The sequence below is a fragment of the Pongo abelii genome, chromosome 5 (assembly GCF_028885655.2).
Source record: "Pongo abelii isolate AG06213 chromosome 5, NHGRI_mPonAbe1-v2.0_pri, whole genome shotgun sequence".
NCBI lineage: Eukaryota > Metazoa > Chordata > Mammalia > Primates > Hominidae > Pongo > Pongo abelii.
This window is the reverse complement of record NC_071990.2, coordinates 27,845,064-28,087,481: the sequence shown is the minus strand read 5'-3', so window position 1 is coordinate 28,087,481 and position 242,418 is coordinate 27,845,064. Positions and strand designations below refer to the sequence as shown.

The following is a 242,418-nucleotide window of genomic DNA, read 5'->3' as shown; positions in this document are numbered from 1 at the left end:
TTAGAGCGATCTTTGCGCCTAGGCCTCTCAGAGTGCTGGGATTACAGGGGTGAGCCACCTCGCCCCACCCCAATTTTTTAATGATATAAAGTTATATGCTCCTCTGCCTGCCAACCGCTTCAGAGGTTGCAAAAGCAAATTTAGTAATAATCAAAAAGTCCTTGCACCCCCCCATTCAATTCCTAAAAATAAAAACAATAATAATCTGCAAGAGTTTGGCTTTGGCGTGTATTCCTCAAAGCTACTTAAAAATGAATATATAACTGTATGTATACTTCTAGACTTATATTTACAAAAACAGAAACTGCTACACAATATTGTTCTGCAGTACACTTTTTATGTCAGTTACTGCCTATTTTATTCTTTTTGATGGTTATATGGTAGTACAATTAAGTTGATGCACCATAATTTGTTTAACCAACCTTGTATCAACCCTCTATTTCAAAGGCTGCTACCTTGAACATTCTTTTATGCTCTTGTGCATACCTTGTTGAATTTATGCAAATATTTCTGTAGAATAAAGTTTTAGAAGTGGAATAGCCAAGTGATGATATCTACCTTTTAAAAAGTCAGTTTATTGAAGTTTAATTTCCATACAGTAAAATTTACCTTTTTATATGTAGTTGGATAAATTTTGGCAAACACATATAGTCATGTAAAGACCTCTACAATAACAAGATATACATTTCCAGCATCCCCCCAATATTCTTCCTCACTTCTCTTTAGTCAACCTTTCCCTCCACTCCTAGCCTGACAATTACTGATGTGATTTTTTACTTTATCTTTTGTCTTATCTGGAATAGAATCACACAGTATAAGCATTTAAGTCTGGGTTCTAGTCTCTTTCACTTGGCACACTGCTTTGAGACTCACTTATGTTGCATGTATCTGGTTTGTTCTTTATGTTGCTGAGTAATATTGTACTGCATGAATGTACCACAATTTGCTTATCTACTCACTAGGTGATAAGACATTTGGATTGTTTCCAGTTTTGACAATTATAAATAAAGCTGCTATAAACATTTGTGTACAGGTGGACATGTTTTCAATTTTTTTGAGTAAATATCTAGGAGGAGGATTTTAGATCATGGAGTAAGGATATACTTAACTTCATAAAAGAAACCTGTCAAACTGTTTTTCCAAGTGGCCATACCATTTTTGTATTCTCACTGGCAAAGTATGAGAGTTTCAATTTTTCCATATCCTCATCAACACTTAGTGTTATCAGGTTTTTAAATTTTTTTTAAAGTTTTGCCATTGTAATAGGCATGTAGTGGTTTTAATTTGAATTTTCCTAATGACCAATGATATTGAAGTTTTTTCATGTGCTTGTTTGCTATCTGTATATCATTTTTGTTGAAGTGTAATTCAAATCTTTTCCCCATTTTTGTTGGGGAGGGTGGAATTGTTTTCCTATTGTGCATAATCTACATATGTTTTCTCTGAGTCTGAGAGTTGTCCATTTTTACTAACAGTCCCTTTCAAAGAAGAGACGTTTTTAATTTTGACAAATTATCAATTTTTTATTATTTATGTTTTTTGTATCATATTTTAAAATTCTTGTTTAACAAAGTCATAAGGATTTTCTCTGAAGTTTTCTTTTAGAAATCTTAAAGTTGTAGGTTTAGTTTTAGGTTTTATTTTGGTCTGTGGGCCATTGTGAGTTAATTTTTTGTATACAGTGTGAGGTAAGGATGGAGATTCATGTTTTTGTTTTGTTTTTGCACATGGCTCTTGTCCAATTGGTACACCACCATTAGTTGAAAAGACTTTCCTTTCCCCTCTAAAGGATTAACTGAATCACCTTGGCAACTTTGATGAAAATTGGTTGATATCACGAGTCTATTTTTGAACTCTAATATCTACTTTTAAATTGTGATAAATGATAGGCAAATTTGCCATCCCCACCAGAAAAGTGTGGCATCGACCTTACAACTGACTCCCAGTTCATTTGGTCCCTTGCCTCTTCCTTACTAGAAACAGAAGTAGGGCCATGTGCTCCAGTTTCTCTTCCCTCAGCCCAAACCCAGCTCTTCTTAAAGTCTCATGAGCTGATGCCACTGCACAGCTTGGTAGCAGACAGCATAGCAACTTCCACATTCGCCAGAAACTCTTTATGAGGCAGCCAATTCATTTCACTACACTAGGTATTGCGGAGGCAACTGCCCTTGGGTTGGGTAAGGATTTATTACTGCACTTGGAATCTGGGGATGTGAGTTCAAGACTCAACCAGACCTGGAGGTCTAGTTTTGCATTTACCTCTCCAGTAACTGCTTATTTCTCTCCTTTTCTGAGTAAAACTCCTTTACAGCTTAATGATATATTTAATTACAAGGAGTAAGAATGTTGTGTTTCAAAAAGAAAGAGTTCTCACGTTGTAATTTAATGCCTCTTCTCTGTGAATCAAGTTGAGCTGAGCCCTGGAGACCTCAGAACAGGTCTTAGGTTTATCAACTCCTCGGCAGCCAGGTGGAAAAGCCGAATGGGAAGCTTTCTCGGGATGAGACACCCACTGGCCTCATCTTCAGAAGATGGGGGCGCTCCTCGCCTCTCTCTTTGTCCCTTAGCCCGCTCACGGACGCCCGACCTCACCAGGTAGTGTTGCTTGATTTGTATGCAAAATGTTGTTCTTCCTTTACCTGAAATTCAAATTTAATTGGGTATTCTGTATCTTATCTGGCAATCCTACCGCCAACCCGACCTCAGGCCGGAGGAGGAGAAATTGCGTTCCGGGTAACTTCCCACCCCATTGAGCCGGAGAACAGTTTCCTAAGTTTTGGGAAGAGTGAAAACCTGTCACTACGAAAAGAAAGGAAATCTCCTCCAATTGAAAACAAACAAACAAAAAACCCCAAAAGCTGTTACCAGGGGCTGGGAGGTCAGGTAAAGTCAGATGCAAAGTTAACAGGAAACACTGTTTTCCAAGATCATGCAGCAGCCGTAAAATGTCGCAATGGTCCCCTCTTTGAGCAATTGCTGCCCTTTTACGAGTGCGCAGACCCGCTTTGCCACACCCATCCATGTACTACTGGGGATACCGAAGATCACTCTCTCCTTGTGACAACGCCCAATCCCTAGCTAATCCCCACTACTCCTAACCCCACCTCAGAAACACCAAGCAACCCAGAACTGATCCTGCTTCTCTTAGAGACTCCTCAGAATCCTCAAATGAGAACCCAAACCTTACAAAAGACAGTTCTCTCCAGCCTCTTGTTGAACTGCATTTCTCCGTTGCTCTGGAATATCCTGTCACTTCATCTATGTATTAAATCTGATTTTGGTTTGTTCCTGGTGGTCTTTGGCTAGTGTCTTTAACACCACATTACTGCTCTGTGGCCCCCCGACAGTGCAGGAGTTACAGGAATTAATCCTGGCAGGACAGACACTCAGTTGTTGTTGGAATGATGAGAGGAAGGTGGACCTGAGAGAGAGAAGATTTTACCAAATCAGACAGAATCTAGATTAACCACGTTTTAGAAGGGGAGGGGGAGACAAAACAAAACTAGAGCAGTAGTGTCAAACTTTAGCATAAACCAGGATCACCTGGAGAGCTTTTTGAAGCACAAATTGCTGGACCCCAGACCTAGCGTTTTTTCCCAGGTGATAATGATGTCACTGTTCCAGAGACCACACTTTTAAGAACCACTGAATTAGAGCAATCTCGTCGGCATAATAATGGGTTTTTTGTTTTGTTTTGTTTTGTTTTTGAGACAGTCTCGCTCTGTTGCCCAGGCTGGAGTGCAGTGGTGTGATCTCGGCTCACCGCAACCTCAGTCTCCCGGGTTCAAGAGATTCTCATGCCTCAGCCTCCCGAGTAGCTGGGATTACAGGCGTGTGCCACTGCACCCAGCTAATTTTTGTATTTTTAGTAAAGACAGGGTTTAGCCATGTTAGCCAGGCTGGTCTCGCACTTCTGACCTCAGGTGATCCGCCCGCCTGGGTCTCCCAAAGTGTTGGGATTACAGGCATGAGCCATCGCATCAGGCCAAAAGCTAATAATGCTTTGAAGCCAGTGATCCAATTTCAGACCTCTGACTTAGACCCTTTAAAATTCTCATTCCCATTTAAAACAATCAAATGAGTCATGCTCTCAAATCACACAAAGCTCAACACCATTAATCCCTAAAAGTCCATTAAATATTGAATATTTTTGAAGCCCAGTGTATAAACTGCCAGTAGTCACCCAGAAAATTTGTAATAAACCAAGGTCACTGAGTTTATGAGAATCCAGGATTCTCAATCACTTTCTCCTCACTGAGAGTACTTGAGCTTCCATTTAGATGATCTGGGACAATGCTAGTTGAAACAATAATCTCTCTTGTAAGGGCTGCATAAGCAGATGTGGTCTGACCTCCTTTTCACTTTGTTGGGAAGGTAAATCAACACAACTTCTATGGAAGAAATTTGACAGTATCTTATAAATGAATATTACCTAGGACACAGTATACCTCCTCCTAGACATTTATATTGTAAATATAGACATACACATAAAATGCTATATTCAAAATTATATATGTATATATATTCAGACATAGGTATGTTTACCTCCTTTTACAAGTAGCACCTATACATATTGTCTTGCATCATGCTTTTTTTCACTTAAGGGTATATCTTGGAGAGATTAGTAGTCTTATATATGAAAGTCATAAATAATAGTCTTATATATGTTTCTGGAAGGATACATGAAAGCTAATAAGAGTGTCCTACTGGTGGCAGTAGGTGATTAGTGGCAAAACTTTGCTATACAACTTTTCATACTTTTTGAATCATGTGAATGTAGTACTTATTTTAAAAATGAAAATAATTGTATAAACTGAATAAAATTATGTGTATTCCTTTTTTTCTCTCAAAAGATCAGCCAAGATGGAAGTTACAAATAGAAACTACATAATACTGACATTCTTCTTTCCTTTCTCAGGAGGAAACGCTTTAGTCCTAACTGGAAATGTTCTATGGAATGTATTTGTAAGTTTTGTTGTATCTCTAAGAGACACTCTCACTCTCCTTCCTTTTTCAAAGATGGAATCCTTAGACAATAGTGAGTGCTTTGAAAGTTAGCATTAAGATAATAAATGAAAATTGCAGTAGAGATATACAATTAGGCTGAAAATTCCTTAAGTAACCCATATGGTTCAATACACATAATGTTGTATATGTAACTCTTTATGATTTTATAAGCACCTTTAAATTTTTTAGGCAGTGTTTTTCTATAGCTCTCAATTAAATCTTCAATTGTTTCCTCAATGGAGAATCCCACTAAGCAAAACTTGGGAAGGAATGAAAATTTGCATGAGAATGAAACATGAATCAAATAAATCAACTAACAAATTTCATTCACAGCTAAGACAAGTGTTACTAAAGAAGCAGAGAACAGGAAATATCAGAGGGAATTATTGAAATGGCTGGTGAATACTGAATGAATTTGCCAAATAAAGTGCTTACCATATCATTTTTGATTCCTGGAACAAAAGGTTTGCCACGCAACCGACGAGGATGGGATTCGAACCCACGCGTGCAGAGCACAATGGATTAGCAGTCCATCGCCTTAACCACTCGGCCACCTCGTCACACAAAGAACAAAAAATCGAATTTCTTCCTCTGTGTAGAGCTCCCAGTGAGTCTTGCAGCAACACGATCTAATCGTTTTTTCCTGGTTTAATCCCCATAACCACAGTCTGAGTCAGGTGTCTTAATTAAGGCACATTTCACAACCACCATAAAAATGACGACTGTCACTTAGAGTAGTGAAGTTACTTGGCAATTATCTAATAATAGGTTGAACCAGTGCCGGCATTCATTGGTAGACAAAAATCACCTGCTTTTTTGTTGACCCGGCTCCAGCTGGCCGCCCTGTATGCCCCTCGAGACACACGCTGGGACCTTCGCCGGGTCCTTCTGCCGCTTTATTCTGCATTCAACGGGTTGATTTGCTTCCCGATCTAAACTTTGTCCTTAGATTCCTATTTTCTGTGACGTACCAGAAACCTGACTGTAATTCCTTTTCATTTGCTTCTGTAATATGCCCGAGGGCCAGGAGATGCCCTCCTTTCTCTTTTGTTACTTTCTGTAGGAGTTGGTATTGATCAGTCTATGATAAATCAGCAACAGGTGAGAACATGTTTTTTTACAAAAATTAGAGGCGCGCAGGCACCCCGATGGCACTCCTCTTGCTTTGGTCAGGACAGTGAAAGAAAGGAAGTCTTTTTGTGTTTAGCACAAGATTGGCTCAGTCCAGTTGCTACCGACACTGTGAAGGGCCTGTAGGGTGGGTAACCCCCTGGTGCGGGAGTCAGGGTGCCTGGCTCAGTCCAGTTGCTACCGACACTGTGAAGGGCCTGTAGGGTGGGTAACCCCCTGGTGCGGGAGTCAGGGTGCCTGGTCCTAATTGTGGCTCTTAACTAAGCCACCTCACTAAATCCAACCCAACTTGAGAAGCAGAACAGTAACCCCTAACGTCCCTTCCAGCTCTGACAACCTCAATTATAAAATGATCATCAAGAAAAGAAGCCTGAGGCTGGGTGCGGTGGCTCACGCTTGGAATTCCAGCACTTTGGGAGGCCAAGACGGGTGGATCATTTGAGCTCAGAATTTCGAGAGCAGCCTGGGCAACATGGAGAAACCCTATCTCTACAAAAATTGCAAAAATCAGCCAGAAGTGGTGGCCTGCACCTGTGGCCCCAGCTACTCAAGAGGTTGAGGCGGAGGATCGCTGGAGCCCTGGGGGCGTCAAGGCTACAGTGAGCCCTGATTGCCGCCATTGCACTCCAGCCTGGGCCACAGAATGAGACCCTGTCAAAAAACAAAACAAAAAACAAAACAAAACAAAAAAAAAACAAAAAAACTGGAAGGAAGGAAGGAAGACTCTTACACTCGTGTTAGAGTTTGTGTGCTTTTTGATATTTGGTGCAGAATTTTGGAGGGGAAAGTTTTCTTTTCTACCAGAAGAATGTTGGTGCTTTTTTTCCTCCCTGTGAAATGTCCTACCTCTGTTCTCAGCTTTGTTGGGAGAGGCTCTTTTTTTTTTCTCACAACTGTGTTAAACATTAAAACCATCCAATGTCCACCAAAGTGGAATACTTAGTTAAATAAATTATGATTAAGCAAAACATTAAAGTGGTATGTGATTATTAATAAGAATAATGCTGTTCTATACATAGTAGTTTATAAATATTTTCCCACTTTTTTTTTTTTAAATGGAGTCTCGCTCTGTCGCCCAGGCTGCATGCAGTGGGGTGATCTCTGCTCACTGCAACCTCCACCTCCCGAGTTCAAGCGATTCTTCTGCCTCAGCCTCCCCAATAGCTGGGATTACAGGCACATGCCACTATGCCTGGCTAATTCTTGTATTTTTAGTAGAGACGGGGTTTTGCCACGTTGGCCAGGCTTGTCTCCAACTCCTGGCCTCAAGTGATCCGCCCCCCTCGGCTACCCAAAGTGCTGGGATTACAGGCATGAGCCACTGTGCCCGGCCTATTTTCCCACTTCTAAGTTTTAAAAAAAAGGCAAGTTGCAGAACAGTATGTATAGTACGGTTGCTTGTTTTAGATGATAGAGAGTTTAGATATTTAATATTGGTGACGGCCATTTAGCTTCAGGCTCAATTTTATGAAGGTTCTAAACATAGACTTTTCATGTTATCTTTGAAGGAGTATTATGTATGTGTACGTATATCTGTGTATGTATTATACATACAACTACTGTGTATTTTTTAAGAGTTAAATGAAAGGTCTTCAATATTACCAATATTTTCAAATCTTATTTGGCATTTCTTTATTTTTTTTATACACTGAAAATGAAGATGGCATGAACCTTTTGGACTTCTGGAAGGCTCTGATTGATATAAACATAAAAAGCATCCAGAAGGATGTATACTACTTGTTAATAGCTGGTATCTCTAAGAGTGAGACTATGAAGCTTCTTAACTTTCTATATTAAACATTTTTTCAAGATTTTACTTTTTTCATGATGAGTATGTTACTTAGTAATTAATGTTTTTAAAGTAAAGATAAATTTAAATTATTTAAGGCATAAGAGTGAACAGAATCAAATGCAGCTGAGAAATAAAGTATAATATTAAGAAATGACCATTAGATTTACCAATGAAACAATTTTATGTAGGACAAGATGGAGTTTTTTCCTAACGTCTTGCAGTTCAAGCTGGCAGACACTACCTATAAAGGGTCTGATTTCACAGACTGCTTCAGGACAGTGGAAACCCTTCTTTTAATCGTGTTCTCTAGCATAGTGATTCTAATTGCTTTTTTTTCACCAGGTCCTGCCTGGGCTTTCTTCCTACCAGCTCCCAGCCCTGTTTGATTTTTTTGAAAGATCATTCTAGCTGCTCTGGAGAGACTAGGTGGCCAGAAATAGCGGTGAACAGACCAGCTGGGAAGCCAGGGCAGCAGCTGTCATGAGAGGTGGCGGTGGCTCAGACTAGGAGAGTGGCAATAGGAATGGAGAAAGGTGGATGGGTTCAAGATATATGTTGGAGATAAAATGGTGGACACACACTGTGAGTGATGAGTAGGGTGAACAATTCATCCTAGTTTGCTGGGAACTTTTCTGTTTCAGCACAGAAAGTTCCATGTCTCTGGGAGACCCCCACCCCCCCCCCCCCAGTCCCAGGCAAACTTAAAACAGTTGGTGACAGGGAAGGACCAACGATGAGTTTCCTGCTTCTCGCTTGAGTGGTGGGGCAAGTGGAAGTAGTGTTTATTAAAACTGCGAAGATTGAGGAAGTGGTAGGTATTGTGGAAATGACAATTTAGCTTTTACATGTTAAGACTCGTCATCAACCTATGCAGGTCGTCTGCAGTAGAATGTTTTTTCCTTCGTCTTTGAGTCAGGAGAAGAATTTGTTATTTCAAAGACTATAGGAAATATGAGATTTATATCCATCATGGGGAACTCTCCTTATTCAAGATTTTAACTACAAATGATTAATATTCTGGAATTTCTATTTCTTGGAGTAAATCTAATTTACAGGAAATCATCTGGTGATTCCTTGGCTTATTTCCCATTTTAAATAACTCTATTCTTTATTTTGTCCATTTTTCTAAATACTGCAAGGGTAAGTTGTACATATTTAGTTTAGTCAAAAGAATAAAAAACTTAAAATATCTCCAATCTTGCAAAAGTTTTGACAGCTAATTTATTCGTATCCACACCAAGTGGAATAAAAATAATTTATTTTTATTTTATTATTCTTAGCAAAGGCAACAGGTGAGCTTTGACTACTAAAAATTCTAGGTGCAAACCTCTGAAAAGAGAGTATGTTTTCACCAAAGTAATATTCTGGGTTAATTATAAAGAGCACTATGTGAAATCCAGGGAAAGGAAATTTTTAGGAGACAAGTGCAAGTCATTCAATTGGAGCAGAGAGATGAGGGAAATACCACACTCTGTCAAAGACATTATATTTCGGTGACACTGTTCTTGAACAATATTATTGATTATGTTGAAATTAAATAGGGATAAGATCAGTATTTAACATTGGCCCTTAGAAGGAAAATTATCTTGCTGTCGATATAAGCAATAAGCAAAATTCTGCCCTAGCAACTTTGTGCTATGAAGTAATTCACCTAATCCTGTAAGTCCATTCTAAGAAAATTAACACACTGGTCAAAATAGGAAAAAACAAAGAAATCTGAGAAAGCCATTTTAAAAATTAGACATTCCCAGTAAATAAGCAGTAAGATATAGTGTTTTAATATATGTTTAAAAATGCTATTTCTCAAAATAAAAACAAAAGAAAAAAGCTCTCACTCTTACATAGTGAAGTTTTTATGAATAAAATAATATGCTTGCTTTAAAATGCAGAAATAAAAAGTTTGAAATATATATTAAAAATATTGACAAAATATTGTTAATTTTGAGGTTGGGTGATGGATATATGAGGCTACATCATATCATTTTTTTCCTTTTTTTATATTTTACATTTCCATAGTAAAAAGTTACGTTTAACACCTTTTTTTCGTCGTGTGAGTATCCCAAATGTTGTAGTCTCTGCACAGAACGAATTAATAAAATGGTCAGGGAGAGTGTCAGTAGATAAGCAAATACACTATGCTGACAAAAGCAAAGGTTGAGTGAGGCTTAATACCCTATTTGTCGGAAATTCCTAAAAGAAACCTTAAAAAACCTAAAAAAAAAAAAAAAAAAAAACCTAAAAAAAACCTAAAAAAAAAAAAGTAGATGAAACTACAAAATTGAAGAAACATCACCGTTCATGGGATTCAAACCTGTGCGGAAAGTGCTCACCGGTCTGAAGGCTCTCGGTAGTTGCGACCCCATGCTCTAAGCTGGGGCTTTATCTTCGGCGAAGCGCAGGAGGTGGAGGCGCACAACTTGGTGGCGACGGCACGAAACCTAACATGCTCCACGAGGTCTTGCAGGGGTAGCGGCCGGGGTTTGGGGAGGGACCTCTCTGTAGGTTTACTTTATTCCCGGCTTCTGTCTTCCAAGATCCCTCACACCTTAACAACAACAATAATAACGGCAAACACCTAAATAGCGCGGACTCCGGCTAGCGCTCTCGCAAGCGCTTTCCATGCATTAATTCATAGAATCCCAGAATCACCCTTAGAAGGTGCCACCCAGGGTCACGCGACAAAGAGTGGCCGAGCTGAGGCTTTCCCCGGGTCTGTTTCCACGGCCCATGCTCTTCTTAATCATCACGCCGTATTTCAGACGAGAGAATCTTAAATTATTTTTCCCCAAAGCGCAATGGAGACGCAATCGAGTTTGAGTGGTTTGTTTGAGTCTGGGGGGTTGGGGGTGCGGTGTGAAACCCGTGGTGTCAAAAAATCAAAAGCGGAACAAAGCCTTTTGAAGACCAGAAGCCACTTTTAGGACCCAGTTTCCCAAATATCAACCCAAAAGCTGTAAAACGAAGTTTGCTCAGTGAGCAGTTAAGGAGCTCCCTCGATATCTCCGGTGGCTTTCGAATGACGCTACTCTGAGCCGCGACTCGCTCCGAGGGGGAAGTTGGGTTTGTAATCAGTTCTACGCGCTGTCCCCCGGCCCTTCCCCTGACCACAACCTCTGCATCCACCCAAATCATCTGCCCTTGTTTGCAGCCACGAGGGAGTCGGGGACCAAGTCCTGACCACCGTCTCCTAGAGAATTACATGTCCCTGCACGCACGGAGAATAAAGCTAGGAAGGATAAGTGGTAAATTATAGGGAATTTGGGCTGTGGTGACATCGTTAACGCCATTGTCGCCCTGCTGGGACGCGCACTTTACGTTTCTGAAATTATCAGTCTATATGGTGTGATATCCGAGGAAAGTTGCCCGAGTCCTCCCATTTGTTGAGTACCCTTCGATTCATTCTGTGGGTAAATCAACTGTTAGTAGAGGAAATTGAAATTGTTTAAATATTCAAAGCCGTGAGTGCGGGGCGGGACGTTAGGGTAGATGGTGACCAGGAGGAATTTCCAACATTTTCCTGTCTTAAGATCTGGAGCCCAGCAGGGCCATAATTTTCCACTCACTTTTAATTGGTGCCAAGTAGCTTTTGGACACTCCAAGACCACAGATGTTTCTCTCAAATTGTCCTCCCACTCTGTTAAAATCTGTTGGGGAGCGTAGCTTACTTGCTCTCTCACCAGAAACGGGGAGAAGGTGGATGCAAGAAGGCCTTTGTGGAAATTGATCCAGTACTGGAGCACTGCCTGAGTGCTGGAATTAAGAGCCCTTATCCAGTCAGCCAAATGAGGACCGTTCTGTAGCTGAAGGAATTGCTCTCCCAGTTTCTAATGAGTCAGTGCTCACTTGTTATTTTGCCCGAGTTTTTTTATTTTTAAGATTGTGGTTACCTTAAAAAAAATTACAAACATTCCTAAAATTCTTCCTTTAACATCACTTTTAGGAGAATACGAAACTGTCATATACCCAGAATTAAATAATAAACATTTTTTCTTTTTCCGTTTTCTGGGAGTGTCTGTTTGCCCTTGGTGAGGATCTTTGATATGGCTTATAAGATTTTACTGCTATGGGCCAGGCTGTACCTTATCAAAAGTGTATATTGTTTGATAATCCAGTGCTGAAGGCTGGAAGCCAGCATATCCACGGAGATAAGAATCCCTTATAAGAAATTACATTAAACTTTGACCCTTGCCTGCTTGTTTTATTTAGTGTTTGGAGACAATTCTCAGAGAAAATGTCTGCTTCTCAATAAATTGTAGCAAGAAACAAGTCAAACATTCTTCTTACCCTCTCAGTTGATCTTTCAGCGATGAATCTTTAGACATTTTCCACTATTTTTATTTCCCCCAATTTCATTCAAAATGCTCTCTTTATTTGGGATTTTCATTCAGGTCTTTCGGATTGTGGCTGGCAGTTGCTCTCCTAAGTAGACACTACCTTACTTTTTCCTGATCTCTAGAGTTTTGGCGAGACTTTTGCTTGGTTGTAGATGTTCTTAAGTGTTAATTTCTCCTAACTGGCTTGAAAGGAGCAGATGATTAAATAAGAAAGTAGCTGGTCCTCAAAGAAAAGTTACATCATTATCCAACTTGTATTAGAGATTAAGAATTCATTCAATTAATGTTACCCACTCTTCAAATTGTTCCACTAGTATAATTTGATTTTTTTTACATAGTGATAGCATAGCTTGTCCAACAAAGGGCTGGCAGATTCTTGACACTTTCCACATTTTTGTTTTGCAACACTCTTTACCAGTTGCCTAACAAGGTAGCTATTTCGTAGTGGATTCTCTCTGAAAGAGAAAGAACAGCCTGTGCTAATTGGGAGTCTTCCTCACCTCTTTTCTTTTTCTAAAAATAATTTTCTCTAAAAATAATTTCTGTTCAATTTTAGCCATACCCAAGACTGTTCTGTTGGAGATGGCCAAAATAAAAATTGAGCTTTAAACAATTGACGCTCAAAGAATTGAGCATTAAACAACTGGGCATCCAATCTTTTCTTGCCTCTGTTTTCTATTCTCTCCTTTCCACATCAACTTTAGACTGCATCAGTATAGTATAATGTTAGCCAAGGAAGTTTTCTGATATTTCTCTTTCCAGTTAAGGATCATCTGGAAAGACTAGGGCTGTGTGTGTGTGTGTGTGTGGGTGTGCACATGTGTGTGTGTGTATGTTGAAAGAGAAAGCAGATAGCATGCTTCCCACATCAGTGATCTTGGATTTACTTCTCTCACTCATGCCCTATTGTAGAGTGATGATAGTCAAGTGATGATAGTCAACATTTTTAAAAATTAATAAACTTTCCTTTTATAGAGCACTTTCAGGTTCACAGCAAAATTAAGCTGACAATACAGAGATTTCCCCCATATCCCCTGTTCCCATACTAGCACAACTTCCCCCATTATCAATATCTCCCACCAGAGTGGTATACTTGTTACAATCAATGAGCCTTTATCGACACATAATTATCACTCAAGGTGCACAGTTTGCACTAGCATTCACTCTTGGTGTTGCACATTTTGACAAGTGTATAATGACATGTATCCACCATTATAGTATCATAAAGAATAGTTTCACTGTCCTAAAAATCCTCTATGTTCTGCCTGTTTATCCCTTCCTCCCCTCTAAACCCTGGAAACCACTGATCTTTTTACTATCTCCACAGTTTTGCCTTTTTCAGGATGTCATCTAGTTGGAATCATAGGTATGTAGCCTTTTCAAATTTGCGTCTTTCATTCAGCAATGTGGATGTAAGTCTCCTCCATGTTTATCATAGCTCGATAGTTTTTCTTTTTTTTTTTAGAACTGAATAATATTCCATTGTCTGGATGTATTACAGTTTATTTATCCACTCATCTATTGAAGGACAGTTTTGTAAGCTGAGCTGGTTGCAAATTTTGGCAATTACAAATAAAGCCGCTATTAACATTCATGTGCATGTTTTTGTATGGGCATAAGTTTGAGGTAAGTACTAAGGAATGTGATTGCTGGATCATATGGTAAGAGTATATTTAATTTTGTAAGACATTGCCAAACTGTATTTGTACTCCTTGCAGGAATGAATGAGAGTTCCTGTTGCTTCATATCCTTGCCAGCATTTTGTGTTAGCAGTATTCTGGATTTTGGTCATTTTAATAGATGTGTAGTGGCATCTCATTGTTGTTTTAACTTGTTGTGGTTTTAAATGAGCACTTTATATGATTTATTTTTCTCTCCTTTCTTAGTATATAAATTATGCTTCTGCATTTACTTTTTTTTTTTTTTTTTGAGGCGGAGTCTTGCTCTGTCACCTTACCAGGCTGGAGGGCAGTGGTGCAATCTTGGCTCATTGCAACCTCCACCTCCCGGGTTCAAGCGATTTTCCTGCCTCAGCCTCCCAGGTAGCTGGGACTACAGGAGCATGCCACCACACTCAGCTAATTTTTGTATTTTTAGTAAAGACAGGGTTTCACCATGTTGGCCAGGATTATCTCTATCTCTTGACCTTGTGATCCGCCCTGGAGCTTGCAGTATGCATTTACAACTAATCCAAATACACCTTCAAATAATACTATACTGTTTCTTGGGTAGTGTATGTACCTTTTAATAACAAAATATTCCTAATTCCTGGAACCCTCCTGTCCTTTGTATTATTACTGTCATTGGTTTCCCTTATACAAAAGCATACATAATTGAATACATTATTGCTATTATTATTTGAACAAACTATTATCTATTAGATCAATTAAGAATTAAAAAAGTATTTCACTTTCATGTATTCATTTTTTTATGTTCATCCTTTCTATAAGTAGATCCAAATTTCGGACCTATATTATTTTCCTTCTCTCTGAATAACCTCTTTTAACATTTCTTACCAGGCAAGTCTACTGGTAACAAATTCCCTCAGTTTTTCTTTGTCTCAGAAAATCTTCATTTCTCCTTCACTTTTGAAGGATAATTTTGCAGGGTACAGAATTCTAGGTGGATAGTATTTTCTCTCAACAGTTTAAATATTTTATTTCACTATCTTCTTGCTTACATGGTTTTTAAGGAGAATTGGATATAATTGTTATCTTTGATTCTCTATAGATAAGATTTTTTTTCCTCCTTTGGATTTTTTTAAGATTTTTAAAAAATCTTTGATTTTATGAAGTTTGAATATTGTGATATAATAAGAAATATATATGTGTTCTATGCCCCTGGTTCCTGAGCTAATATTTGATCTTTGACCTGGGTTCCTGACACAGAGCTCCTAAGACCATCGTAATTTCCTGAATAACAGGAGTGTGTCTGACACTAATCTTCTAAATCTCTTGGAAGAGATTTATAGAAACATAAATCTCTTGAGTTATAGGAACATCTTTTGTACTAATGAGAAGAATCTTGGTGAGCTCCTAGGTAACCTCAGGAGGAGGGCTGGTTGCCAGGGCAACCAACCATATTATTAGAGAGTTTGAACTTTCAGCCTCACACCCTACCTCAGGGGAGGAAAGAGGGACTGAAGTCTGAGTTGATCACCAGTAGCCAGTGACGTATGTAACCAATCATGCTTACATAATGAAGCCTCCATAAAACCTCAAAAGGACAGGGTTCCTGGAGCCTCCTGGTTGCTGCGTATGTGGAGGTTCTTGAAGGGTGATGCTCCTGAAGAGGGTTTGGAAGATCCATGTTTCTTCCCACATACCTTTCCCTATGCACTTCTTCCATCTGGCTATTCATCTGTATCCTTTATAATAGCCTTTATAATATATAATATATAATATAATATAATATAATATAATATAATATAATGGGTAAGCATAAGTAAAGTGTTTTCCTGAGTTATATGAGTCATCCTAGCAAACCAAACCCAAGCAGTGAGTAGAGGGAACCCTAATTTATAATTGGTTGGTCAGAAGTATGAGTGACAATCTGCTACTGGTGTTTGGCATCTAAAGCTGGTTGCAGCCTTACGGCACTGGGCCTTTAACCTATGAGATCCAACTCTAACTCCAGGTAGATAGTGTCAGAATTGAATTGGATTAGAAGACACCCAGCTGACGTTTGCTACAGGATTGTTTGCTTGCTTGCTTGGTGGGGAGAAATTCCCACACGTTTGGTCATAGAAGTCTTCTGTGTTGATTGTTATGGTGTGAAAGCAGGAGGAAGAAAAGAGAAAATTTTGAGTTTTTTTTCCATTCAATTATTCTCATTCTTAGTGGATATACAGTAGTTCCTCATTGTGCTTATATATTTGTAGGGGTTAGCATTGCAGGAATCAATTAAGCATCATTTCCTGTTAGGGCGATATTTCACAGGAAATAGGCCTGTGGTTTCATCTATTTAGAGACAGGTGGAACTAAGAAGATAATTTTAAAATGTTTTAAAAATCAGACTGTTGATAATTTAACAAAGTTTTAAATCAACTTGTCTGTCTCTTACGTATCAGTAAGGTATAAATGAGGCTAAATGCATTTGTTATGCTACCTTCTGATTTGTCTTCTTCAGTGTGATGTTATGTCATCGTATGAGTTGAATTGTTATTTGCATGAACTGGGTAGCTACAATCTTACCACCATAGCATAAGCATTAGAGACACATAAATGCTAGCAGGGCCAAAATTAGGCATTGAAATAGCCATCCCTCCCATTCAGGTAGTAATTTAGCAGCCTAAGCCAAAGGTTGCAGGCTTCTGAGGAGTCATCTGTTACACCATGATTAGGCACTCCAGTTTTCTTTCTTTTTTTCTTTCCAGCAGATTGTTTGTTACATACTCCTTAGCAGATTCTGACATCCATGACCACTGTCTTGCCCAGTTTTCTTATTTTTAATATAATGTCTTTTATGGATTGCAATAAATTTTAAAATCCCAGATAAACTGGCAACAATATAACATTCTTCGCAGAGTTTCTTTCTCTCTAAATAATAAGAGAGTAGTAAGTTTATTCTAACTCAACAGCCAAAATAACAGCTATTATCCAGGACAATGATGCTTCCAAGACTGTAGTAAAGCCTATAAAATGTAAAATAATCAAGTTAATGTACAGCTGTGCAGAATTTAAAAAATTAAAAATACCTCTGTCTTCCTTTTAGAAGCTAAATCTATTATGTCTCTGAACTCTCACAGCTCTTTATCTATACCTACTATAGTATGTACAACATTCTCGGGATATTATAGTTATTTTTGCCCACGTCTCATTTTCTGTACACAGCTATAAAAATTTTGTAGGCAAGACCTTCAGTGACTGATTAATCTTTACATGCCCCAGCACATACCACATAGGCTTAGGTGTGCAAGTAACAGAGGTGAATTCTTTTGGGATTAAAGGTTAGTGTAGGAGAAGCAGAGAAAAATAACACTGAAAAACTAGGTACTGTCTAGTGCCTGCCATTAGTGAGGTAGAGTTTCCAAGTGCCAGTTCCAGTATTCATTATGTCTTTCCTAAGCAACAAGAACATTTATTGGAAAACCCCACCACTACCATCACCATCACCACCAGATGTCTACCAATGACATGTATAAATAAAAATGTTATGTGACCTCACATCTGTTAGAATAGCATATATATACACACACACACACACAGAGAATTGTACACACAACACTTGTTACTTTCATATATATTATATATATGCTATTCTAACAGATATGATGTCTGTATCTATCTATCTATCTATCTATCTATCTATCTATCTATCTATCTATCTATATACACACACACATATATACCTATATATGAAAATAACAAGTGTTGGTGAGAATGTAGGGAAATTGGAATTCTTGTGCATTGTTGGTGGGAATGTGAAATGGTGCAGCCACTATAGAAAACAGTATGGTGATTCCTAAAAAACTTTAATATAGAATCACCATATCATCTGGCAATTTCATTTCTGGGTATACACCCAAAAGAATTGAAAGAATGGTCTTAAAGAGATATTTGTACACTCATGCACATAGCAATGTTGTTCACAATAGCCGAAAGGTAAAAGCAACCCAGGTGTCCATTGATAGATGAATAATAAACAAAATGTGGTATATACATACAATGGATAATTGTTCAGCCTTAAAAAGGAAGAGAATTCTGACATATGCTACAGGGATGAAACTTGATGGCATTACACTAAATGAAATAAAGCAGTAATAAAAAGGCAAATACTGTATCATTCCACTTATATGAGGTACTTAGAATAGTCAAATTCATAGAGACAGAAAGTAGAATGATGGTTGCCAGAGGCTGAGGGCAGGGGGAAAAATAGGTAGTTGTTTTCTAATGGGAATAGAGTTTAGTTTTGCAAGATAAAAAGAATTCTGGAGATTGGCTGCAGAACAATGTGAATATTCTTAACATTATTAAACTGTACACTTGAAAAACGGATGATAAATTTGTGTTACATGCACAGTAGTCCCCCTTTATCCACAGTTTTGCTCTGTATGGTTTCAGTTATCCATGGTCAACTTCTGTTCAAAAATATTAAATGGAAAATTCCAGAAATAAACCATTCATAAGTTTTAAATTGCACAGTGTTCTCAGTAGTGTGATGAAATCTCTCACTATCCTGCTTCGTCCCCCCCAGGATGCAAATGATCCCTTTGTAAAGCATATCTGAGCTGTAGATGCTACCAGCCCATTAGTCACTTAGTAGCTGTTCTGCTTATCAGATTAACCGTCATGGTACCACAGTGCGTGTGTTCAACTAATCCTTATTTTATTTAATGGCCCTAAAGTGCAAGAGTAGTGATGCTGGCAATTTGGATATGACAGATAGAAGCCATAAAGTGCTTTCTTTAAGTGAAGAGGTGGAAGTCTTTGACTTAATAAGAAAAAAGATCATAGGCTGATGTTGTTAAGATCTACAGTGAGAATGAGTCTTCTATCTGTGAAATTGTCAAGAGGAAAAAGAAATTCATGCATAGTATATATAGGGTTTGGTGCTATCCACGGTTTCAGGCATCCACTGGGGATCTTGGAATGTACCACCTGCAAGTAAGTGGGAACTACAGTATTTTATTATAATTAAATATTAAAAAGTTATGTGAGAACTCCAATAAGTGGCCCTCCTGTTTTCCCCCTTCCTAGAACAGATATGTGGATTGAGGTTCTGGAACTTCATTGGACTATGAGGTGATACTGAGAAAAACAGCTACAAACCATGGTGTGGCAGAGATAAAGGGAGAATGGGTCCCTAATGCTCCTAGAGGGATTGACCCACCACTGGACTGCTTTCCTCTAAGTGTCTGATATGGTTTGGATGTCTGTCGTCTCCAAATCTCATATTGAAAATTGATTCCAGTGTTGGAGGTAAAGCCTGGTGGGAGGTGTTTGAGTCATGGGGGTGGATCCTTCATGAATGGCCTGGTGCCCTCCTTATGATGAGTTCCTGCTCTGAGTTCATGTGAGATCTGGTTGTTTTAAAAGTGTGGCACCTCCTCCGTTGCTCTCTTGCTTCCTGTCTTGCCATGTGACATGCTTCTCCTGCTTCACCTTCCACCATGAGTAAAAGCTCCCTGAGGCCTCACCAGAAGCTGAGCAGATGCCAGCACCATCTGCTTCCTGTAGAGCCAATGAGCCAATTGGCTTCCTGCAGAACTGTGAGCCAATTAAACCTCTTTTCTTTATAAATTACCCAGTCTCAGATATTCCTCCATGGCACCACAGAACAGACTAATACAGCTTCTACTTATTCGATACCTTAAATCTTTCCCTATCTGTCCTATAACTCAATTGTATTTTGACCATGACATTTACTAGTGCCTAAAGTGCTTTTATTTGTTATTTATCTCTCTTTCTTACTTCATGTTCACTAGAATATAAGCTCCATGAAAGAGGGACTGTCTGTTTTGTACGCCACTTTTAGTTCCACTGCCTAGAAGTGCCTGACATATAATAAGCACTTAATACATGTTTATACAGTAAGAGAAAGAATAATAATACAAATGGAAAATAAGGGACATATTTGAGCATTATGTAGAGATAGAATAGTTCTGCTTGATTGTGGAGTGGAGAAACAAGATAGATGGAATCAAGCATGACTCCAAGCTTTGGAACCTGGGTGACTAGGTCAGGTAGCATCAATACAGGAAGTCATCAGAACAAGATGATGAAATATGTAGTGAAGGGAAATGAAAATAAAAACTACACATAATAGGATACCAGGGGGTGAAATAAATGTAATATGGTGAAAATGTAGGGCATGGGTGTTTGGAGGAGCTGCTACACACCCACTAAACCTCAGTTAGGTTTCCAGTGTGGGATGGAAAGAGAGACAACTGACCTAACACCAAACTCTTTGTATGTGTCAATGATCATCAATCACTATTAAGGGGGAAAAAAAGTAGTACCAGTACTGGCTATGCCAAAAATAATTAGAAATAAAGACAATATGCACAAAATAACATACATTTCAAAAGAAAAAAGAATTTTCTATGGCAGTTTCAGCATAGCTATTTTATTGCATGAACACTATTGTACTGAATAGGGTCAAATCACAAATAAATTTCTGTAAATCCTTGTTTTTTTCAGAATGTATTACCCATGCAGACTCACTCTCCAATGTGGCACCTAGATGTTCCTTATGTAATAAGAGATTAATAACATTGAGTCTTATAATGGATAAGCCTTTTCATAGTGACTCTCATGTTGACCAAAAAAAAAAAAAAAAAAAAGAAAAGAAAAAATCAGCCTTGCTTAAAGTTCTCACTGAACATTGCACCCCAGAGCCTGCTAGGTGTCATAATTTTCAGGTTCAGACAGGGTCCTAAGGAATCCTAGTAGCAGCACTGTCTAAACTGCTGGCTGAAGGTCTCCCAGGCAAGAGATTGGTTCTCTGGAAGGTAAAAATCCTAATTCCTGAGGTGGTCTTCCTCAAACTTCACCTTTACTATCACAAAACCCTCCAGGAGGAGCTGTTAAGTCAGCAGGCTTCTTTGCATCCACAGCCATCTTGGACACCGGGAGTTGTGACCTCAGCAGTGTCTTGGTCAGGAGATGTTAGAGGAGCACCCTGAGGAACAAGAAATAAATGATAAGTGGAAATGGAATTTTTTGCTAAAATTGACATAAGTTAAAAAGGTGAATTACTGAGAGTACTTCATTAAAAATAAAGTGAGGATTCCGGGATGGTGAAGTAAATGTAATTCTCCCTGTTCCTTCTACTAAGTACAACTAAAAGCTCTGGAGATTATATATAAAACAAACATAAGAAGTCTCTAGAAGGTGAAGAGAAGGCAGACTGGATAGGAACCTCAGGATTCAAGGAATGACCCAGTAATAACTTCCCTAGGTTTTCTTTTGGCCGTATTTATCCTAAACTTGAAATTGAAGACAGTAGCAACCTGAAAATGCCAACAGAAGCAGATTTAACAGTAACAAAAGCTTGCTACTGCAGCCCAAGGATCAAGAAAGCGGCAGCTTAGCAAGACAAAAAACCCTTTTAGATAATAACTGCTCTACTCCAGCCAAACATGACAGAAAAAACTGTGGCCCCAGGCCCTACCCATAACAGCAAAGGCCCAGTGAGAAGCCTAGACTTCTACCCTCACCAGGCTCCAATGGTACCCCAATATCTCCACTAAGTTGTTGTCATTAAAGGCCATGTGGAGAGCATGGACTCCTACCCCAATTTGGCAAAAACAAGGCACTCCTCCTCTTCTCCATTGGACTGGTGTCAGATGAGGCCTACTGAAGGCCCAGGGCTTTTACTATTACCCACCAGTAATGAGGTCATACCCATGACCATAGCATCAGTATAAACCACATGGGGAATCGGAACTCCCCTCCACCCAAAAATAATGAAGAGCTCCCCACCTTGGGTGTTAATGGAGGCTGAGTGAGGGTGTCAATGGAGGCTGAGTGAGGGTGTCAATGGAGGCTGAGTGAGGGTGTCAATGGAGGCTGAGTGAGGGTGTCAATGGAGGCTGGGTATCACAGAGGATGGACTTCTAGTTCCATCTGGTAGTAATGAGGCAGCACACCCCCACCTACCCCTGCCAGAGTAGTATCAGAGAAAGCCAGGTTAAACAAAAGATTCTGAATAAGATCCAGAGTTCAGAACATAATATAACAATTTCCAGATTTCAGTCAAAAATCCTTCTTCATACCAAGGAGCAAGAAATTTTCAGACTGAACGAAAAAAAAAACAATGAATATTAAAACTGAGGTGACAAATCTTAGAATTATCTAACAAAGATTTTAAAGCTGCCATGATAAAAAGGCTTGAACAAGCAATTACAAACATGCCTGAAACAAATAATAAGAAAAAACAGACACAGGAAAGACAGAAAATTTCAGCAAATAGGAGATAAAAGAAGAACCAAATGGAAACTTTAGAAATGAAAAACACAGTAACCAAAATAAAAAGCTCAGTAGATGGGAAGAATGGCAGAATGGCAGAATTGAGAGGGGAAAAGGAAAGAATCACTGAACTGAAAGAGAACAACAGAAATTAACCAATCTGAATACCAAAGAAAACAGACTAAGGAAATTGAAAACAGCCTCAGGAATCTGTGAACTATAACCAAAGAGCTAATGTTCAATTAGAGTACCAGAAGGAAAGGAGAGGGAAGCAAGGATGAAAAAGTAAAAAAAATGACTGAAAATTTCCCAAATTTGTCAAAAGACATAAACCTACTAAATTCAAGAAGTTGAGAAAATGCTAAACATAACAAACCCAAAGAAATCCATACCAAGACAGGTAATAATTAACCTTCTGGAAACCAAAGACAAAGAAAAAACTCTTGAAAGTAGCCAAAGAAAAATGATACCTTAAAAATAGAGGAAAAACAATGAGAACGACAGGGATTTTTCACCAGAAACAACAGAGGCCAGAAAGAAGTGGCACAATATTTTTCAAGTGCTGAAAGAAAAGAACTGTCAGTCCAGAATCCTATATCCAGAGAAAATATCCTTTAGGGATGAAGGTGAAATCAAGATACTTTTAGATGAAGGAAAACGAAGAGACTTTGTTATCAGCGGAGCTACCGTAAAATAATGGCTAATGGAAATTCTCTGAACAATTGGAAATGATTTAAAAAAAAAAAAAGACACTTGTAACACCAGAAAAGAAGACAAAACACAGTAAGCAAAAATATTGGGCTGGACACAGTGGCCTACACTGTAGTCCCAGTGTAATCCCAGAGGCTGAGACAGGAGGATTGCTTGGGGCCACAAGTTCAAGATCAGCCTAAGCAACATAGTGAAACCCCCATCTATACAACAACAACAACAACAAAAATTAACTTAGTGTGGTGGCACTCACCTGTAGTCCTAGCTACTTGGGAGGCTGAGGCTGGAGGATCACTTGAGCCCAGGAGCTTGAGGCTGCAGTGAGCTATGTTCACACCACTGCACTCTGGCCTGACAGGGTGAGACCTTGTCTCTAAAAAGCAAACAACAACAACAAAAATTGGCACATGTAATAGACTTTCCTTCTCCTCTTGAATTTTCTAAATTGTGTTTGATGATTGAAACAAAAACTACAACACTGTCTAAAGTAATTCTAAATGTATGTAGAGTATGTATTTACAAGAATTATAAATTGGGAAAAGTAAAGTATGGAAATACTTTACGTGAACTTGACACTGGTAGACTGTGACAACTTACATACATAAAATGCAATATATAGAGAATCCCCTAAAAATGCCATACAAAGAGATATACTTAAAATATATATATATATATATATATATACACACACACACAGATCAAACTGGACTTTAAAAAAAAGTCCCAGTTACCCACAGGAAAGCAGAAAAAAAAAAATGCAATACAGAGAACAAACAAAAAGCAAAAAATAAAATGGCACCAAGTATATGCTGTCTACAAGAAATTCACTTCAAATATAATGATATAAGTATATTAAAAGTAGGCCAGATGCCGTGGCTTACACCTGTAATCCCAGGACTTTGGGAGGCTGAGGCAGGAGGATCACTTGAGGTCAGGAGTTCGAGACCAGCCTGACCAACATGGTGAAACCCCATCTCTATTAAAAATGCAAAAATTAGCCAGGCGTGGTAGCAGGCACCTGTAATCCCAGCTACTCAGGAAGCTGAGGCAGGAGAATCACTTGAACCTGGGAGGCGGAGGTTGCAGTGAGCCAAAATCATGCTACTGGACTCCAGCCTGGGTGACAGAGCAAGACTCCATCTAAAAAAAAAAAGTATATGGGGCCAGGCACAGTGGCTCATGCCTGTAATCCCAGCACTTTGGGAGGCCGAGGCGGGTGGATCACCTGAGGTCAAGAGTTCAAGACCAGCCTAGCCAACATGGTGAAACCCTGTCTCTACTAAAAATACAAAATTTAGCTAGGCGTGGTGGCTTGCGCCTGTAATCCCAGCTACTTGGGAGGCTGAGGCAGGAGAATCACTTAAACCTGGGAGGTGGACTTTGCAGTGAGCCAAGATCGCACCACTGCACTCCAGCCTGGGTGACAGAGTGAGATTCCCTCTCAAAAAAAAGTAAATGGATGAAAAAAGGTAGATCATGCAAATATCAGTTAAAGTAAAGGAGGAGCAACTATATTAATGTGAGATAGAGTAGACTACAGAACAAAGAAAAGTACCAGTCACAGAGGGAACATTACGTAATGACAAGAGTGAATTCACTAATGAGACATAATAATCCTAAATGTATCTGTACCAAAGAATAGGTAGGCAAAATATGTGAACAAAAACTGATAGAACTGAAAAGAGAGATAGACAAATCCACAATTATATTAGAGAACAAGTGATAGTACAACTAGACAGAAAATCATCAAGGATACAGAAGAACTGAACAATACCATCAGCCAACCAACTAATAGACATTTATAAAACAGTCTGCCCAACACCAGCAGTATACATATTTATTTTTAAGTACCCATAGAATATATAACAATATGGACCATATCCTGGGCCATAAGACAAACCTCAACAAGTTTAAAAGAACTAGAATGTGTTCTGCATCCACAAGAAAATGAAACTAGGAATTATAACAGAAAGACAGGGAAAAACTGCCAAATTCTTCAAAACTGAATACATTCCTAAATAAGTCAATAACCAAAGAGGAAGTCTTAAGGAAAACAAAAAAAATACATTGAACTAAATGAAAATTGAAAAACAACAATATTTGTAGGACACAGCTAAAGCAGAACTAAGAGGCAAATTTATAGCAGTAAGTGCATACATTAGAAAAGTGGAAAAGTCTCAAATCAATAATTGAAACTTTCACTTCAAGAGCCTAGAAAAAGAAGAAGAAAACCACAAAGCAAGCAGAAAGAAGCAAATAATAAAAACAAGAGCAAAACTCAAATGGAAAATTTAAAAAAAACTATAAAAAAATAAATAAAACAAAAAGTGAGTTTTTTGAAAAGATCAATAAATTAAAACCTCTAGTAAGACTGATAAATAAAAAATTAGGGAAGACACCAATGACCATTAACTACAATGAAACAGGAGATATCACAACAGACTCTGCAAACACCAAAAAGATAATAGGGAATACTATGGACAACTCTCTACATATATATTTATTTTATTTTTGAGACAAGGTCTTGCTCTGTTGCCCAGGCTGGAGTGCAGTGGTGTGTGTGATCATAGCTCACTTCTGACTGGAACTCCTAGTCTCAAACGATCCTCTTGTCATCCCCCTGGGTAGCTATGACTATAGGTGTACACCACCATGCCCAGCTAATTTTTAAATTTTTTTGTGGAGATGGGGGTCTTGCTATGTTGCCTAGGCTGGTCTCCAACTCCTAGCCTCAAGCAATCTTCTTGCCTTGGCCTCCCAAAGTGTTGGGATTGCAAGCGTGAGCACTGTGCCCAGACTCTACACATAAATTTAACAACATAGACCAATTCTTTGAGAAACACCAACTATCGCAACTCATCCAATATGAAATAATTTTAATGTCCTAATAAATACTAAGGAAATTGAGCTCAAAATTATTAATTTGTTTTGGAAACAGAGTTTCACTGTCACCCAGGCTGGAGTGCAGTGGTGTGATCACAGCTCACTGCAGCCTGGACCTCCTGGGCTCAAGCACTCCTCCATCTTCAGCCTCCTGAATAGCTGGGACTATAGGCGTGCACCACCACATGTTGCTATTTTAATTTTTTATAGAGACGGGGTCTTTCTATGCTGCCCAGGTTGCTCCTGGGCTCCTGCCTCAGCCTCCCAAAGTGCTGGGGTTACAGGTGGGAGCCACCGTGCTTGGCCAACATTTAACTTTTAAATCCATGATCTATTTTTTGTTAATTTGTATATAAGGCATGATACTTAGGTCAAAGTTCATAGTAAGACCGTCTCTACAAAAAATTAAAAAATTTAGCCAGGCATGGTGGTGCACACTTCTAGTCCCAGCTATTCAGGAGGCTGAGGCTGGAGGATCGTTTCAGTAGCTAGGACTACAGACGTGTGTGTGGTGGCACACATCTGTAGTCCTAGCTATTTGGGAGGCTGAGGGGGAAGGATTGCTTGAGCCCAGAAGGTCAGGGCTGCAGTGGGTTGTAATAATGCCACTGTATTCCCACATGAGCAACAGAGTAAGACCTTGTCTCAAAAAACCAAAAGTAAAAAAAAAAAAAAAGTTAAATGTAAAACTATAAAAATTTTATGGGAAAAAAAAGCCATAGAAGATCTTTAGGATCTAAGGTTAGGCAAAGAGTTCTTAGACTTGATACCATCAACATGATCCATAAAAGGAAAAATTGACCGTTGGGACTTGATAAAAACTTAAAACTTGTGCTCTGTTAAAGGTCCTCTTAGAAGGATAAAAAGATAAAGTTGCGGACTGGGAGAAAATACTTACAAACCCATATCTGCTGATACTAGTTTCTATAATATATAAAAAACCCTCAAAAATGAATAGTAAGATAGGAATCAGAACATGGCAGAAGACATGAAAAGACATTTTACCAAAGAATGTTCCACATCATTAGCAATTAGGGAAATGCAAATTAAAAGCATAGTAAGAAATTACTGTACCATACCTATCAGAATACCTATTAGGATAAAAACAGAGACAAACACCAAATGATAGAAAAAAATGTAGAGAAACTGGATCACTCATATTTTGCTAGTAGGAATGTAAAATAGTACAGCTACTCTGGAAAAGTCTTGTAGTTTCTTTCTTTCTTTATTCTTTTTTTTTTTGAGACGGAGTCTCCTGTGTTGCCCAGGCTGGAGTGCAGTGGCACGATCTCGGCTCACTGCAAGCTCCGCCTCCCAGGTTCACACCATTCTCCTGCCTCAGCCTCCCGAGTAGCTGGGACTACAGGTGCCCGCCAAGGTCTGGTAGTTTCTTTAAAAAAACTGAACATGTGGCCGGGCGCAGTGGCTCACACCTGTAATCTCAGGACTTTGGAAGGTTGAGGTGGGCAGATCTCTTGAGGTCAGGAGTTTGAGACTAGCCTGACCAACATGGTGAAACCCCATCTCTACTAAAAAGACAAAAATTAGCCAGGCGTGGTGGCAGGTGCCTGTAATCCCAGCTTCTCGGGAGGCTGAGGCAGGAGAATTGCTTGAACCTGGGAGGCAGAGGTTGTAGTGAGCCAAGATCATGTCACTGCACTCCAGGCTGGGTGACAGAGTCTCAAAACAAACAAACAAACAAAAAACAAAAGACTAAATATGTGACTACCAGATGACCTGACAATTGCATTTCTGGTCATTATTGCAGAGAAACGATGACTTATGCTCATACGATAGCTGTACATGAATGTTCACAGCAGCTTTATTCATAATAGCCAAACTCGAAACAATCCAGATGTCTTTCAATGATGAATGGTTAAACAAACTTTGGTATACACACATATCATGAAATACTACTCTGCATCAAAAAGGAACAAGTTATTGATATACCCAACAACCTGGATAAATCTCTAACAAATTATAGTGAGTGCAAAAAGCCAATCGCAAAAGGTTACATACTACATGATTTATATAATACTACTGAAATGACAAAATGATAGCAGTGGAGAATAGATTGTAACTTATCCACACAATGGAATGCTACTCAGCTATAAAAAGGAACAAATACAGGAAACATGAATGAGTGGTGGGTAGGAGACTGACCAAAGAGACTCAGAGCTTGATTGTTAAATTTTCAAGAATTCTGCAAGACATTAAAAAATACATTATTAAAACTGACAACTAAATTATTAATATTAATGTTTTTTTGAGACAGGGTCTCACTCTGTCGCCCAGGTTGGAGTGCAGTGGTGTGATCACAGCTCACTACAGCCCCGAACTCCCATGCGATCATCCCACCTCAGCCTCCCAAGTAGCTGGGAACCACAGGGGTGCACCACCATGCTCAGCTACAATTTAATTATTAAAAGGTAATATATACTCAAAATATATCAATTCCCAATTTACCACATTTTATGATTACTTCTGCTCTTGAGGTTGTCTGTGTATCTATATAGTAGAAAGAATCTATAATCCTGTGCTACCCCACATCTCTTCTCAACTCCATGACTTCAGTGATTTCACTGGTAATCAGCAATGATGCAAGTACTGTACACCACAGAAAGCTGGATGTTGGCAAACACTTCAAATCAGGGCTTGGTTTATTGTTTTCTTGGCTGTGCAGATTAAGGAAAATGTTAGATAAAATGTTAACAATGCAGAGTAAACTTAAAAGTATGTCATGTCTAGAGCTGTTACACTGTGACTAGCACAAAGAAATGCAATTCTTCCAGTGTTTGAAAATGATTATCAGCTTCGGCAAAGGAGTCCCTCACATCCTTGACCAATGAGGGACATAGTTGGTGCTGAAGTTGAAAGGGGTTTCAGTTGAGGAAATATAATTTGTAGGAGGGTGAAAATGCTGAAATGAAAGGTTTGTCCATCTCCATTTGAACTCAAGGAGCTGTGTTCACAGTGGAAAATATATCCCCTGGGCTTTAGCCATGATGGCCCCACTAAATTTTGAGTTACTAGGGGCCAAAATTTCTATGTCCTCCACACTACTTAGAATATTACACATCCTTTTTTCACTAGGAAATGATGATTCTGGAGTTGAGATGTGGAAGGGTCTTTAACCCACCTACTATTTGTCTTCTAGATTGTGGCTTGCTTGGTCAGGTAGCCAAGGTAGGAAAGAAACAGAGACAATGCACCTCGCACATTCTAAGCTCTTAGATATTCCAGTGTCCTCAACTGGTACTCAAACAAGTAATTTCAACACTAGGCTATGCTAAAGTTAGTCAGAAATTGAAATGGCTTCAAAACAAAATAAACAATTCAGCAGAAAAATATAATTTTTAAACAACTGCCCTTGTATACTTTTTTGTTGCACTGATACTTCATTGCATTTACAAAAGGTAATTGCAGGTAAATTCCTTGATGTTTATTTTCCTAAATTCTCAACTTTCACAGTATTTATGATTTTTATAAAAAGTCTTCAATGTGGTATCCATGATGTTCTTAAACAATGAAGTTCAAGAAACATTTTATCTCAGTAAGAAAAAATCCTGGATACTACTTGAAGTTGTCACCAAACACATGGGCAAGGTGTTCAGTTGTAGTGGATTCTCTGGTGATTAATCAGGGCTGAGCTTCCACTGCAGGCTTTGCACCACTCACCCCACTCCCAGGTCTTGGCACAATGTGGCTTCTCTGATGTTGAACCAGGGTTGCTCTCTGCCTATGGGCTTTCCCACACTGTTCACATTTATAGGGTTTTCCCTCAGAGTGGACTCTTTTATGTTTGTTGAGATCTGACTTCCAGCAGAAAGCTGGCCCACATTCAGAACACTCAAAATGTTTCTCTCCTGGGGGGATTCTGAGATGGTAACTAAGACCTGTCTTCTGACTGAGGGCTTTGCCACACACTTGACACTGATAGGGCTTCACCTTGTTTTGAATCCCCTGGTGTTCGATAAGATCCTGTCTCCTTGTGAGGGCCTTTCCACACTCAGGACATTGGTATGTCTTATCCACAGCGTAGATTCTTTTGTGGTTCCTCAGGCCAGTTGACCGAGTAAAGGTCTTTACACACTCATCACATTTATATTTTCTTGGCTCAGGAGGGTTTCCATGCTTGCCTCCTAACTTGTGTTTTTTAAGCCTGAACATTGACTAAAGGCTTCAGACATTCATCACATTTATAGGGCTTCTCCCCAGTGTGACTTCTCTGATGTATGATCAGGGTTGAGCTCACATTAAAGGTTTTTCCACACTCAGCACATTCAGCACAATCCCTGAGTGGATTCTGTGATGTATTATTAGTTCTGAGCTCCAGCTAAAGTCTCATACACATACAGGACATTCAAAAGGTTTCTCTCCAGTGTGGATTCTCTGGTGTTGGTTAAGTCCAGCATACCGAGTGAAGGCTTTTCCACATACTTTACATTCATAGGGTTTTTCTTCGCTGTGAATTCATTGATATTCAGTAAGAGGTGAACACTGCCTGAAGGCTTTCCCACATTCATTACATTCATAAGGTTTCTCTTTGTTGTGGAATTGCTGATGTTCAATGAGGTGTGAACTACGGCAGAAGGCTTTCCCACAGTCCATACACTCAAAAGGTTTAGCTCCAGTATGGAGACTTTGATGCTTCCTAAGAACTGATCTCCAACTAAAACATCTGCCACATTTACTACACTGATGGGGTTTTTCCCCAGTGTGGATTTGAAGATGTTGGAAGAGTCCTGCCTTTTGACTAAAGCTTTTCCCACACTCTTTACATTTATGGGTTTTTTTTTTCTTGCTGTGAAGCCCCTGATGCTGGGTAAGTTCCGCATGTGTGATGAAGGCCTTTCCACGTTCTGTACATGGGTATGGCTCCTCTCCATTATGGATCCTCCTATGCATCTGAAGGCCTCTGATCCAGGTGAAAGTTTTCCCACACTCATCACATTTATATATTTTTTCACCTGTGGCATCCCCATCGTGCATTTCCAAATTGCCATTAGGCTCACTGTCTCTTCTATGTTTGGCATGCTGAGACACAGTTTCATTACATCCATCAAACTCCTCCCTGTGTGGTTCTGTTACTTCACAAAATTCCTGCTTCATGCCTAACATTGTGATCTCAGTCTTCATACCATCATCTGAAACAATAAACCACAAAACTTGAGGAGAAAAGACAACCCAAAAATAGTAGTTTAAGAGACAGACAGATAGAAAGGACAGTCTTTATGTTAGGTTAATTTTAACAGTGGATATTATATAGTCTCTTTATTTGGAGTTCAGAGAAATATGTCAGTCAAGGCAGAAGGAATGGTAGTAACACAGGTGTGGAAGTGAGAAAGAATAAAGCATGGCTGAGTTACCAGCAGAATATGGTAAATTTGATAGGATGTCTCTTCTGTGATTATAGAAGATTCCAAGTTCTATCTTGCTAGTAAACTCTTTCCATTGACATCCTCCCTTACTGACTTTGATGTAGACAGCCACTGTATGGAGAAACCCATGTTGTAAGGAACTCAGGGTAACCTCTGGCTAGCGGTTAGCAGGAGAGTGAGGCCCTCTGTCTGAGAGCCTTCAAGAAACTGGGTCCTGCCAACACCCATGTGTGGTTGGAAGTGGATCCTTCCCTTGTAACAGATGAGATGCCAGCCCTAGCCAACATCTCATAAAAGACCTTGAAGCAAAAGACGCAGCTAAGCCATACCCAGACTCTTGACCCACAGATATTGTGGATAATAAATGTGTGTCTTCTTAAGCTGCTAACTTTGTGGTAATTTGTTAAGCAGCAACAAATAACTAATACACCACTAGTATACAAATGCAAAGTTTCCTAACTATAAGAACTATAATTTTTTAAAAATGAGGAAAAACCAAACCACACTTTGAAAAGCATATATACGTATATGCATATATACATACACACACTACATATCTATGTGTGTGTATAAATATTTATACTTATGTTTATGTATTTGCATATGTATGACATGTAAACAGAAAGCGGAAGAAAAGTATATTAAGATCAAACATAGCTGTCATATCAATAAACGCAAATAGGCTTAACCTACCTATTAGATCAAATTAGATTTGATCAGAACAAAACTCAATTTTATTATGTATATAAGAGATATAACTAAAATAAAATGATTGAGAAAAGTTGCAAATAAAGAATGAACAAGGGTAAATTAAGCAAATAAAAATAAAAAGAAAGAATTCATCAAAATCTCAATTTCAGAAAAAGACCAAAGCATAAAGTGAGATAAAGAAGAGTACTTTATAATGTTAAAGAATACAGTTTAAATAATGATAGAACAGATATGAATAATTATGCAGAAAATAACAGGAGTAACTTTCTTAAAGCAAAAATTATAGGAGATATAAAAAGTTTTAGAAAAAAACAGAGACTTTGTTCTCTGCCTAAAAAAACCACCAAATGAACAAAAATGAATGAAATCAATAAATTAAATCTTATGGATATTTATATATGTCAAACTCTATACCCTAAAAATAGAGAATTATCTTTTTCAGGTATACAGTGAACATTAATGAAAACTGATTACTTATTTGGCCACAAAAAAATCGCAATAAATTCTAAAAGGTACAAAGAACATAAATATTCTCAGATAACAATGCAACGAATCTAAAATTAATAACACAATCAGAAAACAAACAAGTCCTTCCATCTGAAAATTTCAAAATTTTCACCCAATTACTGGTTCAAAAGCAAAATACAAATATAAATTTCAGATTTTCTAGAAAATAACAAAAATACTACATTTAAAACATTTGAGATTCATCTAAATCAGTGTTCAAGGAAATATTCATAGCACCATATATATCAGTAATAGAGGGAAAGTGGACACAGAGGGAGAATAAAACCAACCCAGCTTACAAGTTTGGAAAAAAACACAATAGAATAATCCAAGATAGCCCTGCTCATTAATGCATACTTTGTTGGCTTTTATTCCCTTTCCTGTCTCAATAATCCCTCCTTGTGCTTCCTGGAATCACTTCTGATGCAATCTACTACAACTGAAAATATGTAAATAAATAAATGAACCAAAGGAGAACACATGGACGGAATTAACAAAAATAAATTCAGAAACAAATTAAATACTAAAAATGAAACACTATCATGTTAAAACTGAATTCAATACATCAATAGGAACTCATGAATTTTTAGAAAAGAAATGTCCATTGAGCTCTGTCCAGGAAATGTCCTAGAAGCAGTGTTACCCTAGTGATAAAGGACACCCCTAGCACCCAGATTTTGTTCTCCAATACTAGTCTCCATTAAAAAGAACCAAGACTCCTTCAGAAATGCTTGAGACCAGATCTGAGAACAGGGGAGGTACAAAGTGAGCCTGGAACAATTAATTTTGCTCAGAAAGTAAGCATTCAAAAATCAATAGGGCCATGGCAAACAGATGTAAACGCAAGACTGAAGATGTCTACACAAGCCAAAGATGTGTCAATTTGAGCATTAAAAAAAGTAATGACTATGGAGGATTAAAACACTGATTCAATGAAAATCTGTAAGTCTATTACAATACTAACATAGAAAGTCCTAAAATCTCATGTCACAATTTGAAGTGCCTATTAAACCACTCCTTGGACTTAAAAATTGGTAAATAAAGGGAAAAAAACTAAGTACTAATCATAACTTCCTAGTAGTAAGTGACCAAAATGACATATTTGATGAGGGAAAGCTCTACTATAAATAAAAATGTCAGTTAATAGTGTATAAGGAATGGAATAATTATAAAATCATTCTGTCACCCTTGATAAAATGATTGACCCATAAAAAGATTATCAAACATTATGTATTTTGTTGATGAGAAGCTGGCCATTCACATAGTGCCAAATAACACCACAAAGTTAGTAACAAGGGGAAAAATTAGCTGTTCAATGGAGGGATCGGACTCTTATCATACTAAGAAAGTGATTTAATAGTGGGTCACCCAGATATCAGTGTCTCCTGTCACCTAATATTAATTCTATCCCCAAATGTTTAACTTGAATCCTTCAAGCCTTTTGATCTAACTTGTAATTTATAGGAAATATAGGGAATGAGGGTATCAAAGGAAGTGACATAATGAAGAAACAAACAGAAAATTTCAGAGGGTAAGACAACTAGCCTGGACTCATCAAAAAGACTATTTTATGGGGGGAAAAAAGACAGGAGGACTGCTCTAGAATAAAAAATTAAGAGACATAACAACCACATGTATCATGTAGCTCTGGTTTGGGCAAATCAACTTTAAAGACATTATGGAAAAACTGGGCCAATTTGAATTTGGGCTGGATTTAGGCAACATTAAAATGTATTGATAGGGAAAGGAGAAGATTATAAACTGAAGAGAATCGGTTATAAAATACCACATATAATATGATCTCATTTTTGTAAAAGGTATATGTGTGTATACATATATCCACACACATATATAAACATGGAAAAAGATGTACAGATATAAAAGTCATCAATCATAATCTCTGGGTGGTAGAATATAATGCTTTATTTTCTTTATTTTTATTTTTTTTGGATGGAGTCTCGCTCTGTGGCCCAGGCTAGAGTGCAGTGGTGCGATCTCGGCTCACTGCAAGCTCTGCCTCCCGGGTTAACGCCATTCTCCTGCCTCAGCCTCCTGAGCAGCTGGGAATACAGGCACCCACCACCATACCCGCCTAATTTTTGTATTTTTAGTAAAGACAGGGTTTCGCTGTGCTAACCAGGATGGTCTTGATCTCCTGACCTGGTGGTCCGCCCGCCTCGGCCTCCCAAAGTGCTGGGATTACAGGCATTCACCACCACGCCTGGCAAATTTTTTTATTAAGAGATGGGGTTTCTCCATGTTGGTCAGGTTGGTCTCGAACTCCCGACCTCAGGTGATCCACCTGCCTTGGCCTCCCAAAGTGGTGGGATTACAAGCGTGAGCCACCGTGCCCAGCTGGCTCTTTTTTTTTTTTTTTTTTTTTTAATGCACATCACAGTTTCTGACCTATATCATTATTTTCCTTTCTGAAGAACTTCTAACATTTTTTGCAAATGATGTGTATGGGTGACAAATTCTCCCACTTTTTGTCTTAGGAAATCTTTTGTTTTTTCCTTCACTTTTGAAGGATAATTTTGCTGAATATAGAATTCTAGGTTGGTGAGATTTTTTTGAACATGTTAAATATTTCACTCTACTCTCTTCTTGCTTGCATGCTTTCTGAAGAGAAGGCCAATGTAATTCTTATTCTGGCTCCTATATAGGCAAAGTAAATTTTCCTCCAGCTTAAGATTTTATTTTTTTGGTTTTCTGCAGTTTGAATATTATATGCCTAGGTGTAGATGTTTTGTTTATTCTGCTTCATATTCTTTTGGGCTTCCTAGATCTGTAGCTTGGTGTTTATGATTAACTTTGGAAAAAATTCAGTCATTATTGCTTCAAATATTTCTTCTGTTTCTTTTTCTCTTCTCCTTATGGCATTTCCATTACATGCTATTATGGAGTGAATGTTTTTGTCCCCTGCTCCCATTCACATATTGAAGCCCTAACCTCCATTGGGGTGGCATTTGGGGATGGGGCCTTTGGGAGGTAACTAGGGTTAGATGAGGTCATGATGGTGGGGAACTTATAATGGGATTAGTACCCTTATATTAAGAGACACCTAAGAGCTTTCTCACTCTTTTTCTTTTTTTTTTTTTTTTTTTTTGAGACAGAGTCTCACTCTGTCACTCAGGCTAGAGTGCAGTGGCGCGATCTCGGCTCACTGCAAGCTCCGCCTCCTGGGTTTATGCCATTCTCCTGCCTCAGCCTCCCAAGTAGCTGGGACTACAGGCGCCTGCCACCATGCCCTGCTAATTTTTTGTATTTTTAGTAGAGACGGAGTTTCACCATGTTAGCCAGGATGGTCTCGATCTCCTGACCTCGTGATCTACCTGCCTCGGCCTCCCAAAGTGGTGGGATTACAGGCGTGAGCCACCGCGCCTGGCCGGAGCTTTCTTACTCTTTTTGTCATGTGAGTATACAGCAAGAAGGTAACCCTCACCAGAAACCACATTTTTAGCCTAGGAAATGTAGTAGGCAGAAATATCCCCACCCACCCAAAGATGTCTATGTCCTAATCTCTAGGATCTGTGAATATGATGTTATGTGGCAAGAGGGAAGTTTAAGAGTCCCTATCACCTGACCTTAAAATAGGGAGATTATCCTGTATTATCTGTGTAGGCCCAATGTAATTACAGGTGCCCTTAAAAGTAGAAGGGGGAGTCCAAAGAGAGCTTGGAATGATATGACGTGAGAAAGACTCAACTCAGTGTTGGCTTTGAAGATGGAGAAACAGGGCCAAGGGATGTGAACAACTTCTAGAACCTGGAAAAGACAATAAACCAGACTCTCCTCATTAAGTCCCCTAAACGAATGCATCTCTGCTGACATCTTGATTTTACCTCTCAAGTTCTTCTGCTCTGAATAAAAAAGATTTTAGCCCAGTAATACTCATTTTGGACTTCTGATTTCCAGGACTGTATGATAATACATTTGTGTTAAGTGACAGCTTGTGGTCATCTGTTATAGCAGCAATAGGAAACTAATATAGCTACCTATTACTCACTGTTGAGGCAGACCCCTTCCAAGTACTTTACCTAGTGCTTTGTGAATTAGGAGATTCTTCCATCTTGCTGGTGGGAATATGTACTATTTCTAGCCTTGTCTTGAGTGTTTTGAGGACATATAGATGATGACTTCTCTCAGCTTCTATTTATCTGAAAATGTCTTTACTTTTGTTCTTAAAATGTTTTGCTCAGTACAGAACTCTGTGTTGGCAGTTACTTTCCACAAATTTCAGTGTCTTTTGGCATTGACTTTTTTTACTTAGCTGCCAATCTAATTGTTGCTCCTTTTAAGGTACTTTTTTTTCTTGCTTTTAAGATACTTCTGGGTGCAGTGGCTCATATCTGTAATCCCAGCACTTTGGGAGGCCAAGGTGGGCAAATTGCTTGAGCTCAGGAGTTCAAGACCAGCCTGGCCAACATGGCAAAATGCTGTCTTTACAAAAAATACAAAAATTAGCCAAGCATGGTGGTGTGCACCTATAGTCCCAGCTACTCAAGAGGCCGAGGAGAGAATTGCTTGAGCCTGGGAGGTAAAGGGTGCAGAGATTGCACCACTGCACTCCAGCCTGGGCAACAGAGCAAGACCCTGTCTCAAATAAAAAAAAAAAGATATTTCTGTCTTTAATTTTTAGTAGTTTTACTATGATGTATCTAAATGATTTTTTTCATTTATCTTATTTAGGGTTCATATGGTTCTTATGGTCCCTGAATCTGTGCTTGATACCCTTCATAAATCTTAGGAAGTTCTCACCTATCCTCTCTTCAAATATCGTGTCTGCTGAATTTCCTCTCATTTCTCCTGCAATCCTAATGACAAATATTTTGGATCTATATTCTCTGTGTCTTACCCTTTTCCTATATAGCCAATTTTTTTGTCCTCTTGTGCCTCATTCTGGATATTTTTTTCTAAACTATTGTCTTCAGCTGTTTCATCTGCTGCTATATCCATCCACTACTATTTCAGTTGTTTTCCAATTTCAGGATTTTCATTTGGTTCATTGTCCACCCCCAGCTGCATCTCCCCGCCCCCCCACCGGCATTTTGTTAAACTTCTTTTTTTTTTTTTTGAGATGGAGTCTCGCTCTGTCACTAGGCTGGAGTGCAGTGGCACGATCTCCGCCTCCTGGGTTCAAGCGATTCCCCTGCCTCAGCCTCCCGAGTAGCTGGGACTACAGGTGCATGCCACCATGCCCCACTAATTTTTTGTATTTTAGTAGAGACAAGGTTTCACCATGTTGGTCAGGATGGTCTCAATCTCCTGACCTTGTGATCCGCCTGCCTTGGCCTCCCAAAGTGCTGGGATTACAGGTGTGGGCCACCACGCCCGGCCTGTTAAACTTCTTAATCTTGTCACTTATATTTGAACACCATATACACAGTTATTTAAAAATCTTGTATGATAACTCCAATTCTGTATTCCTCTTCAATGTATTTCTATTATCTGTTGCTTCTGTTGGGTTTTCCTTTGTGTCCTTTTTTCTTCTCATATGCCTAGCTTTTAAAATTTTTTGCAAAATTGTTTGAGAAATAATTTGGGAGCTATGATAATATTCCCTCATAGAGAGGATTTCCAGAAAGCTATAGCATTACGGAATCACTTAAATCCAACCACAAAAGAATATTCAAAGCTGAGCTACAGTCCTGGGAAGGCCTGCCTGTGTGGTTCACCCTTACTCATAGAGTGCAATCCTTTGGGGTCACACATCATCAGTGAGGAAGTTAATTAGTCCTGTCCTTCCCCAAACCCCAACTTGGAAGTTTCCAGAATCCAACTTTGGTGTATTTTTCTTTTGTGAACTTATCAAACATTTGACTCACTTTCTCAGGTGCCCCTCCTAGAATCAGAAGATACCTAGAAAACAATGGCCTCAAAGACAGGGCTCATCTCTGTCTATCTCCATGCTCTTCTAATCTAGCAATCTTTGACTCTCTAATTAGTTCTCTAATGCCATTAAGTAGATTTTTTTTTAAAGCATTCTTCCCAGCTTTTCCACTTCTCCTCAGTAGAAGGGTTGGTTCATAGTACCTTGTCTGCTATTACCAGAATCAGAATTCTGGTCATATGTTTTTGCAGGGTAGATATAATTAGAAAAGTGATTTCAGCTCCAATTCTTATGAATTATTTTGATATTCTAACTTAAGGAAACATTTACATTTAACTCATTTGATTAAAAGTTCTTTAAAAAAGAATACACTATAAGCAATTCTTCCTGAGAAACTATAGATTTAGAGGCTAGAACTAACATTCCATAACTTTCTGAGGGACCTGGAGTAATTGAAAAAATTCTGTAATTTTAGACCAGATAATTTCAGGATGTCCTTCAGCTTTTTAAGCCTAAATCCTTTAAAAAATCCAAGTGAGGGCCAGGTGCGGTGGCTCATGCCTATAATCCCAGCCTGCAATTGCCTGTAATCACCTTTGGAGGCCAAGGTGGGAGGACAGCTTGAGCTCAGGAGTCCGAGGCCAGTCTGGGCAACATGGCGAAACCCCGTCTCTACAAAAAATACAAAAATTAGCCAGGCATGGTGGTGTGCGCCTGTTGTCCTATTCGGAAGGCTGAGGCTGGAGGATTGCTTGAGTTTGGAGGTCAAGGCTGCAGTGAGCTGAGATCGCATCACTGCACTACAGCCTAGGTGAGAGAGACCTTGTCTTTAAAAAAATAAAAAATAAAAATCCAGTTGAGAAAATACTGCTTTCTTAAACTCTTGGTTTTTAGCAGTGTCTGGGGTTAAGAGAAAAGGGGATTGCCTATAATTAAAACTTTCACCGGGACTGACAGGTGTGGCTGGGGAATGCTTCTGGACTGAGGGGCAGAAGCTGTCTTAAGAATGCCCCTTCCTTTTTCTTAAATGCCAAACTTTGTGTGAGGTACTAACAGGTATCTCAGACTTAACATGTTCAATAAAAATAAAAAACAAAAACAAAAAATCCCTGCTCCAATTGCATTCTCCCATCACTGTTAAAGTAACTCCATTCTTTCATTCTTTCAGTTGCTTAGTGCCAAAACATTAAGTCTAAATAAAAATAAAATGAGTCAAAATAAAATAATTTTGAGACAGAGTCTTGCTCTGTCACCTAGGCTGGAGTACAGTCACCAGATCACGGCTTGCTGCAGCCTTGACTTCCCTGGGCTCAGGTGATCCTCCCCTCAGCCTTGTGAGGAGCTGGGACTATAGGTGCATGCCACCACACCTAATTTTTGTTGTTGTTGTTGTTCTTTGTAGAGACGGGGTTTCACCATGTTGCCCAGGCTGGTCTTGAACTCCGGAGCTCAAGCTATCTGCCTGCCTCAGCCTTCGAAGGTGCTGGGACTACAGGCATGAGCTACCACGCTGGGCCTTAAGAGACATTCTTGCCTCTTCTCGTTCTCTGTAGCTCTACATCTAATCCATCAGCAAAATCTTCTTGGCACTGCCTTCAATGCATATCTAGAATCTGATCACATCTCACCACCTCTGCTACCTTTATCTAAGCCATTCTCATTTCCTGTCTGGATTAGCTTTAATTCATTAATGCAAATAAAAACTAAAGAAAGCCTAAATAGCTCCTAACTGTTCAGCTCTCACCCTGGCCCCATATAGTCTATTGTAAGTTTTGACTTTTTAAAAACTGACATGTCATATCTTTCCTTAAAATCCTGTAATAACTTTCAATTTCACTCAGGATAAAACTCAAAAGTCCATAAACTGGCTTACAAGTCTGTTTCTTTTCTTTTCTTTTCTTTTTCAGGCAGAGTCTCACTCTGTCGCCCAGGCTGGAGTGTAACGGCATTATCTCGTCTCATTGCAACCTCCACCTCCTGGTTCAAGTGATTCTCTTGCCTCAGCCTCCTGAGTAGCTGGGACTACAGATGTGCACTACCATGCCTGGCTTATTTTTGTATTTTTAGTAGAGACAGGGTTTTGCCACGTTGGCCAGGCTGATCTCGAACTCCCGACCTCTAGTGATCTGCTTGCCTCGGCCTCCCAAAGTGCTGGGATTACAAGCACGAGCCACCACCCCCAGCTTGCTTACAAGTCTGTTTCTGCAGGCCCTCTCCCCTGTCTCTCTGATCTCATTTCCTACTACTGTCTCCTGGCCTTGCTGTTTCTCCAATGTCAGCACATTTGCAATGGCTGTACTCCCTTTTTGAGATGATGTTCTTAGGTAAAAAGCAAAAATATTTAATTTTCCCTTCGCTCATAGCATAGTCTGACATGTGCCTTCTTAGGTTACATTGTAGTTTAAGTAGTATAATCAGTTTGCATCACCAGACCCTGAAAAGTCAGGCATTATTTCTGAGGTTGAGGTTTTCTCATTCTTATGTTGGAGATTCACCTCACTCCAGACTGCCAGCAGATGAGAATGTGCCTGGCTGGTTGAGCTGTCAGCTGCTTTCAGAAATTCATGCAGAAAAGGGGCTATCATGATCAGGCTAAGATGCCAGAGAGGTCTCTCAGTTCACAAAGAACAGAAACCATTACTTGCTAGTGATATTGACACTGTGCATACTTGTGACCCAGCAATTGACTCCTGGGTATGTTCTCCAGAAAAACACTCCCAAAAGTGTTCACAGCAAGACTGTTTATTATAAAGAGTTGTTTAAAATGACCTTCATTTGAGGAATGAATCAATGACTAAGCACTGTACCGCAGTTAAAAGGGTGAACTAGACTTTCATATATTAATATGAATAAAACTCAAAAAGCAGAATGGCATAAAATGAGACATATTAACACAAGACCAGTTTTGTAAATCAAGTATTTAAGGATGGGAGAAACAGGATTGGGATAAAAGTAAAGGAGAAAAAGTGTGTAAGAATCAAAGCAAGGCCTCACACAGACCAGTGACTCTGATGTGCCATGAAGTGAGTTCATAATCAGTCCACACTGAGTACCCGAAGTTATTCATTGATCAGGTCTGGGAAGAGGGTAGAATCCTATGGCAAACTTAATTAGAGGCCCATCTGTAGGCGGGATTGAGACCAACCCATAAACAAAACCCTTGGAGTAGTCATTCAACAAGCATGTTTTGAGGGCCTTTTCTGTATCAGTCATTATTCTGTATATTAGAGACACAAAGATGAACAAGGCAATAAGATCTGTTGTTCATCATACTGCAGGTTCACACAGTCTATGCACATTTCTACATCTTTTTTTTTTAACAAAGGGATAGGAAATTTTGGGAAATGATTTGCCAAAACACACATATTTATTTGCAGCATTTCTGAGACTAACATCATAAAAAATAAAAGAGAGTAAGTCTGGAAGAAGTGATACACTTATTGGGTCCCAGGAATAAATGTCAAAATCATTCTTAGAAAAATTTTAATGAGTATTATGAATTCCAAACAAATAACAATATAGTCAATAATGTTTGGATTATCCAGGTTATAGTTATGTGATTAGTTATAAAGACTTACCTCTACTCTCTACCTCTACTACAGAAAATAAAAAGTTAATCATATCAAAGACAGTTAAATATCCATAGAGATTGGTCACAGAAGATTAATTCCTCAACTCTGCCCATGAAGTGACATGCTAATTTTTTTCTAATAACACTTGTCTTTAATTCCATAAAATAATGTCAGTTAAAGTGATTATACGCATTTGGTCTAATTTTTTTTTTTTTTACTGTCACCACTTCTACTTAATGGTCTTTTCCTTAATCATGACAGATGACATTGAAAAATTCCTCTACTATCTCTCTACCACATATTTGATTATTGAGGTTCATTTTTGTTGTGTATCCTTTGTTGCTTAGTAAAGGATGAGTTCATCAAAATGTTTTCTTACATTTGTCCAAGTCATAAAGCTTCTATCTAGTGTGGACTCTGATGCTGGATAAGATCTGAACTTTGACTGAAGGTTTTCCCACATAATTTACAAAGAGCTTTTCCCCATGCGGGAATCTTGATGCCCTTTAAGCAATGAGCTAACACTGTTAGCTTCCCTGTGGTCATATGCATACAGTTTTGCTCCAGTGTGGATTTTCTGATGTATAAGATTGAGCTTTTTTACATTTTTACATTTATAAATTTTCTCTCCAGCATGGGTATTCTGATGACTGATAAGTGCTAGCTTCCAAATAAAGGCCTTCCCTCACACACTACATTCATAATGGTGCTGCTCTCCAGTGTGGATTTTCTGGTGGGTGACCAGAGCTGAACCACAATGAACCTTTTACTATCTTCTTCAGACCAATAGGCTTTTTCTCCAGTGAAGATTCTCTGATGTTTAATAAGGCTGTTACAGCACTTTGAGGCTTGCTGTACCCACGAATATAGATAAGGCTCTTGTCCAAAATGAATTTACTTATGTTCAATAATACTGAGCTCACACAGAAGGCTTTCCACACTGAAGATATCCACAAGAGCTCTCTGATGTCTGACAAGATCCAGTGTCTGAAGATTTTGCCACATTCTTTACTCTCATGCAAGTCCTCTCCAGGATGGCTTCTGTGTTGTTTCATGGGACTTGGGTTTACACTGAAGATCTTTCCATGTTGAGGATATACATAGGGCTTTCCTCCAGTTTGGACATGCTGGTGTTTAAGTCAGGGTTGCTGGTGTCTTAAGGCTTTTTTAAATAGGGAGGGATATTTTCAGAAAAATGACTTTTCCACTAACTTTACATTGAGAGCCTTTACATTGTTTTATTACAGTTGCTGAAGTTGAAAATCACATGCAATCTGAAAGGAGGGTTTCCCACTCTCAGAGCATCGGCAGGACTGAATTTCAGAGCAAATTCTCCCAGATGTCTCAGGTTCCTTTATCAGTGATACTCTCCTTAGCTTTAGGCAATGTCTGTTGTGCTTCTTCAAAGGGGATCTCCCCTCACTTGGGAAAACTATTCAGAAGCCCATGAACTTGTTCAGTGTTGGGTCCCTGATAAATGTTTCTATTTAGTCCCCTGGACATCACTCTGTGTTGGACTTCTTCTGGAAAAGTCTTGCTTTGAAACAGACTCCTGTTTAAGGCCAGGAGACACCATCTGAAAGAACAAGTTGATTATGCAATTAGCACCTTTTTCCTGGAGACAGAAAGGAGAATTCTAATGTTAACATATATGAGTAGCCTACAGACAGAACCTACCTAAAACACACTCTTTATATATGAAGGCTGTAAGTGAGGATATATGTTTGCTTTTTCGTTGATTTCTGCTCTTATCTTTAGTACTTTCTTCCTTCAGCTTTCTTTGGGTTTATTTTCCTGTTCTGAAACAGTAGGTCTCAATAAATGGTGGACAGTAGTAGTAGTAGTAGTAGTAGTAGTATCACTAAAGTAAAACAGGAGAAGTAAAATAGAAGGAAGAGGATTGGGGAGATTCAATACTGATACAAGATCTAGTATGAAGACAATAACATAGGAAGCAGAAGATGAAAGAGGTCATCATATCAACATCAACAAAATATTTTACTATGTACTTGGAGAAAAGATAAGAAATTCAAAGCTGAAGGGGTATCAGAGAATATCTGGTCTGTTTACCTTATTTTTAAGGATACAGAAATTGAGGCCCAGGTATGGGGCATGAACCTAGGTAATATGGTTACTCAGAGGTAAAGACAGGATGAGACCAAGGGCTACTGAATCTCACTTTCAGAGTTTTTACTAGCACACCTCATATGACTCTTTAAAGCCCAACATGTTACATAGACACAAACCTTCAGATTAAAACTCTCATAATACAGCACTGTGGTTAAGAGAAAAGATTGTGAAGTCAGACTTCTGGTTTCAATTCCTGGCTCTACCATTTCCTAACTGCATGATCTTGGACAAGTTATTCAATGTCTCTGTTCTTCCAACTTCTTCAGCTGTAAAATGGGAATATAGAAGTATCTGTCTCTAAGCTGGAGTTTCTGAACAATAAAATAAGTGAAACTCTATCTCTACTAAAAATACAAAATTACAAAAATTAGCTGGGCATGTTGGAGGACACCTGTAATCCCAGCTACTCAGGAAGCTGAGGCAGGAGAATGGCTTGAACCAAGGGGGTGGTGGTTACAGTGAGCCGAAATCATGGCATTGTACTCCAGCTTGGGTGACAAGCATGAAACTTCATCTCAGAAAAAAAAAAAAATTGAAAACTTGTTATAGGCTTTGCCACATTCTTCAAACTTTTAGGATTTTTGTCCAGTATGAATTATGTGTAAGAAGGATTCAAAACTTCCTAAAAGCTTTGTCACATTCTTTATATTTGTAGGGTTTATGTTACATATGAACTCTCGTATTTAGTAAAAGTTGATGGCTGGTTAAAAACTTTCCCACATTCATCAAACTTATAATGTTTCTCTCCAGTATGAATTATCTTACACCAGAGAGTTTATACTAAAATATAATTTTGCAGATGCAGTAAATATAAAAAAATTAATTCAAAATTGTTTGTGTATAAATATCAAAGATTTTACAGTAGAATAACTAAGGCACTAACACTTCAGACATTACACTAAATCAGAGTGTTGAGTATAAAAACTAACTACTACAGTTTTCAGATAAATGATTTGTATGTAACTTTAAAAGGAGTAGATTTTTGGAAGCATTGTAATTACATTGAAAGTACACTTGTGTTGAATTTATTAAAATAAAATGTTCTGGCTTGTGATTCAAAAAAAAAAAAAAGAAGTATCTGTCTCATAGCATTGTTGTTCATTGAAAAAAAAAATATATATAGGCATTCAGGAAAAGCCCTGGTATAGAAAGCATACCACAAATATTGGCTATCAGAGTAGATACGCTATCTCAATAATAGATTATGTATTGTTATTACACACTGACTTCTTTGTAAGGATTATTTTCCCCACCCCACAGATACTAGGCTTGGTAATTTGACTTGTTTTAGCTAATGAAGTGTAAGTGACATACGCTCCTCCAGAGTAGCTAATTTAAATCCATCACATTGTCCTACAACTGTTTTTTCTATTGCTGTAAAAGAGCACATTCAAGGTAGGACTGCTCCTCCAGCCTGGGTCCTAGAGTAGAGAGAATGTATTGCACAGCTGCAACTGACCCATAACTGACGTGCAATAAGAATAAACCTTTGTTATTGAAAACCACTGAGATTTGGGAGGTTGTTGGTTACATGACAAAAAACTAATTGATCCTAATCAGCCCAAGATGACTTGTACAATCTCAAGCCATACTCAGGGCTGCAAAGAATCTATAAAGAATAATAATAATAATCCCTGCAGTCAAAAAACTCACAATCAAAGGAGCAGGACAAGAGAGACAGATACAAAGTAAAACAGGGCCGGGTGCAGTGGCTCACGCCTGTAATCCTAGCACTTTGGCAGGCCATGGAAGGTGGATTAGCTGAGCTCAGGAGTTTGAGACCAGCCCGGGCAACATGGTAAAACCTCATCTCTACTAAAAGTACAAAAATGAGCTGGGCATGGTGGTGCATGCCTATAGTCCCAGCTACTTAGGAGGCTAAGGCATGAGAATTGCTTGAAACTGGGAACTGGAAGTTGCCTCGAGTTGACACTGTGCCACTGCATCCCAGGCTAAGCAACAGAGCGAGAAACTGGCTCAAAATAAAAAAACAAAGCAAAAGGGAAGATGAATGTTCTAAGAAACAATGTGCTATGGGAGGTGAAAGAAGGGGAAGATTGGAAGTACTTACAGAAATGGAGATATGTTTGTTTAGAAATCAGACATCAATAGAGCTCAACCTAAAATGTTTTAATGAACTGTGCAACTTGTTCTAAACATCTTCTAGGCTGAAGCTTTCCTACTTTTTGATAAAGAAGTTTGGAATCCCAACTAAGCACCCAAACTGTGATGTAGAAGATCCAGAGTTTTTTCCTGAAGAACAAATTGTCTTTACTCAGAAATTCCTCTACTACTCATGCTCATGCTGAAGTGGGTTGGCTTTATAGCTGGGCAAGAATAAAGTTTAGCTATCTGTTCACACATCCATCCCCTAAATCATCACAAAAAGAATCTGAGGTAGCTATAAAGAATATGTGATCACAGATACTTGTCACAGAATTCAATCGTGAATCTTAAGCCAATACTTGCTTAATGTATGTGAAATCTGAGAGACACTACTTGATAATCATTTAACTTTCCATCCATTTAGATTCTTGAAGTCGAACCCTTTTGATTATCAAAAGCAAGATTATATAAAGCAAATCCCTGAACATACTCTCTTAGCATCATGTAGAAATGCTTCACTAAGTTAGAAATTTCATGGGAGAATGAACTAAAACTATATTCAATAGCATGGATCCATCTCACAATGTCAAAAGAAACAAGCCAGCCACAAAAGAGTTACATGGTATACACAAAGTTCAAAAACAGGCATAACTCATCATGGTGTTACAAGGAATCATGGGGATAAAGGCTTCTGGAAGGCTGAAAATATTATTTCTTGAGCTGGGTGTGGGCTACACAAGTGTGTTCACTTAGTTTAAGTGATAAAATTGTATGCTTATGATGTGTATATTGTAGGTGTGTTGTAATTTAATAGAACACAAGATTTTGTGGGATTGTTTTAGGGTTCACTATGACCCATTTTTTCTCTTTTTAAAACTATAGTTGAAGACACTATCTATTATTTAATATATTTTACATAGGGATTCAAGCAATATGTTTATTTGAATTTAGTTCCAGGAAAAAGTTCACCTCTGCAGTCAAAGACAGTTGCTTTCTTTTGTTAGGCAAATAAAAAACAATATAAAACAACATATTTTCCCTTTTGCTAATTGCCAGAAAACTTCAACTTCAGTGCTCAAGTGTATTAATCAATTATTTCTGAGAAAAATTTATCATCTGCAGTAGGTTGAGTGGTGGCCCCCAAAAAGTTATGTCTCTGTCCTAACCCCTGGAATCTGTGAATGTGACCTTATTTGAAAAAAGGGTCTTGGCAGGTAATTACTAAGTTTATGATCTCAACATGAGATCAGCCTGGAATATCCAGGTGGGCCCTAAATCCTGTGACAAGGATCCCTATAAGAGATAGGAAAGGAGAAGACAGAGAGGAGACAAAAGCTGGTGTGAATGCAAAGGCTGAGATTTGAGTGATGTGGCTACAAGCCTAGGATTCCTAGAATCTGGAAGACGCCAGGAAGTACCCTAGAGCTTTCAGATGGAGTGCAGCCCTGCCAACAACTGAATTTGGACTTTTGGCCTCCAGAGCAGTGTGAAAATAAATTTCTGTTTCATGCCACCAAGTTTGTGGTAATCTATTATGGCAACCCTATGAAACTAATACCATCTGAAGAATTCAAACAAGGGGACACTCTGCCTTCTTGTTTTAGCTATCAACAAGTTTCCTTTAGGGGCATCACAAAGGAATGGGGGCAGAAAAAGTGCCCCTTTTTGTGTGCTTTTTGGGGGTAATTTTTCTGTTTAAAATGGTACCCAAATATAGTGGTGAAGTGCTGTCTACTGTTCCTAAGTGCAAGAAGACTGTCATGTGCCTTACAGAGAAAATAGGTGTGTTAGATAAGCTTCATTCATGCATGAGTGATAGTGCTGTTGGCTATAAATACAATGTTAATGATTCAACAATTCAGTACATCCAGAAAAAGGAAGAGAAAATTTGGTCATCTGCACATGAGGTCACTAGGGAAAGTGCTAAAAAGCAACATCTACAGTGTGGGATGAAGCTAAGAAAAAGTCGGGCGTGGTGGTGCATGCCTGTAATCCCAGCTACTTGGGAGGCTGAGGCAGGAGAATCGCTTGAACCAGGGAGGAGGAGGTTGCAGTGAGCCAATATTGCGCCATTGCACTCTAGCCTGGGCAACAAGAGTGAAACTCCATCTCAAAAAAAGAAAAAAAAAAAAAATTAGAATTCATGAGATGACAACTAATTAAAGAAAAAAACCCAAGAACATTGAAACCCTTCTAAGTTAGTGCTGGCTGGCTCCCACGTTGATAGTGTGGAAAATGTTAAAGTTTCAGGCAAGATAGGTTCTAAAGATTAGAAGGCTATGGAATATTTTTAAAACATCTGTGTAGTATTATACAGAAAAGGATTATGTGGAAGAGCTGCTTTCCTTATTTATTTTTATTTTTTTATTTTTAGAGATAGGGTCTTGTTATGTTGCCTAGGGTGGTCTGAAACTTCTGGGCTCGTGATCCTCCTGCCCTATCCTCCCAATGTGCTGGGATTACAGGTGTGAGCCACCCTCTCAGCCAAGGAAGAGCTGCTTTCAAACCCTGATGGGACTGGCTTGTTTTACAAGGATGCTGGCGAACGAATATTTACAATGCAAATGACATATGGATTGATGAAAATATTATGACTACAGGCTCACAGGAATTTAACCCCCCATTAACTCTAGGAACAACAGTTCAGTACTCACTAGTTCAGTGTTTGTGGCAACATTATAAGACTCAACTAACTGTAAGTAATGCGAACTGACTGTATATAGTTGTTCCTCGGTATCTGTTGGGGACTGGTTCCAGGACACCTCAGCATGCACAGATCCCTTACATAAAACAGCATGGTATTTGCATATAACTACACATATCCTCCTATATACTTTTAAATCATCTCAAGGTTACTGATCATACCTAATTTAATGAAAATGCTACGTAAATAGTTGTTATACTGTATTTTAAAAATGTTCTATTATTTTAGAGATCAGCTATCAATGGAGCTCAACCTAAAATGTTTTACTGAACTGTGCAACCACCAAGTAAGACTTGTTCTAAAGTCTTGTTTTTATGCAAGTTAAACAGGGTCAAGAAAATGTGAAACCCTTCTCAGCTAGTGCTGGTTGGCTCGCACATAGGTAGTGTGAAAAATGTTAAATTTTCAGGCAAGGCAGGTTCTGAAGATCAGGATCAAGATAACTGTTTTATTTATTTATTTATTTTTATTTTATTATTTTTTTGAATACTGACAATACACGGTTGAATCCATGGATGTGGAACCTGTGGATGGAAAGAGCCAATTTCTGAGGGTAACAAATGGGAAAATGATTTCGTTTGAGTCTAAGAGGTTGGCAGCTTTCTATTTCTCTTCTGCTGAGTGTAGCCAAAGAAGTGAATGGTTAGCACAGGCTTGGAATATCCAAGTCTCAAAAATGTTGGAGGTATGAGAGAAGGGTAATCTCAAGATGAGTCACTGGAGAAAGGAACCTACAGTTAAGGTCACAGCAGGCCTTCCAGACAAAGATGCCAGCTATTACCACTTCTTTTTATCATGGTAGTAGAGGTCATACTAATGTAATAAGGGGGAAAAAAAGTATAAAGATTTGAAAGGAAGAAATACAACTGTCATTATTTGCAAATGGTATATGTAAAGACCAAAAATATCTATGTGTTATTGGAATGCTGGCTACAAAGTCAATATATAAAAATCAATGCTAAGTCTCTGTAAACAGAAAGTAAATTTTTAAAAATGACACTACTAACAATTACACGGAAGAAATGTCAGATGTCTAGAAATAAATCTAATACAGATGATCAAGACCGACACAGAAAACCATAAAATATTATTGGGAAAAATTAAGACCCTGAAGAAATGGAATGCTATACCATGTTCATGAATTAGAAAATTCATGCAAGAATGTTGATTCTCCCCATTAATCTATAGATTCAATACACTCTCAATCAAAATCTCAATAATTTTTTAGAAGGGAGTGGGTCAAATTTGACAGCTGATCCTAAAATTTATATGTAAATGCAAAGAACTAGGAACAGCCAAGACACTTATGAAGTAGGAGAAGAAGGTGGTAAGAACTAAGCTGATGCAGAAAGAACTGAGCTGCCAGGTGTTGTGGTGGTCAGTTAAAACATGCCAAAATGATAAGGTATCAGTCAAGCTTTCGATCAGCAGTAGCATTAGCAAGAGGCTCAGCAGGAAAAAGTGCTGGCTCCTGCAGTGTTACATTCTTACCCACGGAACAGAGTCAAGCAAGCATCAAAACAATCAGCAAAGATATGGGGATCATCTCGCTACTATGAGAAACCTAAATAAAAGGCTCCAGCCATTTTATGGGCCTAAGGGCTGGGAGGAGAAAGAGGGAAAAGTGCTAGGAGTGGAAAAGTACTAAATATTGAAAGTGAAGACAAGTGGCATCAAGGTTCCTGATCCCAGTAAAAAGGTCTCAGAATTGTTTAGAGGAGGCCACCAATAAAGAGACCTCCAAATAGAGGTGCTTGGACTAGGAATGCAGATACACCTAAGAGCACGGCTGGGCTGGGGGTCTGGGTCCTTGACTGCAACTTTCTTTAGAGACTGCAATGCATTGGCTGTGCCCCAAGTCTGGCATGGGGAGGGTAGCTTTCCTTCATGAGGTGTATGGCCTTTGTAACTGCCTATGGTTGGGCCTGAAAAATGACACATAGAAATTTGGCATGGAGTCTGACTCTTCAAGTAGGATGATTTGCTCCACTGGATACCAGAACAATGTAAAGCTATGATAATTAGGAAAATCTGGTATTGATGAAGGGAGAGCCAAATAAAGCAATGGAAAATAACAGAGAAACCAGAAACAGATCCATGCATTTTTGGAAAATTAATTAATGACAAATTGGCACTGTAGAACAGTGGGAAATGACAGGCATTCCCATAAGTGATGAAGGATGAAAAGAATATCCATATGGGAAAAGAATGAAATTAGACTTTACCTCACTCAGGCAGAAAAATAAATTTCAAATGGATTACAGATATAAATGATAAAGCAAATTAGAAAACTTTTTAAAATGGTAGAGATTATCTTCATGATCTTAAGGGAGAGAAAGAATTATTCAAAAGACAGAAAACAAGACACACACGAAAGAAAAAGATTGATAAATAGGACTATACTAAAATTAAAAACATATATTCATCAAAAGACACCATTAACAGAATAAAAGGCAAGCTATAAAGATGGAGATAATATTTGCATCCTCTATGAAAAGAGCTCATATCCAGAATATATAAATAATTCCTATAAACATGTAAAAAAATTGAATAGGAACTTTCCAAAAGAATACCAAACAGTAATAAGTAAGCAAGCAAGCTAACCTACTCTTAATCCAAGAGATGTCACCTCATCTTTCAAGGTTACTAGCTGCATGACAATAAAAAGTGGCCTGAGTAAGAGCTGCCATGCCCTTGCAATGCTGGCACACCCAGTAAGACATGTAGGAGTGCAAGGCCCAAGGAGGATGGTCTCTCCCAAAAATGGTACACCGAGTTACAACATAAAATGGGTTTCTTACCGCACAAAATGTTTGAAGAAACACGGGCCTAAAGAATATATTTCATACTTCTTAGCACAACAAAGAATGTCATGGTCTGGTCATAATATACTACTTTCATATGCATATTCTATGATTCTTGAAATATAATCAAGGTCCGTGAAAACTTACTTCTTTATCCCCAGATGCACTGTGCTTTTTCACATGCTGTTCTCACTGACCTTCCCTCATCCTTCTTTATACCATGTGGCTCAAGAACTCATTCTTTTCCTCCAAGCTTTCATCCTCCTCCAAAGCCTTTTCAATTGTTTTCGTGACTCATTGTTAAACCTTCAGTGCAAAGTACTCTACAAATCCAGCGGCTTTATCACAGTATTTGTTGTTTCTCTTCTCCCTGTCACCAAATAGCCTGTGAGCCCCAAGATTAGGGTGCTTTTTTCACTTATTTTTGTATTCCTAGCACCTGGCACAAGACCCAACCTAAAACAAATAATCACTAATACCTTACTTTGAGCTCAAAAGGAATAACCACAGTACACATATCCTGATTGCTTAATGGTTACATTCTTCAACAAAATAAATTTATTTTCAGAAATAGCTCCTCCTTCAAAGTCTTCAGAATACCACTCACTGCTTAGTATTTATAGCTGTGCTGGTTTGGAGTGGGATATGGCATCACTTTCAGTGCTGATCCCAAAAGGGTATCCTCCACCCAGATGACTGTCTGTAAACCTCCATTCTAGAAACAAACCAAGATAGGTGGGGTTAGAAAGGTAAACACTAAAAACATTGAAGGTAACAGCACAGAAATGGGGTGACAGGTCAAATCAAGGAAAACCTAGTCTCCTTCAACTGGCAAAGACAGGAAGAAGCAGGGCAAAAGAATTCACACATGAACTCAGCAAAGCAAAGAGAACTTCCTGAAGCCCTTCACTTCTGCTATAAGTATAGTATGTGTTTTACCTTCTCCAATGTGCCCCATTCCCTGAGTGAGGTCCATTTCCTCAACGTGAGCTCCAGAACCATGATCTTCTTTGCCTTCAATCCCCATATCCAGGCCTTGGGCAGGGCTGTAGGCACTACTCCAATACCAGAGGCTTCATCATGTGCTTTTCCATATGCGTCTCTGACCTTAGTGCCTACTGGCCACAAGTTGGCTCAGAGCTTCATGAGGTCCAGTGTGTTTTACAGCTGACTTGCCTGAAGTGATTAGGATAATTCATGGAAACTGTGCATCCCTTTGCAACACAGAGCCTCTTTCTGAGAAGTGAACACCTTTTCACCTTCCCAGAGAGTGTTCTCTATAATCTATTCCAAATGTGAACCACCAAAGCTATCTGTAATTTCTATCGATGTGACATATTCATCACGAACCTCAAATGAATTAAATTTCAGGAATAAAAAATTTCAGGACTATTACTCAGGAGGGAGAAATCACTGTTAAAATAGAAAAATAGCCTAACCCGGTGGCTCATGCCTGTAATTCCAGCACTTAGGTAGGATAAGGTGGGAGGATCGCTTGAGCAGGGGAAGTGGAGACCAGCCTGGGTAACATAGTAAGACCTTGTCTCTACAAAAAATAAGAAATTAGCAGGCATAGTGGTGCACACCTGTAGAACCAGCTATTTGGGAGGCTGAGATGGGAGGATCACTTGAGCCCAGGAAGCTGAGGCGGCAGTGAGGTGGGATCACACTACTGCACTCCAGCCTGGGTGACAGAGCAAGACCCTGTTTCAAAAGGGGGAAAAAAAAAAAAAAAAAAGAAAGAAAAAGAAAAATAGTAACAAAGTAATTTTAAAGTCCAGATTTCTCTCCTGAGTTTCACATGTGCAAATACAGGCTTTGGGGATTAGTGTTAGGAAGTTAAATTATGGTCTGGTGGACAGCTCTAGTGGGATTCCCATAGACACAGCAAAAACATTTACAAAATCAAACTCACCTCTCAAATCTGAGCACTCTTGGTTGACATTAGGTATCAAGCTTCACATAGTCATCCTAAAACCAACACTGACCTTGAAAATTCCCCAAGTGTCCCATTATTATAACTCTGAGCTTTTGCATATATGATACCACACACAGCAGTGACCTATGATCAGCTATGAGCAAGGGTCAGAAGTCAGAAACACTTAAATCTCCTTGGGAAGTTTTTGTTTTTGTTTTGTTTGCATTGGTTGAGGAACCTCAGTGAAACTCAAAGGCTTATTGAGTCAGTAAGTCAAAAGGTTTAAGGCTTTTTGACTATGCAAGAATCACCCTGAAAAATTATCTACTGGGATTCCTCCTAAAGATATGCTCTACCTTCTGCCAAGAAGTCGCACACACATCTAATCATCCTAAGAGCATAGCGGTACATCAAAGGCAAAGAAAGATAAATGGGTTGGTATTTTCCAGATTCAGCTAAGGATATGTCCTTCCTCTCTCACCAATTGCTTCCAATTTCAAAATCTAATGCTTTATCTGTAACACCAACAGCAAGAAAACAACAACAAAAGTCTTGCTCATAAGAGGAAAATGTTTGAATTGCTAGTTTGCTCTAAGCCAACACAAACTACATTATATACTATATGGTTTTTAAATGGCTTTACCTTATGAGTTGCAAAATTACATTCTCAGAAGTAGATGTGATTTTAGAGCCTTAGAAACAATGCTGATGGAGTTACTTTTCAGTGATTTCTCACTTCAGTATTTCAAGAGTGAAGTGTCACTTAAGGCATTACCTTTAACCATACTCTTCTTTCGATGGTATCTTCTGATGTAACAAAAGCCCTTTGGAATATATTTGCCACATAAATCACTGATGACACTTTCCTTTGGCATGTATTTTCTGGTGTTTAGTAAGGTTAGAACTCCCACGGAAAGCTTTCCCACACTCTTCACACTCATATGGTTTCTCTCCAGTATGGATTCTCTGGTGATGAATAAGCGTTGAGATCTGGCTGAATGCTTTTCCACACTCTCCACACTCATAAGGCTTTTCTCCAGAGTGAATCCTCTGGTGATTAATAAGTGCTGAGTTCACATAGAAGGCCTTCCCACATTCCTTACACTCATACGGCTTTTCTCCTGTATGGATTCTCTGATGCTTGATGAGGGCTGAGCTCACACTGAAAGCTTTTCCACACTCATCACACTCATAAGGTTTCTCACCAGTATGGATTCTCTGATGTTTGATAAGGTCTGAGCTTACACTAAATGCTTTGCCACACTCATTACATTCATAGGGTTTCTCTCCATTGTGGATTCTCTGATGTATAATCAGGTGTGCCCTTACACTGAAGGCTTTCTTACACTCATGACAAATATAAGGCTTCTCACCAGTGTGGATTCTTTCATGCACAGTGAGGGTTGAGCGCACGCTAAAGGCTTTTCCACAGTGATCACACTCATAGGGTTTCTCTCCAGTGTGGATTCTCTGATGTCGAACAAGGCCTGAGCTCTGGGCAAACTTCTTTCCACATTCATTGCATTTATACCGTCTTTCTTCCATGTGCCTACCCTCATGCCTTTCTAACTGGTCCTCATACTGAGAGACTTTTTCATACTCAGGAGTTTGTAAAGTATCCCCATTATATATGCTAGGGACCTTCTGGTGTGGGTCCATCCTTAGAAAAACCTTCCCTTCAGAGTTGACACCTTGTTCACACCTCTGGCCTTGATTCCTAAAATAATAAACAGACCTTTGAAATGTGCTTTATTCCCCGTTGCTAAAGCAATATAATATGATACAGACTAGAGCTCTCAAACATGTTCAGTAATCCCAGGACAAATCAATCATATGGCACTCACATAAAATGTTTTCACTCAGCCTGTATCATGTCTCAATAACATCAAATAACTGTTGGAATGAATATCTGACTCAAACGGCTATTTAAATATATCTTCATGGCACACGCCTATCCTCCCAGCTACTTGGGAGGCAAAGGCAGAAGGATCACTTGAGTCTGGGAGATTGAGGCTGCAGTGAGCTATGATCATGCCACTGCACTTCAACCTGGGCAACAGAGCAAGACTCTGTGTCAAAAAATATAAATGAATAAATAAAATATCCTCTATAAAGGCATCTAAAACATACACATACAATGTGGAATATAAATGAATATAAAAATAATATATAGTTCCTACTTTTAAAGGTGAATCATATATAATTAAATTGAAAAACAAGACAGAAATGCAAGAGATTTGCAGATAGAGCAGATGAAGGAGTATGGGAATAGAAATGGCAACAGAAACAAGTTCAACTGATAAGAAGTTTGGAAAAATGACAATAACACCATTAACAGGTATGTTTTACCGCCCACAGAAGTCCATACTATTCAAGATGGAAGAGAGACATGGGGACCAAAAAAGCTCTGCTCATTGCTACGCCACTACTATTTCTGCAGCTGTTGTTGCTATGATAAACAGTATCTCAGCAACAGGGATGCTTTGTCTCTGCTGGAACTGTGACAGAATAAACCCTTCACCTCTCCAAAGAAAAGGGATGGCTGCTACTTTCTTGGGAACAAACCCAGTTTTGTGTCCAAACTTGATAAAATTTTTGCTCCCAACTCAAATTACACTAATCACCCCTCTCTGCCTTTTTCCACCTTACAAATTGTTTTATGTCTCGACAGTTATAAGTTAACAGTATGCACCCTTAAGATGATGAGAATGGCACTTCACCTTTGTGGTCTTCCTCCCCAGAATATATAACCTCAGTATAATAATGACAAAAACAGTTAAATCCCAATTGAACAATATTCTACAAAACGAACAAACAACAATATGAACAACAAAAACCAACACAAAGCAGAACTGAGGATACAGGACCAAGAGAAAATAAGGTCTCCATTCCTGCACCCCACTTTCGGAAATTTAGCCCTGTCAGAAAAGCAAGTCGGAGTCACTCCTGTAATTAGGAGTCTTAAGAGCCTCAGAGACAGCCAAGGACAGGACTCAAGACATCAGCCTGTCCCAGCCATCCTCTCTCCCAGGGTTTCTGAGGGTCTACTCTGCCAGTGCAGAAGGGCTAGGCAGGAGATGGTGTAGTGAAGGGAAAGAAAAATAAGAGGGAGGATGATAGAGAGGGAGGAAAAGGGAGGAAAGAGAAAAGAGGAGGAGTGTGAGAAAGCGGGTGGAAGAGGGGAGGGGTGGGGAAGGATGGAGGGAAAAGGCAGGCCTGAGGCGACCTGGCGCAGTACATAGTTTCTCCCATCCTCCGAGGGTGTCCACCCCAGGGCACACGCAAAACTCTAGAAGAAAGTCAAGAGGGAACTCACCTGAAAAACTGAGATTAGACTATCTGACCAAGCGATTGAGGACAGCTGTTGGCCTAGAAAGCTTGACTTTGACTTAACTGCGGATCCCGCGCCTGGGCATCTGGTCATTTACTCTAGGATCCTGGAGGCTTCCCTCTCAGTAGTTTGTGAGCTGACCAGAATGGACCGTGTGAAGAAAGGATTGCTTACTCCCAAGAAGGCATTTTATGCTTTTTATCTCATTTAATCCTACAGGGCAGACATTAAGTCCTCCTCGCACATATATAAAAACTGAGAAGCAAATAAATTTTCCGAGGTCAGGCACCTGTTAAAACGGCCAAGATGAAATTTCAATCTAGGGCTTGCTTCCCAGATTAAGCCACTTTACGGCTCCTCAGGGGTTAATACTCAGCCAGTAATCTCCAAATTAATTTGTAAATTCAACACTATTCCCATGAAAATATCAACTTTTTAGAAGATTTTAATGTTCACCTAGAAGACTAAACATGCAGGACTACCTGGGGAAACTGAGAAAGAGGGGCACTTGTGCTAAAGAACTTACATATTATAAAGCCTTAATACTTAAAGTGTGTAGTACTCATGATAATGGAACAGAAGGCCCAGAAATAGACACATAAATTTAGCATATGATAAAGGTAGCAAATAAGTTAAAAAAAAAAAAAAAGTGAACTCTTCAAATGCATGGTGAGAACTGGATAACCATCTGGAAAGATGATAAATTAGATTTCTATCTTACTCTATAAACTAAGATATATTCCAAATAAACCAGTTTTACATGTTATAAATGAAACCATAAAAGTACCAGAGGAAAACATGAGGTGAGTCCTTTATAACCTCAGAATAGAAAGGCCCTCCTCCTGGCCGGGCGCGGTCGCTCACGGCTGTAATCCCAGAACTTTGGGAGGCCACGGTGGGTGGATCATGAGGTCAGGAGTTCGAGACCAGCCTGACCACATGGTGAAACCCTGTCTCTACTAAAAATACAAAAATTAGACGGGCATGGTGGTGCGTGCCTGTAATCCCAGCTACTCAGGAGGCTGAGGCAGGAGAATCGCTTGAACCCGGGAGGTGGAGGTTGCAGTGAGCAGAGATGGCACCACTGCACTCCAGCCTGGGTGACAGAGCAAGACTCCATCTCAAAAAAGAAAAGTCCTCCTCCTTATGAGCCAATATCCAGAGATCATTAATGAAAAGATTGGTAAACTTGACCCACATAGAATAAAAACTCCTGTGAGGTAAAAAAAACAAACAAAAGCACTTTAAGCAAAGTCAAAGACAAAAAAATGGAAATATATTTACAATTTCTATTTCTGAAAACTGGCAGCCAAGATGAAGCTCCTGAATGATAAAAAAAAAAAACAAGTGTAAATGGCAGGTCTGAGCTGGATTCTCTCCTGCTCCAGCGTCACTCTGAACTTAATCAGACTCTGCTAAGCATTCACAACTCACTTATCCTGATCCTGTCATACAGCAGTTGTTGTTAAGTCACCTCAGGTCTCTTACTTCCAGAATCCCCAGAAGACCACAAAACGTCAAAGTTTAGCACAACTCTCCTGTAGAGGGAAGAGTCTGTCATTAACACTTCAGTGGCATATTCCTGGGTGACACTAGAGAATAACTCTTATTCTCCCTCTGCTTCCAGAGCTGGCATTTCTTGCCTACTTCCTGACCGTATCCAACAGCTGGGGCCAGAAAAAATTAAACACATGAATTTATCAAAGATTCGCTGTGGAAATGAATAAATCAGCAGAACAGGCTAATCCCAGGGAGGTAAGGAAAGTAAGAAATAATTACAACAAATACCTGGATAGCACTTCCTATGTAGCAGGTACTGTTCATGTAATCCTCATAACAACTCTAGACAGGTGCTTTTATTATCCCCACTGACAGATGACATATAGGCACAGAAAGATAAAATGACTTGGCCAAAATCACAGGTAGTCTGGCTTCTGACTTACGTGCTTAAAAAGCAGGGAAAAAAAAGGGAAGAATCCCTAAGAGATCAAAAGTTTAAGATGATAATATCTCTCCCCACCTGCTGTCTGGATTCACTCAATTCCTTGAAATCATCCAGCTTAGCCACTTCCCCAAGGAAAATCCTTCCTCCCCTGGCCAGTGCTGCTCCCTCTCCCAGACCTGGTGTTCCTCAGATAGGATGATCAGGAACTGGCCTCAGCCACTGTCAACTGGGCTGCTGGAGCCAGCTTACAGAACGCTGGCCTGTGGAGTTTTCTCATTAACAGAATCCTTGGAACCAGCGAAACCATCTCCTCTAAAGATGCAGTCATGCAGCTTTTCCTGTAATTGAAGAGTCTTCAGGAACGCTTCTGTAAAAGAAACATTATTTTACTCAAAGAAAAAGCAAAGATTGCCATAGATGTTACACTACTAAGGGTTATGGGGGGAAAGAAGTGCAATGTTAAATAAGGAGCTAATGTGCAAAAGGCTCTCAGATCACATGCTGGGGACAGCAGGTCTGCAGTGGTAATCTGCCCCATTGCCTTTAAGCACTGCTTGGGATAGCGGAAGGGCTCATGAGAGAACAGCATTAAGGTTGCTGTAAGGTGGTCCTGGCGTGGATGGAAGTGACTGCTAAAGGGAAGGGTAGCCATTTATTGCCAGGCTGAAGTAGAGAGAGAATAAATTCTGCATTCAAAATGAAATGTCACGGGCACAATTAAGTGGTGGAAGAAGCCTCTCCTGAAGAACATTTATCTCCTGAACATTTATTTCCAATTATTTGCATTTTCCCCCTTTTGTCTGAAAAAAGAGAGCTGAAGATCTGGTGGGCAGTGATAGCAATTGGTACCAGAATCACACTTGTAGTTGGTACTCAATGAAGCTCTGAAGACGGCAGTAAAAACCAGGGTTGTAACTGAAAGGGAAGTAGTCCCAACTCTGGGCCCCTGCAGCACTAAATCTCGAGGAAAAACCCTTTCCTGGAAGACTGCATTTGGATACAATCCCCACCGTCCCAGGAGGGGGTTGCCTCTCCTGGAGTTCCTGCACACGTTCCACCCAGGCAGGCGCGGAGAGAGGAGGTCTGAGGGGTTGCAGCTGTGCAACACCCACCCAAGCGACAACCAAATGCATACCAGCGTTTCTCTGCCTGTGAGCAGCGACCACCTCCGAGGCCTCGCCGCGGGGCGGAAGTCCCTCTCAGTACTTCCGGGGCGTGTCCCGGAAATTTCTGGGCGGGGCCTGGCTGCGCTCCAGGTTGCCAAACAGGGTTTGAAACCTCCACCTGTCCCGGCCGCGGTGCAGGCAGGGCCTAGCCCGGGAGCGATTTGCTCCGGACCGTCGGCAATGCTCAGACTTCCTATCTCACCTCTCCCGAAGGTTGATTTTGCTTCCTGAGTTTTATCCAGGGCAGGACCACCCGTGTATGTCGGAATTTAAAGATAGTGCAGTTGGTGAAATTTCTCGTGTGGTCCCTACAGGGTCCCTTAAAGCGACACACGGGGCCACAGAACTCTAGTCTTAATTATTAGTGATCTGAAAGCCAACACACTATATCCTGTGTGCTTTCTCAAAGATTAGAGACAAGAACCAAGAGCAATATTTTCAAAACATGACTGCGATACTGCAAAATTTCTCCGGCTATTCAATTATTTATGAAAGAATTTAACTCAAAACACTGTGGTCAGTAAATATACTGGTTTGGATATAAAGATGATAAAAGGAGTAATTCCTAAAATGAAACATTACAGGTGGAGGCACAAAGTTTGAATCCATCTTATGGCAGAGCATGAATTAATATACAAGGGTCACACCTGAGAGCATAACTAGGGGAGAAAAGAAATGGGCAAAGCCCCAGGAAACCTAACCAAGTGGCCTCTTTGAGCCTCCATTTACAGAATAATGGATTGCAACACTAAACCTAGCATTCTAAACTATGAATATTTAAATATGACAGAGCAAGCAGTTATGTCTTTGGTGTATTACACATTTAAACTGATTTTCTAACTTGGGTTGAACTTTTATTTTGAGACCTCTGTCGCCCAGTGGCATAATCATAGCTCACTGCAAAGGCTCAGGGGATCCTCCCACCATATTCTTTTGAGTAGCTGGGACTACTGATGCATCCCACCACATCCGATTAATTTTTTTATTTTTTAACTTTTTTTTGTAGAGACAGTCTTGCTGTTGCTCAGGCTACTCTTGAACTCCTGGCCTTAAGCAATCCTTCTGCCTTGGCCTACCAAAGTGCTGCGATTACAAGCATGAGCCACTGCACCCAGGGGTTGAACCTTTCTAAACCTGCTGAATTAAGTACCCCTGAACTGCAAAAGCAAGCTAGTGCTTCTAAAGGCCTGCTTTTTAACGATTTAATTTAGGAAATCACATTTCCTCCTACATATTTGCCTTCCTAAATAGGATTAACACAGTATGTTAAAAACTATGTTAAAAACAAATAAAACTGCAATGGTTTTACTTGGCAAACTCTGACAATATTCTGGCTTGTGGTTTCCTTGGCATGCTGGTAATTCCTGCCTAGAGGCTGTCCAAGGGACTGAGGGTCATATGTTGTCCTCAAGGCTAAATCTTTGATGTTACAGCCCCTCTACTAAAGAGACAGCCCCCAGTATTTTACCTCTGATGCTATAATGAACCAAGATATGGAAGACTAAAACTAGACTTGTACTTCTGTAACACTTGTATGCTGAAACACTTGGCACAGGGATGATGGCAGATCTGATGCTGAAAGCAACCTTAAAACATAATCAACTTTATTGTTTATCAACACCCTGACATATGTTGCTGTGAATGCCAAACATTAAGTCTTCTTTTTCTTTTATAGTCTTAAAAACCACAAAATATGCACACACTTAGGATTCTCTTAAGGCTTGGCATAGCTAATTTTTCTAATTGTATTGCCAGTACTTCGTATCTCTTTCTCCTATTTACCTTAAATATATCAAGTCTCACAACCTCAGCATTAAGGATTTTGGGCCAGATAATTCTTTGTTGTGGGGCGGGGACAGGGGCAGGGGCAGGGTGATGCAGGGGGTGAGGTGCTGTCCTGTGCAAACATGATGCTTAGCAGCATCCCCAGCCTCTACCTACTAGATGCCAGTAGCATCCCAGCTGCCCACCAATGGTATGACCAAAAATGTCCCCAAACATTGCCAAATTTCTCCCAAAGAGAACCACTAATCTCATATACAAAAGCCTATTCTCAAGCACTTTTGGAATTATAACCTTAACACAATAGTCTTTAGTGCTTCTTATTTTCTTTCTTGACCAATAAGGCTGGCCAAATGGAGAGCTTCAGCTTTTCACACATAATTTCCTAAAGTTGAATTTTTTTGGCCTTACTCTTAGGTAGAGGCAGATCCTGATATACTATGCTAGCATACGAAAATAGGTCTGTACATTTTTGAGCACCCAAAGTGGTCAGAGACATTCCTGAAAACAGCTTAAAAATTTCTGTAGATACCACCACAAATAATCCACACAATATTTCAACAAGCATTTATTAAACGCCTACTATGTGCTCAGCACTATACTAGGCACTCGGGGGTGCAGAGATACAAATGTAAAAGTTATTATTCCTGCCCTCAAGGAGCTTACAATTTAATTTTGAAATACAAATATGAAACTATAACACAGAGTGCTAGAAAATAATTACAAAGCAACATATTAGTAAGTACATGGACCACAGTACAAACTCAAAAGATAAGTGCTGAGGCAGCACAGAATGAGGGAGGTCATCGCATGAGGTGATGTCAATCAGGGAGAGCTCACTCAGAAGATATAAAGGAAGATAGGCTTTGAAGGGAGTGATGAACATGAGCTGGGACCAAAGAGCAATCTAAGCAAAAAGAACAGCATGAGAAAGGCACAGAGGCAAGAGCTTGTAAGACATCAGTAGAAGGCTATAGGAAGTTTGAATCTGTTGAATCAAGGTGAATATGCTAGAGAGTAATGAAGGCTGATGAATATTAGGCATAGAGGTAATGGAGAATTTGGAATACCACTGCTCCATAGGAATTATCTACTGGGTGTTACTTAGTGAAAATGAAATTTTACAATAGAGATATTGTAAAAATGGGTGTTTGAGGAGGATCGCCTTCGAAAAATTATCTACTGGGTGTCAGTGAAAATGAAAATTTTACAATACAGATATTGTAAAAATGGAGTTTGAGGAGGACCACCTTGGAAACTTTATATAAGATGGGGATCCTGGGAGCAAGGAAATTGGAAAAAAAAGAATTACAGTAACCTGGGCCTCAGATCTATATGAAAAGCTATAATGGGATGAGAGAAATGGGAGATCAAGCCTCAAGGAGAAAACTGATTAAAAACTGGGCTGACAGCAAGTTTTTGGACATGGAGAATGGAGAGCAGAAAAAGATAACTCCAAGGCTGGGGTAAAAATATAAAGGTGGTGACACTTTTCAGGGCAAAGGAATTAGGCAATGAGGCCTGTTTAAAAAGAAAACGGGGGCTGGGGATATATGGTGATGAATTCTGTTTTCAAATATCAAGTTGTACAGGTACCTGTGGAAAATTCCGAAAGTCACAAACTGACCCACAGGGTGGGAAAAATGAAGTCATTCGAATACAAATAGTAGGTATAAACAATCAAAATGGATAAATAGGAGTATAGAAAATGAAGTGAATAAAAGACAGGGAGATTATTCTCAGTGGAGAAGAGGAGAAGGGGGAGTGGGTGGAAAGATCAGCTAAAAAAAGAAAGCCAGATATTAGAGAAAAAGGATCCCACAAGCCAAAGGAGGGAGAATTCAACAATATAAAATATAAATTAGATCAAAAAGGACAAGAAATAATAATAAAAAAAGGCCTTATTATTTGTCCACTGGTGAGTCTAAGAACATTTCACTGGAATGCTAAGTATGAAAGCCAGTAAGAAGAAGTTTTAAGAACGGATTAATGAAAAAGGGGGGTTGAAAAATCGAAGATATGTTTGAAAAACCATGAACAATAGAGGAGAAACAGAATGGTAGTTGGAAATGGGCAATGAGGTTGAAAGCATTTCACATTTTATGCTGTAGATGAACTTACTATTGTCATCCTAACTGACCATCTGCCTGGCCTGGTATATGGATATTTCATTTCCCTCCACAATTCTACTTTCCCTTTGGCAGTTTAGAGAAAAATATATTTGAATTTATTATTGCTTTATCCTCCCAGTTACTCTGTTAAATATGTTTTATTTGCACAATTTAGCTTTGTAGTACTACAAAGCATCAACACTTAAAAATGATATAATTGTAACCTCAAAGGGCATTTTCCACCAATTTTCCAGTAATTGTAATGTATTTGCACTCTACTGCATATTCTTTTCCCCACTACCTCTCATGACAAGCACTACATATTTTTAAAAAGCTGGCTAGAATTACCACGTTCATTATACACAGCATAGCACAGTAGTCAGGAGCACAGGCTCTAGAATCAAACTGTGTGGGTCAGAATCAGTTTTATCACATACTGGCTGGGTGATATTGGTCAGCTCACTCAACTAAGCCTCCGTTTCCTCATCTATAAAATGGGGGATAAAATACTACCTACTGATATGGTTTGGCTGTGTCCCATCCAAATCTCATCTTGAATTGTAGCTCCCACAATTCCCACGTGTTGTGGGTGGGACCAAGTGGGAGGTAATTGAATCACAGGGGCAGAACTTTCCTGTGCTGTTCTTGTGATAGTGAATAAGTCTCACGAGATCGGACGGTTTTATAAAGAGTTCCCCTGCACAAGTTCTCTCTTTGCCTGCTGCCATCCATATATAAGACATGGTTTGCTCCTCCTTGCCTTCCACCATGATTGTGAGGCGTCCCCAGCCATGTGGAACTGTGAGTCCATTAAACCTCTTTCCTTTATAAATTACCCAGTGTCAGGTATGTCTTTAATAGCAGCATGAGAACAGACTAATACATTTATCATGAGCCTGAGAAAGGCATAACAGGGTTGGGCACATAGTAAGTGCTCAATAAATGTTGGCTATTATTACTTGGAGACTCAGAACCAAGAGTAAAGTAAACTGCTCTGTTTGGGAATCAACCACCATATTCTAGCACTGCACCTTGCTCCATGGAGAAAATCTCTGAAACCTAACATGCCTCTCCCAGGGCTATGTTGGATGGCATTAGAGTTATGAAAGAACCACCTTATCATGTCAGTTCCTAAAATGAGAAGCTTAGGATGGGAGGAGAAAGTACTGATGAATAGTTCATTTCAGATGAACATAAAGATAGAATCTATAGGATAAAGGAGCTTAATGAATGCCATTCACAGTTAAGAGCTCAAAATGTCATACAGCCTAGTCAATAATATTCTATGCTAAGAGTGAGAACTTGAGACAAAGAATGATTTCTAGTGATGTCCTCGAAGAATCCACAGCCTTTTTCTATTGTCTTATACCAGTTGGCTAATTCTATATATGTGCTGTATCAGCTTTGATAACTCTTTCAAGATACAGTCTTTTCTCACACCCAATATAATATAACACATCAATATAACACTAATTTTTCTAGTCATATTATTTTCTCCAAATTTTTGCCACATGCTTAGTAATTCTGAGATTTAAGTAATCTGGCTACATATTACTCTGAACACTGACAGATAAAGAGACTTTAATTAGTACATCTGTACACATTTCAATGTGTTGCTCTGGTCTATGGCCATACCACCCTGAATGCACCCAATTTTGTTAATATGTTGCATTGCTAAAAGGGCTTTTTATTGGAATAGAAGAGAAGCATTATTCTAAAGTGTATGGCAGGTGTGTGTGTGTGTACATACACATGTATTTTCCCTCTGACAATGCACCCATCATACGTAATATTTGCATACAAGGTAGTACTGGCCCCAGGAAGAATCAGTATCTTACAGAGGGTAAGGCACAACTGAAACAGAGAGTGAAGATCTAGATACAACCAGATTTACTTGTTTCTGGTTTCTTAAAATTTCAAGTACAAAGAAACTAGGAATGGTAACTTATAAATCAAAAAAAAGAAACAAGAGAAGGAAGGATACAAAAATAAAGGATAATGAAAAGGACTGTTGGAAACCAATATGACAAGTGATGGGTGTCTTCATTCACCAATGGCTCAATGAAATTGATGTAGATAATTCTGATGTTGTTAGTGGTCAAAGTGGGCCATAGAGAGGCAGAGAAGGAATGTTATAGGGAAAGAATTTATGATCCAAAAGGTGGTCGTCTATGAGATAAGACTTTGATTACTTTTTTTGACCCATCAATCATAAAATAATATGACTATTATTTCTTTTCAGGATAGTCACAGGGTGAAATTATGAAGCTTTCATCAGAACCTATATAATTTTTTTTCTGAATAGGCTTAATGTAATCAATTTTAAGTTTAAAGGTTAATTTTGGAAAGCCCAAAATTACTCAATTCCAACTCTGGTGAATAAATGGCTACTCAAATGGTAAAACTAAAGTGTAAGAGTAATAGAGGGTTTTCTCATATGGTTTATTAAATGGGAATTCTAAGAGTGTTCCAAATATTTGGAAGAATATAGTAGTAGTATGGAATAATAGTACTTGGGAATAACAAGTGACAACCCACACTGGATGCATACGTTCTGGCATGTTACTTTAAACCAGTCTCATTACTTTATATAGTATTCCTTGGTATAACAAAAGCCTCAAAGATGAAATATAGTGCCTGGTGATACTGAGTTTAATAGTACATCTTTGTTGGTAGATTACAGACATGGATTACAGATGGAGTGCACCAGAGTTCAAAAGAATGAAAACCTGTGAGGTAAGGTATTAGATTACCACTGTGGATATTAAAGTCATATAAACTAATGGCAAGAAAGAGATGGAGAATAACGAGTGAGGTGCTGAGGCCATCTAAAGAGGTGGGTGCAAGGTAATGACAGGAGTGACAAACCATCTAGTCATGGAGTTTGCACAGGCTGATAAGAACCTGAGAAAGCAGTACTGTAATGGTCCAAAAAGGATGAGTATACATTCTTTGTAAGGTTTTTATCTTCCTAAAGCATCTTTGTCTCCTCCTACCTGATGCCATAACTAGGATAGTGCAAACTATTTGTACCACAGTGTACAGTGGGGAGGTGGAAGGAGAGTCAGAAGTCACCAAAATGTATAACTATCCAAGCTCTAGAGCAGCTGGGCTGAGTCTCCACTCACCTCTTTCTTTGTATTACTCCCATAACCATCACTAATGTGTCCACTTTCTTTGCTGACACAGGTACTGGGACTGGGGGTGGTGGTGGTGAAGGATATGTACAGATGCTCAACGACTCAATGGAGTCAGTGAAGGTGATACATGAAGAAAAATGCTGGAGTGCTGTTAAAAATATAGCATTCTGAGTTTGTATTGGAATACAAATTTCCACTGACTAGAAGGAATATTAGAATAAAAAAATGCACACTTAAGCATAAATACGTTAAGTGTCTGTAAAATTTTCCTAGAAAGCTACATACAAATATAAGTTTCACACAGAAGCTACTTCTGACTCTACAGCAGCTTCTTAGATCAGATTAGGAATACAAGGGCACCTTCAAGGGAATAAATGGGAGAGGGGGAATCACAGGAGATGGGAAGAAGCACAGGAACTAGGAGTAGCTAACCTCTCTCAAACCTATAGCTACTCACCCAAAAGACAAAATTAAGCTCCTCAAGCCATGACAAGCAACTTGCTTTAATGCTATTTTAAATTTCTAAAGGATACATTAGGTCATCAGGAGCTCCATCAGATACTTTCAAAGACAGTCAAGCTAATCAACCTTCACCAAGGCACTGGGCCCAAATTACTAAAGAGCTATCCTAACTTTACCACCACTATAGATTCTGAAACTAAAGTTGCGATGACCTTTCTGCCTTTTAGTACACTGAAAGACCTCTCACCAGTGTGTGGTTTCTCTAATGCTGAATAATGCTCAAACTGTAACTGAAGTTGTTCCTAAACACCTGTGGATTCAGATTTTTCACCACTGTGGATTCTCTGATGTCGAATGAGACTCGACCTCTGAATAAAGGCTTTCCCACACTCATTACATTGGTAGGGCTTCTCCCCTGTGTGAATTCTCAGGTGTTGAATGAGACCAGTGTTCCCATTGAAAGCTTTCCCACATTCTTTACATTTATAGGGTCTTTCTCCAGTGTGGATTCTCTGATGTTCAATAAGGCCTGACTTCTGACTGAAGGCCCTCCCACACTCATTGCATTTGTAGGGTTTCTCCCCAGTGTGGCTCCTCTGATGACCAATAAGATGTGAGCTCCGCCTGAAGGTTTTCCCACACTCATCACACTCATAGGGCTTCTCCCCAGTATGGATTCTCTGATGTCCAATGAGGTGTGAGCTATGACTGAAAGCTTTCCCACACTCATTACATTCATAAGGTCTCTCCCCACTGTGGATTCTCTGGTGCAGAATAAGGCCTGCACTCTGACTGAAAGCCTTCCCACACTGATTGCACTGATATGGCTTCTCCCCAGTGTGGATTCTCTGGTGCAGAATCAGGCCTGTGTTCTGACTGAAGGCTTTGCCACACTCCTTACAGTGATAGCGTTTTACTTTGTTGTGGATATCCTGATGTGAAAGAAGGGCTGACCTGTAACTGAAGGCTTTACCACACACATTACACTGATAGGGTTTCTCCCCAGTGTGGATTCTCCAGTGGCGAACAAGGCCTGAGCTCTGAGCAAAGCTTTTCCCACATTCATCACATTTATGTCGTCTCTCTTGTGTGGGATTTCCCCGCTGCCTCTCTAATCTGCCCAGAAGGTCTCGGGCTTCTTCATGCTCAAGACCCCCGATAACATCCCCGTTGCATTTGGCAGCTGTCTCTCCATGTGGTTGGATTCCAGTACATATTACCTGTTTTGAAGCTAATTCCCTGTTCTCACTCCTGGTCTCACCACCTGAAATAAAAATGTGATAAATAAACATCAAGCCAATGTCACATCCTATTCTTTATGCTAGGAGAAAGGAACTGAAGATAGGGGAAAAGGAAAATACACATGAACAGCTATAAGTAAACACAAAACTTCTGTCTCCAAAATAGCTTCTTAATAGTGACCTTGCTTAATATGAGCTAGTCAACTGGGAAAGAGGTACCATTAAAAAAAGAGAGTTAATTGGAAGGGGAACTAAAGTCAGGAAAGCATGAACTGAGGTGAGGTGAAAGTTGGGGAGAGGAATATGGAACTACTAAAAGAACTAATGAGCAGGACACAAATGGGAAAATGCCCAAACAGTCATCAAAAGGGAGGAGATACAATTAATTTATGTGAGAAAAATATATGTAGGAATCCCATGACAACTTGGAGAAGAAATGTATGAACTCAGAGAGCATCTGTGAGATGTCAATTTCCAACTGGCAAACACGCCAGTACCCTGGTACAAAATGTAAGGAAGTTCTGGACAGGAGAACAGAAGTTTCATGTAAGATTTCAAGAAATCTCAACATCATATCCCTCTGTTGGATCCTGAGTTTAAACTTAACTATGTCTTTCAGAAAGGCTGTAGCTACTATACACATAAACAACAAACAAACAAAAAATCTAAAATGACAATAATAACCACAGCTCTCCTTACCCAGGGAGAACACATTTCTGAAATTTTCTGGCCTGTTATCTCTACTCAGATCCTTCTGTGATGGATCAAGAAGCCACTCCTCTCGAATAAGGGACACAGCCATGTCTTCAATCTTCTCCAAAGTCTGAAACAAAACAAGATCCCCATTTGGGGACTGGGACTGTTCCACAGCTCAAACCTATAGAGCCTGAGAGATCCACCAGTATTGGGAGAGGATTACAACTTGGGAATGTACTATGTAAAGGGATCTGAATAGCTAGGAAGAAGAGGAAAATGCATGAGATTTACTGGGGGAAATTCAGGATCAATCTGTCCCTAGGCAAAAGAATTTTTGGGACAAGTTTTTGGGTAGGTACTGCTACCAACTAGACAGTCAAGATATAGGGCAGATGCCACAAACACTGACAAGCACAGCTATGGGGTTTCAGTGAGAAGGAGCACAACTCACCTGGAACCCTGCTGTGAGAAGTGTAGCTGCCATTTCCTGGTCTCCAGAACTTCCTTTCTGGGAACGAGTAGGACTCTGGGAAGTAGACATGGCTGAGAAGAGAAAGGAGCTATGAATGAGACCAGTCCTGTCCTGTGGTTGTGGAAGCTGGCACTCACCCATTCCAAATTATTTGTATTTCAGCAGATATACATGTATGCCAAAGATTTCGCACATGAAGTGCTGATATCTTGGATTCTGGGGCCATATCTATGGTTGCCCCACAAAACATATGCACCCCGATGTTCCTGAAGTCAGACTGAAGTTACACTCAAAAATAGAAAGTATACTGGTTTCCTAACAGGAATCGCTTTTCAATTTCTTCTCTACCATCAAAACGACTTCTATCTTTGTGGCTGTATACAGTATTTCCTTAGGTCCTGATCTCTTGGCAAACCAAATATCAGAATCAACCAGTCTCTATTAATTCATTACCTTTCTGAAATGTCTACTATGGCTTCCAGTATTTGCTTTCTATAGATATTAAACAGCTTATTATTAAAATACAGATTACTGTATCTCAGGCAACAAGCTTTAGGACTTTAGACAAGAATTATTAAGTGTTTTAATGCTTCTTTAGAAATATTAAAAATTCATATTTATAAACTACTGTAAATCACATAAATGAAAAAATATGAAATGCAGGGGAAGATGAGACTGGAACATCTCATTCTGCAATAAAGTAAAAAAATTCTCAAAAAACAATGGGAAAATGTCAAGAGGACACAAGAGCCAGACTGAAGGGGCCTTCTATGGCCAAATCTGAGATGATTTAGCAAAATAAAGACAGTGGCCGAGCACAGTGGCTCGTGCCTGTAATCCCAGCAATTTAGGAGGCTGAAGTGGGCAGATCGCTTGAGGCTAGGAGTGCGAGACCAGCCTGGCCAACACAGTGAAACCTCGTCTCTACAAAAATACAAAAATTAGCCAAGCATGGTGGCGTGTGCCTGTAATCCCAGCTACTGGGGAAGCTGAGGATTAAGAATCGCCGGAACCCGGGAGGCAGCGGCTGCAGTGAGCTGAGATCGTGCCACTGTACTCCAGCCTGGATGACAGAGTGAGACTCTGTCTCAAAGACAAAACAAAAACAAAATAAAGACAGTAACAGAATATTTATGGAATAAATATGAATTTGAGTCCATACTGATAAATAAAAAATAATAAAATTGGGAGAAGGGAGCACTCTCCTTTACAATAAAGAAATGTAGAAGGAATGACAGAGTTAGAAAATCACTATTTCATAACCATTCTAGTAATCACTAAGTCAAGAAGCACCAATGAACACTAAAACTAGTGTTTTAGCAACAAAAGTTTAATGAGGACTAAGATATTTAAATACACTCAAGAGTATCTTCCACAAATTACTTATTAGTTACAAAGGGAAAAACAGTAACTATACAATGATTAACACTGCAAGAATAACCTTAACCAAGTCATCAAAGATAACACCACCAATAATAGGACAAATTCCTGTTGTACCCCTAAGAAGGAGTACAATATCTCTTGTTAAGATTTAGGTCGTGTATCCTTGGCAGGGTGAGGTGTTCCTGCCAAATATATATGACCTCAATGTAAACATGATCAAACATCATGCAAATCCAAACTGCAGCCATTCTACAAAATAACACACCTGTACTCTTCAAAAAAAAAAGAAAGGTTGAGGAACTATTCCAAATTAAAGGAGACCAAACAGCCATGACACCTAACCACAAAGTGTGAAGCCAGACTAGACTCTGAACCAGAAAGAACATAATTGGGGCAACTGTCAAAATATGAACTGTGGCCTAGGTTAGTATTGTAGCAATACTACATTTCTTAATTGTGATAAATTTAGGAATTTATTTATTTAAGTTACCTAAGAAATGCTCTTGTCTGAGGAAATACATACTGAAATATTTCCAAATAAAGTGGCATGACAATACCAGCATAACCTCAAAAACGTATGTTGTAAATGTACTGGGGTAACAGAAATATGTAAATACATAAAAAATAGTCAAATTATTTAATTTGTTCATGAGTTTACCACTAGAAAGAATAATCTATATTTGAAGCCTAAACATTTAAACACAGACATTGGGACTGGTCTGTAAACAGGATTTTAGTTCCTGGTTCTTCAGGAACTAGATAGGTATCCCAAATGGACTTTTATTTCTACTTCCTCCCCTTAACATCAATGAAATCTGGCTACTCACCTCTCTCTTGTGACTCTTGGGGCACTGGAGATTTATGTTGGGTTGCCTCAGATTGGAGCTGAGTATTTGGAGGCTCTGGTGCAGATGCTGAGTGTACTACCTCCTCCCAGAGTACCCTACGTCCATGTAAGCGAGCTGAGACCTGGAAACAACAGATAGTTGGATAATAAGGAATCCCTTTGCGAAATGTAATGAACAATGAAAGAGGACCACAAACACATCTACAGGGATATATGCTTGGGGAAGGAAGCAGCAGAATCTCCCTCACTTCTCAGGGACAGTAAGGAACACAAATACATAGATGAGCACAGAAAGAAAGGCATCATTTTTGCTTAGTACTAAAGGAAAAGATTTCTGCTGATGCCTTCCCTGTTACACAGAACACCAATATTTTGTGTTCCTAAGGCAGAGGAAGGAGGAAAATAACAAACTTAAAGCAGTGCTATGCAGTAGAAAAATCTTTTAATAAGGAACTAGAAAGCCTGATTTCTGGCATCAAATTTACCTTTAATTATGTGGATGTCCCTGAAAAATTAACTTAAGCTTCCTATGCATCAAGTTCCCATCCGGCAAACAAGAACAATACGGTTGTAGGGATGTTATGACAACAAAAAAAATGGATTTATATCCTTTACAAAAGTAAAAAGAACTCTACAAGTACAAGTCATACTACACTAAAACTATTTTCATCCTTATCCAACAGAAACTGATGCTAAGCATCTGCTCTCCCACTGTGATGCCTATGTCCCTCTACCAAGCTTCCAGGACTCCCACAGTCACAGCACGCACACCTCCTTCTACTTACTGGTCGTCCTAGTATATCAATCTGCCTTTCCAAATCCTCTAATAGGGTCACCACCTCCTCTCCGTTCTCTAGCTGATGTTCCTTAACCAGAGTCTGGAGCTCCTCAGGTAGGATGGTCAAGAACTGCTCCAGCACCAGCAGCTCCAGGATCTGCTCCTTGGTGTTCAAATCTGGCCTCAGCCACTGATGGCAAAGTGCCCGTAGTTGGATCAGAGCTTCTCGGGGTCCTAGTGTCTCCTGGTAGCATAACTGCCTGAAGCGCAGGCGGAACAGTTCTTGGCCAGGAGGGTTATTTTCATGCAGACTAGATTCCTGGTCCCAACCGTGATCCTCCTCTACCTTGACGATTACAAGATCCTCTTCAGGAGTCTGGTCTGGTGGGGATGGGGCTGAAGGCTTTCTTGTTTCTTCAGCCATTAGAGCCTGAAAAGCTCAGGAAGTTCGTTTCCACTACCTTCTTTATCTTCTTAAGAGAAGACTCTTCTGAGGGCCTCTTTCTAAGGGTACTTCTTCATGAAGAAAATATGATAGTGTTAAGGCAAGTCAAAAGTCATTGTAACTTACTATGGTATCTTAACAAGTTCCTTAGCATGACACGGACTTCATGGCTCGGCCAATTAAATGATCCTCCCCACTGTTCCAGAAATAACTTCTTACTTCCTTAACTTTCTGCCATGCCAATCATGCCAAACCCATCCATAGAAAAACCCCTTCCTTCTGCTTTCATCACTATATTTGGGGATGTGGAACATGGCTAAGCAAAGTCAGGAAACCATGTAGACTGGGTCTAGTTGAAATTTTGTGTTTAATCTTAGCCGGCCTTCAGGGCTGCTCATTTAACCCCTTTTAGTCTTTGATACACCAGCTGTACTAACCTGGTTCTATACACTTCAGCTCTCAACCTTTCCCTTACTCTTAACAGATGAGACTAATTTCTACATAATCTAATTCAAAGTATTGTCAAAAACTTTCCTAACACTTTGCTCTTCTCCACCTAACATTCCTTATCCTACCTGTGCCCCTCATCTTTCCTCCTATCTCAAGGCTAACTTCCTCTACTATGGACGTGACCTCCAACTCAGAAACTCTCTATGGAGCACTCCAAGGAACCTGGATGTCCTATCGACAACTACAACCCAAAAGTCTACTCCCACACTCAAAAGGCTACATACTATATGATTTTATTTATGTGAGATTCTGGAGTGGGAATGTTTAAATGTTTATCCATTTCCCAGTTGAACAATATCTGAGTTGTTTTTGTTTTTTATCACTATGAATAAAGCCACTATGAGCATCTGCATGAGTTTTGGTGTGAATATAGTTTTCATTTTATTTGGGCAAATATTCAGAGGTAAAACTGCTGTGTCATAAAATACATATATGTATAACTTTATAAGAAACTGCAAAACTGCTTTCCAAAGCACTCTGCATTCCACCACCTGTATATGAGAATTGCAGTTGCTCACCAATCTGACTAGCACTTGATATTGTTTTTGTTTTTAATTTTAGATATTCTAATAGGTGTATGTGTAGTGGCAACTCATTATAGTTTTAATATCTCATATGGCTTTAGTATGCATTTCTCTACTGACTAATAATGTTGAGCATCTTTTTATGTGCTTATTTAACATCTACATATCTTCTTTAGTGAAGTATTTGTTCAAAACTTTTGCCCATTTTTTAATTTAGTTATTTTAAAATTAAGTTTTGAGTTTCTTACATACTCTGGACACAAGTCCTTTATGAGATATGTAATTTGCAAGTATTCCCTCTTTTTCATTCTTTTCATAGGGCCTTTTGAAGAAAAAAAGTTCATTTTTTTAATTGACTGTGCTTTTGATGTCATATCTAAGAAATCTTTGCTTAATCCAAGGTCACAAATATTTTCTCCTGTTTTTTACTAAAAGTTTTATAGTTTTAGGTTTTACATTTAGGCCTGTGATCCATTTTGAGTTAATTTTTGTATAGAATTTGAGGTATGGATGGAGGTTCATTTTAAGGATTCTCCTTTATCTACTTAACTGTCTTTGTACATTTGTCAAATATCAGTTCACTATATGTATGTATATATAAGGGTCTATTTCTGGAATCTCTGTTCTGTTTATTGACCTATACATTTATTCTTTCACCAATACAGAATAGTCTTGATTGTGTGACTTTTAAAATCTTGAAATCAAGTAGGTGAGTCTTGCAACTTTGTTGTTCGTTTTCAAAATTATTTTCACTTTTCTAGTTCTGTTGTCTTTTGATACACATTTTAGAATCAGTGTATTAATTTCTACAAAAAATTATTGAATTGGATTTGTAATGAATCCATAGCTCATTTTAGGGACAACTGATATCTCAACAATAGTGAGTTTTCCATTCCATGAACACAATGTGTCTCTCCGTTGAAGTCTTCATTGACTTCTTTCATCAGTACCAACACTACCTTCTTAAAGGACAAGATAAAATACTGTTGCCTTTAAAAATCCTTTCCTGGTGACTCCAATTGGAAATTATTTTCCTCTCATTCTATACCTCTGTTACTTAAATGTGTATTGCTTTAATGTTACTTTTCCCATAACTGTATATTTATTAGTTCCAAAGGAATTCTGACTTCATAACTTAATTGTATTTTCCCCATGGGCAAAGGTCCATATCTTTTTGATAGAATCAAAGAACATTAGCCATATTTACAATAGCAGACACAGAACATGTTTACATTTCTTGTAAGAGTGAGATTTAGAAACAAGACCTGATGTCCAAAAAAAGTTCAATTTCATGATCCTATTTCTATATATGTCTATGGTTTCCATCCTTGGCATAGACATCGTCTCTTGCCTAGAATTGCAATGGTAACTTTGGTTATGCTTTTTTCCCATTCATGTTCCACAGTATTGCCTACTGTGGGTTGAAATGTGTCCCCCAAAAAGATATGCGGACATTCTAACCTCTAGTACCTGTGGATGTGAACTTATTTGGAAATAGGGGCTTTGCAGATGTAATCAAGTTAAGATGAAGTTATACCGGAATGGGTCGGCCATTAAACCAATATGACTGGCACACTTTTAAAAGGAGAAAAGACACAGAGAGACAGACTCTGAGAAAGGAGAAGGTCACGTGAAGACACAGACACACAGATGAATGAGAGCTAAGTGACTACAGAAGCAGAGATGGAGTTATGCAGCTGCAAGCCAAGGAATGCCAAAGTTTATCAGTGACAACAAGAAGCTAGAAGAGCATGGCTCTGGCGACACCCTGATTTTGGACATCTAGCCTTCCTAACTATGAGACAGTTAAGTGTCTATTCTATTAAACTACCAGGTTTATGATACTTTTTTTTTTTTTTTACAGTAGCCCTATACTGCCAGAGAGATTTTAAAAAAATATGTAATATGACTAACATGACTCACCTCCTGAAAATACTTCAATAGGGACCAAATTTTTTAGCATGGTATGCAAGGCCCTTTATGAATGTAAACCTGGCTGGCTATATCTACTTTAAACTCACTTACACAAAGCCTTTCTGGGCTGTGGCTTTCTCATATTTCCATTCTACTACAGAGTTCTTTACTCTAGCTCAGTGGTTCAAAACTGATGGCAACATTGTCCTTACCCCCATCCCAGGGACCTTTCATAATGTCTGTAAATATTTTTGTTGTCACAACTTGGGAGGAAGGGGTGCTACTATTATCTTGTACATAGAGGCCAGGGATCCTACAATGCTCAACACAGCCCCCACCACAAAGAATTATTTGGCCCAAAGTGTCAATGCCAAGGTTGATAATCCAGCTAAAACCATTCAACTCTTTTTTTTTTGTTTCAGATGGAGTCTTGCTCTGTCACCCAGGCTGGAGTGCAGTGGCACGATCTTGGCTCACTGCAACCTCCGCCTCCCGGGTTCACGCCATTCTCTTGCCTCAGCCTCCCGAGTAGCTGGGACTACAGGCGCCCGCCACTACACCTGGCTAATTTTTTGTATTTTTAGTAGAGATGGGGTTTCACCGTGTTAGCCAGGATGGTCTCAATCTCCTCATGATCTGCCTGCCTCGGCCTCCCAAAGTGCTGGGATTACAGGCGTAAGCCACTGCGCCCGGCCTAAAATCATTCAACTCTTATTTCTAATTTATCTATTACCTTTTTCATGAGTTCTTCTCTGTCATCCCCCTGCCATTTGTCATTCCTACCAAAGCATTTTTTACATGGTCCAAATATAGGACTTATCACATTGTGAGAATGTGGCCATGGCCTTATTGCAAATGTTTGTTGACAGAGGTGACCATTATCTTTGTATTTCAGACAACACTGTAGAGAATGAAGAAGAGTGTAAGTAAAGGTAGCATACCCAAAACCAGTTGTTATGAGATGCTAACATCAAGATAAAACCAGAGACCTATAGTCCACAAAGAAGAGACAGGTATTTAGGAAAAAAATCAGATTACTGTACATACAGTTCCCCATACGAATCATCAAGGCAGTGCTTATCTTTTCAGTTTTTGGAGTTGTCGGGGGCGGGTAGGGGGGTTGGTTTATAGACTCTTCAACCTAAAGAAAACACAGAACTTCTTTCCAGCAAAATGTCCACAGATACAAAATTGTACACTCAATTTCGGCAGAGTTCACAGACTCAAAGGCCATCCAAGAATGCCAGGAAGGTTAAAAACAAACAAATAAACAAATTCTACATAGAGAGTGTGTACAGAAAAGAAAGGGAATTTGAAAATTATTTTTAAAGTTAGACAAGGCCGGGAACAACAGGGTAGAGAGTAAACTACAGATCAGAAGAACCAAGGAGCAAAAGATATGGTTAAATATATCAATTAACATTGGGGGTATAGTTCATTGATTATGACTTTACAGGAAAGTGGAGGAATTTGCTAGAATAGTGAGATTTGGGGGAAGAGTGAATTTGAGGAAGATGCTGAGATTTTGTTGAGAAAGGGTAATCAATTTGGTTTTGACAAATTATTTGTTTTTGTTTGAATAAATTATCTATAATTTTAAGATAATTTATTTTAAAATGGTCTTAGCTAATTTTAAAATAATTTAATTTTTCAAATAAAAACAAACTTAAATTTTCTTAAAATAGCTACTTATGATTTAATGTTAAAAACTTAAAGGTCAATACATGGGACATAAATTCTAACTGTTTAGAATGTGATGTTATATAGTGGTAGTCTTACTATGTTTTCCTATAAATTTCCTTAAAGCCAAGGTTCATTTTTAACTACTGAACAACTGGCCATCTATTACTGAGCAATCCTCATCCATAATGGCTATAAAATATTATTATTATTATTTAGGGACAGGGTCTCACTATGTTGCTCAGGCTTCAGTGCAGTGTCTATTCACAGGTGCAATCCCACTACTTACCAGTACAGGAGGCTATAAAATATTTTAATGTGAAGTGCGCAGCATTCAAGAACTTTATATTGTTGATGTGGTATTAAAAAGTCTCAATAGCGACACTGATGAAAACCAGCTAATTATCAGGTTTGTTCATTTTTTATACCAAATCAGCCAACAGGTCTTGCCCATTGCCCATCTTGATTATTCTATTTAGTGGCTAATTTTCCATTGTTTTAAGTCTCTTCCCTCTCTAATCAGCTAGTTTTTGAGAATTACAACCTATAAATAACTGAGTGCAAAATTACTCCACTATGTACCTTCCTCTCAGTTTTGTGCGTACATGTGTGTATTAAGTTGGTGAGCACTGTGTGGATATAGACTGATTTTTACATAGTCTCCTTAAAGAACACCTAGTCAAGTTTACATGAGTTTAAAAGGCAATCTTTAAAGCTTCCTCTGGATTTTAAATGCTGTAATCCTGTGAGATGCTGAAGGCACAACTCAATTTTAACAGCATTATTTTTTCAATAGTTGTAGAAGGAATGTATTCTTCCTTCAGACTATGTCTAATTTGAGAAATGTTTGGGAACTGAAAACAAAACAAAAAAGACATTTTCCAAGAAAAAGTAGGTGAAGCCAATACTATGCTTTGTTATCTCAAATTGCATTAGCTGAAAGTTTTAATTAACATCTATCACATTTTACATTTAAACAACAGAAATTCAAAACACGTATGTATTTGCTAAAACAATGATTGCTACGTAAATACACTCAACGGAACTAAAAAACAACAGAAATATGTTTTTAAAGGTGGTGGTGGCAGTCAAAGTAGCCTGACAAAAATTACTCATGACTAACCAGAGTTTTGGAAATGGGGCCCTGCCAGAGTTCCTCGTTGGCTAACTTCAGTTTGCTTTAACAAATGAAATAGGCATTCTGATAATGTTGAATTCTGAATTACCCTGAAATTAAAAAAAAAAAACTTTCAATTATCTAGTCATCACACCACCAGTTTCTGAATACACTAAAGAAGAGTAACAGCAAAAATTGGTTTCCATGGATAAATGGGGCTTCCAAAAGCAAAATATGTCTTTTTTAAAAACTGAGAATTTTGTTGTGAGCTAAACGCAAAATAGCGCTAAGTGAAAACAATTCAGACTCTGGAAATAGTTGGATAAAAAATAACATGGGGGGGGCAGTTCCCCATTTTAAGATAAACACGATCGACTACAAAAACATACCACAAAACGATTATCTATGAAGAAAGCTTCATAAAAGGTTCCCTCGCAAAAAGTTCGAGGGCAATTCGTGGGGACGTACTCTGCCTGCACCAGCAACTAAGGCGTCAGAACCGGTCCGCGGCGCCGAACACCGAACAGGCCCCTCTCCGGACCCCTCAGGCCAGTCCTCAGCTGCGGCCTGGACCAGCCACAAAGCATCCACTTTCCTCTGGCCCAGAGCACGACCGTACTCACTGTGAGTTGCAGAGGCGCCCCGTCGTGGGGAAGGGAGGTTACAACGGATAAGCAGACCCGGAGCAAGGTCGGGGAGTAAAGGCGATGAAAACTGTACTCGGACCAGGCCCCTCTGGCCACTAACTTCCAAATCTGCGGAGGCACAACACCGGCCAGCACGCATCTTGCCCCAAAGGCACTTCCGGAAGCTCTCTAGGAGTCCTGGAGGTCTAAAAGCTCTATGGTCGGCCGACTGAGGGTACCGGAGTACCACGCCCCTCACCTGCTGTGTGCTGTGCCTCGGGTTCCTCCCGCGTCTGCGTGCCTCAGGCTTGCGCGGTCGCTGGGGCAGTGAACGTGCTGGGGAATAACGGACCTTGGTGTCCCCTCCGCCTTGTGTGCCCGTGCAGCTCCGCGCGCTCGCTGTCAATAGTAACGTTCCCTGGGGGTAGATATCCGACGTGGGGAGGCTGGAGCTGTGAACAGGAGGCTGGGAAAGTGTTGGAGGAGGGAGCACTTCATGGATCATTAGGATTCCAACTGGACTCGCGTTTGGCTCCGTTACATACCCTGTACTTTACGGTTCTCGATTCATAAATATATCCAGACCTCTCACATAGAGTACAAACTTCATGAGGAATTCCTGCTAATCACAGTTCATAGTTTTGTGAAATCCCTATGGCATGGCACTTAGGAATAGCATATTTTATTAAGTATTCAAAAAAATCGTAATTAAATATATATTATTTTTGGAACTTTACATATTTCCCACTCTTTCCTATCTTAATGAATTTCTATAGCTTACAGCATCTGCTTTGCTGCTTAGCTGTTTTAATGCTAAACCTATGATGTAAGCTTGGGGAGTAGACCCTAGTTTTAATACCACAAGATTTGGGGAACAAATCTATGTTCATTCTTTTTTTGTTAGTCTTTTTTTTTTTTTTTTTTTTTGACAGGGTCTCTATTGCAGAGTGTAGTGGTGTGATCATAGCTCACGGCAGCCTCAACCTTCTGGGCTCAAGCAATTTTCCCACCTCAGCCCCCCAAGTAGCTGGGACTACAGGTGTGCACCACCCTCAGCTTAAAAAAGAAAATTTGTAGAAACGGGGTGGCGGGGGTGGGGGGGGTCTCACTATGTTGCCCAGGCTGGTCTTGAATTCCTGGGCTCAAGTGATCCTCCTGCCTCAGTCTCCCAAAGTCCTGGGATTACAGGCATGAGACACCACCTCGGTCCTGTGTTCATTCTTTACAGACCTGTTGCATTAGAGCTTTTTAACTTTTGAGACTAATAGGATTTCAGGGGTGGAGGTTGTGGCAAGTGTTATTTTTTGTTTTTTAGGTCTCATGTATTTATTTTCTTCAGCACCTTTCCCAACCACCTATTATTGAGTTCTCAGGGCTCCTCCAATTTTCACCTTAATTTCCCTCTTTATCTGCTCCTGCTGGTAGCTACCACCAACGTTTCTATCCCTTCCCAATTACTAACTCCCCAGTATTTTGCGTACTGACAAAGTCGGTTTGATTTAAGGGTTTTGTCATCTAATTATCACATGAAAACAAGTAAATAATAGTAAACACTAGGAAGCTACAGTGCTTCTGGACTCCTTCAAAGTACTTATTTTTGCTTTTAATTTCACAGCTGTTGCTTTCCACCTGGGATGGTAACTGGAAGTAACTGGTGACAGACTAGAACTCTACTTTCAGTTTCTTTTTTCACATCTTAAAAATAACTTTTTTGGCTGAGCGCGGTGGCTCATGCCTGTAATCCCAGCACTTTGTGAAGCCGCAGGAGGATCACCTGAGCTCAGGAGTTTGAGACCAGCCTGGCCAACATGGCAAAACCCATCTCTGCAAAAAATACAAAAATTACCCAGGCATGGTGGTGGGCTCCTGTAGTCCCAGCTACTCCAGAGGCTGAGGCGGGAGAATCGCATGAGCCTGGGAGGCAGAAGCAGCAGTGAGCTGAGATCCTACCATTGCACTCCAGCCCGGGCAATAGAGCAAGACCCTGTCTCAACATAAATAAACAAACAAATAAATAATTTTTTAAGTCTGAAGTTGTGCACATATGTAGTTGTACAAATTCAATGTGCACACAACTGTGACTGCACATACTATGTACAAAGTTGTGTACACATCGGAAGTAAAATAGCGTCATGCCATAGGCAGTTTTCTCAAACTGGACACACAGACACTGATTATAATTGATAAATTTGACTTCAAAATTTTAAATTTAAATTCTCATCAAAATTTAAATCTTCTCAAAAAAAAGCACTATTAAGAAAGTGAAGAAAAAGCTACACACTGAAAAATATTTGTAATACATCTATCTGACAAAGAACTATCCAGAATACATAAAGAACTCTCACAATTTAATGAATAAGATAATTCAACACAAATAGGCAAAAGATTTGAACACTTTCTTTACAAAAGATAAAAGAATGGCCAGTATGCACACTAAAAAGTAATCATTATTCATCAGGGAAATGCAAAGTTAAAACCTCAATGAGTTACCACCACATATCCATTAGAATGGTTGATAATATCACCAATTTCTAAGTTATTCAGGCTTGAGAGGCTTCCTTAGTTTACTCAATGAAACATGGAGATAAAGGAGAAATTATCAGAGCCAGATTTCTCCTTTGAAATGTTACTTTTCTCCATTAATATAACCACCATCCTCAGTTCTAATTACTTCACACCTATGTGACTGCAACAGCCTTGAGATAGCCTTCCTAACTATCCAAGACGTGGTCCTTAAATATCATTATCATTCTTCCAATCACTAACCCTGAGTGGTTCCTTATCTCTAAGTAAAATTTAAACTTCTGTGCTTGCCTTTTATTTTCTGTATTTTTAAAAATAAATGAAGCATGATAAAGATTAATATTATATAAAATTCTTAAAAGCTGACATCTCCACCCTCAAATAGTATTTACCTAAAATGTTGGGAGATAATTCTTTAATGGCTTCTCAAATTACTCCTAGTCTTATGGTAAATTTTTCTTTGAGGTTAGCTTTTCAAGGATGTTTGTATCTCCTTCTAGAGCACAGTTGTTTCCTGACCAGGATAATAAAGATAATGGCTCATTCTGGGGCAAGGCTGAGCAAAGGTTGGGCTTCCTAAGCTTGGCATTCCTCTGCTAGGTTGCAAACCCACTGTTCCATCCTAGCAGAGGAATGCCAAGCTTAGGCCCCTCTGTGGGCTTTGGGAACATAAGCTTTGGGAACAAGGGAATATAAAACTTATGATGCCTGTGTTATTAAGTAATAAAGTCTTCTGTCTCTGACGCAGGAGTCGTGTCTTCTGTTAGTATCCATAAAACTATGGCAAGTTAAATTGTTAGCTTGCAAGTAGGGTAAAAGTTTCACAATTTTCGATATGGGGTAATCACTGTTAAGTTTGGAGTGCATCCTTTTCCTGTACAAATACCCCACAAATTATATCTATATAAACAAATTTTTTCAACAAAAATGATATATATTGTTCTGACACTCCTTTTGTCATTTTAACGGTTGAAAGGTATTCCTCAATAGCATACGTCGTATGTAATTCTTCCGCCATTGATAGACATTGATAAACAAGTGTTTTCCTTTTTTTCTACCACTAGCGTCCTGTCTGCCTTTTATTGCCTTCCAGAATGACCTTCTCCCTATCCCATACCCCTGATCATAATTCCCCTGTACCCCCAAGTCAAAGGACTTATCTCATTGCTCACTACTCAATCTAAACACTCGTCTATTATTCTAATAACCCCCTCTCAAGACTTTATTATTCGATTTTGCACTGATCACATTCTGTCTTATATTACTTGCTATGTTGCATTTGCTGTCAATAGACTAAAGCTTCCGTAGTTGAGGTGTCGGTTCTGAGATCTCCCTTCCAGTTGCAGTAAGTGGCAGCCCTTGAAATATGCAGATGTGCCATATATTTCTGACAGGAAGAGTGGTTTGCCTTTTTTTGTCAAGTAGCTAATCAGTCTGATTCATCCTCTCCCTTCAATTCTAGTCTTATTCAATAATTCCTTCTCCTTAGGTAGGTCCTCATTCACCCATGTACTTATCAAGCACCTACCATGTGACAGACGCCAAGTGAGGTGAAAGTGCTGGGATGAGCACCTCTGTGGATCTCACAATGACCATCCATCTTTTGCATTCTTCTTGGTTTTTCCTTTACCCGAGTCCTGCACTTCACTCTTCTTTACCCGTGCTTCAGAAAAGCGGAAGTTGGTTAATTAATTCCATTTGTCTGACACGGATGAGAGTGACAGCAGACAAGGGGAAAGGCAGGGAAATGCCCTTAGACTGTTCTTACATGCACTCTCACACTTAATAGTCAAAGCCACCCTATGAAATAGGCACTACGTTATTAGCCTGAGTTACATAAACGAGTAAACAGAGGCTTGGAGAAGTTAAAAATAAATTGCCCTCAGTCCTAACTGGAGAGTGGTGGAGTCAGAATTTGAATTCAGGTTTAAAGAATTCTAGTGCCGGCACTCTGCACCTATTTCGCTCTGGACACTCATTTCCCCTAAGTATCAGAGAAACTCAAAGTAGGCCACTTTTCGTCTCCGTAAGTCCGCAAGGTCCTGCGAGATCACAGTGAGCAGGGCACCAGCAAATACAGCCTGCGACCGCGAGACGTAAAGGGAAGAACGCTCCTCGGCGCCCCTCCCCAGTCTATCCTAAAGTCAAGAACGTCCGAGCCCGCCTTTCTCCGGGAGCGGGCTGCACTAAAACAGTAAAATCCTCAATTCCCCATCAGCGGTCGACTGGGGGCTCTCCCGAAGCGGCAGCTCTGTAGGACCGCTCTTCTACCCCAAGATCCCTCGGCTTCGGCCCCCTAGGTGCCAGGGTCTGCGGGACTCCACGCTCAAAGCCGCCGGCCGGGCTCGACAACTGCAGAGAGGGTCGGGATAGGAAATTGCTGGTAGCGGCAGATGCGGGTCCCCAGGCATCCCGGAGGTTCCCACAGGTCTGTAGTGGGCCTACTTTGCGAAAACGGCCCGGCTGCGGCAAGCCTCGTTCAAATCAGTTGCCAGACAGTGTTTCTTGGGATCCATCCAAATAGGTCCCTTGTTTCTCTTTGTGGGAGCCCTGGGCCTCCTTCCAGGCCGGAACCCAAGTGTTTAGGCAGCTGGGAACGGCCGGTCCCCTTTTTCAGTTCTCTCGCGACCTCTAGCCACTTCCGGTTGCTAACGGTTCCCAATCAGCCCCCGAAAACGCTACGTGAGCTGGGCCCTGGGCCAGAGGCAGAAAACGGACGGAAGAAAAGGTCTGGCAGGTGAGTGTCAGAGTGAGGGCGAGATTGGGTGATGTTCTCTGCCGGTGGATAGGCTCGACCGTCCGGTTTGGGATTGGGGTTAGGTATTAAGGAGCGGTTCAAAATTATGCTAATTGTTAAGATTACGAGTATTATTGAAAAACACACACAACAGCAACAATACAATGAGCCCACGAAGATCAAATGCCCAGTTAACTGATTTAAGCAGCTTTCATAGGAAGAAAATGCTGAATTTAATGCTAACAAAAAGATCTAAGTGTGCTAATGTTAGAGGCTAAGACTTGTATAACATTATGGGCCAGCCACTGTTCTAAACCCTTCACATTTGGTCACTCATTTAATTCCTACTTTATGAGGTAGATATCATTATAATACTGTTTTACAGATGGGGAACCTGAGGCACAGAGAGAATAAGTGTATTAGCCAAGGTCATATAACTAGTAACTGGCAGAACAAAGATTCATACCCAGGCATTCTTCCTTTAAATTCTGTACTCTGGCCTTTCATTGATAACCTGGTTTTATCAGCTTAGGAAATTTGCTATCCAGATGGAAGTATAAGCTTCTACAGAGATATGTTATTGCAGCAGTGTTCTGAATCTCATCGGGTTTGTTGGCAATTTGCCTTTCAACAAAGGTTTTTTTTTTTTTTTTGATAAGGGTGGCTTCCACAGACAGATTTAAGGAGAAGAGAACAATAACAATTTTCATTTTAATAAATAAGCCCCATTTCAACGTCCCTTCTCTTGTATCATTCCTCTGATTCTTCTCTGTCGTTATTTGTTTCTATTAGGTTAAATCATTTTACATTTCTGGTATTTAACCATTTTGACCCACAAAAACAGGGATTTCATTTGTTTAACCTAATACAGAAACATCTTTTCAAGCAGAATTTAGGAATCTACAACAATGAGCAAGATTATATTTTCATCTCCAAAATGTACCTTAAGTCTGTTTGTTTCTCTTTATATCCACTGTGAACCCATGGTCCATGCCACTACATTCTTTCACTTGGGTTACTACAGTAGCCTCTGGACTGATTTCCTTACTTTTGCTCTTTTCTCATTCTTGCCTCTTTAAGGAGCCAGAATGATCTTTTAAAAACAAACATTGGATTAGTTCCTCCCTTCTAGTAGTTCCCCATCACGTTTAGAATACACATCCTGGCCCCTGTTCACCTCTCTAACCTAATCTTGTGTCACCTTCCCCTTAATCCAGTGGTTTCAACACGTGGCCTTTTTCAGTTCCTGTAACACATCAAATTCACCCCTATTCAGAGACTTTGCATTACCTCTCCCTTTCGTGTGGAATGGTTTTCTGCAGAACTGAAGGTCAGTTCTGTCTAATAAATAGGAATATAATGGGATTCACCTATGTAATTTAAAACCTTCTTATTAATAGCCATATTAAAAATGTAAAAAGACAGGTGAAATTATCTTTAGTTTAAACCATCATATCCAAAATATTACTATATCAACATCTAATCAATATAAAAATTATTAATGAAATATCCTATATTCCATTTTTTGAAAGCCAGTGTGTTTATACTTATTGGACATCTCAATTCACATATTATATTTTCATAAATAATCTATATTGAGATTATATAAAATTTAAAATAAAAAAATAGATTCACATATCCAAATTATTTCAAACATACTTAAAAGTTATCTAGTGAATTATGAGTTTTAAAGTTTAATTAAAATTAAAAATTTAGTTCCTCAGTTGCAGAGCTGAATGTACCTTGTGGCTACTGCACTGGACAGCACAGATTTAGATCAAGGATAAAATGTCTGTATTCATGATTGGGTCAAGGGGCAAAGAAGAAAATTGCACCAGAAGTGTGGCAAGGAGGGAAGGGGAAGGTCTGCAAAAATGCAGTGTAAGCTCTTTATGCAAGTCACATTTAAGTCACATTACTAGTCCTCACTGGTAAATGAGGTAAGGCTTTCTAAAGTAGACTACTTTTTAGCATCATTGCTGCATAGATTTTAGGTATGTTGGGAATAATTTTCTGGGGTAGGAAAAGGGTCCAGTAGTGCTGGTCACATGTAGCATTTCTTTCTTTCTTTCTTGTTTTTTTTTTGAGATGGAGTTTCTGCTCTTGTTGCCCAGGCTGGAGTGCAATGGCACGATGATCTCGGCTCACCACAACCTCCGCCTCCCGGGTTCAAGCGATTCTCCTGCCTCAGCTTCCTGAGTAGCTGGGATTACAGGCATGCGCCACCATGCCTGGCTAATTTTGTATTGTTAGTAGAGACCCTGACCAGGATGGTCAGGATGGTCTGGAACTCCCGACCTCAGATGATCCACCCACCTCGGCCTCCCAAAGTGCTGGGATTACAGGCGTGAGCCACTGTGCGTGGTCACATGTAGCATTTCTAAGTAGAAGTTTATTGTGTATGATGTGGAACAGTTGTAGAAATCTGATTATTTTCCTATAGAGCAGGGGTTCTCAACTAGGGGTGATTTTGCCTCTCAGGGGACATTTGCCTCACTCAGCCTGCCCACCAAATTGCCTGGAGACATTTTTGGATATCACAAGTGGGAAGTGCTAGTGACATCTAGTGGGTAGAGGCCAAGGATACTGCTAAACATCCTACAGTGCAGAGGACATCAAAGAATTGTCTGGCCCAGAATGTCAATAGAAATAGTGTCTCAAGGTTGAGAAACCTTGCTCTAGAGGATCTGAGTAAGAAAGACTGAGATACCTACTCTTTTAAAACCTCAGCCTAACTCCCTTGTGATATTACGATGGGAAAAACAGGTTGTTTTGAAGCATTTCAGTTTCCATTTGTTTCCACTGTTGATGGATTTTGTGATCAGACTATAATAAAATAATTTCATGCTCAAGATAAGAATGTAGACGATTTAATAAAGATAATATAGTGTGTGCTATACACGTAAGACTCAAAGCACCTTGGGATCAGGAGCTGGTCTTTTTACCTTTATATGGCTTGTATCATATGATCCACTGTCTCCAACAACAATTGATGCCAATATATTAGAATCACTTGTCTTTCCTATCTCCATCCCTTGTTTTATAGTTGTTCCTCTTTTCATCCTTTTCTCTTTTCATCAAATTATCTTTTCATCCCTTTCTCCTCATTTTCCCCCTCTTCATCAATACCCACTGATACCTCCTATAGACCCTCCTTCAACACTCATCTATTTCTTCCATTCATACCTGTTGACACCCTTAGAATTGCCAGTTCACTACCAACCCATCTGTGTCTGAGAGAGCTGTCCCCCATATTCCCTATAGCTGTCTGTTGTAATTACTGTCTTGTTAGTCCATGAAACTACAAAATATAAATTCTTGCCTCCTCCCTCAGAAAAAAAAAAAACCCTCCAAAAAGATATGAAGAACAATAACACATTTGCTTTTGACACAACTCTCTGAGGAACTGCTTTCCATGTTCAGGGTTTTTTTGTTTTGTTTTGTATTGTTTTTTTCAGACCAGGTGCTGTCCATTCAGGATAGCCCTCTGCTAGAACTGATACAGTGTCCAACAGATTACACCTCCTCTTCCAAGAAGTGTGGCTGTGATTGAGCTGTGTTTTTTCCAACTAGTTGCACTCCCACCAGTTTCTTCTGTGGGTTTCTACATGCTTACTAAGACACTGCCTGCATCTCCAGAGTACCAGCAACTACTTAGATTTTCTTTGACCTCATGCCTCTTTCGCCTTTTGCCTGCAGTTATCCTAGATCCCACTGACTGTTCTTCTCTTACCTACATCATTCTAGGCTGTCTCTGGCCCCATGTCTTTCTGTCCCTCCCTGACTCTTACCATTACCCTTCTGGTTAACATTAGACCAAACCTGTGGTGGGCACTGTGGTGGCAATTTGGAATCAACATAAAACCTAAGAAGGGTACAGGGTTGTAGTGCTCCAGACTACTCTTCCCTCAGCCTTTAAGGGTGCAGGACTCTAAGACTAGAACAGTTCTTTGTACATAATAGGTATTCAAAACTACTAGCTGAATGGAATGTTCTGTCATATATAGCAAGAGTCCCCAGGTCCCTACCGTGGCCAGGAAAGCAGGAGGTGAGGGGCCAGTGAGCAAGCAAAGCTGAGCTTTACCTCCTGTCAGATGAGCAGTGGGATTAGATTCTCACAGGATCGCAAACCCTATCGTGAACTGCACATGCGAGGGATCTAGGTTGCGCTTTCCTTATGAGAATCTAATGATAAATGAAACCATACCCCCTTCCCTATCCCTGGAAAAATTGTCTTTCACGAGACCAGTCCCTGGTTCCAGAAAGGTTGGGGACTGCTGATACAGAGGATAAAGGAAAATCAGTGTGTCATGTGTTTACCAATTTTAGGAAACCTAATCTTGGGGTAGCCAAAATCGTCTTTCTTAGCATTGCAGAAGCCTCCCTAAATTCAAGGATCAGAAACATGAGTTTCCACTTTAAAGACTCTGAATGGTTTCTAAGCATTGTAGTGTTTCTCAGAAAGACTAAAGGTAAAAGGGGAAAAGCCATTATTCAGAAAGCACCTAACTTTATTTTTAAAATAAGGATGTTTCTAATACTAATACTAAATATTTCGTACTTTACTTTTCTCTTCATGACCATTAAAGAAAATCCTTTCTTTGACTGTTTCAAATACTTTGAAATATTGCTCAGGTAATTATAGTAAGTCATAAAACAAGTATTCGTGTGAAACCTGACATTTAAAAAATGTGTTGATGTAAGATATTCAAAGTAAATATACATTTTTTTTAAAGGACCATTATGTTAAAGGGACATAAAAGCTCAGTTTATCTTTAGGGCATTATGAGAAATACCTTAAGATTCATTTTCTTGGCTGGGCATGGTGGCTCATGCCTGTAATCCCAGCACTTTGGGAGGAGGATGGGAGGATTGTTTGAGGCCAGGAATTCGATACTAGCCTGAGTAACATAGTCAGACCCTATCTCAAAAAAAAAAAAAATTCCAGACATGGTGGTGTGTACTCGTAGTCCCAGCTACTTGGAAAGCTGAGGTGGGAGGATCGCTGGAGCCCAGGAGTTCAAGGCTGCAGTGAGGTATGATTGTGCCACTGTACTCCAACCTGGACAATGGAGCAAGACTCTTTCTTTCTTTATTATTATTTTTAAAAGATTCATCTTCCTATAATTATAGACATAAAAATGATTCTTATAGTTTTCCTGATCTTAAACACAATGATAAAGCAGGTGTTCTTAATAGATATCTTCAATTGAAATATCTTAATTGAAAACAAGAGATTTGAAGAGATTAGATCACTTCTTTCCTGATTGTTTTGGTGATCGTTATTCCTAGAACTAAGTAAAGAACCAGAGCTCTGCTCTTGGCAGTTTGATTGGTGGTGTGAATTTGAATGTGCAAGGCCTATGGCCACAATTCCTGTCATGCTGTAAGATTCTCAAATTAGAGATGTGGCCAGGTGTGGTGGCTCACACCTTTAATCCCAGCACTTTGGGAGGATGAGGCGGGCGGATCACTTGAGTTTGAGACCAGCCTGGCCGACATGGCAAAATCCTGATAAAAATACAAAAATTAGCCAGGCATGGTGGTGCATGCCTGTAATCTCAGCTACTCAGGAGGCTGAGGCAGGAGAATCGCTTGAACCCGGGAGGTGGAGGTTGCAGTGAACAGAGGATCATTCCAGCCTGGGCGAAAAAAAGAAGAAAAAAAAGGTGTATATCTGTGCTGTCCAATATAGTGGCCACTAACATGTAGCTATGAGCACTTGAAATGTGAGGAACTGAATTTTCCATTTTATTTGAGTTAATGTGGGTACTGGCCACCAATCTGGACAAACTGGACCAAGTTAGACCAACCCCTTCCTATCTCCCTCAGTTTAAAATAACCTGAAATCCAGAAAAGAAGTTATATCTAGTTATAGATCCCTTCCTCTCCCCAGCAGCTCCTAATGATCACAGACTACCTCCTTCTCCATTTTGTTTTCCTCAGCCTCCTTTTTTTCTTCTTTTTGAGATAAGGTCTTGCTGTTGCCTAGGCTGGGGTGCAGTGGTGCGATCACATCTCACGACAGCCTTGAACTCCTGGGTTCAAGTGATCTTCCCACCTCAGCCGCCTAAATAGTTGGGTGGAACTACAGGTGTGTGCCACCATGCCTGGCTAATTTTTCTTAAGTTTCTGTAGAGGTGGGGTCTCGCTGTGTTGACCAGGCTGGCCTCCTGTCTTCTGATGGCTTATTCTTTATCATTGGCAAACAAAAATTTCCAAAAAATAATCATACTCCCCATTTTAAGATAAAAAAGGGATGTTTAGACTATTATATGAGTAATGATGGAAAACAAATAATTAGCATTGTTTTATATCTTAACCTCAAAAGTAGTTTTCATCAGTTTTAACTTGTCAAAACATACCTGGTGAGCCTCTATTATCATCTGTACTTTACAGAAGGGGAAATGAAGGCAGAGAAAAATGTGTATGTCTTGTCTTGCCTAAAGTCAGACACTGAATGGTCAACTAAAAAGGACCTAGAGCAGAGACAGAATTAATTCACTGTCTTTCATCCAGGAACCATTGATCTTGGGCTGCAGGTGAGCAGTGTTGTCAGTGGACAAGGCTTTCTGAAAGAATTCTTGATTCCCCCTCAAAACTGAACTAATGTGAAATAAAAGGATATTTTACTCAGGTAGATTCTTTGGTCCAGAGAAGTTTAATGATGACTGAAGCTTTGACCACATTGAGGAAACTCAAGGTTTCTAAAATAGATTCTTTGATAACTAGTTAGGCCTGAGTGTCTAAAGAACTTTTGATATTACTACTACATTAGTAGAGTTTATTTGTGGCATGAATTCTTTGATGTCTAATAAGAGCTGAACTTACTCGGAAAGGCCTTCCACACTCATCACATTCATAGGGTTTTTCACCTGTGTGGATTCTCTGATGCTGAATAAGACCTGTGCGCCCACTGAAATCTTTCCCACATTCTTTACATTTATAGGGTTTTACTCCCGTGTGTACTCTATGATGTCCAATGAGATGTGAGCGCTGAATGAAGGCTTTTCCACACTCATCACATTTATAGGGCTTCTCTCCAGTGTGAGTTCTCCTGTGTTTACTAAGGTCTGAGCTATGACTGAAACTTTTCCCACATTCATCACATTTATATCGTCTTCTTTCCCTCTGTTGCCATTCTGATCTGCCCTCATTTTCAATAATATCTTTGGACTTAGGATGCTGAGGAGTATCTTTGTTCAGTCTGTCATTTATCTCCCCAAGGAATTCCTTGTCTTTGGGCATATCTTCCTTCTGGAACAACTCTTCATTCTTAGTCCTAGTTTTATCACCTGTAACAAACAAACAGTACACAAATGGGTCCTATTCTATGTTTGAGAAGCAAACAGCCTATGGAAGAAATAACATGTAAATGTTATAAATGTGTTATAAAATAATGAGAAGTCACATACAACACACATATCAAATATTTGGTACCATCTTATTTTTGGTATCATCATAGCACAGAGTCACAATGTAAGGAAGAAATTAAGAAGTGAGGAAGATATTAGCAGAACAAGCTGTTTGAGAGTAGATTAAGAGAAGAAAAGGCAAAAATAGAGCTCAAGAGATAAGCTAGCAATACTGTGTAAGGGAAGAAGGATAAATGAGGGGACTATAGATATGCCAAGGATAATTAGAGAGACTGGAGAACAGAGATGGGGAGGGAGGTAAAAGTTTGGGAGAAACATGCAGGGGCCTGAAACATAGGTGGCAAGTAAAATCAAGTAAAAGTGAATGGAGAGGATAATCGGATTTGGGGTCTGAGAGGAATATAGTGAATAGGAACCATCCAAGGAGGGGAGTGTGTTTGGAGGATAATAATTAGCTGGAAGCAGGAAGCGTAACAACATGCAGGTCAGGGTAAATAGAGGAATGAAAAGGAATAGGAAATGACAATGGATAGTCAGTGTATATGCTGGGTAAAATATTTTTTCCTGAAACTGATGTCCTTGCTGTCATCACCTCCTGTCTAAATCCTAGCTTGGTGGTTTCTAACCTTATTGTGCATCAGAATCAGCTGGATCGTTTATTAAAACACAGATTGCTGATTTTCCCTCCCACAGACGACTCCTTATCAGAATCAAACTCAGAGCAGTTGCCATTCTTAGAATGTTATTCTCTGATGCTATTTTTTTTCACTGTTTCTTTGCCTAAAATGTCACCCCCTTTCAGCTCCCACCTGACCTCAGCTCAAGCAAGCCTACTCTGTGATACTTTTGCAGGCGCACCTCAGGGATAGCTATCCTCTTCGTAGTTCACGGTGTATTTCTAGTATGGTAATTATTACACTATTGTAAGTGCTCACTCTCCTGCTTCTTGAAGAGAAATAATATAAGTGTCTTACCTTTGGATTCCTTACATTTAGTATAGTGCCTGGCATATAGCTGATATTTAGTAAATGCTCAATGAAAGATTAATGAATCAAAAGACAGGTTGAGCCAGGCACAGTGGCTCACGCTTATAATTCTAGCACTTTGGGAAGCTAAGGTGGGTGGATCACTTGAGCCCAGAAGTTTGAGACAAGCCTGGGAAACACAGTGAGACCTCTCCTCTAAAAAAAATAAAATAAAATAAAAATAAAAAAGAACAGTAGGAAGTTCTTAACATCACTTCTAAAGCCAAACAGTAACCAGCACTCCACTCCTAGAGTTAAAGCACTGAAAGGCTTCTTTACATTACATATAATTAAATGTCATCCTTTCCAGATAGCAGCTAGGAACATCTTAGCTCAAAATAATTTTTCAGATTAGACAAATCATCTGGTAGGGATCCTACAGAATGGGAGAACTATATTGGTAAAACTTAAGTAGTAAGAATACAAAATAGGCTGGAGTATAAGGAACTACCCGGAGAGGCATTATTAGACATGAGAACCTCTAGAGAAAGGGCGGTGGTGAGCACTGAAAAAGGTAGGGTTTGGACAAACTGGAATTTAAAATTCACCTGCTTTTTAATGTAGCCTGGGGATACACTAGACACCCTAGTTTGTAATTAGGGAGCTGGGATGGGGGACAAAACCCAATTAATTTGACATGCAGATAAAAACAAGAAACTTTGCTGTATTGACTGATCATTGTCTCTCTTCCCTACTTCTTTCATCATGGGAATGTGTTATAGATTGACTTGTCTTCCTCCACAAATTCATACATTGAAGCCCTAACCCCTTTCAAACATTACTGTATATGACAATAGGGCTTTAATGAAGTAATTAAGGTTGAATGAGGTCATAAGGGTAGGACCCTCATCCAATAGTACTAGTGTCCTTACAAGAGGAAGAGACACCAGGAGTGTGTGTGTACAGAGAAAGGCCATGTGAAGACACAGCAAGAAGTCTGCAAGCCAAGGAGAGTAGCCTTACTAGAAACTAACCCTGTAAGCATCTTCATCTTGGACTTCCAGCCTCCAGAACTGTGAGAAAATAAATTTCTGTTAAGCCACCCATAAGTCTATGGTATTCTCTATGGCAGGCCTCGCTGACTAATACAGGGTACCATAAGTTCTCCTGTCTCAAAATGGAAATTTAGGGGGATTTGAAACTAGAATCATTAGATAACAACAGAATTATAAGGATATTAAATAAACTCCATCCTCATCCCTTGGGCCAAATAACAGCTTTTTTGTCTAGTGAGAAACTAAAATATAACTCCATCATGGAGCAAGGGTAAGAAGAGGATAAAATTATCCATAGTGAGGTGGAGGACAAGCAGGAAATCTTTAAAAGGAGAAGATGAAAGTGAGAAAGTTTTCCTCTAACCTAAGGAAGCACCTCTGCCCTCATACACTCAGAACTGTTCCTGCTTACCATTCCTTAGTGGTATCCCAGCTTCCTGCTCCAGCTGGGTCTTCTTGGGATGGAACTGGACAGTCAGTGATTCATATGGCCTTCCCAAGGGGGCCAACTTGTCCATGAGTATGTCCTCTCTTTCTGAATTGCCTGAGACCTAGGGAAAATGAGGTGTGTAAGGTGAATTTTATGGAAACTTAAGTAACTTCAGATAAAACAATCAAATGAAACATCTTCCAGGGACATAGAAAGGGGGGACAAATTCTCATTTCATTGTAAATGGCAATAATGGCTAGGAAAAGGAACAGAGGCTAATTTCTACAATTCAGGACACTAGAGAGTAAAATTCAATGTCTCTTCTTTCATTGATCTGCAGAAGTCCAGGATCGGCGCACTGGGATTTGGAAGGTAGCTTAAAAATCATCTAGCCCAACTTCCAGCAAATGGGAGCATTTCTTCTATAACCATGCTATCCGATATGGTAGTCACTAGCAAAATGTGGTTACTGAGTACTTAAAATATGGCTAGTACAAATGAGATAAGCTAAATGTAAGATACGTACCAAATTTTGAAAATTTAAAACACAAGTATCATTAAAAATATTGATTACATGATTAAATATTGTGGGTTAAATAAAATATATTTCACCTGTTTTTGTTTTTTTTAATGTGACTACTAGAAAATTTAAATACATATACAGCTTGCATTATATTTCTGTTGGACAGTCCTATTCTGCAATATCCTTGACATCTACTTGAATCTCCGCTTGAATACCTATATGGAAAGAGAGTTTCTTATGGGGTAGCCTATTTTATTTATGGGTATCTATGAACGGCAGAAAATTATTTCTTTTCCTCTGATACCTGATTGCCTTTTGGTAACTTCCCACTGATCCTAGCCTTCCAAACAGGCATAGAATCAGTCTAGTGACTCTTCTCTCTTTACCCAGCCACACTTTAATTATTTGACCTAGGTAGTCAGGTCCCTTCCTATGCCTTGTTCTTTAGAGGATAAATATTTTCAGATGTTCTTTCATATGCCTTTTGCTTTGGCTCCGTCCATATCCCCTGATCACTCACAGCCAGATGACTGCCCCTTCACACCTGCTTTCCAGGTTCATCAAGCTCTCTCTCCAGATCCTCCAGCACAGTCACTGCCTCCTCTCCAGTCTCTGGATGGTGTGCATGCACCCATGCTTGCAGGTCTTTAGGAAGAATGCTCAGGAACTGTTCTAGCACCAGCAGGTCTAAAATCTGCTCCTTGGTGTGGCATTCTGGCCTCAGCCACTGACGGCAGAGCTCCCACAGCTGGGTAAGAGCTTCACGGGGTCCAGGTGCATCCTGATAGCAGAGCTTCCTGAAGTGCTGTCTATAGAGTTCCCTCCTGTGAGGACTGCACTTTTGTGAGCTGGAATCCTGTCCCCAGTAATGGTCCTCTGCTTTAATTACCAGAAGTCCTTTTTGGTCCTCAGGTTCCAGGGCTGTGGTCATTCTGGGCTTTGTCAGGAGATTTATCCTCTATCTGGGATTGAGTCAAAGAGAATCTCTTAGAATCCTGCCTCAGAGACACTCCTAAGGCATAAAAAGCTGTTACCATAAAGAAATTACAAAAATTTCTGTGAACATAAACACATCATAATGAAGCCAAGCCACCAGAAGTCAGAGAAAACAGTCTTATAGGAAGCTGAAACAAAACAAAACAAAACAAAAAACAGTGACGCAGGGATATGATTTGAATCTGTGTTCTATTGTGTAACTTAGAGGAAGTTATTTATCTGGACTAGAACTACAGATCCTCAGGTACAATTCTCATGTGTGTTACAGGGTTGATATACAGATTACATGAGAACGTATGCAACGTCCCTGGCATGGCAGCGGGCACTAGTAAGCACTAAATAAACGCCAAGTATTATTAACTGCTTTGTTAAAAGGCTCTTCATTCTGTTACCATGAGATGCACGGGCTAGCTGGTGCCCCCAGGATTCACTGGTTATAGGATATGTGTGCCAACCCTGGAAGGGGATCAGACAGATGCCTCTGCAAAGGAACCCGCAACCAGTGTCCCCCTTCCACCCATCCTCTCCGGGAAGGTTGGGCCAACTCCTCTCCTGTAGATCTGTTGGGGGACGGAGGGAGGGACAGGAGTGTTACACTCTGCCCGCGACAGGGAGGTGTGGGTAGGGTGTTGCTGCTGACCACAGCTGCGCCTTGTCCCCTTTTCTCCACCTGGGAGCCGGGAGACACTCACCTTACGCGCAGGGAGGAACAGGTGCAACAGCTAGCGTCCCCCTTTGGACAGCCCCGAACAAAGACTAGACTCAGAGACACCAATAGGCGCCCGGCCGCTTCAGCCGGGCACTTCCGGGCCGCTCTAGGAAGCTTCGCCTCTGTGGCAGCTTCAGGGCTTGCCTCCTCGGCCTTAGCCAGTGGAGGACCCGGCTTCTACGCCTCATATTGGTGGGACTGCGGGACCTGCGAGCAAGTCTTATTTGTACTTCTTTAAAACGTTTTTCGGTTTAATTAAGTAATATGGATAAGTAATGCATTCACATACGTTTATTAAAAAGAGTAAATGTCCCCCAGCGTCTAGTTTGATAATATTTTTCGTGACTTGTATATCCTTCCGTAGATACATTACACCGTTATAGATTGCCCGCGCTTTTTCCCCTCTGCACAAATAGTAGCATTTCTGTACCTTTCTTATTTTTCTTTTTACCAAGTGATCTTGGTAAAGGCTGTACATAAGTGTTTGCTTGATCTTGCTCTTTTTTAAACAATTGCACGGTATTCAACTGTGTATTATGTTCTATGATTTATTAATAACTACCCCATTGGTGGTCATGAGGTTGTTTCCAATTCTTCTTTTTCAAACATTGCTGCAATAACTTACTGTGAACTCACATCATTTTTCATGTGTAAGGATATATCCATAGTCTGTATGTCTAGAAAGGGAACTACAGCATAGAATAGGGAAATTTGTACTTTTGTTAATGCCAAATCACCAATCATACAATCTACTAGCAATATTCTTATTTACCTATACTTGTCAACACAGTGTTATAAAATATTTTGATCTTTGCCAAACTGATGGGTGAAAAACGCTTTTAGTTCTTTCCTCCCTCTTCCCCTTTCTTACACAAATATTGATTTATTTACTATGCCAGGCACTGTTGTGGAAGCTGGAACTAATTTTGAGCAAAACAATGCCCTTCCTTTCATGGAATTTATAATCTTGTGTGTGTGTGTGTGTGTGTGGTGGGGAGGCAGGCAATAAACCAAAAAATATATATAGTGTATAGACGGTGGATATCAGTTCTAAGGAGAAAATAAAGGAAACAGGGAATTTGGGGTGAGAATGAAGTGATGCAATTTAAATAGGATATTCATGGAGGACCTGACTAGGAAATTGACATTTGAGCAAAGATTGAGGGAGCTGAGGGAATGGGCCATCAGGGATAAAGATGTTTCAGGGAGAGGGATAACAAATGCAAAAGCCTGGCGTGGAGTGTGTTTTAAGTATTTTGGGCAAAGGAAGGATGCTTGTTTTTCTGGAGCTGAGTGAGCAAAAGAGCATTGGGTGGAGAGATAGTGAGAGCCTGGGGTGAGTGCAAGGGTATTTTTACTCTAAAATGATAAAATGATAAACTACTCAGTTTATCTTCTTTTCTCTTTTCTTTCCTTTTCCTTTGTTTTAGGAGATGGGTCTCACTCTGTCACCCAGACTGGAGTGCAGTGAGTGGTGCGATCATAGCTCACTGCAGCCTGAAACTCCTGGGCTCAAGTGATCCTCTCGCCTCAGCCTCCTGCGTAGCTGGAACTACAGGTGTGAGCTACCCAGCATGGCTCATTTGAGATTTCTGAGTAGAGAAGTAACATGATTAAACTTGGGTATTGAAATTATTATTTTGGCTGCTATGTTAACAGTAGACTTGAATGCGAAGGGGTTGGGCAAGGGCAGAAGCAGGGAGACAGGTTGGAAAGCTGGAGTGGGAAGGGCCTTTTTAAGAATAACACAAACCCCTAAAGACATAAAACTGAAAAGGCCATGGAGGAAAAGATAAATGAAACTGGCCTTGTAAAATTGAAATATTTGAATGAAAAAAGTAAAAATAAAATATAAACTAAAAGTAAAATATGCCACACATCTAAAACACACAGCTGATTTTCCTGATATACAAAGACCTTTTATCTTACCAAAAAATAAAAATATGAACAAGCCAATAGAAAAATAGACAAAGTACTTAACCTGCATGCATTTATTGTCAGGCCTCTGACAATATGATACTAAGCCATCATAGCCCCTGTGACCGCCACGTACACATCCAGATGACCTGGAGCAACTGAAGAACCACAAAAGATGGCATTCCATCATTGAGATTTGTTCCTGCCCCACCCCAACTAATCAATCGACCTTGTGACATTCCCCCTGCCCCCGACAGTGAGTCTCATGATTTCCCTACCCTGCACCTTGTGACCCCCGCCCCTGCCCACAAGAGATAACCACCTTTAACTGTAATTTTCCACTACCTACCCAAATCCTATAAAACTGCCCCACCCCTATCTCCCTTTGCTGACTCTCTTTTTGGACTCAGCCCACTTGCACCCAAGTGAAATAAACAGCCTTGTTGCTCACACAAAGCCTGTTGGTGCACTCTCTTCACACAGACTCACGTGACATTTATAGAACACAAAATTAAGAATAATGAATATGAAAAGGTTCACTAATAAGAATTTAAACAAAACAAGAAAGATTTTTAAGATTGCTAAAGACAAACGATTTATAATATTCAGTGTTAGGAGGTGTGTGGATATACAGGCATACTTAGTTGTACATTTTTAGAAGGTTAAACTTATTTAGAAGGTAAGAAGTTGTCCATACCCCTTGATACAACAACTTAGCTTCTTGGAATTATCTATATAGAAATGCTTACATAAATGTTTGAACATATGTACAAAGAAGCACTGTTTATTTAAATTTGGAAACTCGAATGCCTAACATTTGGAATTTAAATTTCTATATGTCTATTCATTAAAATACCACCCAGTTTTTAGAAACTAAGAGATGCTAAAGGTATATTGAGTAAAATAAAAAGTTACAAAACATATGGTATGATTGTTTTTGTGAAAATTATTATCTTAAAAATGTTGGCCGGGCACGGTGGCTCACACCTGTAATCCTAGCACTTTGGGAGGCCGAGGCAGGTGGATCACGAGGTCAAGAGATCAAGACCATCCTGGCCAACATGGTGAAAGCCCATCTCTACTAAAAATACAAAAATTAGCTGGGCATGGTGGCATGTGCCTGTTAGTCCCAGCTACTTAGGAGGCAGAGGCAGGAGAATCACTTGAACCCAGGAGGCAGAAGTTGCAGTGAGCCGAGATCATGCCACTGCACTCCAGCCTGGTCACAGAGTGAGACTCTGTCTTAAAAAAAAAAAAAAAAAAAATTGACTATGAGTATCAGTTGGGGGTAAACTTAAGGAGAACCTGCATTTTATACGTTATATATTTCTGGAACATTTCAGTTTCTTATGAAGATTTGCTACTGGTATAAATGGGAAAAGATAATTTTTCTTAAAACCCCATTTATTCTCCACAACCTACAAAAAAATTTTCCTGTTTGGAGAATTTCATCAATATCTATTTTCCTCCTCTGAAATTCTTTGCCTGACAAGTCAAAGATAAGTAATGCATTCACATAAATTTATTAGAAAGAATAAATGTCCCCAGCATCTAGTTTGACAATATTTTTTTGTGAAATGTATATCCTTCCGTAGATATATACCTTTTGTAGATATATACCTTTCATCTTAAAGGAATTATGCCTTGTAAAAGGGTATAATTCCTTTAAGATGAAAATCAGATTCAACTTCCCTGTGCTTTTTAAGGGCAAATGTAAGTGAGCAAATAAATTTGTGTGGAACATTTAGAAAGTGTAGATATAAATAATTTTCAAATATACTTTAGAACACTCTCCACTCTGGGAAGAAAATTTTAGAAAAAGGATAACCCCTGCATTTCTTTCCATTAGAAGTGCATGATCAAAAGACAAAGTCCCTTTTTCCCTTGACTGTGACATAACATGTACCTCATAGGCAACTGAACAGATAAAAAATCCAGACAATGCTTAGTAATTTCCTGCTTCCCCTTTAGTGCACAGTGTATTATCAGTATATTTTGCCCTCTTTATTTAATATCTTGCTGAATTAAATTATCTCATCAGGTTTTTAAGCACAAGCCCAGCCTGCTTTCTGGATGACACCTGCCACAGGTCATCCTTCCTGAATTTCCTAAATAGCCCAGAATATTCTTCAAGCGTGCCCCTGGCTCATCATTCAACTTCAGAGAATCAACTGGCTAGCACCTTGGAGCACCTGCTGTGGTAACGTGTCTGGTGCTGGCTGAACACCAGACAAAAGGAGGCTCCCAATCACTGTTGCAGATCTTGTTAAAATCCTGGCTCTATCCTCAGCTTAGGTGTATTCTTCTTGTACTAGGATAAAGCCTCTCTGACCTCTTCATTAAGGCCTGAGTATACAGTATGGTATATGACAAGCAGGACCTTCCTCTCCTCCCCCTGTATCTTCCAAAACTACAAAAACAGAAAGCCCCCAACCTTCTCACCCCTGCCTCACACAAATCCCCACAGTGGACTATTTAAAAAATAACAGTACTTGGTAGATATATATTCTCACTTGCTTTCATTATAGAAAAAAGAAATAAAATAAACGAACTAAGCATCCAACTCAAGGAATTACAAAAAGGAGAAAGCCTCCTCTGCCCCCAAGGAAAAAGTTAGAAAAAAATAAAAGTAAAAGCAGAATAAAATGGATTAGAAAATAGAAAAATAGTGACATTAATAAATAAATACAAAAATAAAATCTTTGTTAACAAGCCCATAAAAGCAACAAGCCTATGGTAAATCCAATTGAGAGAAAACATTTAAACATTATAAATCACAAATAGCAGATGAAGAGGAAAGTAGCCTGCTAACATTTTTGAAAATCTCAATGAAATTAGTGATTTTCTGGGAAAAAAATATTAGTTCCAACATTCATTTAAGAAGTAGAAAAATCTAAATAAACCAACCCTACCCTAAAGACAATAATTGAAAAAGTTATGAAAGAGTAATCTCTGGACTCAGATAATTCTGTAGCATTTTAATTTTTCAAAAGCATTTACATGTGTATGATGAATTCTTTCTAACTTTTCCATTTGGAATATACAGAAATTGGAAGAAAAAGGGGAAAATCACTCTATTTTCATCACCTAAATACAGTTGAGTTTGTTGTCATTTTCTTTCAATTTTTAATATTTTAAATATTTTATTATGATTATATTATGTAATATATTCAGTGATTATATTATGTAATATATTCAGTGATGAAAAGAACACAAGCACAGCAATGCTACTTGACTTTTTTTTTTTTTTTTGAGACGGAGTCTCGCTCTTTTGCCAGGCTGGAGTGCGGTGGTGCTATCTTGGCTCTCTGCAGCCTCTTCCTCTCAGGCTCAAGCGATTCTCCTGCCTCAGCCTCCTGAGTAGCTGGGACTACAGGCGCACACCACCATGCCCAGCTGATTTTTGAATTTTTAGTACAAACAGGGTTTCACCATGTTGGCCAGGATGGTATCAATCTCTTGACCTCGTGATCCGCCTGCCTCAGCCTCCCAAAGTGCTGGGATTACAGATGTGAGACACCAAGCCCGGCCCGCTACTTGACATTTTAATGTAATAAAAACTTGTCATTTTATTATAAACTATTCATAAGAATAATTTATATCTATACATTGTTTAAGAAAATATATAGAACCTAAAAGAAGAATTGGAAAGTTTACGTTAAATATACAAGGTGCTTGGTACAATGTCTGAACCACAGTAAGTGCTCAACAAATGGCAGCTATTATTGCTATAGTTTATAAGGGCTTTTCCTTTTGCATGTATCATTTATTTAACTTAGAATGGATATTATTATCTCAGAAAATACTATTGCAGAGTGGAGAGCGGGAATAGACAAACTTCTTCCCACAAAGGAGCACTCTGGATGCCTCTTGGAGAAGCCAAGCATATATTTTTTCCACAGGAGAATCTTTTTGCTGAAGTGACATCTAGGCTGAGCAGGATTCAACAAATTGGGGCCTAGAGTGGTAGAGAAGAGAGGTATCCTATGTCAACACTCAGAGACTAACACAGGACAAGGATCCTGAGTGGCCCTCAAGGAATAGTAGTAAACTTAGATTTGGGTTAGGATCCTTCATATAAGGCATTTGGCCTACATGGCATGGAAATAAAAGGTTGATTATTACTCTGAAGACAGTGATAAAAAGAACATAAAGTACTCCAACCTCCAGAGACCTTCAGCTTCCATCTCACATTTCTCTAGAGTTTGCTGCTTTCTCCCTTACTATGCTTTCACTAGCTTGGCTTCCATTTCCTCTTTGCAGTTTGTTTTTGTCATGTCCTTGTCCTTTTTAACCACTTTTTCCCTTTCCCCCCAATTTCTCTTCACTTTCCTTTGCTCATAGAGTTTATTCCCATCCTTCCCTTATTCTTAGCTGCTTTTTTTCCCCCTACCTCTCCACTTTCCCATTTTGGCCCCATCCTACCATTTTCCCACAACTGCTCGTATTACTAAATGCTTCAAATGTAAATGATTCTCTCCTCAGTTTAATACCTACTTTTGGCCCAGTGTTTTTTCACTATTACACTTAATGTTGACCCACTTCATGTGTTTTGCATCTTACCCAAAGAAGTAGTCTCTATGGAGTCTGCTAGAAGCTATTATAGTTGACTTTCAGTAGATTACCTACAAATTCTATCCAAATAAAATTTCGAAGTGGCTTTCCTCTAACTTCAGGTGATCAAAGAATATATTTTAAAATTTTAATCTAAATCTTCAGATTTGTTAGCAGAAAACCTGTTCTTCATAGAAAAATTTAATTGGAAGGCCAATATATAAAACTAATGAAAGTGAAGCTGTTTGGGTGGTAAAGCATCTAGAGTCCTTGAAGCCTCACTAAGAAATCCTTAGGGCACACAGTTTAAATGGGTGAATGAAGGGGGCAGTATAAGGCAACAGAAGCTGTGTGGCAGTGAGGACCATGTCCAACTGGAGAGTAGAATGAATTTGAATGAATTATTAGAATGAATTATTATTTACACAGGTAGGATGGTTCAGTGAGGGTAAAACAAGATTCATCACCCAAATTCCCAGTAACCTTTCACATCTTAAAGATGGCAAACAGGCCAAATGGGCTGTATTTGGCCTGCACAGGCATTTCCCCCACAATGCAGTATTTTTAGTATTTTATGTTCTAGATGAGAGTAGAATGAATCAGCTCGTCAACTGTTGCCATGTGGGAATGTGGTGTCTAGTGTAGTCACGTCATGCATTTTTGTAAGAGTATCTGGAAAGTTAGATTTTATATGAAATCTCCAGATTCTTAAATAATGGCAATAGTTTTAAATATTTTTAAAAATACTGCATTGTGAGGGAAATGCCTGTGCAGGCCAAATACAGCCCATTTGGACTGTTTGCCATCTTTAAGATGTGAAACGTTACTGGGAATTTGTGTGATGAACCTTATTTTACCTTCACTGAACCATCCTACCTGTGTAAATAATAATTCATTCTGATATTACAAAATGGCTTTTGTATTTCACAGTGTTTTTAGGGTAAGTAAGTAAAAAGCTATAGTATTTTATCAAGTTAAAAAAATACAAGGCTTTTTTTATGTAGATCAGATGTTAATTCTAATTTCACACTTTAGAGAAGTTTATTACTCCAACTTCAAAGAAAGCAAATAGAAGAGGAGAGAAAGCGAAGGGGAAAGAGAACAGTAGTAATTGCTAAAACCTCCAATATATATCTAATAGAATGTTTAGATTTCCTGAGCCACTTGCTTTAGAGAAAAGTTTGAGAGTATGGAATAAGCTCCTTCAGAGTCCCAGTTTATCAGGTGATGTGCCTAATGGCAGAGAATCAGAAAGCCTTGTTTAGCAAGCCTGCAGGTGCTTGCCCATTTCAGCCTTCACATGTATTTTCTTTCCTTTTTTCTGGGACAGAGTCTTGCTCTGTTGTTCATGCTGGAGTATGGTGGTGTAATTATAGCTCATTGTGACCTTGAACTCCTGAGCTCAAGCAATCCTCCTGCCTTAGACTCCTGAGTAGCTGGAACTACAGGCATGCACCACTATGTCCAGCTAATTTTTAAATTTTTTGTATGTTGTATGTAATTTTTTGTTATATGTAATTTTTCTATGTTGCCCAGGCTGGTCTTGAACTCCTGGTCTCAAGTGATCCCCCACCTTCACCTCCAAAACTGCTGGGATTACAGGCATGAGCCACCATGCCTGGCTGTATTTTTAAATGACTGCTGAAATTGCAATAGTGATTGCAGAGTTCCCTACATCACTGTATTGGTGGCATCTTTTTCTAGTTGTGCTTTTTTGATGTTCCACAGGAATGAGTATAGATGAACAATGTTGCACCACACTTGACATCACCGGGGCTTCTTTCCAGTGTGGATTTGCTCATGTAAAATGAGGTGTGAGCTCCGCCTGAAAGCTTTTCCATATATGCATCACATTTGCAGGGCTTTTCTCCAGTGTGGGTTCTTCGGTGTCCCAAAAGATGTGAGCTGTTACTGAAAGCTTTCCCACACACATCACACTCATAGGGCTTCTCTCTACCGTGGATTTGCTGGTGTCCAATAAGAGTTGAACTGTATCTGAAGGCCTTTCCATGCTTGTTACATTCATATGGTTTCTTTCCACTGTGGATTTTCTGGTGACAGAAGAGGCCCAAGCACTAGCTAAAGCTTTTCCCTCACTCACTACACTGCTATGGCTTCTCTTCAGTATGAACTCTGATGTTGTCTCAGATATGAACTCAGAGAGGATTTCTCACAATCATTACACTGGTATGGTTTCTTTTCCGTGTGAGTTCTCTGGTGTCAAATAACATCTGAGCTGTGATGAAAGACTTTCCCACACTCACTACATTGGAAAGGTTTCTCCTGTGTGGGTCCTTCAATGCTGAATAAGATATGAACTGTAATAAAAGACTTTTTCACACTCATCACGCTGATAGGGTTTTATTTGGCTATGTATTCTCTGATGGTCAGTAAGTTGTGAGCTCTGAGTAAAAGTTTTGCTACATACATTACATGAACAGGGTGTGTTACCGGTACAGATTATTTTATGTCTAATGAGGCTTGAGTTTTGAGTGAATGTTTTCCCACATTCATCGCATGTATATTTTCTCTCAGTTGATTGTGTTTCTCTGATATATTTCTTTGTTTTTTGTTTGATTGTTTAAGACGGAGTCTCGCTCTGTCACCCAGGCTGGAGTGCAGTGACGTGATCTTGGCTCAGTGCAACCTGAGGCTCCCAGGTTCAAGTGATTCTCCTCTCAGCCTCCCAAGTAGCTGGGATTACAGGCTTGCACCGCCACACCTGGCTAATTTTTGTATTTTTAGTAGAGATGGGGTTTCACCATGTTGGCTAGTCTGGTCTCAAACTCCTGACCTCAGGTGATCCGCCCATCTCCACCTGGAGTGGTGGGATTATAAGCGTGAGCCACGGCACTCGGCTCTCTGATATATTTCTGTCCATCCTTCATGTTCTTGGGTTTCTCCTCATTCAGAAGCCTTTCATTGATTTTGCCAGGTAACTTTTCTTGGGATTCCATATCTACAGTAAGTTCCTGCCCTTGAATCAGTTCTATTTTATTGATTCTGATAACATAATTTGAAATAAAAAGTAGAGCATTCAAATGTCACTGGGGTATACAGGAACTAAAATACATATACTAGAAGTGGATGGCTCAAACATACCAACAAAATGGTTTTAAAACATTTGAGGAGGAAATTGGGGGATGGTAATGGAAGACAGGATGGACTGAACTTCGAAGGCATGATTGAAGAAAAGAATGGAGAAAAATAGGGAGGAATGATAATCATGATCCAATGAGCAAGCACAGTAAACAACAGAAGAGATCTAAGATAAGAATATGTTCACCAGGAAAGGCCCAAAGTTGACTAGAGAAAAATAGAAAGAGAGAAAGGAAGTCAACAGTGGCAGGTACCCTATGAGTGCCATGAAATAGTTCTGTGCAGGTTGCCCTGAAGGCCTCTGGGAATACTGAAAAAATCAGGGAATCAGAGCACAGGGAAGTATCCCATTTCCCATGTGCAGAACAAAGAGATTAGACACCTTAGACAAAACAATATGTTATCACGGGGATAGAACAGAAATTGCTTTGGTCCCTAAAGACCTCACTACTTTTTTTGTAGAGAACACTGGGGATCTGTCAAGCTTGAAGCTGCATTCTGTGGGTCATTTCAGACTTCCCAGGCTAACAGTCACTAATAGAGAGAAGATTCTTTAACAGACCCTCAACTTGCATCTGTCTTTACCCAGGGGATCCATGTTCCTATAATTCCTCTGCCTGTCTTTCCTGGAGAGGTTCCTCTGAGCAGGGTCTCAATACCATCATTTCTCCAGGGCAGGAGATGTGGCCATATCCTCAGTAATCTATAGTTTTTGAAAACATGAGATTTTCATACCCAAGGCATATTTGCCTGAACTTAATCCCATTTTTAGGACCCAGAGTAAAGGGGAGAATTTGTAACTACATAGGAAGAACACAGAGAAAAGCAGTGTTTTGAGTGGATAAGGAACATTAAATGGAAAAAAAAAAAAAGACAAATCATGAAGACAGTTGAAGCACTAGGACACGGACAAGTCACAGCTAACTCTAGGCAGAGGCAATGGGATTCATTGTGCTAAAATGTGTTGACTAAAGAGACTCGGACGAAGAAGAGAAGGAGCCATGGTGAGACAGTGAATTCAAATCTTCGAGAATGTGGATGAGGAATAAAGTTCACTAAGCAACCTGTCTGAGAAAAATGACGCTCATCTGGGTCTTGGAACTTGTGTGAAGGGCAGGAACACAGGGATGAGGCAGAACTGAGAAAGCACATTGCCAAGAGTGAGATCAACCTTCTCTTGGGGCCTTGTTTTACACCAGAGCCTGCACTAATCTCACCATACCAGCTTGCCACACGGCTTAAAAACCCTTCACTGTTAGTGGTTATTTAAGGTTATCTTAAAGTCTTTGGGTGCTTTAAAACTTTATGTTACAGCTACCTGTCTTGGTCCATTTTGTGCTGCTATAACAGTATACATAGACGAGGTAATTTATAAAGAACAGAAATTTATTTCCTGACTTCTGGAGGCTTGAAGGTCCAAGATCAAGTTGCTGACATCTGGTGAGGGCCTTCCTGCAATGTCATCCTATGGCAGAAGGTGGAGGGGAAGAGAGAGAAAGAAAAGGGGAAAGGGGTCGGGGGAAAAAACGCACCAAACTCATCCTTTTATTAGGAACCTACTCCCATGATAACTAACCCACTCCCACAATAAAGACATTAATCTTTTCATGAGGGCAGAGCCCTCATAACCTAGTCACCTCTTAAATATCCCACCTCTCAACACTGTTGCACTGGGGATTGAGTTTCCAGCATGTGAACTCTGGGGGACAGGTTCAAACCACAGAGCTACCTGAAACATATCTGTGTGCAGAATCTGAAAGCAAATTGCACAGATACACATTTATAAAAGAACATAGTCTTTTAGAACAATTAGCAGATAAAAAAGTGGCTATCATAGATGGCATCCAAAAGACTACTACAGATATAATAACTAAAATCCATATTAGCATCAGAAGAAAATATATGGATTATTATAAAAAAGAAGAACAACATAGAAACTCAATTTGTAACTGAATAAAAGAGGTTGAGGAAAATGGTGTATTTCCAGTCAAGATGGCACAGTGAGTTCATACTTCACCTCCAAATACAAAAAGTAATAGATAAAAATTAAAAATCTGTAAACACATCTGTGCTAAGAGAAAAAGAAAAGAAAAGAAAAGAAAAAACCCAACAAGATAAACATTTCTGTGGCCCAGAAAGGAAGCAAACACACAGAATGGTGGCTATAGCTGAAGCTCTGGGCCTGCTGGGCTCCTGGTCTTACATAGTGACTGAAGTCTTGTCACCAGGGGAACCTGGAGAACTACAAGTGCTCCATGAGAGGGGGGACTGGCACCATCATACTGCATGGTGCCAAAGGCTAGGTAGAACACACAGGCACCCACATACACAAGTACCTTAACGTGCACAGAGCAAGATAGAACCCTGTGACCAAGAACCACGTGAAGCCATCTGGAAGCCTGTGACTACATTGATGATATTTGTGATATCACATGGAACAGAAGTCCTAAAATATCACTGTATAAAACCTGGTTCTGGGGGAGGAGGTGCAGGTAAAGGTACAACAGAATTGGTAAACAAGGAAGAGGAGAAGGTAAACAGACCAGAACTCAAAATGAGCCTAGAAATAGAAATTTCAAAACAAATGAATTGAATGCTAAGAAAGATGGTTACAAAATGACCAACTGGAACATGAATTCAATCCACATGAAATTACTTTCATCAAACAGCCTGACGAAATTAATAGATTAAAGATATGGGAAAAGAAGATAAATGATAACATACCATCCATGGCAAATAAACATACAATTATGAAACAAGCAGAACAAGGATAATTGCTATGAAAACAAAATAGAAATTTTAGAAATAATCGTTTTTGAAATAAAATCTTCAATGAAATGGATAAGCTGAAGACAGTCAAAGGGAGAATAAACTGGAAGATAGTAGAAGAGGAATCCACTAGGACGTACCATAGAGAGACAAAGACATAAAACATATGAAAAAGCAGTTAAGTAGAATGGATGATTGATAAGTGGTTCTAATGAGTACATGTTGGAAGCTCCAGCAGATGATAATATAAGGAATTAAAAAGATGCTTATTTAAGGAACTCATAGCTGAGAATTCCCCAGATTGAAGAAAAACATGGGTATTAGAGCAAAAGTGCATTTATAGGCCAAGCGAGATGAACAAAAATAAAACGTATTGGACATACTTAGTGAAACTCAGAGCATAAAAGTTAAGAGTAAATTTAAAAAGCTACTAAAGAGAAAAAATGGAATCTTTTTTTTTAAAGGCATTTAGACTCCTAGTAGCTTTTTGCCAGTAAACAATAGAAGCTAGAAGACAGTGAAGTATTAATAGTATCTTCAAAAGGCTAAAGGAAAAAAAGTCAATTTAGAATTTTATCCCAGCTAAGTCATGATTTCAAAGGAAGGGCAAAATAAGAGAACTTTCAAACATGCAAAAGCTCAGTCCACCACCCAAAGAACCTCACTAAAATAATTTTTAAAGGATAGACTTCAACAAGAGTGAACCCAGAGGAAAAGTGTTAGTATACAAGAACGGTGACCTCAGAAACTGATAAAAATTATCAAAAAAATTTAATTTACTATTAAAGAACTCATCTGTTGAGCATACAAGCCCTTCATGATCCTAGGACTGGGATTCTCGACCCTAGCTACACCTGGAGATTTAAGAAAAAAAAGCAAGCCCATGCCTGGGCCCCACTCTAGTCTAAAGAAAATCCAGTTTCTGAGGGTGAGGCCCAGCCACTGATAAATTTTTAAAGTCATCCAGATGCACAATCACATCACTCTGATGTGAGACTGCCCCTGCTTACCTTTCCAGTTTCATTTTCCTAACTCTTCACCTCTCTCACATTTTTACATTCCATCTCTACTATGGAGTTAAGAACATGGGCTCTGGAGACAGACTATTTAAATTCTACACCTGCTATCTATTAATATGGCAGTCTGCTACCATTTTAGGATAAATCTGATAGACCTACCTACCTACAGCCTCTAAGGGCAGCAGTGATTTGCAGGTCAGAGTGAGCACTAATGTCCATAATTTATCAATATTAATTTCTAAATTATGAACAATAGTTTTATTATTAATTAAATTAATTATAATTAATTTAAATCTTCATGAAAAGGATCATTTGTGTTCACCCTACTCCAAGAATATGTTATACATCTCAGTAAGATGCCCATTGAATAATAAAGTTTGACCAACAAATGGCAAGCTTCAGCTATTTAGGGAAACCCTAGCATGTGGAACACCTTATTTTCTAATAATGCTCTTACTAGAAAATTTGGAAAACATGCATTTCGAAATGAAAGAACAAACATACCCCTATAGGTAAGACATATCCTATAGTCATTAAAAGTCCTCCCTAGGTGTAACAAAGAAGACCATAATGAAGAAAATATAGCTCATATTTTTTAGATGACACTATTTCCAAAAATGATGTTTTTCATTTTCTTTTGGGAAAGTGAGCATCATTTCCACCCATCAGACATAGGAAGATTCCAACCCTGATACCCTGGATCCTTACTGAAGCCAGGAGAGGTGTCAAAAAGAGCCATTCTGTCCTCTTTCCAGTACCCTCTGGAGCTTTAGGACAAGTGATCTAGCTACATTTCTCTCTCCCTCTCCATCCACCACCTGAAACTGCCCTAATGTTGGCCCTCATAATGTTGAGTTGGAACTATAGCAATAGTCTTCAAAGTGGTCCTTTTTCTCCTCCCTCTGCAATCCAGCTTATATCTAGTTTACAGGGCACGTGTTAGTTCCTGCTTGTATATATAGTCCATCTTCACACTGCTATAAAGATCCTGAGACTGGGTAATTTACAAACAAAAGAGGCTTAATTGACTCAGTTCTGCATGCCTGGGAAGGCCTCAGGAAACTTACAATCATAATGGAAGGTTAAGGAGAAGCAAGCACGTTCTTCACAAGGTGGCAGGAAAGAGAAAGTGCGCAGGGAAAACTGCCACTTTTTTAAAACCAGCAGATCTCATGAGAACTCCCTCACTATCACGAGAACAGCATGGGGGAAACTGCCCCCATGATCCGGTCATCGCCTACCAGGTTTCTCCCTGGACACATGGGATTACAATTCGAGATGAGATTTGGGTGGGGACGCAGAGCCAAACCAAACCCCCATCTCAAGAAAAGAAGAAAATAAAAATAGGCTCTCTACAGTTTTGTTCCAGACCACCTTGTTAGCATTATTCCTCTATTGGCTACTCAGTCTCAGCCAAGCTGATACACTCACATCCTCTTATCATTATTTGTACTTTTCCACGTTATTCCTCTGCTCAGACTTCATCATTCACCTTTACTGAGCATTTTCTACATATCAGTTGTGGGGGATATACAGGAACTTCAGACAAGTGAAGCAGTAATATAGTATGCTAATGCTATGACAGAAGTATGCACAAGGTGCATCATATAACTCAAACATGTGGGAGGGTATCAAGAAAGGCTTCCTAAAGAAGGTGACAGCTGAGTTGAATCTTGAAGAATAGCTATGAATTGGGTTGGCAGAACAATGGAGAAGTTTTGGTCAGAGGTGGTATTTTACAAGACTAGTTCAACAAGGTGGAGGTGTGTGTGTTCATGTGAGTATGTGGCAGCGGGGTGGAAAAATGTTGGCCATATTTGCAAAAAACTGAAATGTACCATGGGTCTGATGGGGCAGGGAAGGAAAGAAACATTGAGAGGAAAAAAGGGATGAATGACTACAAGTCTTAATGTGATGGAAGAAGATAATAGAGGGACAGAGAGCTAGAAGAGGGGTAAGTATGAGGAACATCGTTCCTGATGCTGTCTGCCCAGTTGAAATGTTACCAGTTCTTTAAGATCCAGTTCAAATTCCAATCATTCCACTAACACCACCACCAGGGCCTGAAAATACAGATTTCTCCCTTCTCAGAACTGTTATCTCTGATTTGGCAATCATTCACTGCCTCAAATGAGGCAATCTTTTTATTGGTACCCAACTCCTTTAGGGCAGGGACCCTCATAGACACCAGAGCTAGGTTTTACACACCGTGAAAGCTAAATATTTACTGACGTATTGGTGGGGGACTGGAGTCTCGCTATGTTTCCCAGGTTGGTCTCAGACACTTGGACTCAAGCGATCTTCCTGCCTCAGCCTCCTGAGTAGCTGACATTTTCTGACTTCTTAACAGGAACCACAAAACTCTCATGTCCAGGCCCCTGACCACCTCTTCTCTGGAGCTCTGCCTCCACACTCCAGTCACACTGGTTTTCTTTCAATTCCTCAAACCCACCAATTTCTTTCCCGCTCCAGTTTTTGCACATGCTGTTTTGGTCTGGAATGCTTTCCTCTCTATTATTCACTTAGCTAATTTCTACATCACTTTTAAGATTCAGCTCCCATATTACTTCCTTAAAGAGGCCTTCCCTGACTACACTCTCTCTCCATATACAATCTGTCACAGTATATTTATTTGTGTGTTTAGCATCTGTCACAAGATTGTCTCCATGAAAGCAAAGATGTCTGCTTTGTTCACTATTCCTAGACCCTTGAACAGTGCCTAGCACATAAAAAGTAATATATATTTCCCAAATGATGGATGATTCTAAGGTCTGCAGGGGAGCCATATGACCCAAGTGTCAACACTAACCACAATCCTTTTGCTGTTGAGAGTCCTGAGAGTCACTTTTAAGCTGAGTCTCCACAGAAGGATTGAGAGGCACTGAAGTCTCAGAAAGCACTTCCTGGCCAGGTGCAGTGGCTCACGCCTGTAATCCCAGCACTTTGGGAGGCCGAGGCAGGTGGATCATTTGAGGTCAGGAGTTCGAGACCATACTGACCAACATGGCGAAACCCCGTCTCTACTAAAAGTACAAAAATTAGCTGGGCATGGTGGCATGGGCCTGTAGTCCCAGCTACTTGGGAGGCTGAGGCAGGAGAATTGCTTGAACCCTGGAGGCGGAGGTTGCAGTGAGCCAAGACTGCACCACCGCACTCCAGCCTGGGCAACAAGTGAGACTCTGTCTCAAAAAAAGAAAAAAAAAAAAAAAAGAGAGAAAAAAAAAAGAAAAAGAAAAAAAGAAAGCACTTCCTGCACATGGGCCTGGGCTGAAACCTGAGGACAAGCAGGCTCATTTGGGCATCTGAAGGGGCAACAGTGTACATGATCCCCAGAGATCCCACAAAGGACCAGCTTGGACACCCTCTCCAGGCTGTTCTACCCAAGTGTATAGGACCCTTTCTTACCTCCAGCAAAGCCACTGCCTCCTCTCCATTCTTTGGATGATGCTCATGCATCCAGGCCAGGAGCTTCTCAGGCAGAATGGCCAGGAACAGCTCAAGCAACAGCAAGTCTAACATCTGCTCCTTGGTGTGCATCTCAGGCCTTAACCACTCACAGCAGAGCATCCAGAGCTGGCTCAAGGCCTCACAGGGCCCAGGAGTCTCCTTGTATCAGAACTGTCAGAAACGCTGGCCGAATAACTCCTGTTTGTTTGGGCTACTCCTTTTTGGGCTGGATCCCTGCTCCATGGCAAGGCTTTATTTGTTGTTTACTTCAAAGAGCTGGTTTGTCTCTTCAGGAGCCCATGGAAGGGACACAGTGGGCATTCTAGCTCCAATGGGCTGAGGATTGCTGCTGTAAGTGTTATGTTAAGGCACACTCCTAAGGTAACATAAACTATAGTTCAAAAAGTAAAAGTGTAAAGCAGTTCAAACCTTTTCTCAAATAGAAGGAATGTTTGTCAAGAAACAGCAGTTTTGACAGTCCTGAGAAAATTGTTGGATGCTTGTTTCCCAAAAATAACAACAAAACAATGTTGGTAAGGCAAAATGAAGTTTATTCTTGTGGGTGATAAAAAGCACTACCTTGACAGAGTCCTAGTAGCATCTCTGAGGGAGGAAGGCAAAGTCAGGATATTTACAAGATTTGAAAGGTTTGGAGAAAAAAAAAAAAAAAAAAAGGTTTGATGCTGATCTTTCAAAGCAGAATTAGGACTGGGCAAGGATGGTGATACAATAATTTAAGATTGATGGACACATTCATTAAGATGAAGGTTTTGAGGTTTTGAGGTGAGGGTTTCAAAAAGTCTGGATACTAATTATTGAAAGTTGAAGAATTTGATGTTCATTTAAATAGATTTTTTGAGGGGGAAGTTCTTGAAACAAAAATAATTATTTGCCATTTTTATCTCCTACGGCAATAATGTCCTGGAATAGTAAAGTCATGTTGATAAAGACAGTGGAATAGTAGTATCACATTAGCAAAGATAGTTGAATAGTAAAATTATGCTAACATAGGTAGGGGGCTGTGTGGGTAACTGATTTAGGCAGGGCCTATCTGTTACCCAGGATTAACATGGTGGGCAGCGGTGAAGGGCATGGGCTGACGGTTCCAAAAGCCCTGGGCTCGAATGTTGTCACATTCTCTTATGTGTAGTGGTTTAATCTCTAAATTTCTATTCCCCTTCCGCTGTTAAAAACAAACTTCTAATTTTGTTTGTAACTTTTTATTTTGAACTAATTTTAAACTTACAGAAAATTTCCAAAAAGGTATAGAACAGTCCCTATATCCTTCACCCAGCTTCCTATTATATTAAAATCTTACATAACCATAGCACAATTGCAAGGCCAAAAAAATAGTATTGGTACAATGTGATTAAACCACAGACTTGATAATATAGGGTTTTTTGTTTTTTTTTTTAAGAAAAATTACAAAAAGCACTAGATGCAGTGCCTGGAAAGCATTAGACTCAGTGCCTAGCACTTAGTAAGACCTCAGTAAAGGATTGCAGTTATCGTTATGACCTGGTCATCGAGGGGCTGGCAGGAGAGACCACACCTGGTGCTCAGGGACACTTCTCTGTTTTTTGGCACACAACTTAGGACCACGCAATAAGGCCCTCTACTGCCTTCTCTGTGTTTAGCTTCTGTTACCCAGTCGGCATCTTTGAAAGACATCTTCACTTCCTGGGCTCTAAGGATTAATTTAGGGACTTCTGGAGCAGGTTTGGAGAAAGGCTGTTTCAGGAATCATTCAAGATAAAGGACATGGAAGCGGGTTCTACAGGTTGCCTTCCACTAGTTTAGATCTTTGAAAGAATAAGGCAAAATACAGTGTTAACCAACCAGACTACAAACACTTTCCCTGTTTATTCTGTAACATAAACGAAACGGCAGATCATCATTGGACAACCATAACAAGCCTCGGACTCGGGAAGATCTGGCTATGTTCCTAAGCCATCAGGGCCTGACAGATCACAAAAAACTTCCAATAGTCGGCGGTCACGTTGGAGAAAAGGGTGGTCCGCATAGACCGACCAGGTCGGCATCTGTGAACCAGAGTCGGACTTCGCAACGTCTGGGGAAACATCTGGGCCGCGTCGGGAGCTGGGCTCCGGTTGGCTAGGGCAACCCCGCGGTGCCAGGGCCGGGACGCCCACCAGTCTGCCCCGTGCAGTGTCTCGGACGGCGCTTCCAGCGCGGGGCTAAGCAAGGACGGGGCTCCTTCCGCCCGCACCTGGCTGAGCTGGGGGACTCGGGCGGCGGCGTCCTGCTCTCTTCCTGCCAGTCCTACTACCTGGGCTGGGTGGCAGCTGCAGCCCAGCTCTAACTAGCACCTCTGCGCCCTGCCTGGCCGCCGGCGGAAGTGCGTCTGCGAACCCCTTCCGGCCTTGCGCCCCAGCTTCCAGCAGCTTCAGAGAGGTGCGCACTGTGTGGGGTCCCCAGTGCGCGCCGCGGAGTCTCCAAATGGGGTCACTTAAGCATGGGGTTTTGTTTCACAACTTGTCTCATCCTAAAGAAAGGGTTTGAGTGCCAGCTTCGCAGAGTTGAGTCCGTCAGTCCTCCCGGCTCGGGTCGGCAGGCGGGAACCTCCCCAGACTTCATTCCTGTCCACCGACCTGGAGTTTCAGTTTTCTCACAAAAGTACACTTTTCCCAATCACTGTAACCATAAATGGCTCAAAATAAAAATGAAATTTTTCTTGACTCTGGAAAACAAAATGTAAAAAGAATCAGAATTGTTTCAAACAAAAAGTAAAAGATCACTGCAGTCCTCTATCAGATTAGGCCTATGTTATTAATTCTTGCTCTGCTTGATGTTGGGTTAGTAATCTTCATGAATCCATCAGTTTGTTTTTTTTTTTTTAAGAGTTCTGGAAGTTTTTAGCTAGTCCAGTGGTGTGATTTCCAAAGTTATCAGAAACCTGCATTCAAGAGTACTTGGCCGTGTCCTTTCCATGAATTTCCTTTAAGAAAAATAAAATTTTAGACTGTAGCGAATTGTAAATCACTTTTTGAGAAGTAAAGTAAGACAATAATTGTCTGTGGATGACAAAAGTCTTAGAGTAGCCATGGTTAAACACACAATTAACAAGAAAATTTGATTATTTCTGTGGCCTACAAAATTTGCCATAATCATAATTATGACTGATAACATATACCAAGACACATCAGAATTTAGGAATATACAATTTTGGAACACATGTTAATAACACATTTACACAAATGTAACTGAAAGTTTTGGGTTTTTTTTTTGTTTGTTTTGGCCTTTTCCCACATCTTCGAATCAACCAAAGTTAAATGCCATTTCTTATTTGACAATGCTTCCTGTGTGATTTTAACATGCTGAATAAGCCTAATATGTCTCTCTTGGACTATCAGGCATTCCTTATAGAAAATACTTAATTTTAGAATTTGAAATTTGATTTTGGGAAGTATGTTAAATATCAAAGTCTTAAAATCTTTGATATCAAAAATAAGATCACAAGTCATAATAATCATTTATTTAGCCAAAGTGATAATTGAAATATTTCAAAAGCATAAACCTTTACTCTTTGAAAGAGAGGAGATTCAGTTTTTCAAACAAGAATCTGTCTCTCCTTTTTAAATTTTTAACAGTTTATTCAAAAGATGAACACTAGTCTTATATCTCTTATTAATACTATATTGTTCAAGCAAGAAAATAAAATTCTACTTTGTATCAGTGCATTGTTAATATTAAACCTAATTTTAATAATACCTTATAAACAGATCCATGTATTCTCATCAGCTTTGACCATGCAAGATAAGATTTCCACAAACTTTGTATAACCTTTTACAACTTTTCCTATTCTCTTTCCCCAAATTCCTGTATCCATTCAGTTTATTATTCTTTTTAATCCTTTCACTTTAAAGCAACCATTTTTTAAAAAATTTTACTTTAAATTCCGGGATACAAGTGCAGAACATGTAGGTTTGTTACAAAGATATATGTGTGTCATGGTGGTTTGCGGCACCTATCAACTCGTCATCTAGGTTTTAGGCCCGCATGCATTAGCTATTTGTCCAAATGCTATCCCTCCCCTTGCCCCCATCCCCTGACAAGCCCCCATGTGTAATGCTCCCCTTGCTGTGTCCATTTGTTCTCATTGTTCAACTCCCACTTATGAGTGAGAACATGCAGTATTTGTTTTTCTGTTCCTGTGTTAGTTTGCTGAGGATGATGGCTTCCAGCTTCATCCGTGTCCCTGCATAAAGGACAGGATCTCATTTCTTTTCATGGCTGCATAGTATTCCACAGTATCTGTGTGCCACATTTTCTTTATCCAGTCTATCACTGATGGGCATTTGGGTTGGTTCCATGTCTTTGCTATTGTAAATAGTGTTGCAATAAACAGATGTGTGCATGTGTCTTTATAGTAGAATGATTTATATTCCTTTGGGTATATACCCAGTAATGGGATTGCTGGGTCAGTAAGTATTTCTGGGTTCTAGATATTTGAAGAATCACCGCACTGTCTTCCACAGTGGTTGAACTAATTTACCTTCCCACCAACAGTGTAAAAGCCTTCCTATTTCTCCACAGCCTTGCCAGCATCTGTTGTTTCTTGACTTTTTAATAATTGCCATTTTGACTGGCATGAAATGCTATCTCATGGTGGTTTTGATTTGCATTTCTCTAATGATTAGTGATGTTGAGCTTTTTTTCTTATGTTTGTTGGCCATATAAATGTCTTCTTTTGAGAAGTGTGTGTTCATATCCTTCGCCCACTTTTTGATGGGGTTGTTTTTTCCTTGTAAATTTGTTTAACTTCCTTGTAGATTCTCGATATTAGACCTTTGTCAGATGGGTAGATTGCAAACATTTTCTCCCATTCTGTACGTTGCCTGTTCACGCTGATGATAGTTTCTTTTGCTGTGCAGAAGCTCTTTAATTAGATCTCATTTGTCAATTTTGGCTTTCGTTGCAATTGCTTTTGGAGTTTTCATCATGAAGTCTTTGCTCATGCCTATGTCCTGAATGGTACTGCCTAGGTTTTCTTCTAGGGTTTTTATGGTTTTGGGTTTACACTTAAGTCTTTAATCCATCTTGAGTTAATTTTTGTACAAGGTGTAAGGAAGGGGCCCAGTTTCAGTTTTCTGCATATGGCTAGCCAGTTTTCCCAGCACCATTTATAGGGAATCCTTTCCCCATTTCTTGTTTTTGTCAGGTTTGTCACAGATCAGATGGTTGTAGATGTGTGGTGTTGTTTCTGAGGTCTCTGTTCTGTTCCATTGGTCTATATGTCTGTTTTGGTACCAGTACCATGCTGTTTTGGTTACTGTAGCCTTGTAGTATATAGTTTGAAGTCAGGTAGGCATGATACCTCCAGCTTTGTTCTTTTTGCTTAGGATTTTCTTGGTTATATGGGATCTTTTGTGGTTCTATATTAAATTTAAAGTAGTTTTTTCTAATTCCGTGAAGAATGTCAGTGGTATAGCATTGAATCTATAATAGCATTGAATCTATAATAGCATATGGGAATATCATTGGGAATAGCAATGGGAAATGCAATGGGAATAGCATTGAATCTATAAATCACTTTGGGCAATATGGCCATTTTCACATATTGAGTCTTTCTATCTATGAGGATGAAATGTTTTTTTCATTTCTTTGTGTCCTCTCTTATTTTCTTGAGCAGTGGTTTGCAGTTCTCCTTGAAGAGGTCCTTCACATCCCTTGTGAGCTGTTTTCCTAGGTATTTTATTCTGCTTTTAGCAATTGTGAATGGGAGTTCATTCATGATTTGCCTCTCTATTATTGGTGTATAGGAATGCTTGTGATTTTTGCACATTGAGACTTTGCTGAAGTTGCTTACCTGCTTAAGGAGTTTTGAGGCTGAGATGATGGGGTTTTCTAAATATACAATCATGTCAATCTGCAAACAGAGGCAATTTGACTTCCTCTCTTTTTATTTGAATACCATTTATTTCTTTCTCTTGCCTGATTGCTCTGGCCAGAACTTCCAATACTATATTGAATAGGAGTGGTGGGAAAGGGCATCTTTGTTTTGTGCCAGTTTTCAAAGTGAATGCTTCCAGATTTTGACCATTTAGTATGATATTGGCTGTGAGTTTGTTATAAATAGCTCTTATTATTTTGCGATATATTCCATCAATACCTAGTTTATTAAGAGTTTTTAACATGAAGAGATGAATTTTATCAAAGGACTTTTCTGCATCTATTGAGATGATCATGTGCTTTTTGTCATTGGTTCTGTTTATGTGAAGGATTATGTTTATTGATTTACGTACGTTGTACCAGCCTTGCATCCTAGAGATGAAGCCAACTTGATCATGGTGGATAACCTTTTTGATGTGCTGTTGGATCTGGCTTGCCAGTATTTTATTGAGGACTTTCGCATCGATGTTAATCAGGGATGTTTGGGACTTGAACTCAGCTCTGGATCAAGTGGACCTAAGAGACATCTACAGAACTCTACCCCAAATTGACAGAATATACATTCTTCTTAGTGCCACATGGCACTTATTCTAAAATCGACCACATAATTGGAAGAAAAACACTCTTCAGCAAATGCGAAAGAACTGAAATAATAACAGTCTCTCAGACCACAGTGCAATCAAATTAGAACTCAGGATTAAGAAACCCACTCAAAACCACACAACTCATGGAAATTGAACAAGTTTCTCCCGAATGAGGTCTGCTGTTAGTGTGATGGGCTTCCCTTTGTAGATGACCTGGCCTTTCTCTCTGGCTGCCCTTAACATTTTTTTCCTTTATTTCTACCTTGGAGAATCTGATGATTTTGTATCTTGGGGTTGATCTTCTCGTCAGGTATCTTAGTGGTGTCCTCTGTATTTCCTGAATTTGAATGTTGGCCTGTCTTGCTAGGTTGGGGAAGTTCTCCTGGATGATATCCTGAAGTGTGTTTTCCAACTTGGTTCCATTCTCCCTATCATTTTCAGATACTCCAATCAATTGTAGGTTTGGTCTTTTTACATAGTCCCATATTTCTCGGAGGTTTTGTTCATTCCTTTTCATTCTTTTTCTCTAATCTTGTCTGCATGCCTTATTTCAGCAAGAGGGTCTTCAAACTTTGATATCCTTTCTTCTGCTTGTTGATTTGGCTGTTGATACTTGTGTATGCTTCACAAACTTCCCATGCTGTGAGCTCCGTCAGGTCATTTATGTTTCTGTCTAAATTGGTTATTCTAGTTAGCAGCTCCTGTATATTTTTATTATGTTCTTACCTTCTTTGCATTGGGTTAGAACATGCTCCTTTAGCTCAGCAGAGTTTGTTATTAGCCACCTTCTGAAGCCTACTTCTGTCAATTTGTCCATCTCATCCTCTGTCCAGTTCTGTGCCCTTACTGGAAAGGTATTGCAATCATTTGGAAGAGAAGAGGCACTCTGGCCTTTTGGGTTTTCAGCATTTTTTCATTGATTCTTTCTCATCTTCATGAATTTGTCTAGTATCGATCTTTGAGGCTGCTGACCCTTGGATGGGGTTTTGTGGGGAGTTTTCTTTTTGTTGTTGATGCTTTCTATTTGTTTTTCTTGCAATGGTCAGGTCCCTGTTCTGTAGGGCTGCTGCAGTTTGCTGGGGGTTCACTTCGGGCCCTATTCACCTGGTTCACTGCAGCTCACAGTGAGACCAACACAGAAGGTAAGTGATTTCTGCCTTTCCAACTGAGGTACCTAGTTCATCTCATTGGGACTGGTTAGACAGTTGATGCAGCCCACAGAGGGTGAGATGTTACTCAAGGAGGCTGGAGAGCACAAGATGGGTGTCTGCTCCTTCCTCTGGGATCTCTGACCTCAAGGGGCACCGAACTGATACCAATAGGAACACTCCTGTATAGGGTATCTGACAACCCCTCTTGCAGGGTCTCACCCAGTTGGGTGGCACGGGGAACAGGACCCATTAAATGAAGCACTTTGACTGTCCCTTGGTGGAGGGGGTGTGCTTCTCTGGGGGGAAGCCCACTTGTTTGGTCTGCCTGGATTCCTCAGAACTAGCAGGAGGAAAGTCTACATCTTCTGGTCTGGAGACTGCAGCCACCCCTCCCCATAGGGGCTCAGGCCAGCAAGTGATCATATTGTCTTGGCCTCCCAAAGTGCCAGGATTACAGGTATAAGCCACTGTGCTGATCCTGAGTAAGCAATTTAAGCAATTTTCATTGTTATGTACCAGACGCAGAGTCCAGGACAAAAGATAGATTTGTGAAGATACTGTCTGGTGAAACTAACCCCTCCTAGCATGTCCAGGAGATACAGCTGGGCCAGGGAGAATATATTTGTTTGGCACTTCCCTGCAGCTATTGGCCCAAGTGCTGTCATCATACACATATTCCCAGGCCTTATCATGGCCACCTGTCTAGATCCCAGAATTTAATGGCTCTAAGACATATGTTCACAGACAAATTGAGCAAGTATTGAAGAATATCACAGAAGGAACAGTTTTATGACTTAAAACATTTAGTAAAGATAAGCCTAAACCTGTCTGACCAGCAGACCCAAGCAAAATGTCTGAATTATATTTAATACTGACAATTCTGAAGACATTTTTACTTTACCAACAATGTTTTTCCTAGAGATACCATCACAAAAGAAAATTTACCAACAACGTTAAAACTAGTTTTATTTACTGAAGGTTACTAAAGTCCCATGAACCTGAAAAAATTTGGGCTTATTAATTTATGAGTGCTCAGTTATTTATAAGTCAACTTGGTACCACGTAGATAATACACAAACAGATAGGTATACAGGTATACATACAAATAGAGACAAAGACTTTTATAGCTTTTTAAAAAAATGTTATTTTATTTTTATTTATTTTTTCTTTTTTTGAGATGGAGTCTCGCTCTGTTGCCCAGGCTGGAGTGCAATGGTGTGATCTCAGCTCAGTGCAAGCTCCGCCTCCTGGGTTCACGCCATTCTCCTGCCTCAGCCTCCTGAGTAGCTGGGACTACAGGCACCCGCCACCACACCCGGCTAATTTGTTTGTATTTTTAGTAGAGACGGGGTTTCACCGTGTTAGCCAGGATGGTCTCGATCTCCTGACCTCGTGATCTGCCCCCTCGGCCTCCCAAAGTGCTGGTATTACAGGCGTGAGCCACCACGCCTGGCCTACTCCAGTTTTTCAGACCCTGCCATTGACAGATTTCTGACTTAAAAGCAAGTTCTGGTTCCAGCAGAAAGCATGATCTCTCCAGGCTGTCAGTGCCCCAGCCCCAGCTTACTCAAATACTTTCCTCGTACTCATTTTCAGTCTCGCTGAACTGCGATGCATTGTTGACCCACCAGAATTCTATGCTCATGGAGGATCACAAGTGCCATACATGAATGGAGCAGCAAGAAACCACAGATAACACGTATTGCATGGAGAGCCTCTGCTCATGTGCATGCTCTATTATTCTGCTTACCTCACTTACAAAACACAAGTTCAAAGGTAAAATTAAGAGTTTCAAGACTGTGACAACAAAGCACTAAACTGTGCTCAGGGCCCTCTAAACATGGTACCCTTGTGAATACTGGGCCCTGTGGCCTGTGTGACTGCATAGGTCACACATCTTTGAGGCCAGGCATGCAGATCTAGCAGACTCAATGGGGAAACTGACTAGGAGGACAATTGCAGAGAAGCCTTTAAACATACAAGTGGTAATTGTGGGGATAATTTTGCCTGGAACTTACAGTGAGTGGGAAAGTCTTGTAATTATAGTGAGTGGGAAAATCTTTAGTGTTTCCAACTTAACTGGGTATCAGAGAACTCATTCTTGGGAGAAACTTTATCATTCTAATAAGTGTAATTACTCAACACTCTCATCCTGAAAATCTACGTCGAAGTGAGGTCCTATAAATGTAAAGAATGTGGGAAACCTTAATGTGCAAAAGCTTTAAATGAAAGTGCCAGGCTTATTCAGTACCAGAGACTTCACACAGTCGAGAAACTATGAATGCAATGAATGTTAAGAGAAATTTTCAGGTGAGCTCAGCTCTGATAAGGCATCAAACTTCCATGTAGATAAGAAACCCTAATAATGGAATAAATATGGGGGCCAATTTTGCTAAGAATTCAGGCCTTTCTCAATGGATAATGCATTTTGGAAAAGGATGCTATGAGAAGGAGCACAAAGAAAGCTCCAAGGTCATTTCCTTCTCACATGGCACATTTTTCCTGACTTGATGGCCCTCATATGGTGATCCTTCAAAATGTCTTGTAAGGTGAAAAGACTTTCCCTCTACCCTCTGAGGATTTGATAACTGAGTCTATGACAGAAGCTGACAACAGGCAGATTAACATGAGAAAAGATATACAATTTTATTATGTGCATGGGGGCAGTACAGAAAAGAAAGCATACACCTAAACAACCAGTGAGATTCAGGAGTTTGCATCTCTACTTCACAGGGGAGGGGAGGTGAGATATAGGCAATTTAGGGGAGAAATAATTTTTGGGAAAGATTATTGGGTCCTCAGAAGAAGAGATAGTAGTTTTTGAAGAAGTTTGTCTAGGTGTGGTGTCAACTTCTAGCCTCTTCTCCTGTGATAGAGTTAATCTTCCCTGGTTGATGAAACTCCCAGGGAGGGGATTGATGACAAGTGAGCTCCTTTTGGAGGATCTGTCTTTAGGCAGATAGGGGGAGTTCAGAGAAAGCTTCTCCTTACATTTGTTGTTTTTCAAGTGCCTTTGGCTAGAATTAGCCCATATACCAAATTGGTATATTTTGGAGTGGCATTTCCTGAATTCCTTCAGTCTTCTAGCTAAACACTCATAAGTCTTCTTTGCAGTGCACTAGATACTTATAATGTAAGGGTTTATGTATTGTCTTTGTATGAATAGCTGTAGCTTTGGAGATTATTGCTTCTTTACCTCATAACCTTGTAACTGTTGACAAGTTATTTGACTTCCTTATACTCACAATATTCTTCAATAAGATGAGGGTAATATCTGCCCTACTATCTGCCAAGGATATCTGAGGATAAAAGCAGGTAATACATGGAAAGCATTTTAAATATAGCATTCTTGTGCTGGCATAAGAAAGCTGTAGTATAGGTGGGTATTGGCTCTGCCAAATCAAAATGTTAGGACAAAAAGATTGTATGATATATCAGTAAAGAAATAAGAATAAAATACATGCTAAAATGTCATGAATTTCACTTAAGCAACATATTACAAATGTGTTTCTAGGCTATGGGCCAAAATCTTTTCTCAGGGTTTATATTATAAAAGGTTTTTTATTTTGTCTTTATAAAATGTACACACTCAGAAGACAAACTTGACTGTGTTTCTAACCAAATATTTTTTCTTGAAAAAACGTGGAATGTCAGTGCTTTCAGATGGGAAAGATGGGATTAAAATATAATATTTTAAGATTTCTACAAAATTTTAGGAAATGATGTGGATACATAAAAAGTTATGTTTGAGAGTTAGTGTATTAGTTCATTCTCACATTGCTATAAAGAAATACCTGAGACTGGGTAATTTATAAAGAAAAGAGGTTTACTTGGCTCACGGTTCTGTAGGCTGTACAGGAAGCATGATGCTGGTATCCGCTTGGCTTCTGAGGAGGCCTCAGAAAACTTACAATTATGGCAGAAGGCAAAGGGAGAGCAGGATTCTTACATGGCAGGAGCAGGAGCAAGAGAGAGAAGGGAGAGATGCCACACACTTGTAAACAACGAGATCACACAAGAATTCACAATCAGGAGAACAGTACGAAGAAGATGGTGCTAAACCATTCATGAAGGATCCACTTCCATGATCCAGTCACCTCCCACCAGGCCCTATCTCCAATATTGGGGATTACAATTCAACATGAGATTTGAGTGGAGACACATATCTGAACTATATCAGTAAGTAACTTTGGGTTGAAATGAAAAGAATAAAGAGGAATTATTTCTAAATTCAAATTTGTTATACAGTATGAATTTAAAATTTCACTTATTATCTGTAATAGTGGATGACTAAAGAATTTTTATTATATTGTATTATGAACCTTCATAATTTGCCTTTTTCAATGCTTCTGAGAAGTGGGTTCCTTTATAGGAGCTATATATCAGAGAGCTATCTTGGCCTACATTTCACTGCTGGAGACACATTATTTAGAGCCAGAGCTGGAAATTAAAAATAATTCCTTAACTCCCCCAAACTGGTGCTGACTGGGAGGAAACTAAGGGGTGAGAGTTTCCAACTACAGACTCATTTGGAAGATGCGGAGCCAGAATAAAGAAAAGGAAAACTAGGCTAGTTAAGTCTGCGTCTTGAATCATAAAGATCTCCGTATCTCAAGGGTATAATCTCAGTAACTAAAGTTTCCCCAAATTAAGGAAAAAAAATATAGTACAGAGTAATACTTAGGGATTTTCTAGGATATAGCCACTGTGAATGGAGTATGCATCCTATATTTGTAAAATTTTTCATGAATTCTATTCCTAAGTATGTTTCACTTTGAATAAAATACTAAATTGGGTTACTTATACTTTTGGGAGCCCACAATGGTTTTCTGTGAAAAAATGGCCCTTAGAAAATGTAAATGGTTCTTCAGTCAAAATCCAGTATTAAACTTCTGTCCTTTTCTTTAAGCAAGCAAGCTATGCCCCATGCAGATAACTGTCTTCCCTGTTTGTGATATCTGTAAGAATATATTCCTTGTAAGCGAGGAATAAGATAGCTGGTAAATGGAAGGAGACCTCTCGTGCACATTATTGCCACAGAATTGGGACATGAAGTGGTGCTAAGTTGGGCTGCCATAACAAAATACTATACTGGTGGTTTAAATAAGAGAAACTTATTTTCTCACAGTTCTGGAGGTTGAGATCAGGGTACTAACATGGTTGGTTTCTGGTGAGGGCTCTCCTTCTGGCTTTCAGATGATCACCTTTTTGCTGTTGTGCTCACAAGACCTTACCTTCACGTGTGCATGGGAGAGATATCAAGCTCTCTGGTGACTGCTTTTAATAGGGCATTAATCCTATCATACCAGGGCCCTGCCCTCAAGAACTAATTACCTCTCAAAGGTCCCATCTATAATACCAACTCATTGGAGGTTAGGGCTTCAACGTATACATTGTTTGGGGGTTGTTGGTGGGACCACAAACATTCAGTCCATACCACTGAGCAAAGGAAGAGAGAGAATAAAGGAACAATCAAGAAGAGAGGTGTGTTGAGCAATGGGAGTAAAAATAAATGGCAAAAGTAGAAGAGGATGAAAGTGAGTGGAAGGTCTGAAGAGAGCATGTGGAAAGTGACAGGTAAGAGAAAAATAATTTGTTTCTATTGAGAGTCAGGACAAATTCAAACATACTGAAATTAGAAGTAATGGGTCCAATGAGGAAGTAATACTGAAGATGACTGACCTAAGGGATATTTTAGAATTATGTGTAATGTTTGAATTAAAGACAACAGGGACTAAAGAATAAAAATGTTTAGATGAGTCTACAAGATCAGGTCAAAGATGTAGCTTCTATTGCAAGGCAACAGAAAAGAGGGTACAAAATGGCTTTAGGTGATCCACAGGATTCAGAAAAGGTAATTTTAAGACAAAAGAGTAAATTCTACTTTACAGAAAAAGCACTAAGTGTGTAGTAGAGGTTGGGCTATGAAGTTATATATTATGAAAATATTACAAAAAAGTAAAGGTACTTTTTTTTAATGAGAGTGGCCTAGAATAGCTTTTTAAAGGAAATTACGGAAGCTGGTGTACAACTTCCTGCTGAGGCTGATATGAGGGAGGACAGCATTATGCCATTCTGCATCAGGTCTTGTTGGTGCCACATAAGCTGGAAGGTAGTACTTCAGGGGATGGACCTTCAGTCTGATTCAGCATCATGGATTATGTCTGAGATGCTCCTGATGCTGTTCAGCCTGGGTAGCTGGCAGAGCTTTCAACCACTCCCTTTCTCTTGAGATGGATTGCGATGCTCACCTTGCTCATGAACGGCCTGGAATTCTGGATATTCCCATTTAAGCTGTCTTTTCATTGACTGGAAAGGAATAGTTGGTGGCTCTTGTGCTGCTTGATGATGATATTCTGAGTGCAGTCCCATTCCACATGCACTGGCTGCAACTTGGAAACAATTAGATATGGCTGGGCTTGTGAAAGACTCAATGAGGGAATCACAGTTACTATCTTTAAAAGACATCTTAGAGAACACATCTCAGGGCATAGAATAGAGAAAGAATGCTGACACAGTCTTCTTCCACCCTTAAGAAGTAAGGAGCTAACCAAAAAGGATGAGAGTAAGAAACACAGAGACTTACATATCTAGCGGGAGGGAGTGGAGATTGAGCTCTGCAATCTTGCTTCCCTGGGTGTGTGGCTGCTTCTTTCTCTGGCTAGGGTGTTCATGTGCCTTTTAATCACACCCGACATTCTGTTTCATCAAGCTCTCTTTCCAAATCCTCCCGATATGATCAACATTTCCTCTCTGTTCTCCAACTGATGCTCTAACATCCGGGCTTGGAGCTCCTCTGGCAGGATAGTCAAGAACTGCTCCAGCACCAGCAATTCCAGGATCTGTTCTTTGGTGCGGGTCTCTGGCCTCAGCCACTGATGGCAAAGTTCCCAGAATCAGCTCACAGTCTTACAGGGTCCAGGTGTCTCCTGGTAGCAGAAATGCCTAACGTTCTGATGAGCTACCTCCTGGTTGCTGGAGTTCTTCCATATGAAGTAGCCCATATTCTTGGCCCCAAGTGTAGTCCTCTGCTTTAACTGTCAAGCAACTTTTCTATTCCCTTTGAGATTTAATAGTCAAGGCTGCAGCTGTTATGGGCTGTAACATTTCATATAAAGTCTTATTTTGCAGGTTGGGGTATATGGAAGTCTGCTTTAAGGAGGCTGTCCTTGAGCAAGTTTCTTTTGGGTCACTCCTAAGGCAAAAATAAATCATTACTAACTTGCAGAAATGAAAAGGTTGCTAAGAACTTTTTTTTTTTTTAAGATTAAAGACGTCTAGTTATCTCGAAATTCATTGATTCAAACCACTAACTCAAAAGGAAAATGGACAAATCGGGTGAATTTTATCATGTGCGACAGAAAGCACAAACTAGGTAAGACATACAATTTATAATATGATTAGAAAATTTCAGATACGAGGATGAAATCACTTTTGTCAGACCCAGATAAAATACGGTGGGAAGGCATGAAGGAGAGGAGGTTCATGCTTACGTGTTTGAGATAAGAACTGTTCCCAAGGACTTTCTAAACACCGCATAAGAAACCCTTTCATTTCCTCCATGCATCTCCTGCTTTGACAAGGTTTATCAGTAGACATTCTTTACAGGACTGCTGTAATTCAGATACGATGTTCTGGAAAGAACACTTGCATAATTATGGCATCTCCACCAATGAACTGACAACTCCAGCTTTGAGCCTCTGAAACCAATGAACACGGTCTCTAAGCAGCTTATGTGAACCTCTCTTTTTGCTAATAAAAACTTGCCGTTACCCTTCCCTCGTTGAATGCATTAGTAGCTTGCCATTCTGTGCATTCTAGGTTATAATCTTCATTTCTCATTTGCAAGTAAACTTTTTTTAAGTTTAACAATGGAAACAATGTGACACTTGACTACAAATATTATAAAAGACACCAAAGCAAGCATGCTATGTGTCTCACTACAAATACATCTGCAGATAACACTTCTGATCATTAGAAAATGATCCAATTGTGTTTAGAGGTTCAATGACAGCATAAACAGATTTAAGTGTGACTATACACCTCATTTCTCCCACAGGGCTCCTCTGCTAATGCTTCTGGGAGACAGCTTCATACTGCCAGCGCCAGGAAGCGAGAGGAGAGGAAAGGAAGTCTTCTCTTCACGCCCTCCTGGGGACCGTCTTGGTGTTGTGTGTGGTGGAGGAGGACGAATCTGGGGTCCGCAGTCGCAGCCTCCTCTTGCAGCTGCCGCCTTCATCCCCGAAATCCTGTTCCTAACCATCAATAGGAACCCTGAGAAAAGTTAGAGGTGTGAAGTGCACACATAACCCTGGGCCACAAACTCGGTCCCGGACGCCACAGGACAATCGCTCACCCGGACCACACAGCCTTGCCGGAATATGGGCGGGTACGCGGCTCCTGATGCTTCCGGCCCCTCTAGGAAGAGGCTCTCGGTGGTGGCCTCGCGCGCCCCCTCCGGGGAGGGAGCCGCGCGGGGTTTGAGGGCGCAGTCGGCTCCCGGACTAGCTGGTCGCCGCTCGTTCCAAGATTTTGAAATGTTGGTGGATTAACCTTCTAGAAGGGTGCTAGGTCTCCCCCTTTCCCCGCCACCAACTTTAGAGTTGTGATGTACAAGCGCTATCTTTTCTGATGTTATATCCCATAGGAATATTTTCAGTGACATTTAAGCGTTAAGAACTAGGGCCCTGGAATAAAAATGTGCGTTAAAATCCTGGTTCTACCACTTACTATGTGATCTTTAGCAAGATAGTTAACTTCACTACAGCTCAATTTTCTCATCTATAAAATGTGAAAAATAATAGTTACAAAATGAGATAGGACATACTAGCACAGTACCTGTAAAAAACTGTGGGCTCAACATTACCTTAAAAAACAATCCAAATATTGTGTTACTTAGATCTCGTCAGGACATTTTTAAAGTCATTGAAAGTAAATGCTAAGCTTTTCTTATAAAGCCTCTTAGTGGGAGATTTTGTACATTTCACATTAGATTATCATACATCTAACATCAAGGTCCTGTTTACATTTTATAATGTAAAAGCCTTACATACTGTGGAATGTTTAAGACTTAAATCATTCCTCCCTACCCTCTTTCATATACTGTCGCTCTATACTCTCTTCTCAGTCTTTTCTGTAGAGCAGCCAGCAGCAACGAAATAACATTTCAGGACCATTCTTTCCAGTACTAACTTCCTCAGTAATCTTCCACAATTGCCAGTGGCCAGAGAATCCTGTCAGTTTCTGTTAGAACTCCTTATAGTCCCTATCAACCTACCCCAGAAAGGTGCCAAAAACCAGTAAAAGCCTGGTTATCCTGTGTCTGTCCTCCAACTTCTGAGGTTTAGTTCAATTTGAACACCTTTTCTCACTCCTAACCCAATTTTTGCTTAATTCAATTCTATTCTCTTCCTGTCTTACTTAAATATCTGGATTCTGGCCTCTTCCCTGGGGTGTTCTTCTGGTTTTTTACTTCCTCTGGACACAGATTTTGGGCTCATACAGGAATGCCACCTTTACATACGTCCTCATTTGACATTACTCTCTAACTTAACATGAGCATCTTAGTTTTGTGGTCTTCAGTTTTTAAAGGGATGCTTGAAAACACTGTTCTGCAGTGCACTGTGCAAGCTATTTCACTCCTGGGTTTAGCTGATCTCTTCTTGTGCAAAACTAACTAGGAAAATAAACTAGGACTGATTATTAGTCTCTTTACCTAAATCTTCCTTTTCTTCCCACACTGTAATCATGATTATTTCCCCAGACAGTCTCTATTTCTCTACATTGCACTGCCATAGACTGCCCTATTTATTAGCCTCCCTAAATGTAGCTCTTTTGGTTTGACTTTAGTAGTCAATGAAAGAAGGGGTACATCCCCAGTCTCACAGAAAGCACATACACACAGATGAACACCAGAAACTGGTCTTTCCATCTTCCATCTTGCCCAATATTTATTTTTTATTTAATATTTTTCATATTGTGCCATTTCCTCAGCATTTACTTATAAATTTAAGTTCCTTACATTAATAGGTTTTCCCTCATGTGAATTCTCTGGTGTTGACTAAGGTTTGAGCTCTGACTGAAGGCTCTTCCACACTCACTGCATTCATAGGGTTTTTCTCCAGTGTGAATTCTAAAGTGTCGAATAAGATGTGAGCTCACTCGGAAGGTTTTCCCACATTCACTACACTCGTAGGGTTTCTCTCTGGTGTGAATTCTCTGATGCCTGATAAGATGTGAGTTCAGGTTGAATGCTCTCCCACATTCTTTGCAACCAAAGGGTCTTTCCCCCGTGTGAATTCGCCGATGTCTAGTAAGATCTGAGCTCTCTGCAAAGCTTTTTCCACATTCATTACATTCATAGCGTCTCTCTCCAGTGTGGATTCTCTGATGCCTAGCAAGTTTTGAGCTGTGCCTGAAAGCTTTCCCACATTCATTACACTGATGAGTTTTATCTCCACTGAAAACTGCTGCATGTTTAGCAAGTTTTGGGCTCTTGAAAGATTTTCCATATTGGTTATTTTTTTCTCCAGCATAAATTATTTGATGGTTAATAAAATCTGAGTTCCATTTGAAGCTCTGGTCACAGGTACCATGTTTACAAGATTTCTGGTGTGTGAATCCATTTGAGTTCAGATTTAATCTCCTCTCACATCCATCGTGGCTTATTATTTCACCTCTGACTGTATTTTTGTGGGTGAGGATTTTACCAAAACCTTCATCCTGGGCAGATGATAGTCTCTGAGACTCCCCTGATTCCTTTTCCCGTTGCCTCTTTACCCTGCCTGCAGACTTACAGATGTCTTGAGTTTCACCAGATGCTTCTGATATGTATCCTGAGATTCTTCCAGATATAATTCTCTGTGATTCAATTTTTTCAAAAATTTCCAGCTTTGGCATGGATCTACTGTTTTCACTCTCATTATCTAAAATAAAAAAAGAAAGAGGGAAATATTACCTGTTTGCTGCACTAGACGAAAAGAAAATTTTGTAGCATGCTCAAGATAGTTACATATTGATATGCCCACTTTAATATATGACCTTTCACATGAGAGGAATGATAGAATGAAAGAGGATGATAGGAATGAAAGAAACATTGGTAAGAGCAAGTAATGCCTGCAGTGGTTGGCAGAGAGAGGAATCAGACATGTGAAGCATATATATTAGAAAAGATTGGGAGAAGGATTGTCATCAGCAAGAACTCAAGAGATAGGGGTAGATAGAGTACGGAGAAGGAACTCTACAATGTTGACTGAAGCGGATCTTGGGAACCTTGGGTCTATGATACATTTCTAGAGGGAAAATGGAGGCACTACCTCAAAGAAAGCAGATGAGAACACAAGAGAGAAAAGTAAAGCTATAAGTGACTGTAGAGTATGTGTGAGAAAACTTACATCCACCTATTGTCTATTTCTTCCTCATATTCCATGGTTAATCAGTCTTCTAAATTCTGTCATCACTGTCCACTAAGTGTCCCTTGTATAAATCCCTTCCTTTACATTTCTGCTACCATCGCCATAGTCTCGAACCTTACCATTTCCTATCTAGACTTTAACTGCCTCCTTGCTGTTTTGACTGCACTTTTCTTCTTCCTAGTTATCCTAAAGATCCTTACTAGACTAATGGTCATTAAACACTGCCATCCTTTCATACCCTACTCAAAAACTTTGAATCTCTCTCTCTCTCTTTTTGTTCAAGTCTAAATTCCCAAGCCTGGTTTCCAAGATCCATTTATGATCCAGTCTTCACAAATCCCACTCTATACTGTGCTGGAATTGAACTGCCCTTCTTTATTATAAGGTGTCCTTTGTCTACAATACGCTAGGGCAGGAAAGAGGGTTAGGGAGTGCTGTTCGTGGGGTGAGGGAAATTTACAATTTTATATACGATAGATGGAGATGTTTCCAGAACAAACCTGAAGGCAGAATATGTAGAAATTTATTAAAAATTAATGGTGGCCGGGCACCGTGGCTCATGTCTGTAATCCCAGCACTCTGGGAGGCCAAGGCGGGCGGATCACGAAATCAGGAGTTTGAGACCAGCCTGGCCAACATGGTGAAACCCTGTCTCTACTAAAAATACAAAAATTAGCTGGGCATGGTGGCAGGCACATGTAATCTCAGCTACTCGGGGGGCTGAGGCAGGATAATTGCTTAAACCCAGGAGGCAGAGGTTGCAGTGAGCTGAGATCACGCCACTGCACTCCAGCCTGGGTGACAGAACAAGACTCTGTGTCAGGAAAAACAAAACAAAACAAAACAAACAAACCAAAAAATTAACGGTAAGTTATTCTTGGGTTTACTATAGGGACAATTCACACCTTAAGTGATACTGCATCTATGAAACTTTTAAATAGATGAGTTTTAGAACAGAGATGAATATTCTGTGGAAGCAGTCTCTAGAACTATAGCTAACTTTCTATAAAAGTGTAAAAGAGCTTTATAAGACCAAGAGCATAAGAGGAAAAATATGGATCACGGTCTATGTTACTTGTGAATTATATACTATTTCTCAGTATATCATCATGTATCTGTTTCTCTTGATCATTATATGTACTTCTCTATGAACATGTTTTGCTTCTGTCCATGTATTTCTTTTTCTTTTCCTTCTTTTCTCTTTTCATGATATTTTCTCAACTCATTCACTTTTATTTCCTTTAATTTGGTCATATCATAAAAATGTTCTGTGTTTTGGAAATATTCTGGATAAGGAACAAAATTATCTTTTCCCCCACAATTGGCCAAAGACTCACAGGAAAACAAGTTCTCTCTCTCTCTTTTTTTTTCTTTTATGAGATGGAGTCTTGCTGTGTTGCCCAGGCTGGAGTGCAGTGGCGCGATCTCGGCTCACAGCAAGCTCCGCCTCCCAGGTTCACGCCATTCTCCTGCCTCAGCCTCCCAACTAGCTGGGACTACAGGAGCTTCGGCTAATTTTTTGTATTTTTAGTAGAGATGGGGTTTCACCATGTTAGCCAGGATGGTCTTGATCTCCTGACCTCGTGATCCACCTGCCTTGGCCTCCCAAAGTGCTGGGATTATAGGCGTGAGCCACCGTGCCTGGCCACAAGTTCTCTCTTTTCATTGGGTAATAAAGGAAAGGACCACCTATAGTTACCAAGACTAGTTTGTGGAGGGAGATTCATTCCCCTGTTTCTTTAGTGATGTGCACTGTATGGCATTCTGCCCCTTACCACAGTCCCATAGGAGCTGGGGTTCTGATGAATCAAAATGGGCCTTGGTTTCTACTGGCTGTAACTGGACATTAAGTGCTGGTCCAGGAGGTGACACTTTTTTCCGGAATATTTCTTGTCCATGTTCATGGGCTTGAACCTGAGAAAAATAAAGTACATTTGGGCTTATAAAAGAATCCCTGTGTTAAACATCTTCTAACAACAAAGAGAAACGCCCATAGAAATGCAAAACTGGGGAAGGAAGAATCAAGTCTGATTCGATTGTAAAATGTAGTGTGGAATCAAACAGACAGGAAAGGAGACATAAATGCACACTGAACCAACAGCTCCTGCAAGCTAGATATGCAATCTCGGGCCTCTCCTCCCACTGTGAGACTTTATCCATTATGGACGTCTTAGATCTCCCATCCCCTGTGCACCTGGAGTAGTGCTTCATCAGTGCGTCTCTCCAAATCTTCCAGTATGGTCACTGCCTCCTCTCCACTCTCTGGGTAATGTTCATGTACCCAGGCCTGCAAATCTCCTGGCAGGATGGTCAGGAACTGTTCTAGCACCAGCAGTTCCAGAATCTGTTCCTTGGTATGGATCTCTGGCTTCAGCCACTGACAGCAGAGCTCCCGGAGCCGGCTCAGTGCCTCGCGAGGTCCAGGAGAATTCTGGTAGCAGAACTGCCTAAAAAGCTGCCTGCAGAGCTCCTGCTTAAGGAGTTCACTTCTTTGTAAGCAAGTGTCTTGCCTGTGGATAAATTCTTCCTCTTCTATCTTCACTATCAGAAGTCCTTCATCCTCTGGAGAGTTCTGGGCTGTAGCTTTCTTTGGTTCTGTAGCCATCTATGGATAGAATATATTATCAGAACTGCTTTGGAAAGGGTCTTCTTTAGTTTCAAGAGTCCTCCTGAGGGATCAAAAATTACCATTACTGTCTAAGAAGATGAAAGGCCACATAATAAAAATCGTCATTGTCCATTACACAAAAATTTACTGGGCATTTATTGTATGCAAAAGCACTGACATACTTGGTTTCTAGAATACAACTGTTAATGATTTCTACTTCAAGATAGCTTAATTTTTAAATTTAAAAATAAGATAAATTAGAAACAATAAACAAATGTAATGCTAAATATTAACAAGGTACATGTTATTAAATTTTAAAAGTCACAGAGAAAATAAGGATGAAAAAAGAAAAATGATAGAAGTGCTTCATAAAATAGGAGATGAGAAAAATACAGATGGTTGCAATGGTCAAGGGAAGCTTAATGAAAACATGAAATTCTGAAGAATAGAAAAGATTTGAGTAGGATGCGGGAGCGAAAGAAATAGGAAATTACGAATAGAGAAACTGTCTGAACAATTGGGTAAGAGTAGGAATACAGAAGAGGGAAAGCAAAACGTTTAGTAGGTTTGTATAAGAAAATTATAGAGGCAAAGCTTGGAGATGTTACTGTAGAAAACATCAACTGTCAAGTTCATGAATTTGAAGTTTATCTTTTAGGCACTGAGGAGTCACTGAAGAGGAGTCAATTCTTCTGAGCAGAATGACCTCCTGAACACTGTGGAGATGAATATGTTCTTCATTTCTAGGGTGGGTGGCAATATGAAAAGATAGAGGCCACTGTATTCATGCAAGTATGAGGTTCTTTTTTTTGTTTTTTGAGAGGGAGTCTTACTCTATCACCCAGGCTGGAGTGCAATGGCGCGATCTCGGCTCACTGCAACCTCTGCCTCCCAGGTTCAAATGATTCTCCTTCCTCAGCCTCCTGAGTAGCTAGGATTTCAGATGCACACCACCACACCTGGCTAATTTTTTGTATTTTTAGTAGAGATGGGGTTTCACCATGTTGGCCAAGCTGGTCTCAAACTTCTGACCTTGTGATCTGCCCACTGCCCATCTCAGCCTCCCAAATTGCTGGGATTACAGGTGTGAGCCACCGTGCCTGGCCTGAGGTTCTTTTACTAAACATTTCACTAAGTTGACTACTGACTGATGCAATAACATACATTTTATTAAGAATCTTATCACAAGCAAAGCATTTGGCTAGAAGTTGTACAGCAATGGTTTACAAGAAAGTCTGAATATGACACTGGGCTTGCTGCCTAATCATCATATAGGATCTTTGGTAGAAACAGGTTCTTGGGCCCTACCTCTGGAGATGCTGACTAGGGGCCTGCTCCTAGAGATGGTAACTTGGTCAGTATGGCATATGCCTGGAAAATCTGTATTCTAATATACAGCTTAATGGATTAAACGAAAAGTCTTTGAGTTTGAAGAATAGAAAAGATTTGACTAGGATGTGGGAGAGAAAGAAATAAATTCAGCAGGAAGAACTAGTTGGGAAGAAATTATAAAACATGGATACAAAAGATTTAAATGAAAAAACGTTTCACATGACATATACATTGTACATGTTTGTTAAATGTTGAATGTTGAAGTATAAAATGAGTTTATGGTGGAGATACTGAATGTTCTAACTGTCCTGAGGTGGGAAGAGACTGTGAATGGTAGAAGGTATTTCCTAGAGGTGGTGGGTGCTAGAAATAAATTTTTGGTGCAGCAAAAGAAATAGCACTCGCACATGAATTTTCTCATCAAGGCAATTTTGCTTCTATAGAAAGGTGCAATGGCGAGAGCATACACCTGATCAAGGGAGGGGAAGGGGTTCTTATCTCTGACACAGGTAGCCCCTCCTGCTGCGTCGTTCCCCTATTGGCTAGGGTTGAATCGCACAGTCTAAGCTAATTCCGACTGGCTATTTTAAACAAAGCAGGGGTATGAACCAGAGTGGCGGGGTGAGCAGTTTCAGTGGGAAGGACAGTTACAGAACAGGCGACTAAAGGTGATGCAGGTCAGAGCAGGTGACCAGGGGAATAGATGTGAACTACTGATTGGAACTGGTGGAAAAGGTTGTTTACTGAAACTAGGGGCAAGGAGATGAGATTAAACTTTAAAGTGGAGAACAAAGAACTGAACATACTGACATACTGATTCTTTGAAGAGAAATTTAGAACTCACTGTATTTAACATGGGGCTTAAATTGGACAATAAAGCATTAGAAAGATTCAGAAAGGAAAGGAAAGGAACAGAGTTGAGGAAGTGGGAATGAGCAGCAGGCTGATGGTGAGATCAGCTTGCAGGGTGTGATGGCTGGAGTGACTAAAAATTCTACTTCCTCTGTTAAGAAATTGCTCAACTCTATTCTGAGTCCTTACAATTCCTAACACATACATATATGAATATATAAGTCCTTGTATTATTTTTATTTGTTTGGCTGTTTTTTCATCAACTGATTGCTGTTCCATGAGGTTAAGGATCATGCATTATTAATTGTTCTTAAGGCTTCATATTTGTGATTGAAAGGAAAAATTAGGAAAGTTTCAGATGACTTCTGTTTTGGATGATCTGTATTTAAGATGATAATAAGACATCTACTTGGAAAAATATTTCCAACACAAACAATGATATTTCAATAATGGAAAAGAACCTGGAATGGGAAGACAGATTTTGATAAGTGTTGGAAACAGGCCCCCAAATCTGGCCATAAACTGGCCCCAAAACTGGCCATGAACAAAATCTCTGCAGTACTGTGACATGCTCATGATGGCCTTGTCGCCCACACTGGAAGGTTGTCAGTTTACCGGAATGAGGGCAAGGAACACCTGGCCCACCCAGGGCAGAAAACAATAGCATGAGCGATCTGTGCCTTAAGGACATGTTCATGCTGCAGATAACTAGCCAGAGCCCATCCCTTTATTTCCCATAAGGAATACTTTCAGTAAATCTTATGACTGGCTTGCTGTCAATAAATAAGTGGGTAAATCTCTGTTCAAGGCTCTCAGCTCTGAAGGCTGTGAGACCCCTCATTTCCCACTCCACACTCTATATTTCTGTGTGTGTCTTTAATTCCTCTAGCGCCGCTGGGTTAGGGTCTCCATGACCGAGCTTGTCTCAGCAGACAAGATTCATGAAAATGGTAGTTGAAGATATGTATCAGTATTAATTCTCCAAGAGTATGAAATAAATATCACAAGGTTCAGACTGAACCTTGGAAAAGAAACAATTTGAGTGAGTATAAGTAAGAACAAAATTTATCAATGATAAAGAAAAAAAAGGGGGGTTCCATGGTATATTAACCAGAGAGTCTCAATCCCTTATATTTTACTGGGCCATTCCTTTGATGTTTCTTGTTATGTTTCCTAGATGCGCTAACCAAGTAGTGTCCTAATGCTTAATGAGCATGATCTCATTTACCATAGTAAGATGGGTGTAAAGTAGGCCCATATAATCCGAATGAAACTTCAATTATGCTGAACAGCTGGTTCTACGACATGTTATCTCAGCTGACAGTCCTATCTCCAGGTGTTTTATCACTTCTCATCTATTTAAAACCGAGTCCCCCTAACGTTGGCAGCTTTAAACTAATAAATATTTATTGAGCATCTAGTGCCTTATAATATTGTGTTAGGAAGACTTACAAAAATGGGTAAGCAGATGTGTGAACAAACGCTAGGAGAACAGAGAGGAACGAGTAATTAATTATGATGAGAAAGTTGGAGGTTAAAGAGCAGGGCTCCTGATGGATGAACATGCCTTGGTGGGCATGTTGGGGGAGGGGAAGACGGGTGAGAGTTTTGTTGGTGGAGAGGGAGACAGTCAGGGGAAATCCGGTAGAGACCACAAAGCAGAACAGAGACTTCAAGGGGCATGCTGGTAAAGGCTCCCATAGTACCTTGTGTTTCTCAAGGGCAGGGGGTCAGTGTTGGTTTCATTGCATCCTCGGCACACAGGAAATACTATTTACCGTGTCAATAAATTTCAGGACAAGCCGGGGTTGTCCCCAAGTGTCCTACAAAAGGGACACTCTTCCCAAGGGAAGCAGGGGATTGGGGATGGTCCTCGCAGCAGTTTCTTTTCGCAGACAATGGCAGATCCGAGACATTTGGCACCCCTCCCCGTTCCACCTGGCTGGAATGGGCAACTCCTATTACCAGTGACCCGAAATTCAGGATCAGCAGGACAGCCCCCACCCCACGCCACCACGCCCTCAGCGCTCCACTATGACGTCACGCGCGGCGGAGGTAACTATGGAGACCGCCAAACCCTCACTAAATACGTAAGCGCGCCTGCCTTCCCAACGCCGAAGCTGGTTCTACCTTTCTCCGGGATTCCTCTGAGGGCCAAGGTCTGGTCACCCAGAGGCTGCTAATTTCAAAGGCAATATGAGAGGGACTGGATGTTTGGAAGGGGACACGGGGCTGGACATCTGGATCCCCAAACCCGGACTCACCTCTCGGACAGAGCTGATTCCGATCGGACACTTCCGGTGGAAGGACTGAGCGGCGCTACACTTCAAGGATTCCGTCCACAGGGACTTGTGAGTCTGCGCAGAAGACGGGATGCCTTTGGACTACGATTCCAAGAATCCTCCCTGGGTCTCTTCGGGCGCAGACTTTTCGCCAAAGTCCTGAAGATCTCAGGGCTTGAAGGAGGGGGCGTCTTTTTTCTCCATTGTAGTAGTGTGTCTCGCTAAATAACAGAGGGGACTCCTGAAAAGAAAATGACGTTGGCCGGGCGCGGTGGCTCACGCCTGTAGTCCCAGCACTTTGGGAGGCCGAGGCGGGCGGATCACGAGGTCAGGAGATCGAGACTATCCTGGTTTACGCGGTGACACCCTGTGTCTACTAAAAATACAAAAAAAAAAAAAAAATTGCCGGGCGTGGTGGCACGCCCCTGTAGTCCCAGGTGCTCGGGAGGCTGAGGCAGGAGAATCGCTTGAACCCGGGAGGCGGAGCTTGCAGTGAGCCGAGACCGCGCCACTGCACTCCAGCTTGGGTGACAGAGTGAGACTCAGTCTCAGAAAAAGAAGAAGAAAACAAAAGATACACACTCGAGCACAGATTTTCTCAGCAAAGCAATTTACTTCTATAGAAGGGTGCGTCTCACGGATGGAGCAATGGCGAGAGCACACCTGAACAAGGGAGGGGAAGGGGTTCTTATCCCTGACGCAGGTAGTCCCTAGTGCTGTGTCGTTCCCTTACTGGCTAGGGTTGGACCGCACAGTCTAAGTTAATTCCGATTGGCTGTTTTAAAGAGACAGGGGTATGAGCCGGAGTGGTAGGGTGAGCAGTTTCAGTGGGAAGGACGGTTACGGAACAGGTGACTAAAGGTGACTCAGGACAGAGCAGGTGATCAGGGGTGACTCAGGACGGAGCAGGTCACCAGGGGAACAGATGTGAACTACTGATTAGAACTGGTGGAAAAGGTTGTTTACTGAAACTAGAGGCAAGGAGACGAGGAAAACGAGGAAGTTAAAGTTTAAAATGGAGAACAAAGAACTGAACATACTGACATACTGATTCTTTGAAGAGAAATTTAGAACTCACTGTATTTAACAAGGAGTTCGAGGCCAGCCTGGCCAACATGGTGGAATCCCGTCTCTACTAAAAATATAAAAACTAGCTGGGTGTGGTGGTGGGCGCCTGTAGTCCCAGCTACTTGGGAGGCTGAGACAGGAGAATCGCTTGAAACCAGGAGGTGAAGGTTGCAGTGAGCTGAGATCACGCCACTGCACTCCAGCCTGGGCGACAGAGCAAGGATCCGAGGATGACACCAGTCTGAGGTTAGACAAACAGTTGCTGGGCGGATGTCCTTGCAGAAGTATTTTTGGTGTAAGGTGGGTTTTGCAGTCATATGTGATAGTTTTCTTATGAGGCATACAAGCCTGAGAAGTGTCTCTTCATAGCCCTCCCTGGCTCTATCTGTCAGATTATTGCTTTTGTTTTTATTTTTTAACACTAGTGGGTTGGGCATGTTGGCTCACTTTTCTGATTCCCCGCTTTGCGAGGCAAAGGCAGGAGGATTAATTGAACTCAGGAGTTCGAGACCAGCCTGGGCAACATAGTTGGGACCTCGTCTCTACAAAAATTAAAAAAAAAAAAAAATTAGTCGGGGGTTGTGGAGTGCACCTGTACTCCCAGCTACTCAGGAGGCTGAGGCGGGAGGATCGCCTGAGCCCAGGAGGTGGTGGCTGCAATAGTGAGCTGTGATTGCACCACTGCACTCTAGCCTGAGTGACTCCTGCCTCTATTTAAATCTCAGGTGGTGAAATTGAAGCCCACGCAGCAGGGATGCAACTGAAACTTCACCTCCTCTGCAAAACCTTCCTGCATTCCCAGGCAACTTTTCTTCTGAGGCCTTGTTTGATTCATCCCCTTACCCCAGTGGAACTCAGATATTCAAAATGGTATTAATTATAGCCACTGGCTGTCATTGGTCCATGCATGGCCTTAAAGTGTGAACATTTTTTAATCCATTACCTAGTCTATAAGAACTATAGATTGACAACAACTTAGATTTAATACTACTCTTTTTCTAGTCCCTGTCTGTACTTCCTCTCATCCGAGGAAACATTATCACAAATTTTGTATTTGTTGTTCCCTTGCTTTTTAACAAGATGATTCTATTAGATATGTACTGTTTTGTCCCCCAAAAGTGGTGGCAGGGGAGTTCACACAAGGGAGTGCCCAAAACCGTCGTAGTTGGGGCTGGCTGGGATTCCAAAGAAAGGAGCACTATGTGCCAAGGTGATCTGTCCAAAGCATTTATTAAGGGAACTTACATAGCGTTGCAGAAATCCTCCCCATGGATAGTGAGGGAAAAGGGATGTTCTACCTAGATATGTCTGCAGTGAGGGGGTCAGGGTATGGAGTTTATATGAGGGTTTAAAGAATTTGGCTCAGGGCCAGAGTTAGTTTCTTTCAGTGTTTTCGGCGACAACTTAGATACCTTTATCAGTGCCTGGGAATGTTCAAGACCCAAGTTTGGGTTCAAGCATGCTGGGAAAAATCTGCAGCTGGCTAGGTCACAGAGAGGTCAAGGCACTCTGATTTTCAGTCACAGAATAGTGAAGGCTCTGTGATTTCCAGTCACAGATCCTGCAATCCATTTTCCTGACTGACTCTTACAATCTCACATGCCCATCTCTTCCTATATATTCCCTGAGCTGGTCAGAAAGGGTAGTGGGATCATCAGCAGTTTCTTTCCCCTGGCTTTATGAAACACTGCAAACAAAACCTACACTAACAGTAAATACAAGTGCACCTGACAAGATCTAAAATCACATTTTCCAAAAGGCTTCCTAGCAGAGCTTTCCACCAAGGACCCCCCATCCTGGAAAACATGACTTTGTGTAGACCACCAGGCATACCCTATGTGGTCAGTAAGCTGTAATTGCTTTCGTGAGTGAAGGACAGATTGATTAACTTCAGCGTCTTTTTCTGGAGTATACACACAATGTTCACTTTTGTAAAGGGCACAGGTTCCCCCTTGCACAGATGTCAGCATCTTTAGGGCCATTTGGTTTTGTAGACCACTTTTTTCATTGCGGCTGTTTCAGTGTTCAAGGCCTCCATACCATGTTTGGTGTCGTTCAAAGTTGTGGAGACAAATCTCTGAAGGGCTTCCAGCTTCTACACAATATCAGAAGAACCTCCTGGAGGCACAAATGTAATCAATAAGTAACCCCACCAAGAAAAAACAGGTCTACTCCACTGACCTCTCCAGATGGACTCATTGAGGGATACAGGAATGGTGCCACAGATTCTGGAGTCATCCAAGCCACCCCAGGGGAAGCCAGGGCCAGAGGTTAGTAGCAGAGAGCCACTGGGTGCTATCTGGGGCAATTCAGTATATTCCTGGCCTACAAGACTGTTTGTGACAAATCAATCTGTGACCTTAAGGATAATGGTGTGTTGGCATTGGGCAATTGGGAGGAAACCTAGGTACTAGGAGAATACCTTAGGTATTACCTGAATGTCTTTAGAGTGATTATGTTGTTCCCAACAGATCTATACAACTCAAGAGAGCATCCTTGCTGTAAGGATGAGCTAAAGAAAGCCATCCCACATTTGACAGTATGATCTCCATTGCCAGAACCTGATGCTCTTCAGGGCAGTTTTCACTTTGATGGTTGCCTCCTATGGGACATGTTTAGGGAAAAACTTAAATTTTGTCTGTAGTTGTTCAATGTCATATCTCAATCACTCACATTTGCATGTGTGGTGTTAGAGGAATCTAGGGTACCTATTTATATGTATTGTCCGGTTATCCAAGTTTGTACAGAGATCCAGTCTTTACCCAGTAGTGGCTCTGTCCACCATGGAGTTCCTACATGGCTATTCAAGGGCATAAGACCAAACACTCAGCAGTTAGGTTGGCCATGCAGATGGGCTGTTTGATGGCCTCAGGCCAGGAAAACATTTTGGAAGGATTTCCAGGTGCCAGTGGGAATGATATAACAGCCAAAGGAGGAGGCAACTCAAGCTAACAGTGAAATGACAAAAATTTATTAGAAACACATAGGGTGTCTCCAACCCTCTGGCATAATAAAACTGGTATTAACTCTGCCTTGCTACAATAATTCTGGTTTCCTTGGGAATCTTCCAGGAGAGCTGTATCAGACCCTCTGCCCAGTGTGGGAGGAATTGTAGACTCTACAGTGATAGGGCTGGATGACTCTGTACTGGTGTCACTTTGGTTCCCATTGGTATGGGGGCACTGCCTGCCCACTGCCATTGTGCCTCCCCAGACCCTTCATTGAAAAGGAAAGTGAGGGTCAGGTCCAGAGAGATAGTGGCCTCCTGCCTCAGGGGAATAAGGATACCAATCCAGCTTGGTGGTACTTTCCACCCCAGGTCCCATCTCAATGTTCCCTGCCCAGGCTTTATGGGACCAGGGGACTGCAAAATCAGGGCATTTGTGTGGGACTGAGTTAGGGCTTAAGACAGTGTCTAATTTTTTCCACACCTGCATGCTTTGCAGCAGACTATGCCTACCGGACATTTATAAACTCACTCTCCTCCCATAACAGAGGGCTCATGAAAGAACATATAGCTTCCATTAAAGCCACAGCCCAATTTGTCAATGAGGGGAATCCTGTCAAGAGCTCAGTTTGTTCCTTTAAGGTTTTTTTTTTTTTTTCTCTCTCTATAAGTCCTGTTCCCTGTGGGTTGTAGAGCAGATGAAATTGCCGTGTAATGCCCTCCTTTTCTGCCCAGTCTAAAATCAGGGAACCTGTGAAATGTGTTCCTTAATCACTGATGATTATTCTGAAGTACCATACATTAATTGCAAGTGTGCAGACCTTGTATATTCAAGGTCTTGTTTGCTTTTTGACAAGGAAGAGCTTGCAAAAGGCCACTCACATTGCCTATGGATGTGAGTGCATATCAGTATCCCTTCTCTTAGGGAGTGGGCCAATATAATCTATTTGCCATGTGTCAATGGCTTTCTCTCCTCTTTTTATGTTTTTATTGGTCATTGGCACTTGCTGGCGATGGGCCTGGCAATAAATAGGACAATTTTTTATTGTCTTTTCTACTGTTGTTTGGACACTGGTAAGCCAACTTGTTGGGCTAGTTTGCATGTAGTATGCAGCCCCCTGTGACCTCTCTTCTGATATATCAGTGTGCTGTATCTGTTTCTTCAGAGGTGATCACTGACTAGGCTCAGGCCAGAATATTCTCTTACATATTTCCATTAGGGGATGATTGTTTGAGCTGCTGCATGGAACACTGTGACTTCAGCCCTTGCTTGTTGCAATTGGTCCCAAATATCTGCCCATAGTTGTGCTCCCCACAATGCCTTTCATTTATGGACCATTGATCCTTTTTCCACTGCTGAATTCCTTTTGCTAATATTTACATTTTTTGGCCTCATAATTATGAGTGGGATTTGTCTAGTTCAATGTTGCCTAATCTCTGCCAGATTTTGATATTAATATTGCTCATTCTGAATACATTTTATAAGTTTTAAAAAATGTTCTGATAATTATTTAAGGTTTGGTATAAATACCTTATGAACTCTTCCAGGTTTGGTTCTTTTTGGATGTTAGTCCTTTGAAAAGTTTATTCATTCTATGGAAATTAGTCTGTCCAGATTTTATATGTGTTGGTTTTGATAAATTTGTTTTCCTAGAAAATTACTCGTTTTGTTTAGATTTCCAAACTTTTTTGCATAGGTTAAACCAAAGTAGTAAAGCACCTTAGTTTTTTGTTTCTTCACATTTTCTGTTTCTGTAGATATTTCCTCTGTTTCTTACTGTGTATATTTGTGCTCTTCTCTTTTTTTGTTAATTAGTTTAGGTAGTAGTTTCTCTATTTTCTTTTCTTTCCTTTTTTTTTTTTTTGAGACGGAGACAGAGTCTCGCTCTGTCTCCCAGGCTGGAGTGCGGTGGTGCCATCTCGGCTCACTGCAAGCTCCGCCTCCTGGGTTCACGCCATTCTCCTGCCTCAGCCTACCAAGTAGCTGGGACTACAGGCGCCTGCCACCATGCCTGGCTAATTTTTTTTTTTGTATTTTTTTTTAGTAGAGACGGGGTTTCACCATGTTAGCCAGGATGGTCTCAATCTCCTGACCTCGTGATCCACCCGCCTCTGCCTTCCAAAGTGCTGGGATTACAGGCGTGAGCCACCGCGCCCAGCCTATTTTCTTAATTGTTTTTAAAATATCAATCTCTTGGATTTATTTATTTACTTAGTTTTCTGTTTTCTGATTCATTAATTTCTTATTTTCTCTTAATTTCTTTTTCATCCCTTTGGTTTATTTTGTTGTCTTTTTCTAACCTTTCAGTTGGATCCTTAATTAATTAGAAAATCTGTATTTTATGTGCTTGTGGCTATGAATTCCCCTTTGCACACTGCTGTAGCTCTTCTCATACTTCTCTTATGCAGTGTTTTGATTATTGTCATTTTTCCAGATATCCTTAAGTGTTTATATTTTCTTCTTGAATCAATAGTTACTTAGGAGAGAATTAAAAACATTTCAAATGGAGGACTTTTCTCTTTCTGATTGTCATTACTTTTTAGTTTTATTGAATTATATTTAGAGAATGTCCTAACTGTTTCATTATAGGTGCTGTTACAGATGACACACAGGAAGTTTATAGGTAGTGATCTCAGGATGAACACCTGTGAGACAGTAAAGGCAGCAGCATTGGGCAGAAAGGAGAAGTTGGGCTGTGATGCAATTACAACAAAAGCTTTGGCTGCTCCCATAGAACTAACATGGCCCTTCAGAGTTGTCCTGAGGAGGTTAGGACTTTATACTGCCTCAAGAGACCAGTATCTGGTTGAAGCTTATCCTATGGTGGGGTTATGACCTTGGGCCAAGTGGTTCTTTCCAGCGGAGGGCAGTTTCTGGAGAGGGACTGAGAGTGAGGACTGTCTGAAAAGGCTACTAGCCACAACACTCCCAGCAACTGGAGAAATGCATTCTTCAGTCCTAAAAGGGGATCTGGGAGGCACAGCATGGTGTTCAGTAGAGGTGAAAATTGAAGATATTCTCTTTCTTGGTCTTCCTTGTACTTAGGGCAAGGGCATGTGTTCTGTTTGACTAATCAAATACAGCCTTCCTGCAATTTGAATCAAGGATAGGTGGTACAAAGAACTAGAAGCAGTGGAAAATCTCTCTAGTAGTGGTGGCAGTGGCAAAAATGTCTAATTTATGTATCAGCAGCGGCATCAAGCTAGCATAGGCATCCAACATCCAGGGCAGGTAGTGTCAGTGGCACAAGCTGTGAGACCCAGTGTTCAGTGACAGTAACTTTGGTGGTCAGCCCCTGAGATGGTTCTATATGTTGTTTTGGCTGTGGGCCCCTCAGTCTAGTTCTCCAACCCTTCCAGCAATTTTTCAACTACCCAACTCTTATCTTTTAAATCTCTGCTTCTCCCTGTAAATTATTATATCATATAAAATGGTTGAAAATATTTTTTACCAAGTTTGAAGAGATATTTTGGATTATATGACTTAAAATTGGGATATATAGCATATGAAAAAATGCACTTTTTCAGGGCTCTGGGAGACATTGTAGACACACAAAACAGCCAGTTAAATCAGATATGAGCTCTAAATCAAAAGCCACAAAGGCATAAGCTTTCATTACAGATATAGTCTACATATGGATAACTTTATGCATAGTCCAGAGTAAATGACAAATACAGAATTTTAAGCATTAAAATGACATTAATAGTATGCCAGACAATTCTTGGAAGACTAGCATGAAGATTTGTATAGATATAGATGTAGACATAAATTTCACTTTTTACACATGGGAATACAGACAAATTATAGGAAATATATACAATATAATCATAAAATGTGCATAGGTGCAAAACATCAGAGTGAGAAATAACTCTATCCCTCACTCTCATCAGTCTCTAATATAGACTCTACTACATTCAGGTTAATTTTTTCAATTGTTTTTTCATACTAACATACCATGCTACCTCTTACCCACAAACCTTCGTGTGTTTTGAATATTGTTATCATTCCTATGTAAAACGTACCCATGTTCAGGACCCAGATTAACTGTCATCTTTTTCCCGAAGCTGTGTTTGACCTTGTAAGCCCTCACCGATATCCTCTCTCTTTGACCTCACATTGCAGCTATGATTCGAATCTTTCATTACATAGTAATTTTATTCTACAGTGTTTTTTATGCACAACAACATGACTACTCAAGTCCACTCTGGGAGGAGAGCAGTCCTGGGAAAATGATCCATTTTGTGCTCCCTGTGGTATATTCACATATTTATCTGAGCTGCGTGTGATGTCTTAGTGATACATTCAAATGTTTATTTCATATTTTTATTGTGATTTTTAGGGACTTTATATATAAATAGTCACCCACATCAATAATATCTTAGGGAGCTCAAATTAATAATAAGATTATGTTACTCCTAGAGTTTGTAGTAAACTTAGGTTAGTAATAAATCAAATTAGATATTTAATAACAGCTTTGCAATTATGATGAGAATGAAAATGATATTAAAATATGACTCCTGTTGAACTCCTTGCAGCCTGTATAAATCACTGGGAGAAGATTTTTCTTTGGCTTAGGGTCTTTTTTAAAGTCCCCTTCAGTTCATTGTTTCTTAAACTGTAAATGAATGGATTCAACACAGGTGCTACAACCATAAAAATAACTGATGCGGCTGAGTCTTTTTCAGTAGAGTGATTGGATAAGGGGCTTATATAGACCCCTGTGATTGCTCCATAGAAAAGAATGACCAAGGCAAGGTGAGATCCACAGGTAGAGAAAGCCTTGAGTTTTCCTTGGGCAGAAGGGACTTTCATCACAGCAGAAACAATGAGGATATAGGATACCAGGATACCCACTGAAGGTACCACAAAGATCAGCCCCACTGTAGCCAGAACACTCAACTGATTAAGACTGGTGTCAGAACAGGACAGAGGGAGGAGAGAGTTGATATCACAGAAGAAATGGTGGATAACATTATCAGAGCAGAAGTGCAGATGGGCCATCATAAGAGTGTGCAAGAGAGGGTTCAAAATGGCAATGACTCAAGGTACAGCTACCAGAGAGGCACAGAGGTGCGGGGCCATAATGGTGGAGTAATGTAAAGGGTGACAGATGGCCACATAACGGTCATATGCCATCACTGTGAGAAGAAAATTGTCCATATTGGCAAACATCATACAGAAATACATCTGAGCCAGGCAGCCGGGATAGGAGATGGTTTGGGTTTGGGTTTGGATGTTCAGTAGCATCTTGGGGACTGTGGCTGAGGGAAGGCAGAGGTCTACCAAGGACAGATTGGCAAGGAAGAAATACATGGGTGTGTGGAGGCAGTGATCCGAGCCAATGGCCAGCAAGATGAGTAAGTTTCCAAACAGCCCTGTTAAATAGAGACACAGGAAAAGTGCAAAGAGTAGCACCTGCAATTGTTGCCAACTTGAGAAGCCCAGGAGGAGAAATTCAGAGATATTGGTTTGATTTTTCCTTTCCATTGCTTGAATATATCTGCATGAAGACCCAGAGAATGAAATATTTTTGCCAGTAAAAAAAATGTGCCTTGTTATTTTTTATATATTCACCTAGTCTAGTACCACTTACTAAGTGTTCTTTCTTTAGGCCATCCTACCTTCTCTCTGATGCTCTCTCTCAAACCTCACTGAACCTTTGGTATGTCCTACCTCATCAGTTGTCTTTACATCTATCTTCTCTTACTGGAACCTCACCTTATCCAAGATGTCCATGCGATCTGTATATATCTCCCCTCAGTAAGCAGAGATTCTTTTCCTACTTGTGATGTTGTCACCAACTCTTGCATGTTCTGCCTTGTATATGACTGACTGCTGTGTGTTGAAATGCATCAATGAGTGACATACTAAATGACTTTATGTCAAAAAATGAGATTTAAATGATGAATTTTTCCAACACTATATGACCCCCCCTGCTTGAAAACCAGACACCTACCATTTAGGATTAATAAAATGAAAATAAATGATATTATTTATTCAAGATTCAAAAGAAAAATATATTAATTTACTTGACAAGTATAAAAAGTTAAGCCTCTAAAAGTAGTTTACATGAACTGTGAGCAACATAGGAAAATATTTACAAATAAGTTAAAAAGTTATGTAACACCCGAAGTTACATAATACATGTAGATAAAACTAAAGAAGAACACAGAGAAAAAGTTGTGTGAAACAGGGAGGCAGATTTAAAAGATTCTCTTTTAGTATTTTTGTAATATTTTAACTACAACTACAAAGAAAGGGTTCATGTATATAAAGTATATTATTACTTTGAGTCTTGCATTTCTGGGAGTTGCAGAAAACACAAAGTAATAGAAGACAGAGTTCTTGACCTGAGAATCTTGGAATCAGGTTGTAGAGGAAAAATATTGTCATGGAAAATAATTAAGAAGACAGTCTTGTACACAAAGGGGATAGTTTCAGAAGAATGGAGGACCCTGTAAGAGGGAGAAAAGATGCTGGAAAATGTGAACTCTGAAGTTAGCCTACATTGAAACCAGACCTCATCACTTGTGGGCTGAGTGATCAAGTCAGACTCTCACCACCATCTCTTATCTAGATAATTGCAATGAATTTCTTTCTTTTTTTCTTTTTCTTTTTTTGAGACAGAGTCTTGTTCTGTCACCCAAGCTGGAGTGCAGTGGTGCAATCTCTGCTTACTGCAACCTTGGCCTCCTGGATTCAAGCGATTCTCCTGCCTCAGCCTCCCAAGTAGATGGGATTACAGGCACATGCCACCATGCCCAGCTAATTTTTGTATTTTTAGTAGAGACGGGGTTTTGCCACGTTGGCCAGGCTGGTCTGGAACTCCTGGCCTCATATGATTCTCCTGTCTCAGCCTCCCAAAGTGGTGGGATTACAGGCATGAGCCACGTGCCCCACAAATTGCAATGAATTTCTAATTGGTTTTCCTTCCCACAGATTTTTCCCTTACGATCCAGAATTATCCTTCTACAACAAAAATTTCTCCACTTTATTTCTTAAAACATTCTAATAGTTTTTAATTGCCTTCAAACCAAATTCCAAATCCCTTATCATGACATACAAGGTTTTTCATGATTCCCCCCGCTACATGTGCATGCCACCATGCCCGGCTAATTTTTATATTTTTAATAGAGACAGGGTTTCTCCATGTTGGCCAGGCTGGTCTCGAACTCCTGACCTCAGGTGATCCACCTGCCTGGGCCTCCCAAAGTGTTTGGATTATAGGCATGAGCCACCGTGCTTGGCCCCATGATCTCTTTCTTACCTCTCTAGCCATCCCTTGCTATGATTAATTTGTAACCCTTAGAATTTTCTGACACACTGAAATTTTATGTCTACATGTTTTTTCTCATTTTGGAATTCTCTGACCACCCTATCTAAAGCTTCCCTCAAGACATTCTTTATAACATTGCCCTGTTTTTGTCTTCATATCACTAATCATTATCTGAAATTTTCTTGTCCTCCCCCACAAATATATTTTTTGATTTTTAATTTGTAATCAGTAAAATGTAAAGTTCATAAGAACAGAAAATTTGTCTTTTAAAAAAATTACTGCATGTGTAGAATGTCTAGCATACAGCCAGGGGCAGGTGGCTCATGCCTGTAATCTCACCACTTTGGGAGGCTGAGGCAGGAGAATCACATGAAGCCAGGAGTTCCAGACCAGCCTGGCCAATGTGGCAAAACCCCGTCTCTACTAAACATACAAAAATTAGCTGTGCGTGGTGGCACATGCCGGTAATCCCATCTACTTGGGAGGCTGAGGCAGGAGAATCGCTTGAACCCAGGAGGCCAAGGTTGCAGTACTCGGTATGTATTTGTTGAATGAATGAATGAATGAATGAATATACTTATTAAAGACTCAGAAAATGTCTTCTGAAATATGTACTCTCAATGTACATTTTATAATAATTTTTATCCTAGGCCGTATAGTATATAGTTGTTTTGGCTTTTTTTCATGATTCTTTCTTGTGGTGTTTTGGAAAGCACATGTATTGAATCTTATTCATAGTTATGTAGGAAAACCCAGTTTTATGAACAATGATTTATAGTTGCCTATGAAGTCAGACTGATTTTTTGGATGGAATGAGCTGCATACCAAGGGATGCAAGACAACACTACATGTGACTCTATGACTGGTTTTCCATCCAGCCCCACTGTTATGTGTCTAAGCCAAAGAGTTGGAGAGTCTGGTGGTGAGAACTGAAGGACTCTGTTGAATGCCTTTTCCATTGAATAATAAAGCGTGAAAATAAAAGAATGAAAGAGAGGCATTCTATACACTTCTATGCAAAATGGAGGAAGGCTTTGGCATTTTAGACTCTGGTGAATATGGAGCTCATGTGGGAATTTCCTGGGAACTCCCAGAAATAAGTAAAGCAGTTTTTCATAGGCTGCAGTATGTATCGTGGTGGATAAAATAACAGCCTCCTGTTTATACCTGGTCTTCAGGCTGACTAGTTTCAGGAAACACAAGTTATAGATGTATCATACCACTTGGCACAACTCCAGCCACATAGCATTAGTTTAGTCAATGTTCTTTAACAACTATGGAGATGGCAGGAGACAGGATTTTCACTATGGAATATCAAGGGGACATAGATGAAGAGGAGGACAAACTGAGTTTTGCAGGAAGCAAAGGAATTAAAATATTAAAAGTTCTTTCTGGAAGGTTTTTATCTCACTGTGTCCTCCTTTACCTTTATATCTCGTGTTGGGTACCACAGAAATCTCTGCTTTTATCATTTTCCATAATTTCTATTTAGAGTCCCCAGAAAGTTTTCAAATGAACTTTCTGCCCTCTCCCTGGTGAATGGAGTCTTCTGATCTAGATTGCTCATTGCTACTTCTGCCAGTGCCTATTTTAATGCTAAGGTCAGGGCATTGATCCTCTCAGAGCTGCTTTTGACAGGCAGCCCTTTGTTCTCTGGAGCCCAAAGTGCCAATACCTTTTTCCATTTTGCATATAGGTTGTGGAATTCCTCTCTACCTTGACAGTAACCACTTTTAGTGTGTGGATCCTTCACTTCTGCTTAAAAGACAGATTTCCAACAGAAAACAGCTCCTGTAGTCTTCTCCCTAGTTTCATAAAAGTCTCTGCCCTTTCACTCAGGGGACTTTGAGGGAGATGGGGAATAGCCAAGTAAAATGGGGTTATCTCTTGAACAGTGGAGGCATGAAATTTAAAGATTTGAGCTATGGTCACTTTATGCTCTGTAGGCTGAATAATAGAGGAAACCTGCCTGCAGAGAGGGAAGAATAAGTAGATTTATAGAAAAAGGGAAAAGAGTCACAGAATGCTGCTTCAACTATGACTCGTTGCTTAATATCTTTGACCATCTAAAGAGATTTTCACTTATTTATTTTTCCTCCCACCTTTGCACTTTGACTTTCTTCTCTACCACATTGGATTCTTTCTAATCTCAGTTCTGAAGACACAAGTACCTTCCTTTTTGTTCATAACCTTGGGCCAAGTTCATACTCATTGGCATTTCAGGCTTCATTTACTCAGCTTTTTCAACTACAGGTTTGTTTTTTTTTTCACCCATGCCTATTATTATCTCTTATCCTAACTCTTTGTATGATTAGGTTGCAGAACTTATCAAACATTGAGAATGTATAAAGGGCTACTCTGGAAAACAAATATCCTGGAAAAATTAAAAGGCTTTTCAGTAATTTATAGGGCACATTAAAAAGGAGTATAGACACATAGAAATACTTTTGGTGCAGGATCATGAGTATTTATTGATCTCATTAGTGCAGGAAGGTAGTGGCAGTAGTGATGAGAATAAAGACATTACCCCTCTTTCTCAGTTTTCCATAAAGCAAATATTTTACCTGTTGGAAACATGATACAACAATTTAAAGTACATGAAATCAGCTGAATAAATTCTATGACTGTATATTTTTTACAAAGATATAAAAAATGTAAAGACAAGAGTTACCACTATCAAGTACTCTATGCCACACTAAATAAATATTTTCAGTTTGTTAATCCTCACAACTCTAATATATATATCACATATCTTCATTAGTTTGCTAAAACAGAGTTTTAGCAAAGCCAGAATCTGAATTAAGGCTTCTTGATTTGAAATCTAGCCCACTCTTCACTAAGCTACCACAGCATCTAGGATTTCACACCTTCACAGAGTTGGCTGCTATTAATCAATCCATTCATTCATCCCATGAGTAGTTATTAGGTACCTACTATATTTTAGGCAATGCCTGTTGACCTTGAGTGAAGCCTAAACTTGTTTAAGACATGCTTTCTCCTTGTTTCTCCAAGCCTGCTCACTTCCCATTGTACTTACCAGATGCTCATATCAGTGCTCTCAGGCAGGGATGTTAGTTTCCAAGTCTCACTCAGAGGGAATGGAAAATACAAAAAGGGGAGAATGTTGCTCTTCCCCCTGGGATGCACAAGGGTGAGGGATGGAATGATTCTTGGGCAGGGTATATCTGGTGCAGTGAGAGCTAGAGTGATGAAAGGACTCCCTCACATTAAAATTTATAGCTTATTTGCAGCTTCTGGGAACTCAATCTTGATAAGCTCCCTCAATTCCAGTAAAAATTACTTCATTCCCTTGTGGCTTCCCCAATTGTGACTGTAAGGATAACGTACCTGGCAAACAATTCCTCGGGGAGATTCAAGGAATTAAATAGTCTGAAGGTTCTAGGAAGGATTGTCTAAAAGTTGACTGTTTTTCTAGGCTACTTCTTTCCTGGTCCTTTAGCTAGAGAAAGTCTTTCTTGGTCAAGGGAATCCTTGGTGCTTTTTTTCTTGGTGCTTTCTTTGGTCTGTGGCCATTGACATTTCTTGGATCCTGGCTTCTTCAGCACTCAATCCAGTCATGTAACAAACAAAAGGAAAAGGAAATCACCACAATGTTGTTCCTTGGGTCCTGATATCTCTAGCCAGTCTGCCTTCTTTTCTCCATCTTTTAGAGTATTTTTATGTTTGTTTTACATACAATTTCCTAGATTTTTAGCTGTACTTTTTCAAAGCACATGTTTTGTGCTTTTGGAGATGATCCGTAACAGGAATTAAAAGACTCTCTTATTGAATAATCTAATATTTGCGTCCAAGTGTTAGCAAGGCCATCTCCCACCAGGTCCCTCCCTCATGGGAATTACAATTCGAGATGAGGGTTGGGTGGGGACACAGAGCCAAACCATATCATATACAAACATTTATTTTGTCTCTGATGAAAACCTCCATTTCTTCAATAGTATTCAAATTACCTTTCTTCTTTAGCTGTATAACCGGCTATCAATGTTTCATCTTTTATTGTATAATAAATTAACTACTTAAAGAAATATGTAGTGAATACCTGTATGTATTGAAATATATATGATGTGCCAGGCACTGTAGTAAGCTATGGAAAGAAAAAGGCAAAGATGTCTTACCTCTCTTTCCTTCTCCCAGTAAAATCCAGAGCTTCTTGAGTTTAATCTGCTGTCATTAATTATTCAGGTTTTTTTGGGGGGGTAGAGAAACCTGGCACCACAAATACTAGATAAATTAGTATCTTCCCCAAAGACCTTCATTCACTATCTTCAAAATGCTTTCAATTAAAACAACTTCCTTCTGTCTCCTTCCACCTGCTTAACACAGGTATTCCCTGAGTCTGGTACTGCTCTGTCATTTTTTTAATGGTCGTGGTTTATCAAGTCAACAAGGTTCTGGAATCAGGTCTAGTTAATACGTCACATTATTTCTCTGTACATTTGTACTCTGGTAAGGCTGTGTTGTGCTTGCTGTTTATTAGAAACTACCACTTATTGCCAGAATATTGTTTTGACCCTCTTAGATTCTCATTTAATTATCAAATATTAGGCTGGGTGCAGTAGCTCACACCTGTAATCCCAGCACTTTGGGAGGCCAAGGCGGGCGGATTGCCTGAGCTCAGGAGTTCAAGACCAGCCTGGGCAACATGGTGAAACCCGTCTCTACTAAAAATACAAAAAGTTAGCCTGGCGTGGTGGTGCATGACTGTGTCCCAGCTACTCAGGAGGCTGAGGCAAGATAATCACTTGAGCCCAGGAGATGGAGGTTGAAGTGAGCCGAGATCGTGCCACTTCACTCCAGCCTAGGTGACAGAGGGAGACTCTGTCTAAAAAAAAAAAAAAATTATCAAATATTAATTATGTACTTTTTTCCTTTCTTGTTCTTTGAAACCCTTGCTGGGCTTATGTTTGTTCAGGACTCCAGTTCATTCTGTCAGTCTGTGTTTTTTACTTTTTTGACAGTTGGATAACTAGAGTCATTTTTTAAAAATTGTAGTTGGGTAACAAGTGCTCTTTTTTGGGGGAAGAGTTGACTGTTTTTTTCCCTAACTTCATTTTCCCTGTCATCTCACCTCTCCTTTGTTTTTTATAGCCACATTTCATTTACAATAAATTACTTTAATTTTATTTTAAATTCAGTAGGAATTTTTGTGATTTTTCAATATTAACAATGATATTTCTTGCCTTAGGAATGTCCCTCAACAACAGTGCATGAAGGAATCTCCCAGAAATCTAGATTCCATACTCCAGGAGCCATTTTATAAATGGTATTAGAATCAAAGAGCACAGCAACGCTGGATTCCACTTTTCTTCCAAATAAGAGAGACTTCCAATAATAAAGATAAAGGAAGAGAACACCTGGGAATATTAATATAATTTGAAGTGGAGCTTTTCTGGGCAAGAGATCTTGTGCTGGTGCTTTAGGCAATTTGATGAGTCCTCTTCTAGGGTCTTTGGAAGCTTTCTTGTAGGTGGCCATGGTCTGATATGCACACCAGGAGCAGAGCTTGGAGCTTCTGATGTTGGAGCAATTGCTGACCATCTTGATGAGGGAACTGCAGAGCTAGTTTTGAGAACTACTTCCAGAAAACAGGGAGAAGGTGGTTGGTTGGTCCATTGGTGGAATGAGAGAGAATTTGATGAGCTGAGACAGCAGGCGGGAAGGGAGAGCTTGGAATTGTGGGGGGGGGGGGGCGGTCAGAGATTTGAGTTTTTAGGATCCATGAGCACAATAATGCAAGAGGAGATGTTTAATTTAAATCTACAGAAGATTGTAAGCTGATATTATATTGTTGGAGGTGAAGAATGTCAGATGACAAGGGTTTCCTTTTTGTGTAGAATGAACTGATAGAGAGTTGAGAATAAAGATAGCTTCTAATTTTATATCCAGTTATACCTGTTGAAAGAAATTGTTAAACCACATAGTATTAAATAAATACTTTTAAGAACCTGGGTCTGCTAAATGCTACAGGAAATATAAATAAATCACTGTATGCCTTACTCTAAGAAGATTTACAATGTAATTGACAAGTAAAAACAAAAAGCAAATAAGTTAAATAAGTTGTAAGTGAGCATACAAGAAACTAAAAAAGATGATGCATGATTAATTGCCAAATTAATGCGGTAGGCCACTGTGTTTGAGCTTAGAGAAACATGAGAACAAATCGATTGGTTTGGTAAGCTTCCAAATAATAGAACTTGAGCTGAACATTCCAGGATGTGAATCTTTGCCTACATCGAGAAGAGTAGGGAGACCTTTTCAAGCAAAAGAAAAAGTCTAAGCACAGAGTATGCTTTACTGGAGGAGGAGGATTTATGTAGAGTGGTTGCTTAAGAGCTATATTGGGAAAGATCAAAGAAGTTATAGCCCAACTTTTTTTTTTTCTTTTGAGACAGGATCTCACTCTGTCACCTAGGCTGGAGTGCAGTGGCATAGTCTCAGCTCACTGCAGCCTCAACCTCCTGGGCTCAAGGGATCCTCCCACCTCAGCCTCCCAAGTAGCTGGGACTACAGGCGCACACCACCATGCCTGGCTAATTTTTGTATTTTTAGTAGAGATGGGTTTTCACCATAATGCCCAGGCTGGTCTTTAACTCCTGAGCTCAAGCCATCTGCCCACCTTGGCCTCCCAAAGTGGTGGGATTACCACTGCACCAGCCAGCCCAACTTTTTATAAAGGATCAGACAAGAAAACAGAGACAGACACAGACACACAGGGAGAACACTATATGACAACAGAGGCAGAGATTAGAATAATGTGTCTACAAGCCAAGGAATACTAAAGATTTCTGGCAGCACCAAAAGCTAAAAGAAAGGTGTAGAACAGATTCTCCCCTAGAGCCTTCAGAAAGCATAGCCCTGCTGACACCTTGAAGGAGGGAGTGGCTAATAGCATGCCATGATTGACGGTGATCTAGGAAAATGAAGAAAAGGTGTGACGTTAGCCAGACATGCTCATAGTTCTTTGCATTTACATAATGCTTGACAATTTATAGTGCATTTCCACATTCTTTATCTTACCACAACACTGAAGGACAATATTATTCTTATTTTACAATTTTGCATACTCTGAAATAGGGAGGTTAAATTATTGCTTGCAGTGGCATAGCTTCTAAACAATGGGGCCAAGATATGAACCTAGATATGCAGACTCCAATGTTAAGCTCTTTCCTTAAAACTATGGCATATCTTTTACAATTCCTTTGAATAAGCCCCCACTGTCACTTACTAGGTAGAGACTAATGATCAGCAAAATGTGGCAATCAACTTTTCTTAATGTTTTAGTCAGCTTGCTGTCCATTTAAAGAGTTTCTCATTGTGATTGTCAGTTTCATGTTTACAATTTTTAATTTTAGATGTCATTAATTTTCATAACTTAATGATATAAGAATTATAGCATTGGTCTCAAAATGACCAACATTAAAAATTTTAATATGTTAAAATAGAAATTAGCTAACTGGGCTGGGTGTGGTGGCTCACGTCTGTAATCCCAGCCCTTTGGGAGGCTGAGGCAGGTGGATCACCTGAGGTCAGGAGTTCGAGACCAGCCTGGCCAACATGGTGAAGCCCTGTCTCTACAAAAATACAAAAATTAGCCATGTGTGGTGGCGTTCACCTGTAATCCCAGCTACTCAGGAGGCTGAGGAGAGAGAATTGCTTGAGCCCAGGAGGTGGCCATTGCAGTGAGCTGAGATAGCATCACTGCATTCCAGCCTGGGTGACAGAGTGAGACTCTGTCTCAAAAAAAAAAAAAAAAAATTAACTGTTTTAAGGTTTCTTGTATATTCAGCAACCTAAACACAGCCATTCATTGGTCAAATAACATATAGTAAACCAAATTTTGGGAGCTTTCTTTTTTTTGAGACGTTGCTCTGTCGCCCAGTCTGGAGCGCAGTGGCGCGGTCTCGGCTCACTGCAAGCTCCGCCTCCCAGGTTCACGCCATTCTCCTGCCTCAGCCTCCCGAGTAGCTGGGACTACAGGCACTCGCCACCACGCCCGGCTAATTTTTTTTGTATTTTTAGTAGAGATGGGGTTTCACCTGTGTTAGCCAGGATGGTCTTGATCTCCTGACCTCGTGATCCGCCCGCCTCGGCCTCCCAAAGTGTTGGGATTACAGGCGTGAGCCACGGCGCCCAGCCCGGGAGCTTTCTTAAGTACTTGTTTTGTGCATATGGGTATTTGAACCTGTGTGTTAGGCGGGGATGATAGAAATGTAGCATGTGGTCTATGGGATCTCTCCACATGTTTTAGGCTTTTAGAGTTCACAGTCATTATTCCATGAGACTATATGTAATCATTTTTAGGTTTCAGCAAATTTCCAGAGACAAAATAGTTTTGGAAGTTTTCAAGACCCTCACAAGGGTAAGGAGTGTCCAGCTCCAGTCTGTGAAAACTCTGCTTCCTTCTTTCTCTGCTCCCCTTTCTTCCCTTCCCCTCCCGTCCCCTCCCCTCCCCTCCCCTCCCCTCCCCTCCCCTCCCCTCCCCTCCCCTCGCCTTCCTTCTTCTCTTTTTGACAAAGTTTGGCTCAATCCCCAGGCTGGAGCGCAATGGTGCGATCTCGGGCTCACTGCAACCTTCACCTTCCAGGCTCAAGTGATCCTCCCACCTCAGCTTCCTGTGCAGCTGGGACTATAGGTATGTACCATAAGGCTCAGATAATTTTGTATTTTTTTGTAGAGACAAGGTTTTGCCATGTTGCCCAGGCTGGTCTGGAGCTATTGAGCTGAAGTGATCTGTCCACCTCTGCCTCTCAAAGTGTTGGAATTACAGGTGTGAGCCTGGCCCTTCTTTTTGCTTTTGAATATAATTTTTTCACCCATGTTTGCATTTATAAAAACATTGTTTTACCGGTTTTTGAACTTATATCAGGAGACTCGCGCCTTTTGCTGAGCATTTTTGTGTGAAGGACATCTGTTTCAATTTGTGTAGCTGTAGTTGACTAATACTGTTGTATAGTACTCTGTTGTATGAATATGCCACAATTTACCCATTTTACTATTGATGGGCATTTGGATTGCTTCCAGTTTTTCACTGATACAAACAATGCTGCTATGAGCATTCTTGTACATGTCTCCTGGGGCATATGACCAAGTATCACTTTAGGGAATATTTAACTTTGGAATGTAATTTCTGGTCAGCATTACTAGATAATGCCAAACTGTTATCCAGCATGATTGTGCCAATAAATACTTCCAGCAGCAAGAGTGAATTGTGAAGGAAATAGTTAACAGCAGGTCCAATCTCCTCCCTCCTCTGGACACCCTAAGCGGTACTGGCCTTTACAAGACCTTCTAAATATTATGATGGGATTTAATTAGTAGGGAGATAACAGAGAAAGTTCTAATCTAAGACTATTTTTAGCAGGAGATAATTTATCTCTCTAGGCTATTATAAAGAAACCTGGAATTTATGAATATCTGGAAAGCAGCTGGCTGTGGAATGAAAGTTAATCACAGAAGCTCTCTATGCTTGTACAACTAATAAAAACTAAGATGCTTCGAACCTAAGTGTCTTTCTTTGAGCTAGCTTATGTTGCTAGTTAGTAATCATCTATTGCTCTAAATAAAATGTGTTTCAGTCTAGAAAAAGGGAGTTTTTAAATTGAAGTTGCACTTGACATTTAAGGCCAAACCTTTCCAAAGTCAGACATTGTTATTTATGTCTGCTTTTTGCCTGTTTAGTGGAACAAAGATAAATGGTTTTGAAAATAGATTGGCTGGGTGCGGTGGCTCACACCTGTAATCCCAGCACTTTGGGAGGCCAAGGCGGGTGGATCACGAGGTCAGGAGCTCAAGACTAGCCTGGACAAGATGGTGAAACCCTGTCTCTACTAAAAATACACACACACACACACAAAGCCAGGCATGGTGATGGGCACCTGTAATCCCAGCTACTCGGGAGGCTGAGGAAGAGGATTGCTTGAAATCGGGAAGCAGAGGTTGCAGTGAGCCAAGATCGCGCCACTGCTCTCCAGCCTGGGCGGCAGAGCGAGACTCTGTCTCAAAAAAAAGAAAAAGAAAAAAAAATTAATAGATCCTCAAACTTGACTTCAACAGACAAAATACCCATGAACTTCATTCTACTTTTTCTTTAAGAATTATTTAAAACTGTCCTGATAAACTCAGAATCACTTGAAACTGAAACTTAAATGCAAAGGCTATCCTAGTTCAATTCAAACAAATCATGTACATTTCATTTTAAAATCAATAATTTGGATATAACCTGAAAAATGTTATAGAGGATTTGTGATTTTTTCTTTGTGGCCACATTAGAAGTTTAGTAGTAAATGTGGTGGTTTCCTCAATTATAGTGATCTTAAAGATTTGAATATGCCTAAATATTACTCTGTGATTCCTTATAAATTGGTTATGAATGAAATTAAGTGAAAAATGCATTTCTATATTTATACTGAATACTAGGTAACTGAATTAATTCTTATTTTAAATATATATATTTTTTTGCAATCGTGAGGAAAAAATCTTGTTATTTAAAAAATATATTATCTTGCCTTTTTTTTTTTTTTTTGTAAAATACCTAAGCCATTCAAAGACAACAGCTAAGATCACTGGGGAGGTCTAGGGAGTTATCTGTCCGCTGTCAAACACATGAAATCATATAAAAGACAGATTAGATATTCTCTGGCATTCTCCTCTATTTTCATTTTCCCTGAGGATTGTCATCTCTGGACAACTCAGTGACATCAGCTAATTAACAGCATAGGACATACGTTCCCTAGAGACTTCAGCCTTGTTTCTCTCTGTGTCAACACAGCCACTGGGCAGCTTCATGCCACCCCTCTCCCTGTTGCTCGTAAGGATCTCTTTGTCACATAACCACGTACTTGTGTTCAGGAAATAATAATGAGAGCTCAAAATTGCCTTCCTTCATCTCCCTACCTCCTGTGGGCAGAATGCAGATCTCTAATACCATGTGAAGAAGATGTGTGAAGTCATCATGAGAAAGCATCCTCTTGCTCAAGACATACTTCTGAGTAAATCAATGCTGACATCATCAATCTATTGTACTCATGGCACACAACCTTCCTCCTTATTGTAGGTATCCATGTTCCAATCTTCAGCACTGTATTAAAGAGAGCAACTTGGAAATGAGCTTAGGATCCACAGGTCCTGGGAAATAGCTTAGGACCCATAGATAAAGTTGGTGAAGGTGAGTGAAATGGAACCTCATCTATGGGTTGCTTTAAGAATTGGTGAGTTAGCTTATTTTCAGATTCAGTGGTTGTTGAAAGGGAAAGCTAAATCAGTTAGCATATATGTTGATTGACAAAAGTAACAGAGTACAGAAATTCACCAAATATAAGACCTAAATTTGATTGTTCATTTTAGAAGCCTATTGGCTTCATTCCTAGATATTTCATTTTGTTGCAGTACATTCATTATACCTCAGTATGCACATATGGAAAATAACTTAAATTCTATCATATTTAGCTATAATAAAATATGCCTTTCAGTAATAGAATAATAGTATGTGTATATGTAAAAGTATTAGACTGTATGCTTACATTCTCTTTGTCTCTCTTACATAATTATGTAACATTATAATTACTTAATATTCATTTTCTATGTTCTCCTTAAACTTGTCATTTCCAATACAGTAATAAATTCATTTGCCCTTCATTTATACATACTCCATTGCCATCAGAGGCCAGTCCTAACATATCTGAGATCAGCTCAGACCTATGAGGCAGAGGCATTGTTAAAGCAATAGTGATTTAGTCAGTACTGAGGCTAAAATTGTGCTAGCACTTTTTCAGGATTTATTCAGGAACTGGACAAGGCAGTTTGTGTGTCGAAGATATCAGTGAATATTATATAACTTAAAATATCTTAAATATAGACATTATCTTGAGATCTTTTGCCTTTAAAATGCATAATTTGCATACTGAATATTAGTTAACATGAAATATTTATCTTCCGTTAACATGTGTAGAGTTGAGTTATTGTGCATTGTAAACTACTGTCTCACTATCTGACATGTCAGTCCTAAGCATTTAACCTCTCTAATTTGATGCCTATTCTTTAATTATTATTGTAAAATTTATATTCTTGTGATATGTCATTTCCCATTATATTCTTTTTTATGGTAATTTTTACATACAATGCCATGTTTGTTTGTTTTGTATAATTTAATTATTTTTATTTTACCTATTTTAAAATTTTTTTCTACATATATATTATCTTCACTTTGTGGCATTTTCAATTTTTTTATTTTTTTGTATCTCACGTAATCATATATGTGTAATTTTTTTTTATCACAGGACTTCCCTATCATGTCATAAGGTGATGGTTACTAAAAACACCATTCTTTGTTTCTGTACCTAGGATGAATATGTCTGTAATTTCCAGTTGTATTATTCATATGATTTGTCTAATCTGAGTCTATTATTCTTACTGCATTAAGTCAATTGGCCCTTATCTAAACTTAGATGATGATTTCTAGTCAAATTCCACAATTCCTTCAGTGTAGTAGAAATAAAATAAAACGAGGCTGGGCTTGGTGGCTTACACCTGTAATTCCAGCGCTTTGGGAGGCTGAGGACTTTGAGCCTAGGAGTTCGAGACCAGCTCGGGCAACATGGTGAAACCCTGTCTCTACAAAAAAATGCAAAAATTAGCCAGGTGTGGTGGTACGCACCTGTGGTCCCAACTACTAGGCAGGCTGAGGTGGAGGGATCGATTGAGCCTAGGAGGTCAAGGCTGCAGTGAGCTATGATCGCACCACTGCACTCAGCCTGGGCAACAGAATGAGAACCCGTATCAAAAAAAAAAAAAAAAAAAAAAAGTCTCATTTAACCTTAGCTAAAAAATATATTTCTTTTCTTGGAGGATTATTGCCTTTTGTTGTGGTGCAAACTGCTTTTGGAGGGCTGGATGCCAAGTAGGAAAGCAGGGAGGAAACATTTTGACTTAAATCAGCAGAATACACTTGGGAATCAATGAAAGACTCCTTCTTGCAGCTACATCTTTCCCATATCCAGTGCTAATAAGGAAAACAATTTTCCTATTTGTAAGGAGGAAACTTTTTAAAAGTTGGAAGATCAAATATGACATTAGTATCCTATTACCCACTAGTATAGTCTCTGGAGTGGCATTAGAAACAATTGTAACATGCAGAAAGAATCACATTTTTTGTTCTGTTCTAGTGGGTGTCTTCTTTGCCTGGTATAATTTTACAAGTGTAAAAATCATACCAATTTTTACACTTGTCAGATCAGTAGCATTCAGCATTCTTTTATTAATGTATATTATCCTGCAAAACAGCAAATGGTTTGTATGACATCATCTCACCAGGTTGTGATCTTTTATCATATGCCTTCCTGGTGCTTACTGATATTATAACATTAAAATGTATTATTATTTTTTATTTTATTTTATTTTGTTTTGAGATGGAGTCTCACTCTGTTGCCCAGGCTGGAGTGCAGTGGCCTGATCTCAGCTCACTGCAAGCTCTGCCTCCCGAGTTCATGCCATTCTCCTGCCTCAGCCTCCCGAGTAGCTGGGACTACAGGCACCCGCCACCACACCCAGCTAATTTTTTGTATTTTTAGTAGAGACGGGGTTTCACTGTGTTAGCCAGGATGGTCTTGATCTCCTGACCTCGTGATCCACCCAACTCGGCCTCCCAAAGTGCTGGGATTACAGGCGTGAGCCACTGCGCCTGGCCATTATTTTATTATAGTGATGATTATCTTGATGTTTTTCCTTGGATTAGTTAGCATTTTATTTTTGCCCTTCTTCACTTTGATGAACACCTTTTATTAGATACATTTTGAAAATTTGCCAGCAGTTGATTTTAGATGAGTAGATTATATTTGTGTATGTGTGCATTGTTTTTATTCACTCTCCTCACCAGGTGTAATCAGGGCAATGTAACCTTTCATTGGACATCTATATAGTTTCTATTGTTTTTATAATGAATTCTTTTATTAGAATTTTGTGCATAGTTTTTTGTGGCTATGACTGATCACAACCTAATAAGAAATTAAAGGGATTGTGAAATATGGTGAAATGTTACTCCTCTATGTTATGTGTGATCGCTTCCTCTGAATTTTAATATATACTTTTGATTGAAGATAAAGTAGTGTGGTGATTAAAAGCATGGACTTTGATATCAAAGGGATCTGGATTTGTTTTAAAACATTTAGGGGTCTAGTAATGTTGGATGAGCTACTTCAGTGCTTCAATCCATTTCCTTATATGTAAAAAGAGATGGTAATAATAAAAATTAGTTGAAATTATGCATGTAAATGATTTAGAACATACAAAATACTCAGCAATACCAGATAATATTATTAATTGTAAGTAGCATATCAGTTTAGCCTTCAATTTTTGGATACTTTTTACATTTTTCAAACTTCAAATGTGAAAGTTTAAAAAAATTAAATATTGTTGGATTTTTCCAAATAAGTACTTGTACACATTGTTGTTTTGGGATTGAGAGTGCAGTGAGATCAGTTTAACTAATGCTTCCTGTATATGATGTATGAAATTTCTATTACGTGTACTTGTACATTTTAAGACACCTGATTTTCTGTTGTTGTTGTTTTCTTTGCATATAAATTGTGGAATCAGGAAGACATTTATGTCAGTGATAAAGAACTATTTCCCAGTGGCCTCCCTACCACCAACTCTTCTTCCATTTGACATTTTCTTTTCTCTTATTCAGATTTATTAACATTTATTTTATGCCTATTTTGTATCAATTTCTTTCACACACTAATGGCTCTACATACAAACCTGTTTCATATAAAGAAAGTCTTAGAAGAGTTAAGGATTTATTGTATTTCTAACCATTTGATGTAATGAAACTGAATTCCTCATCTTTAATGCTGCTTAGATCGGTGTGGGACATGCTCATACACTACTAAGGAGCTGTATGGAAATGATAATCAACTGACCTTGAAGCTGGCAATGTGTTTGGTATAGTATAACAAATTCTTCAAGATAGCTCACAGAAGGGTGCAAATATAAAATTAACCTAATGTAGGCAGATGTTTTTAGATTCTTATAAACCCAATCTACTATTCTTAATACATTTTCTTTTAGTTTTATATGTCTTTGACCTGCCATTGTTTTGACAATTCACCTGTCCTAAACTCTATGTATTTATGTATTTAATTGATAACTTTTTAAGATGCTCATCCTGATTAGAATGTTGATAGTGAATGATTCTACCTCCTTCAGGAATTCCTGTCATTCTGGTTGTTGGTAATATGTGAAAGTGAAATCCATAGAGGTAAAAGGAAAGTGCTGCCCACTGGATATTAGAGTAGTAATTTCAGGTGACTGTGCATAGGCAATACATTTTTGGAATTCTTGTAAAATTGGTATGATAATTTTGGCATGTTGGGGGCAAGAGATAAGCAGTGTAATTGAATAGCAAATTCAATGAATTTCAGACTCTGATTGAGCATTTCATTATTTTGCTATAATACAGAAAAATCAGGATAGTGTTCATGAATATATTAGGCAGAGAGGAAATTCTACCAAAATGTGTATATGTAGCTCTACTGGTGATATTTTGAATTCAATTTGATCCTTTGTATAAGCACATTCTAGGTCCTATGTCTATATGCTAATTCATTCTAGAGAATATTTTTATTATATTCTATAGCTTGGGAAGTATATGTAATTTCAGTTGTGTAGAATTATATATAACTATAGATAATATAATTATATATAACTATAGTTATTATGTATATATAATTAGTTATGTATAACTAATATTAATGTATGTTATCTATAATATATATTATATTAATATATATTAGTTATATATGACTAATATATGTTACATCTAATATAATATCTAATATATTAGATATAATAATATATCTAATATATTAGATATATATTAGTTATATATTATATTAGTTATATATGACTAATATATATTAGATATAACATATATTAGTCATATGTAACTCATATATAGTTATATATATAACATATATAATTATATATATAACTATATATATATATAAAATAACCTCTCTCCTCTGTCTCTGCCTTTCATTCTTTCTGATCTCTCTCCATTTTTCCCTCATCTCCATTTTCTCTAAAATGCACATATATTCTTGTAATACTTTAAATAGTATTAAATTCAATCTGAAACAGACATTTTATGCCTATGACTGGTACACACACAAGGTCCCTTATTTAATTTTCCTGTGTTAAATAGCAATTATTACTTTTTGTAATAATGTAAACAAAATTGGTATATGTTGGTCTCAATGAGTACCTCATTTATTAAAGTAGTTGCATATAAAATCCCATGGCCATGTCTTGTACAAATGATGGAGTTCACCTTTTCTTTTGTTTTACAAGATACCTTTTAAAATTTGCTAAATGCTTGGTTTTGACAGAAAACATGTGCTAACAAAGAATGGATCAGAAAAATGGAAGTTCTTTCACTGGATTTATCCTACTGGGTTTCTCTGAGAGGCCTCAGCTGGAGCTAGTCCTCTTTGTGGTTCTTTTGATCTTCTATATCTTCACTTTGCTGGGGAACACAACCATCATTGTATTGTCTCACTTGGACCCACATCTTCACACCCCTATGTATTTTTTCCTCTCCAACCTAAGCTTTCTGGATCTGTGTTACACTACCAGCATTGTTCCACAGCTCCTGGTTAATCTCAGGGGAGCAGACAAATCAGTCTCCTATGGTGGTTGTGTAGTTTAGCTGTACATCTCTCTAGGCTTGGGATCTACAGAATGCGTTCTCTTAGGAGTGATGGCATTTGACCGCTATGCAGCTGTTTGCAGGCGCCTCCACTACACAGTAATCATGCACCCTCGACTGTATGTGCTGATGGCTTCTACTTCATGGCTCATTGGTTTTGACAACTCCCTATTGCAGACAGTGCTCATTTTCCTTTTACCACTTTGTGGAAGAAATAAATTAGAACACTTTCTTTGTGAGGTTCCTCCATTGCTCAAGCTTGCCTGTGTTGACACTACTATGAATGAATCTGAACTCTTCTTTGTCAGTGTCATCATTCTTCTTGTACCTTTTGCATTAATCATATTCTCCTGTAGTCGGATTGTCAGGGCAGTCTTCAGGATAAAGTCAGCAACAGGGCAGAGAAAAGTGTTTGGGACATGTGGCTCCCACCTCACAGTGGTTTCCCTGTTCTACGGCACAGCTATCTATGCTTACCTCCAGCCCAGCAACAACTACTCTCAGGATCAGGGCAAGTTCATCTCTCTCTTCTACACCATCATTACACCCATGATCAACCCCCTTATATATACACTGAGGAACAAGGATGTGAAAAGAGCACTTAAGAAGGTGCTCTGGAAGGACTATGACTCCAGATGACTTGGAGAGAAAGACATTGCAGTGGAGGAACTTTGAATGCCAGAGCCCTTAAGATGTATGCGTTCTCCATGTGTCATCCAAAATTTCCCCTGCAACTCTCAAGGAAATTTCTTTACCTAAATCTCTAAGGAAAATAAGTAATTAAAATCTAAGTTCATGAATTTATTTCACCCTCCAGAGATATTGATTTCATATTCCAGTGGCGTGATTATAGCTCACTGCAGCCTCAAACTCCAGGGCTGAAAAAGGATCCTCCCATCTCAGCCTCCAGAGTAGCTGGGACTACAGGTGACCATCACCACGCCTGGCTTAAATTTTATTGTTTATAATATACAGACTGCAGTCTGTATATTGTAGGTTTATTTATATAATAATCAGCCTAAATAGATCATATGCATCCTGCTAAAAACATTACTAGCTCAGTAAGCAGTATATAGCAACTCGTATAAGACCCTCATTTATCTCCTATTCAGCAAATTTCAGCAGCTACTATTTGCCAGAGTTCTGATTTGGCCAGCATCATCGAGAAGGGAAGACCACGTTACAGATCGGTGTTAATCATTTCCTTTGCAGGTGACTTCCAATCTGATGCTTTTGTGTTGCATAGCTGAGAAATTTCTTCCTCCTTTTTAGTATCATAGCATATTTTAAAACCTGATCTGAAAGACTCTGGGAAATGTATGGAAATGTCTTGGAAATGTGATTTACTAGAAAGGTGGGATATGCATAAATGTAGAAAAGAGAAGACGAATGACTTGAATCAGAGGGATCAGGGGATGGAGTTCTTGAGATTACCAGAGAGAGTGGACACAATTTGCTTTTTTTTTTTGTAAAAAGTTTATTGATTTACATTGTTTAGAGGATTTACTTTAACCATTCTGAACTGAATACAATCTGCTAAGTCTTCAAAAACCTGCAAGTTTTTTTTTCTTTTGTATTAGGGAAACATTTCTGGGAATAGTTTTAACCTCTGTGAGTGTGAAGCTATTCAGCTATTGTACTTTTGTCTCAAAGAAGCATACCGGACATTTCTAATGATTGGGTTATTTGGGATATTCTCAATCAATGGGATGTTACTATCAAGTGTCAAAGCCATTATCAGGAGTCCACTCCTGATTCTGGGTTAGCAGGCCACAAATAGTACTTACCAACTATTTTTAAAGTCCAATTTCAGGCATTTGGAAACTGTCAAACGGTCCTGCAAGATACTGTTTGGAAAGTTACTTTATTAATATATCTAAAGACATGAAAACTTTGTTTGTTTTAACGTATTTAAGGGAGTGTCTTGGCCATTGTTAGCGTGACGTAAATCTCTGTCTGGATTCGTCCCCCATCTTGAAAGAAGCATCCTTATGATGTCCAAAGAATATTTGTCTTCATATTCCTCCACAGAATGTTACATTTTGGTTTGTATTTGGCCCTACATAATATCTATAAGTAAGTTATCTCTTTGACACATACACATTTATACATGTGGGTGCATATACACAGAGAACATGAAATTCACGGGTAATCTCACAGGTCAATCTCTTAACTCTTTGCTGAAAATGAATAGTAGAAGAAAATATGTTTCCTTTAGCTCAATACTACTTCAAAGTTACATGCTTTAAAAAATAATCTAATTCCAGTGTTTTCTGAAATAAATACGAAGTATACACACATGAATGTCATACCATAGTTTATTTCTGCATGTTACATTGGGAAAAACACAGCTTACTCAGAAGTGGTGAAAATTGCTGTTGATGGAATCTTGCACCATGGAAGCTAATGAAACAAATTACACTGTTTTTGTTGTCATAATAGACTCACATAGGTCAAAAAGTTTAGAAGTACCATTCTTTCAGGCTCTGGATTGAAATTGGATCATGAAGAGGGGTTGTGTTTGTAGAAAGGGTAATGCTAAAACACTCGCATTTAGTAGCTGTGTAAATGGTTGTATTAAGACATTTTTGCCTTAAACAGTAGCAAAAATCTGGCCTTAAAAAGGAAGAATAAGGGAAATGAAAGAGATGAATTATATCTAATTTTTAAAAAAATTTCACTTGTTTTTAAGTGACATCATATGCTATTTATAGACCAGTAAACCATAGCAGTGAGAGAATAACTGACTCTGCACAGTTACACTGTCATGTGCTGAGGCAGTGCCTCCATCCCAAGGCCCTCTAGCAACCAAGTGCAATACCTTAGCCATGGGACTTTCAAAATCAGATGCTGGCTTTTATTAATGGATCAGATTCTTCATCTTCACTACTGGTTTTTCTATAAAATCTCCTCTTGTGTTCAAATTAAGCTTGTATTAGGAAGCCCAGAACTTTTTTTAAATTGTTTTTTGGTTTCCAACAGAATTTTTTATTCTTTTCCAAATTTCACCTTTTTTTTTTTTTTTTTTTTTTTTTTGAGACAGGCTCTCGCTCTGTTGCCCAGGCTGGAGTGCACTGGCGTGATCTCTGCCCACTGAAACCTCCACCTCCCAGGTTCAAGCAATTTTCCTGCCTCAGCCTCCTGAGTAGCTAGGACTACAGGCATGTGCCATCACGCCTGGCTAATTTTTGTATTTTTAGTAGAGACAGGGTTTCACCATATTGGCCAGGCTGGTCTCAAACTCCTGACCTCAGGTGATCTGCCCGCCTCGGCCTCTCAAAGTGCTGGGATTACAGGCGTGAGTCACCACGATCGGATTTTTTTTTTTTTTTTTTTTTTTTTTTGAGACAGGGTCTTGTTCTGTTGCCCAGGCTGGAGTGCAGTAGCATGATCTTGGCTCACTGCAACCTCTGCCTCCCAGGTTCAAGTGATTCTTCTGCCTCAGCCTCCCGAGTTGCTGGGACTACAGGTGCACACCACCGTGCTTTCACCCTTTTTTAATGCTGCAGGTCATAAGAAAGCAATTTTCTGTGTTTCACTATCCCATCACAAATTTACTTACTTCCAAATTGGAGGAAAAATTGAAATCCTGCTCATTTGTTATTGCAGATAAAAAGTATGAAACCTCACCAGTTTTAATGGGTCAGTTATCTTGTCTGTTGACAACGCCCTCAAGCCTTGTATGTGTAATCATGAGAAGGATGTTCCAAGAGCACATCTAGAAGTCCATTATGCAACCATATTTGGAGAGATTGTGGTGATAGAAATTGTATTTGTCATTTCTGTAACATCCATTCAATTCTTCTATATAGATACCAGTTCTCTTATGAAATTCATCCTCTCATCACTTTTTCTATCCTGTCCTCTGTTTTTCTTGAATGTCTTAATTGTAGCCATGTTAAAGTTCTAGGCTGCTAACTTCACTGTCTAAATCATCTGTCACTTCTCATCTATTGTTATTTCCCTACCTCAATTATCAGTCTTATGATTTTCCCTCTTTTCATGTGTTGTAATTTTTAATCACATGCAAGACATGGTGTATAAAAGAACCACAGAGGCTCCAGATGGTGTTATCTTGCACCAGGGAGAGTCCTTCCATTCCTTGGTTAGGAACAAGTAGGGTCAGGCTGAGTTGTAGACAGATTCAGTCTACCTCGTGCTCCTTCTTCTTCTCCCTCCTGGGATTTTGACAGTCTGAGAAGTCTTATTTCCTCTACCCTGAACAACTCTGAGAGGTTAAGTTCTGCCCTGCAACAGTATTCAGCTTTGCTATTTCATGTCTTGCTCTACACAGCTTCAAAGTTTGGCAAATGTCATAATGAGGAAAGCTGTGTGATGGAGACAGGACTCCTTTCCCTGGTAAGTCTTTGTTCCCTAAAAACAAAGAAACTACAAGCAGTTTTACCCTATCTTTTTGAAGCTTCTGTCTAGCTCCCTACTTTCTATACAGTGCACTGCAAATGGAAATGTCCACTGGAAACATCCAGCCACATATCTGAGGTCTATTAAGTCTTCAATTTCTCATTCCAGCCTTATGTGAAAATAATGCTGTTTTTGTTTATTTGTTTGTTTTTCTCCTGGCAAAGGCCCTCTGTCTGGGCCAAGCCCAATCCTTACTCACACTCACACCTGGTAAATTCTCCCTATAGGGAAAAACGCTTTTGCTCATCAGCTCAGTTCAGAATGTTCCTCTCCTGTCTGCAATTCTCATCCATATCACCCTTGTCACTCCTGCAACTCTATGATGTATTTAAAAATATGGTTGCTAAAACTTTATTTGACTTTTTCGAGTACTTGCAGTGGGAATATGGCCTGCTATAATCAAGCACATCTTCCCTAGAAGTGGAAGTCATAAAAGATCACCTTGAATGGGATAAGAAATTGAGCTAGTAAAATGGAAGCAATGTTTGTTTTCTGAAAAGGGAAAAGCAAACATCTAGGAGGACATAGAGTCTGATATCTTCGTGTCTTAAAAATGATATGATTATCAATGAAGCTAGCTGTCATGGTTTAAAAGTCCAAGGAACTGTCATTAAAATAATCATATCTTAGGTGCTGCACTCATAAAATAATAAGAAATCACTCAAAATTATTGAATACAAGTGGAGAAAAGATCATTAGGGAACTTAATGATTCACTAATCAATTTTCACTTATGTAAAGAAAATTTTGCTACTTCATCGTTTCACTTGCAGAGTAATACATTAACAAACCTTCAAACTTGCCATTGTCAAAATAAATAATCAAGAAGATTAACTAAACTATACATTGAATTTACCAAATAATAATTTGATTCTGTTTTCTACTTTGTTTTACAAATCTCTTTCAATACCTGCTATTTTATGTATATGCCACCCAATATTTAAATATCTTGAAATCTCTGGCTAGTGAAAATATTTTTAGGTTTTTACTAAGTTGTGGATTTTTTAGAGTTCAAACATTCATATACACACAGACATACACACAAGCACACTCTAAACCTCCTTTTCTGTCATACTATAATTCATGGCAGTTGAAATACTTAGTAGTAAAATTTTCATTTGAAAATTATCACTGTATATTTGCTTCAAGAACTGGTCACTAGGATCTACATGGAATTTACAGGAGACCAGAAACTCCTTGCAGAAATTATCTTTGATAGAGATCTTCAATGAAAGTTAAGTAGGGTTCATTCTAGTCTGGCTAAATATTACTAATATCAAAAACATCTTAGTATCTAGTAGTTCAGTTCAATGGAAGGAATTAACTTAGATCAATTGCAATGTAAACTCACTCTTTGTGTGAAAGGAAAAAAAAATGCTTAATGTGATTTAGTACCATAGTATTCGGTTGATTACTGACTCATATAAAAATTTTAAATGTAGATGATATTGAAGTATAACATATGTAAAGATACTGCAGATACCTTATGTGTTCCTCTCCTGTCTGCAATTCTCATCCATTTATGTGTAAATATATGTGTAAAGTTTGATGACTTCACAAATTGCATATCATATATAACCCGCATTCAGATAAAGAATCAGAATGTGATTAGAATCCCAGAACCCCATCTCCGATTTATCCTTGCAATCACTACTCCCCAGGGGAACCACTAATCTGACTTCCGTAACAACAGATTTGTTTTGCCTGGTTTTGCCTTTTACATGAGTGGAATCATATGTTATATATGGTATCTGGCTTAACTCAACATTGTGTTTGTGAGAATTATCCACATTGTTGTATGTACTTACAGTTTTTTGTCATTATTGTATAGCATTCCAATACATCATATACCACAATTTAATTTTAGCTTATCTTACTTAACTTATGCTCTCCCCATAAGGTTAACTTCATGAGGACAGGGGTCTCTGTTTCACTCACTGATATCTATATATCTGTATATATCTCAAGTACCTCAACAGTGCCTGGTACACAGTAGATGCTTTAGGAAGATTTGTTGAATTCAGTTAAAACTAGTTTGTAGCTTCTCAGAAGTCTTCTAGTGCACAAATGTTTGGAACTGCAAACCCTGCATTAACTTTCTCAGGCACCTATGGTCCTCCCCACTAGTCTTCTTAGTGCCCCTTTGACTTCCTTGTTCCTCAGAGTGTAAATTAGGGGATTCAGTAAAGGAGTCACCAAAGTATAGAAGAGTGCAATGCTTTTGTTCACATCCTGCGAATAACTGGAGAGAGGCTGGAGGTACATGGAAATGAGCGTCCCAAAGAAAATGATCACTACCAGGAGGTGAGAACCACATGTTCCAAAAGCCTTCCGCCTCCCTTGAGCTGACTTTATCTTCAGGACTGCATGAGTAATGTGACCATAGGACACTAAGATGAGTGAGAGAGGCACCACCAAGAAGAAGACACTGACATCAAAGAGTTCAGCCTCATTGATGGAGGTGTTGGTGCAGGACAGTTTCAGCATCACTGGAACTTCACAGAAGAAATGATCCACTTGGTTTTTATCAAGAGGGGGAGAGTCATGGTCAGTGCTGTCTGTACCACAGAATTGCCAAACCCTGTGAGCCAAGTGGTTACAACCAGCTGCAAGCAAAGTTGGGGATGCATGATCACCATGTAGTGGAGTGGGAGGCAGACGGCTGCATAGCGGTCATAGGCCATGACAGACAATAGGACACACTCCACTCCTCCGAGTCCCAAGGCAATGAACAGGTGGGTCACGCAGCCACCATAGGTGATGGTCTTGTCCTTCCCTTTAAAGTTGACCAGCATCTGAGGGACAGTACAAGTGGTCAAACAAAGATCCATAAAAGAGAGATTGGAGAGGAAGAAATACATAGGGGTATGGAGGAGAGGATCTGCAATGGATAAAAGTATAATGGTGCCATTGCCCAGAAAGCTCAGAAAGTAGATGATCAAGATGACCACAAAAAGAGCTGTTTCCAGCTGAGGCCTGTTGGAGAAGCCCAGGAGGATGAATCCAGAGAAGGTGCTATCTGATGATGGCATTTTTTTAAATACACATCCTTATTACTCTTTACAAAACAGATCTAAAACACCATTACAGATTGCACACTTATCCATTCACTTCTTTAGTATAGGGATGTCCAGTTAATCTAGAGTTCAGATTTCTCTTCTAGTCTAAAACTTACTCTAAGTAAATAGCAAACTCATGCATAGACATCAATTCTATAGGGAGTACCATCAGCTTTTTTAGGTCTAAGGAATCAAGACTGAAACACACCATCTCAGCTGGCTTAGGAAGCAATTTGAATGAGTGTTGGACTCAGAATACAACATCTTTCACAGAAGAATGACAAAGATTACAGACATTCAACTATCTTCTAGAAGAAGTAAGATGGTTTTAGAAGAACAACTATAGTTCTATGAAACTAGAAGATGGGCATGTTGATAAGAAGGTTAATATCAAAAATATGAAACCACATGAAATTTGGTTCTCCAAATATGGTACATTCAGTGATTAACAACTGGTGGGTTTGGCTATGAAACTACAGAACAGAGTTAGAGGATAAAGTAGATAAATACAGATCCACATATTTAAAGCATGCTTTAAAATATACCACCCTCAGAGAGAATCATCCTTGAAAATGGTTAATCGTCAAAGGCAAGGAAAGTGAAAATTGCTACTCACCCAGATTCACAAGGTAGTACCATTTCTTTTTAAATTTACTGCTATTATAACTTAGGCCATCCCCAGGATTTTCCCAGGAAGATTGTCCACTCTTTTTTTAAATGTATTTCAGTGCATATGAGCGAGTATAAATTAGGGTGGTCAGTTGAATCTATAAGTAAACAGAAATTGGAATCAATGAATTCTAAGGAATCTGCCCATGACTAAAGGGGCTAATATTATGTCTGGGATATTTTTATAAACCACCAAAGTCAAGGTGCATGCTTTAGGGACTGAGATGCTTCAGGATGTGTTTATTTTTAGTGGCCCCAAGAGTGTCCTGCTCCATGTAACTCATTAGCCTCAGTTCAGGTAGCCAGAGTTTGGCTGCCTCTGGGGAGCAGCCAAAGAGGAAGGCTCTGGAGAGGTGACATCAGATAGTCTATCTTTCCCTGCCAAAGTGCCAAGGAGTCGGCCAGGTGTGGTGGCTCATGCCTGTAATCCCAGCGCTTTGGGAGGCCAAGGTGGGCAGATCACCTAAGGCCAGGAGTTCAAGAGCAGCCTGGCCAACATGGTGAAACCCCGTCTCTACTAAAAATACAAAAATTAGCCAGGCATGGTGGCACATGCCTGTAATCCCAGCTACTTGGGATGCTGAGGTAGGAGAATCGCTTGAACCCGGGAGGCAGAGGTTGCAGTGCGCCGAGATGGTGCCACTGCACTCCAGCCTAGGCGACAGAGGGATACTCCTTCTCAACAAACAAACAAACAAATAAATAAAAAGTGCCTAGGAGCGAATCTGTTGTCTCTACCTAACTTCCACCTTCCACTTCTCACATCTAGTAGTAGTGATTGCATTGTTTTTGCCAATCTCTAAATTCTTCATCCTTATTTTCAGAAATATTTATTCTTACTTAAAAAGAGAAAAAAGAGGTAATTAAGCACAAATTCCTGTGCCTTTTCTCTTTCATATTACCTATATGCTTGTGCTATTATTGCTTCACTCAAAAAATAAATTTTCCAATGGTGCTATCAACTCTATTCCTTTCCCATTTTTTGAGACTTTGTCATCCAGTTGTATCTGATCTGATTTTCACCTTCTGGTATCCATTATTTCTTTATTGATAGCCTAAAAATATGCCCAAGTCTATCTTATCAGAAAAATAAAAATAGAAAGTAAACCTCCCTACCTCTTATATCCTTCTAGCTCTCCTCTTCCATTAACTTACAATCTTTGAGATAGGACATAAAACATCCATGTTTTTTCTCCTCTCATCAACACTTCCCAATGCTGTCATTTGCCTTCTTCTCCTCCCACTCTAGTCAAGCTGCTTTCAGTGGAATCTCCAGGATCCTTCCCATCACACAAAGTAGACAAGCTAACCCCATAATCTCACTTGATGTAATTTGGGCTTGATGATCTCCTCTTTTAACAAATTATGTTATCCATGGATTTCTTTCTTGTTCTTTTTCTATTATTCCTTTGATCCCTGATTCTGAGTTTTCTTTCTCACTGGAGAGAAACCTCATTGTTTAGGTTTCACATGTTCTATCTTTCGCTCTTTTTTCATCTCTCTCCACACTGTCCCTGGGATACTTTGCCATTTGCTTGGCTCTAACATCTATCTATATGATAAATCTTCAATCCATATGTAGAATTTAGTCTTCCTTCTAGAGTTCCATACTAAATCAAATGGAATATTGGCTATCTACACATAGCTTATTTGTGAAGTCTAAATTTCCAATGGTTTTACAATTCAGCTTGTGATTTTCTGAAACCAGTTCCTGTCTTTGTATGTCAAATATCCAGAATCTCAATACCAAATCCTTAGTAACCGCAGTGAGAGCCCCTGAAATATTATTGATTCTTCCCTATGTTTTGCTCCCAATATTCAACCTAAGCTTTGTTGATTCTCCCTTTGACATGGTTTTAGAATACATTCACTCTTCAGCACATATTTTCCATTTGTTATCAATATATTAGTTAATATCTTTTTACCTTTGTGTGAACCAACCATTAAATTCATCTCCTAAGAGAACTTCCAACTGAACAGACTCAGTTTTCAGCGTGTTATTATTTATTTTTCCTAAAACTGATAATCACATCACTTCCTTGCTTAAAACGGCCTCAATTACTATTCTCTACAAGATTAAAGAAAAAGCACACCTTTAATATATAAAGTTGGATTTATTCAATGGACTCTGTAGTTGTAGAAACAAACTCACAACTTAAATCTACCATCCCAGTTTGGGGCCAGCATTCTATTATACATCCTATTACTCTGTTACATTGTTTCATCTGAAAGGTATTATCCTGCCTTAATTTCCAATTCAAACCCTCCATTCCTAGTTCAAGAGTTTGCTCAAGGGTCATATTCTTTACAAAGACTATTAAACTCACATTTTCTCTCTTTTTTGAGATCCGATAACACTAACTAATTATTATTATTATTACTAATCAATGCCTAAGGTAATTAATCTTTTGCTGCCTCGAGTGTGAGCTCCTCCAGGACATGACCTATTTTTTTCTTCTTCTTTTATCCCTAGTGCTTAATTCCATGTCCCATGCATTCTAGGTCTTAAAGCTTTTATGCTTAATAAATATTAAATTAATGAGCTGGGATTCTGGAAATCTAAATATGGAGTAAAAATCAACTCTAATTGTGTAGGATTGAAACAAAACTACATAAATTAGTTTATCTTATTCTCTGTGTATATGTTGAAGGTTATATGTACATTTTCAAAAGTAGATACTGATTTAAAAGGTGAGATCATAAATATAGATGTGAAAAATCATCTTTATATGTAAAAACAATAATTTTCTTTTAGGTTTAAGCTTCTTTGGCAGTTCATTATGGTCTTCAGAATAAAGTGCCAACTTGTAAGCATGGTGGTGTCTTGATGTGGCGTCTCCTATTTCTCTGCTTTCACGGTTTGTCTTTTCCCTATGGTGCTCCTTTCACTTTGAATGTCCTTACACAGGGAATTCTTTTTTTTGACTTTTATAGTTCAGTTAAAGCATTGCCTCCTCCATGAAGTTGGGTTGACAATGCCTATTTTATGCCTCCAGAAGAAGTCAAACTGCTTTTATTACTAAACAAGAAAGAATAAAAATAATCATGTAGGTACCCAACTCAAGATATCATTAAAAAGGAATCTAGTGAAAGAAAAGAGGTGTTAAAGAAAAATAGAATCAATTAGTTTAAAAGAATGTGAAACTGATTCTTTTCAGGAAGCAATTTTGGTATGGTTTTTAAAACCAGGTTACTGATAAAGCTAGGGCTGCTTTGTGAAGTTACATTTGATTGTCGTATAAATAAGACTTTTATGTTTATTTCTTTCACTCAAATTTTTCAACCCTTGAAACCTAGAGCTTCTCTCTGAATTACTGTATAATTTCACTTTCTTGGTCAATATTATATAACTCAGTTATTTTATATTTTATGCCTGATTTATTAATGCTTCCTTATACTCAGTGGATAGATATAGGGAATTCTTCTTTCAAGGAATGAGAAATCAAATCTGAACTATTATTCTTCTTCTTTAGGACAATTTGCTTAATTTATTGCCTTGGAATTTTTAAAGGCCAATTCTGTTGGGTCACTTGATGTGACTGCCTGCTTGGCTTAATCAGCTCTTGGACCTCTTTTCTATTTGTTTCTTCATTGTAGATTATCAACGAGCACTTACTGTTTTTTACATAGTAACTACTTATTCTGGAGTTAGTTGTCTAGTTAAAATGATTTCTTACTTATATAGAATAGTGTGCGTATATATATTTTGCAAATTAGTACATACTACATACTTAGTGTTCCCATATATAGGGACATTCCCTAGCTTATAAAATCAATTAAAAATGCAAACACATTAGTTTTACTATAAACAAATCCTTAAATGTTAGAAATATAAAAATGTTGTTGCTACTCTGTGCATTAATTAGCATTGTTCTGTCAGTGTTAGCCAATAAAATTAGACAAAGGTCAAAATAAGGACTATAAATACTTAAAAAGAAGAAATACAACATTAATATTTGCACAAAATGTAATTATATACTTAAAAAATCAGGGCTACAAATTGTTTTTTCCAAAGCAATATGTCCAGCAAGGGTACGGATTACCAAGTTGTTATAAAAAAAAAATCAGTAATTTTAACACATTCGAAGGACAATATGTTGGAAAACATGGTTGATGAAAAGGTCCTAGTTACAACACTAACAAACAAAATAGCACCTGACATATATAAGGAGTTTGAGAAGCACCTGACAAATGTAGAAAATTATATAAGATGACCCTCTGCAGCTTGTTGCTATCTAATACATTTATTATATTGTTAAATATAAATGTCACCATTCTTTTTCAGTAATAAAGGATATCTTTAATGCATGTTAAGCCAACAGAGTATTTTCCTCTCAGGGCCTTCTGCTCCCCAAAGGACAGGAAATTCCATTCCTCTTCTAATCCTTGATGATACTAAATAGCAACATCTGGTCCAGTGTTCACGGCAGAAAGTGGAGCTCAGAAGAGCTTCAAAAGAAAGCACCAACTCTGTGACATTAGAAAGATAAATATTATTAGAAAGCTTAGGAACTTAATAAGTCTGAAATGAGTCAAAATTTTTAAAAATGGGCCAGAGCCTGGTTTTGGGAGGCCAAGGAGGGTGGATCACCTGAGATCAGGAGTTTGAGACCAGCCTGGCCAACATGGTGAAACCCTGTCTCTACTAAAAATACAAAAAAATTAGCCAGGCATGTTGGCGGGCACCTGTAATCCCAGCTACTTGGGAGGCTAAGGCAGGAGAATCGCTTGAACCCAGGAGGTGGAGGTAGCAGTGAGCCAAGATCGCACCATCGCACTCCAGCCTTGGCAACAAGAATGAAACTCCATCACACACACACATACACACACACACACACACAAACCCGGCTGGGCGTGGTGGCTCACACCTGTAATCCTAGCACTTTGGGAGGCTAAGGCAGGGGGATCACTTGAGGTCAGGAGTTCAAGGCCAGCCTGGCCAATATGGTGAAATCCCATTTCTACTAAAAATACAAAAATTAGCCAGGCATGCTGGCACATGCCTGTAACCCCCAGCTACTTGGGAGGCTGAGGCAGGAGAATCACTTGAACCCAGGAGGTGGAGGTTGCAGTGAGCCGAGATTGTGCCACTGCACTCCAGCCTGGGTGACCAGGACTCCGTCTCAAAAAAAAAAAATATATATATATATATATAAAATATGTATATACTATATATATATAAAATATATAATATGTATATACTATATATAAAATATATAATATGTATATACTATATATAAAATATATAATATGTATATACTATATATAAAATATATGTATATACTATATATAAAAATATAATATGTATATACTATATATAAAATATATAATATGTATATACTATATATAAAATATATAATATGTATATACTATATATAAAATATATAATATGTATATACTATATATAAAATATATAATATGTATATACTATATATAAAATATATAATATGTATATACTATATATAAAATATATAATATGTACATACTATATATAAAATATATAATATGTATATACTATATATAAAATATATAATATGTATATACTATGTATAAAATATATCATATGTATATACTATGTATAAAATATATCATATGTATATACTATGTATAAAATATATAATATGTATATACTATGTATAATATATAATATGTATATATTATATCTAACATATAATATGTATATATTATATATTATAATATATACTATGTATATAGTATATATAATATATTATATACTATGTATATATTATATATTATATATTATGTATATATTATATATTATATATAATGTGTATATATAATATATATATATAGCTTCACCTGTACCTAATGTTTCTCTATGTTGGATGTCAAAGGTAACTAAGGTAGAAAGAACATTACATGAGAGTCATAATAGAAGATTGGCTTGGTGATGTGCACACACACACACACACACACATACACAGACACACACTTGTATATACATGCAAAATATTTTGTAAGTATTGGCCATATATTTACAAAACACATTCTTTGCAGAATTATATAAATAATTTTCTTTATGGTGGATTGGGAGCTAAGGGAAGTGAAATGTGAAGGGACAAAGATATTGAAAGGGGATGGGAGAAAACGAGGAGATAATAGAGAAAGAAGAAGAGATAGAGAAATCAAAGAAGGGGAAGAGGAAAATAATTCATTTAGAGGAGGGATTTCACACTCAGCTAACTACAGATGATAGGTTTTAACAAAATAAATTAAACCAGCTATAGGAAATGTCAACTGCCAAAATGTAAACAAATTATAACTAAAGCATTTTTCAATTTAAATTGATAAACAGAAATGTTTATTTTTTGTTATCCATTTGTTTAAAAATTTTAAATAAAAAACTTGAGTTTTCTTCTCCGTACTGATGTCAATGTCAGGTTCTATATTTAATTTTGCAAGAGTGCCGATATAGTTTGGGTATTTTCCCCACCCAAATCTCATGTTGAATTGTAATCTCCAATGCTAGAGCTTTATGGGAGGTGTTTGAATCATGGGGGTGGACCTTTCATGAATTGCTTGCATCATCCCCTTGGTGATTAATGAGCTCTCCCTCTGAGTTCACACAAAATCTGGTTGTTTAAAAGTGTGCGGCAACCCTCTCCCACTGTCTCTCTCACTTCTGCTTTCCCCATATGATGTGTCTCCTCCCCCTTTACCTTCCATGATTGTAAGCCTCCTGAGGCATCCTTAGGAGCTGAGCAGATGCTAGCACCATGCTTCCTGTAAAGCCTGCAGAACCATGAGCCAATTAAACTTCTTTTCTTATAAAGTATCCAGTCTCAGGTATTTCTTTATAGCACTGCAAGACAGCCTAATCAGAAAATTGGTACTGAGGAGTGAAGCATTACTATCAAGATACCTGAACATGTAACAACAACAATAACAACAACAACAACAACAACACAAAAGCTTTGGAAGTGGATAACGAGTGAATTTGGAAGAGGTTGGAGGGCTCAGAAGAAGACATGAAGATAGGGAAAGTGTGGATCTTCTTAGAGACTTGTTAAGTGGTTGTGACCAAAATGCTGATAGTGATATATTCAGTGAAGTCCTGGCTGACAAGATCTCATATGGAAGTGTGGAACTTTTTTCTTTTGTCTTAGATGAGACTCTGGACTTTGGAATTAATGCTGGAATGAGTGAAGGGTTTGGGGTACTATTGGGAAAGCATGATTGTATTTTGTAATGTGAGAAGGACATGAGATTTGGGAGGGGCTAAGGGCAGAATGATATAATTTGGCTATTTGCCCTACCTAAATCTCATGTTGAATTGTAATCTCCAGGGCTAGAGATGGGACCTTGCGGGAGGTGTTTGGATCATGGGGGCGGATCCCTTGTGAATGGTTTGTGCCATCTCCTTGTTGATAAGCAAGCTCTTACTCTGAGTTCACATGAGATCTGGTTGTTTAAAAGTGTGTGGCACCCCCCCTACACACACACTCACCCTCCTTCTCACTCCTGCTTTCACCAAGTGACATGCCTGATCCTCCTTTGCCTTACACCATGATTGTAAGCATCCTGAGGTCTCCCTAGAAGCTAAGCAGATGCCAGTGCCATGTTTCTTGTAAAAGACCCAGTCTCAGGTATTTATTTTATTTTCTTATAAGTTACCCAGTCTCAGGTATTGATTTATAGCAGTGCAAGAATGGTCTAACATGGGTGCACTTCAGAATTCAGCCTGAGAGTGATGCCTTTGTGCAGGTTCAAGGCATTAAATAGAAATAAATTTCTCAAGTTGAAGAGCTGAGTAAACAAACTTAATGAAAAGAGAAACAAATTGTGTCATATGCAGATAAGAAAAGGACAAAGAAAGTAAAACATCCTAGATACATCCTATGAAAGGAAGTAATTTGAGGAGAAAATTCTAACTTATAGGGTTTCCCATTTAAGTACTGATAAGACTTTGTAATTATTGCGCACAGAGTTAATAATTTACCTGAATACAAAATTTATGAGTAGGAATAATTATAGTTGATTATTAGAAAATAGACATTTTAATTTGTCAGAATAGACAGATATGTATTCCTAGATTGTGATAGTGATAGATGAATAAATAGATGTATGTAAATACTTATGATGTTCATGTCAGAAAAAATATGAAAATTATTTAATAATGTTCTGAAGTGCTACTCGTATCGGAAAAATATTTGAAGGACAGAAGCAGTGCTCTTATCTTACCTGATCTGAAACAACTGGTCTCAAAACCAAACCAAACCCAACATAAGTAGAAGAAAGGACATAATAATGGTAAGAGTAGAAATCAGGAGAAAATTAACTCAGACCAAAAGTTGGTTCTTTGAAAATAATCAAATTGATAAATTCCTAGCAAGACTTTCAAATCCTCAGCAAGACTGATCAAGAAAAAAAGAAAGCACATCTTACCAATATTGGGCAAGAAAGAGACTCTTATGAGACAACAAAATTCAGAATAAATATCTTGCATTAACAGGAATGCAAAAATCCTTGACAAAATATTAACAACAAAATCGAGCAATGTGTAAAAAGAATGATATATCATAACATAGTGATTTTTATCCCAGGCTGCAAGATTGTTTTAAATTTAAAAATCAGTTAATGAAATGCAACATATTGAAAGAATAAATGAGAAATATATAATCATCTCAATAGATGCAGAAAAAGCATTTTGCGAAATTAAAAATGATTCATAATGAAAGCTCTTGACAAACTAGAAATAGAAGGAAATTTCCTCAGTCTGTTAAAGGGCATCTACAAAAATCCTAGAACTAAAATACCTAGAACTAAACTGGAAATAAAGCAAATAAATCTACTCTCACCACTTCTGATAAACCTTAAACCTTATATTGGATATTGTAATCAGTACGATAAGGTAAAAAAAAGATATAAAATTTAGAAAGTAAGAATTAAAGTCATTATTTGGAAATAGTGATTTTGTGTAGAAAAACCTAAGGAGCCCACAAAAAACTATTGGAACTTATAAATGAATTTATCGAGGTTGTAGGGGGTCAAGGTTAATTTATGAAAATCAATTAACTTACTATAGACTAACAACAAACAACTGGAAAATGAAACAAAACTTACAGTATCATCAAAGCCAAAGTAATTAGAATAAATATATCAAAATATGTGCAAGACCTCTATCCTGAAAAATACAAAACATTGCTGAGAGAAATTAAGAAAACTTATATAAAAAGAGAGCTTTATCATCCTCATGATTTAAAAAATTCAGTATTGTTATGATGGGAATTCTCACAAATTGATCCATTGCAGACCCAATCAAAATTTCAGCTAGTTTTTTGGTAGAAATTACTAAATAGATTAAATAGTTTATATGAAAATGCAAAAAATAAGAACAAAGTTGGATAATTTGAACTAGCTACTTCAAGACATACTGTAAAGTCAACATAATTAAAACGTATGAAACTGTCATAAGAATGGACAAATATGGTGGCTCATGCCTGTAATCCCAGCACTTTGGGAGGCCAAGGTGGGAAGATCATTTGAGGTCAGGAGTTTGAGACCAGACTGGCCAACATGGTGAAACCCTGCCTCTACTAAAAATACAAAAATTAGCCAGGTGTGGTGGCAGGCACTTGTAGTACCAGCTACTCAGGAGGCTGAGGGAGGAGAATCACTTGGACCCAGGAGGTGAAGTTTGTAGTGAGCCAAGATTGTGCTACTGCACTCCAGCTTAGTTGACAGAGTGAGGTTCTTTCTTAAAAAAAAAAAAAAAAAAAAGAATGGACAAACAGATGAATTGAAATAGTGACTCCAAAAAAAAGTCCCACATCTACAACTGAATTTGGTAAAAGCATGAAGACAATTCAATGGGGAAAAACCTTTTTAACCAATTGCACTGAAACATCTGCCTATACATATTCTAAAAATGTACCATGACTCATATCTCATACCAGATTCAAAATTCATTACAGATGGATCAAAAACTTAAACAGAAAAAGTGAAACTATGAAGCATAAGGAAAAAAACTGGAGAATATCTCTACTTTGTGGTAGGAAAATATTTCTTAGTACATCAGATGCACTAACTATAAAAAATTACAAATTGGGCTTTGTAAAAATTAAACATGTCTGCTCATCAAAAGACAACTTTAAGAAAATTATTATTATTATTCTTTTGAGACAGGGTCTCGCTCTGTCAGCCAGGATGGAGTGCAGTGGGAAGATCATGCCTCACTAGTGATTCTCCAACTTCAGCCTCCCTAGTAGCTGGCCACCATACCCAGCTAATTTTTTGTATTTTTCGGAGAGACAGGATTTCACCATGTTGCCCAGGTTGGTCTCAAACTCCTGAGCGCAAGAGATCACTCCTGCCTCGGCCTCCCAAAGTGCTGGGATTACAGGCATAAACCACCACACTGGGCCTAAGAAAATTAATTAATAGTCCAAATATAATTTGGAAGAATATGTGAAATATATATACCTGAGAAATATTTGTAGTCTGAATATATAAAAAATGTGCATGAATCAGTAATAACAACAATAAACAATTCAACAAGTAACAGGAACAAGGCTTAAACTAGATATTTTACAAAATAAGATAGAAATGGCAAAAAAAAAAACCATGAAAATGTGCTCAGCAGCTTGATAATCAGGAAATGCAAATTAGAACCATATGAGGTCACTTGACAATCACTAGAATGGCTAAATTAAAAGACAAAAAAATCCTTTTAATACCAAATATTAGTAAGGATGGCAACTTGTACCCTTGTACATTGCTTGTGGAATATAAAGTGTTATAACCATTCAGGAAAACTGTTTGTTAGTTAAAAAAAAAGTTAAATATACATTATCCATGACTTAGTATTTATACTTCAGGGTATTTTCCCAAGAGAAATAAAAACCTTGAAATAATGACCACAAAAAAGACTTGTACAAGAGTAGTCTCAAAGCAGTTTTGTTTATACTAGCACAAAGCCAGAGAAAAATCCAAATGTCTGTAATAGAATAGATAAAAATGTAATAATTCATATGACATAGTACTATTAATTAGTAAAAATAATCAATCTATTAATATGTGCAACAATAGACAAAATATCCAACAACATGTATGAATCTCAAAAGCTTTCTGTTGTGTGAAGGAAGTTAAACACCAAAGAATGGATTCTATATGATTCTAATTTTTAAACATCTGGAAAACTCAAAGACTAATCTAAGATGATAGAAAGCAGAACAATGATAGCCTTTGGGGATTTTGATAGGAAGGGATAGGAAGGAATCTTAGGGTGATGTAAGCATTCTATATCTTGAGCTAAATGATGGTTACATAGGTGTATACATGTGTTTAAAGAAAACTACAGATTAATATACCTTATAAACATAGATGCAAACATTCAAAACAAAGTTTTAGCAAATTGAATCCAACATTATATAAGATAATACATCATAATCTGGGATCTAATTAAACTAAAGAGCTTCTGCACAGCAAAAGAAACTACCATCAGAGTGAACAGGAAACCTACAAAATGGGAGAAAATTTTCACAACCTACTCATCTGACAAAGGGCTAATATCCAGAATCTACAGTGAACTCCAACAAATATACAAGAAAAAAACAAACAACCCCATCAAGAAGTGGGCGAAGGACATGAACAGACACTTCTCAAAAGAAGACATTTATGCAGCCAAAAAACACATGAAAAAATGCTCACCATCACTGGCCATCAGAGAAATGCAAATCAAAACCACAATGAGATACCATCTCACACCAGTTAGAATGGCAATCATTAAAAAGTCAGGAAACAACAGGTGCTGGAGAGGATGTGGAGAAATAGGAACACTTTTACACTGTTGGTGGGACTGTAAACTAGTTCAACCATTGTGGAAGTCAGTGTGGCGATTCCTCAGGGATCTAGAACTAGAAATACCATTTGACCCAGCCATCCCATTACTGGGTATATACCCAAAGGACTATAAATCATGCTGCTGTAAAGACACATGCACACGTATGTTTATTGCGGCATTATTCACAATAGCAAAGACTTGGAACCAACCCAAATGTCCAACAATGATAGACTGGATTAAGAAAATGTGGCACATATACACCATGGAATACTATGCAGCCATAAAAAATGATGAGTTCATGTCCTTTGTAGGGACATGGATGAAATTGGAAATCATCATTCTCAGTAAACTATCGCCAAGGACAAAAAACCAAACACCGCATGTTCTCACTCATAGGTGAGAATTGAACAATGAGAACGCATGGTCACAGGAAGGGGAACATCACACTCTGGGGACTGTTGTGGGGTGGGGGGATGGGGGAGGGATAGCATTGGGAGATATACCTAATGCTAAATGAGGAGTTAATGGGTGCAGCACACCAGCATGGCACATGTAAACATATGTAAATAACCTGCACATTGTGCACATGTACCCTAAAATTTAAAGTATAATAATAATAAAATAAAATAAAATAAAATAAAATAAGATAATACATCATAATCAAGTGGGGCTTACCCAGGAATGAAAAGTTAATTTAGCATTTCAAAATTCACTACATTAAGAAACTAAAAAAGAAATGCCATATTATCATCTCAATAGATGCAGAAAGAGCTTTTGATGGTGTTCAACATCTATTCCTGATAAAAACTTTCAGCAAACTAGGAATAGAAATAAATTTCTTCAACCTGATAGAGGGCATTTATGAAAAAAATGCAAGTATTTTAATAAACATATTAAAACTTATCAAATGATACACTTGAAACATGCTATTATTGTATGTCAATTATACCTCAATAAAGCTTGAAAGAAAAAAAAATTATGCTATTCCTGATACTAACATCTTTTGAAGTATGTGGTAATATTCTAAAATTATTTAAAAATTGTGAAATTTAAATTTAAAATGTTCATATTGTAAAATTTAAAAATAAAAAATGTATTTTAAAAATTTTTTAGATATAGAATTCTATAGTTTCTCCTTAGACCAATCTTATTATTTTGTTCAGTGTCAAAAGATTATAAACAGAATAATAAGGCATGTTAAAATATTTTAAAGTTTATTTGAAAATTCAGTGGTTCATGAATTGAGCAGTGTCAGATCACAAGCAGTTCAGGGCTCTGATGATGAGGCATCAGGCCTTTATAAGGTGAATGTGGAAGCAAGGCAAAGAAAATATTTGATTGATTAACCTAGAGTAATAGCCTTATTTGGGAAAGTTTCTAGTTAGAGGTTAGTTGACAGTTTCTGTTTGGCCTGTAGTATGATTACTTATGCTGAGCTGGGTTTGGGTTTGCTTACATAGGAGCCCAGCATGCTGGAGCTGCCTCAGCTTAATGAACTCCAATTATTATTAAGATTTTTTTTTTTTTTTGAGACAAGGTCTCACTCCCATTGCCCAGGCTGGAGTGCAATAGTGTGATCATGGCTCACTGCAGCCTTGACTTCCCAGGTTCAGTTGATCCTCCCACCTCAGCCTCCTGAGTAGCTGGGACAACAGGTATGTACCACCACGTCTAGCTAATTCTTTGTATTTCTAATAGAGACGGGGTCTCACCATATTACCCAGGTTGGCCTTGAACTCCTGGCCTCAAGCAATCTGCCTGCCTTGGTCTCCCAAAGTGCTGGGATTATAGGTGTGAGCCACCGTGCCCAGCCTTATTATGATTTTTTTTTTTTTAAGACAGATTGATTCTTTATCTTCTTCCTTCTTTGTATTTTTGTCTTTGTACCAATAAATAATCTAAAGTTATGTGTTCAGGCTGGGTGCGGTGGCTCATGCCTGTAATTCCGGCACTTTGGGAGGCCGAAGCAGGAGGACTGCCTGAGCTCAGGAGTTCAAGACCAGCCTGAGCAACATGGCAAGACTCCCATCTCTAAAATAAATAAATAAATTATATATATATATATACAGTTATGTTTTGAACTTTTATACTTTGATGGTAGATTTAACTCTTTTCTCCATTTATTTCTACCCATTTTTACTTTACATATTTTGAGGCTATGTTATTAGGTACATTTTTGCTTGAAACTCACAGCAAATTAAACCTTTGAATTTTATCATTAGTTAGTAAACCCCTCCCTGTCTAATTATGCTTTTTTGTCTTAAAGTCTCTTTTATTGGCTATTACTATAGCAATACCAGTCTGGAATTATTTTTTCATATCTTTTTTTTTTTTTTTTTTTGAGATGGAGTCTTGCTCTGTTGTCCAGGCTGGAGTGCAGTGGTGTGATCTGGGCTCACTGCAATCTCTGCTTCCTGGGTTCAAGGGATTCTCCTGCCTCAGCCTCCCAAGTAGCTGGGACTACAGTCATGCACCACCACCCCCAGCTAATTTTCATATTTTTAGTAGAGATGGAGTTTCACCATGGGATTGGCCATGGGGTTGTCCAGACTGGTCTCGAACTCCTGACCTCATGTGACCCACCTGCCTTGGCCTCCCAAAGTGCTGGGATTATAGACGTGAGTCACTGAGCCCGACCTGTTTTTTCATTTCTTACTGTCTTTATTTTTAAATGTGGGGTTGGGAGAGGCAGTGTTTAGCTCATTTAGATATTGTGATTATTGAGATATCAGTCAATCATAACTTATCATTTCAGTTTGTTTCACTTTTTCTTGGCTTATTTTTAATCCTTTCTTGCTTTTTAAATAATTGATGTCCATACCTCCTCTCCTCATAACAAGAATTTAAAATACTTTCACTTTCCATGGACTGCCCATTCCCAGTCTCAAATGTGTGCAATGTATAGTTGTTGTTGTTGTTGTTGTTTTTAATCCATATTAGGCCGGGCGCAGTGGCTCACACCTGTAATCTCAGCAGGTGTGATGGGAGGTTGAGGTGGGCAGATCATGAGGTCAGGAGTTTGAGACCAGCCTGGCCAACATGGTGAAACCCCGTCTTTACTAAAAATACAAAAATTAGCCGGTCGTGGTGTCACAGGCCTGTAATCCCAGCTACTCGGGAGGCTGAGGCAGGAGAATTGCTGGAACCCAGGAGGCAGAGGTTGCAGTGAGCTGAGATCTTGCCACTGCACTCTAGTCTGGGCAACAAAGTAATACTCCATCTGAAAAAAAAAAATCAATATTATTATGGAACTATTTTATGTATGTCTTTGGTTTTAACTATTTGACAAGTTACAATAGACTTTACCAAGGTATTTGTTCTGTTTTACTCTATGTGTTTCTTGCAGTATCCACTTTATATTATTCTTCTCTTAGTGAAGTATTTATCTTAAACTTTTTTAAAGTAGGTACTTGTGTGTCTAACTTCTGAGGCTTTACACACCTGAGAATTTTTATCATATCCTTATATTTAAATGGCCACTTTACTGATAAAAATTTTAGGTTTGAGGTTTTTTTCCTTCATTTTGTTTTGAAATTAATATTCCATTGTCCTTTTGCATTCAGTATTCCTTTGCAAAAATTTCATAGTGCATCTAAGTGACTTAAATAAATGCAAAAACTTTCTGGGGGAACATAACTTTACATTAGGCTTCAAATAATCTCATAGGTAAAGTTTCAAGAGAATGAACAATTTACAGTTCAAAGTCACATCAACACACAGGGAAATAAGGTACCATGAGTAAGAGAAATAACCAGGATCAGAATCAGATTCATTCATAAAGACTCGATTTTTGAACGTTTAGATATGGAATATAAAATAAATATGATTGACTGGGCACGGCGGCTCACACCTATAATCCCAGGGCTTTGGGAGGCCGAGGTGGGTGTATTAGTTGAGCTCAGGAGTTCAAGACCAGCCTGGGCAACATGGTGAAACCCAGTCTTTACAAAAAGTTCAAAAATTAGCCGGGCGTGGTGGCGGGTGCCTGTAGTCCCAGCTACTCTGGAGCCTGAGGCACGAAAATCGCTCGAAGTGGGGAGGTGGAGGCCGCAGTGAGCAGAGATTGCGCCACTGCACTCCAGCCTGGGTGACACAGCCAGACCCCGTCTCAAAATGTAAAATAAAATGAAGTAAATATGATTAGTATGTTTCAATACTTAAAGAGCATTCTGAAAATATGAGCAAGAAATAAAAGACTAAAGGAACTGAAAGACAGAGTCTGGTCCTGAACAGGATGCTGAATTATGATGAATGCTGACTGCCTCCCTCAAGTTAAATCCCAGAAAAACTAGAGAAGGTAAACAGATAAAACTGTAAGAAAGCCAGAGGTACTGGCCGTGTGGGTTGGTAGTTGAACCTGGAGTAGAGAACTTTCCAGCACAATTATAAGAGGTTAAAATAAAAGGTTAATTGTGAGTGTTCTGCTGTAGCTTCTCCCCTGCTACTGTCTTACCGCACATGGTGCTTGCCTTATTACTGCAACAAACGTAATTCTGATCCAAGCACCCTCAGGAATAAAATCAGAGCAGTACTCCTGTGTTTATAAGGGGCTGAGAAAAAAGAGTAGGGGTTATGACTAACAAACCTCAGGCAGTTATTTCCCCAACACTCTACTGTAGGATTCATGCCATCATTGCTTTAATGTTTGTGGGTGAGGCACAGTGGGGTTGGTCTTCGTTTATACACAATGACATAGAAAGGACCCAGTACACCGAGAGGCAAATAAGCACACAGGCCAAAAATCACAAAATATTTAGACAGAACAGCTATTTCAATTAAAAAAGAAATACTAGATTTAAAATTCCAATAAAACATGGAAAAATATCAAATGAGTCTAGTAAATGGATTACCAGTATTAAACAAGTAAAAGAAAAATTTTTAATGAACCCAAAGTGAAATGACATAAAATACATATTTGTTTTAATAAATATGAAAGTAGATAACAAACATAATGGCTATACCTGCATGATGAATTGGTGAACTGGAGAGTATGAAGAAATCTCATACAAGAAGGAAAACAAAGCAAAAGAAAACCGAAGTGTAAACTGGAGAGATACGATGGATAGAAGTCAAAGTGTCAACATTCAGATAACAGGACTCCAAGAATGAGCACAAAATAAATAAGGACAGGAAACACTTTGGGAGGCTGAGGTGGGTGGATCACGAGGTCAGGAGATCCAGACCATCCTGGCTGACACGGTGAAACTCCGTCTCTACTGAAAATACAAAAAATTAGCTGGGCGTGGTGGCGGGTGCCTGTAGTCCCAGCTACTCGGGAGGCTGAGGCAGGAGAATGGCATGAACCCAGGAGGCGGAGTTTGCAGTGAGCCGAGATCACGCCACTGCACTCCAGCCTGGGCGACAGGGCGAGACTCTCTCTCATAAATAAATAAATATGGACAGGAGAAAAGATCCGAAGACATATGAAGATCAGTTTTGGAAGAAAAAAAAGTGAAAATTTCTGTTTAAAGGAGACTATAGAAATCTAAAGAGAGATAAGGAAAAACTCGCATTGAGGCATATTATAGTTAGATTTGGAATATTAAAGACAGAGAAAATTATAAAGCATTCAGAAAGAAAGTACAGATCAGTTATAGAGGAAAAAGAAACTAACTGCGGTGTTGTTTTATCAAGGTGGGACAACTTTATATTACATTTTCTATTTCTCAGACCCCATAGTGTGAGTTTTGGCTGTAACTAGGTTAGTTGGCAGACTTGACATTATAATTTTCAAAGGAAAGCCTCCCTCTGTCCACTAGCCACTCTAATTTTATTCTTCAAGGTCAAGATGGGGAAATTTCTTTTCTGCCTTTTGCAGGACAGGATTTTTTCTCATCCACCCTTACCTCAAGGTAAGGTAAGGTGAGGTAAGGGCCCCTTTGGAGCTCCCACTTTGATGGTTTCTTGTCATAATTACCCCAACTTTGTGGGCCATGCAGACATGCAGAGATTTATAGGAAGCGATAAATATCTTATTATTTTTACATCATATAATTATTTTCATAAGAAAAAACTTAAAAGATTAATAAATGACTTTTTATTCTATCAGCAAATATTTATTGAGTATCTGTTGCATGCTAGGGCCTAAATGGTTTTCTCCTTGCAGGATTTCAGATGAAGGCAGAGGTAGGAGCCAAATATATTTCTAATGTTTTTAATCTTTGCAAAATCCTCTTCTATTGGAGGAAAAAGATGAACCAAAATAAAGAAATATTTTGCTTTACATAGGATGAGTTTGATTTGTAAAAGTTAAATTTGTCCATCACATAGATGATTTTGGCTAGAAAATAGTTGGAAATATAATACCTGGTGTTTGAAATTCATTTTTAGTGTGCATTTTGGATTTGGAGGTTGTCTTAAGAGGGGAAAAAATAAAGCAGGAAGAATGGTTACTGTGGCTGTGATTGTGCCACTGAACTCCAGCCTGGGCAACAGAGCAAGATCCTGTCTCAAAACAAAACAAAACAAATCAAGAATTGTCACTGTGATGCGAGTGAGAGTAGAGAGGAAACTGGAGCACTCCAAAGACAGAAACACTTTCTGAACTAAGAAATAAACTGACCTTATCCAGTTTTACCCCAGGAAAATTCTCTTTTTCATTCTTTTTTTTGAGACAGGGTCTCACTTTGTTGCCTAATCTGGAGTGCCATGGCATGAACATGGCTCACTGCAGTGTCAGTCTCCTGGGCTCAAGTGATCCTCCCGCCTCAGCCTCCTGAGTAGCTGGGACTAGAGGTGTGTGCCATCACAACTGGCTAATTCTTTTTCATTCTTTTTCATATATATATATATATATAATACTTTAAGTTCTAGGGTACACGTGCACAACGTGCAGGTTTGTTACATATGTATACATGTGCCATGTTGGTGTGCTGCACCCATTAACTCATCATTTACATTAGGTATATCTCCTAATGCTTTCCCTCTCTGCTCCCCCCACCCCACAACAGGCCCTGGTGTGTGATGTTCCCCTTCCTGTGTCCAAGTGTTCTCATTGTTCAATTCCCACCTATGAGTGAGAACATGCGGTGCTTGGTTTTTTTGTCCTTGCGATAGTTTGCTGAGAATGATGGTTTCAATCTTTTAAGTGGCCTTTATTGTTTTTTTCTTTGGACACAAATGCATATTACTTAATGTGGCACCTAGCCCATAATATCAGTTCAATATGCTTTTTAATAAAATAAATACAAATGTCTCCAATAAAAAGAAAACAATGTAATAAAATTATTTAGGGTTTTGGATTGTGTCAAAGCCATATTCAGCAATGTCTACTTGAAAGTTTCATTGAAAAAGTAACTTAAATAAAGTAGCTATTTGAAGGGCTCAGTAGAATAGAACCCTTGTCCTTAGCATGAATCATAGTGAGAAGACACTTTTGAATATGTTTGTTTTTCTTCTATTACCAGGAAAACATAGGATCATAAATCACAATTATTCCATATATTTTAGAAATTAATCATGTGTATCTTTGCACAAGCACCATAATGCTTGTGTGTATAAATGAGTATGCATGCATACTTGTAAACACACAGCTTTCATACTCGCTTTTATATATATATATATACATACACATATATATCTTTATGTAATTTTAATGCCACTGATCAGTGAAACAGTGTTAAGCTCAAAAATTTTAATGATGTCATAGACCATGTCTAAGCTAATGTTCTATCTTTTCCATATAACAAAATTTATACCTACCAGAAGATATTATAGGTATTTTGGCACTCCATTGGCTCAATTCCATGAAATAAATGATGATTACACAAACTACTAATGGGAAAGACGATCATATTATTTTTCCAAAGCATAACTTCTGTCAGTCAATGCACAGTACTAAAGCATTGATTTATGGTTCTGTTGGATTTTAATTAGCTGAGGCCAATTAGGAAAGGAGGAGAAAAGATGATTTGACATGTCAGATACAAAATGTTATACAAATTAAATTTCAGCTGTAGTCTAACTAGTCATCAGCATTTGATTCAGGGTTTTACAATACGTATTCCCAAGTTCTGCCTCTGTAGGTTTTTATTGGGTAGGTAGGAATATTTAAATGAATTTTAAAGTTTCACTTCAAGAATTATTTATTTCTATTAAATAAGTAAAGAAGCAGTCTCACGAACCGTCACCGTCACTGTTTTTTCTAGACACAAACCTCTTCAGTGCACCTTTTACATCCTTGTTTCTCAGTGTATAGATGACAGGGTTTAACATGGGGGTCACTAAGTTGTAGAAAAGGGTAAGGAACTTCCCTTGGTCCTGAGAAGAATTATTTCCTGGTTGCATATACATATAGATAATATTCCCATAAAACAAGGACACCACGGTGAAGTGGGACCCGCAGGTGTTGAAGGCCTTCCTTCTTCCTGCGGCCGACTTGATTGTTAGCACTGCTAGGGCAATGTAACTATAAGAGATGAGGATAAGAGACAAAGGCACCAGGACAATTACTACCGGTAAGATGAAAACAGTGCTCTCCATAGCCACTGTGTCCACACAGGTGATTTTTATTAGAACTGGCATCTCACACAGGAAATGTTTCACCTTATATCTTCCACATCGTGGCAGCTTCATAGTCACAGGAGACATAACTAGGGAATTGAGGAGTCCAACCCCCCAGGCCACAGACACCAACTTCCAGCAGAGCTGACGGTGCATAATGACAGAATAGTGAAGGGGCTTGCAGATTGCAGTGAAGCGGTCATAGGCCATGACTGCCAAGAGAACACACTCTGTGACACCCAGCCCCAGGAACATGAAGAGCTGGATGGCACAGCCCGTGTGGCTAATAGTCTTGTCTGGGCTGCCTAGATTGAAAAGCAGCTGGGGGATAGAACTGATGGTGAAGCAGAGATGTAGAAAGGACAAGTTAGTGAGGAAGAAGTACATGGGTATGTGGAGGCAGGGGTCCAGGCGGGAGATCAAGATAATGACGATGTTGCCCACTAAGGTCACAAGGTAGAAGATGAGGACAAACACAAAGAGGACATGCTCCAGCCTGGGTCTGCCTGAGAAACCCAGTAAGATGAACTGTTCCTGGCAGCTCTGGTTGGTCATGACAGTGGATAATCAGTTACCTGCAGTGCCTGCAGGGAAGCGATAGGAACACACCATATTTTTAATGAAGCTGGGTAAGAAATGGATTGAGAAAGGGATCATGTAAAATAGTCATATAAAACTTCAATATTCTGTGCAGACATAGATTATATATTTTGGAAAGAATATCTTCTCTTATTGGCGTGTTTTGTTCCTTTTTTTTTTTTTTTGAGACGGAGTCTCGCTGTCGCCCAGGTTAGAGTGCAGTGGCGCGATCTCGGCTCACTGCAGGCTCCGCCCCCCGGGTTTCATGCCATTCTCCTGCCTCAGCCTCCGGAGTAGCTGGGACTACTACAGGCGCCCGCCACCTCGCTCGGCTAATTTTTTGTATTTTTAGTAGAGATGAGGTTTCACCGTGTTAGCCAGGATGGTCTCGATCTCCTGACCTGGTGATCTGCCCGCCTCGGCCTCCCAAAGTGCTGGGATTACAGGCGTGAGCCACCGCGCCCAGCCTTGTTTCTTTTTAAATACCAAAGAGATACAGATCATTGTAGAATATTTGGAAAACATAGACATATACAAAGAATAGGAAAAGATTGTCCACACTCTAGGAATAATCACCTTTGCACTATTGATTTCAGTCTTTTTAAAAATGAGTCTGTATAATTTAACACAACCTAAATCACAGTGTGTTAAAAAAATTTATATTCTGAATTTTCTTTCAGTCAGTATTGTGAGACTTTATTTTGGTTTAAAAAATCTATAACAAAATCATTAGTGTCTGTATAATTTTCCTATAGCATGGCATAATTTATCTAAACACTTCTCTATAGTTGCTTATTGAGGGTATTTTCTACATTTTAAAGGTCTTGATAGAGAGGTTATGGAAGTATCTGTTTTACTGTAATTTAACCAGTATGCTTTCCCCCAAATTGCTGACAATCATTTGTTCCAAAGTGATATCTCATATTGTTTAAATTTGATGTTCTTAGCAGCAACGTTGATTGATTTTTTTGATGCTTGTAAGCTTTTCACACGTGGGAAATTTTTTTTGTCACTGAGCTAGCATGTCACAGATCATAGAAAAGCCTATAAATAGAACCCAAAGTGCCACTTATAATGTAACAATGAAAAGAAGAGTAATGGCTGACTTCATCTTACTCACTGAAGCAAAAGGCACAACCTTTCCATTTTTACTCAACCATTCAATTCATAACAAAACATACATCCTTTTGTAAATGATTAAATCACTAATTCTACTTTGTTCTTTACATGAAGTTATTTTCCCTACCTACAAATATATGCCTATTTTATAAAATTGCAATTTTACTAAAGATACAATTATGAAAAGTTTTCAGTGAATATATTTTAAAAATTTCTGTCTGTTTTGAAATATGTTCATAATTATACTTTTTACCTGGATGTATCTGTGAGGCAGACCTATATTTCTTTATTCATCAAATTTTAAAATGATATAAATGCTAAAGATAAGCTTGATTTAGAAATTTTAATGCATTGACAGATAATGCTATCATGTTGCTTTCCAAAATCTATGCTTTTTTCCCCTCAAGAAAGAACTAATTGTTAAATAAGAAAAAAATAGGTAAATCAATTTTCATATTTCAAACTGGTAGATCAAAAGTAATTCTTTTGAATGTGTCAAAGGCACTAAAATCAGGTAACTTAAAACACTCAAAGATAAATTTATGACCTGTTCTGTAACAGGAAATTTCTCACCACCTTAAGTTAATAAAGATGCTTCCTGTACTCTACCTACAAATATGGTGCTTGATTCAGAAGGCCTTAGCTCATTATTCCATTAATATTTATCATCTTGTTAAAAAATAATTTCATTACCTCACAGGGTTGATGTGAAGTTACAGCTTTCAGTGTAACCCCTTTCCTGGGTACATAGAGATCTTTATAACTCTATCAGTTACCACCTTAACTAGTTATTGTAACTAGTTTCTACTATAACTAGCATTCTTTTCTGGCCATGTAAGTGTAAAACAGATCCAGGAGAGGCAGATGAAAGTGAAGGAGCTACGTTGTCATTTCCATTTCCACCTCTACATCAAGGTCTCACGTGTATTGATATCTTTACACACCATTATATACATTTGTAAAGTGCCTTGCACTTGATAAACCATGTTACAGGTATCAGTGATTATTATAATAATTTAAACAGGAAAGACAGCTCTGTGTCATACATGATCAAGAGGAGAATCTTTTTCATGCTATTTTGAATATTATCAGTGTTATTAGCAAAAACTAGCAATTTTAGCCAGTTTAAATTCATTATAGCCGTTTAGATGGCCCAAGAAGAAAACTTTTGACTGCAAGTTACACTCCAGTGATTCTCAAAGGGCTCAGCTGATAAAATGTTGACACAGCCTTATTTCAGATAAGGTTATCATTTTTGAAATGAAAATTACTGAAAATATTTACATTGATGAATAATTTCATATTCAACAAATATTTATAGAGCTCCTATTATATGCAAAACACTGTATTACATGCTAGAGATATAATAACTACTAAACTAGGTGGTAATTGATCTCATTGATTTCTAGTGTAGTGAGAGAAAGGCATTCACCAAAACTCACAAAAACGAATGTATGACTATCAACATCATTGAGCCCTTACTTAGTGCTGAGGACTATGCTAAGTGCTTTCTTCAACTGCTTTATTTAATCCTCATACTTGAATTTGGAGGATATAGGCATTAAGTAACTTACCAACAAACATTCAGCTAGGAAGTTGTAGATGTGCGATTTGAACCTAGGCCTGTTTGACTCTCAATCCAAGTTTCTAAGCACCATGGGGCTAAAACAGAAAGATAAAGTATTAACCCATGAACCCAATCTCTGCCATTGCATTCAGTTAAGGTGAATTGAGTGCTTCAAGTTCTTTAATCGCTAGTATGGTTCCAATGGATGGAAACATCAAAGAGGTGTACGGAAGACAAATCAAGTGAAGGAAATGTCTCCAAAACTCAGTTTTCTAAGCAAATGAAAGATATATAAATATCCATTCTTTCAAAAGTTTCTGGATTTTAGAGGGATGATGATTCACTTCCCAGGTGGGACAGAGAGGATTGGTGTGAGATTTCATCAGCCTACTAAAATGGTGCAAATTTAAAACTTATTAATTGTTTATTTCTGGAACTTTCCACTTAATATTTTCAGACCAGGGTTGACCACAGGTAACTGAAACCGCAGAAAGAGAAACTGTGGATAAGGGGTGACTGCTGTACAGGCATACCTGGGAGATATTTTGGTTTCAGTTCCAGATAATTACAATAAAACAAATATCATAATAAGGTGAGTCACACCATTTTTTGGCTTCCCCAGTGCATATGAAAACAAATTTATCCTATATTGTAGTCTATTACATGTGCAATAGCATTATGTTTTAAAAAAACAATACCTTAATTAAAAATACTTTATTGCTAAAAAAATGCTAACAATCATCTAAGCCTTTAGAAAATTGTAATCTTTTTGCTGGTGGAGGGTCTAGCATATGATGCTATTTGATAGCATTTTACCCATTTTGAAAAAATGCAGAACTTTTTTCAAAATTTGAGTCAATTCTCTCAAATTCTGCTGCTTATCAACTAATATTCTTAATATTTTGTTGTCATTTCAATAACATTCCAGCATCTTCACTAGGAGTAGATTTCATCTCAATAAACCCCTTTCTTTGCTCATCCATAAGAAGCAATTCCTCATTTGTTCAAGTTTTATCATGAGAATGCAGCAATTTAGTCATATCTTCAAGGCGCCACTTCTAATTCTAATTCTCTTGCTATTTCTACCACATCTGCAGTTACTTCCTCCACTGAAGTCTTGAAGTAATCCATGAGTGTTGGAATCAGCTTCTTCCAAATTCCTGTTAATGATGATATTTTGACCTCCTCCAATGAATCACAAATATCCTTAATGGCATCGAGAATGGTGAATGGTGAAGCTTTTCAATCTACTTTGCCCAGATCCATCAGAGGAATCACTATCTTTGGCAGCTATGGCCTTATGAAATGTATTTCTTAAATAACAAGACTTGAAAGTTAAAATTACCTCTTGATCCATGGGCTGTAGAATGGATATTGTGTTAACAGGCATGAAAACAACATTAATCTCCTTGTATATCTCCATCAGAGCTCTTGGGTGACCAGATGCATTGTCAATGAGCAGTAACATTTTGAAAGGAGTCTTTTTTTCCTGAGCAGCAGGTCTCAACAGTGGGCTTAAAATTTTCAGTAAACCATACTGTAAACAGATGTGCTGTCATCCCCAGACTTTGTTGTTTTATTTCTAGAGCACAGGCAGAGTTGATTTAGTATAATTTTTAAGGGCCTTAGGATATTTGGAATGCTACATGAGCAATGGGTTCAACTCAAAGTCACCATTTGCATTATCCCCCAACAAGAGAGTCACCCTGTCCTTTGAAGCTTTGAGGCCAGGCACTGACTTCTACACTCTGTCTATGAAAGTCCTAGATGGCATCTTCTTCCAATAGAAGGCTGTTTTTTCTACATTGAAAACCTGTTGTTTAGTGTAGCTATCTTAATCAATTATCTTAGCTAGATCTTCTGGAAAATTTGCTGCAGCTTCTACATTAGCACTTACCTTGTGGTTTTATGTTATGGAGACACCTTCTTTCCTTAAATGTCATGAACCGATCTCCGCCAGTTTCAAACTTTCTTTCTGCAGCTTCCTCACCTCTTTCAGGCTTTAGAGAATAGATGAGAGTTAAAGCCTTACTCTGGATTAGGCTTTGGTTTAAGGGAATATTGTGGCTAGTTAGATCTTCTATCCAGATCACTCAAACTTTCGATCAGCAATAAGGCTGTTTCACTTTCTTGTCATGCATGTGATTAGTAGTGTAGCACCTTTAATTTCCTTCAAGAACTTTTCCTTTGTGTTTACAGCTTGGTTAACTGGTGCAAGAGGCCTAGCTTTAGGCCTATGTTGGCTTTTGACATGCCTTCCCCATTAAGCTTAATCATTTCTAGCTTTTTTTAAATTAATTAATTAATTAATTATTTTATTTTATTATTATTATCCTTTAAGTTTTAGGGTACATGTGCACAACGTGCAGGTTTGTTAATATGTATACATGTGCCATGTTGGTGTGCTGCACCCATTAACTCGTCATTTAGCATTAGGTATATCTCCTAATGCTATCCCTCCCTTCTCCCCCAACCCCACAACAGTCCCCGGTGTGTGATGTTCCCCTTCCTGTATCCATGTGTTCTCATTGTTCAGTTCCCACCTATGAGTGAGAACATGCGGTGTTTGGTTTTTTGTCCTTGCGATAGTTTGCATTTCCAGCTTTTGATTTAAAGTGAGAGATATGTAACCCTTCCTTTCACTTGAACACTTAGAGACCATTTTAGGATTATTAACCAGCCCAATTTCAACATTTTTGTGTCTTAAGGAATAGAGAGGCCCAAGAAGAGGGACAGAAATTGAGGAATGGCCAGTTGGTAAAGCAGTCAGAACACACAAAACATTTATCAATTAAGTTAGCTGTCTTAATATGGATGCAGTTTGTGCCCCAAAATATGGTGTCCCAAAACAATTCCAATAGTAACATCAGAGATTACTGATCACAATCACTTATCTGATATATAATCACAGATCACCATAGCAGATATAATAATAATGAAAAACTATGAAACATTGTGAGAATTACTAAAATGTGACACAGAGACACGATGTGAGCACATGCTGCTGGAAAAATGGTACTGATAGACTTGCTCGACACAGTGTTGCCACAAACCTTCAATTTGTAAATAATGCAATATCTGCAAAGTACAATAAAGTAAAGCACAATAAATCAAGGTGTGCCTGTATGAATTAAAACAATTATTGAAGGTGTGACATAATATATTACCCATAACCAATGAGAAAAAATTATTTAAAAATGTAAAAACTCTATATGCAATTTGCAAATATTTTAAATCAATAATTACAGACAGAATACATATTATGTGCAATAGAGCACTGAATGTAGCAGATATTATTGTTCACTCCTACTGTTTCCTTACTTACGGAACATCAATTTTCTTAGGTGTCAGGTGGGTGGAAATGTCTTCAGACACATGGGAAGAACCATGCTTGTTTCTACACCAGTTTTGCTAATCTGATTCCTTCTTTATCAGGGATAAGGTTTAGAGAAGTTAGAGAATTAAGATCAATTTTGACAAAGAAAGAGTTAACTGCTGGCAAAAGCTTGGAGGTGTACAATAGGAGGAGAGGTTAAAGGAAAGCAAAAGAGACAAGAAATAGTTCTAAATGTGGTAAAACAAAGTAGAGAAGTTTGAATATATCATAAAAGTTACACAATCAACAGAAGAATGACAATAATAATAAGATAGCTGGTAGTATCAGAGCACTATCAACAAATACTGGAATTGGTAGATCAAAAAATCAAGATATAAGAAAATATTTAGAATTATTAAAATAAACTAAAATAGAAAGAGTTAGAAATTTTATCACCGTGGTGTGCATTTTAGTGTTGAAAGGTACTATATAAAATTATTTTTTCTGGCTGGGCATGGTGGCTCACACCTGTAATCCCAGCACTTTGGGAGGCTGAGGCAGGAGGATCACTTGAGGTCAGGAGTTCAAGACCAGTCTGGCCAACGTGGTGAAACCCCATCTCTATTAAAAATACAAAAAAAATTAGGTGGGTGTGGTGGCAGGTGCCTGTAATCCCAGCTACTCGGGAGGCTGAGGCAGGAGAATCGCTTGAACCTGGAAGGCAGAGGTTGCAGTGAGCCGAGATTGCTCCACTGCACTCCAGCCTGGACGACAAGAGTGAAACTCCATCTCAAAAAAAAAAAAAAAAATTTTTTTCTTTTTATTACAGTCTTTTCTGTACTTAGTGTTGCTTTAACTTTTGCATGTATTACTTTGATAAAAATATGCATTATAATAATGAAACAATCTAGTTTCTTAGAAAAACATATATATAGGATGTATATTTCTATATATATATATATACACACAAAATATACAGCTTAAAGCAATATATTATAATAATTGTTGCAAAATGCAAACATACATTTTTCAAATCAAGTGTGGTTTCAGGTCATGGCTCTACCCTTACCAGGTATATGACCTTGTTCAACATATTTAACTGCTGTGTTCTCAGTCTTCTTATCTGTGAAATAGGCATGGTAGAGTACATATCTTATAGGACTATCATAAGAATTAAATTATATATGTAATTACATTGAATAGTATATTACGTAGCAACAATGTAATAAAGATTGTTTTGTTTCTATTCCATTATTTTTATTAAACTGTTTTCTTTTTTTGATGCCCCTGTTAACTCTTTCTGAACCCCAGAAAACATTTCAAGATTGAAATAGATAAAAGTATCAAATGCTGCCAATGTGTCACGTAAAGCAAATAACAGCATCAATAACAGCTCAGATTGCTCAGCACAAACCTTGAAGGTTAATACTTCCCATACTTTGGACCCAATCCACTTCAAACATTATTTTAAGTGATATTATCCTTTGCACTGGATTCAACTACCACTCATATGCTGATGATTACTAATCAATAGCTCTTACATTTTTATTCTGAAATATAGACCTACATATTCAACTTTTTCTAAATATCTTTGTGTAAACAACAAGATAGTTGAGACAAGGGCAGCACAGTGGTAAAAAACTCAGACTCTGGATCCTGGTTTTAGATTCCAGTGATGTTATTAAGTAACTAACAGACCTTGGACAAGTTAAACACCCTGTGCCTCAATTTTATCGTTTGTAAAATAGGTATAATCGTTTTTAAAAGAGTTGTTTGGAGGGTTAATGAGTTAGTATTTGATATGCTTATTTTTGGTTAAGAAGACAGATATCAAACAAAATAAATGTATATTTTTAATTTATTGAATTATTTACCAGAACTTTCTGAGTCTTTCAGGCAAATTGACTCTAGACATGCCCAGATATGTCCTAATCACAGGGCCAACAGCACTTTGGTTCTCAATCAGACTGTTAAGGCAATGAGAAATTGTTAGGCTCAGGATACAAGCCAATTTGTAAAGAACTACTATGAAAATTTGGAGATGAAATAGGTTCTGATATTTGGTAACACGGGATATACTGTGCTGATGGATGGCTCCGGATTGATGATTCTTTCCCATCATCAGTCTGTCTCCATGTTCTCAGTTCTTGGGAAGGCAGTAAAGAATAATAGGCAAGGTAGTAAGACCTAGTCTCTAATAAAATAAATAAATAATTTAAAAATTAAAAAAGAACAATCATTAAGTCCACTTTGGTCAGGCTGATCTTTGTTTGAACTAATGCTCAGCCCTGGTATGTAGACATGTGGTCTTAGGCAAGTTATACTAAATTAGTGTTTTTATCTGTCCAGTGGGGATGACAACATCCCTAAATAGGTGTAAAGATAAAGGAGTTAATTTAGAAGACGTTTATTAGTCTGAGAGTATTAATCACTCAAAGGTTGAATATTACACTCCTCATTAGTGTTCTTTGACATGTGTGGATGAAGAACTGCTGGGCTTTGAAGAAGGGTTACTTTATGGTGCTTACATGTGGTGTTTGTGGTGTTTATCTCCAGTCAACAGCTTCATCAAAGCAGTGTACTCAGACTAGACCTGGTAAGTCCACTATGTCCTCTACATAAAGTAAGTGAGTTTTTGGTCCATTATTGTTAGGGATAAAGAAGCGAAGGGAAAGTGCTTCAAAAGTTCCTTCTGCCTTATCCTGTCTGTACTCTTATTGTCATATTTCTCCTGTCCCTATTATTGCCTGTTTCAATGCAATAAACTGTACTGTTTGTCTCCCGAATTTTTAAATTTCTTTTTCATCAATAACCTTCTCTTTATTTATAATTCATTTGCCTTTTCTAAGCTAGTCTTTATTCAAAAGACTCTAACAGTTTAGTCAATTGCAGGTTTCCTGTTTGAACAGAATGAAAGATACGGGAATATTTGGGAACAAATAAAACGTGAGTGTCTACCACATAATTGACACTGTGCTAAATGCTCGGGGTAATCTGACAAACAAAGTATAGACAATCCTTGTCCTCACCGAGATTATAGACCAGTGTGTGATTCAGAGAATAAGGCAACTATAATGAAGATTAATATATCATGTGATTGGAAACTATGTAGATGTCGTCTGGGTACTTACCTGAAACCCAGAAGATGAGAGATGTGTTCTTGAAAGAAGTGGTACCTCAGATAAGAGCTTTATGATGAGAAGACTAGAGGCAAGAAAAAATGTGGCACATGGAGAAAAAATGTGGCACATGGGAGGCAAGAAAAAATGTGGCACATGGGAGAAATTTTAAAAACTCAGTATTATGCAATGTGGTGAGGGAATGACAGTCACTCTGACTAGTTAAGGAATAGGGACCAGAATATCCATGATCTTGTAGCTCATGTTAAGGAGTTTTGTCATTATGAAAAAAAAAAAAAAAAAAAGAAGCACTGAGTTATTTAAAGTAGATACACGAATGAATTTGGAATTTAGAACCTAACTCTGGCTGCAGCAAATTAGAAAAGAGTGATACTGGAAAATGAGAGACAAACAGGAGAGGGCTGCAGTAATTTAGGTGAAAAGCAGTGGTGATCTGCTATGGTAGGAGAGCTGTAATAAAGGCAAGTGTACAGATGAACAAGCCGGGCTAGAAGGAGAATTTGCAGCACTGGGAGATTTATCAGATAAGAGGCAGGAGGGTGGTGAGGCGGGGTCTGCAAGTTTGTGTCTGGCTGATTGCACAGATGTTTAATGAAGTAGGTACACAGAAGGAAAAGGAGCACATTTGGGTTGATAGAAATAATGAATTTGGGAGCCAAGTGAGCACAGGGAGTCTACAGGACCTCTCATAAACAGGTCTACTAGGCAGAAGGACATCTGTATCCTTTCCAACTTTTCAAGACACGAATATTTAATTGCCATTGTGCGTGTGTTTGTGTGTGTGTGTGTGTGTGTGTGTGTGTAATTTGTGTATCTAGAAAGTGAAAGAAAACTTTAGAGAAATTTTAAATTTTTTTAAAAATTAAAATGATTAATCTATTTAGGCACAATAAGATCCATAGATTGTTATAAAGATTTAGGAAACAGTTCATTTTGCTAATTGGTTCAGTATTTTATGTTCCATTTGTTTAAGATTAGAGTCACTGGATAAAAGGAAGTACATGAATTATCAATCTGCTTAAGAAGTGTAAGAGAGTCAATTTATTATCAAAACTGAGACTGATATAAAGAAATGGTGATATCAGTTCATGTTTAGAGATAAGAATAATGACGTCCAATACAATCAAGGACTTTTCCAATATCAACATAAAAACCTCCTTCCACTTTAGCTTGAAGTAGTGGAATCTTAACCAGATAGAAATTTTGTCCAGTGTGATGAATTAGGGTTGTTACTGACGCATTTTTGCAAATGTCTGAAAGATTTTGTCTTTTTAATAAAGTTTTCTTAAGGCTATGGCGTTTTCAGCCAAAGGCAATATTTTGAAATAAATTGTATTCATACAATTTATATCAAAAACATGAATGTTTTACAAATAAGTTTTTAACAATAACTAAGCATGGGCCCAAAAATGAAAGCTGAAGAATTTTAGTATAGCTTTATGTTTCTGACATAATAATTCACAACTGATGAATATATAGGATTGTTGAAGTTTGGATAGAAGTTCTGTGTGGGAATCCAGGAGTCTGAACTTTGACAGTCTGCAATTTTATAAGCATGAGTTTTTAGTACTTTATTTGTCTACGTGAATTCTACTTCTATTATTATCTGGCTTGTTTCTATTATCAACTATATTTAAAGTTATGTTTCAGTCTAGTATTTCCTTTCTTATGTAATTGTCTTTATTCCCCTCTTTTTTCCCAGATATTTCAAAGGAAGTATCTTCAAAGGAATACTTCAAAGAAAATATAGCCCTTATATTAAGTATAGCTGTCAATCATATTTTTATGGTTAATAGATAATAAAAACAATTTATTGTTAGAAAATACAGAAAAAGTTAAATAATTAAAATTGTACTTGCCTTTTCTTAAAGTATCCATGAGGAAATACTGTCAGGACTTACTTCTGTTCTATTTCTTCATCTCTTAGTCCTCTTTTCTAGCTTCTGAAAATTAGTTTTAGTATTAGGAGCTGGTCAGTGGTCTCTGTTCTTGAGAATATTTGCCCTTTTGTGACTTCATCTTGTAACTTGCTTCTGAACTTGCATAAATAATTCCTACAGGGAGGCCAGTCTGAAAGAGAGAGACCATTCACCAAACAAATGTGTAATTCACTACCACAATCCTGACTTCAGGACACTGTGACCCTCAACTTGTGTTAAGCTGAAACACAGTGGCAGGATTCCTGTTAAATTGGTACATTTTCCATTTGTGAAGTCATCCTGAAGTTCTTGATAGGCTTCGGCATACCCCACAGTAGGAGTCTGAGAATCTGATCTCAGACTCCTAAAGAACTATTCTGAAGTAATAAGGACAATTTATACTTTAACATTTCACAAAACATCTCAGATTGGAGAGCTAAAAATGTTTTATTCTCTTCACTGAAGCTTTTGGGAATATATGTTCCATTGAAGCAATTAGACAAATTTGCTCTTCTGTCCAGAAAGGAAGACCAGTGGGACATGTCTAAGAAAACTTCTAACATCTGCATTTCCCTTAGACTTTGAGTACACCTGCAAGGATGGGGGCAGACTTGTTTCATTTCAGGTAAGATGCTTATCTCCATTAGCTCATCTTTGAGGCTGAGGAGATTTAGCTAGTCCTGAAACCATTCCAAAAGATTTCATTTTGGTTTAGGTACCAGAAGCTTTTTTGTTTTTTAAATTCTATGATGATTTCAAACTTACAGAAGAGTTGTAAGAGTACTACAGATAATTTTATTTTCCCTGAATCATTTAGGAGCAGTTTGCTCTATCACACCCAAATACCTTAGTGTATTTCCTACAAACAAAAAGATTATCCTACTTAACAATACAACCGTTAAAATAATGAAACTTACATTTACATATTACTATCATCTAGATTACACAGTCCATTCAAGATTTTTAAAAATTTTTATTAATCTTAGTTTAATTTTACTTATTTTTGTTTTTTATTGAGACGAGGTTTCACTATGTTGCCCAGGCTAGTCTTGAACTCCTGGGCTCAAGTGATTCTTCCACCTCTGCCTCCCAAAGTGTTGGTATTATAGGCGTGAGCCACCGTGCCCAGCCTCCATTCAAGTTTTAACAATTGTCCCAATAATTTTTGTTGTTGTTGTTATTTTGTTTGTTCGTTTGTTTTAAACAGGAATCCCTCAGACTGGGTTCTCCCCCTCTTATTCCTCTAAAGGAAAAGAAGAATGATCATCAAAGGCAAATGGCAGTTGCTGTGCAGCAACACCAAGAACTGGCTTCACGCTCCAGAGAAAATGCTGTGCCTCCTCCTGGTGGTTTCCAGTGCTCCACACATTCAAAGAAATTACCCTGAAATGTAGAAATGATCCCTGAAAGTATAGTCTTCCAGTAATGTTTCTTTTAGCAAAAGGATCCAATCTAAGATCTCATGTGTTTTAGTTTTCTTCAATGTGGAAAAGTTCCTCAGTCTTTGCTTGACTTCCATGACTTTGATACTTTGAAGAGTACATGGTAGTTATTTTATAAAATGATCCGAATTTCTCAATTTGAAATTATTCAATATTTCTTTATGATTAGATAGAGGTTACACATCTTTGGCAGAAGTGTCATAGAAATAAGCCTGTGTCCTCTTTGCATTGTATGGGGAAGACACATGTCAGTTTGGCCCATTACAAATGATATGAACTTTGATCACTTGGTTAAGGTTTTTCCACTGAAAAGTATTCTTCTTGCCCATTGTAATTAATAAGTATTTTATAGGGCTGTGAGATGTAAGTATCCCATTCCTCATTAAACTTGCCACACTTGTTTTAGTGTGGCAGCCCATTGATGTTTCTTGGCTGAATTAATTATGATTTTCTAATTCTATCATTCTTTCTACAGTTATTAATTGGCATTCTACTCCAAGGAAAAATCAGTTTTCCTTCCTTCCTTCCTTCTTTCTGAATATATATGGTTTTTCGTATATTAATATCATGATTTATTTTGATGCTCAACTTTCCCAGATTTGCACAGTGGGAATTCCTTTAACCTGGCTTTTATGTCCACTTTAAAGAAACATTTCATTTGGAAAAATTTTATATTCACAGAAGAGATGCAATATAGATCAGAGACTTCTCATATACTGTTTACCCAGCTTTTCTAATGTCATCATTTTACATAACTATGGCTGTTTGTCATTTTCACATGTCCCAATCATTCTTTGAACATTTCCTTACTTTTTAGTACAAGATATTTCAGGGAAAACTTATACTTCCCTTTTCCCACCTCTGGATCAGCCATTTCTCCTAAGGGCTGTAACCCATAGGGATCTGTAGCAATTGGACTCCATGTAGTTAAATCAAAATCCTTTTCCCAGTTTCCAGATATGAGCGAGGATCTAGAATAAGAGACCATGGAATGAAAGAAAGACAAGTTCCCACTGAAGAAGGACCTACAATACCACAGCATTCATATGAATCGAGACTTTGTTTGGTCTTTGGTAGCAATTTTCCCAGTTCTTCCCTACTTGGCACTGTAGTAATTTACAAGAATAACTACATATTGGGGAAAGAGGAATTATATTTTTCAGGATTTTTGGATATGGGAGTCAAGATAGCATTGATGCCAGGAGACACAAAATGACATCGTGGACCCCCTATTAGAGCGAAGCCACTAGGACAACTGATAAATGAAGTTCTGGGGTAAGTCCATCCCAAAAGGGGGACTATATTAGATTTATATTGCAGCTATAACAAATTATCTCAAACTTAGTGAATTAAAACTCTAGAAATTTATTAGAATTCTGTAGGCCAAAAGTCTAACATGGATTTCACTGAGCTGAAATCTAGGTGTTGGAGGCTGCATTCCCTTCTGGATACTCTAGCGAAGGATTTGTTTCCTTGCCTTTTCCATCTTCTGGAGGCTGTCTGCATTCTTTGACTTATGGCCCCCTCTCCATCTTCAAAGCTAACAAAGTCTGGCTCCTTCTTTCTCGAGATACATCTTTCTGACTTTTCTTCTGTCATTGCATCTCTCTCTGACCACAACTGGGAAAGATTCTTGACTTTCAAGAACTCATTTGATTATCTTAGATAAGCCCATTTGGACAATTAAGACATTCTCCTCATCTCAGACTCTATATCCCTAGTCACATCTGCAAAGTCCCCTTTGTCATGTAAGAAACCATATTCACAGGTTCTAGTGACATCTTTGGGGGCACATCTTTGGAAACCATTATGCTTATCATAGAGTTCAGTGTGTCCACGGTTGCACCCAGTGATCATTTTCCCAGTCCCTGTGAGTATACTGGGATGAATTTACTTAGTAGCTGGTAAAACTTTCACATTGGATCTTGACCTGTTGACTAGGGGACATTGTGGTATAAAAGGCTAAAAGGAAGCCGATTAAACTGCCCCTAATGTCTAGCCAAGATAGTACATCAGAATCAATACAACATCACAGGTGAAATGGCAGGTGACTGTTACCCTTAAATATTTTTAGATAGAGAGATAGTTATTCTCATCGTATTCCCATTTCATTCAACAATCTGTCTCCTACAAAAATTAGATGGATTGTGATGGGAGATAATGGATTACTGCAAACTTTGCCAAATAGTAGCATCATTGCCACTGATATGTGATACTATTTTTAATAAAACAGATCCACACAAACTCCTGTACTTACTGTGCACTTATTGATCTTATTGAAAAGAATACTTCTTAAACAACCATCAAAAAGGACAATCAGAGCAGTTTGGGTTCACTTGGTATAAACAACAGTATACATTTACAATTTGTTTTAGGGCTATGTTAACTTTTTGGTCTTAAGCAATAGTAGAGTTTGACGGGAATTTGATCATCTGGAAATCCTGAAGAACACATGCTGTCACTATATTGATGACATTATATTAATTGGCCTGATGCACAGGAAGTGGCAACTATTCTAGATGCCCTTTAGAACATATGTACTGTAACATGTGGGAGATAAATTCCACAAGATACAGAGTTCTATCACATCAATAACTTTTTTATATAGTTCTCACAGTTTAATAGAAATAATGCATTTTTATATGTAGTTCCTTTTAGAAATAACAAAATAGAAAATGAATTTAACCATTGTTTTATAGAAAATAGGGAAATGTCCTTCAACTGAGCACTTCTTTTCCTCACATTAATAAAGTCTGCACCCACTCCTATATTAATAGGAAATAGGAATTTCAGATAATAAATGTGAAAAGTTGAAATAATCCTGACAAATTTTTTCAAATCAGTTGTTGAAAATATTTATTTAGAAGAAAACCTTTAGTTGGAAAACAGCAGAAACAAAAGAAAACTCACACTTCATGTAAACAACAGAACACTATGTTACGTTTAGTTCTACAACAAAAGCCACACAAATCTGTGTGTGTGGCCAATGACAAAGATACAGAGCAAAGAAAAAGAAAATTTAGAGACAGGTAGAGTATAACTCTTTGCTTACTGCAAATCTTGTCTGGAGGAGAACCTCTGGAAAATAATAAGTTAGGATGGCCCTAGTCTACCAGCATGCCAGAGGCAGAACCAATATAATCTCCTAAAATATGAGATTTGTGTCAATTCTTAGGGTAACTCACTAAGGTGGTTTGGTTACACCAATGAATAAAATTTTTAATTCCACGCTAAGCTCATCCTTTGGAACATCAACCTCATCTCCAGATTCTTTCCCCAAGCTTCTTCCACCAGTGTGGGTTGTATCTGCTTCAGGGTGGTGAGATGGGCCTGCTTGGCCTTGGCTGTCACAGGCCTGGATCTACTTAGGAAAAGCTCAGGTTCTTTCCCTTCTGCTTCCTTCAGACTTGGTGCCTTCATTAGCTGTTCAACGTTGGTGCTGATCTGTACCATCAGAGCTTCTCTGTGTTGCTGGGCTCACTCTTCCAGGGCCCAGCCCATAAAGTAGTGTTGCAGTCATTCTTGAGCTTGGGCATGGAGCTCCCTACTGACCACATCTGACATTGGAGAGCCCAAATGTCTTCTGACATAGTCATCCACTTGTTGCTTCAGTTCAACTCAGCATGCATCAGTGAGTTCTTGGAGTCCTCGCCAAGGAACAAATAGTTTCTGTTTCTTACGGCACTTTGCTAGGAATTTAAGCACTGCTCTTTGAAGTGTGACAGCTGCTTTATATTCTGTAAGAGACTGCCTCTGTTGGCAAAAATTTTTCCTTTCCCCGTACCCTCTCCAATGTTTCTGGATAATCAGTGCTGATTTCTCTTCCATTTCCCAATTGTGTTTCTCCACTTGACCTGGATGAACTACTTTGAGCATACTCAGCCGCAATTCTTGGGAAAGTCTCATGGCTCTCTGTCTTTGAAGCTGTGATCGCAATCTGAGGTCCTCTTCTTCCTTCTGCCTATTTATCTCCAGCAACATCTTTGTTTGTTTAGATCTGAAACTCCTCTGCAAAGCAATCACAGCAGATGGAAGCTTCTTTAATCTCTTTCTTCTCTGAAAACCCTTCCAATAGGCTTGAATCAAGTTGGCTGCTTGATGTAGTTTCTGCTCTTCTACTTCCTGATAGACCGTTGGGCTTAAAAGGCCAATGAGCTGTCTAAGTTCTTGACTGAATTCTGTCCCAGTTTCCTGTTTACTTAGTAGACTTCTGAGTCCTTTGTAGCAGGCATTTTGTCTCAGTAAAATCAAAATTTCCTGATGGGATTCAGCCATCAACAGTAGGAGTTTTGCAGCAGTACTTCTTATGACTGGACTAGGAGCTGAAAAAAGCTTGAAAATAACTTCATCTAAAATTGAATGCAGGGCTTTCCCTCCTGTTCTGAGTAAATCACCACTGTTGCTCTATAGTATATTCTGTAGCATCATCATGAGTGCAGATCCTATTTGGACATTGTCAGCTTGCAGTAAGTGTAAGAAATGATCACTTTGTAGTACATTCTGAATAAGTTCAACATGGCCTCCCAAAAGCCAGAAGAGCCAGTCAGTCACAAGTTGTAGTAACTCATCTTTTTCTTCAGCCTTAGCTGCATTGATAAAACATATTTGTTATTGTCTCCCCAAAACTAGAAAATTTTCTGCAGCTGATGGAAGTAATTCATTGAAAAGTTCCTCTGCATCTTCTCCTGGCTCCAAGCCTGCACAGCAATGGCTTTTAACTTCAACAGTATAACAGGGACATTCCGCTCAGGGCTTTTTGCAACTTCAGCAGCTAGAAATCAGATTCTTGGGTCTGTACCTGTTGGATTCATTTCTCATATTACCTGTTGCCCGGCCAACGGCTCGGTGCTTTGGGAATCATGTCTCCCTCGCGGCACCTTTTACTGCCTCCATGGATCATTCATCCTCACTTCACATTCTTCCACTAAAGAACCTGGTTCCCATGACACACCACAGCGCCACGGTCTTCCCGGGGCAGCATGCCACATCAATAACATTTTTAAGAGTCCAGTGGTCTGGGGCAAATAGGTGGTCCAGATTCCTATGTCGTTTACTTTTCGTTCACCAATGCCTCTCTGTCAGCTTATACCAATAAACTTACGGGAGATTCGCTAGGACCACCTGAAATAGGAAGAAAAACACTGGCATGGTTAACAGATCAGTAAGCTTGCTATGTTGGTGAGAGCCAAAAATGGAATGGTGCTGATATATGTCCCCACTCAGGGGCATCCCACAAAGACACAGAGAAGAAATACTCTCAGAAGGCAGACTTTCAGTCAGCCCTTCTAGTCATCCCCTTTAGGTATATAGTAAATATATACATATGATCCAGTGGTAAATGGGTTTGGCTGGTTTATCGTGGCCCTGGAAGGAGCAAGAATGAAAGTTTGAGGACCATGTTCACAGCTTAAAGTGAGAAAAAAAATCATAGGACAGATATTTCTCACCAAAAAAATACTTCACATAAATATAGACAGATTTGACATCTATCTTTTACCTCCTCTCTGTACATAAGTACATGCACACTTGGCATATAATTTAAAAAGATTTAAAAGGATATAAAGTGAACAAGTAGATACCAAAAAGCATTCTATTAAATTTAACATTCACTAATGATTAGTACTATGAGTATAAGGTCTTTGAGGTAGGAACATACCCAGAGGCAAGGTACAAGAAAACCCATGTAGAGTGACTTAAACAATTAGATGTTTGTCTCATGTGCAAAGAAGTAGTCCAGGTTGAGGGGTCAACAATGTTATCTCTGGCCAGGTGTGGTGGCTCACCCCTGTGATCCCAGAACTTTGGGAGGCCAAGGTGGGTGGATCACTTGAGGTCAGGAGTTCGAGACCAGCCTGACCAACATGATGAAACCCCATATCTACTAAAAATTCAAAAAATTAGCCCAGCATGGTGGCATGTGCCTGTAATCCCAGCTACCTGGGAGGCTGAAGCAGGAGAATCGCTTGAACTTGGGAGGCAGAGGTTGCAGTGAGCTGAGATCGTGCCACTGCACTCCAGCCTGGGCAACAGAGTGAGACTCTGTCTTACAAAAACAAACAAACAAAAAAACCAATGTTACCACAGAACCCAAACTTTGTCTACATTTCTGCCGCTTTATCTGTAGAGCATGCTTTCATCCTCAGGTGTGTCTCTTGTTTTTCAATAAGGTTTCAATAAGGTGGCTAATACTTCAGTCTCATATGTGCTTCGCAGGTATGATAAAAGATAAGTGAAGAAGAAAACAGTAAGAAATACTTGAGATAATAAAAACACTGACTTAAAAAATGTTATGATGATGTATCTAAAGAATCCTAAAAGTTTATCATGCAAACTATTAGAACTAATGAGCATTTGCTAAGGTAAATAAATCAACACACAAAATAAGTAACAAACCTTTTTGTTGCTGTATACCAGATATGGTGAATTCTTATAATTTTATGTTGTCTTGACATCCACTCTAAATATAGGTTTAACTTTCTCATACCAAAAGAAGGGCTTAATCAATCTTGCACATTTTTCAATTCTCCATTTTCTCCTAGTTCTTCAGTGTGGCTGATCCAGAAATCTGTCATATATAATCACATCCTGGTGACCACCTCTGTATTGGATAGCAAGATTCAACCAACTTGACTTGACCCACTGATCCCCACCCACGCCCCACATGGACTACTCAGACTTTCTGCATTGACCAACTCTCATTTACCTCTTGATGGAGCTCATGTGTGCTTGCTCCAAACCCACCAATTAGAACTCCCCACAGGAAATCTGTTTGGGTAATACTCTGGACCCTATTGAAGTCTTCAGCCCACAGATTTCTCACTCCCTCTTGCTTCTCACCTACTGGATGGCCCGCTTTCCGTTGGTCCTGTGAGGCATGCTGCCCTTTCCTCTCTGGGATCTGTAAGTAATAAAATGCCTCTTTTGTTTCATGTGTTTTGTTGAGTTGCCTCTGCTGTGTCTTACCTGACCAACACACCTGAACTTAACTTCTTACTCAGCCAGAGCTCTCCTAGAGAGAGGGTCTCTTGGTTGAAATAAACTGGACACAGGTTAGATAAGAGCTGTAGAGTCTCTGCCAGTATAAACAAGTGTCCTGTAAGAGGGACATGTTGTCATGGGTCAAATACATAGGCATTAGGCTGTCCACCAGAATAAAGAGGTATCCCATGAAAGGCACATTGTAAACATCTATGACCAAACTCCCTCGATCTCTGTCAGGGCAGAGCTAGAGTTTATAGCCACTGTCTTGAGAGAGACCTCAGGACTAAAATCGAAAGAAAAAAATACAACAGAAATAATGATTAGAAACTGAAAAAGGAAGTTCTATTAAGAAAAGTAAAAGTAATACAGAAAAATTTCAACTTTAGCAAAGGCCTGAGTACTACAGAAATATATTCTTGGAAGAAAAGTTTCAGAGTTTAATTTCTTTCAAATGAATTTCTAAATTTATTTCCATCCCAATAAAACATCACCATAGGATTTAAAAATAAGCTCGACAAGCTAATTTTAAACTATAAATGGAAAATTAAATAAAAAATCATCGTAGGACATTTCAGCTGGGTGCGGTGGTTCACTTGTGTGATCCCAGCACTTGGGAGGGCAAGGCAGGCAGATCACTTGAGGCCAGGAGTTCAATATCAGCCTGGCCAACATGGCAAAAACCTGTCTCTACTAAAAATACAAAAAATTAGCTGGGTGTGGTGGTGCATGTCTGTAATCCCAGCTACTCAGGAGGCTGAGGCATGAGAATCACTTGAACTCACCCCAGGAGGCAGAGGTTGCAGTGAGTCAAGATCAGGCCACTCCCCTCCAGCCTGGGCAACACAGCAAGACTGTCTCAAAAGAAAAAAGTAATTATTATAGGACATTTTAATAAACTCAAAAACCTTTTAATAATCTTTTAAATGTTAAATAGTTTTAAATTTATAGAAAAATTGTAAAAGTGGTACCAAAAGTTCCCATATTGCCCACATCCAGTTTCTCCTATTATTTACATCTTCCATCATTATGGTACATTTAGCATAATTAACAAACCAATACAAGTACATTATTATAAACTAAAGTCTGTATTTTATTCACATTTCCTTAGTTTTTAGCTAACGTCCTTTTTCAGTCTCAGGAGGCTGAGGCAGGAGAATCACTTGAACCCAGGATGCGGAGGTTGCAGTGAGCTGAGATCACGCCACTGCACTCCGGCCTGGGCAACAAGAGCAAAACTCCATCTCAGAAAAAAAAAAAAAAAAAAGTGCTTTTTCTGCATCTATTGAGATAGTCATAGAGTTTTTTCTTTGCATTTGTTCATATGGCAAATTGCACTGACTTTTGAATGTTGAAACCACTATACATTCTTGGGGTAAATCAAACTTGGTTGTGACATATCTTTTTATATATTGCTGAATTCAATTTGCTAATATTTTCTTTTCTTTTCTCTTTTTTCTTTTCTTGAGACGGGGTCTCGCTCTGTCACTCAGGCTGGAGTGCAATGGAGCGATCTCAGCTCACTGCAACCTCCGCCTCCCGGGTTCAAGCAATTCTCTTGCCTCAGCCTCCTGAGTAGCTGGGACTACAGCTACTGGGTGTGTGTGCCACCACACCCAGCTAATTTTTGTATCTTTAGTAGAGACGGGGTTTCACCATGTTGGCCGGGATGGTCTCAATCTCTTGACCTTGTGATCTGCCCACCTCGTCCTCCCAAAGTGCTGGGATTACAGACCTGAGCCACTGCTAATATTTTCTTGAAAATTTTTACATCTATGTTCATAAGAATATTGGTCTGTACTTTCCTTTATGCCCTTGTCTCACTTTGTGATTAGGGTAATCCTGACTTCATAAAACAAGTTTGGAAGTCTTTCTTCTATTTTCTGGGAAAGATTGTGTAGAATAGGTATTATCTCTTTCTTAAATGTTTGATAGAATGTGCCAGTGAAACCATCTGGCTCAGAGTTTTATCTTTTGGTTTGGAAGTTTTAAAAACACAAACTCAATTTCTTTATAAATATGAGTACTAACGCTTTTTATTTTTTCTTGATTGACTTTTGGTCATTTGTTTCTTTAAAGTGATTGGTCTGTTTCATTTAAGCTGCCAAATTTATAGTTGTACTGAGTTGCATAGTATTTCCTAAAATTTTATGTTCACTTAGAACCTTCAAATGACCTTACTTGAAAACAGAGTATTTTCAGATGTAATTAGTTAAGTTAAAATGAGTTTGTATTGGATTAAGGTGAGCCCTAATAAAAAAAAAAACTGGGGAGGGGGGAGGGATAGCATTGGGAGATATACCTAATGCTAGATGACGAGTTAGTGGGTGCAGCGCACCAGCATGGCACATGTATACATATGTAACTTACCTGCACATTGCGCACATGTACCATAAAACCTAAAGTATAATAATAATAATAATAATAAATAAAAAAACAAACAAACAAAAAAACTGGTGCCCATATAAGAAGAGAAAACAGAGACAAAGACACAAATGGATGGAGAATGTTATGTAAACATGGAGGCAGAGATTGCAGTGCACCACTACAAGCCAAGGAATGCCAAGAATTGCTGGCAACTGTTAGTACCTTGAAGAGGCGAGGAAGGATTCTTCCCTATAGCTAGGAGGGAGCCTGGCCCTGCTGAAACCCTGACTTTAGACTTTTTGTCTCCAGATCTGTGAGAGAATATATTTATCCTGTTTTAAACTACCCAGTGATAATTTGTTAGTAGGAAACCAATACAATGGACATACAGGCATTCATAGCATTCCCTTATTATATTTTTTATATTTGCAATGTTTATGAGGTGAGGAGAGTTGCATTCACCAATGCCTTAAGGGTGACAGTGTTTGTTTGGCCCTCTCCCACAATTTAAGGCTCATTTATTCTGTATGAGAGTTGAGAGGGGACCATGTGGAGTTTCTTCCTTCTACAGCAGCTTGTCTTCCTGTCTCTGAACTGTCCCAATCTTTATTATGAGCCTGATGGAGTTTGTGGAGAAAATGTCTGTTAGAGCATAACCAGCAAAAGGGTCTGGCTGCTTGCCACTTGTAGAAAGCAGCCAAAATAACGAAATATGACAAAAAAGAAAGCAAGACTTTATTATCTGTGCCAGCAAGGGGAAGGACAGGAAAAAAATTCTACTCTTTGATTTTTGGAGGGATCGCAGGGAATTTTAAAGAAAGGGTTTGGAATGCAGAAGACACGGGGGGGCTAGTGTAACCACTCAATGGATTCGCCATGTCCACTGCCTAGACAGAGCCGATTTATCAAGACAGGGGAATTGCAATACAAAAGGAGTAATTCATTTGGAGCCGGCTGTGCGGAAGACTGTTGTTTTATTATTACTCAAATCAGTCTCCCTGACTGATTTGAGCAGAGTTTTTAAGGATAATTTGGTGGGTAGGGGAAGGCCAGTGAGTCAAGAGTGCTGATTGGTTGGGTCCAAGATGAAATCATAGGTAATTGAAGTTGTCCTCTTGCACTGAGTCAGTTCCTGGGTGGGGGCCACAAGATCACATGAGCCAGTTTATCCATCTGGGTGGTGCCAGCCGATCCATCAACTGCAAGGTCTATAAAATATCTCAAGCACTGATCTTAGAAGTAGTTTAGGGAGGGTTAGAATCTTGTAGTCTCCAGCTGCATGACTCTAAACCATATTTCTAATCTTGTGGCTAATTTGTTAGTCCTACAAAGTCAGTTTAGTCCCCAGGCAAGAAGGAGGTTTGTTTTGTGAAAAGGCTGTTATTGTCTCTGTGTTAAACTATAAACTAAGTTCCTCCCAGTTAGTTCAGCCTATGCCCAGGAATAAACAAGAACAGCTTGGAGGTTAGAAGCAAGATAGAGTTAGTTAGGCCAGATCTCTTTCACTGTTTGTTACAATTTTGCGGTGGCGGTTTCACTAGGGGGTGCCCCGTGACGTGACTTGCTCTGATGGCTTATCTTGAATTATTGTTCCATCTGGTGAAGGGGCTGGTACCATCGTGGATCCTATTTATAACTGGCAGGTTATAAATTAATTGCAGTTAGTCTTGTAGTCAGTCTTCAGCCAGGAGTGAATTCTGGCCTTGAAGTAATCTTTTGTTGGAGAGAGAATTCCGGAAGTGCCTGGTCCATATCAGGATCCGACCCTAAAGGTAATATATTTCCTTAAGCTTTGAAGGAAATATATGACCAGATAAGTGAGCATGGTGTGTGCTTAACGTACAGCTAGGTAAATAAATGTGCATAAGGCATGGGAGCACAGAATGGGAGAAGAAAGGGAGTGGAGGTTCACAGCACATTCTGAGGCTGTATTTCAAGATGGAAGGTAACACGTACGCAGCTTGTCTCAAAGTAATATCTTGAGATTGGGGAGAAAGGAGCAAAGAAAACAAAGTTTTAAAATGTGGTTTGAAGCCAAGTTGCTTGGTTACAAGAGTACTCGGACTCTCCCTATTTACTGCCTCCAGGTGAGACAGGAATAGCACTGGGTGGTTGCAGGAGGATGGAAAAACCTGAACAACTGCTAAAACAAGAACTAGGCAAAGAAACTACAGGATAACAGAAAACCCCAAATAAGGGAGAGAAAAGAGCCAAAACCTTGGGTAGTGGAATAGCAATGCTGGATGGTCACAGGGGAAGCAGGAAAATATCAAGTAGTAATTTCACATAACAGCAAGAAAGGGGCTGTTCAAATTAGCTACAAGGATAAGGACATGGACGAGTCTTGGCTGATAAGACCCTAACAAACAGGATGGGGGCTAAGCTGCTTGAAACCAGCTGGGTCAACACTTGCTGGATTTCACCCATGCCCTACCCCCAGATCTAATTATATGTTTATTGCCATACGACATCACACACTCACTGGCATCCTGACAGGTTGGAGCATGCCCATATTTAGCACAACAATGGGTGGCACCTCAATTCTAAGAAATCTCCACCTTTTTCCTAGGTGACCTCATGATTATTCCACCTCCCAGTTAGAAGAGCCCATAAAATTAGAAACCCAAACTCTGTTGTGCGTGACTCACTCTCTTGTACGCACTCTGCTACAGTGTGTCCTTTGCTTTGCAATAAGAGCTTCTTGCCTTTCACTTCATTCTGGCTTGTCCTTGAATTTTTCTTGCATTGGAGTCAAGGACTTGGAACACTGTCTAGGGCTGGGGATCTATTAGATCCCAGGGTCTGGGTCCAGCCTATGCTGAAGTCCAAGGGAGTGGGTGGATGAGCAGAAAGGACACTGGGGCGGGGCCGTAGGCAGGTGAATGTGGTTTTATTCAGCTCTCATCAACAGCTTTCTCACACTGTCTGCCCTGTCTCCACTGCTTGAGCCAGCAGCTCCCACATACAGCTGGCTGGGTGGCCTGCTCTCCCCTGCCTTCAGGGTCAGCAGCTTAACTCCCTCTCTGAGCACAAGTGAGCCGAGCTCTGTCCTGGCTCCTCTCTATCCGTCTGCAGAGGGACAGCTCTGACTCTCTCTTTCTCTGAGCACCCACGCACCTGCACAGTATCAACAGGGCAATTATACGTTTTATAGACAATAGTGGCTTAGAGCCAAGTGATGGCCTTCCCATGTTATGGTTACATGGCTATGATAACAAGTGGAGTTATACACCTGTGCTCTAAACTCACTGAGTCATGCAGGATGTAAGTATCCTACCTCGGCCTATCTTTGACCAAAGCACAGCCATGTTCCTTACACTCCAGCCACAAGGCAAAGGGAGACATAGGTTTTGGATGCACAGATTTGATACACAGGTTTGACACACATGCTTTGGGCACACAGGCCTGACACATAGGCTTTGGGCACGCAAGCCCAATATACATAAGCCTCGATAAACTGCTCAGCTATTGGTGCAGATTACCATAGGTGTCACCCTCTTGGTGATTATTATTCACACTGCCCTGAGTTCAGCTCATTAGCTACTTTGCCCACACCTGGTTTCAAACCATATGGTGTCAGTACTAGGCTGGACTGCACCAGCAGTCCAGGCATCAGTAGCACCCAGCTAGACCTAGCTGTGTACAATGCCCTATTAGGAATGGGGGGATGCCCTTCCTAACGGTGAAGTCTCAGGGTCTAGGGGTGCTTCAGGCCCCGTGGCCTTATCTTGTATTAGGACTATAGGCCCTAAGATCTCTTGTAACTCTGCTGCTAAGAGACTTGTACTCAGTGTACTTCACTGTTCTAAATAGGCGTCCCACTTCACTAAAGTGGATGTCTGTGCCGTCCCTGTCCAGGGTGGGTGTTGTTACACATGAATGCACCCATCCCGCTACTGGGTAAGTCATCTGCATGAAGACCGTAACCCATCCTACTATGCTCTCATGAGCCTGAAGGGCAGCATATGCAGTTACCAACTGCTTTCCCTATCTGGGGGTGGTTATCCATGAATGCACCCATCCTGCTATGACTAACTGCTCCTGTATTAGTAAACACAGGAGCTCAGCTCCCTTCCACAATCGGGACTAAAAGCTTACTGGCGTTTTCAAGCACTCTATGCACTGCTATAGGCCCTTGCTGAAACTATCTGTGGTTACATGTAACTCTACTGTAAATGGACACCCTTGGTTTACTACCCATAAAGCCTTTATCAGCCTCATCATCCCAATCCCAGGAAAAAGGGGCACTGCCACTTTTAATCCTGCAAGAGAATTACAGGTTAACATAACATTACAAGACTATGACATAAAATGGGCTATGCAAATAGCCCTGTGGCAGCATGGTGAAATTCCATTGTCATCCTTCCCATGAGGGCAAAACTATTCCTGGCTCTCTGTGGACCGTCCCAGTTCCGTTGTCAAATGGTCCATTAAGTCTGTGACAGACAGCACAGCTGCCAAGCTGTGCAAAACATCCACCCCTAGAATGTCCTCAGGCATGGGAGAGACACACACAGTGCGTGCGTAAGCAGAGAGCCAGGCTGACAATTCCAAGATGCAAAGACACAGGCTTCACTTTCACTGACCGGTCTTCATAGCCATTAATAAATGCAGCTCTGCCCAGAAACTTATCTGGGTTCAGTGACCAGTGGATTGCCAAGTTCACAGATGGCCTTTGGTTGTCCGGTGCCCGCACCCGACCCCCGGCCCCCTTCCATCAAGCCAGGCCCCTCGGCCAGTCTCTTACCAAACAGAAAAGGCTTTTCACTTCCGACGACTGCGGCAGGTACTCTTTGACCTGGAATGCTCGGGTCAGACTGGGTTGCGCAGCAACATCTTTCTCCCAGATGACTTGCACTAAGTCTGTACATGACTGCCGACATTACTTACTTAACTCCCGCAACTCAGTAGGGGTACAGGCACCACAGGAAGTGTCCTCCACCACAGTAGGGGGTCTCTGGGCCCACCCTTGGGGCCCAACAGCTGCTCATGCTCTACGTGAGCCTGCAATAGAGGTTATTCCTCCTCCCTGCGCTGCGTCTCAAAAGGACTGGGCATGCACTGCCCGCAGCACAGTCACAAACGCCCATCTGATTCTGCCGGTAAAGGCATGCTTCTTCTTGGTGCTTTGCACTTCCAGGTGCTTCAGCGCCTTCTCCATGCTCACGGGAGACCCGTCCCGTGCCTCCCACGTTCCCATTAGGGCCCATCCAAGCAACACCGCTGCCACTGGGCACCACAGCCCCTGCTGCAGCCACATAGCCGACCCGGGAGCCTCAGGGGCTAAAGAACCACTCACCTCATCCCATCCTTGTCGCTAATTGTCAGATCCCGGGGTCCGGGTCCAGCCCCAGCCCATGCTGAAGTCCGAGGGAGTGAATGGATGAGCAGAAAGAATGCTCTGGGGGCGGTAGGCAGGTGAAGGTGATTTTATTCAGCAGAAGCTCTCATCAATAGCTTTCTCACACTGTCCACGCTGTGGACTGCTTGAGTTGGCAGCTCCCACATACAGCCGCGCGGCCCTGCCTTGAGGATCAGCCGCTTAACTCTCTCTCTGGGCACGAACAAGCCAAGCTGTGTCCTGGCTCCCCTCTGTCTGTCTGCAATGACGGACAGTTCTGACTCTCTCTCTCTCTTTCTCTGGGCACCCACACGCCTGCACAGTGTCAACGAGGCAATTATACCTTTTACAGGCAATAATGGCATAGAGCCAAGTGATGGCCTTCCCATGTTATGGCTACATGGCTATGATAAGAAGCGGAGTTATATGCCTGTGCTCTGAACTCGCTGAGTCACGCAGGATGTAAACATCCTAACTTGGCCTATTCTTGACCAAAGCACAGCCATGTTCCTTACAGGGTCTCACCAGCATCTGGAGACCCACCTAAGCCCTCTGGCAACACGGGGGCTTCATGCTGTCTTGACAGTACACACACACCTAACCTCCACCAACTCACCAATCAGCCTAGCTGAAGTTTTCTTATCAGTGTCGTGTTGCATCTTTCCAAGATAAATCAGTGCTCCTGCCTTATTTCTCCCTGCAGGCCTGAGGGGTTCAAGGCAAGTTTTGAATTTGCTCTTCATCCAGATGTGTTTTTTTTTTTCCTTATGAAATTGAGAGTGATGATCTTTCTAGCTCTTTAAGTCTCCAATCAGAATCCAAAAGTCAAGTCAGGATATTTTAAAACAGAATGTTGATAATGTGACTGGGTTGTTGCTAGCTATATTTAATAAGCTGCTATGAGAAACAAATATGCTTAGAAAAGCACTAGCGGATTCACAAATAGAAATTAGAGGGAATATAAAAAGCTCAGAAACTATAGGATTTGCATGATTGGACAACAAAGCTGTTTATCATCATGTAAAGGACTTGCCTCAAGGCAAGCACCAAAGTCAGAGTAACGACATTAAGAAACAGCCCCAGGACAAAAAAGAAACAAAGATGTTACCCTCTATATTAGATTTTCTGAAGGGACTGAGATGATGCTTACTTTTCATGTAGACATAATGGCTCACAGAAAGACTAAGAGTATAGTCTCACAGAAGCCTCCTATACATGAAGTACCTATAATAAAAAGAGAAATATCTCAAAAAGAACTGTAGGTGTAGCCTATGGCTCTTGACATTGGCTAGATTTATGCAATAAAAGTTCCACAAAGTTTATGAGAGCACTCTACTGGCAAACTCTCTACCAACTTGGAGTAAAAGAGACTATGACTATTTGATGTATGTATTTTAAAAACTTCTGTGAACCTACCTTTCTGCGGACAGGAAATAATATACCCAGAAGTCAGGGTATATTCACCTATGCCATCTACAAGTATAGCCAAGTCAAATAGTAGAAAAGAAAACAACTTGAAAAGGGCGTTGCCAAGAACTGATTAGAAAAGCGGACCAGAGTGATACTCCCAGAGTGCAAAACAAAGATGGAATCAAGGAAAAATCCCTACCCAAAGTGGGGAGATCTGGAAATATTTGCCTGGAGTGATTTGAGAATTGCCCTAAACGTGTGCAAGTATTAATGAAAGTATCTTTCTCTTTGTTTCGCCGCTGTTATAGTGGGTATTCGGAGAGCAGTCTTTTTAGAGTTCACAGGACTCTTTATTAATGGAAATGCATCTAGACCTGATGTAGATTAGGAGATCCTTGACTTCAGATGTCCTCAATAGTAATGACACTTGCTGTCATTACAAAGGATGGGAACTTTGGGGATTTTATAGACTTTATTTTTTAAAAATGTTTAATCTTTGTGACTACAAAGTGGTGATACAGAAGTGCTGGGAAGGGAAGAGTGCGGTCCCTTTAAATGATATGGAAGAGAGGAAGGGAAGTGCTGGGTAGAGGAGAGTGTGGTCCCTGGCTAGGGCTCTACCCTCACAGATTTAGGTGAAGACAGGCATTTCCTGCCCAAATGTTGCATTTCCCAAGACCACCTTGGCCTGCCACGCCCCCATCCTGTGCCTATAAAAACCCGAGACCCTAGCAAGGTAGGTAGAAAAGCGGTTGGACATCGTGAGGAACACATTGGCAGAAGACACAAGCAGCTGGTCATAGAGAGGTCGTCAACTGGTGGAATGATGCAGAGTTTGGCCGGAGTGGTGGGAGAAGAGTCTGGTCACTGAGTGGCCCGACTCCAGTGGAAAACGCATCTCCCTTCTGGCTCCCCCATCTGCGGAGAGATACTTCTACTCAATAAAACCTTGCACTCATTCTCCAAGCCTGATTCTTCTGGTACACCAAGGCAAGAACCCGGAATACAGAAAGCCCTCTGTCCTTGTGATAAGGAAGCGGGTCTAACTGAGCTAACTCAAGCCACCTACAGATGGCTAAACTAAAAGAGCAAAAGCAAAAGAGCACCCTAACACATGCCCACTGGTGCTTCAGGAGCTGTAAACATTCACCCCTAGACACTGCCGTGGAGTGGAGCCCCACAGCCTGCCCATCTGTAGGCTCCCCTAGAGGTTTGAGCAGCAGGACACTGAAGAAGTGCGCCACTTCCCCTGTCACACACCCTGTGAGGGGGCAAGAGAACTTTTCCCATTTCAGTAGGTGTATATATTTATAGGGTACATGAGATACAGAATTTGGGGGATTTGGGCATGGAGGTTAGTGTCTGCACATGAGAGAACTGAGAATAACTGTGACAAAATGAAAGACTGACAAATTTGTTTTTTTTTTTTTCATTTGACCTTGCAATTCACTAGAAGTGGAGGAGGTTGTTTCCCTGCCACATTGATGTTGGACTTGATCATGTAACTTGCTTTAGCTAATGGAATTGTAGTAGATTCAATGCAAGTAGAGGCTTTAACTGTGCCTAGGTAACTTTTTTTTTTCTTTTGAGACAGAGTCTCACTCTGTCACTCAAGCTGGAGTGCAGTGGTGTGATCTTGGCTCATGGCAGCCTCTGTTTCCTGGATTCAAGAGATTCTCCTGCCTCAGCCTCCCAAGTAGCTGCGATTACTGGTGCCCGTCATCATGCCAGGCTAATTTTTGTATTTTTAGTAGAGATAGGGTTTCACTATGTTGGCCAGGCTGCTCTTTAACTCCTGACCTCAGGTCATCTGCCCCCCTTGGCCTCCCAAAGTGCTGGGATTACAAGCATGAGCCACAATGCCCGACCTGCAATATAACTTTTATAATGATGATGTAACCTTCAATCCTTTCTAAAGTCATCTTTTAATCTAATAGCTTTTGTTGTAGATTCTATCAAATTTTCTGTAAATGATAATGTGGTCAATGAATAAAAAGAGTTTTTCTTTTTAATATGAATGCTTTTTATTTTATTTTATTTTCTTGCCTACTAGACTAGCTAGAACTTCTAGTACAACATTGAATTATAGTGGCAAGAGTAAACATAATTGCTTTTTTTCTGATCCCAGGAGAAAAGCATAGCTGTGGTTTTGTTTAGAAATTTTTTTTCCAGATTGAGGGAGTACCGTTTTATTCATAGTTTGATCGTAGATGGATGTTGAATTTTGTGAAATGCATTTTTGCTTCTATTGAGATGATCATATAGTTAATTTTTTAATCTGTTAATCTAGTAAATTAGATTGGTTGGTTTTTAAATGTAAACCCACCTTTCATTCCTATGATAAACGCTACCTGGTCAGATTATATTATTCTTTTTATTATGGGATTAAATTTGCTAAAATTTTGCTAAAAATTCTTGCATCTATGTTCATGAATTATATTAGTCTGTAGTTTAATTTTCTTCCAGGGACTTTGTCTGGTTCTATCAGAATAGTGTTGGCCTCAAAGGATACATTTGGAAGTATTTAGTCTGCTTCAACTTCCTGGAAGAGTTTATATAGAATTGATATTACTCTTTACTTAAACATGTAGTAGAATTCACCGGTGAGACCATCTGGTCCTGGAGTTTTCTTTGTGGGAAAGTTTTTAATTTCAAATTCAGTTTCCTTAACTGGTATTCAGATTTTCAATTTCTTCTTGAGTAAGCCTTTGGTATTATGTACATTTCATGAACTTTTCCCATTCCATAGGTTATTGAATTCATTGGCATAATTTGTAATAAGTTTATTTAATACGATTATTTTATTATACTTTTAGTATCTGTGGCATCTGTAGTGACATCACTTCTTCCATTCCTGATATTGGTAATTTGTATCTTTTCTTCCTGACTATTCTAGGTTGAAACTGCTTTTGGTTTTATTGGTTTTCTTTATTGTTTTATGTTTGTTTGTTTTCTAACTGATTACTTTTTGTTATTTCTTTTGCTCTGTTCATTTTATGTTTCTGTTTGCTCTTCTTTTCTAGTTTTGTTTTTCTTTTCTTTTCTTTTTTGTTTTGAGACGGAGTCTCACTCTGTCACCCAGGCTGGAGTACAGTGGTGTGATCTTGGCTCATGGCAACCTCTGCCTCCCAGGTTCAAGCGATTCTTTTGCCACAGCCTCCTGAATAACTGGGATTACAGGCACCAGCCACCACACCTGGATAATTTTTGTATTTTTAGGAGAGACAGGGTTTCACTATGTTGGCCAGGTTGGTCTCCAACTCCTGACCTCAAGTGATCCACCTGCCTCGGCCTCCCAAACTGCTGGGATTTCAGGTGTGAGACACCATGCCCAGCCCTTTTCTAGTTTCTTAAAGTGGAAGTTGAGGTTGTTGCTTTGTGATATTTCTTCATTTAAATTTAATATAACTATCAATATGCTTGCATTTGAATCTATCACCTTAGTTGTTATTTCCTATTTTTCATCTATTTTTTGTTCTCTTTTCCTGCCTCCTTTTGTATTAATGAATATTTTATGATTCCATTTTATCTTCTTTTAGTCTTATTAGCTCTACCCTCTTTGTTTCACTTTTTATTTTACAATATACATCTTTAACTTATCACAGTCTAACTTAAAACAATACAATTTCATCTACCTGTGACGCTAGATGAAATGTAAAAATTATTGTTTTATGTTTTACTTCCACATATATACATCTTTAACTTATGCTATGGACTAAATGCTTGTCATTTAGTCAAGCATAAATGACAAAATTTACGGGTTGAAATCCTTATCCCCAATGTGATGATATTAGGAGATGGGGCCTTTACGAGGTAATTATATCATGATTGTAGAGCAATCATGAATGGGATTTGTGCCTTTATAAGAACAGAAATGAGATGTTGCTCATCCTCTCTGTTCTCCACCATGTGAGGATACAACAAAAAGACAGTTGTCTGTAAATCTAGAAGAGGGCCCTCACCACAACCCAACTGTGCTGGCACCTGCATCTCAGACTTCCCAGACTCCAGAACTGTGAGAACCAATTTCTGTTGTTTGTACTACCCAGTCTGTGGTATTTTGTTGTATCAGCCCAAACTGGTTAAGATGACTTATCATGGTCTAAACTGCCTTTAACTGTTTCGGACAAAGTATTTCAAAGATATCCATTTTATGTGTAAGTAAGAAGTCTATAATTTAGGGAAGGCATTCTTTTCTTTTTCACAACAAAGTATCTAGGCAGCTCGAGCTCTAGAGAGCCTTCTCCAGGTATGACAGGTGACGTGTAGGTTTGCTCAAGGAATCCCTGTTTCTCTTTTTTACTTTCCAGTAAAAAAGAAAGCAACTTGCTTTAAAAAGCCACATTTAAAAAGATGTTCCCATGTTTTTATGACTTACCTCAAATTTCTTTGAAGTCATAATAAGTTCCTAGGACTAATGGGTTAGAATTTACTTGAAATTTAACAACGTGTTCCTCTATAAGAAAATAGAACTCTCAGTTGCAGCTGAGTAAGCTTCTCTTTCCACAAGGGTACAAATGCCTGAGTGTTCTAGATGTCTTGGATTTGTGTGGGTGCATGTACATCTCAAACATGAGAAGAAACCATATAAGTGCCTATGGCATGAGAAGTAGAACATTTTTCTAACATGGACAAGGGAAAATAAGCTTATACAATATAAAACATTTTTAAAGCAACGTGATTTAAAAAGACATTTCAAAAGATGTTCTCATGTTTTTATAACTTTCCTCAAATTTCTTTGGGGTCATATTGAATTCCTCCTTAATTTATTTTACTAGAGCACCATCCAACTTAGCATATGTTTTTCATTAGAACAACTGGATTCCTTTTGTAAACAAATGCTTCAATCGAAACTGCATGCAGTACAATTTTGATATCCTTCACATTTCCCAGAAAGTTTTATAGAACAAGAAAAAGTAAAAATTAGAAAGCAGAGCCTCCTTCTCTCATGTGTTTTATGTTTGGGGTAATGTGTGTATGGTCTTTTAAATAAAATACTCACTTATGTTACCCAAATACAGCTATTTCCTAAGCTCAAATTGTCTATTTGAACAGATAGGGAAGCCATTTAGACCAGTGATCCCAAACCTTTTTGGCACCAGGGACTGGTTTTGTGGAGACATTTTTTCCACCAATTGGTGGGGGTTTCAGGATGAAACTGTTCCACTTCAGATCATCAGGCATTAGATTCTCACAAGGAGGATGCAACCTAGATTTCTCTCATGTGCAGTTCATAATAGGGTTCATGCTCCTAAGAGAATCTAATGCTGCCACTGATCTGACAGGAGGCAGAGCTCAGGCCATAATGCTAGCTCATGCCACTCACCTTCTGCCATGCAGCCCAGTTCCTAACAGGCCATGGACTGGTACTGGTCCATGGCCCAGGGGTTGGGGACCACTGATTTAGACAATCAGGTGACTATGAGGATGGAATTGTAGAAGAGCTATCATTTTACTTTATATATTATCATTAGGTACACTTTAATTTGATAATTTTCATTTACAAACATAGATCAGGAAGAATTTCTGTGTCATCTTATCTACCATTTCTTTTTCTTTTTTCCCCTCACTTTACCTATTCAGGCAGAGCAGTGATTTTCTTAGTTTAAGCTGCACGTAATATAGAAATTTTTTCAATAAAGCAGATATCTATGAAAAACAGACCCAAATTCCCAGAAGACATATTGATAAGAAGAAGCAATTAAGAGTATTTATTATAACATTGTTAGTATCCACAAAAGTTTAGACATATGGATGATTACATCAGAGATTAATTATCTGAGTAAGAATTAAGGACTTGAAGAAATTCAAAGTACACAACTCTTAAAATTCAACAATAAAAAAATGAACAACCCAATTAAAAATGATCTGAACAGTCTGGGCACAGTGGCTCATGCCTGTAATCCCAGCACTTTGGGAGGCCGAGGCAGGCGGATCACCTGAGGTCAGGAGTTTGAGACCAGCTTGACCAACATGGTGAAACCCCGTGTCTACTTAAAATACAAAAATTAGCTGGGCATGGTGGTACGCATCTGTAATCCCAGCTATTTGGGAGGCTGAGGCAGGAGAATTGCTTGAACCTGGGAGGTGGAGGTTGCAGTGAGCCAAGATCGCACCATTGTGCTCTGGGGACCAGAGCGAGACTTCATCTCAAAGAAAAAAAAATTATCTGAACAGATACCTCACCATACAAGATATATACATGGCAAACAAGCATGTGATAAAATGCTCAACATCATATATGATTAGGAAATTGCAAATTAAAACAATGAGATACAACTACACACCTATTAGAATGGTTAAAATTCAAAACACTGACAACACAAATGAAGCCAATGATGCGGAGCAAGAGTAACTCTCATTTAGTGTTGATGGAAATGCAAAATGGTACATCCACTTTGGAAGACTGTTTGACAGTTTTTTCTAAAACTAAACATACGCTTACCATGTGATCCAGCAGTCACATTCATTGGTATTTACCCAAATGATTTAAGAACATATCTACATACAAATCTGCCCACAGATTTATAGAAGATTTATTCCTAATTGCTAAAATCTGGAAGCAATCAAAATTTTTTTTTAGTAGGTGACTTGACAAATAAATTGTAGGATATCCAGACAATGGAATATTTCTTGCTAAAAAAGCTAGCTATCAAGCCATTAAAAATAGGGAGGAAACTTGAATGCAATGCATATTATTAAGTGAAAGAAGTCAATCTGAAAAGGGCTGCATACTTCATGATTCTAACCCTCTGACATTTTGGAAGAGTCAAAATGGTGAAGAGAGTGGAAAGAACAGTGGTTTCCAGGGATTGGTGGGAGGGAAGGATGATTAGATAGAGCACAGAAAATTTTTACAGTAGTGAAACTATTGTGTACAATACTGTAAGAGGGTATAAATTCCATTATACATTTCTCAAAACCCATAGAATGCACAACACCAAGAGTGAACCCTAATGTAGACTATGGACTTTGGGTGATCATGATATATCAATGTAAGTTTATTGATTATAAAAATTGACTACTCTGGTGGAGTATGTTGATAATGGAGGAAGCTATGCATGTATGGGGTGGGGGTATTTAGGAGCTCTGTACCTTTCACCCAATTTTGCTGTGAACTTCAAACTTCTTTAGAAAAAAAGTTATTAAAAATACCACTCTGGTGCGGGATATTGATAGTGAAGGAGTTTGTATATGGAGAGGGTGGGAGAGGCAGGGGGAACAGGGGAACTCTCAGTACTTTCTCAGTTCAGTGAATCTGAAACAGCTCTAAAAAAACAGTCTATTTAAAAAACTTGAATTTTTTCATTTTAGAGTCTCCAAATGTGCTTCGATCTATTATTAATTCTAACATGCTTCCAATAATCTCACCTGTTTCCTTTCATTTTTGAAGGTTCCCTGCCAATCTTAGTACTCTCTTTGAAATATGCTTTATATGTTTATTCTTAACAGATAAACTAGAAGTTTGAGACTTGGAGTTAGTATAGTGTAAAACAAGATAAATAACCATTTCTTGGTCTTGGGAGGAGTTGTTACCATCTTCAAGAGCATTTACACAATGATTCCATAGAAGATTGAATCTATAATGAAATGACACCTATGATGATGATGATGGTACTGATTTCTCAGCTTGCTTCTAATTTAATCACTAGCATTCATTCTTAGTGCACCTCAATGTAGCCATAGCAGGTAAAATTACTGATAAGGCATATTAGGACATTTACATTGTATTAACACAAATACAGACATTTCTTCAATTGTAGCATCTAGAAAAACTGTTTTCAGCATAGCTAGCAACACATGAAGGAAATTATCCAGAAGGTTTTTTTTTCATACCTTGGGAATTTTAGGATGAGAGTATACATTATGACAAAAATGAATGAATTATCACTCAAGTATTAAAGTAAGATTAAGGAGGAGATATAGGTTCATGATTAACAAATATTACAAAGGATGGCATATAATTATAAAATAATCGTAGAATTCATATAGTGGCACATAACTACAGAGAGACAAGGAATTGAATGGTGAGCTCACGTAACTTGTGGTCCTATTAGGTCCCCACCAATCTGTCAGCATCTGATTTTTTTTTTTTCTTGAGACTGGAGTTGTTTTGCTCTTGTGACCCAGGCTGGAGTGCAATGGTGTGAACTCGGCTCATTGCAACCTCCACCTCTTGGGTTCAAGTGATTCTCCTGCCTCAGCCTCCTGAATAGCTGGGATTACAGGCACCCACCATCATGCCTGGCTAATTTTTGTACTTTTAGTAGAGATGGGGTTTCATCATGTTGGCCAGGCTGGTCTTGAACTCCTGACTTCAGGTGATCCACCCGCCTTGGCCTCCCAAAGTGCTAGGATTACAGGTGTGAGCCACTGCACCCGGCCAGCATCTGATTTTGAAACAAAGATGTAGGAAGGATGAATTTCTTAACACTTCTTTCTCCTTCACTCTCAACATTTAATCTATCAAAAAATTTAGTCAATTCTAATTATAAAATATTTTCAATCTCTCTACTTCTATATTTCTTTGCTACCATATAAATATAAACCACTGTCATCTATCTGTTTCCTATGATAGTCTTCTATCCATATATCAATTCTTTTTCCCTTACCGTCCATTCTTCACACTATAATTACAGTGTCATTTACAAATGCATTATTATCATGTTATCTGCTATAGACTGAATTGAATATTTGTATCCCCTAAAATTCGTATGTTGAAATCCTAATCCCCAAGTGTTGGTATTAGAAGACGGGACTTTTGGGAAGTGATTAGGTCATCAAGGTGGAGCCCTCATTAATTTGATTAATACCCCTGTAAAAGTGAACTGAGGGAAATTTCTTTCCCCCACACCATGTGAGGACATAAGAAGTCAGAAGTTTGCAACTCAGAAGAGGGCTCACGCCAGAACCCAACAATGGTGGCACCCTGATCTCACACCTCAGGCTTCCGGAACTGTGAAAAGTAAATTTCTGTTGTTTACAAGCCACCCAGTCTATGGTATTTTGTCATAGCAACCTGAACAGATTAAGACTTTATCCCTATGCATATAATATTTCAATGGCTTTTGTTACATTTAACATGTACTTCACGGTCCTGTGTGATTTGGTTCCTATCTACTCCAGTCTCTTTTGTCTCCCCATTGCACCACATGCTGTCCTTGTCTAAATTCTTCGGCGTTTAAACGCTTTTCCCACCTCCTGTCCTTGAAATCTGTTATTCCCAAAAACTGTAAATCATTCTCTCTCCACTCCTTTACCTGTATAATGACACTTCATCCTTTAGGTCACCACTTAATTCTCTTAATAGTGAAGTTCTCACTTAACCCACATCTACATCTTACTGTGACACCTTATATTTTGTGGCTACAGTTCTTGTACTGAGCAATTATGGACTTAGAAAGAGAAGTCACAGAAAGTCAGTGCTGGATTCAGATGGCTTGGATTAAAATCCAACTCTGCCACTTAGTTGTATGATTATAGATTTTTAACAGTTTTCTTATCTGTAAAAATAATGATAACTAGACCTAAATCATGTATTTTTATAAATATTAAATAATATATAAAGAACTTAAAACAGTTGTTGGCATTCATACATGTTCACAAGTATCACTATTGTTGGTGTCATGTCAAATCGTAATTGTGCTTTTATCTATGAATTTTGTTTATTGTCTTCTCCCACACTAGTCCAGTAATTCTAAGGAAGCAGAAGATATGTTAATTGCTTTCCAATGTACTTTAAGTGGGGTCTAATAAATATTTGTTGAATTATATAATTACAATGAAAATCATGAAATAATTTGGTCTTTTTAAAGTGAGTTAATAACAACTTAACCTTGGAAACTTAAGTTCCAACAACTTAACTTTGGAAGATAATATTTGTGAGTGTATATGAGTGAAAAATTAGGGGCAATGAGAAGAATGAAAATTACTTGAGCTTTTCAAATACCTAAAAATTTATTCAATTGGGTAAAAAGTTATTAATAACACTATTTTCAGCTATTTCTGTTTATAAAGGATTAATATGATCAATACTTTTAAAGAGTATGCTGAGGACCAATTCTATTAGTTATACATGAGCATGATTATGTTGCCATTTCTAAAACTTAAGTGTAAAGGAGTTGTGATTAGGTATAATCTGACTTCAAAATATGAAATGTAGGGTTTTAAAAAATTCCTAGTTACTAAACTGATTATTTCTTACACTCAGAAACAAAGATGACATTTAAAGAGGCACTGTTAAAACAGACACAGAAAAGAAATCACTATCAAATATAGGCTGAGTATCGGACTGTTTGTGTGGTGAGAACCAAAGCCAATGTAGTTTCCTGTTCCTGAACCAAATGGACCAGACACAATTCCCAATCCCTCCTTTAAATAATATGGAGACCAGCAATAGTAACTCAGCTCCTTGCTCCAAGAAATACCAATAGGTCACTTGTCAAGATTTTCTTCAAGACTTTTGCTTTGCTGTGCCCACCAGTCCAAAGATATCAAGTTATAAACACTGCCCAACACTAACAAGTTCCCTGTCTTGCCAAATTTACTTTATTATCACTTATCTTTTTCTCACACCTTATAAATACTCTTCCCCAATTTTACCATTTTGAGACACCATTAACACTGTTAAGACAATATTTTCCATTTCTGCAATAGGTCCAATAAATTCAGCTTTGATCAACAGGTTTGTATGGTGATCTTTTGGGGATCTCACAGTCAACAGTAGACACAGTGCAAGTTTTTTGTGAACATACACATTCATTCTCATTCCTGTTGAGTAGATGCCTAGGAAACGAATTGTTGGGTTATAGGTAAGTATTTGTGGTATATTGTTAAGTAATGGTCTCCTTCCTAAATCCAGGTTGAATTATAGTTCCTTCACATATTGGCCACATCAATATCTTTGGCCAATGTGACATTAGCAAACATGACCTAAGCAGAGATTTAAGAAGTGCTTGTACATTGGGGCTTGCCCGTTAGAAACACTGATGCCATGTAAAGAAGCCTGGACTAGATCGCTGAAGACATGCAGCTCAATCAAGAACACTTACCAGATATTTGAGTGAAGCTATTTTAGAAAACCTGGTCCCAGTTGAGCCGTATTACTGTGGCGACACGAGTGACTCTGTGCAAGACTAGGGGAAGAACCACTTGGCTAAACTCAAACCCAGTTACTGACCCAGAGAATCATAAAGAAAGAATTATTAGGCTGGGCACAGTGGCTCACACCTGTAATCCCAGCACTTTGGGAGACCAAGGCAGGTGGATTGCTTGAGCTCAGGAGTTTGAAACCAGCCTGAGCAACATGGTGAGACCCTATTTAAAAAAAATACACACATATATATATAGTTTTATGCTACTAAACTTTGATCTGGTTGGTTAAGGTGGCAATAGATAACTGATACAGTGTATGATTAACTTTATAAGAAACTGCTGATCAGCTTTCCAAAATGGTTGTACCATTTTAATACTCCCATCTGCAATGTATGAGAGTTCAAGTTATTCCATATTTTCACCACCACTTGGTATTGTCAGCCTTTGTATTTTTAGCCATTATGTTTACTGAGATCTTATTGTACTTAGAATTTGTATTTTTTTAAAAGTACTGAATTGAGTACCTTTTCATATGTTTATCAGCCACTTGGATTTCTTTTTGCAAAATTCTTCTAATTTTTGGCCCAGTTAAAAAATTTTTGCTATTTTTCTTTTTTATTTATGCTGGAGTTCTTTACAGGTTCTAAAGACAAGTCATTTAAAAATTAGTTGTATGTACAATAAGTATTTTCTCTAGTACTCAATGGCTTGCCCTTTGATGTTCTCAGCAATGTCTTTGATTACAGAAAGTTTTACATTTTGATGCATTCTAACTTACCATTTTCCCCCATATATTGTTAGTATCTTTTGTGTCCTGTTTAAGAAATCTTTGTCTATATTCTCTTTTCCAAGCTTGTGGTAGATTGTGTCATTGCACACATAATGTTATTCCTCCCAATAATAGAAAGAATGTATTCTTTCTTTCCCCTTGAATATGGTCTGGCTGGCCTTAGTGACTCACTTGATTGACAGAATATAGTGAAAGTTACATGCTGGAATTATGGAGGCTTGGTCATAGGAAGCCTTCAAGATTCTGCCATGGTTTCTTGGAAGGAACAGTCATGCTAGAGTAAGCCAGACATCATGTTAGAAGTCTAACTCCCCTGAGACCACCATGGTGGAGAAAGAGTTGTCCCAGTAAGCGCCCAGCTGTTCTAAGCATCTCAGATCAAGCATCAGACGTAAGTGAAAGATAATCTTGTATGTTTTACTCCCAAAAGATGCTATGTGGAGAAGAAACGAAGCCCCAGACATTTGGACCCAGATAAGCTGTAACAGCCATTTTTAGCCTTTCAAGCTATCTTAGCTGAGGCCCCAGATATCATGGAGCAGAAATGAGACATCCTTATTGTGTCATGTCCAAATTCCTAACTCATGCAATCATAACATAATAAATAGTTGCAATTGTTTCACCTCTAGAATTCGAGGTGATTTGTTATGCAGTAATAAATAATAAGAACAAAATTTCGTAGATTTATCTTTCACATTTAGTTCTATGACTCATCTCAATTGATTTTTTGTGAATAGTGTGAGGTAGGATTTTCTTCCCCTACATGGATATTCAGTTACACCAGCTCCATTTATTCAAAAAAATTTTCTTTTTCCATTAAAATGCTTTAGTAACATTTTAAAGAAATGGAGTGAGTATTTATGTTTAAATCTATTGATGGAGTCTGTTCTGTTCCATTAACTTATTTTGTTTTATTCTGTTCCATTAACTTTTTCTTCTGAAAAATTTTGGCTCTTTAATCTGTTGCATTTTCATGTAAATATTGAAATCATTTTGTCAATTTCTATAAAAAATCCTGCTTGGATTTAGACTGGGATGCTATCAATAGGTCCTTTTTGGAAAAAATGTATATCTTAAATGCAGAAACTTCTAATAAAAATATGTTATATCTCTATGTTTATTTAAATTGTCTTTAATTTTCTTATACATATTTGTTAGTTTTCAGTGTAGAAATTTTTCACATCTTTCATTGAATATCAAACCAACATTTCATTAATAAGAAAAATACACCCCATGAAAAGATCATAGTACATAAATGAGAACTTCAGCTGGAGTGTTTCAGGATTAGACAACTAGATGATCAGATATTTTAATCAAATATAAAATTAACACCATCTGGACTGATCATTTGCAGTGATTTTAAAGTTAGTTTTGAGATCAATGTGTTGATTAGACCTCTAAGTCAGAAAATTTTATAAAGATATTGTTTACAGTCTTAAAGGGTTTCTGCTCCAATTTGGTCGGGAATTTGGATAGCATATCTAAATAGATAGGTAATCAGTTCCTTCATGCCAGAGGTTTTCCTTCATCTGTGACTGGCCATTATTTCTTTGAGAGTGGAGTACTAATATGATTATGGGATAATGGGACATGTGCTGTGTGGACAGGACTTGTGACTTGTTGAGTTTTACTGGAGATGGCTCTGGCTTGCCATTCTCTTCAGAGATCTGTAACCATCAGTGTCAATAGGCCTTTTGGTGGGCAGAGTGTGGACAATTTACTCAAAGAAGAACCTTTCAAAGACCCTGGTGGGATTCATAAACAAGTCTGATAGTGGTCTCAAACCAGTGGGAGAACATGGATTAGGGAAGTCTCACAATTCAATATCTAGACTCTCATCCATTCCCTCATTTTCAGTGGATTACTCAACAACTGGGCTGAACTTGGGATTTCAGAGTCTAATTTCCTTTTTGTTCAACCTCACAGTGGAAAAGACCACATTTTTGCCAAAGTTTGGGGAGAATGATCACTTGGCTGGTGGAGTGAGAGGAGAAATGGGTGTTTATTTGTCTCTTATACAGACTTTCAAAATAATCTCTCCTGAGACTTATTGCACCCTCACATTCAGAAATCGCTAAAGCCTCACAATCCAACCACTATCAAAGGTTATACAAAATAAATCAGCTTGCTTGTGTTCTTCCGCTTTCCCCACTCTCCAGCTGGGTTATTTTCAGCTTAATTGGATCCACTAACCTGGTTTCCAGCTTCCCAAAAAGTTGCTGCTTGTGTCTCTCTTCTGTGTAAAGATGTAAAGCCTTAGACTAATAAAAATAATGTTATTTTAAATATGTCATGAACATACGTGAACCCACCATCTGATAAGAGATTCTGAATGTTGGTAGTAACTTATATCTGCACATAGGGTTCTTACCTTTCCATATCCCTGCTCTCTTTCACTGGAAAATATGACTACCCTAAATTTTATGTTTATCATTCCCTTGTATTTAGTTTTATGACACATATTTGTAATCCTAAAAATACATGGTTTAGTTCTATTTGTTTTTAACTTATGAACAGGCTAGTATATTACTTGTATCCTCTGAGAATTACTTTTTTTCTTAATACTGCTACTAGATTCATTCATATTGGTGTGTGTAAGTGAAGTTCATTCATGTTGACCATTGTATGGGATTCCTCTTAAATATACCACATTTATTTATTAATATTAAAATATCAAGAATATTATACATCAATCAATGATACATTTGTATCATATCAAAAGATTGTGCTTAATGAAATTCTATGCACTTAATAAAAGAAATAGAATTTTGAGAAAGAAGTAGTCAAAGTTTGGGTACAAGATAGGTGATTAAAGCTTGGAAAGTTTTTCTATCATTTTCTTGCCACTAAATTAAATAGTATGGCAATGTGTGCATGTAGGATTTGAAGTACTGCCTATAATTACCTACCTTTATCAATTCAGATTCATACAGTTACTAAAGCAGTAGGATCACTTTTCAGTTTAAGAAGGAAAAACCAGCAGTCTGTGGATCATTCTCTCACCCTCCCAACTCCCTCTGCTGCTGGGAAAAAGGGGCTGTCTGGAACCATAAACTACTGCAATATATATATGCCATACTCCTAAAGATATTTAATGTGGTTTTGGGAGGAGATATAACAGAATTATTTACTCAAAAAAGGAGAACAATCAAGAACCTGACAATCAGGAACACAATGAACTATGATGAAGGTAACCCAGGGGAGGCAACAAGGGTACTGGTGCTATGCTATCTTCAATAAGAAAGGTATTTCTGCAGTTGTCACAACGACCAACTGAGGGAACTGAGTAGCAGGGAGTCTTATTAAGACTCCAGAACCCAGGAGGTAACCAAATGGTCGTGTCATATTTGTGTTATTTGCTTGAAGATGTCACCCAGGACCCAAATTCCTGGAAGTCACCTCCCTGAGCCAAACAAACAAGTGCCTCTGGCCCCAGGGCTCATCTCCCGTGGTGCTGCATGTAGAGTGGATTATTAGTGGCATCACCTTTAATGTTGGTTATTCTATTCTCTGCTGAACCAGAGGAAAAATTAAGGCAGGGCCTATCGTGTCTCTCTCACAGGACTCATAGATCTGCTGTTTCCATCCCTCTCAAAGAGCTGATATCATACCAATAAAGATAGTGTGGTATGAGTTTTCAGAAGCCCAAAATATGCAGTTCTTCAAACAAAGGAAATACTTACTATTCCCCAAATAATTCAAGAAGTTTTTATGGTTCAAGTGTTATTAATGGCTAATTTGGTTTGATTGTATTCCTTCTACTAACAGAGAACCAGTTTTCTGAAATTATCATATTATAATATGATCATGTCAGAATGTTTGCTATCACCCAGAATTTATCATAGCTAGGCTCACAGAAGTTTTATGTTGAGATTTAAAACAGGAAAATTAAATTGTCATTCCTAATGATGCTAATGAAGTTTATAGACTTAAGTATAGATTGAAAGTTGAAGCAACTTAACAATGCAGGTGAATATTTCTGGAACCATTTAGGGCAATGTAACCATTTGTTTAAAGTTGCAATGACTTAAGGAGGAAGAGTAAAAATCTGGGAGATTCCTGTTCAGTTGAAGGAAGTTGGTTGTTTCCTTAGTCTAATGATACATTTTGATAGGTGAGGGTGAGCAGCAGTACAGCCAGGCTGACAGTGGGTCTGCAGTCATCCCTCCTGCCATTCCCAATTCCCACCTCAGGGGAGCCTGCCTCAGTAGCTACGTGTTCTCAACTACATTTGCTTTCAGACACCTACACAGATTGTCTTGTTTTTATATAGTTAAAGAAAATTTTTACATTGATGGCAATACAGTATTAATTACTATAAAAATAACCCCATGAAATTTATATAATAATTCAGATTTTGCAGCTAAATATCTCAGGAATGAGAGAAATTAGTTAGCTTGGGGAAAGATGTAAATTTAAATACGGCAGAGCTGGGATCCAACTCTAATGTTCAGTAACTAAAATATCTCTGCTCTTTCTTCTTCCACTCTTTTTTGAAATAAAATACATATTGTTGAAGACCAGAAAGGAAAAAGGAGGATGTTTTCTAAAACCTAGGGCTAAATCTAAATGTAAACAATAATTATATCCACTGCAAAAAATTAATGACAAAAGTCTATCCACAGGAGAAAAGTTTTTTTTAAATTTCTGGGTCATTTTATAATTTCATGAAAACCAGTAGGCCGGGCACGGTGGTTCACGCCCGTAATCCTAGCACTTTGAGAGGCTGAGGCTGGCAGATTGTCTGAGCTCAGAAGTTCGAGACCAGCCTGGGAAACATGGTGAAAACCCATCTCTATCAAAAAATACAAAAATCAGTTGCGCGTAGTGGCATGCGCCTCTAGTCCCAGCTACCCAGAAGGCTGAGGTGGGAGGATCACTTGAGCCCGGCAGGCAGAGGTTACAGTGAGCTGAGATCACACCATTGCACTCCAGCCTGGGCTATAGGAATGAAATCCTGTCTCAAAAAATATAATAATTTCATGAAAACCTGCATCTACCCTATGAAAAGATTATAACCTACAAATGATATA

At 39.0% G+C, this 242,418-nt stretch overlaps 7 protein-coding genes, 2 long non-coding RNA genes, 2 other non-coding genes and 1 pseudogene across 38 annotated transcripts; 4 read left to right on the top strand and 8 right to left on the bottom strand.

Annotated features, from left to right (window-relative positions):
- Positions 1 to 5,485: 5,485 nt before the first annotated feature.
- Positions 5,486 to 5,567, bottom strand: TRNAS-GCU (transfer RNA serine (anticodon GCU)). The gene has a single exon. It is a non-coding gene; the product is annotated as a tRNA-Ser (tRNA).
- Positions 5,568 to 15,383: 9,816 nt separating this feature from the next.
- Positions 15,384 to 56,366, top strand: LOC134761656 (uncharacterized). Its single transcript, XR_010140615.1, has 3 exons — positions 15,384 to 15,437; positions 28,045 to 28,198; positions 55,791 to 56,366. It is a non-coding gene; the product is annotated as an uncharacterized LOC134761656 (long non-coding RNA).
- Positions 40,136 to 60,883, bottom strand: LOC103890849 (zinc finger protein with KRAB and SCAN domains 8-like). 11 transcript variants are annotated; one of them, XM_054558582.2, is made up of 9 exons: positions 59,844 to 60,883; positions 58,784 to 59,075; positions 58,198 to 58,301; positions 58,048 to 58,086; positions 54,076 to 55,149; positions 52,454 to 52,690; positions 52,122 to 52,229; positions 43,448 to 43,569; positions 40,138 to 43,346 (listed from the first exon to the last, which is right to left on the bottom strand). In XM_054558582.2, exon 5 carries the CDS (start codon positions 55,089 to 55,091, stop codon positions 54,282 to 54,284), a length of 810 nt encoding a protein of 269 aa, XP_054414557.1. In that variant the 5' UTR covers positions 55,092 to 55,149; positions 58,048 to 58,086; positions 58,198 to 58,301; positions 58,784 to 59,075; positions 59,844 to 60,883; the 3' UTR covers positions 40,138 to 43,346; positions 43,448 to 43,569; positions 52,122 to 52,229; positions 52,454 to 52,690; positions 54,076 to 54,281. The 11 variants fall into 11 exon arrangements, with proteins under 11 accessions (XP_054414550.2, XP_054414552.2, XP_054414548.2 ...); XM_054558575.2 differs by lacking the exons at positions 58,048 to 58,086; positions 58,198 to 58,301; positions 58,784 to 59,075; positions 59,844 to 60,883 and adding exons at positions 51,662 to 51,884; positions 55,782 to 55,888 and having other exon boundaries at positions 40,136 to 43,346; XM_054558580.2 differs by lacking the exons at positions 58,048 to 58,086; positions 58,198 to 58,301 and having other exon boundaries at positions 58,552 to 59,075.
- Positions 60,884 to 62,211: 1,328 nt separating this feature from the next.
- On the bottom strand, positions 62,212 to 84,244 carry LOC100455998 (zinc finger protein with KRAB and SCAN domains 8). 6 transcript variants are annotated; one of them, XM_054558563.2, is made up of 7 exons: positions 83,654 to 84,244; positions 79,862 to 80,068; positions 72,794 to 73,302; positions 71,989 to 72,130; positions 69,758 to 69,849; positions 69,310 to 69,433; positions 62,212 to 68,633 (listed from the first exon to the last, which is right to left on the bottom strand). In XM_054558563.2, the coding sequence occupies exons 3-7, from the start codon at positions 73,208 to 73,210 to the stop codon at positions 67,672 to 67,674; spliced, it is 1,737 nt and encodes a 578-aa protein (XP_054414538.2). In that variant the 5' UTR covers positions 73,211 to 73,302; positions 79,862 to 80,068; positions 83,654 to 84,244; the 3' UTR covers positions 62,212 to 67,671. The 6 variants fall into 6 exon arrangements, with proteins under 6 accessions (XP_054414538.2, XP_054414539.2, XP_009239822.4 ...); XM_054558564.2 differs by lacking the exon at positions 79,862 to 80,068; XM_009241547.4 differs by lacking the exons at positions 79,862 to 80,068; positions 83,654 to 84,244 and adding an exon at positions 79,445 to 79,800.
- Positions 84,245 to 84,518: 274 nt separating this feature from the next.
- LOC100437637 (uncharacterized) lies at positions 84,519 to 129,657 on the top strand. 2 transcript variants are annotated; one of them, XM_024248806.2, is made up of 2 exons: positions 84,519 to 84,862; positions 129,429 to 129,657. In XM_024248806.2, exons 1-2 carry the CDS (start codon positions 84,519 to 84,521, stop codon positions 129,655 to 129,657), a joined length of 573 nt encoding a protein of 190 aa, XP_024104574.2. The 2 variants fall into 2 exon arrangements, with proteins under 2 accessions (XP_024104574.2, XP_024104575.1); XM_024248807.2 differs by lacking the exon at positions 129,429 to 129,657 and adding an exon at positions 98,347 to 98,551.
- On the bottom strand, positions 88,327 to 97,024 carry ZSCAN16 (zinc finger and SCAN domain containing 16). Of its 3 annotated transcripts, none has more exons than XM_002816580.4 (4): positions 96,900 to 97,024; positions 95,756 to 96,173; positions 94,671 to 94,809; positions 88,327 to 92,157 (listed from the first exon to the last, which is right to left on the bottom strand). In XM_002816580.4, the coding sequence occupies exons 2-4, from the start codon at positions 96,140 to 96,142 to the stop codon at positions 91,637 to 91,639; spliced, it is 1,047 nt and encodes a 348-aa protein (XP_002816626.2). In that variant the 5' UTR covers positions 96,143 to 96,173; positions 96,900 to 97,024; the 3' UTR covers positions 88,327 to 91,636. The 3 variants fall into 3 exon arrangements, with proteins under 3 accessions (XP_002816626.2, XP_054414546.1, XP_054414544.1); XM_054558571.2 differs by having other exon boundaries at positions 95,756 to 96,238; positions 96,900 to 96,995; XM_054558569.2 differs by having other exon boundaries at positions 95,756 to 96,223; positions 96,900 to 96,992.
- On the bottom strand, positions 123,991 to 140,076 carry ZNF165 (zinc finger protein 165). Of its 10 annotated transcripts, none has more exons than XM_063725406.1 (6): positions 139,282 to 139,843; positions 134,978 to 135,388; positions 134,559 to 134,697; positions 128,863 to 132,294; positions 127,956 to 128,564; positions 123,991 to 127,761 (listed from the first exon to the last, which is right to left on the bottom strand). In XM_063725406.1, the coding sequence occupies exons 2-4, from the start codon at positions 135,386 to 135,388 to the stop codon at positions 131,387 to 131,389; spliced, it is 1,458 nt and encodes a 485-aa protein (XP_063581476.1). In that variant the 5' UTR covers positions 139,282 to 139,843; the 3' UTR covers positions 123,991 to 127,761; positions 127,956 to 128,564; positions 128,863 to 131,386. The 10 variants fall into 10 exon arrangements, with proteins under 10 accessions (XP_063581476.1, XP_063581477.1, XP_024104369.2 ...); XM_063725407.1 differs by having other exon boundaries at positions 129,413 to 132,294; XM_024248601.3 differs by having other exon boundaries at positions 123,991 to 128,564; positions 139,840 to 140,076.
- Positions 140,077 to 140,170: 94 nt separating this feature from the next.
- Positions 140,171 to 158,418, top strand: LOC129060182 (uncharacterized). Its single transcript, XR_008526669.2, has 3 exons — positions 140,171 to 141,171; positions 141,651 to 143,195; positions 156,353 to 158,418. It is a non-coding gene; the product is annotated as an uncharacterized LOC129060182 (long non-coding RNA).
- A 9,114-nt stretch (positions 158,419 to 167,532) lies between these two features.
- On the top strand, positions 167,533 to 168,543 carry LOC100437268 (putative olfactory receptor 2B8). The gene has a single exon (XM_024248400.2). It carries the CDS (start codon positions 167,921 to 167,923, stop codon positions 168,506 to 168,508), a length of 588 nt encoding a protein of 195 aa, XP_024104168.2. The 5' UTR covers positions 167,533 to 167,920; the 3' UTR covers positions 168,509 to 168,543.
- A 27,393-nt stretch (positions 168,544 to 195,936) lies between these two features.
- On the bottom strand, positions 195,937 to 196,878 carry LOC103890857 (olfactory receptor 2W3-like). Its single transcript, XM_009241579.4, has one exon. It carries the CDS (start codon positions 196,876 to 196,878, stop codon positions 195,937 to 195,939), a length of 942 nt encoding a protein of 313 aa, XP_009239854.4.
- A 12,294-nt stretch (positions 196,879 to 209,172) lies between these two features.
- On the bottom strand, positions 209,173 to 209,382 carry LOC112134118 (small nucleolar RNA U3). The gene has a single exon (XR_002915681.2). It is a non-coding gene; the product is annotated as a small nucleolar RNA U3 (small nucleolar RNA).
- A 2,926-nt stretch (positions 209,383 to 212,308) lies between these two features.
- LOC103890841 (IQ calmodulin-binding motif-containing protein 1-like) lies at positions 212,309 to 214,216 on the bottom strand (annotated as a pseudogene).
- Between the last annotated feature and the right edge of the window lie 28,202 nt (positions 214,217 to 242,418).

Coding starts and splice junctions, on each gene's coding strand:
- LOC100437637 (XM_024248806.2), top strand. CDS start 84,519: ATGCGGGTCCCCAGGCATCCCGGAGGTTCCCACAGGTCTGTAGTGGGC. Junction 84,863..129,428: donor CGGAAGAAAAGGTCTGGCAG/GTGAGTGTCAGA, acceptor TTTCTCCCACAG/GGCTCCTCTGCTAATGCTTC.
- LOC103890857 (XM_009241579.4), bottom strand. CDS start 196,878: ATGACCAACCAGAGCTGCCAGGAACAGTTCATCTTACTGGGTTTCTCA.
- ZNF165 (XM_024248601.3), bottom strand. CDS start 135,388: ATGGCTACAGAACCAAAGAAAGCTACAGCCCAGAACTCTCCAGAGGAT. Junction 134,698..134,977: donor CTGATGAAGCACTACTCCAG/GTGCACAGGGGA, acceptor TATTTTTCTCAG/GTTCAAGCCCATGAACATGG. Junction 132,295..134,558: donor CCAGCTCCTATGGGACTGTG/GTAAGGGGCAGA, acceptor TTTTTATTTTAG/ATAATGAGAGTGAAAACAGT.
- LOC100455998 (XM_054558563.2), bottom strand. CDS start 73,210: ATGGCTGAAGAAACAAGAAAGCCTTCAGCCCCATCCCCACCAGACCAG. Junction 72,131..72,793: donor TTGATATACTAGGACGACCA/GTAAGTAGAAGG, acceptor TGTTGTTTCCAG/GTCTCAGCTCGCTTACATGG. Junction 69,850..71,988: donor CCAAGAGTCACAAGAGAGAG/GTGAGTAGCCAG, acceptor TTCTCTTCTCAG/CCATGTCTACTTCCCAGAGT.
- ZSCAN16 (XM_002816580.4), bottom strand. CDS start 96,142: ATGACCACAGCCCTGGAACCTGAGGACCAAAAAGGACTTCTGGTAATT. Junction 94,810..95,755: donor TTGATGAACCTGGAAAGCAG/GTGTGAAGGGGC, acceptor CATTTTCCCTAG/GTCTCAGGCAATTCAGAAAG. Junction 92,158..94,670: donor TGGGATACCACTAAGGAATG/GTAAGCAGGAAC, acceptor TGTTTGTTACAG/GTGATAAAACTAGGACTAAG.
- LOC100437268 (XM_024248400.2), top strand. CDS start 167,921: ATGGCATTTGACCGCTATGCAGCTGTTTGCAGGCGCCTCCACTACACA.